Below are 284,585 nucleotides of genomic sequence, written 5' to 3' on the forward strand. Positions count from 1 at the left end.
TGCACCTAAACCAAGACTCTTCTTGAAGGTCCGCAATGTGGGTCAGGGCCTCCTGCTCAAAATCTGTTTCTCAAACTAGGCCTAATGTATGCAGAAGTGTACCAGTTTGGTATAGATCCCAGATAAGAAACACAATCATTCTGCAAGCCTAGATTGCTCTGAAGAAGAGGACAAATTTGTCTTTCTCAAAGGAAACAGCTGAAGCACTGTTGTGTTTATGTTTCACTTCAATGAGAAATTCCTAGCAGAGCTGGGTCTCCTGCAACTGATGAATAGGAAACCAGGGTGAGATAGGTTTCACCTAATTAAAGACATCTGTGATGAGGTTGCCTTTCTGAACACTTCAGATGGGACTCCCACTAGAGACAATGGGGGAAACGGGTTCCAGCAAAATGCATCTCACTTGCTCTGCTTCGGTGTCTATTTTAGATGAGAAGAGTCACACCTTGGGCCAGACCTCCACGTAAAGGTTGCTGAGGAGACCAACTCCAATGCAGACCCTAGATGATGACATGTTATACCCAGCCCTTTTCTCAGGTCCTACACAAGACTGTCACATCCACCCACCCAAAGAGGAAGACACATAAAAGCTCTTATAAGAAGGAAGGGAATATCTGGCTGTAATAATTCTGGAGTGCCTGCAAAAAACCAGATTACTTAACACGCTCCTAACCAGTTATTTGACTTCTGCTTTCCTTCCATGGCAGCTGAAGGTGCTGGATCCCATCACGTTTGACGGCATGCAGAGCAAGTCTGCACTGTCCAAGGAAATCTCTTTATTGTCAATACATTGCAGACCCCCTCGGAGATTCCTGGGGTGCTTAACTCAGTCAAAGAAGAGTGACGTATTTAAGAGTTCTGCATTTTCTAAATTGCATGGCAGCAGAAAAAAAAAAAAAAAAAGAAAGGCCGTAGCCACCAAGGCTCTTGGTTACTTTGAAATGGAAAGCTTTCCCCCTTTGTACAATATCTCAAGTATGGCATGTGGCCTAATAATATAATTACACAATAGATCCAAATTGCTTCAAAGGAGCTGTTGTGTTCCAGCAGGTACATAATAAGTTTATGATATCAACTAATTACACTGTTATATAAGGGCCCAGAATGACTTTTAAAACCAACAGACAGATCTTCTAGGCTATCAAACACATATTGTTTTGTTTGGGGATTTTTTTTTTAATACCTCATTAGGAAGGTAACCTGTCTTACTCCAGCCTTTCTAGAGGGGATATAAATGTTACTACTATGCAAAAAGTACGGGGCTTAATACTGAGATGGTGTATATCATTTCTGCTGACCTCAGCAGACCATTTTAGATGCCAGCAAAATCCAAACACACATAAGTCAATGGTTCACAGTCCATGTTAACTAAGACTGTGGGGACAAAATCAAATGGGAATTACCATGGTTTAAGAAGCTACTGCCAACTATTGTCCATCTTGTGTCATGCTGGTTTGAGCTCACAGGTTCAACCTCACAGGTGGGACAATGTAGGAGCACACAGCGATGTGCTCTGCTAAAGGGGACATCTGTTCTGTCACAGAAGCTCAGTTGTATCCAGTTATGCCTTTACCCCCTCTACCCATGAAAGACATGGAAATAAAGGTAGAGCTAGCACAAGGAGCCTCACCATGCACTGACCCTCGCCACTGGCCTCTCTCATGCGTGAGCTTCTTGAGGGCTCTGAGTTTTACAGTCAAGAAAAAATCAGTTTCTATTTACAAACTAGCATCAGAGCCAGGCTTCCTCAAAACATGGGCACCACTTTGGCATGTTGCCTCAAGGATGGATGGGCAGGGTGGAGCAGAGAGTCACACAGAAGGCCCCGTGAAGAGACATAGTATCAGAGGGGATGAGGGATAGCATCCCCAGAAAATTCCTGCCTGGCTGTCTGCATCTAGAAAGTGTCCTATCTAGAAGGTACCTAGGCATTGTGCTCAAAGGGGCTCACTATTCTTGAGTCCGTGCTCCTTTCCTCTCCTGTGATCTGACCCACTCAATGCACATCCATCATCTTACCCCAGACAACCTCTCATCACCCCATACCCCTCAACACCCCATGGGGGACTGACCTGCTGTGGCAGAGGAAAGTTGAGCTGTCTGTCTTGGCAGTAAAGGAAGGTAAAATTAGAAATTGTCCCACCAAGCTCCTCAAAGCTGCTGTCATGTGAAGCCAGCATGATGGGGAGGGCCCTTTAACCCAGAGCACGCAACACGCGTGTGTTTTGTTAGCATCTATTCACCCTTCAGAGAGCAGCTGGGATTCCCCAGCTACGACAGGACATCCGTGGAGCTATAACTTTGTAAACTCGGCTCAGCCTTTCAGGAAGAGATTTCTAATTTTATCCAGGCCATTCATCCACCCTTAATTTGCAACAAAAAAAAAAGAAGCTGTTGCAGGGTTATTATTAACTATTGGCCAAGAGAGAATGAACTCCAGGCTTGGCTGACTCCCTCTTTGGTAGACAGCAAGTGCACAGACAGCAGACACACTGCTGTTTTGCTTCACAAGCATTTCTGCTCCTGAGTGAGGATGTTTGGTAGCCAAAGTAGCAGGAGAGACTTTATTTCGCAGGTGTAGCTGCATTGTCCAGACTCTACCCCAGCCAACTTGGCTTGGAGACCTTTGGCCAGCCTGCAGACCTTAGCCTCGCTCCCCCCTCCGCACACTCGTAATGCAGCACCTCATGGTGTCAAGCCCTTGCTCTGCTAAAATGAGTGGAAAAAGTCCCCATCAAACTCACTCAGGCTCTGAGATCAGGTCTCAGGCGCAGGGACGGGTGTTTCACCATCAGCTGGTGAAGTTCACACGTCTCCACTCAGTCCATCAGAGTGGTCCTTCTGAACACTTGCTGAGCACGTGATTTCCTGCGGTACAGAAGACCATATTCAGACCACCCCATCAAGCACATGAGGTGATCCTGGGCCTTGGTACAAGGCCAAGGAAGCAATGTGTTAGTCTGCCCCAGCACTGATTCCCAGGGCAGAGATGTAAAATGCCCTAAGCTGGAGACCTAGAGCCAGCCAGGAGAAGAGGGCCTCCAGCTATGCCTTTGCACCCAGCTATGCCATGCCCATGAATCAGTCTGCCTATGGACGTGTTTGCAAGACGTGATTAATGACAAGTCTTCAGCTATGACAAGTGTTTTTAATACAACAGGTAAAGTAACAAACAATAGAAGAAAGGAACAGCAAGAAATCCACGTCCTTATTAGTTGGGCTGACAGCCCAAGGATTCAAACAACCACTCTTACCCAGAAATGTTCCAAAGGTTACCTTTACCTTTTCCCTAAACTCTCCTTAAAAAACAGTTACTCTTATGCCTGTCATTGCAGGGTTTGCCACTTGTTTCATACTACTTTCCCCAAATTCACCCCGGGAAAAGTGTTCTTACCAACCCGGCATGTATCCCATTGCTCCACCTGCTTTTGCTTGAGTCGAGAGAGGATCCACGCAGCCCCGAACAGTCCTTCGTTATAGCCATAAATCAGTTTGCACCCAACATCTAACAAAGAACCTCACCCCAGAATCTCCTACCAATCCCCTGCCAAGTGAGAGGGGAGAGGAGACAAACCAGGTCCCAGAAAAATCTACCCTGGACACGTGAGTGTGTAAAGCTGTGAGGCATGGGGACTTCCATGGTAACTCTGTGTATAAACACCACCAAACAGCTTGAAGTAGCTGCTTTCCTTGCAAGGCCGATGAACAAAGTACCTCTGTAGCTTGGCCAACACAGCAAGCTCCAGCCAAATGTAAATAGCCTGCAGGGCTTTTTGGCACTTTGCACTCTGTTTTGCATACAGCTGGTAATGTTTTAAAGGCCAGGCCCAGCCAAGGGTAATGCTTCCAAGAACAGAGCAGGAAACACTTTGTGTACAGAAAAGGGTCTCGGGAGAAATCAGTGAAAACTTAAGACCTTTTGTGTTTCTTTCTCCCTCCCCGAATCAGTGTGTTTCGTTTTTACACTAAGAATTTCCAGAACTCCAGGTAGGCTGCCTGGATGTGACTGCTGCGTTCTGTGTTCCGGGTGCTCGGTAAAAAAGATATTAGCTGGGATCCTGCAAACACATAACCACTTGCTGCCTGTAGGTAAGTCCTGCTGAGAGCACCCGTGACATCTTTCAGGGGAGAATTTGCTGAAGCCAACTGACATGGAGTGCAAAGTGTGAGAGATGGCACCAAGGGAAGATCACGATTGTACCAAAGCATCTAGTGACACCCTTCGCATCTTCCACAGTACTGACACGAGGGAAATGTCATAATATTTCCAATTGTCTGGATATCAGTCAGCCTTTTGGAAGACATCAACAGGACTTAGGGCTTAGAATGGGTTGTCGTGATGGAGGGAGGCAGTCTCTACCTTGAGGGCTACTAAAGCCCTGCTCTCCGGGGGCCTTGTCCTTGCTGATGGGATGGGGTTTCCCTCTTGATGGAAGGCTGAGGAACTGGGACTCCACTATTTTGTTCAGCTTACCATCTTAGCTCCACCATTTAGGGTATGAAAAGAAAAAATATGGCTCTTCTGCATCCTGTCCCACTCCTGTCTGCTGGAGTAGAGGGCTGGGAAGGGGAGACAGATCGATCGGGCAGAGCAGAGCCACACTGTGCATTCCAAGGCTGAAACAGGCAGTCACATAGGATTAGTATTGTGGTAGAAATTTTGTTAGCCTTTGATATGACATGTTTAAAATCACAGTGTACCAGAACAGGCATTTTGCACACCTGGCCTTCTCCTTTTCACCTCATTGTGTTTGAACATGTTTGCACATCAGGACCATCATGTCCTAGAGGGAGACTGTCCTTCTGTTGGCTGTCCTGGTCACTTGATTATTCAGGCTGAAAGATGGGCGCTGGCTGAGTTAGCAGCAGCCATCAAAGCTGGCAGCAAAAGGGAATATGTGTAAATAACCCAGAAAAGGGAAGCAGAGATGACTCAGAGAGGAGTTACTGCTACACACTCATGAAGTGAAAAAGAAAGCTCTGTTTATCATAATTTAGTGTCCTCTACTTTGGATCTTACAGATGTCTGCCCCTCCACAGGTAATTCATATGTGCAAAGCCAAATCACTGCCCTCCAGACAGGGCTGGAGCACAATGGAAGGATCGTGCTGCAGAGCGACCCCGGGGACAGATGGGGGACTGTGGCTGATGTCAGATGTTACAAAGGGCTACGCTTTCATCTCTTTGTATTGGGGCTGTACATCATGGGCCAGCCAGGGAACAGAAAAATGAGGAAAAAGCAGAGCTGCGATCTATAATGAAAACCATGCATTTGACCTCTGTGGCTGGGGACACAGTCTAAATCTCGTTGTTGCCTTCAAAGATGACAGAATCAGGTCATCTCCACTCAGGGCTTAATCCCCTTCCCTCTGACCAACTTTGACATGCGATAGACCTTCCATGGGATGCAGAAACTCTGCTCTTGTCTGATACCAAGGAACCAAACTGTCCTTGGTCATGGGGACATCATGATACGCAAACACGCAGTTGTCCAGTCCACAAGTTGCAACACAACTGGCTTTATACGCACTTCTTTCCAGTCTTGTCTCCAAAGTGAAAAGGTTTCTGGACCCCCTGGATGAGCACCTTTCCTCCTTATCCTAAACATTCTCCTTTCTTTTCCAGGCCAGAACAAATTCCCACTCCTCCTCTTGCTTTCTGCAGGGGTTAAGCAGCCTAAATTGAGATTAGCAGTCACAGGAAGAGCCCTATCTCTAAAATGCTCCTGCTCCTTTCCTTGATAGACAGGGAGTGAGAGAGAGAGACGGTAGCATAGATGTCAAGAGGACGAAGAAGGAAAAGAAAGCATCTTCTTATCCCAAATATCAAAATACCCTTCTCCAGTCCCAACAAGTGATTGACACACGTGCAAATATGTCTGCATATGTTCTTGTACCGAGTAACTTTTGAACCTGCTAGCCAGATGCAGGGGAGGATACCTCAAGACAGCTACAGTAAGTGAACAAAGGCAGAGGAGAAATTAATTTCCTGGAATCGATTTGTCCTTAATAAATTTGCAACCCAAAGGGGCTGATTTCTGCAGTCAAATATGGTTGCTGGCAAACCCAAAGAGTGTGAGAAGAGGTGATGGGTTTATTCAATGAAAATGGGAGCTCTTAATACAGGCAATTAAAAAAAAACCAATCAGGAGATACTAATCCACAGGGAAACTGGAGACAGTGGTGCTCATAAAACTGCCACCTGTCAATGTTTACCTTCTTATTATACATGAAAAGTCAAATTGTGGCATTGCAAACACGATGGGGGGAAAGTGGAAACTCTCAGACATGCAAGTCCCTTCCTTACCAGAGCAGGTACCTATGGGCTAAGCTGATGGTGGCTCAGGATCTCAGCAGTTTGTTGTCTGAGGAGGTCGTGTCCCAGACTGCTGAGAAAGGTCGGACTCAACCCTACCAAGGGCCTGCAGAGCCGCTTGGCTTGAACCTGGAGGAAGTCAACATATAGGTAGGGTTGGCCCTCTCTGATGCCAAAAAAGACCTTTGCCTGGATGTCTCCAGGAGTGGAGGCATTGCTGCCCAGCATGAGCTGCGATATGAGAATCCAGCCCTTTGCTAGTCTCGGGGAATGGAGGCGGGATGGCCTTGCATGACAAGCAAGCACAAATGGCTAACAAAGCAAGATAAATACGGGACATAAATATGTGACGGTGCAGGAGGCGGTACCATAAACTTATTTTATTGCCACTTGTCTGCGAAGGCCAACATAACTCACTCCCTTCGCCTCGCTCTGTCATTCATGAATAATAAGATTGCCCAAACACATGCCAATAAAAACCTCCTCACGCCCTGCACTGGGATGTGTGAATGCTATCCTGGGTGAAGAACTAAAGGAGCAGGGATTTTTAATAATGATCAATCCCCTGCTCTTCATATCCTGAATATCTGATGTACTGTTTACTGATTACCGATATAACCTGATCTTTCATGTCAGTTCCTACACAGCTGCTCTCTGACTTAGCCCTTATCTTAAAAGGTCTTGAGGAGCTCCTTCAGGAGTGATATGAGCACAGCTGAACCCAGTTCCTGCAGAGGTCCGTGGTGTTGCCTAAACAGCTCACAGCAAGTCCAGCCCGTGCTCTGGGCTGAGCAGGTCTGCGCAGATGCAGTCAGCCCAGTGCTGGACCCAAGCAAGCATGCCAAAGGCTGAATTAATCTATCCTGCCTCTCTGCAGGGTTTTGGGGCTTTTGATTTGTTTTGACTTGCAGGAAGCTGTGCAGGCATACTGGTGGAGCCAGGCTGTGTGCCCAGAGGCCCTGATGAGGGCTTGACCCATATCTCACGGTTTTAGAGATGCATATTGAATAGCTTGTGCCTGGTGCCCCGGGCGCTGGCAGATGAGAGGTTAATCCTTACTACCCTTTTGCTGAACATCAGCTGCTTCTCACCTGCCCCAGAGGAATCGTGGGTTGGGGTGCTCTTTCCTTCTCTCCCTGCCCTAGCCAGCCACATCCTCGCAGACTACTGCTGGAGCCAGCATCCACCGAGAAACGTGTCAGGGGAGGCATGTGTGGGACTGACTGTGCCAGCGCCGGAGGGGAGGGAGCTGGGTCGGGTTTGTGGATATGCAAAGCCACGGAGAGAGGTTTCTGCTGCCTGCGGCGGGGCTGCGTTCCCCGGCCCATCGCTCTCCGGCGCACGGATGTGCTGGCATGCCAGAGCCCACATCAACGCAGCCTCTGCCTCCCGAGGGGAAAGCCACTTCAGAGGCGGGATGTCTCTCCCCCTGCACTCGCCGCCGGAGCCCTGCCAAGCAGCCCTCGCAGGAGGCAGAGCCGGGGTCATGTACTCCCTGCCTCCTCCTCTCTGCCGAAGGGAAGAGAGAGAAAAAGACAGTGAAATAGAGAATGTGGGTCAGCAAAGAGAGCCAGAGACTTTTTCCAGAGCCCATGAGGGAAAATTGCTGTAGGCCCAGGTACAGGACATCGATGGGTAGTAGGGTGCGGGCTGGGTGATGCACAGGCAGAGAGCTGGTCCCCAGAGCTAATCCTTTCTTCTCCTGTTACAGACCGGCACTTCTGTGTCACTGTGGTCACAGGGGAAAAGGAAAGCAGACGGTTCTTGTTACCTTCCCATTACTGGGTGACACAGCAGCATTTCCCCAGCTTGCACAGGCTGCATCACCCATCTGGGCTGGGAGCTGGAAGCCGTAAATCAAGGTGTCCAGTGGAAGTCGTAAGGAGATAAAGCATCCACAGTAAAATTTCTCTGACAGGTAGTCACAGCTGAGATATCACTTGATGAATGGCAGCAAAATCCCCAGTGCAAGACGATGGATTCTCTGTGGCTGCGAGCAGACTGAACTCTGTTGTAGCTGTCAAGGCTTTAGGACATCTGCCACTTCATCAGGTACGTGTGAGGACGTACCCAATTCAAACCGTACACCACTCTCAGCAAGAGCAGCACAGGTAGATTTCTTTTCCAGTTGCCGCCAGCTAAGGTGAGCTGACTTTGTCATTAACCCATCAAGCACAGAGCCCTCAGTTTTGGTCCCACCTTGGGCACTTTGCTCTTCTTCACCTCCCAGTCCACACAGGTAAAAAAGAGATACGTAATTGCCTCATCTACCTAGGGTGATTTCTCCAGGACAGAACCTACAAGCAGTGCCAACCACAATGGGGCCTCAAAATTATTTAATCTCTCTAGATGGGTGTATAACAAGTTACACTAGAGTGTTAAAAAAGTGGAGATGCAGGGACCATGACAGTTACACCAGATGCCAGGACATGGGGCACTCACCTAATCAAATTATGTGCCCTAGAACCAGAGATAAGACCAACAATGAGCTCTGTCACTTCCCTATGCCTCAGGATGGGCTGGTTCTCAGGGGCAAGCTCAAGAGATATAGGAGAAAGCTCATGTTCTAATTAAAGCCAAGCACACCAAGGGTAATTTTCTGGATGGTGGGAATGTCCTCCATCTCCTGGGACAATATCCAGCCAAATCAGGATGTACAGCCACCCCCTAATAAATACTCATCCTCATTTATGACATGATCATAAATGTTGCAGCAGGAGTTGTAACAGAGAAAATAGTACCAGATATGGCTTGGAAAAAAATAAGCAGAGCAGGACTTTCCATTTCTCTTTCATTTCCTGGAGATACCAGGAATTTCAATAGATAAGGTACATCTCTGGCATATCTTGGTACTCTGCATGCTGGGCTGCTTGTCAGGGGTGGCTTCCCAGAACTGAAGTCTACATCTCATGTCCAAAAAGACTTACAATATCTCAAAAATAAAATACTGATGCCTAAATCCACTCAATTGGAGTGGATATAAGATTAGTTTTATTTTGTTTGTTTGTTTCTTACCTTGCAATTTTTCAAATAAAATAAAAATTGTGGTTTTCATCGAAGATTTCTAGGGGAATTGAGATTTTGGCAAAGGTTCTTGCTTTTGAGATTTTGTCAGCTCCGTACTGAGTAAGACTCACTGGTGGTTGTCACTGTTGAAAGCAAACAGTACATCATGGAGTCCATGCTCATGGCACATAGTCTGGTTGGGTATCTTAGCCCACAGAAAGGGAGAAGGAACAAAATACAACAATCCAGAAGCTACCACAGCTCCAGACCGCTCCAGACCTGTGGACTGAATGTGAGCCTTTGGGTAAGTGAATTTTGTGATATGCTTACAGGCAGACCTGTGTTTGCAATGCTGTTATGGTCCATTTTTGCCCCTCCAGCTTCATGTGCCACACAGAACTCAATGGTCTGACCCTTAGTCCACCACATGGGGAACATCCATACCTGGCACACAGAGGTCCCACTAGCAGCCTGTTCTCACCTGGGTACAGCACCATGACCTTGACCTAGTCATGTCACCCAACGTGTTATTGTCTCATACACAGGGGAGAAAGATTCCTGAGAGCTGAGTGAGACACGTTTTTCAGCTCAAGACTTCAGTGCTTAGCGGATGTGCTTGATGAAAGATGGGAATTTATACAAAAATCAGTCACTTTTCACTAAAAAAAGTAGTATGTTTAAACCTCATTTTTGCTTGGAAAAGGCTTAGTGTCATTTTGTAACTGGCCATGGATGATGTATAACTCAAGCATGCTGGAAAACCAGTCTGGTCTGCACCAAGGGAGAAAAATGTACATTACAATTGAGGGCTTTCCACCCATATCTCCCTTTCTGCAAGGCCCAGCCACAGAACAAGGAGAAGATCACTGTGTTATACAATACAGCCATACACCACTCAGAGTTTACATGCTATGGTGAGACAGACCGCACATAGCAAAAGACTGTCATAAACAGTACTTCAAGACAATCCCATCCGTTTTAGTGAGACTCTTTTCACAGAAAGTTAAAAAAAAATTTGGAGGTGAAAGAAGAAATACCCAGACAAAGACAACATTTGGATCAGGTCCTACATTAAGTTCTGTTTGCAGGAGCTCTTATCCACATCTAGATTTACCTATACGCACGTTACCCAACACGGCACACATTTTTCTGAATGTGCAGGCTCCTGGGTGGGGATGTGTTGAATAGTCTCAGCTGCCCACATGGAGGGTTTCATTGTCAGAGCAGCCAAAGCACACAGCGACGAAGGGAACAGTGCGTTTGCTGCACAGGGTGTCTGTGTCCCTGCGAGTGACCTGGCCATTTCACCCCAAGCGATTCCCTTTGATGACATTTGGGTGAGGTCTTATTTTAGGTTCTGTTTGCTGAAGCAGAGTTCTAGGCTGCATTTGCGATGCCCAGATGCCCAGATGAGGGAACTTTTGAAGAGTGTGGAAGTCACTATTTGAGTGCTGTAAGCTGCTAAGCAGTATCTAGGAGCTATAATAAGTTACCAAGCCTCCTCAACTCTCTTCTTTCCCTCCTTTCCCATACCAGGACAAACTTTGTGGAGGACTGAACTGACCTTCTACTTCCATCCCTTAGTCTTCCACTCTCAGTATACCCTTCCCTGCTTAAGGTACCAATCAACAGTGACAGCACATAAATTAAGCTAGGGGAAGGGTGACATCTCCTAAGCATTCGGACCCCCTGAGATTTGATACAGATGACAAACCTCATCAGATTTGAAGACCTGAGCTTTCTTGTGCATGAGCTTAAAACATTGCAGGTCGTTTTGAGAGCTACCCCACAAATGCTTCTTATTTTCTAAGCTCATCTGACGGCTGCCACTTTTACACATACCTCAGCAGATGGACTAACACCCTCTGGAGACAAAAATAGTTCCTGCTGTGGCCACAGTAAGAGCTATACAACTGAGAGCATAACAGACTTGCATCCTTGGCAGAGGGGACACAGAGGTGAAATCATCAGCAGGCACCAAGCAGGAGTTACAGCATCTCAAGTCCTCGAATAGTCCCCACTGGTGTGACAGCCACCTTCTTGGTGAACACCAGGGTCTGCTCACAGAGCTGAGATGCGTGAACATCTAAAACGGGGAGGAGCTCAGGAGGAGCTCAGCTGTGCTCCGTAGCAGGCGATACTGAAGAATTACATCCTTTTGACAGACATTGAGTTGGACCTGTAATCCAAAAGCTGTCAGTGCTACAGAAACTGCTACACAGGCAAAAAAGTCACACGGCTGCTACCCTTTAGCACTTTGGCTTTATCTTCATAGTAACTTGCCTTCCTGCTAATATAGATCAGATCAACACTGACAAGGGGCGTGATGGAGTCTAACAATGTCAGACAGTTGGAGAGATGCTCCGATACTGTTTAAACCACCCAGTTCAATTTTGGGGGGAGTTTGGTTTTGGTTTAATGCAGAGGACAGAACCAACCTAAAGCAAATGGGAATAAGAGAGACCTGGCAATTTCCAAGCATCTTTAGCTATATCTGTATTTTTTTCCCATGCATTTCTATGCATTTAAAGTCTGCAGCCAAAGTGGGAAATTCCTATAAATTCCTCTTACCCTTTAACAACTCACAAATGCAATCTCAATCTCTTTTGGAGATTGGTACTTTTGCCTGCCCAGGGTCACATCAGCAGCTGGAGAACATGGCCCTACACTTAGATATCCCTCTGCGGATGCAGCCCTTGCAATAGCCTGACACAGTAAAGTTATGCAGACTGGATAACAAAGAGGGAGGATGGTCTTTCCTTTTGGGCGTTCAAAGTGTCCTGGGCTCCTTGATGGGATCTGTCTCTCCTGCATTAGGTCAAACCTTCTAATGAAGTCAGATAGTTGCTGCCTTCAGGAGTGACTGCAGTAACCAGCCTTGAAGACACAGCTGCCCCTTCCCAGCTGGTGGAAGAGGTTATCAGAGATGGCAATCTCTAAAGTGGCCATTCAGCAGGGTTTATCTGAACTAGGTTTCTGAAAATGCTTCAGTGGTTTCCTTGGACTTTAGCCACTAAAGAGAAGATCCAGGTTGGCACTACTGTACTGCATTTAGTATTATTTTGAAGTCTGGCTACAGTCTGTTTCTAATAACTGTCCATGAAATATGAGGCCCTAATCATATCTTGAAGTTATTTTGGTGTTGGCCTGTGGAAAAAGGATTGGGACTGGCCTTGGAAGTGCTGCTTTTTTATCCCTCTTTACTGGTATTGTGCCAGGTAGCCTTGGTAAACTCACCCAATGCTTCTTCTGCCCCATCTCATTCACAAGATGAAGATTACACTACTCCATCTTTCCAAGATGTCTCCTCTTTCAGTGCTAGGCTTTATCATCATTGATATTTTTCCTGTATTGTCAGGTAAGATGCTAATAGGCTACATCATGGGGAAAGAAGGGGCAAAGTATGAGGACCCTGTTCTACTGGTGTTTATAACCTCTTGCATACTCAACAATTGGTATAATTTAAATACAAGAGGGAGTTGAAGGAGAATTCCAACCTAATTACATATTACAATGGTGCTGTGCTGCTTCTGGGAGACCAGCCAGGCATCTGGAAAGAGGTTCAACTCCCAGCAGGGGGGAACTGACAGGACAAAGGAGAGAAGGCTGGGGAGTAAGCAGGACAGAAAATACAACCAGAGGAGGGTGGCCCAGCTTCAAGCAGGAAATGGCAATATTACCAACACCAGGCAGCACGGACACGGCAATCTCAGATGTATATCTGGGCCATACTGGTTTGAGTTCAGGTACCTCAGGCTGCCTCTTAACCTTGCTGAGAGTCTTGCACCAGGAGCACGCATAATTCCCAGACAAGCTTCTCACTTGTCACGGGCCACCTTGGAGGACGCTTCAAAGAGTCATCCCAACACACTGCCTAAGATCTCTGCTCCTGTTGGGCCACCTCAGAGGCCACTTCAAAGAGTCATCCCAACACATTGCCTAAGAGCTCTGCTTCCTCTCCCATCAATGCAACAGCTCTGTGCATTCACTGGGAACAGGTCTTGTCCACACCTCACTTACTTCCAAGACACCGTTAAAAGCATCTCCCCGCTTCTCCCCCTTGGACAGATCACGACTCCTTCTTGCACAAATTCCCAGGACAGAGGTGGGACTACAAGACCACCTTCCCCACATTTTCCCTGCATCCACGAGGCTTCACAGGCAGCTGGGAATGGTTAGTAGACACCGAACTTGCAGACAAGGGGTGGTCTTCTCTTTCTTGGCATACAAAGCAGCAGAAGAGGGTGCCCTGGCAGCTGCTGTTTGAAAACACTGCTTAAGTAACTGTGAAGAGCCAGATGGACTTCAGCCCTGAAGACTCGAGTGCCCTATTTAGCCACAGAGCAGGGACACAGCGAGTGACTGCAGATTTTGCATGCAGACTGTCTCAGTACTTTCCAGCCCTGGTTTAGAGGACTCGGTCCAGGCTGGATCTGCAGACCCATTCAGACCTGCCAACAAACTGCCGGAACAAGCTTGGGGAGCTGAGCAGTGAGGAGCCAACTCATTTCACCAGCCTTCAGATGGTAACAATCCTTCCCAGCCCATGAGCCTGCGAGCAGGAGAGGGGAAAGGCTCCAGATTTCATTCTTAATCCTCCAAGTTATTCATACTACCCCCGTTCCCCAGCATTAGGAAGGGCAACGTTCCCTTATATGGTCAAGAAAAAGTGGAGAATATCTGCAATACATTCTCACATCTGTGCTCAGCCGAGCCTGGCCAGCATGTCCCTGTGAATGCAGAGGTTGCAACTGCCAAGAGCTGTGGAGCAAATGCCTCCACCCTGCTGTGAACAGGCAGGCAAGGGGGATAAACAGATACGGGTGGAAACATTGCAAAATGGATCGCATTAAGCAACGCTGCTCATGGGTTTATGGTATCTGATCTGGGATGTTTTCCCGTGCAAGCCTGGAGCCCAGTGGGAAAAGGCAACTTGCAAATGTGCAAACAACAGTCAGAAACTGCTGCAAGGCCAGGTCCTGGAGAAGTAACTAAAATGGGGCATGTAGATCCCCAAAGGACCCAGGAGAAAACTGGTCCTGCTTACTAAGACAGATAGGTGTTGGTTCCCCTAGTGAAATTCTCCAACATCTTCTTGCCTGATATGAAGGTAAAGGTTTTAAACTGTGGAGCCTTAGAAGAAAGAATGAGCGTTCAGACAGGCTTTTCAGGGAAAAAAGGACAAGAACATTAGGAAGATCCTTCCAACTGATAGCATTAGGGCTATGAAGAGGGAGATGTTGCCACATTTCTCTGCTGGTGGAGAAATAAATGCCATTTTTGAGTTACAGATGCTCTGGAAATCAGAGTCTTTCTGTGTCATGCTCCATATTTGAGAACCTAAACAGAGGCACTCTGATTTTCAAAGGTGCCAAACCCCTTTAGTTTCTTTTCCCCTGATGGCTTTTTTTGTTCCTTTAAAACTAGAACACTTTAAGAAATCCTTTAACTAGTGTTTGGGGAGCATCCTGTTTCAGAACACAGCTTTACACACCAGAAAATGGTCTGCTTTTCAGGAAAGACCTTTCATCTCATGTAGTAGTTTCTACAAGACAGGCATCTTAAAAGCATTTTGATTCAATAGACTTTTTTAAAAAAAAAAAACACCAGGTAGTAACCCATCCAATGTCACCCAGCACTCACAAAAAACCCACTATCTCTGCATCCTAGAGACTGTGTGGCCTGAGGAAAACCTAAAGCCCTAGTGTCATCATGAAAGATACCCCAGTGCTTTGATCTTCTCATGAAGGTTGTATGAAGAGACGTTGCTGGCAGCACACTCTGTGCCCTTCTCCAGGTCAGCCCTGCCCTTGCTATAAACATTTTGCCCTTTGCTGCCAGCTCTGTAGCAAAAGCCTCCCTGTCCAAATGTGTGGAGAAAAAACTGCTTTCCCCATGTTGAAACAGGTGATGGGACAAAGATGTACAGGAAAAGTTGGGCACTGGTTAATTGGGCTCTATTTATGAGTAGGTAATTAAGTGCAGCTGCAGTACTCCCTGCTCTCATAGCTGCAACGAGAGACAAAGCATGTTCCCGTTGCACGGACGTCCTTTAACTCCATGCTCCTCCTGGGTGCAGCCTGGCTGGACAGCCTGGCTTACAGCATCCCTTGAAGGGGGATGGAGGAAGGGAAGATTCCAACACCGGAGGTTGCATCCAGGTCCCAAGTGTGAGCCAACAGAGGAAGAGAATATCAAGGCTGTCTGCATACTATCACTGCTGTGCAGCTTGTACATCCAGACCGTTGTTCAGACACGAGGTATGGAGCACTCAGATGTAGCAGTGAATAAATAAATACCTTTCACTGCCAGTGTCATGATGTTTCTGTGCACTGCAGGGCAGCCTGGAGGTCAGGGGTCCTGTGATCTCCATCTCCAGAGCACAGCTGGGATACAGCCAACAGCATGTAACAACCTTCTGAAAAGAACACTAGGGAGGAAATTACTTTTAGCAAATGGACACGGACAAGGTGGTTTCCCAGCCTCTGGAAGCTTTCTTACCTGTTCTGCCTTGTCCTTGGCAGTGGGGAGACCAGATGTTTGGCAAGCTCACTGCACCCCCTCTGCCGCTGCACCTACTGGGGCAGTGAGGACAAAATCTGACCCCTCTCCCTTCACAGGCTCCCAACTACTATTTTTAAACCAAATTTCCCCTGGATCCATCAATTCTGTTACAGTCAGAGAGGATCCCAGCAATGCCATTTTGACTTCTCTGTGTTTGTCACAGTGAATGATCAAAACCAATGACGTGTCTCAGAGGCAAGGTTATCTGAGATATCCTCTGAAAATCTACCAGTTCCTGAAGTGGAGACACCCCCTATTTTGTACACATAAATATGATGTCTGTTGTCGGCTCTGGAAATCCTACAAGGATGAAGCTCCCTTCAGCTGAGTGCCTTGCAAAACATGAAGAGGTAAGTTGCATATGGGTGCATATGCATATGGAGATAAGTTCCCTGTTTTAAAGACCTTCACCCAACCTTCTGCAGCTGATGGGGTGAAGTGAGAAACGCCTGCAAATGAGGAAATGCTCCCCAAAAGTAAGGTGGAAGCGCCCTCTTGTGTCCTCGGAGTAGCCAAAGTGGGTTTCTTAACTGAAAATGGGCGCACACTCCTCTTCAGACCTTTTTTGCACAAATCAGGAAGACCATAGCTACCTAAAGGGCAGAAGATGGGGGAACAGAGAGTTCTCCCAGTGTGACAGCATAGTCCTAGGAGAAGCTTCACCTCTTGCTATAAATGCAGTGGGAAGGAACCTGCAGAGGCAGCATGATCTGCACCACACTGTCAGGAAACCCAGCCCAGAGCCCACCATACTTCACCAACGTGTCCTTGAGCAGAGAGGTGCAGAGAGGAAAGTGCCAGATGGAGGACAGCAGTGAGGGGACTTGGGAAAATAAACTGTACAGAAAGTCAAAATTAACTGGCTTTTTTTGGTTTTTTGTCTTCTAGATCCTTTCCAGAATGGGATGCGGCTGAGAGACTGGCTTAGGGCATTTTCCAAGGAGCTTTTACTACCTGAACAAGCCAAGGTACTTTGGTGCTTCCCACTCCCCAGATGTTTTCCCTCTGCTTGGCATGGTGCTCCCCCAAGGATGAGAATAGCAGGGAAGTGTATGGCATCAATAGCATCCACCCATGGAAAAGGGCTCCAACCAAGATGCCTTGTCCCTGGACACACACACACCTTTTCAAGCAGGACTCTTCAGCTTCAATAGAAGAAATCTCTCTCAGGCTCTGTCCCCTTTGCTCGCCCAACTGTGGGTGAGAAGCACCAGGGAGAGCAGGTGGTGGATGCAGAGCTGCATCCATGGGCAGGAGGTAGCTCTGGGCAGGTGGTTCAGGACAACCCTCACAGAAAAAGGATCTACTTGGGATACAACTGTTTGGAAACAATAATTCTACAGCCACCAAAACCTGTCAGCCTCGATGGACTGCCTTCTTTGGGCAGAAAAACTGTCCCGATGCACTTTGAGTGCATCCCTTGGCCATTTCACAATAGACCCTCTGAAGTCAGGGGAACAGTGAACGCTCAGTCCTTCAGGATAAAGGGATCACAGCAACTCATAGAGAAGAAAAATACTGATTATGGAAAACACATGCAAACTGCTTGACAAACAACACATTTAGAGTATTTACCTTTGAAGATGCGAAGAGGAGACAGAGAACAGGGTTGTAAACAAAGAAATGAAGCTCAGAAATGCAAAGAGGTCACAAACAAGGTGAGGGGAGAACACAGCAGGGGTCTGAGCCCCTGCAGCGGAGGGTTTGTTCGCACAGCATCTGCCCACAGGTAATCTTGCGTGTGCTGTACAGACAGCAAAAGTACCTGGTTGGGCAGAGAGCGGAATCGCCAAACCCACCTCCCCCACCACCACCGTGTGTGATGTGTGCTCGCTGGCTCCTCTCCACCGACAGCCTGCGGTTCCCAAGGGGTTTTGTCTTGTCAGAGGCGCGTTTTGCTCCTGAGGGCACACGCTGTACCGCGCCTGCCGACACACTCTTCCATATGTCCCCACGTTGCTGTAGACAGACGACCTCTCTCCTGGTGGGGACCTCCCCGGGGCTGTGTGCGTTTGACAGCTGTGGGATGCACGCAGGCAGCCTCTGAATCCTTTAACACACCGTTTCTCATGGCCAGAGACTGCTTTCTGTACTTTGAGTAAATGGTGGCACCGTGGGCTGGGAGCTTTCAGGCTCCACAAATATTTCTCTTTACAGGAAAAGAAGGGCTGGAAGACATCTCTTATTTTTACCTTTTCTGCCTTTCAGAGGCTAGCAGAAGCACACCACTGTTAATAATAAAGATAATAATACCGCTGAATAAATCTCACTCAGATCCCACTTTGGTATGCAAATGTTTCCTCCCTATTTGCATCTTTCCAAAGGATCATGCCGATACGAAGCCAGATCTATTTCTTAACAGTCGCATCAAGCTGGCAATGTGAAGACCTTCAGGAGAAATGCACGGGGCTCGGGAACACAGCTCCTCAGTGAGGACTTGCAGGCACTAAAGCATCATAAAGCTGATACCCAGCCAGTTCACCTATACCCTCTAAGCCCCTGCAGCCTGCTGCAAAAAACCAGCACATATCTGCACCTTTCAACCTACAGTTCATTCTGGTATCTAATCTTGAAGGTCAAACCGTACCTGGTGGAAAAAATCCAACTGATTTTAAGGCAGACAAGAGCCATTTGGAATCCTGACACAAGCAAGACTGATGCAATTCTGCCCCGTTCCCAATCCCCTGGCCCAAAACCCTTTCCCTGCTCCGAGCGGCGCTTCGGGAGGGAACTCAGCCCAGGGACCGAGGGGAGGCGATGACAGCTGCCAAGCGCCCCAGCCAGCTGGAGAGATGCTGAAGATGGAGCAGGGCTGTCTGGGCAGGGCCCTGGGGAGGGCCGCCCCCCAGCACCCCTGGATCCTCATGCAGCCATTATGCTCCAGGTACGCTCAGGGCCAGACCCCCAGCTGGGAACGATGGAGCGACACACATTTTCCTCCGCCGAGAATGGGACATACAGCCTGGGTTTCGGCAGCCGTGCGGTGATGCAGGACTTGAGCTGCTGCTTGGCCCCTTGCCCACTCTGCCGAGCCCAATGCAGGGAGCATCTCCTCCTGACCTAGATTTACGCTCTCTCGCATTCCCAGGACAGATCTTAACAGATTTCCCATGTATCTGCTGCAAGGCTCATGGTTGGGGCTGGCAGGCAGCAGCACCGTTTGGCCAGGTCGCCCCGAGCTGCTCTGCACCTTTCCTCTGAGCCAACGCTTTCAGGTACAAGAGTTTGCAGTGCCAAGAGCCCGTAGTGCAGGCTCAGAGAAAAAAAGACACCCTCATGGTCACCAAACCTTCGCACATCTTTCAAACAACCCAAAAATACACTGCAAACTGTGTGCAAGGGTGCATTTGCCAGTGCAGAGATGCTGAGGGGCTACTGTTGCCCTTCCCCTTCCCTTAGCATCAATCAGGGCAATGTGTATTCTCCAACTCGTTAAAAAAAAGGGGGGGAAAGCAGAAGGTTTTGCCCCGTATTATGGCTGCACCCAGCTCTAATGCATGCCCACAGAATAGAACAGCACAGAATACATACACTGTGTAGTTTGCAGACACACGCACACAGAGCTCCACGGCAGCTTAGAGGCAGCCAGGAAATAATTCCTTCTCACAAGAAATGTATTTTTGCTGGTTTTAATTTTCAGAGCTTCCCAGGGGGGAACAAAAAGACACTTTTCAATGAGAAACTGAAGCCTGAGCAATCTGCGGTTTCACATTTTGCTGGGGAGGGTGGAAGAAACATCCACCTCCAAACACTTTCATAAAACCATCTCAGGCAACCACCCCCTTTCACGGGGAAAAAACCTGTGAACGAAAAACATGATCAGCCCAAAGGGACACTGCAGTCCCTTATCGTCAGAATAAGAGGGTTTATACACTAAAGACTGAAAAGGCACAAAGTCCTTCCTTGAGAAAAAGCAGTGCATGGGACAAGCAGAGTGCTCAGGGTGAGTCGTCACCCAGCTTTTAGTTGCATGGGCTTATTTGTATTCAAAAATCAAAGGTAGCTCTACTTCCTTCCTTCCTTCCTTCCTTCCTTCCTTCCTTCCTTCCTTCCTTCCTTCCTTCCTTCCTTCCTTTCTATCTCATGTCAAGGTCTCTGTGAAAGCTGAGGCAGAGCAGGAGTTCGAGTTGGCCGTGGATGTCCTCACAACCTGAATCCTACAACTTTGGCCATTTCTGCAACCCAACCTCCACCTGAATCTGAGACTGTGAGTCTGAAAAACTTCAACCTTTGGATCTTTTTCTTTCCTTAAGGAAGCCAGTGGCCATCCTACTTTTTGAAGTGAAAATTACTAAATTTCCTGCCACAGTATTTCCAGCCGTCATAAAACCCAGCCACTACCCAGATCCAAGAAAATCCAGTCTCCCAAGCTTTGCACCCCGGTTCCTAAAATGAAAAAATCAGAAAAAAAAAGACTTGGGAATCTCCGGCAGGGAGCATTCAAAGGGAGTGTGCATCCACGGAGGTTCTTGCAGCGTTTTTCCCGTGCTTGCCCCCATGGACCACACGTTTGTGTTTCAGCAGCCACACTGGGGTGAAGCTGGAGCCCCTCAGTCCCTGGGGGGCACGAGCAGCCCAGGGCAAGCGCACACGTGAGCTCCCTCCCCAGCACGTGCTGATGCCGTGGCAGCTCATTAAAATGGAGTGAGCGATGTGCCAGCTGCAAATGCAAAGACAGGTCTTTTCAAATAAACCCCATTAGTTCCACATGTGCATTTGATAGATAATTTTTTGGTTACTTAACATGAAACCAATAATTATGGAAATGACTGCGAGGATCCAGATACTCTCCACAAGAAAAAGACGGAGAGAGGAGAGAAAGCAATACCAGAGACTTTGCAGGGATTTTTCCTCCCCTAATGCACCAATCCTTAGTAAACTGCTGGTGCAGAGCCCTACCCAGCAGACCGAAGAAAAGAAATCGGCTCTGCCAGCATCAGCTCCCTGGAGCTGCACAGTGCCTTCAGCTACGGGATTAAACACTCGCTATGCAGCCACATCCACAGCCCTGAGGCCACACAGGCAAACAGCTCTCCTTACCCCCCAAAAATGGGGAGAACACACTGGAGAGAGTGCAAAATCTGGCTCTTTCTTTCACTGCTTGTAGCTAGTTTGTAAATTCCCTGACAAGGGATCAAATATGGAGGAGACGTGCATCCCAACCAGTATTTCTCAGAAAACTATTTATGCATCAATCTGTTTATAACAAATAGCAGATCTCTATTTGCACCCAAATTGATTTATTCCCTCTCATGCTCGCTCGCACCCAGCACCATCCCACCATCCCCGCACACAGCCGTCTGACAAACAGGGCACCAAACGTGCGTGCAGCAAAGCAACACAGGCTGGGCACGTGGTGGGGAAAGAAAGAGGAAGACGCAGGTTTTTAGTGGGAATACAGCTATCAAAACAGCATTATACAACTGAAGAAAAAAAAAAAAAAAAAAGAAAAGATTAAAAAAAATAGAGATGGTTATGTAAACCGCTGTCCCTGTCCGGTCAGCATAAATCTCACGCGGGCTTAGGTCAGTCTATTTGACACGGCTAGACCACACGGTCTGTGTTAACCATTAGTAGCTCCCAGTTCAAAGTTCCCGACTGGCTGCCTCCATGCCCTGCCTGTACTCCCTCTGCCCGGCTCACACGGCTGCCTGCCTGCTGCCCAGGCAAGGTGCAGGCAGCGTTGCCCATCCCTGCCCATGCCCATGCTGGAGAGCCCATCGCCTCCACAGGGAGTGAGACACCAAACCACAGCATCCAGCCCTGCTCTGCCCCGGCTGCCCAAACCAAGTGCCACCGATGCCCCCACAGGGTGTCCGACCATCGCAAACAAGACCAAAAAGCAGACCTTGCTCTTCTTAGTGTGGAGGTCAGGAGATGTCCTGGGCAGGCAAAAAACCCTCATAGTGCCTCAAGCTCCAGCCCGTACCCTGGAGAAGTCCTGTGTTGCAATCACAGGACAAGGAAGAGTGGGTGGCTCTTACAGGTAGAGATGTGACCCTGCAGTGGAACACGCCAACGGCATCACTTTACTGCCCAGGCCCGTGGAAACATCTGGAGGACTTCCTATCTCCCTTCTCATTTTCTGCAGGGAAATTCCCATTGCTTGAGCGAAAAAGGATGTGATTTGGCTGTTTATCAAAATAAGGAGAGAAAGGGAAGCCTGGCTTCTTAAAACATCTCATCTATCTTCTCTTCTAGGGTGACACCCTATAGGAGTGTCAGGGTGAGACCCCATAGAGGTGTCCTTGGAATGGAGGTCTACATAAGTAACCTGATTTTTCCCACCTTTCTGCAGGAAACAGGAGGTATTCGTGGCTGTCTACTCTTTCTAGTTTGGCATACTGGACCACCACATTTTATTTAGAGTTAAGGACATCTGGAAAGGCCCTTCCAGGAGCACAGGCAGTGCTGAGTCTGTTTGCTCCCCTTGGAGAACAGAAGCAGAGTGGCCAAAGGAAAATCTGCATCCCAAAGAGGTCAAGGGTTGCTTGGGCTGGTGACTGGAAAGATCATTTGGGGGCCACAGAGGAACATGTGCAGAAGGGTCCTCACAGCATCTCCTTACCTCATCTTCTCACCTCATCTCCTCCACCTGGGGAAACTGCTGAAGCTTAAAAATCATGCCTCATCAAAGCTCCCAATTTCTACAAGAGGCATCTTCCAACTTCTCACAAGGCAAGACGCAAATGCCAAGAGTCTTCAAGAGTAATGATTTCCATTCCTTGGTGTGGGAGGAAAAGGTGTTTTGGGGACTGGTGCACTCAGTGCCTCCATCCTCTATCTGGGGCCCTACTGCCATGTTTTGGTACCTGGAAGCAAGTCAACCTGATTCAGGCACCTTTCCATGCAAACCAGTGGAGCTACTCGAGGCAGTATGAAAATAATGCAACGAGAGAAGAAGCAGGGAATAGGACTTGGAGGATTTTGTCCTGGACAGCAGGGATCAAGGGGGCCAGATGCAGCAGCTCAGCTCAGCAGTGTTCAGGTGTGCGGAGCTCTAACCCAGCAGACATTTCTCTCTCTCCAGACTGGGACTCACCTCTTCTTCTCAGCTCACAGAAACTGCTTGGCATGAGCGATTCATTCCCATCTTCCCACAGACGCTTGCCAATTGAGCAAACCCAGTGCACCGCCAACAGCGAAGACTAAAATCACTCCGAGCTGAGCGAGGCCCCCAGCAGAGACAGTAGCTGAAGAACCAGCCTAAGGCACTGTAATACTGGCAAAAACAGTTTCAAAACACACTTTATCTGCTGAGTGTGCCTTGGAGCTATGCAAAGAATTGTTTCATGCAGTCTTTTTATGGAGAGAGGAACTGGATAACAGTAGTCTCCAAAATAATTCACGGGTCTTTTAGCAGCCTCTATTACTCACTATTGGATGGACTGCAATGTTCATTGTTTCGTTCTGTCAGGCAAACCCTTCTCCTCTAAATTAAACAACTAACAAGGAAGCATCCCAGCTTCAGAGCCTTGTTTTGCCCATGTAACTAGATTCTTTCAAGCCTCCATCAGACTTGTCTCTTGGTAGCCCAGCAGCTGCTAAAGTCACTGGTATTTTCCCATTACGGGGCAGGGCATCCTGCACAACCCTCCAAGAACTGAATCTTGTTCAGTGGGAAACACCCATCAGGTCAAGGAGAATAAATGCTCGAATAAAAGCTCAATAAAGAGGTTTTGCTTCAGTAAGAATTTAACCAGAACACATGGAGAAGTGCAAGTTATTTTTTCATAAGGTGATGGCAGAGACAGTCAGTTTGTTTATCCAGATCTCTGCTTTGCCTGAACCCACTCACTCTTCATCTCAAAGGTTTCTTGCTTAGCTTAGGCATTTCTGGGTAAATCATTTCCCAGCTTTTGACATCAAATGCATGCCTTCTTGTTCATTATAAACCAATGCGCTATTATCTGATCTTATTCGTGTGCTGGCTTTGTTCCTTGTTCAACTTTCCAGCGCACACAGAGTCAATCCCCAGAAAGAACTTCATAGAAACCCAGTTATTGCTAGGTGCAAAAGCAGCTGTTTGTGGCCATGATGCTTTTGGAGAGGGCTAAGAGGTTGCCTTTGCCAAACTCCAACTTTAATCAGACTTAGACATTGCCTAAATCAGATGCACTCAGGCAGCTCTACACTTTCTTGCCCCTAGCAGTTAAGTATTTCAATTCAGTTTGTCCCCCATTTCAATTCAGTTTGTCCCCCATGGCAGGGGGTTTGGAACTTGATGATCTTTAAGGTCCCTTCCAACTCTAACCATTCTATGATTCTATGACTCCCTGCATCCCTTGTCTGGACTCTGCCTTTCATTTTTGCCCAGAGGAGCAGTGTATTCCCTAGAGCTGTTACCACCCCAGAGAGATGCTTTCTCCTGCGGCTCATGCAAAACCTCCCCAGTGAAGCCACAAGCACAGGAGACCACAAGTTGAGCTGAAAAAACTTGCTGTTTTGGGGGATGAATATATGACCTGTGCCAGAAGCATTCATTTAAAAATCCCCATGCAGAGGAGTTCATTTCTGCTCCACCTGGGACAAGGTGGGGAGATGGATTCCAGCAGATTTCCACCCAAATCAGAATCTAGATATGGGTCTAGATGGCTATTCGTGCCCCAGCTGGCATCTGAATTTACCCAGTGTTTTTATGGGGAAGAATGAGACCTCAATAATTGGCAACAGGCTGACGGGAGCAGGGAGGAGGCTTCGTCTCCTCTGCTCTTCAGTGCCAGCTCTCCAATTCACAACATCCCCATTTGCACATCAGCTTTTAATATTTAATTGCAGCTTTGCCAAGGGACTTTGCCTCCTGTCTTGTAAAGAAGGAGGAGAGGAAGGAGTCAGAAGCGTGGTACTGAAGAGCCCCAAGGAGACTATCAAATGGCAGATCTCGGGTGGAGGAAAGCGCTCTAGCATGTAAGTGATTTTACACAAAAAACCCTCCCAGATCACAGAAGATGGAATGAATTAATATCAGAAAAATCCAGTAAACCCTTAGCAACTGGGGGATGCCGTACTGATTGTGGGAACCGATCAGGGTGGGCTGAGAAGAGTATTTCCATCGACTCCTTGTACTGTATTTAAGGAAAAGGGGGGATATAAATGGAAAACAAGGGAACAGTTCCCTCCTAACAAGCTCATTCTGCCACAGAGTAAATCCCTCGAGGGCTCTTCACCTGGAATTGTTTAATGTTAGACACCACCGCATAAATGGGAAACAATCCCTGGACTGTGGGAGGTGGGAGCCTGTGATCTAACAAATCTGTCACTTCTCTAACATCATGGAAATGACCTGGAAAACAAAAAAAAAAAAGGGAAATTTCTAAAGCAACTAGTGAGAAATATGTCTCCCTTCCTCTGCTCTCGATTTCAGATGTCTTAAAGGCATGAGAGGGGAGGCAGAGATTCACAAACTGCTGAATGTCACCTCCTTCCCCATGAAAATCTGCCTCTCTTGAGTGCATATGGAAGTGGACACCCAAACACAGGTGGACGATGGCTCTGGGAGCAGCCTCATATTCAGACCGGTGCAACAGAAATTGCTTATGAAACATATTTTGCAAGCAACATGGCTTTTAAAACGAGTGCTTTCAAAATCTAAATGAAAGTATCTAATAATCCCATAGTTTGAATGTCTGTGTCAGTAATTAAAGAGCAATTACATATAACTTGTGGGTCCCTAGAGGTCTGTCTAAATTCGGAAAATGAACCCCAGATGACCTAGTGTACTTCCATTGTCATTGCAAATCCAATGCCTGAGACTTCTGCTGTGTGCTTCTGCAGTCTGGAAAAGAACATTTTTTAGCAGAAGAGACCAAGAGGTGCTTAATTCTCCAGTTACTGCCTGAATTCAGAGCTGGTTCAGGTCTATGCAACATTGGAAGCATAAGAAAATTTTAACCAATTATGCATACATAAAATTTCCATCAAATATTTTTTAAATTATTTAAAGCAAATTGTTCTTCAGGTTCTTTCCCTCTCCCTGTCACGGAGGTGAACTGGGTGATCTAAAAGAATGAGAAAAATTGTAGGCAGAGGTGGAAAAGACCCATTCCCCGCATTAGGAGTAATTTAATTTAAATTATGTCTTCTTTAACCCTATTTTATTTTTTCAAAGGTAAGTTTATGTGATGAGGTTTGCAGATGTGTCAGTGAAGACAGCATTTGTTCCACAGCCCTTTACAGATACACCAGTTGCATGAGTGGAGATGGATGCACTAATTTTTGGTCTCTTTTCCCTGGATATTCACATCCAGCACCGTAACCTTTGCTCTCTCAGTTCGATGCCAGCAGACAGACAACATGGAAAAAGCTGAGAAGCTGAGGCCAGCTCAGTCCTTTCCTTTTCTATGCCATTCTCCAAGGAGCAGTCCAGAGCGCAGAGCAGTTCCTCTGAGAAAATCTGTCTCCGTCTCTGAACTGGTTGCCAGGTGGGTGGTTAATCTATGGTTGCAGTTTGCCTTCAGTTTGGGGGGGGGTTGCAGGGTGGACTTTCCCTCTCCCACCTCCATGACAAGCAAATCTCACTCAGATAAGGTCTTTCCCAAGCAGAGCATCCCAGTACTGCCATAAATGCTCTGCCATAAGTGCTCTTAGCTATTATACAATAGCAAAGCATCTTTAAGTCTTGGAAGACAAGTCCTGATTTAAAAGCCAGACACACTCAAGAAACTTCCCCAAATACAATGACACAGAGGAATTTGCCCTCAACCCCAATGACTGGAGCATTCCCGGATGGTTAATTAAAGCTTTTAATCTCAATAGTCTGTAAGGTGCCACGAGGGAAACAAGCAAATGCTGGAGAGATGAGCTGATGAGGAGACAAGAGGGGTATGGCTATCTCATCCTCTCCTGGTTTCTCTCAACTGTCTCTAACCAAAATGCTCCAGGGAGAGTTACATTTCAACCTCAAGCCCTTTAAGGGATAATTTGTCTTCTGGTAACAACCCATAACTGAGATCAGACTACAACGCTGCCAAGAGTGAGACAAATAAGATTAGCAACAGAACCCGAAGTACATCTCCCTCAACATAAGAGTGACAGAGCATCTGTCAAGACTGTCTCTTGACCTTCCCCTTGGGAGAGTTTAGTTCTGAATACCCCAAACTTAGTCAGTTTTCACTGTAAATGGTCATCTACCTGACAAGGTCTTTGGAGAAAGCTGAACGTGTACTCCCCACAGCAAGGGAGGTGGTTTCTTCTGCAAAGGTCTCACTCATCACTGGTCTCAGATTAGGTCAAGTATGGACTTGATAAATCCCTTTACATTAGGTTAAAGCTGAATAAATAAACAATGTGTTGACCTTCTGGAAAGTCTGAGTTCAGCTGCAAGCCACATATCAGCAAAGAGCAATAATGCACCACTTTCAGCCAATATAACCCCCCAGAACATCCAAGCAGTGGGGAAAAGGGGTGCTCCAGAGGCATGTCTGTACTGAGCTCTGGAGGAGAGGGCTCATGCTGGATCTCGCAGCACTGCACTGAACTAATCCATTAGACCTAAAACTAGTCATCTTTGGGGGAATTTTCAACATCTCTCTCACTCTTCCAGGTTGCTTTCGAAGTCTATTGGGTTTGATATTTTCTAGAGGGTAGGGAAAGGCAGAAAGATCCTGTCTACTGTATGGAAAAATACATTCAGGCTTAAGAGGGATTAAGGTGCCATCTCCTGTCTTCCCTGCAGGTACCAGAGCATCCTGGACTGTGAAAGCACCATGTCTAAGCAAAAACATCACAAGGTGAGAGGCAAAGGCTCAGATAGGTGGCATGTTCTAACAACATAATGCTCCAGTTGTTGGCAATTAGAGACAAAGAAAAACCTAGCATTTTTTGCAGTATCTGGTGCTGTTCTGAGCACATCTCAGGGCAGGTCAGATTGAATTCCCTTTTAGTATGTACAGATGGACCGACACACATAAGATGCTCCAGGATGGGATGAAAGCTTCATATATAACATTCAGAATGCTCTGGAGTGAACAAATTGTAGGAGTAGAGACTAATGGAAGACCATCAAGAGATGTAGGACCTGGCAGAGGATTTAGCGCTGGTTAGAAAGCGAGGTAAGCATCTAGCCTGAGGCAAAGGCACAGGAAGTCATTAAGGCACCCAGACAGCTACACTGGGTTGACAGATATGACACTAAAGCATCTCTGCCCTCCTGCACCAGAAGCTGGAGGCTTTTGGGGTTACCCTGTGTGTCTCAAATCACACTAAGCATCTACCAAAGAAAACTGTCTATGCTATGGTGAAGAAATCACTTTCTTGGTGCTTTTGACTGTACAGGGAATTAGACATCAAGTTCATGAGTAGATTTTGCTCACAGCTACTTTTAGATGCCTACATCTCAGCATCTTCAACTGAATTCCACCCTAACTAGAAGCTGTGACTGCTGTTCTCACATCGTGGCAAAGGTGTACCCCCCACCTACCAGTTTCCCTCATATCATATTTTGATTGCAAACTCGTTGGCATGAGGTGGAGTTCTTGGCTCTGCATTTGCATGTTGGGTCCTGCTTTGTGATAAGGGCCTCCTACAACCTGGAATAACAATGATAAAAGCATACAGTGGAAGCCAGATACTCTGGACGTCATCCAATTTACCTGCTGAAGGCACGGTAGATTCCCACTGACTAGAGAAAGCTAAATTGCACCTCATTAAAAAAGGCAGAATCTGAAATTTTTTATTTCCAATCCAAGTTTTCAAGATTAAATTTGAGTTTTCCTATGAAATGATAGAGAGAAGGGTTTCCCGACTTTTTGAAACACAATTTTGTAGAGGAAGAGGGTGGAGATGGCCATAAGACAATGATCCAAGAGGGAAGGCAGCCAGTGGTCGTATTTTTTCTACTCCAAGGCTTCATTGCATGATCATGGACAAATTGGGAGGTTGTACTGGAAATAGGCAAGACAGAAACTTCCCTTACAGTTCAGAAAGGGCTAAAGTGTGCTTAGATCTTGTCCCTGACATTTACTCCAGATAACATAGAGCAGAAAGTGATGGGATGCTCTTTCATCCCAAAAAGTTAGAAGATCAACAAACATGATGCTTGGAGTAGAAGAGAAGGAAATAAAAACTTCACTTGATTTATTATTGAAGTTAGATATGAGCCTATTTTGATGTTTGCTCGGGTTTTTTTTAGCTCATGGAGAGAAGACATCTATCACAGAATAATGTCAGTCCAATGGGGAAAAAACATGCCCCATCTCAAAGCCATTGCACTGATATGTCCTGGAGCAAGTCCATGGAGGATATTCCCAACCCTAATATCAATGTCCCAGCAAGGAATCTCAAAGGACTCCTGACCAGCTTTGACACTCCTAAAGACACTGAACGGTGTAAGACTTTACCTTTTGCTCCACTCAAGACACCACCTCCCAATGACATTTTGAGGAAGAGGGAGGCTGATGCCAGAATCATGACAACAATCCAACCCCTGAGCATGGAGATCAAACCTCATAAAGACCCATCCTTCCCTTCCTCTCTTCAGAGCATTCAGAGGAAGGCACAGTGGAGTCCTGACACCATCAAATGGAGGGAGTCTCCTGTAAAGGTTAGTAGGTGCTCTTCTTTGAAAGGTCCTTGCAATTTATTTGCTTTAGTTGTCCAGAGTCATCCTTGTAAGTGGGTTGGCTTCATGGTGGTGCTTCATCATCCACTGATGCCAATTCCTGGGCATGGGGGCTGCCCTCTGAAGTCTAACCTTCCATGGTTAGGGAAGGAGGAGCAGTTCTACATGGGAGCCATGTTGTGACATCAGAGCTACCATCAGGTTAGAGCTTGCTCCGAGATGTGATGAGGGTGAGCAACAGAGCCTACCACAGAAATCCCCTTGGCATGTCACCTTCCTGCAACATGGAGGCCACCTCTTTTTCTGTGTTATTAAAAGCTGGCAGACACACCACCAGATCCTCAAACACATGCTGGGTCTCCCTTGGGCCAGGTTCTTCAATGCCACAGTGCCCACTGGAAAAGGGGTACCATGAGCTATGACAAGTGAAAGATGGATCTGACTCTACTATTAAATACTAAAGAACCAAAGGAGCTGGAAATGGATGCTAGTGCCACTTCACGCAAGCAGCTAAAAATGGCTGGAGCCAGGCAACATCTATGAGAAAGCACAGATTCATAAACACCTATGGCTTAAACTTCCTTCCAGCCCTGTTATTCTACCCAGACCCATCTTTCTTTCTGTGCTCTCATAATTTATCTCTAGTCCCTCTAGGGCTTTACCTCTAGGTATCAGGGGCACAGGTAGTATGTTAAACGAACTATTCCTTGCCATGATCTTTCTCCTGGAGGGAAGGAGCTGGTAGGAATGGGTAGCCTTCCTTGGGGAGAGACCTACAACAAGGAAACATGAAAGTCCCATGAAATTGTTATCATGTGGAATATTAATTACGGATGAAATCCTGTCTGAAATGATCATGTCCACCACTGTATGATATCACCCCAGTGATTACTGCTGCACAGGAGGGACTGGTCCTGCCACTGGGAGTACAGCAATGGGCAACACCAGTCATTACTGGGTTTGAGACACTAAAATAATTCTGGGACCAGGTGAAGGAAATGGATGGATAAACCTAACCCTGAAAGAGTAGCAATGATGGTCTCAAAAAAGAATGGCTAGAGAAAATACCACTCAGCTCCAGAAACGGGGCCGGGTGCGGGGGGAGGGACATCAAAAGCTGAGAAGCACTGTCCTTGGAGAGACCAGAGCAAAGCCCAGCCTGGATCAGGTCTACAGAAAAGCCCAAACCACACACAATACGTGGAGGCAATGTCAGATCCACCTTTGCCTCTGGAAAGCCTCTGGTGCAATTGCCTTCTTCACACTGGGGTTTGTGCAGTTCCTTCCCTCTGTTTATGGGAATTTACCTGTTTCCCTGCTCTCATTCCAACACAGGGAGGGAAGTTGTCCCACGACAGACAGGCAATCATCTCCTCGGTGCCGGATACAGCCGATGACTCAGCCACGGGCAGAAGCTGTGAGTTGGATTTATTTTGGTTACCGGTCATCATCGCTACTCTGCTGCCAGCTCTATAGCTGCAACTGGGAAGGGTCTCCTTGGTCCTTGCGCAAGGTTATATTTCCCCTGTAATCCCATAACAGACATGGACCAGGCGGTTCTGGCTGGGGATGGTGTGGGCAGTGCCAGGACTGGCCATGCAGGAGTGTGGCCAAGCACAGGGAGCACAGAGAGCAGACAACCCTGCGACTGCAGCCTTCCAGCCCTGATGGGTCCCGTTGCACAGAGCTGGCAAATCCCAACACAGCTGGGATCTGGGCCAGTGATGAGTCCACGGAGCCACGCTGATTCTCCCTGTGCTGTTATCCCAGCATTCAAAAATAGCTGGTATTAAATACCAAGGCAGAAATACGTCCATGTTTAGGTTGAGATGAGTAATATCTCCCCACACCTCAGCCTTGAGGACAGGAAAAGGCAGAGGTCCATTTGTATCTAACTAAGGAGTCCTGGCTGGGCTCCTTTTTGAATTTGGCAGCGGTGGTGTATCAGACACAGTCATCCTTGGCTTAAGACAGGGCATGTAAGTGATCCCTAATGCTATGATATCATCGGGCCTAAAGCAGGTCAGGGATATTTCAAGGCAAGAGGCATCTGTGAAGACTGACAGATCCGAACTGAAGCTTTGCATGGGAAAGGATTGAATTTTACCAAACTTTGCTGTTTGATTTGGGTCAGTAAGAAACTACTTGCAAAAAATGCCATAATGACTGGTTTTCAGACCAGTGGACCACCCTGCCTCCTTTGGGCCTAGATCAGGAATCCAGGGACCCAATAGTCCATCTATCTAGGATTTGTTCTCTATCCTTCCCATTTCTTCCTTTTCTTTGACACAAGAAGGGGAGAAAAAAAAAAAAATCACACGCTGCCTGGATTTGGGACACTGTATTTAATTACCCAACTGCATGGGAAAAGAAGTCTCTTACATGAGCACACAGACAAATGAAGGAGCTGAAGTTTCCACAGCACTGCTGGGATTATTTTTAATGTCAAAGTACATGAAGTCACCATGCTCTCTTGCTAAACACGATCACAGTATTAGCTGCAGTGCAAAAAACATCTTTTCCTCTGGCTGGCAAATGATGAATCACGGTCTATCTTAGAGTCTTACACCACTCTAGCCCCTGACTCAAAGGTCTTGGAATAGCAAAGACTTCATGTCGTCTCCAGCACTGCTTCTTTGGTAGGGCTAGGCTTTGCATGGTGTGAGGTCCTTCTGGGGAGGCAATTGCAACCAGGGAGCTGGGAATATGACAGCTACCTCTGATGTAGGTGCTTGCTCAGAGACAGGAGATGTAACGCTTCCTAAAAAAGCCCAGGAACCAGCTGTCCCATGTCTTTTCTGGGATAAGACATGTCTGGGACTGTACCTGTGCTGTGCTTGGTCATCCCAAAGGAGGAAGAGAGACATCAGTGCTCCACAAGCCCCAGCAGTGATCAGGGCAGGTCTTCTACAGCTGCCTTCGCACCATCACCTCCTCACTCATCCCCAGGGCTGAGGAGGGGACACCCCACCAGTGCAGTGACCTGGGATGGGGACGGCAATGTCGAGTGGTTTGAAGCCACAAAATGTTGTAAGGTTAAGCACAGAGCACAGTTCTCAGGTCTGGGACACCATGATATGGAGGTCAACAGCTTGGCAGCATGCAAGACAGCTCTGCTGACTGGCATGTGGCTTATCAGGAAACACAGTCCATGAAACAGTTCAGAGCTGAATAACTACACCTGAAGTCAAAGCACCTGTTGCTGTACCTCTTTCCAGACCCGGCTGAGTCCCCTCTGGGACACTGCTGGAGTCCTGAACATTGCTCAGAGGGGAAGGCTGCTTCACCCCTTAGAAAAGCCCGTTCCCAGGCAGCTAAACCAGCCGGGCTACATCCCCGGCCATGCTGACAGTATCGGGCAAACCATAGGAAGCTGTCACCAAAGACGTCTCCAAGTCACTAATTAAAGAGGTCCAAGCAGCTATAGTTTGCAGTAATGAGATTAAACTGAGCAGTGGAACACTTACACGATAGAACAAAATACTTCCTAGGAAGGAAGACGGCAAATCAAGGAACGATTTTCCCCAAAGTGGAATGGTTGAAAGCTTGAGTCCTTTAATATTAAAAAGGAGAAAGCGCCAACTAATTTGCTTCAGGTAGAGCCTCCTGAGTTCTCCGGGTTTAAAAATTAACAACTTCTAGATGAATTTTGGCAATCAGAGAGAGGAAAATCACAGCCAAAAAAGGGAAGAGAGGGGCATGCATGCAGGCATGCCGCTCCCCCAGCTCGCACACATACATATGCTCGTGCATGTATGTATTAATATAGCTCCATTATTCAGTGCTTTCAGCTGAAGGGCACACGAGGGTGTTACCTCGGTGCAGTGCAAAGATGAAACGGGAGCCTGACGTGACTGCAAATTACAGAGCACCCAGACAGCCTCCAAAATGCATTTAATTCCCTCCTCCCCCTCCCCCTTCCCGTTCTGTATTTGTTTCGACCTCTACCCACAAGGAATTTTCAAAGCAAGGAGAAGAGGCAAAGGAGAGGGCAGAAGACAGTGGGCTCCCCCATCCTGCATGAGGGAGACCCTGGCTTGGTTGCAACCCTTGATGGCAGGGGACGGTTTTTCCCCTTCTCTCTGTAGAACTCGCACTTTCACCTGCAAAGGGGTGGGTGCCATCTAGCGACGATGAAACCGTCCCGCTCCAGTCCCAAAATTGGTCTTCCGCAAGGATGCCGCTGCATAGCAGCCACTGAACACTGTGTCTCAGCCCCAGAGTTGGGGAGCGGCTGCCACTCACCATCTCACCACGACCTGGGGGCTTGCAGCCAGCATCCCCCCTTCTGCAGCACCCTGCTCAGCAGACGGGTTTGGGAGAACATCACTAGCGAGCTGGAAAGATCTGAAAGGCAGGGGGAAAAATGCTGATTTAAGATAAAAGGCTGTTCTTGTGCTATAGATGGCTCTGAGTTCAAGGCAGCACTGGCATTTGCACTGATAGAGGTTCCTGCAGTTAAAATAACCCTTAAAAGCACATTTCCCTTTCAGCAGTTGCTTTTCATGAGCATGACAAGTGGCAGTTGAATGGCAGGACTCCTGTAAGTGGCCAGTGTGCCCAGATCTAAGAGCTTTGTGCCTCTGCAGCTCAGCCAGGAGGGAAACTTGGGGTGTTTAAGCATGAGATCCATTTGTCCTCCTGACTAGAGCACCCCACATCGCAGAAAGAAGGGGCAGAAGCAGGTGCCATCCATCCCCTTTCACCTCTTCCACTTCCTGTGACAGCCCATTGGGGATGCTGGGATCACAGGCAGCTTTTTGGGGGGCCGCCACGGAAGTGTGTAGCGGTTCCCAGGCAGTTGTGGAGGGCAGAGGAGCCATCAGCCTCTGCTTAACGCCTGGCTGAGCTCTGCCAGCAGCTGGGCTGGCAACCATGATCAAAACAGACAGGCTGGTCCCATCTAGTTGGCTTTTCCAAGAGCCCTTGTCTCTGCTCTCACCCAATTTAACCTAACAAGCCTTTCCCCTGATAAGCCCCAGCTACCCTCTTCTCTCAGCTCCCAGCAAGAGCCACTCCATCTCAGTTGAGCGTTGCCTTCTGCTCCTGACACCCACATCCTTGGGCTCCTGATCTCCCCCATCACACTCTCAGTGCCTCCCAGAAAGGACCATTGATTTTTATTCTTTTTTTTTTTCATTTCCCGCTTTCTAATTAGCTGCTCTCTTCCAGACAGGAGGAGAAAAATCCTTCCCCAGGAGCTGCGCAGGGCTGTCAGGTAGCTCAGATCTCACAGGCTTGCGGGAGAGCACTCACAGAAGCAGTTTGTAGGGGTGGGGGCACGAACATGGAAGTCACAACCTGTGGCAGAGCAGGTCCTCCACCTAGCGATGGAGAGAAAGACAGTAGGAGCATGAGCATGAGCAGCCAGCCATGCATGCAGACAGACCACCACCCCTGTATACAGATGTTGTGCGTTGCAGTTAGACAGACAGACAGACAGACAGGCAAATATGTGTTGCAGATGAGAAGACAGCTCTGCAGAAATATATGCACGCACCCTGTGTGTTCCTGCTGGGCACATCCACACCACAAGGACACACACACACATGCATGCCCGTCATGAGATGCTGACTGACACAATATGCTCTGCCCTTCACCTCCTGCCTTTATGTCCTTCGACCCATATGGAATAAATAAGACGCCTCTGTCCCCAGCCCACCACTGTGTTTGCTGACACCCCTGACACCCTGTTGACACTATCTGAGCAGGTGTGTGTTTGCTCACCCTCCCTCCTCCCCCCAAAGTGTGGGGAGAAGAGGGAGAAAAGGAGAGGAAAGGGAAAAAAAAAAACCCTTGAACACTTCCAGAGATGGGCATCTACAACCTCTCTGGGCAACCAGTGCCAGTGTCTCACCACCCTCACAGTAAAGATTTTCTTCCTAATATCTAATCTAAATCTCTCCTCTTTTCATTTAAAACTCTTACTCCCAGTCCTATCACTACATTTCCTCATAAAGAGTCCTTCCCCATCTTTCCTGCAGCCCCTTTAGGTACTGAAAGGTCACTATAAGGAGCCTGGAGCCTTCTCTTCTCCAGGCTGAGCAACCCCAACTCTCTCAGCCTGTCCTCATAGGAGAGGTGCTCCAGCCCTCTGATCATCTTTGTGGCCCTCCTCTGGACTTACTCCAACAGGCCCATGTCCTTCTGATGTTGGGGGCTCCAGAGCTTGATGCAGAACTCTAGGTGGGGTCTCACCAGAGAAGAGTAGAAGGGCAGAATCATCTTCCTTGACCTGCTTGCTACACTGCTTTCAACGCAGCCCAGGATGGCATTTGTTTTCTGGGCTGTGAGCGCACGTTGCTGCTTTGTATTGAGCTTCTCATTCACCAACATCCCCAAGTCCTTCTCCTCAGGGCTGTTCTCCAGCCATTCTCCCCCCAACCTGTATTTGTGCTTGGGATTTCCCCAACACACCTGCAGGACCTTGCACTTGGCTTTGTTGAACTTCATGAGATTTGCATGGGTCCACCTCTCAAGCCTGTCCAGGTCCCTCTGGATGGCATCCCTTCCCTCCAGCGTGTCAACCACACCACGCAACCTTGGTGTTGTCTGCAAATTTGCTGAGAGTGTAAGTCAATCCCACTGTCCATGTCACCAACAAAGATGTTAAACAGCACTGGTGCCAGTACCAACCCCTGAGGAATGCCACTCATCCCTGGTCACCACTTGGACATTGAGTCGTTGACCCCAATTCTTTAAGTGCATCCATATAGCCAGTTCCTTATCCACCAAGTGGTTCATCTGTCAAATCCATGACTCTCCAATTTAGTGGGGCAGTGTCAAATGCTTTGCACGAGTCCAGGTAGATTATGTCAGTTGCTTTTGTTTTATTCACCAATACTGTAACGCTGTCGTAGAAGGCCACCAAATTTGTCAGACACTATTTTTCCCTTAGTGAAGCCATATTGGCTGTCACCAACCACTTCCTTATTTTCCATGTACCATAGCATAGTTTCCAGCAGGATCTGCTCCATGATCTTGCTGGGCACAGAGATGAGACTGACCAGCCTGTAGTTCCCCAGGTCACCCTTTTTTTGCTTTTTAAAAATGGCGGTTATGTTTCTCCTTTTCCAGTCAGCAGGAACTTCACCGGAATGCCACAACTTCTCAAATATGACTGATAGTGGCTTAGCAACTTCATCCGCCAGTTCCCTCAGGACCCACGGATGTATCTCGTCAGGTCCCATGGACTTGTGCACCTTCAGGTTCCTTAGATGATCTTGAACCTGATCTTCTCCTACAGTGGGTGGTACCTCATTCTCCCAGTCCCTGCCTTTGCCTTCTGCGACCCCTACCCTGTATTTCTGATGGTGCATTGGGGCACAGGAAGGCTAAGGCAATTTCTGTCCTGGTAGATAAAATGGGTAAGATTTTTGCTGTGAGACCAGGAGGTCCAGCACAGCTCAGAACCATGCATCTCTCTCCCATCACTGCAGTCCCACGTTGTCTGGCACTGGGTTCTGTGGGCCATGGGTACGGCCTGGGATGGTACAAGCAGGGTGGGACAGAGCGTGAGTCTCTTGTGGCCCTCACCCTGTGTTTTGTGATCCTAAGCACCTCTGAGAGAGTGTTTTATCTCAGGTGATGGTGACTTCTGGTACTGGCATAGCCAATCTGCATCTCCTTTCATTGCTATGTGGTGATTTACTCAAGCCTACTCACCCTAAAGGTGTCAGAAAGTAAAGTAAAAAAAGTAAAACAAAGAGAGAGCAGTTGGACCTGATTCAAACATTACTGGGTTCCTCAGCCGTGTCGCTATCCCAGCCTGGTAAAGGTGGAATGTTAAAAAAAGCCCCAGAGCCATTAGTTATGTTTGTATTTGTAAATCAACATGGCCAGGCCAGGGTCCCCAGCTCTGGCACACAGCTGTACCCACCATTAATATGGAAAAAATACCATCTGTTGCCCAACTGAGCTTGGAGGGCATTGACAGATCTCTGGGGCTTAGTGCTTTATTGTTATCCCTCTCCAAACACTACCCAGAGCATCTCCCTGTGTCACTAATGGATGGCAATGATTCTCAGCTGACCCTAAGGCAGATACTTCAATCGTCCTCCTTGGCATACATGCTACCCCTCACTTTCCTAAAATATTTTTTTTTCTTTATTGGTTCTAAAATATTGGAACCAATGAGGAAACGGGGAACCAAAAAATGTAGCTAATACTTGTCACCTTCCCAGCTTTTCCCTTAAAACTTTGGCTGTGGCCAGAGGCAAAGGGGGCCTGGCCGTGCAAATCACAGCCCCAGGACATGACAACGAGTCAGGGAAATGCCTCTTCCCCATTGCACCACTGCCTGGAAGCATCCCTTGTCCCATACCAGATTACACCAGGGGTATTTTGAATGAATAAATTCTGAAAATGAGCCAGGCCCCCAGACTTTCCCAGCCTCCATATAGGATTGCTAAAACTCATGATTGACTCAGCCTGGTGGAAGAGCAATTTCACTCTTCCCTAAAAATAGACTGAGTGGTTCATCGTCTCAACATAGCCCAGCGCTCGGCGATAAAACCAGCTGCCAGAGACCACTGGGAGGCAGTGAACAGGACCGAGGGTGTGGGGAGTGGAGCAGGGCTCCTCATAGGATACACTAAGGGCTGCCCGGCCGTGAGTTTCACCTAGATTTTCTACTGGGGCTGTCTACGGTGTGACACAGCTGTTGGGACTACCAAGACCTTCCTGTGAGTAACTTGGGGGTAGATTAGAGCAGGGTGAAGTGTTGCATGAATGTGAACCTCAGGCTGATACTAAAATGCAGGGTAAATGAGGATACTAAGCACCTCATGCTATGAAAGAGGTGTTGCAGCTCATGGAAAGCCATGGATTTTATTTTGTCAACCCAGAGCTTGGTCAATGCCACCCTCTGCTGCAGAAGGTGCTTTCTCTGTGTTCCATGGACAGTGGCTTTGGTCTGGTTCAGCACCACCATCTAGGGCACTTGGACATGTTCAAGGCAGAAACAGAGCATTGTACATGTGTGCTTTTCCCCTGTCCTGAAATATTGACGTTCCTAGTTTCGAGGCTTAAACTCATGGGGCCAGATCTCAGTGCCTACTCTCTCCTCAAAAAAATGCTGTTATTTACCATGACTTTGGTCACAGTGACCAGCAATAGGGGAAAGAATCTGTACAGGATTCGGGTGAGCCAGATGGATGCTGGGGGTGGAGGGGACATCTTTCAAATCAAAACAGTGTTCAGGTAGGCAGTAGGCAGAAAAACGTGGACTGTTTGGAGGGAAATGAGCTTTGCTTTGTCTTACATCCCTAGGGAACAGGAGGTTAAGGAGGGAATTTCTTTCCCTCCCTTTTCTCTCCTGGTCTCCAGGGAGGGCTGAGACGTGTTGTGACCCTGAGCCAAGTAAAGGGCTTCAGGAGCCTGTTTGGTTAACAGCATTAATACGGCCGTACCACTCCCTATTTGTGCCCACATATGAAAAGTAACTCCAAAAACTGCTCCACTCTGTAAGATGGAGCAGAAATCTACCCCTCTGTGTGTGTGTTTGTGTTTCTCATACCTGATTATCCATTTGCTGAAGCCTTTTAGCTTTAAGGTCCGTGTCGTGGCCAGCAGAAGAGAGCCAGGACTCCAGGTCCAGGTCTCCGTGCTGCCCCTCAGTCACCGTGTGAAGGGTCTGACCCCAACGGCCTGAGCTGAGAGCAGTAATTTTCTGCTCATGCATTTGGCGGTGGTTTACTTTTCCTGCTGAGATGCACGTCCTGCTGGTTGCTGTGAGAATAACAGAAATTCTTTAACTTTCCCCAAACCCCCCCAGGTATCCAGTTTTCACCCAAATCTTTGCTGGAAAATATGTGAAGTAGCTTCAGATTTTTATTAGAAAACAGGGATTTAGGGAAAGAAAGGTGGGGTTGTTGCCTCGGGTACAATATCACTTGATGAGAAAAGGCAAAATATGAAAAGCCATGTTCTTGTCCAGGCAAAGTGGTGGATAATCCACTAGTGGTAATCAAGAGATCCAGCATGGGTGGAAATTCGTAGAAACATCCTACAAAGGCTGTTTTCAGCCCTGGACTAGATGTAGTATTTTGCAGGATACAAAAGCTTCCTTTTGGGGGGAAACCAAAAGGATGAGGGTGCCCTAACCCTGTTGCTAGGAGGATGAAAATCCTTCTTCGGCACCAGCAAAAACCCCAGATCTGGGTCTGAACACAGTAGTAGGAATCTCTGCATTAAGTACTGTACAACCTGGTATTTTACTCCTTTAAAGCCAACTATTTCTTTCCTCCCCCGTATTCTCACTGGCAATTTGCCTCATTCAGAAACAAATGGAAATGCCGAGAAAACTCAATAGCTTCAAGTGGGTTGGGTTTTTCTTTTTAAAGGATGCTGCTAGATTTTTTTTTGGCTGTGGCTGTTTCTTCCAAAACAGTATTATGTTTTCTTGGCTGTCAGTGATAAAGAGCTGACAGCAGCATGGAAACACCACGATAAGAATAGAAAGCAAAGGCAGGGTCTCAACAGCTCCTCCGAGCCGCGTGGTATCCATGCGATGCCCTTGCGTAAACACCATGGCATGGCAAAAGAAATGCTTAAAGATGCACGCCGCACCCCCCATCCCGGCTGTGTTCTGCATCCCAGGCGGGATGTGGGGCCGGTGATGCTCACAGGGCTCGTGTCTGCGCAGACATTCCCAAGGTATCTCTTCGTGGTGGTTAGAGGGAGCTTCCCTTAAAAGGTCTGGTATTCGTGGCATGCCGAGAAGACCTCTCCCCAGGCAGAGGTTATTCCAGTGGGCAGCTGGGTGTTGCTTTCCCTTGGGAAGGGGTTTTTAGGGGGAGGGAAGATGCTATCAGGACTGGCCATCCTGCAGGGGCTGAGATGCTGCTCTATGGGAGAAGGTAGAGCACGCAGAGGACATGGAGCCTGGTAGAAGGGTTAGGGATAAAAACAGTCCTGCTGCCGGCCAGTGCTCAGGGATAGGTGAAACAGAGGAACAGGGAAATAAAATCAGCTCTTGTCGGATGTCAAGCAGGGATGTTTATGTCCATTTCAGTGAAACCCCCCCCGTATAAATAACAGATAAAGAGTTCCTGGAGGGTACGAGAGCGGTGCCGGCGTGAGCAGGGTGTGATACACGATCCCGGCATGTCAGAGGGCAGAGCTGGATACCAAGATCCCAGCGATACACACAGCCTCAGGGAGTGATTTATTAAACGTCCACTCGGCCTTTATTAACCCTTTGCAAACAGCAGAGGAACATGGAAAACGAGGCAAGGCTGAGCAGATAGTCTGGGCTGCATCCCCCTTGTCTGGGCATTTTGTGTCCCGAAAGCCAACCTGGGTGATGTTGAAGTCCCTCTCTAAGGAAAGACAACCCCACAGCAGTTGGCCCACTCGGGAAAGCCACGTTCCCAACCAGCAATGCCACTCGCAGCTGTCTCTCGGCAGAGCTTCTTGGCATTTTTTGGTGCCAGGAATAGAGTCCTCCACATTCCTGGATTTTTGCAAAGCCCAGAAATAGCCCCGAGCTGCCTTAGGGCAGATACTCGGCTCTGCCTGAGGCTAAATTTTCCCCACTCTTCTCGGGAGCTGTTTAAATTACCTGGGGGTTGTGATGTTGCTCCTGTAAAGGAAAGTCCAGCTGACACTGAGGAGCCAAAAACACTTGCAGAAGTGACTAAAGATCATGAACATTCAGTTTAGAGGCACTGGAAATTGTAAAGAGATCTGATTTTGAAACTCAAGTGCAGGAAACAAGACACTCCTCAGTAGCTGTTTTTTTCCTTCACCCCCTCCTACCCCCTCAGATTTGCAAATGCAACTTTATACACATGCAAAATGTTAATTATTTGACTATGATTTAGTAGACAACTCCTAAAGCATGAAATGATACTTTAAATCTTATTTCCTCTTCAACACATAGGGTCTTTAGTTACACTATTTCACATTGCTTGTTTAGCACCTTCTTCTGGTTCTGGCACTTTTCAGCCCATTTCTCACCCCAGAATTCATATATTAGCTCTATGCACCAGAGCTGCTCAAATGCAACATATGGCTTGCAGACAGCGTAAAATCTTTCTTAAACCCTTTCAAAAGATAATTATTTCTATTTTTTGATGTGCATCAGTTATTACATTTATGATCTATACCAGAGATGCCCTCCACCTCCAAATCAGGAATCTATTGTACACGATGCTGTACAAATTTATATGAAAGGACAAGGTCTACTCATGAAAGTTTGGAATCAGAAAAAAAAGTTGTTGTTAAGCTGCTTTATTTTTGTTAGTTATCTAACTGTAATCAGTGGTGTTCTTGCACCTGAGTTGGTTAGGTGAGCATGTGAAAATCTCACTTCTCATTTTTAATGGTCAATTCCTAGCCCATGTAGTTGTAAGATAAAGGTAACTTGGACCAAAACAGTCAAAAACAATTGACTTCTTTTAAAAAAACTAACACGTTTACAATTACCACTCTGTCACATAACTGGCCAATCCATGGCAAAAAGAAAAACCTTGATTTCAAATCTTCACTGTGCTTTGTAGAACAGAGAATGGGATAAAACACTGTAGTTTGCAAACAGAGCAAAGTGTGATCTGGGGTCAGGAGGGAGTACCCGTGAGGATAAACAGGATGCTTTAGAGCATCACTGGTTCTCACTCACTGCTAAAGGCTGTCTAAAATCCCATCAATGCTGCAGCCTTGTCCCATCTTTTTTTTCCCTTCGGGAAAAATAGCACATGACATTTTGACCTGTGCTAAAGCCTCAAAAGTGGGTCATGAGGCCACTGAGAAATACCTAGAGATGTTCTTCCCTCCCCAAATCCTCACCCTCCCAGGAGTGCCCTTCTCACAAACCCTTTCCTGCAGCATCCCAGGACCACTCACCCTTTCGGCAGCCTCCAAGCTGGGACAGCGAGGAAGCCTGCCCCGCTTCCCATGCCACCTTCTGCATGTGTCTCCTCCGGCAGAGCTTCCCAATGAACCGGAGCCACTGCCGCAGAGGTTGGGGCCAGAGATTTAAACCTTTCCCCACTGACTGAACACCACCAATGGGCTGCCAGGCTCCCGGATTAAGTGGCAGCACTGGTTTCCCAGCCAGCTTTTATGGGTGCTTAGCCATCCGCGCAAATTCCCCAGCCCAGCCGTGGAGCAGTGCCAGTATCTCCTTTTTTCAGGGAACTGATTCTCTGGGGGGCAAAAATGGGAGAAGGATGGGGTAGGTGTGATTCAGCACATACAGCTCCTACATCTAGGGGCAGAAGCACTTAGAAAAGGGGTCCCCATTTGCAGGGACAGGCTTCCAGCTTCAGGAGGGGGACAGTGAGTCACTGAGGTTTCACCGACATGCACACTGGGGACAAGCAGGTGGGAATGAGGACACATGTCCAGCAATACAGCCTGAATCATGGGACCTAACTGATAATGACCATCAAATTGGAAGTAACCCACACCCCATCCCAGGCAGGGAGGAGTAGCAGAAATGGCCCCAGTTTCCCTGGAAAGAGCCAGCCCAGAGCACCCAGGAGCATTACCACGTCAGTTCACCTCCATCACCTTGGAAAGCAGGGTCCCTTTCACAGTGTGAAGAAATGGTTGTTTTCCATCCCTGATCTCCCTGGTGCTAAGAAGCTCCAGGACATGTGTCCCTTTGGTCCCTCTGGCCTTCAAGGGCTGTGTTTTGAGTCCTTTGCTGTGGGATGCACCAAGTGTCTCATGGTTCCCGAGCCGTGGCAGAACCAGGGGGTGAAACCATAACACGTCTGTGCTCCATGTGTAGGACAGCCATCACAGCAAAGGCCATCACAGCAAACCCAAGGCTGGTCCACAGAGAAGGATGTTGGATTCAGCTGGCTGGGATGGGATGCTCTCTGGAGCGCCGCTCCCTTCCGCAAGTGATGGAGGGGGACAGGACCCTGGCACAACTTGCATAGCTGGGCTATCCCTTCCCCTCCAGCTCATGCAAGCCCTCGGCTGATCTCAGGCCCCATTACACAACCCACGGTCCACGGACTGCCGTGGGGCGACACAAAGGGCTTTGCTTAGCAGCTGTGTTTGCTCAGGGCGGCTGATTTTGGGAGCAAAGCCGATGACATGTGGTTGGCCGGGCGGGCCGAGAGACTGGTGCTGAGCTTGCAGCTTCCTTTTTTAATAGGTGACTCAGGCGCTCGGTAGCTCACTGGGGTTGTTGGTGGGAGCCGGGCTGCGAGGGAGTGCCAGCGGCAGAGGTGGTGGACACCAACAGGTGGGTAGCGTTGTTTTTCTATAGGATAAATCAGTTTAAATAGAAAGCAGAGCGGGATGGAGCTGCTGTGTTACTGGCAACATGGGGTTTTCTCAGACGAAGGAGGGGAAAAGCGTTTTTGTTAGTGATTTGTTTTCCATTTGTTGGGAGTTGGCTGTCAGGTGTAACACGATTGCAGTTCAAGAGACCTGTAATATTATCTTCAGCAGGAGACAGAGCAGTTGAGTGATTTATGGGCGATAACTGCAGAGGAAGCAAGTGAATTTTTAGATGAATATTTAAGAGACCTTTTTCCTCCTGTTGCCTTGCCTTTTCCTCCTGGGTCTAGAAGGATCAGTGAGTATAAATGAATATGAAGAATGATTTTGCCCCATTGCAAGTTTCCAGGTCCCACGGACCTCTCTGATTCCTGGGGGCGGGGGGGCAGAGAGGCTGTAAACTGAGCCCAAGCTGCACATACGTGGGGCAAGAGAAGAACTAAAGACACCCCGGCAGCTGCTCCCTGTGGACAGTCTTAACATCACAGCCCCCTCTCATGAAAGGTGCAGATTCATCCGGCGCCAGACGCTGGCACGAAGGACATTTTGCCGACAAACCCCAGCAGGGAGGAGCGTTCCCCATACCCTTCACCCAAACAGCAGCGCCGTCGGCTGCGGTGCCAGCCGCTGGGTGGGATGGGAGGAAAGGGTCCTCAGGAACTCTTTTTCTTCTATTTTAGCTCACAGGGGTGCTTTAATGCTTGAAGTATTAGGTTTAAAATCCCTGGGGCGACAGTCAGCGCTGGTCAATCAACGCCGCAAGGGATGAATCGCTCAGTGCTGGAACGGATGCCGAACGTGCCAGCAGAGCCCTTTTGCTCGGCAAGGCCGAAACGTGGAGCCTGGCACAGGTCTTGAAATGGGCTTCCATACCCTCCCTCTCATACACAACAAATAACACCCTAAGCCCGGTCTGCATAACATCCTTTGGCTTTGCTTTGGCATCCTCGGCTGGGAAGTTCCCCTCTCCCTCCCAGGGGATGCTGTGCAGCGGCACCGTGCTCACAACTCTTGAGGTGTCCTAGGTGCCTCTTGCACACCGTTAGCTGCACACACGTGACAGCTCGGCTTTCTCATTAGCAGAATGAACTGTTGTTCTTTTGTTCTTATCTATAATTAGCAATTTAGAGGGTGGCAGCAGCCTGCTTCGTCAGGCGGAGCTGCGTGGAGCCACCAGATTTTCCGCAAGCGCGGAGCCAGCTGCCCGCCCGGCGGGTTCCAGCAGCCCCTATCTAAGGCAGGCAGTTTTGTGAGAAGCGATAAGCAAACAGAGGGCTGTGCACAGCCCACTGCAAAAAAAAAAAAGTCAAAAAGGAAAAGAAAAGGAAAAAAAAAAAAAAAAGAAAAGAAAAAAAAAAGAAAAGAAAAAAAAAAGAAAAGAAAAAAAAAAAGAAAACAAAGGCAGCGATAAGGGGAAGGCTTCAACAGAAGCCTTGTATCTAATTATTTCCGTCATTAAAGCAGAAGCCCCGTGGCCTTTCATCTATCCAAGCTAACAGATGAAGGGCTAGGCAGCACTGAGGCTGTGCTATTTTCCACTGCACGGACTGGAAATCTTCATTCAGCTGCTTTATTCGCTCTTGGCTGGAGGGGCACATTGCTTTGCTTTGTGCAGCATCTCGTCCCACTGGTGCATGGGCCAATACAAGTTGTATCAGCTCAGCAGAAATGCCCATAGCCTGGGGTGGAAGGAGACCATTAAACACTACCAACCCAGCTCTAGGACATGGGGATGCTTTTGCTAAGCACTTAGGACCAAAACGGTTAAGCACAGTAATGCTGGTGTCAGCCTGAGCAGGGTCCCTGCCTTGCTGCAAAGTGCTCCCATCTCCTAGAGATAGTTTTTAAGAGAGATTTTTCAGCTTGGCCATGCCCTTGCTGAGAACTTGTGTTCATTTTCCCAACCAGAAAGGCTGCAAATCTCTGCTTGGTTTTCTTTCTCCTTTAAAGCTAGCAAGGCTGACTCTCCCAAGCTCTCCCCATCGCTCTTACTGGAGGTTTAGCCAAATCTCATTACCTTGCAAGGAAGAAACCTTCTGTTCTCCAGACTGATTGGACCCCCTTTGCCTTTCCAGTAAGCAGTTCAGCAATGTAGGAGAAAAGAGAGAGAATCCCAGGCAAGATTTTTTCAAAGCAGCTAATTCAGCACATGCTTCAGTATTCTTCTCGCAGGGTATGGCTGTAACAAGGAAAGATCATGAAATTCAAGGTACTTTCACTGACAATTACTTCGTTTTCCATTTTTGAGAGTGGACTCCTTCAAATGTATGCCTCAAGCCTCCAAATGAAGGGAGAAGCCCACTGCAGCAGATAGAGGGGCTTGTGTTAGCAGCTATGGTGTTTACTGGAGCACGAGCTCCTGTAAAATCAGTGTGTCAGTGATGCCTTGACCCTCCCCATTTCCAGGCTGCTGTTCATCTCAAAAAGCCAGGGAACTAGTCAAAGTCTGGGGTCTCTCGAGCAGAGTGGGGAAAAACTGATGCAATCAGAGGGTGGTTTATCTCGCAACCTTTCAGCCTATCTTAAGATGCACCAAATCTGCCTCAGAAATGCCAGTGTTTCCACTGGCTGTACACGGAGGATTCATTTTGACTCTGCATTTAAGCTGCAAACAGCAGAAATTAGGGAGAGAGGTCCCATATTTACATGATGACTTAGCAAAAAAAGCATAAAGGAAATATCTTGCTCTGCTTCCTCCCCTTGTGTCCTAGTGACCTCTGGCAGAGGTGGGCAGCTAAATCGGTATTGCATCCAGCTGCTTCCTCATGTATCCAGCCTTGGTTCTGCATCCAAACGCCTGCGCATCTGCAGGAGCAGCTGAAACCAAGGACAAAAAAAGCCTTGGGTTTGGAACCTTCCAGCAACACACCAGCCAGCATTTGATAAGTTCACAGAGGTCCCTCTGCTCTTTTCTCGATGGCTTTTTGGTGCGTGTTTGTCCCCTTCGGAACTGGCATTTCATTTGAAGCACCAGCTCCTGGAGTCCCGTTCCTGTATGACACCAACTGTTGCTGCTTTAAAATAAGAACAGAGTAAATCGCCTTCAGTATTTTAGAGAAAATCTTTAAAATTTGAACTCACAGCCCAGAAAACAAAGAAAAGAGTCATTAAGTTTGTTATTTACAAAATCTCGTGATTTGGGGACTGAGATTTGAGGGCAAAGAATGCTGGAATTGCTGCAGTGCTTCTACCGTGCACATATTAAAAAGTACATCAGCCCTTTCCTGGCTGTGCAATAGCTGGATTTGTGGAGAGAGAGCCCATTGTTCAAACAGAAAGCATTGCAAATACCGCACTAAATCCAAATGCAGCAGTGCAACTCTGCAGATAAAAGGAGAACCTTCTCGTGGTTTTACAGCAGTAACAGAGAAATTACAGCCCTGACAAACCTGGAGGACTGAGGTGCTTCATATAGATGTAAAGCTCTATATATGTCTGTGGTGGGAGGTGGAGATGGTCATCCTGTTGACATCTAATAGATTAATGCAAAAAGAAATTCCTTAGGTAGAATTTGGAGATACCCCTTTCTTTGAAAAGTGAACTCATCTACTTTAGAGCCATTAGTTTTGACATGAACCTCTCTCTGGGGATGGGGTCACAGCTCTCATCCTCAGAGGGAGGGGAAGCCCCCGCTGTTTAGGGGGATAAGGACCAAGGAGGAGGGAGTACTGCAGGTGGGAGTGAGGGAGCATGGCCTCGGCATCATCCGAAAGTGCGTAACCACTCCAACCATCCAGTCCCTCTCTGCACCCCTCAGGAGGTCTGGCTAATGGATCACCTCCTCCCAGAGTAATCATTTGTCCATGAACCAGATAGGCACATCCTCTACTATAGTCATCTCCATGGGAGGCATCTGAGCGAAGGTAGGAGGAATGCTGAATGTACTGAATATCTCAGCAATGCTATGCTGGGCCCCGGTGGGGGCGCCGTGGGAGCTGGTGGAGCTCAAAATATCAAGTCTCTAAACTAAGAGCCGGGTTCAGTCCTCTGGATCAGCCAAAGACTCCCTGCTAATCCCAGAGCAAGTCTCGTAGTCTCTTTGTCTTTTAGTTCCCTGAAACAAGTTCCCAGGGGAGAGGTAAAGATAAATGAGAGTAACTGTTTGTGAGGCATGTTGTTGGGAGAGCAATGTGGCCACAGAGCAAAAAAAAGTGGGAATTGGTTTGAGTTGAGCATGCGTAGCTCCTCCACATCCTCTGACTCGCTCCTGTTTGGTGATGGCCTTGTGTGCGGATGCAGGGCTGGATGTGGACTCTGTGCCCTGCCACCAGGACGGTGGCATCAGATCACTGCCTGATGTGTTACTCTCATCCAGGCTTAAAGTCTGTTTCAGCCTTAAAAGCGGTGGAAATATCCACATTTTCTGCCTGAACCAAAAGGTCATGATGTTAAGTTTTGGGGGTCCACGATGGAAGCTGCAGGGTGGGTCGGTGTGCAGACAGTGGGGCACCCAGCAGAGCCCTTGATGAACGATGCTCATGCTCCATGGCCATGCCCTCACATCTTTGGCACGTAGCTCACCGTGCACCTCTCTCCCTGTTTCAGATGAGAGGACGCGGTCTTTTTTAGACGTATCAGACAACACCAGCCGCATACTTCGCCAAGGACGAGGGAGGTCCTCTGCGCCCTCCGTGAAGGAGCTGTCAGCTCTCTATCTCTCCCAGACAGCTGCCGCTGCTGACGCCGGCAGCCCCCCACAGCCGGTAAGCACCGTGCATCGCCATCCCCCCCAGTGGCATCCAAACAATGTCCTGTCCCGACAAGTGCCTGTAAGAGGGTGAGAGAGAACATGTCTGGTTTGGTGAATCTGGAGGAGAAACGTGGCATTTTGTTTATCCAAAAATGACCAGCTTCCCCTTGCCATTTACAAATATTGCATAGATGTTATCGGAGGTGCTGATATGTATGTGTATCGTAGAATCATTTAGGTTGGAAAAGACTTTTAAGATCATTGAGTCCAACTATAAACCTGACACTGTCAGTTTCATCACTAAACCATGTCCCATAACCCAGTACAATGTATACACCACATATACATACACACACATATATACACATTATATTCACACAGGCACACACATACCCCCACACACGCACGTCTACGTGCACTAGCCCATACAAGCAGTTTATTCACACATAATTTTCCACTTTATTTGCATGTAAATATTTGCATGTTCACATCCATGGAGGAAATATTCAGTACAGAGCAACACATACATCTCCATGCACATATATATGTCCATATATGTTACAGTCAGGCATAACTTTAGAGTGTACCCTCCCTGTGTCCTTCCGTTTATAGCCCTTGGTCTGGGATCTAGGAATTCAATCCCCCACTCCAGGCTGATCACTGGGTCATAGAATAATTCAGGTTATAAGCTTTATGCAGCACTGAGTTACATTTTTCCCATTTCCCCAGCTCTACTGGTGATCCAAGAGTAACATGGGATGTCATTTTACATCTGGACTTTTCCTGCAGGCGCATTCATGCTCCTTCCCACGCTCAGTCTTTTGCCAGGTCCCTGCCCAGAGATATGGTCTCTCTCGAGTGTATCAGGGCTCTGTACTGGAAGAGCCCAGATTGAAGCCACCCAAGTTGATAATAAATAAGTTGAGACTTTAATTGGAAAATTATGACCAGTTACCTGCAATGAAGTGGGGTTTGATTCCTGTAAAGGCTGCCCTGCTGCCCCATGCTCCGTGCTCACATAGGTTTCACCTCCAACCAGGGATGCACAAGAACCATGTGTCCTGCTCAGCAGTGTATGATGGGCCATAATGTTGAGAAATGCTTCTTCACCAGAAATGTCTCTCCACCGGAATCTGTACTAATTGAAATCTTCTAATTAATTTGTATTGCAATAGGATGTTCTGGTTGGGAAAAAATAGAAATCTGAGATAAAAAAAAATAATAGCAATTTCAAAACGATGAATTTCACAATCCATAGTGCAATTACAAATGTAGAACCATTTTATTTTAAAAATATTAAAGTATAAACAAAAATATAGGCTAAATCAAGCTTTGGAGAAATCAGTGCCTGCTTTGTGTTTACCCCAACTCTAAACAAATGTGTATGGGGTTCCATGGCTGAGAGTTTTGGAAAAAAAAGTATTTCTGAGCAACCTGGAATAATTTTTTGTTTTTTCCCCAGCTGTACAGAACTGCCAGTGAACAAAAACCTCTCATCTGTGATGGTTTTCAGCTCTCTGTAATTGATACATATATAGAAAGATAAATAGATACACACAGATAATGTGTCTTCCTATGCAGTTTGATGTCATTTCTCCCTATGCCTTTTCCAGAGTACTGTGAAGGACAACTCCATTCGCCCTCCCCACAGCCAGAGAAAAAGCAAGGTAAGAACTGTTAAAGATAAGCACGGTTATCTAACCAAATATTTGTGGACTGTGGTGGAGTGTGATTTAAATAAATACCCACACAAGGCAGTGAGGAGTGCTTTCATACTGAATATAGCTTTCAGCTGCTCAGTCGCCCTTCCCCGCGTTCAGCAGTTCTTCACAGATTCAAAAAACAAATCCCTGATTTTTAAAAGCGCATTCAAAGTATGTTGGCTCATGTAAAAGATTTGCATTTTACATTTGCTGCAAACAATGCTGATTTTGGTATTCTGCTTTTTTTTTTTTTTTTTTTTTCTTCACTAATGTTCAATACTTATTTTTAGCCAGAACAATCTGTGTGTAACAGAGTGAAATAACACCGCGCGCCATTGCTTTGAGCAACAACTAATAATATTCCAGGCATAACTCTACAGACGTAACTCCACAGGCATGCCAAGGGTCAGCAGATCTGTTTACTGAAAGGAAAGCCACCAGGATTACAGTCTCTTTTAGATAATGATTATAGGCCTCGGCTACCCTCCCTTTGGATAAACGCCAAGCCAGTGCAGGTCACAGGTATTCAGTTCAGCTCTTGGTCCTCAGGCTTCCCAAGCTGTGGAGAAAAAATGCAGAAAGTGAGGTTCAAGGGTAGGCTAAACAGTCACAGTCCAACCCATCATGACTGCACCCTCTCTTCACTCCTGCACCAATGCTGCTCTGGATTTGAACTGAGCTCAGGCTGGCTGAGTCTAAACAGGTCTAGCTTTTGCCAGCTGTTACCCCAACCTCTGGTCCCTCGGCTTTGCTTTTTCCTCCTAACAGAGCACAGAATTTAGCCTGCTGATTCCAGCGGTTTGTAAACCTTTGTTAGCCTAGTGCCCGTACAAGTCTGCAAGTCAAAAGAGCTTTATTTAAGTCTCCATTTGTATAATGATGCATTACTCTTATGCAAATGATGGTATAGGGTACACATGTGAGTCCAACAGAAGAAATCATTAGTCAGACAAATACCCTTCCCCAGGCCCTCACTCCTGTACAGTGGGCAACCCATGGTGCTACCGAAAGTCCACCATGCCAGCTGCCTACCCAAAACCAGGCTGTCCTCATCAGTTCAGTTTGACACCTTAGTTTGGTTCTCTCTACCCATTTTCTTCTTGAGACCTTCCCAGAAATAGCTCCTTGGCTTTCTCCTACACCCATATCCTATGTTCCCAGACTCTCCGCAGGTCCTCACACTGCCCTGGACTCTTGGGAGCAAGAGGGAGAAGTTAAGTTTTAGTTATTCTTGTGGTGACTCTCTCTTGCTGACACAATCCAAATGGGGCATCTCTGTTACGCTGTAGCTGGACTGAATCCTGGGGACCGTAGACTAACCACCGCACGTGCCTGGATTTGAGACCTTGCTTTAGAGCGCGTTGCTGTGGAACCAGAGCTAACCCCAAGCCTGGAGCGTGTGCAGTGGTGTGATGTTTTGGAGTGCTGTGAGCTACTGAACCAAAGGTATGAAGCTCAGTAGGTGCATGGATTTCCCTTGTTTGGCTTTTTCCTTTGCCGTTCTCACTACTAATGGCCATGGGGTTGGGGGGTAAGAGGTGATGCTGACATTTAAAACTGTTTCCCTAAAGATGGCAGAGCCTCAAAAATCATCTAAAGTTGCCATCACGAAAATGGAAGACGACTTACCTCCCCCTCCCGCCCTTGGCTCAGTCCAGGTCATCGCTCCAGGCAACCATGATCCCAACCCACTCCCTGTGCCTCCTCCAAAGCAAGCCTTCTCCAAGTTCTACCAGCAGCGTCAAGTGAATGAGCTAAAGAGGCTCTACAGACATATGCATCCTGAGCTCAGGAAGAACTTGGAAGAAGCTGTGACTGAGGACCTGGCAGAAATGCTTAATACTGAAGATCCCAATGCACAGGCATCTGTGAACCTGGACAAAGTTCTTCCAGGAGAGGTTCAGTCCATGCGCTGGATCTTTGAGAACTGGGCACTTGACTCCATTGGAGATCATCAAGCCACAAAGAAGCTGACAGAAGAAGAGATCATTCCCAGTGGGGATGTGAAAAGTACTTCCCTGAGATTTGAAAGCCAGTCAATCAATGGGGACAGTCTGTCAACATCAGCCAAGGTATCAGACACAGACCTTGCCAGAGGGGATGTGCATACTGCTCGGTGGCTGTTTGAAACCCAACCACTAGACTCATTAAACAAACTGTATTCAGATGAAACTGAAATGCAGGAGGCGGTTCTCAAGGATCTTGTCCAGGGAGGTGATGTGAAAGGTGCCAGACAGCTCTTTGAAGCGCAGTCCTTGGATGCTATAGGGCGCTGCTGCTCTGTGGAGGAGAAGAGTATTCTGCAGCTCAAGTCAGAAATCCAGGAGCTAAAAGGAGATGTTAAGAAGACTATCAGGCTCTTCCAAACAGAGCCCCTCTGTGCCATCAGAGATAAAACTGGAAACATCCATGAAATCAAGTCCGTCTGCCGAGAAGAAATTCAGAGTAATGCAGTCAGAACAGCTCGCTGGCTGTTTGAGACTCAGCCCCTGGATACCATCAACAAGGACACTTCCAAAGTGCAAATAATCCGTGGGATTTCATTAGAAGAAATTGGAAGGCCAGATGTCAGTGGAGCAAGATGGATATTTGAAACTCAGCCTCTGGATGCCATCAGAGAAATCACTGTTGAAGAACAGGACTTCAAGGCTTCAACAGATTTTGTCACAGGGGCAGATGTCAGTAAACAGAGAATGCTCTTTGAGACCCAGACTCTTGATTCTCTGAAAGGAGAAGCTTCAGAAAGCACTGTAGCCAAAGAACAAGTCATTGGAGGTGACGTGAAATCCACACTCTGGCTATTCGAAACCCAGCCAATGGAAACCCTGAAAGACAATTTTGAGGTGGGTCGTTTAAAGAAAGTAGAGCTTTCAGCAGAGGAGAAGGGTGATGTGAAGCAAAGAAAATATGTCTTTGAGACCTGTCCCTTTGGCAACATCTCCAAGGCATTTGAGGAAGAAATTCCAGCCCCCAGCACAGAAGAAGTAGTGAAAGGGGATGTGAAGTCTTTCAAGACCCTGTTTGAGACTATCCCCTTAGACAGCATCAAGCAGGCTGATGCTGAACCCATCACCAAAGAAGAGGAGAAAATTCCAGCTGGCAATGTCAAAGCCAACCAAATCCTGTTTGAGACGACACCTTTGTATGCCATCAAGGATAGCTTTGGCAATTTCCATGAAGTCACGTCTGTAAGCAGAGAGCAAATCATCAGTGGTGATGTCAAGAACTACAAATGGATGTTTGAAACCAGGCCCCTGGACCAGTTTGATGAAAGCACCAAGAAAGTGGATATAATACGGGGGATCACAAAACAAGAGGTGGTGGCTGGTGATGTCAGAACTGCCAAGTGGCTCTTTGAAACTCAGCCCATGGATGTCATTCATCACCAAGCCATGCAAGGTGAGGAGCAGCCCTCAGTGAAGCGGGAGATCTCCCAGCGGGGGGATGTGAAGACCTGCAGGTGGCTTTTTGAGACCCAGCCCATCCACACCCTATACGAGAAGGCTGAAAAGAAGCAGGAGGAGGATGGTATTGTGCCCCAAGCTGATGTGAAGTCGTACACATGGATGTTTGAGACTCAGCCCCTGGCCTCCCTGAAAGGCCAGGAGGAGCAGTATTTACAAGTCAGTAAGGCATACACTCAGGAGGAATTACAGGGAGTTGATGTCAAAACTGTCCGGCACCTATTTGAGACTGAACCTTTGGGCAGCGGTGCTGTCAGTGAAGCTGACCGAAAGAAAACCATGCGGTACTCCAGTCGTGTGGAGATACAGTCTGGGGAAGTGTCAAGAGTGAAGGAGTTCTTTGAAGCTAAGCCCTTGGATACAGCCACCAAACCAACATCCCAGAAGAATGATGGGACAATTGAAGCTGGATCCGTGCACAAGTTCACTTGGCTCTTTGAGAACTACCCCATGGACACCCTGAAGGACAGCTCTGAGGGCATACAGGAAATCCCTCCAGAGAAGGATATCAAGGGGGGAGATGTTAGAGGCAAAAGATTTGTATTTGAGACCTATTCCCTTGACCAAATCCATGACAAAGTGGATGAGACAGAGCTCCAGAAGATCCAGAAAGACACCATAAACAAAGCTAATGTCAAGTCCTGCACAATGCTCTTTGAAAGCCAACCCTTATATGCTATTCAGGACAAAGAAGGGAGATACCACGAGGTCACCTCAGTGCAGAAAGAAGAAATCATGAAAGGTGATGTGAAAGGTGCCCGGTGGTTGTTTGAAACTAAGCCCCTGGATCAGATCAAGAAGGAAGAAGAGGTGTTTGTGATTAGGGCTGTCACCCAAGAGGACATCAAGAAAGGAGATGTCCAGGCTGCCCGGTGGAGGTTTGAGACAGAACCTCTTGATTCCTTCTCAGAGGGAAAGATGTCTGTGCCCAGAACAGTAGATGATGTGCAGAAGGGAGATGTTCAGTCCAACAAGCAGCTCTTTGAGTCCCAACAAGTGGGTCAGAAGAAGTACGTGAGGATGGTCAGTGTCAGTGATGTTCAGCGGGGCGATGTGAGGACGTCCACTTGGCTTTTTGAAAACCAGCCTGTGGACTCCCTGTACGGGGATGCGGAGAGAGGTTCACCTATCAGTACAGTGCAGAGAGAGGACAGACAAAAAGGGGATGTAAAACGCTGCACCTGGTTGTTTGAAACCCAGCCAATGGACACCCTTAAGGACCCAGAGGTGACGGCCAATGCTGGCACCCAAGAAGTGATCCCTCGTGCAGATGTAAAAAGTACAACATGGCTCTTTGAGAGCACTCCTTTGGATAAATTTAGTGCTTCTGAAGGTAGTATAGAAACAGAACTGAAAGAAAGGACCATGAAGGAGACTTTAGAGACACTCTGCACTTACCAGGCTATTCAGCATGATGGAATCCTCATTGAAGCCAATGATACGGAGAGTGTGAAGATGGTGAAGTACCACCTCAGCAGCCCCGGTGCTCCAGAGATCCTGAAAGAGGAGATTGTGGGAGGCCATTTGCAAAGGATCATGCTGCAGCTCCTGCACAGAACCAATGTGGAAGCACAGAGCGTGCTGGTGGAGGAGGACAGAGAGGGCAAGATCAAAGTAAGCCCATTGCAGCTATTGGACCAGAGTGAAGCTGTTAAAGGCAAAGAGGACCTGAGTGGAAATGTAGCTAAGGCTTTACAGGGTCTCCTCAGTCAAGACGCTTCCATCAAAAAAGGGATGGTCTTACAAGAGACAAAGTCAGGATCAGTGAAGATGACCCTCTACTCCCTCCTGTTCCATTCTGTCCAGCAGAAAGTTGTCAAGGGGGATGTGAAGTCAACAATAGGGAACCTGTTGGCTTCTTCTCAGGAGCAGAAAACAACAGCAACCATTAAGCGTGAGGACAATGAGAAGGGAAATGTCCAGCTTTTCGCGAGCTGCATTGAGAAGGGAGATCTAGACTATCTGAAGAATCTCCAGCAGGAGTCAGAGATACAGTCCCTCATCTCTTCCCAAGCAGAGCAGGGGGCAGACGAGAGTGCCCCACGGGTTGTGCAGGGGGCTAAGATACATATCTTACCAAATAAAGAACAAATAGAGAAAGTAATTGCAGAGGGTGAGCCAGGGGCTATGGCGGGAGCAAGGAAGGTGTTCACATGTGAAAGCGTGGGCAAAGAGGGTGCATTAGAGAGAGAGGCCATGCATGCAGCAGGTATGACAGGCACCACTGTGCAATGTCTTGGGAAACCCCTGCCCACAGTGATGGGAAAGGAAGAAGTGTTGTCGGGGGGGCTTAAAGTGACTACAAAGTCAATTCAAAGGGTTGCAGATGTCAGCAAGAAAGCAGAGAAAGAAGCAGCATCCTCTGCCTGTTTGAAGGAACCCAAAGCTATGATGCAAGGCATATCATCAACCCAAGTGACGGCTCAGAGGGAAGAAGTTGATGGGAAACAGCCAAGTTTGGTGATGGGGGAAGCCAGTCAGGGGCAGCCAGAAGAAAAGGCTCTCGGGAGTGATCTTCAGGCTGCGATGCAAAGCCTGAGGCTAGCAACAGCAGAGGCAAAAAACATTCAACATCATGTCCAGAGCAAGCTACAGAGGAACAGGGAGGAGGTCCACACGGCCTGCAGGCAGCAGGCAGTCAGCACACAGGGCACAGTGACTCTTCAATCAACTGTACGCCAACAAGAGACTGCGTCCACCAGGCAGGAGAGCACCAGCACTGCCGTCAGGACCACCACCTCTAGAGTCCAGGAGACATCCAAGAGTCACACAAGCGTGTCTCAGAAGAGCATAGCATCACACAAAAAGGTCAGTGCTTCAGAGGAAGTACAGGGAGGACAACTATTGAGCCAGGAAAGCCAAGTTGTGCCTAGTAGAGATGTTAGCATTAAAGATGGCCTTTATACTGCCACACCTGTGAAAACCTATATAAACCCTTTTGTTGAGTCTGATTACAAAGAGCAATCAGTGCAAGAAGAAAGAGATGTTATTGTCAGAGGGGATGTACAGACAGCTATCAGAGCACTGCAAAGTGCCGCCACAGAACAGCGCCTGGTAGAAAAGGAGGATGTTGTCCGAGGTAATTTAAAAGCCACACTTCAGTCGCTGGAAAAGTCTAACGTTAATGTCTCCAGAGGGGATTTTAAAGCCGCTATGATATACAGAAATGCAGGGCAGTCCTATTCTATGTGTAAAAAGAAAAATGAGACTCAAGTCGTTAGTAACCAGACAGCTGTAGTGGCTTCTGGGTCACAGGCTGATAATGACTTTCCTCCTCCTCCCTCAGTTGCTGTGACGAAAGCAGAGCATTGCCCACCCTCAACTAAAGCAACAAGAGAAGGTGCCCTTCCACTACCAACCAGCAAAGATGAAGCCACAGGATGTTCTGCACCACTCCACACCCCTCCTCCTGCCCTCCCTTCTCTGTCCTGTAAACCCACTGATCAGAGTCCTGCAGAGAAGCCCAGGACTCCTCCAAAACCAGAAATTACTGCTCCACCCAGGAAAAAACCTGTTCCTCCTCCAAAACCTGAGCACCTCTTACACGAGGCACATTCTGCCTCTGCAAGTAGCAGCACAAGCAGATCAACCAAACCGGTCCCTCCACCCGTGCCTCCAAAACCTCCAGGCCTGAGGGAGATCAGCAAGCCAAAGCCTCCCCCCACAGCGCTGGGGTTAAGCTGCATGGAAGGTTGTGAACAATCAGTCTATGGGGAGGTTCAAACAAAATGCTGCACTTTGGAGACGCCTGGGAACAAGCCTGTCACTCTTCAGGGTGTGACCACTGAGAGAAAGCTGCCAAAAAACATTGCCAAAACCCCTCTGCAAATGGCAGAGGAAAGGTACAAGGCAAGCAGAGGAGGGCAAGGAAAGGTGGAATCAGACAGTGCTAAGACTTCAAAGCCGATAGAAAACGGAGTGGTTAGTTTTCAAGTCGAGCGGGGAATGATGAGCGGGAAGGCAGAGGCTATAAGGAGACGCACTGGTGAGGTGGTTCAGAGGCATATAGAGCTGTGCCAAGATGAGAATGGGTGCTCTTCAGCATCACCTCCACCATGTCCTGGTAGAGGACAGACACCTAATATGCCAGGGCAGACTGAGCCAAGCACCTCCCCTGTGGGCCACATCACTCCTCCAAAGAAAGGAGATGACGTTGCACAAAATGCCACATCCAAGGTGGAAAGAGAAAGTGTGTCTAATTCTTATGGATTGTGGGATAGTCAGAGAGTCATACAGCAGGTGAATGAGATGAGTCAGATGTGTCATTCAACATCCTTCCATCAGCAGTCAATGAACTCCTTTGAGGAGCAAGTGCAGGGGAATAGTGGGGAACTGAAATGTCCTGATGGGGAGGCAGAGACATCTGGTCAGGAGAAGCCAGCAGTTGTTATGAGAGAAAAACCCAGGAGAGAAACAGAAGATGAACGTCGGAAGAGGCTGTCAGTACACAAAGAGGAGATCATGAAAGGCAATGTAAAGGAGGCTATGGAGATCTTTGAGAACCTAAGGAGACAGGAGGAGCTGCAAGAGATCCTGACTCGAGTGAAGGAGTTTGAAGAGGAGACAAGCAAAGTGGATGTGAAAGCTCTGAAGAGCTTCTTTGAGAAGGTTCCTGAATGGGTTGTTCGTCAGAAGGCCCACCAGGCCAAGCAACAGGATAGGGCTGAGACACTGGCAAAAGAGGACACTGACAGTGTCTCCTCAGTGGAGTTGGTTTTCGGGGACCTGGAGCGAGCAAGTGCTGAGATCATTCACCTGAAGGAGCAGACACTTGCCCGGCTCCTGGACATTGAGGAGGCCATCAAGAAAGTTCTTTATTCTGTCTCTAGTCTCAAGTCTGAGTCAGACATCGCTGGGCTCTCAGGACTATTCAAGGAGTCTCTGGGGAACACCCAAAGCTCAGTGAGCAGCAGCAACATCCGTAAAATCAGTATTGTCTCAAGCAAAGCCAAGCAGGAGGGAACCATGCTGGAGACAGGGGAGGCAGCATCTGGAGGGAGCGCAAAGGTGACAGAAAAAAATGAGGTAACCAAGGCAGAGCTTGGTGTTCCCCGCCTTGTTCAATCTCGTGGCAGCTCTCCCTCCTCACCTTCCTACATCTCCATCGAGTCTGCTGCCAGGAAACCGGCAGAATCACCCCGGACAGCACATTCCCCATGGGATGTCCCTTCACCAGACTCTCTTGACACTTCAGGAAAGAGGGATGCTTTTACTCAGGACAGCTTTAGCTCCTTTAAGCATCCACCAGCAGGTGAGAAAAGAGCAGAGCCCATGCAAAAAAAAGCTGGGCTAAGCTCAATGAAGCAGCACAGCCTTGGCAATGCCAACCATCAGATCAATGAGAAGGAGAAGTGCCCTCCAGACACCTCCAAAGGCAGCTGCCATTGTGGGATGAAAGGAGGCTTTCCAGACTACTGCTCCCTGAATGCACCCAGCCCACAAAATCCACGGAGGCAGAAAAGCATCTTGGAGCTGCAGACAGGGCCTGATGGGTCCAAGCTCTATGGAGCCACCCGGACCGTCATGGAGCAGTATGAGGAAATGGACCAGTTTGGAAACAAAATCATCACTTCATCCACCACAGTCACCAAGCAATCTGAGACGCAAACATCTTCCACGTGCGATGTGATCTCTCATCCCCAATATGAGGTATCTGCCTCACCCGTGTTTCAGAGGTACTTGAAGAGCCCAGGCAAAGACTTCCACACCAATGGCAGCTTTCAGGAGCCAGGAGTGGTCTTTGTCACCTTTGGAAACTCCAAGCCAAAGAAGTAGGTGATTCTGGAGATCGAGAGAGAACTGTGTAGGACAAAAAAAGAAAGTCCACAATAAAAAAAAAACCACCTGGTTTATCCACATTACACACAGGGATTCATCTACACCCAAAGGACTTCTCAGGGCCATCGTCTTGGTGTTTGCATACAGACAGGACAAATGCAGTCTGCCTTGATAATGGAGGAGAGCAGCCCTCACCTGGCCAACCCAACAGACTCGGTGCTGCATCACAACCCTGACACTGTCAGAAGCACAAGGGAAAAATCCATCCATGGGCACCTTAGGGTAGCTTCTTCCCCTGAGAGTGTTTTGGGGAGGGGGATGAGGGTGTTATATAGGGCTTCTCTGAACTAATGCAGAGGAAAGGATAGGCAGGATCAATTCAAGAACCAACCAATCTGGTCATTGGCAAACAAACACCTTTATGGTACCTTCTTTTTCTAATTTCAATACAGACTTTCCAGGAAGGGCATCCTAAACACACATATATACATGCTCATATTGATGGGTGGGTTGGATAGGTTTTCTCTTAGCCATTAACAAAAGAAAAGGAAAAAAAAAATCTCAAATTGCTGTAATTATTGGGGTTGGGAGAGGTATTTCTCAGTTTATTTTTCAGTTCCTGGAAAGTACTCGATGCCACTGAAAATTGTCAAGCCAAGACCTGAAGCTATTATCAGTGTCATTTCCCCAAAGAAAGATGCTATGAAAGATTCTCTACTTGAGTCAGAATGGTTACTGCTTTCCTTTCTTTATTTTTAGAATTGTAATTTATTACACAATATATACAAAAACCTTATTTTAGATTTTCCATGCTTTCATACATGTTTACTGTTTAAATTCATTTTGAGACTTTGTAAAGCAATTTTCTTTTTATTATGACTTCGTTTTGTACATTCTCAACTCAAGATTTTAGATATTTTGTGGGTTGTTGTTTTTTTTTTAACTTCTATTGCTGCGTTCTGAAGGTAAACGTTACCTCTAAAAATACTTTGGTCTGGTTGAGTGTCTTTTGTTGAGTGCTTGTTTCCTTTGAAAGTACCTAGAAATCATCTCTCAATGCACCAGTTGAACTACATATTGAGAGTACTCTAAACCACTGGAGGGATTTAGTCTCCATCTTCTTTACAATGTGGGTGGCTTAACAGCCCTGCAGCAAACAGCATTTATACTCTTGTCTGAAAACTGAGTCGAGTCTAGAGTAATATACACCACCCAGTCCAGGACCCTGTGTAGGTGTGTGGAGACTGGGCAGGATGTTTACACCAAGAAAGGTCTGAACACTTGCCTGTACCCATTTCCTCCATGTGAGATGGCAGTAGAGGTGGTGTGCCTCCATAAGCCTTACACAGAGAGGCAGTTGATGAACCAGCCATTGCTCGGTGCCTCAGCTCACATCACAGATTGGCCTCAGTTTGGGAGTGAGGTGAGAGAGCAAGGAGTTTGCTCCAGGTGTGGGAACAGGTGAGGACCCTTCAGAGTAACTGGATGGCTTCTCAGGGAGCTGTGTCCTACAGCCTGGCTCAGGCTTAGACTACAGACCCCTGGGTCTGGCCATAGACCTTCTAGTTGATCCATAACAAGCCACCTCATCTCTCCATTCATCAGTTTACTTTTCTGCAGAATGGGAAAGTAACCTCATTCAAAAAATCATGTTTCAGTAAGATGTTATGGTTAATATTTGCTTTCTTCCTCTGAGGAAAAAGAGCCCACACTGATAAATGAAGAGCAGGACACTGGGGAGGAAGGGACTTCAGAGTTTCAGAGTCTACCACTCCATATCCCTGAGTCCATAGTTAGGTTTATAAATAGCAGATATCACCTTGCAGCATGCAACACTTTGTTCAAGGTGTTGTAGACCAGGTAGGAGTTCTGCTTTCCCCCCCTTCCCCCCAGAACACAGGCACATACCCAGAGCTCAATGGTTTACCTCTAGGACTCCATAAACTTGAAAGTAAGATATGTCCAAAAAAAGTAAGAACATCATTTCCACCAAGGAACACACCAAAGGTTGAGGTAGAAGAGCTGATCATCATAAACTGAGCATATCTGGTTTCAGAGAATCAGAAAAAATAACCACTTAGACCTTCCCGATTGTTTTAGAAGGACCAACCGCAGAAACAAGGGAGAGTCAGTAATCTGGGGCTCCTTGTTTGTTTGTTCCTCAGCTTGTTTCAGGATGTCCACGACACGTTTGGTTCACTTCTTTTTAAGGACAGCTGCAGAACAGTTTGAGTAAGCTGCAAACATGTTGTTTGGGCAGTGAAAATGATTCCACAGAAACTCAAATAAACCCAAATATCCTGCACCGCCAGTGCTTAAAAATACTGATCTTATTGTTTGTATTTCTGGTTTTACAGGACTTCTAAATGTCTCAATGAGCCATTTATGAGGCTAAGATCATTTAAGATGTGTTTCTTTCATGGTATTTCCATCATCCAGGAACCGAAATATCATGAAGGGACAGATGCTGCATTATTTCAGGACCATACATGGCTCCTTGAAGCACTGAAAGAGCTGGAGAGAAAAACAAATGCAAAGGTTTGAAATTCAAATACAAGCTGAAGGATCAGCTCACATTCTCTGCGTTTCAGACCTTGCAATAATAAACCAGCAGAGCACATAAAAACTTTCAAATCCCAAATGAGTTGTCATAGTTTTTCTGTGATCTTTGGGTACAAGACACGACATTGTTCACCATTCTTTGCCCTACTGGGTCACTGTGTTCTCACACAGTGCTAGGTAGATTTTTTTCAAGAGCCAACTGGCAGTGGGCAGAGGATGGCCTTGTCTTAACCATACCTCCTTGAGTGGTCAAAGGACAAATTCAGCTGCAGATCCAGTTCTCTTGCAGCAGTAGAGATGAGACATGCACCATCTGAATTGCCTACATCAAGTAGCTCCATTTCAGCCACTGGTCTCCCTAAGGATGCTCAGTCTCAGGTCAGACAGCTTTGTGCTCACCGTCTTCTCCACCTATCAATAATACAGACATTTTCAGGCTGACCTCTCCTACAATAAAAATTTTAATTTACCTAGGGAAAAAAGAAGGCAACAACTGGTAAGCCATAAACCAGCTGCAACTTTCAGCATGGCAGTAATCAGCAATGCACTAAAGAGCCTTCCAGGAACACTCTGTAACAGCTTTTCACAGAATTCTTAAGATAATTTCCTTGCCCACAGTGCCATTCGATTGCTGCTAATCACCTCTCTGTCTTCCAAACCATTAGGAAGGCTTATTCCTGGAGCTGATAAAAATACCTCTGAAGAGCAAGAGTGTTTTCCAGGCATAAGACAGTGAGCACTTAAAATAAATCCCCTGGTGAAAGAGACCTGCATCCCATATAAAAGATTATGCCACTTTGGAAACACACTCCAGGAGTCCATACATTCATTCCCCGCTAAGAGTAGAGGGATCTTGTTTGTTTGCTAAACAACTCTGCTTCCTTCCTTGGTCAAGATTAAAGGAAAACATTTTTTTTTCTTATACAAGAAGAGGCACATCGACAGTTACTCTCTTCGGGCTGTATGAGAGCTGGTCGCTCTCAGGGGAAATGCCTGTGAGAGTACCTAGTTGTAACTGAGGTCTGCGCTGCCAAACACAGCAAAGTTGATCCATTGGCTGAGATTCATTATCGCCAGGACTGGCACTTTGCTCCATCGTCACAGTTGGTGCTGGGTTCATGAAGCTGCCCATCACCACCCACTGCTCTTTGCCAAATAGCCTGCTCATTTCCTCCTGGGAGATGACATCCATGCCAAAGGTGCAGAGCTTCAATTACTCTTGGAGAGACCTGCTAACAGGGTGTCACTTCCCATCTGGTTTCTGCTACCGTTTTCCACTTGGAGGATCTGTCTATTATCTTTTCACAAAAGCACATTTCTGCTTCACCTTCACCAGCGCTGTCCTCCCATTGGCACCAGCACGGTTCTGCAGTCACATTGGTGAAATTCCTCCTGCCTAACTGACAAATTCTGTCCAGCTACATGGGCCTGGTTTAGGATACATGTATCACCTTCTAGATTCCCTTAAATGGACCTGCAATGAGTATACTGGGAGTTTAGACACACATTACATATTTAGATACTTACAGGACTATGGTCTCCTCTCTGTCAAGGACTGAAATAGCAGAGTTAGGGTGAGATCATTGCAGACTGAAGGAAAGACAGGGGGTTGGTTTGTATACTTCCCTCTAGAGAGAGGGAAGAAAAATGAAGATGTTAAACTCTTCTTCTTGAAAGTGTTGTCATAGGAAAACAAAGATAACTTGATCTTACTGGTATGTTCAGCCAAAATGAAGGTAATTAATAAAAATTTGTCCCCTAGACGTTGGTTGCAAATAAAAGACAGGGTTCTTGTTCCCTTGTCAGCTCATCTCTTGAGACACACTGCATGTTTCTGACACAGAAACACCTTCCATGTTTCCTCTGGTTAAGGCTAAAATCTGGCCATCAGCCCACTCTACGTAAGAGCAGAAAGTAAACTTGCCTTTTTTCCGAGCTGACGTGCTGCAAACCAAGGTGAGCACAGCTTGAACACAAAGCCAGAGGGATCAGAAAGCGCCAGTAAAACTCTGTCAATTCAAACTGTGGCAAAATACCCCCAACAAAGAGGCAGAGATGCGCTCCTATGAGGGAGTATCGGCACTCAGAGCACTGATCTGGTCAGTCAGAGTTAAGTTAGGCTCAGCTGTGCTCCTTTTGGGGTTTTGGACAAACTTGACTGGGAGATGGCCTCACCAGGTAAGCCAAGCCTCTACTTCACACCACAGTGAAAGGGAACACACGGAGTTATCGGCATTGCCACCAGCATCCTCTGGATTACTTGACCACGCAGACAACCTGGAGCCATTTCTGCAGCTAGGCTGATGTCCAAGCTTCTTTATTCCCTTTCTCTCTCTGCTAATAAAATAGCTGGTGTTGGCAATGCTTTCCAGAGAGATTCCCTGGGCTCTTCACATAAAGTGGTGTTTGAAGAGTTAGGTCCTGGCATAAAACACAGTCCACAGAGTAAACCACAAGGTTTATGGAGCTGTGGGAGCTTTAATGCTGAGATGTGCTGCCTTTTTAGGGTTTGGACTGTGTAGTCTGTGTGAACAGCCATATGATATCAGTAATTCCAGGAGCTGCCCAGAGAGAGTTTTTGAGTCACAGCCTCTGAACAAAGTTTCTTACCTCACTCAAGGCTTTTAAACGATTCAACTGCGCAAATGAATCATTTCTCTCATCAGGGGTCCAAGGGTGTCCTGTCTTTCTGTCCGGACTGAAAATTAATGCTGACCTATCCAAGATGACAAATAAATTGAGTCAGACAGGAATCTGTACTCTCACAACAGATATGCAAAAGAACAACAACAAGAAAAATCCAACACAAGCGGAAGATGCAGCAAATTAGCTTGCAGATACGTTTCCAAGTAGTTATAATTCAGAGTTGTTTAACTTCAGTTTCTCTTTCTTCTTCAGCCCATGTTGAAAGAAGTGTGTGCCTCATGCCTGCAGCCTGTCTACTCCATGGAGCGTGTGGTCACTGACAAAGTCTGTCTGCACCGCTCATGTTTCTGCTGCCAGGTCTGCAGGAGGAAGCTGAGGTGAGTGGAGGACCCCAGTGCATTTATTTTTAAGGGACATCCAAGTAATTTCCATCACAATAGTCCAAGGGTAATTCCAACAGTGCAACCTTCAGGAAATGAGAAAAGGCAGACAGCTTCCCTGATCCACCTCTCCATTGCTAGAGTAGGAAGACTATTCACCTCAAGCTTGTAGACACCTGTGTATCAGGAGCCTGCATGGTGGTGCAACAGTGAGCTGAAAATACAAGAAGTATTTACAATTTGGGAATGCTGATATGGAATTTAATTGGAGGAATCTCTTGGGTGCCTCACATGTTCATGGAGTCAGGTAGGTTGGAAGGTACCTCTGGAAGTCACCACCCAGCCTCATGAGAGTCCAAGGAGGGCAGGTAGCTCAGGACCACATCCAGGAGAGGTATGAATGGCTCCAAGGATGGAGATTCAACAGCCTCTCAGTTGGGGTCCCTCTTTAAACATTTAACCACCAGTGAAAAGGTTTTTTCTTATATCTCATCACAATTCTCCATGTTACAACTTGTTCCCATTGCCTCTCATCCTGTCACTGTCCACATCCAAGAGCACTCCAGCCCTGTCTTCTCTATCCCATCCTGTAAAATAGACACACAGAGCAATGAGTTCCTCCCTCTTAACCTTCTCCTTGTAAGACCTAGCTAGCCCAGCTCTCAGCCTCGCTTCAAAATGACACACATTCCAGGCCCTCGACCACATTGGTGGCCCTTTGCTGGACTCCTTCCAGTGTGTCAATGGCTTTCTTGCACTGAGGAATCCAAAACTGGAAGAAGTACTCTACATGTGGTCCTACAAGTGCCAAATGCAGGGGAAGAGCCACTTCTCCTGACCAGCTGGCTGGGCTCTTGCTGATGCAGCCACAGACGTAGTTGGCTTCTCTGTCACAAGGGCACACTGCTGGCTTGTTTTCAGCTTGTCAGTCACCAAGACACCACAGTCCTTTTCTGTGAGGCTGCTTGTCATCCTCTTGGCCCCGCAGCTCTACAGACACAATCTCCCATTGTGCAGTTGTTGTATCATGGGAGCCCTGCGCAGTTTTACCCATATGGTCCATGTTGTGCATACAGGGGGAGTGATGGAGTGCTGGTGTGAAGCCTGGCCCATAAATGAGAAAGGGATTATACATAACCTGGACTACAGCTCCCAGAGGTATTGCAAGGAAATGTTTAATTTTTCATGTTTCAGGTTTTGAAAGAGAAATCAAACATAACCTCAGAAAACAGACGCTGCTTTTGAAAGGTTTCATTCTTCAAACACCTTCCCTTCCCCAACAGTTTCCACAGAAAAACAATTTTGCTGAAAACCTGTCCATCAGTGCTACTGTTAATCCTTCCCTCCCACACAGCCTCTAACAGCTATGCCAATGTGTGTTTTCCAGCTTGCAAAACTATGCTGCCCTCCACGGGGTGTTTTACTGCCAAGTCCACTACAAGCAGATGGCTGGAGCTAAAAGCAGAAGCGAGACAGAAAGGCTGGAGCACTGGCTGGAAGACCATCAGGTCCTGCCAGTGGCAATGGTAGGCAGAGGACCACAGCCCCAGGACTGGTATAACAGGACCAAAAAGGAGACAGAAACAAGAGAGAAACCCACATCATCCTTCAATGCACAGTGCAGGTTGGGGCCAGCTGAGCACAGGCAAGAGCTGAACGGCAGCTCTGTTCTTTTAGGGAACAGGCTAAGAACAGGCTGGCCACCTTCAGAAATAGCTTTGTTGGCTGTAGATGGAAAAGCTGGAAAGGGAGCATGGTCCAGGAAAAAGCCCACACTAAGCCTGCAAACCTTCCAGGCTGCAGGCAGCAGGGTGGGCAGGATGATGCTCAGGGGTCAGGAGGGAAAACCAGCAGTGGAGGCAGCAGTTGGGAAGGGAAGCTTCTTACCCGGTGTCACCTATACCAAGGACATAGAGCAAGCGTGTTCCTGGCCCAAGAACAGAGAACAGAGAGATGGTGAAAAGATTGGGGATGTGAACATACCCAAAGGGAAGCGAGGGGGCAAGGTGTCCCAGCAAGTGGCTGCAATCCAGCAGGGCAAAGCCCAGTTGAAGAGAGGACCTGCCTCTGCCTCCTCCCCTCTAATCCTGGAGCCCGTGAAATCCCTGCCTCGTGGCTCACTCGTCCACCACTCCACACGTCAAAGCACTAAACCCACCAACTGGATGTACCTGGGGGGCACAGGGGGCTGCATCCTCCCTGCTGCAGAGCTCCCAGTGAAGGAAAACAAGGTCCGTGGGTCTCTAAGCACACCCAACGAAGGAGGCACAACTCCTGCAATGACAGATGACAAGCCCGAATCGACCGTAGCCACCCCAGCTACTGCAGGAGACAAGCATCATCTTGGCGAGAGAATGAACAGCCCACAGCCTGTCTGTGTGTCAGGAGAGCCCGAAACCAGAAACACCACAAGTGTGGAGCTAAAATGTGGAGCTGAGGGTGTTGATCCCCCTGAATGTGAAGCTGAACACGAAGGCCCCTGTCTCTCTGGTGTGTCAGGGACTCCTTACGTAGCTTTTGGCTCCCTGGAGCCAGGAGGGCTGGGTGCATCACCTGAGACCCCTGAGATGGTGCATGAGAACTCAAAAGCAAACACCAAGGAGTTCCCTGGGAAACAAATACCAGTAACTTCAGGGGAAAATATGCAGCCATCCAGCATAAGTCATTTACCTGGGATTGAGAGCGAAGGGGAAGACTTTGAGAAGATGGAAGAAGTGAAACCAGTAAGTACTTCAGGGTTTCTGGAAGAACCCAGTCCTGAGCAAACATTTCAGGAAAACAAGGCAGAAAAGAGAAGAGTTTCTTCACCTGGTTTGCCAGAGATGACAGGTGACCATAGTGTGTCCTGCCTGCAAGAAGCAGAACATCAGGCCACATGTGGCCCACTGATAACTAACCCTCCTGCGGATATTTTGAGACATGATATAAAGTCACCTGGCAAGGACCTTCCAGTATCAGCAGACACATCTCCAAAAGAAACCTGTGCCACTTTGTCCTCACATGATGAAGTGAGCAACTCCAACTTGAAGGATCCCCCAGAAGTTCTTAGTGGAAATATCTCTAACATTTCTGAGCAATCACCCAAGACATTAGACCCTTCCAAACTGAGCATATCCTCGTGCAAATCTGGAGGTCATCCAGTGGGAGAAGAAAAAGTGGATCTGAAACTCCCAGGGGAAAGCACTGTGCATACATCAAGGCCTGATGCCCAGAGCAAAGAGACCAGAAGCAGTCAAGCCTGTAGAGAGATGCTGGGTAAAGGTTTCAGGAAAAAACCCTTCACTACACTTTTTGGTTCTGAAGACAAAGGTAGCACTCTCAAGAAGGAAACTACAACTCAAAGGAAAGCCACTAAGCCCCAGTCAGCCCTTGCCACTTTGTTTGGTTATTCCTCAGAGAAGAAGCAGAGTCAACAAGAAAATCCTGCAAGATCCTCAGAACAAACAAATGTTGAAGACAGGCAGGAAAAGCCCCAGGGCCTCCTCAGCTCCTCCAGCCAAGCAAAACAAAAGACCTCCAAGAACGATCAGCTGCCACAGCCAAGGAAGGCAGAGGTCACCCCTAGACATATCCAGGAGAGCTCTGGAAGCTGTTCAGATTCTACTGAGGGCACGGAGACTGATATCCTGTTGTTAAGTCCTCGTACAATCATTTCATGGGAGGATAAACATGAGAGAACTGAACTTGACAGTCATGACCAACTGGCTTTAAATAGTCAGGTTCAGCAGCAACAGGACAGCTTTCGGTCTTCTCTCATGCCAGTACAGAAAAATGAGAAAGAAGCTGCAGTAACCTTGGAAGGTGGAACAAACCTTCTACATCCTCCTCCAGAGCTTATGCCTGCAGCTGATAACAACAAAAAACTCATCAGGGAAGGAAACCATCATGATGCCCATCTACTAGAAATTCAGAACCTGTTAAGTTTAGATGTCCAGGACACAGTGATAGAGGATGGGATATTTTTTTCACCAGACAATTCAGAGAAGTTACCCAAGGAAGCTGAGCTTCAGTTAGACAACACGCATTTTCCAGAGGACGATAACTTGTTCTTTTCTGGAGAACAAGATTTTCCCATCAAGGCAAATAAAATCACAAATTCAGACTTGCAAAATTCAGAGGCAGAAACTGCACCTTGCTTTGATCCAAATCCTTCAAAATTGTGCCAGGAAATCCCAGCACTAGCGCTGTGGGACACCTCCGACCTCTCACTTCTTGCTGGACAGGACGAGATTATTACTAGAGATCTGGAAGGGATTCAGAGCTGTGCACCGCTGCAGCAGTTAGATCCACAGTACCGAGCTCCAAAGGCTGCAGAAGATATATTTGGGTTGGGTCTCAGTGCTGAAAGCTCACCAAACGAGCATCTCTCTACGCAGGAAGACAATTTTCATACAATGTACATGTTCACCAGCCATGCTCAGAACACTTTTGATCCTTTCAGTGTTGATTCAGCCAAAATGGACCAGGAGGTTCCTGAAAAAATGAGCAGGAGCAGAAAAACATCAGGATTTGAAGAAGCTTATGAAAGTCTCTCCTCTGCAGACCCGAATAGGTTAAATGATGACCTTTTAGAGCAAGAGTTCTTTATATAGTTGAAAAAAAAAATAAGTCAAAAGAGGCACCCGCTCCTACAGCACAAGTTAGCTGATATGGGATGAACATTGATTCATGAAATCACCCATTCCATTGGCACACAAAAAAAATTCGTTTTTGCACAGGCTGATTTATTAATGGCTTAAGGAGCTAAATTTAAGATCTCTATCCTAGTAATAGTGGATCAGTGCTCAGTTCCCAAAAAAAGAACATTGGAAGAACTGGCTTCACTGTGAGGCACCTCCAAGGAGAGACCGACCAGCACCCAGTTCTCTGCCCCCAGAGGGGATCTTCTGCATGATCTAATGCCAACGTCCCTCAGAAGATGTCTGCATGGCCACTGTCTGCAAGGCAGAAGGGAGAGAGACCTCTGAAGAGATCCAACCAGCAAGCAGCCATGAGCAACCAGTTAATCAAGAGCTAGAAATTCCAATGAGATGAGAATGCCATTATCAGGGAGGAGCCAAACCCTTGGCCACAAGTGCACAAGTAAAATGCAATGGGCAAAGCTGAGAGAGGGCTGGGTGAAGATTTGTCTCCAGATTGGGTTTCAGTGTCTGCAATATTAGCATTTCAATGTAAACCAGCTGCGTAAGTCCAGATCAGAGTCGATGGAGAATTAGGAAGTACAGTGAGTGCAGTCTGGGGAGTGATTCACCCCAAAAGAGACAACTGCACTCAAAAAGCTAACAGCTCTCTGGACTCTATTAACTGTGTCAATCCTTCTCCACTAACTACAGTCCAACCTTAGGTATCTATTTCACATATAGACAACTGCGTTTAGTCATCCAGAAATGAATCCAACCGAAAACTTCATACACCTTTTCACCATATGGCTTGCCTACACTTAATAATAATGATATCTCACTACCCTCATTCTATTTTTCCTTCAGGAGACTGCAAAATTGCTTCACATAGGAGGTCACCATCATTAGCCTCATTATACAATGATAAACAAAGATAGGTGAAATGACCTTACCAAGGTCACCTGGTCAGAAGGGCAGTGGAGGAAAGGAAACCCAGATCTCCTAACGTCTCGGGACATGGAGACATTGGTATATCTGCTCTCCCTGTGCGGTCGCACTCTGACCCTCCCTGACTGCCCTTTGCTGCCATAACATAAATGTTATAGGAGTTAACAATTATATTAATGATAAACAAGCTTACCAGAAACCTCAGAGGCCCAAACGCAGAACACGTGTATCATGGAACTTATCACTTCACCTGTTTTAATCAGCTGTTTGTAAAAAAAAAAAATAAAAGATGAAGCTGTTAAAATAATTAATTTTTTAAATAAAATTAAAAAAAAAAACCTCCCTGCCTCACCAATGCTGAAATAACCTTGGCTCTGTCAGATCTGCTGGAGGAATAAAGCTGCTTAATGACTGCATCTGCTGCAAAGCAGTGTATCAGTGCTCTGTGCAGGGAGACTGTTCAATCAACAGGAATAGGGGAAAAGAGATGTCCTTGAAAAGTTACACCACTCACTAGATGCTGAAGTCAGTCTCATCTTGGGGTGGTTCCAGAGACTTGGGACAGAGGTGCATCCATCTCACAGCCTTGTCTGAAACCTGGTCAAGCTGTGTTTAGAGATGGAGAAATGAGACCTAAAAGCTTGCAGGGATTAAGCACCTATCACTGAAGCCAGTGGGAAGGGGGTGACCAGGTACCTGTGCTAAAGATGCTCTGATTGACACCCCAGACCAAGTTGTCACTAGCACATGACACCCATAAACCTGGTCTCTCACTGCCAGCACTAAGAGGAAGAGGGAAAATGCAGAAGCACCACCGCTGGTGGGTATAAATCCCTTCTGGTCACAATTCACCCCAGCATATAGATGCCCAAATGGGTCTCCAACCACAGTCACTCATCAATACCTTACTGTCCACACCAGCCTTCTTCCCCAGGCAATGGTTTCTTTTTCTGAACTACTCCCTTGGATGCTTCCTCTGCTTTGCGCCAGTCCTTGACATTTGTACATAGATCTACAAGCTTTCCAGTTGTCCATCCCAGATCTTCCCTGAGATCTGTTGACTTCTCGTACCCTCTGATAGAGGCTTTTCAATTTTCAAGAGACTTTGCAAGTGTTAACAATCCACCTGGGCAAAGCTGTCGGCCAGAGAGAAATAAGCACAGAAACTGCAGCAGTGGAGCTCCAGGGAACAGAGGTTTGTAGGGCTGACCCTGGGAGTTCTCCACCATGCAGGACTCACCCATTTAGCCCCAGATGATGAAGACAGCCATAAGAACGAAGTCTTTCTATGAGAAATGTTATCTTAGGGTGACAGAGTTTACAACAGGGGACTGAAGCTTTCCCATGGCTTCAGGAGAACCTCTCTGGTGACATTACGAGGAACAGACTCAAGAAGTCACATCTGCATTGGCGCATGAGACCTCAGTCGTGTCTGAGTCACCCCCAAGGACTTTTTATAGTCGAAATCTGACCTCTTTGCCACAGAAGATGTTAGTGGCTGAGAAGCAGGAGGGAAGACCGTGAGTCACACACAACAGGGTAAGCTTGAAGACTTCAGCCTGTTACATGTTGACGGAAAAGGCACCTACTCCCTGTTCAGCAGGACAGGGTCAAAATGCCTCTGCCACAGCAGATCTCCTTGGCCAAGTCATCCCATGACAAGGCCAGAGATGCATTTAGGATAAAAAGGGACTTCTGGAGGTTTCTTAGCTCAACCTCCTGTTCAAGGCATGTGTCTGAATAATAGCAAGTCCTCTCATCCAAGGATGTGGATCCAGAGCCCAGTGAAGTGTTTGTCTGTGTGGCGTGTGCATGTGGTACTTGGTGCAAATTTGCACAACTCTTAAGTAACATGTTCTCCTCTCTTCCTTTACTCCTAATAGCATTAACTAGTATGACCTCTCTTTCCCACCTCACCTTAGAAGGTGATGTTTTAAGATCCTATCTTCTAGCCCTATTCTCACTTCCATGAGCATGCCAGTGCCATAGCCACGCATGAAACACCAACCCAGACATATGGGATCCTTCAGTAACTTTGCTGGAGGCTCAGATGTAACGTCTGGGTTGAGAGTGAAGGACAAGGAGTTTGAGAAGTGAACAGGTCAGTGTCTAGTGACCTGTCCTTGTCCCTCTGGTGAAAGAAAACAGGAGACCTTAGCCAAAGGTCACACCGAATTTCATACATGAGGGCAATCCAGCTTTCCAACTTCCAGGAATAAAGATACAAACCACTTGGGGTTGTGACATCAGAACCTCAGGCAAAGCCAAGCTGGTGTCGTTTCTCATCCCCAAAGCCTGTGTGCTCTGTATGTATGTGTGCATAACATGCTATGGTTTTCTTAAGGTTACTCTCTAAGCCAAATCTATTTTAGGATTCTCCCCAAGACAGTGTAGTTTAAATCTAGTTTTATGACTAACCAGGGTTTCTACATGGGGCAAGTGAAAACCGACAGCTTAGGACACAGCTGTCAAGACAAAGTCTACTTGACTACCAGCCGTATTTCATGGTCCAGAGGAGAAGTGTTTTTCTGCTTCTCTTTTATATAGCCTCTGGGATGGCCTATATATCCATTAAGCCATTAACGGGAGCAGCAGATTTGCTCTGTTTTCTTCACCACACTTAGGAAAATTAGCCCTCATTTGCAGAGTCACATCTTCATGTCTCGGATGAAAACCTTGTGCTGCAAAACGGTTGCCTTCAGGAGGCCTGGGGAAACACTCCAGGCTGGGACAAGAGAAGCTTGTCCCCAAGAGTGGCACCTTTGTTCTGGCCCCAAGAGCAGGGAGGGAATGGCTGGTGACAAAGGACACCCTGGAGGACTGCAGTATCTCAATGCACTGGACAAATGTGCCGATACAAGTGCTAATTTTATCACACATGATTAGGGGTTTAGTGCTCACATAGTTTAAACATTAATATTTGCTTATTTAAGCAATGTCCCCTAGTGCAGCCCAGCCACTGAAATAGACACCATGGCTGAGTTTGGAGATTTTATAAGTGCTGTGGGGAAGTTTGGACTATATCAGAAATTGCTGGTCCTGTTCGTCTCCCTCCCACTACTTCTTAGTCCTTTCCAAATGACTGGCCAAGTGTTCATGGTTGTGGATGTGCCGCACCACTGCAACACCAGCTGGATCCGTGCCGTCGGCCCCAACCTGACCGAGGAAGAGCAGCTGAACCTCACCCTGCCCCGGGATGCGGAGGGGTCCTACGAGCAGTGCTCCATGTACTCACCGGTGGACTGGGACCTCGACTCCATCGTGGCCTACGGCCTGAACGCCACAGAGAAATGCAGCAGTGGCTGGGTGTACCCCTCAGCGCAACCGCCGTCTCTGCTGACCGAGGTCTGTAACTGCCTTTTGATGCGCCGGGGATGTGGAAGGGAAGGGATGGGCATGCCCTGTACTGTATTTTGGTCAGACAATGCCAGCTGTGGCACAGTCAGGCTGGGATTTACACCAGGCAATGGGGGACCTTGGCTCCATCACACAGATCACCGCTGTAATCCTTGGGAGTATGTTGCAGGAAGACTATGATGTAGATGCCCATGGGGGCCACAGGCAGAAACAGTGGGGCTGTGAGTCCAGCACATTCTCTGTCCATCTCTCCCCTTTCCAGTATCCCCTTGAACCCATGATGTATCTTGCCTGGAGGGACCTTTTGGTTCTCACTGCCACAGTTTCCCTTTAGTCTTCAGCCTGGTTCTCCTCACATCACCTTCTAGGTGGAAGACATTTCCTTCGAAGGGCTTGTCATTGATATTTCTGTGGCCTCCAGGGACCTTCAGGGCTGCAACAAGACATCCCATGGGCCATGCAGTTGAGCAAAGGCTCTGTCTATCAGCATCCCCAACTTCTCCCTCCCTGGACTGCTGTTCCTCTCTCACCTTCCCTCATTTCTCTCTTCTTCCTCCCTCCTCCCCTCCCTCCTTTCCTCACTCCCAGCTCCAGCACTTTCTTAAGAGTACCTTCCTCTGAGCTGAAACCAGAGGAAAGAGTTGAGCCTCTGGCATTTGCGAAGGCTCCTTGGGGTCCCTAGAGCACTGTGTCCATTTCACAGCCAGCTTCTCTAAAGGGTCCTCAGCAGCTGCTGCATCCCTTCCCACTCCTATGCCAGTCCTCCTTTATCAGAGAAAACACTGCTCTCCCACCTTCCTTCTCCTTCTACCCTGTCCTGCCTTTGCAGCCGGAGAAGCAAGCTGCTAGGACTCTTATCCCGAGGTCCCACTTTAAGTAAAACTTGCCAACCAGGAGGGTCCCTTGGGGATGCCTGGGCAGGAGGGGTGTCCTGCAGGTCCCAGCACTTGGGAGATGTGTATCATGATGAAGAGACAGGCTGAGCACCTTGTACTCCTGGTCCACCTCTGACTTGTGTGCTATGTTACACTACAGAGGCTCATGTCCTTGGGGTTGAGTTCTCTGCTCCCAAGGGCTGGAGCAAGAGCTCAAGCTCCAAACTCCTGGGTCCACCATGTACCGGAAGGGCTGCTCACATTCATAAAGCAGCTGGGGCCTGTCGAGAACAAAAGCATCTGTGTTTCCTTCCTCCAGTTTGACCTGGTGTGCGACAGGAAGGACCTAAATGACATCTCCCAGTCCGTCTACATGATGGGACTTCTCCTAGGAGCCATGATCTTTGGGCCACTAAGTGACAGGTGAGGAAACACAGCCATCTTCCCGGAGTTATTGCCCGGGAAGCACCCAGGGACAGCCCAGCTGAGAGTTCAGGATGTCTATGCACTGAGTATGAAATACTCCCTCTGCAAGGCTCGATCCCCTTGCTTGAGCAACGGTATCTGGGGCCACCTGACACGTCTGTAGATGTCTGAGAAGAGAGGGAGGCAGACACAGCCTTATTAGGGGTAGAGGGGGTGCTTCAGGAATAACAGGTCCAACCCCAACTGGTGTCTCAGCTACCCAAGGGTGTCTCCAGGAATCCCAGAAACTTACATTTGGTTACAGAGTTGGACCCACCTTCACCTGTGTTAACCAGATGATGTGCACCTGCTTCCCGTGGCTGTGCTAAGCTCAAGGTGACATGAACCAAAGTCCTCAGCTCCCTAGAGGACATGGCCACATAGGGGACATGGAAGGGAGAAGGGCACAGCGTGTGTACATATCGTCTCACAGGGGAACCAACACTACAGTCTGTTTCAGTCTGATCCTCACTGCTCTGGAGAGAGGGGACATGGGGGCCCTTCAAGGGCTGGTTCCTTTAGCAGTATCTCCTTTTGCCTTTGCTAGCACTGCAACTGCTCAAAAGCAGAGATACTGTTTTTCCTGTTGGTTTCTTCCTGGGGCATATGGACGAGCTTTGTTCACATGGGTGTCAAATCTCCTCTGGTGTGAATGGTTCCCAAATCACTGTGTATTCCACCTGGGCTCTTCCCCATGTCCATGAGGTCTCTCCAGATACCAACTATGTCTTCCCTCTTCCTCCACAGGATAGGCCGTCGGCCAATATTTCTGATCTCCCTCCTCCTCCAAGGCTTGTTTGGTGTAGGAATTGCCTTTGTGCCCAATTTCTATGTGTACATGGCCTTCAGGTGTGTTGCGGGGGCTTCAGTGTCAGGAATTCTGATTACTGACTTGGCCCTGGGTGAGTAGGATGCCCTTACTCTGAGGTGGACAGATATGGCCTCACAATATGCAATAACAAAAGATAGTCCTGAATGTTCAGAAAAGGGTGACCCTGGACCTTTGTTCTTCTTCTCAGCTACGGAATGGGTTGGTGTCTCCTACCGGCCAAAGGCAGTGCTGATTTCTCACTGCTTTCTTGCCATCGGACAGATGATTTTGGCTGGCTTGAGTTACAGTATTCGCAACTGGAGGATGCTGGAAATTGCAGGATCTGCTCCTATATTTGCCTTTTTCTTCTACATCTGGTAAGCAGCAGGGTAGAGCTCCTTGCAGACATGTCAGCAGTGGATGTGAATGGTGGCAATGAGAAGGCAGCAGCTCAGGAGTAGGCTGGGTCTTTCCTGTAAGAGTGCAGATGCTGGAGGGACCTCTGCAGAGCTCAGCACATCTCCCTGGGGCTCTGGACACCTAAGAGAAGCAGCTGCTTTGCTTCAGGTCTTCAGATGCAGTGCTTGAACCTAAATGTAGGGTATTTTGACCCCCTCCATCACATGTGATGCCCATTGCTTGCTTGATGTGGTCACAGGGAGATGGGCTGTGGGGAAACTCCTCAGGTCACAGCAACATCTCCTGCTTTCATCTCCTTGGCAGGGTGATACCAGAATCAGCTCGGTGGCTGGTGACAAAAGGCAGAATAGAAGAAGCTAAGAAGGTCCTTCAGAAGGCAGCGTCCGTCAACAAGCGCACCATCCCACCAGAACTCCTTGAGCAGGTACCTGTAAAGGCATGCAGAACTGCTTGGTGTCTTCCAAGACTTTCCTCTGTGCTTGGGCTTGGAGCAACTACTGGAGTTGAGATCATCTGTTCAACCTCTTTCCATGCCCACTGGGGATGGTTTGGGGATGGACTGTGGGTGACTTCAGCTTCAGCTGCATTGTGCCAGAGACAAGGTCAGGGAAGAGGCAGAGCTTCTGCTGAGGCTCAACTTGGAGCTTTCTGGAGTTCACCTTGGGATATGGAAAAGACTCAAATGCTTCCCTGGCTTTTCCTCGGTGAGCATCTCAGCAGTGTTGAGGATGAGCGCAAGGTCTGTGTTTAGTTTGTGGGTTTCCGTGCATAAATGCCTGAAGGGGAGTTACCTCCTTGCCCACTTCAAAGTCCCTACACTGGGGAAATGTCCAGCCCAAGGAACCTCTTAATCACCAAACTAGTGTGTTGGGCAAACAGAGAAGATGTGGGAGCCCAGCCCCACTGGGCTGCCTTCCCTTCCAGAGCAGTTTGGGGTCACAAGCCTGTTCCGCTGAGGCTTTCCTTTGACTGCAGATGGAAAGGGAGATAGCCATGGGTTTCCTTTGCCTGGTTTGACTCTGGCTTTCTGCCTTTCGAAGCTGAAGCCTGAGACGCAGACCAAGTCTGGAGGCACTCTGGATCTCTTTCGGAAGAAGCACCTCCGGAAGGTGACATTAATCATGTCGTGTGCCTGGTAAGACACCCCCTGGTTCCCTCTTTCCAAAATTCTAGGTGAAGGGAAGAAGAGATTGAGGGTTGACAAGAACTATTAATTCACTTCATGTTATTTTTGGGATCATGTATATGTATATGTATATGTGTTCCTCTGCTATCTTTCTGTCTCCCCATACTGGACCAGATCTACCTTGTCCGGGCTTGGGCTAGAGCTGATTATGCAAGATGTTGAGAGGTTTGTGAGAAAGGCTGGGGTAATTCCAGATTTTGACCTTGGAATAGGTTTGTGCCCTCCTAGAAGTTCTGGGTGCAGTCTAATAGTTGCTGACCTTATGGGGATCCATACTGCTTTATCTCATATCCCACAGAACTGTCACAGGTGGTGACTAGAAGCAAAACAGAGATTGCTGGGGGTTTAAATAAGTTGTGTGTGGTCCAACCACCCTAATTTTTGAGGATAAACCAGTGGAAAATCCATCTGGTTATATGTTCTATTGCACTTTACTTGAATTTCAGGTTTGCAGACAGCCTTGTCTACTATGGGCTGAGCCTTAACGTGACAGGTTTTGGTCTGGATGTCTACCTGACTCAGCTTGCTTTTGGAGCGGTGGAGTTACCAGCTCGACTTTGCTGCATTTTCCTGCTGCAATGGTTTGGGAGGAAGAAAACCCAGGCCGTTCTCCTGCTACTGTCTGGCCTGATGTGTCTTGTCATCACTGGCATCCCTGAAGGTGAACAGCCTCTTCCCAACCCAAGAGCACAACCAGGTGGAGCCCCATCCAGCTCCACCCTGGTTCAGACCCCATCTTCCCGGCCCAGTGGCTGCAGACCCACATTTACTTTCAGGGGCTGAGATGCCTCGAGTGCTGCAGCCCAAGGCACTGCACTGGCAACGTGCTTGCTTCCTCTCTGTATGACTTTCTTCTCCTTCAGAGCTGTGCCTGGTCTTTGCACAGCTCCTAGACCTTGGTTGGTAGTGTCCATTACACACCAGCACCCACTAGACACCACCACCTCCTCTCAGAAAGACGTAGCAGAAGAGACCTTTTAGAAGCCACCTTGTCTCCCTTCTTTAGATGAACAGGAAAAGCAAATGCTCCCCTCCCCTCATCTGTTTCTACCTCCACATTGCTGCAGTCCATACCCTCACCCCTGCTGCTGTGCCAGTGCTGTGAGTAAGGCTGAAGGAAAGAGAGAGGCTGCACGATACCTTCAAGCTTGTGGGATGTGATATTTCCAACCAAGCACGCCCTAAAGACCTGCAGTGGCTCAGAGACTCACTTTAGTTGCAGATTTAGGAAATGCCCAAGGCCTCAAGAGAAATCTAGGTTCTCTTTGCCAATTATCCAGAAGGTATTTGCCAGGAAAGGGTGTGTTGGGAATAAATTCCAATGGAAATCCAATTGGAAAACCTGTTTGAAAGGGCTGTTCTCGGAACGCCACTGCAGAGACCTTTGGTCCCAACTGAACCTTCTCCATGAAGGTCACAGTGGTGATCTTTTCTCCTCCCCTCAGACCAGCCTGTGGTGATCACCGTCTTGGCCACCATCGGCAAATTTACGTCCACAGCCTCCTTCTCCACCTCCTACGTCTACGCCGCAGAGCTCTTCCCCACCGTTGTCAGGTGAGGTCTCCCCACACATCGGGGCTTCCCTCCACCATGGCTGGTGGCAGTGGTGGGGCAAGAGTCCAGTTGTCCCCATGGCTGCATTCAGTCCCATGGTGGCCCAGAGGATGCCGAGCCCTGCCCACACCTCCCATTGTCCCTCACTCCCACAGGCAGACCGGCGTGGGGCTGTGCTCGACGTTGGCCCGGATGGCAGGGATCATGGCCCCACTGATCCACCTCCTGAGCCAGTACCACCGGGCCATCCCCATGGCCATCTTTGGGAGTGCCCCCGTGGTGGGAGGGCTGCTCTGCTTCCTGCTGCCCGAGACCCGTGGTGCAGACCTGGCGGACAACACGAGGACAGCCGCTCCCGAGCTGAGGTGGGTACCTGCAGCTCTGAATTTAAGGCAAAAAAAAATCCAAAGGTACAAATTTAAGGCAGTGAAAAATATGACAGAAACCAGGATGGAAACAGTATTATCTCTCCCTCTTTCCTTCATGTATTCAGCAGCAGGACACTGGAAATTTTGTCCAAGGGAAACACCACAGAGGATGGAGTAGACTCAGAGAAGGACATGCACAGATGCTTGGAGAGCAAGTGATGAACGGACAGGTACACACAAAAGGCCTAGTCTGAACCAGTTTTTCTTGAAGCAGAGCAATGAGGCATTGCTGTCTGGAAAACTGGTCTTTCAAATGATCGACAAAATACTCGTGCTCAGAGGGAGAGACCTGTGTCACTCTGCGTCTGGAAAAGACGCACGTCAAACTGTTCCCAAAACCTGGTCCGTTCTGCCTGGCTGCGCGAGTCCCCCCGCCCCAACGTGTTTCCCAGTCCTTTGCAAACTGGTACCCGTGGAACCACCCCTGTCGTGTTTTACAGCAATAACCAATTGCCAGTAGAGTGGTAGTACTGGGCAAGCGAGCGCCGGGCTGTGTCCCTCCTGCACTAACCGCTTGGGTCGTCGGCCTTCTCCTCGGTCCGAGCCTCGACGTTTGATCAGGATGTCACTGAAACCCCGTCACACACGTATTTAGCTTTTCTTTCTATGTGGTGTTGGATTTGAGTTTCTACATGAATAATATAAATTATACTCTTGAGTTTGATAAGAGACACTTGTAATGCAATATGTGAATAATAAATGGTGTTGATTTTTTTTTTTTTTTCTGTTGTTTCCTACTGTTTCACAGTTGGCCTTTGTAACTGCTATTGGCTCTGGAGTGTTTTCTACACAGAAATTGTAAGCCTGTAATTTAACACACAGATGGAAACGTGTTTGGTTTCCATCAGCCACAAACAATGCAGAAACAGAGTGTTAAAGCAGAGTGACTGAGTTCAATCAGAACTTTTTTTATTTCTCCTGGTGTCTCTCGATGAACAATCTATATTTACTTTTTCTATGAGCAGCTGTGGAAGTTTCCTGAATTGTGCCATGTATGCTGCAGTTCAACACCAGTTAAACTGAGCTGGGCACCTGGAGAGCTTTCCCCAGTCATGGACAGTGACCTTTAACAGCCTTGGTTGGCTGCTTCCAGCTCATCCACAACGTTATAGTGACATCTCGTCACACAAAAGAAAGAGAAGGGTGGCATTCTCTACTGCTTTACTCATTTGCAAATAGAGAATGTATTTGGCACCCTTTCATGATGCTACCTCCTCAAGCCACAGCACTAGTCTTGGTCCAAGAAGAAGTCTGGTCACTCAGGTTTGTAGTATCCTTTTGTTTCCAATCACTTCTGGTGTTTTGAAGGCTGGGATGTCCCAAGTCTGAGCCAGACGTGCCTGGAGATGATATTAATTTTGTACTTTGGCTTTGGTGCACAAGATCGCCCCAGACTGCAAAGTTTCATGTGGGACCTGGCTGTGGCTGGAGATGGGGTAGAGCATTTGCAGGATCTGGGCTTTGGCAGTGGCTCATTGGACAGAGCCATGAGAGCAGAATTAAAGCTGCCTCTCCTCACCTTCTCAGACATTCCCTGCTGGGTCCCTTTCTGCAGGCTTTGCTCTGGTCATGGACCTGGGGCCTTCCCAACACAGGGTCAGGAGGAAAAAGAGGACAATGTCCTCTAGTCAAAGGGCAAGGTCTGGGATCCTGACAACTCTGTCACATAGCCAGGAGTCAGGGTTGCAGAAATGTTTGTTGGTGTCACTGACACTGAGGATGCACTGATTGTCTGCATGGTACTTGTGGGGCTCCTCTGCAACAGGAGCTGCTTTGCCCCACATCTCCTCACCTCACCTCAATGATCAGGGCCAGGTCACGCTCTGCTGCCCCTCCAAACCTCATTACCTCTGGCCCTGCCTGGCCAGCTTCCTTGGCAGTGGGGAGATGATGGTACATGAACCTGAGTGTCCTCCAAGGGGGAAACAGAGGTCGAGGAGTTCTGACCTGAATGCAGACAAGTGTAAGTGAGGGTGTAAGCACAGGAGCAGGACCTCACTCCCATGTCTGATATTGGAGAGCCTGAAGAGGGCTTGGGGATTGTTCGATATGCTCTAGCAAACCCTGTACAGTGTCCTTGGCATTTGCTTACCACTACCACCTTCAGCACCTTCCCACAACTGGACCTCCCATCATTCACTATGAGGGTGGTGAGACACTGGAACAGGTTGCCCAGAGAAGCTGTGGAGGCCTCATCCCTGGAGGTGTTCAAGGCCAGACTGGATGGGGCTTTGAGCAACCTGGTCTAATGGAAAGTGCCCCTGCCCATGGCAGTGGGGTTGGAACTAGATGATCTTTAAAGACCCTTCGAACCCGAAACATTCTATGATTCTATGTTTATATGTCTTGGTAAGCCACTAAGGTCTTGCACCCGGTCTTCCCAGCTAAAGCTTGCTACTCCATTTTGTCCTCACCTTTTCAGCCATTTGGCTCCCTCCCCTTGGTTATAGAGTCATCCTCTTTCCCTTAATTATCCCTTCAAGTCACTTGAGGCACTGTTTTACCCTTTGCCCATAGCCTTATCATGATGAGAGCCCGTAACATCCCATTATATTCATGCAGAAGTGCATTTGCATTCTCACATGTTGTTCCACCACACCTAGCTCGACTCTGTACTGTGAGTTCTATTTATCACAGCACAGGACTATGTGTAGAGAAGGTAGCAGTGACTTTAAGGCACAGCGATGCCACTCCTGCTGGGCTGGGCAAAACATCATGACTCAAACTTGCCGAGAGGAGCTGCTCCGGAGCTGGTCCAACCTGCAGCAGAGCAGCAGATCTCGATGCACAGGGTGTTTTCCTGAGAAACGGAAATGTCAGAGCAGTGGAGAGACCCACTAGGAGTTGGCAGCCCTCACAGGAGATGCTGATGAAGTGTAGGCCTTGCCAGAGCAACCACGGCCGCCTCCCGCCTATAAAAAGAAGCCAAGGGAGTGCAGGTGACGAGGAGCGCTGCAAACATGGCTGGACTAGATGATCTTAAAGGTCTCTTCCAACCCAAACTATTCTGTGATTCTATGATTAGACTATTCAGATGCTCTTCAACCTTCAGGTGCACCATCCAGTGATCTTCAAACTAACTAGGTGCGGTGGAATAGAGAAGAGCAGATGAAATGGATCTTCAGCCTACTGGAGACATGAATGAGATAGAAGCAGAAGTATATCGGATGTGCCTGGACACCTTTATTTTTGAAGTGAGCTGAAACAGAGACTCTCAGAGGAGGTTTCCTGAAAGGAGCCATGGTTCACTCAGTAACTGCATTTTGCTTGATGCTTTTCCATCAGCCTTTACCCTTCGATGCCTTATTTTCCGTAAAAGCCTGAAGGAGGCAGCCTCCAGCCTGTGCCAAGGAAAGAGTGCCCTCGAGCAAAGGACAGAGCTTCTCTATACTCAGGGCCACTGAAGAGGAACACCACAGCAAATCCCCTGAAAAGCAGTGCCAGAGAGAAGATGGCACCACAGGCAGCCCCTCCTGGTGGGGCATTGTCACGTCACTGATTTCATCCAAAGCTCTGTCTTCACTAAACTGCATATCCAAGAGATACATTGGAAAACACGCAGGCAGGGCAACAGGGAGAGGAAATAAAGTCTCCTTTAAAAACTTCTCGGCACCAGAAAATAGTTTTTGAGCTGTACACAGTCAAAGCTGGCACACCACCACTGTGTAACTTCTGTGAGAAGAAAGTCATCTTGGGGGACAGGAGATAAGAGAAGGGGAAGCACAGGAAACAAATATGCTGTTGGGGTTTTTTCATAGCATGAGACAAAAGTAGTCATAAACCATTTAAAGACAGAGATGGATATAGCAATAGAATAGAACAGAGTAGAATAGACCCAATAGCTCCCAGAAAGATTTGCGCTTTCTTCTAAGAGACCAACTGCCACAGCATCTCTCAGTTTCCTGGAACAGACAAATTATTGTGGTCCTTCACCACAGCCTGACAGCACAATTTTTCTGTGCACAAAGCACCATGACATGCTTTCATTCAAAGCCACCAGCACTAAGGCGAACATGCTGCTGCCTGTTAAGACATCTTTGCTCACTGCTTGCTGTTTCTTCCATCGTATCTTTTTTTTTTCTCACTCAGCTGAGTGTCTCAAATTTAGAAAAAAAAAAACAACACAATTTAAAGGAGTGTTTTTAAGAGAGGGTGAGAAGACCATGCCAGACAGTCAAGGGAAAAGACTCCTTCTTGCAAGTGTGAGATTGTTTTCAGGGCTGCATCCGCTCTGGCTTTCTCGTTAGTGAGCACAGTACTCCTTTGCAAGTCTATTTAATGCTCTAGCAGGTGCCTCACTCAGACAAAGTTTACAGTCCTACATTCCTGGATACGGGACAGAAAAGAGGAAGAGAAAATGTTGCATCTATTCTGGTTTCTGATTTCTTCCTTTGTTTCCTTAAATGTAAAGCATCAGGTTTTCTCCATTGGGGGCACTGATGAACACCAGAGACAGCATTGCAGTGTCTGAGGACAAGCTACAGAGGGAGGTACAGGAAGGCAAAAAAGAAGAGGAAAGGCAGTGACAAACTGGCAGTGACAGCTTGAGAGGTGGTGGTGTCCTGCAAATGGAGACCCTGCCTGTCCTCAGTGCTGGCACAGCACTAGGTTGCCTTTAATTCAAGACCAGCTAGAAGTAAGTGGTCTTTGTGTCGTCGTTGTCTTGGCCACCATCTTTTCCTTTCCTGTGTCCATTTTCAGAGCTGCTGTTGGCATTTTCACAGACCTAATGAAAGGGAAAAAGAGATAAAAAGCAAAAAAAAGACCTATTATGAGTTGACAGCAGCCTTTGCCAAGCCATGCAGGCTCCAGCAACCCGGCTCCCCATTCACCACTCACTCTCTGGGCCCCCACGGACACGCTTCTCCCAGCAGGGCAACAAAAGTATCAGGGTGCAATTCCTCCCACTCCCACGGGCAATGGGGTGATGGGAGCTACATGAGCCCAAAAGCCAGAGGACATGGCTACCAGGCACCAGCCCTTCCCAGGGGAGGGCAGGGTGAGGCAAGTAAAGCAAAAGCCATTCCTGGAGTTCTTCCATCCCACGGACAGGAATGAAGGGATGATCACCATGGGCAGGGTTATGGTGCCTCCTCCCTTCCCTCTGCGGTGGGGCAGCCTTGCTCCCTGCCGTCCCACCACTGTAAGCCCTTGAAGACAAGGGTGATGATCAGAGCGCTGGAGCACCTCTGCTATGAGGACAGGATGAGAGAGTTGGGGTTGTTCAGCCTGGAGAAGAGAAGGCTCTGGGGAGACATTATAGCAGCCTTCCAGTACCTAAAGGGGGCCTACAGGAGAGATGGGGAGGGACTCTTGATCAGGGAATGGAGCAATAGGACGAGGGGTAACGGTTGTAAACTGAAAGATAAGAAATTTAGGTTGCATATCAGGAAGAAATTCTTTCCTGTGAGGGTGGTGAGACACTGGCCCAGGCTGCCCAGAGAAGTTGTGGATGTCCCATCCCTGGAGTTGTTCAAGGCCAGGCTGGATGGGGCTTTGAGCAACCTGGTCTAGTGGGAGGTGTCCCTGCCCATGGCAGCGGGGTTGGAACTCAATGATCTTTAAGGTCCCTTCCAACCCGAAACATTGGAGCACAAGTCTTACGAAGAGAGGCTGAGGGAGCTGGGGTTGTTCAGTCTGGGGAAGAGGAGACTGAGGGGAGACCTTATTGCTCTCTACAAGTACCTGAAAGGAGGCTGTAGAGAGGCGGGGGTCGGTCTCTTCTCCCAAGTTACAGATGATAGGACAAGAGGCAATGGCCTCAAGTTGCGCCAGGGGAAGTTCAGGTTAGATATTAGGAAATATTTCTTTACTGAAAGGGTTGTCAGGCATTGGAATGGGCTGCCCAGGGAGGTGGTTGAGGCACCATCCCTGGAGGTATTCAAGAGAGGAGTTGACATAGTGCTTGGGAATATGGATTAGTGTTGGGTGGTGTGGTGGTGTGTGTGTGGGTTGCGTGTGTGGTGGTTTTTGTTTTTGTTTTTTTGTGTTGTGTTTGTTTTTGTTTTTTTTTTTTTTTTTTTTTTTTTTTTTTTTCATTGGTTGGACTAGATGATCTTAAAAGGTCCCTTCCAACCTCTGTGATTCTGTGATTCTGTGATTCTATGATTCCAAGACACCCCCAGCCCAGGCAATGCGGATGGCCTCTGCAGTGCTGGCACCCCACGTCCCTGCCCAAGAGGCAGCACAGGCACCAGCCGGTACCCACCTCAGCTGGAGAGCAGCCGTCCCCCGTGTCGTCTGCCAGGTCAGTGCCACGGGTCTCAGGCAGCAGGATGCAGAGCAGCCCTCCCACCACGGGGGCACTCCCAAAGATGGCCATGGGGATGGCCCGGTGGTACTGGCTCAGGAGGCGGATCAGTGGGGCCACGATCCCTGCCACCCGGGCCAACATCGAGCACAGCCCCACACCGGTCTGCCTGTGGGAGTGAGGGACAATGGGAGGTGTGGGCAGGGCTCGGCATCCTCTGGGCCACCATGGGACTGAGTGCAGCCATGGGGACAACTGGACTCTTGGCCTACCACTGCCACCAGCCATGGTGGAGGGAAGCCCCGATGTGTGGGGAGACCTCACCTGATGACAGTGGGGAAGAGCTCTGCGGCGTAGACGTAGGAGGTGGAGAAGGAGGCTGAGGCCGTAAATTTGCCAATGGTGGCCAGGATGGTGGTCACTACAGGCTGGTCTGAGGGAAGGAGGAGAGACCACTGCTGTGGGTTGAGGGGGGCCCAGCAACACTCGGGGGTGGAGGCTGGAGATGCATGGAGACAACTGTGTCACCTGCATTGAGCCATCGCCTCTGAACACGTGCCTGAACAAGGACCGAGGAGCAGCTCTGGCCTGGGGGCCACCAGCAGCACACTTTGCATCTCATTTCCCCATGTATTAATTTTCCCAGAGGACAACTCTGCTAATAGGTGGCCTGCCAGGCTCAGCTCTACCCTCTCCTATCACAATCAGCAAGAAAAACTTTGCTGATCAAAATAGGCATTGGGGAGTCAATCATGTGGCCATGGCACCAGGGTCAGCTCAAACCCTGAGAGACATGAGCCAGTCTGGTTGGGAGGACAGGACCTGCACCAGCAAGGGAGGGGTTGGGGCCCTGTGCCTCCCTGTCCCAGAGTTCGGCCTCTCAGGATGGGAAGAGGTTGTTCACCTTCAGGGATGCCAGTGATGATCAAACACACCAGGCCACTCAGCACCAGGAGAACAGCCTGAGTTTTCTTCCTCCCAAACCACTGCAACAAGAAGATACAACCAACACGGGCTGGGATTTCCACTGCTCCAAACGCAAGCTGTGTCAGGTAGAAGTCCAGACCAAAATTTGTCACATTCAGACTCAACCCGTAGTAGACAAGGCTGTTCACAAACCTGAAAGCCAGGCAGGACAGCAATGAGCATATCTATTGGCCATGAGCAAATACAATATTGATCTCCAGTTTGACCAAGCCACGTCATTTCCAAGGGGATGTAAAAGCAGACGAATACCACAGGACAGCCAAAGATGGGATGGCTCTAACATTTCCCAAAAAGCACATGTCATCTTGAATAGCCAGAAATGGAAACACCCATCAATAACTCCCAAAAACCAAAAGGTGAATTTGCAGTTATGACTAACCATCAATCTCTTCTTCCCTTCACCTAGAATTTTGGAAAGAGGGAACCAGGGGGTGTCTTACCAGGCACACGACATGATTAATGTCACCTTCCGGAGGTGCTTCTTCCGAAAGAGATCCAGAGTGCCTCCAGACTTGGTCTGCGTCTCAGGCTTCAGCTTCGAAAGGCAGAAAGCCAGAGTCAAACCAGGCAAAGGAAACACATGGCTATCTCCCTTTCCATCTGCAGTCAAAGGAAAGCCTCAGCGGAACAGGCTTGTGACCCCAAACTGCTCTGGAAGGGAAGGCAGCCCAGTGGGGCTGGGCTCCCACATCTTCTCTGTTTGCCCAACACACTAGTTTGGTGACTAAGAGGTTCCTTGGGCTGGACATTTCCCCAGTGTAGGGACTTTGAAGTGGGCAAGGAGGTAACTCCCCTTCAGGCATTTATGCACGGAAACCCACAAACTAAACACAGACCTTGCGCTCATCCTCAACACTCCTGAGATGCTCACAGAGGAAAAGCCAGGGAAGCATTTGAGTCCTTTCCATATCCCAAGGTGAACTCCAGAAAGCTCCAAGTTGAGCCTCAGCAGAAGCTCTGCCTCTTCCCTGACCTTGTCTCTGGCACAATGCAGCTGAAGCTGAAGTCACCCACAGTCCATCCCCAAACCATCCCCAGTGGGCATGGAAAGAGGTTGATCAGATGATCTCAACTCCAGTAGCTGCTCCAAGCCCAAGCACAGAAGAAAGTCTTGGAAGACACCAAGCAGTTCTGCATGCCTTTACAGGTACCTGCTCAAGGAGTCCTGGTGGGATGGCGCGCTTGTTGACGGACGCTGCCTTCTGAAGGGCCTTCTTAGCTTCTTCTATTCTGCCTTTTGTCACCAGCCACCGAGCTGATTCTGGTAGCAACCTGCCAAGGAGATGAAAGCAGGAGATGTTGCTGTGACCTGAGGAGTTTCCCCACAGCCCATCTCCCTGTGACCACATCAAGCAAGCAATGGGCATCACATGTGATGGAGGGGGTCAAAATACCCTACATTTAGGTTCAAGCACTGCATCTGAAGACCTGAAGCAAAGCAGCTGCTTCTCTTAGGTGTCCAGAGCCCCAGGGAGATGTGCTGAGCTCTGCAGAGGTCCCTCCAGCATCTGCACTCTTACAGGAAAGACCCAGCCTACTCCTGAGCTGCTGCCTTCTCATTGCCACCATTCACATCCACTGCTGACATGTCTGCAAGGAGCTCTGCCCATGTCCCACTTACTGGATGGAGAAGAAAAAGGCAAATATAGGAGCAGATCCTGCAATTTCCAGCAGCCTCCAGTTGCGAATACTGTAACTCAAGCCAGCCAAAATCATCTGTCCGATGGCAAAACAGCAGTGAGAAGAAAGCACCGCCTTTGGCCGGGAGGAGACACCAATCCATTCGGTAGCTGAAAAGAAGAATTATGGTTCAGAGTCATCCCTGCAAATGATTTCCCCTGATACAAACAGGGTGTTTCCCCTGGAGAAAAGCTCTCCAGGAGGTTAGGAGAGGCCAGCAGTCAGAGCTCTGGTATCAGCCACATATGAAGTCACCAGTGTTCCATGAGATGCATCACCTCTCCTTATTGTCAGGCTGTCCCAGTCCTCTGCAAGAGGACATGAGGCTGAGGTACCTTAGCGCTCTCCTGTCAGCATCCACAGAGCCCCTCAATGGGGCAGAGCTGGGGCCCAAATCAATCATGTCCCAGAGCCATGGGGCTCTGTCCCCACACTGACCTCCTGAGCTGGGAGGCTGTCCCCTTGCCTTCCATTGGGCACTGGCATGGGACAGATTCTCCCCATGGCTCTCGCTCAGCGTTGGAGAGATGCCAAAGTGCCAAAGGGCAGTGCAGAGTGAGACCTGTCCTCACCTCAGTATTTTTCTAGTCATACATGATCACGGAATCACGGAATTGTTGGAGTTGGAAGGGACCTTCTAGAGATCATCTAGTCCAACTCCCCTGCCAAAGCAGGGTTGCCCAGAGCACGTTACTCAGGACTGCATCCAGGCGGGTCTTGAAAATCTCCAGAGAAGGGGACTCCACCACCTCCCTGGGCAGCCTCTTCCAGGGCTCTGGCACCCTCACTGGAAAGAAGTTCTTCCTCATATTTGAGTGGAACCTCCTATGTTCCAACTTGTGTCTGTTGCCCCCCGTTGTCCTGTCACTGGGAACCACTGAAAGGAGTCTGGCTTTGCAGACCTTTCCTATTGCATTTTGAGAGGCCACATCTGTCTGCCTCAGGGCAGGGGTGTCCTACTCACCCAAGGCCAGTATCGTCATGGTGATCCCTGACACCGAAGCCCCCACGACACACCTGAAGGCCATGTACACATAGAAATGGGGCACCAAGGCAATCCCTACACCAAACAAGCCCTGGAGGAAGACAGAGATCAGAATGACGGGCCGGCGGCCGATCCTGGGGAGGAAGAGGGAAGACACAGTCAGTATCTGGAGAGACCCCGTGGAGATGGGGAAGAGCCCAGTGGGTTACACAGTGATTGTGTGACCCTGTCTTGAGGGTGCTAATGCTCAAACTAGACTCTGGATTGACAAGCGAAGCACCCTGTGCACACTCTGTGTCCTTCTCCCTTCCACCCACTGTGGGCCTTGTCCTCACGGTACCTGAGGACTTTGGCCAGGGTCCCTGTTAGTGAGGAGCAGTGACATAATTCACAGGGTGCAGAGCCCAGCCAGGCTGGGAACCGCGTGTCACTCTGGGCACCACCGGCTTTGCATGGGCCCTGGACGGGTGGTTGTCTCTCCTCACCTGTCACTTAGTGGCCCAAAGATCATGGATCCAAGGAACAGACCCATCATGTAGACCGACTGGGCGATGTCGTGCAGCTCCTTCCTGTCACATACCAGGTCGAACTGGAGGGAGGAAATACAGATGCTTTTGTTCTCGTTGGGCTCCAGATGCTTTCTCATCCCACTTCCAAGGATGTGAGTCTCCACGGTACGCACATAGCACCCAAGACAGAGGTGGGACAAGCCCGTGGGGCACGCAGTGGTGCTCCTCTCCCGAGCACTGGGACCTGCAGGACTCCCCCCCGCAACCCAGGCACCCCCAGGAGAGCCTCCTGCCCAGGATGTTTTGCTTAAAGTGGGACTTGGGACAGAAGTCCCAGCACCTCGCTTCTCCTAGACTGCCTTCCCTCCCAGAGGAAAAAGGATGAGTGCAATGCGGGTTCCCAGGCCAAACATTTTCTTAAAGAGATGTTCTGCAGCTGCAAGCATCCAGAGGGCACCTGTACAAAGAGTCACACAGGGAAGATCACGTACAGGCTCCACAGAGAGGTCAGAGAGCACCGAGAGAAGTCTAGCTCTGCTCACTGCAGCATTCCTGGTGCTGCTGAAGCCCCTGGTGACAATCAGATCTGCGGCTTTGCAGGCTCTCCTCTCCTCGTCAGACCCTGTACCTCCAGACAGAGGGAGGAGCGGTGAGGAACTCGCTCTGTTTGCGACAACCCTGAGCTGGAGTCTCCATGCTGAGACCCCGAGACAGACACCCCACAGCTGCTCGCGCCGATGGTTCCCCAGCACGCGTGGGAACAGAAACTAAGCACCAGGGTGTCCAAACCACAAAGTTGTGCACAGGGACAAGCTGGGAGGTTACCCTCAGTCTGCAGAGGGGCAGCTGAGGCAGGTAGACCCAAAAGGTCCCACCAGGAGTGATTGATCTCTCCACTGGCTCTGTTTGTGGCCCCACGGACATCCATATTGCAGCCTGCCTGCATGGAACCTCTCCAAAACCACCTCTTGGGACTGAGTGGTGGAGCCAAGGTCCTCAAAATACACCTGCAGTAAATCTCAGCCCAGCCCACTTGCACAATGGCTGGCACTGGCTCCAACAGAACTGCAGGAGAGGGCAGCCGTTTGGGTGTCCCTTCCCTTCCCCATCCCCGGCACATCAAAAGGCAGTTACAGACCTCGGTCAGCAGGGACGGCGGTTGCGCTGAGGGGTACACCCAGCCACTGCTGCATTCCTCCGTGGCGTTCAGGCCGTAGGCCACGATGGAGTCGAGGTCCCAGTCCACCGGTGAGTACATGGAGCACTGCTCGTAGGACCCCTCCGCATCCCGGGGCAGGGTGAGGTTCAGCTGCTCTTCCTCGGTCAGGTTGGGGCCGACGGCACGGATCCAGCTGGTGTTGCAGTGGTGCGGCACATCCACAACCATAAAAAGTTGGCAAAACTGGTGGAAAGCCACACTGAGGCAGGGAATCAAGGTGAGCAGCACCAGCCGTCTCTGGAACGGCCCAAAATCACCAACCGTTTTCAAAATTTCCCCGACGCCTGACATTGGCAGCTGCGTATGGAACAGGACAGTGCCGGGACAGACTTTCCAGAGGGCTAGAATTAATGTTTAAACCTAAGATAAGCTCCGCAGTCGTAGGCAGCGACCACAAGTTTGTAAAGACAGGGTAGACTTAATGCCTGATGTTTTATGTGTGCTAAGTGCACCGTGTAACACATTAATCATCTATCTCTGTGCCACCCACGAACTTACTGTGCCTGCTGCTGGCTGGAGCAGAAGGACCCCTGTTTCAGGCAACCTCTGCCAGGGCCAAGGTGGCACTGATAGGGGAAAAGGCTCTTCTCCAAAGCAACTGCAAGCGCCGCGTTCGGTGAACCGCTGAGGTGGTCCCCAGCAGTTCCACTCGGGCAAGCCAGGGTCAGAGGGGCCAAGACAGCCCGGCACGATGCAGACCTGGGAAAAGTCCAGGGGAACAAAGGGAGGGATGCTGATGGGTAGGCAGAGCCAAAGACAAGGAAGGCATGTGGTCCCAGGTGACAGGAGACTCCATTTCCTTCATAGAATCATAGAATCATCCCGGTTGGAAGAGACCCTTGGGATCATCAAGTCCAACCATCTACCCTACACTACAAAGTTCTCCCCTATATCATATCCCCCAACACCACATCTAAACGTCTCTTAAACACATCCAGGGATGGTGACTCAACCCCCTCCCTGGGCAGCCTGTTCCAGTGTCTGACCACTCTTTCTGTGAAAAATTCTTTCCTAATGTTCAGTTTAAACCTACTCTGCTGGAGTTTGAAGCCATTCCCTCTCGTTCTGTCATTAATTACCTGTGCGAAGAGACCAGCACCAACCTCTCTACAGTGTCCTTTCAAGTAGTTGTAGAGAGTGATGAGGTCTCCCCTCAGCCTCCTCTTCCTCATACTAAACAGTCCCAGCTCCTTCAACTGCTCTTCATATGATTTGTTTTCCAGGCCCTTCACCAGCTTCGTTGCCCTCCTCTGCACTCGCTCCAGCACCTCGATATCTCTCTTGTATTGAGGTGCCCAAAACTGGACACAATACTCCAGGTGTGGCCTCACCAGTGCTGAGTACAGGGGGACAATCACCTCCCTACTTCTGCTGGTCACGCTGTTTCTAATACAAGCCAGGATGCCGTTGGCTTTCTTGGCCACCTGGGCACACTGCCGGCTCATATTCAGCCGCTTGTCAATTAGAACCCCCAGGTCTCTTTCTTCCAGGCAGCTTTCCAACCACACTTCCCCAAGCCTGTAGCAATGCACGGGGTTGTTGTGGCCCAAGTGCAGAACCTGGCACTTGCCCTTGTTGAAACTCATGCCATTGATTTTGGCCCAATGATCCAATCTATCTAGGTCTCTCTGTAGAGCTTCCCTATCCTCCTGGGAATCAACACTCCTGCTTAGCTTGGTGTCATCTGCGAACTTGCTGATGATACAACCTATGTCCTTGTCAAGATCATCAATAAAGACATTAAAGAGAAATGGTCCTAACACTGAGCCCTGAGGCACACCACTTGTGACCGGCCGCCAGCTGGATTTAAATCCATCGAGCACCACTCTTTGGGACCTTCCGGTCAGCCAGTGCTTGACCCAGCGGATCGTATGCTCATCCAGGCCATGAGAAGCCAGTTTTTCCACAAGAATTGTATGGGGGACCGTATCGAATGCTTTTCAAAAGTCCAGGTATACAATATCAACAGCCTTTCCCTCGTCCAATAATCTGGTTATCTTGTCATAGAAGGAGATCAGGTTCGTCTGGCAGGACCTGCCTTCTATAAACCCATGCTGACTAGGCCTGATCCCCTGGTTGCCCATTATGTGGGTTTTGATGGCACTCAAGATGACCTGCTCCATGACCTTCCCTGGTATCGAGGTTAGACTGACAGGTCTATAGTTTCCTGGATCCTCCTTTTTGCCTTTCTTGTAGATGGGTGTTACATTTGCCACCCTCCAGTCCATTGGGACCTCCCCAGTTAGCCATGATTTCCTGTAAATGATGGAAAGCGGTTCGGCGAGCACGTCTGCCAACTCTTTCAGCATTTTTTTGCAGTTCTTTTGCATTCTTTTGCAACTCTTTTGCAGCTTCCTGGTGCAACCACAAGCAAACCACACGTGGGATGTCCACCCTTCCCACCAGTTCCGGGCCAGCCTGCAGGCTGGTGGGGGCTTTGTGCAGGGAAGACTCGGGGAAGGCGTTTCAGGGATGGGAGGAATCTGACACAGGGCAATGCTGCTTGAGGCAGGTTTGGCAAAACTCGGCTCAAACGCCTTCCTGACTTAAAATGACCATTGAGAACATGAAAACAGCTCTGTTCAGCCCATCCCTGGTGTAGGGATGCCTGGGTCCCCTTTGGGATGTCCACGAAGCAAAGCCTCCAGAAGTGCCCAAAAGCGACTTGGATGCTCCTTGTCCCGCCCATAGCTCCGTGGGAAGAGCATTGTATAAGCATGATGGAAACCAGGCCATGGCTGCCCTGTTTGGGTTGACCAGGGCACCCACATGAGTCACACTTGGAGGTAGCCCAGCTCCCCGGGCAGCCAGAGGAGAGATGCTGCCCTTGGGATAAGCCCAGCTCGGCAACTACAAGCAGGGAGCACCAAAGACAGAGAAAAGCAGACAGACACTGAACCAGGCAGAGGTGCTGGACGACGCAATTCGGGTCCGTTCAAGCCAACAGGCATCTAACTCCAGCATCCACCGTGACAAACCTACTGCCGCGGCCATGGTGGTGGCCCAGTGCCAGGTCACAGGAGCGTTCAGTGACAGTCTGGCAACAGTCTTGTCACCTGCACACTTGGAACAAGACCTTTCACTTCAGGCACCTCCTTGCTCTCGCAGCCCAAACCACAACCGCTGGCACACGAGCAGGCTGCAGCGGGGGATACTGGTGCTTACGGAGAGGAACAGCACAGGTAGAGCCAAGAGGCGTCAGGATGACGAGAGATGGGGACATGCCTGGGCTCTGCCTCTCACCATCGGTGCACTTCCTTGAAGTCCTGGCTCCACTACAAAGACAAGGGAGAGACACCTCAGAGGCACCTCGGGATCAGGTCTCCCCTGAAGCTTCACATTTGGGAAGAACTACTGTGGGGGGTGGAAAGCAAGGAGTGCAGTTCATGCTCCAAATGCTTCTCGGGGTATAAATCATCCCACTTTAGTACCAGCCTCCGTCAGCCTGAGGTGCCCCTGGAGAGGGGAAGCTCATCCCCAGCTCCACAGGGCATGCAGAGCCTGGGGCAAACCCTTCCACTGGAAACCGGCCCCCAGGGTACACTCCTGCTCCATTTCCAAACACAACTCCTGCAGAGCATCCCCACCCCTTCCTCACCGAGTCTTCCCAGGGGGTGTCAAACCTCCCATCACCCCAAACAGAAACGTCCCAGGGGTTGCAGACACCGCTCGGACAAACCCCCTCACCAAGATGCACCGTCCAACCCAATGACACGTAAAGCACACACCAAAAATGTGGCAATGGACAATTTGTTCTTTATTGATTAAAAATTAGAGACATGCAGTAAAATACAAAGTCCAAAAAAGGAAAAAAAGCCTGAATATTTTACATCTTTCATTATAATCTACAATACACCAAAGTTGTGAAGAGGATCCGTTTTCATTAACAGAGCATTGTCCTTAAAAGTAGGAACAAACTTAAAATTACCACCTGCTTCCAGGTTCAGATCAGAAATTTGCACAAAAACCAAATTCTTAATGACACTGGAAAACAATTATGAACAGCATTGGCACTTACTGGAACAACATCAGAGAAGACAGTTGTCTAGAACTGTAATAGCCCAAGGAAGTATTTTGGATCCCTACCCAAAACATCTGGGGATCTACAGAACAAAAAAAATTATCAGTTTCTTCTTTACTTATTTTCTCCATTTAAGAACTGAGGAGCCTTGGGTTAGTGTGAGCTCACAAGCTCTTTAAGTCCCGGCTTTGGGAAGGTGGGAAATAATAAATAGAGATGTTGCATTGTTCCATTTGAGCAGTTTCGAGCCCTACCTCTCTCAGCACCAGTACAGAAATGAACAAGGGGGTCCCCACGGCATGTGGGCAGGAGGGAAAATAATACTGTACCACGACTACCTTGTCTCCCTATCCTAAGGGTTTCCGATATATCCCTATCCCACCACAGGGTGACAGGAAAATCCAGATGCCAGCCTGCTCTTCCCGAGCCAAGAAGCTCAATGGGGGAAGCCACAGGGAGTGCTTCGTGTCAGACAACAGGAGAAAGAGCCAGAGGTGCCACAAGTATGTGGCCAAACCTACGTGGCCAAACCCAGCCACCACCAACTCCCTGGTCGCAGGCACCCGCTTCCTGGGCTTTTGAGAGCATGTGCTCAGCACCCTGGGGTGCTCTCGCTCCCAAACCCTTCCTTCTCTCCCTCCACTTCATCCTCACTGGCCATGGGGCTGCAAAAAGCCCATGGGGACATTCCCAATATCCACCTAGAGGCTAAAAAGCAACAAGGGCAGTATAAAAAGAACATGCACAATTCAGGAAGCTTCCACAGCTGCTCATAGAGAACAATATATAAATACAGATTGTTCATCTGAAGACTTGGAAATTAAAAAAAAAAAAAAAAAAAAAGAAAAAAGTCATAATTGAACCCAGTCATTCCGCTTTAACACTCTGTTTCTGCATTGTTTGTGGCTGATGGAAACCAAACACGTTTCCATCTGTGTGTTAAATTACAGGCTTACAATTTCTGTGTAGAAAACACTCCAGAGCCAATAGCAGTTACAAAGGCCAACTGTGAAACAGTAGGAAACAACAGAAAAAAAAAAAATCAACACCATTTATTATTCACATATTGCATTACAAGTGTCTCTTATCAAACTCAAGAGTATAATTTATATTATTCATGTAGAAACTCAAATCCAACACCACATAGAAAGAAAAGCTAAATACGTGTGTGACGGGGTTTCAGTGACATCCTGATCAAACGTCGAGGCTCGGACCGAGGAGAAGGCCGACGACCCAAGCGGTTAGTGCAGGAGGGACACAGCCCGGTGCTCGCTTGCCCAGTACTACCACTCTACCGGCAATTGGTTATTGCTGTAAAACACGACAGGGGTGGTTCCACGGGTACCAGTTTGCAAAGGACTGGGAAACACGTCGGGGCGGGGGGACTCGCGCAGCCAGGCAGAACGGACCAGGTTTTGGGAACAGTTTGACGTGCGTCTTTTCCAGACGCAGAGTGACACAGGTCTCTCCCTCTGAGCACAAGTATTTTGTCGATCATTTGAAAGACCAGTTTTCCAGACAGCAATGCCTCATTGCTCTGCTTCAAGAACAGACTACGTCTAAGATGCAGAACGAAAAGACTTTTTGAAGAAGGACTGCTTAACGTAAATTAAAAGGTTCAGCCCTCATGCCAGGCCTGGCACTCATGTGGAGAGAACCAAAATGGTTAAAAAAAAAAAATAAAATAAAATTAAGGCAGTTTACAAAGGGAAGCTGACTTCTAACACCTCAAAGTCAAGGAACTTCTCAAAAACACAAACACAAGGGAAGGCAGCTCTCCCTCCCGCGGGTTAAGACTTGGCTTGCTTTCTCGGGTGCAAGCATTCAAACCAGCAATTTTTAAAAAACACACAGCTGAAGAGAAGCAGATTTCTCAGCACTCCAGGTGACCCAAACAACATGTACATTGGTGTTTCAGATAGGAGGAGAAGCAGGTAAAGAACAAAAAAAAAAAAAAAAAAAAGAGATCTGTTCAGTATTAAAACTTGTGCAAAAATAGCAAGTGAAAAAAAAAAATGAAACCACATGTAAGCAAACATTTAGGCAAGATCATCAGAGCAGTGGAACCCCTGCTTCGTACTCAGTAGTATTTTTCTTTAAAGTAAGGCAATAATAAAATGAACATGCAGACAATGATGTGTTGGATCTGCATGTTTGAGATGACAGATACAAAAACATGAGAGTTGTTTACAAAAGGTGTAAACGCCATCGGTAATTTCAGGAAGGTTTGTGATCCTATTAAGGAAAAATGTTAAAGCTTCTAGGAAGGGGCTGTAGTTCAATTCTTTGGCAGTAGTGGTTTTTTTATTTAGGCTAACAGAAGCGTTACGAATATGCACATGTGGGTTCTCGGTTGGGAAACGTCTCCTGGGACCATTGTTTAGCTGATACTGAGCTGTGCAAATCCTATAAGTTTGCCATCATCTGGAATATCTGAGCCTTCGACACCAGATGCCTGAAACACAAGGAAGAGAGATCCCAATAGCAACACACACGCTCTCCGATAGAGACTGTGCTACGTCTCACAACAAGGTGTATCAGATACGGCTGGGGAGGGAGCAGCCACAGGACACCTTTGGACTGTATTCAGCAGCTCACACTACCCGCAGTTAAAATTGAGGGGGGGTTTATCATTATTTTTGCCTTTTTTTTTTTTTTTTTTTTTTTGAAGCTAGGAAGGGCTGGGACTGAAGTTTTGCCAATGCCTGCTCTGACTGGGGCCACGTGCACTAACTGGGGCAAACCAAGTGAAAACTCCCTACAGAAAGAATCAAAAATAATGGCACTTACTACTTGGCTATCAATAAACTGATTACGCCTTTGCTTTGCCACTATAACTACCTCCGAAGGATTCATCTGCTGTCAGTTCTCCTCTCCAAGACTTAGTTTTGGTTCTCTTTTTTTGCCCCCCACTCTTTTTTTTTTTTTTTCCTTCATTTCCTCCTCAGTGACAACATATTTGGACCCTCCCCACTCTCCTCCTCCAAGAAAGGAGGCCGTGGCATTTCTTAGCCCGCTTACCTGCCCTGAAGTATTTCTGCCCTTTCTGGGCAAGCGTACATTCCAAGCCCAGAAAATACCCTTTTGTAACGTTTTGATATTAGCTTATTAGCCAGGATGAGGGAATGTTTGTATTAGTGCATCATCTCACACTTATCTAACCCAGGTGCTGCTCAGAGGACGCAAGCAGGGAGCCTGCGTTGCCTACTGTTAGACAATCATTAGGAATCTTTGGGGGGAAAAGGGAGGATTTAGAGTGCATACTTTAGATGCCTAGAGCAGACACCCCAGGCTTCTATATGCACGGCAAGTGACAACTTGTTCAATTAGGGAACAGGAATAAATACCAGTTTGAAAGTGACGGATCTGTTTGCTTGGGGCTCTTCCACAATTTTCTGCAAATTAGCTGCAACTGAAATCACACACACACACAAAGAAAATGGGCAAATATTAGGACCGGCTAGAGAAAAACATTCCAATCTCATTAGGCCTATTTCTATTACTCAGCAAACTCAGAACTGTTTTTAAATGATAAAAAAGTTTAGGTCTCAATTAGACTCAATGTACTTAAATCAAATAAACTGCAAAAATGCTGCCATTTGTTACTATGCTTCTTTTTCAGAGGTAGTTATTTTTTCCCGGATGTGGTGGGATTCGTAGTAATAAACTGCCCAACTGCACCTGGAAATCCAGTTAATTTTGCACTAGCAGCCTTTCCAGGTGTTCCTGTGTATAAGGAACAGTTTTGCTTGCTGTGGTCAAAATATATAGGCAGCGCTGGCGTTTTAGATGTCTCACCTGCTGCACAGAAAGCATTTATTTAGCAAACTGTTGCTAGAGGAAGCTGTTCGTACCCGTACAACACGTGCTGCTGCCCCAGTGCGTGTGCAATTCACACTTCCCTCCCTTAAAACAAAAAAAGCCCGGCTGATTCAAGTCCCAGACCTCTCTTGCACAGGACCTGTGAGCAGTACAGGCTTGAGCAGCAATTCAGCAATGCGTATACGTCAGAGGATAATGATTTAGCTGATGCATCGATTAGCCTTCGTTTTGCATTACAAGGAACATTTGCTTCATAATGTTTCCAACTAGATGATATTCCGGCATACTGGGGGTTGCCTAAATGTACTGGCACAGAACTGTCACCAGAATCAACAGCAGTTTTGTAGGGCTACTGGGGTAAAGAACCCAGGCCACAGCAAACTCTCCTAGTCTCCACTCATCAGGTCATTTTAAACAAGCAAAAAATTACTGAAATGGTTAAAACAGAGTAAATAATTCATAATTACCTATTACCAGATCTCTGCCATCGACAAGACCTGCTGAAATGAGCTCTTGAGACACACCGTCAGCAGTATCTGTTGGGGAGAAACCCAAGAGCCAGTCATCCCATAATAGAAATTGTCCAAATGATGAAGGCATCACATCGAAACCTAAAGGAGCTTGTGCAAACCAAGCAGCAAGAGTGTTGTTTACAGGAGATGGATATTAGGGTGCACACCAGGTGCAGTCAGACGGCTCTGAGCAAAGCTGTCAAACTCCGAGTTGGAATTCATCAAAGGCCTGCCCTTTGGTCATATCTACGAAGAGTTTTACAAGAAGGGTCTTCTCAACAGCAGTGCTCCAAGCCCAACCACAAGGCAAGCCCTTGAGGAAGGCTTTGTGGACACACACACACATACTCGGTTTCCACACACAAACAACTGCAAATGAACACAGAACTTCCCTTTCACCAAAACCACCTCCACCCCCACCAGCTCACCTCTCCCTGGGGTAAATTCAAATCGAATGTCGTTGAGCTCTTTTTTTGAATTCCTGTGGAAAAAAGGGAATTTTATATAGAAGAGATCATTTCATCGCACTGATCAGTCCCCAAAAGAAAGCACTGTCATTGAACAATCAGTCTGTGAAGTTCTGACACTACACCCTTCCCCCTCAAAGGGCAAAAACTAATCACTTGGTTGTGCATCTGGAAGGAGGGCTCTCGGCACAGTCTGTCCCTCAACCTGACAGAGCCCGAGTGGGCCAAAGTCCAGGATAACTGAGTGTCACCCCTCTGGTATAAGGCCATGTTGTTCCACTGTCTCAGCAACCCGTATCTGTCAGCACATACATCCTTGGAGCACATCTTTCGGAGGATGAAAGCACTCGCTGACTGCAGAGGCACACACGCTATGCAACTGTCCCGGAATGGCTGGGAGGTGACACTCAGAAGTCCCAGTCCAATCCCTATCAACAACCAAGATGCCTACAGAGATAAGGGGCAGGTTCCTTAAATGAGAAACATCAATATGTGTGATGGCTGTAGAACATGCTTACCATCCTCCTTCTGCCTACTTCTAGGGACACAGACCAGAATCCATGCCTTGAATTGGGGAAAAGCTCTTCCCTTTCAGAACTGGCTGAAGTTGTGCCCAGATAGAAAGGTGGTCCAGCACAAGGCCAGAACCCCTGGATCCCTGATCCCCTTTAGGGAACCCAGCTATTTCTTCCTTCCCACCTCATTAAGAGTTTAGGAATATTTATGCAAATATCAAAACCTCTATCAATCTCCAGTTCTTGCCAAGATGAAGAAGTGGATGATATAAACTGTTTTTCTGGGTCCCAGTTTTGGAAGAGTGGATGAAAACCAAGATGACAAACAACATATTATCACCACCCTTTTAATTAAAAGGGCAAGATGCACTACAGAAGCCTTCCAGTCCCCCTCTCTACAAAGACTCGTTGTGACAGAACAGGTCAGTTTTGTGTCCTTACCTTAACCTTAGTACAAGGCTGATGGGGACTTTCGTATCTTCCTGTACCGGAGCTGCAGCAGGGACAGGTGGGGCCTGCAATAAGATTACATCATTTTAAAGCAGATTAACAGTTCCTTTCTCTGGTTTTAAACCTAGAGATAACCTTGATCAACTATGAACACAAATAAAAGTTTAACTCACCATTGGAGTCATGACACTACAGTGAAACAGAAGACAGACTAATAAAACAGGAGAACTTCACGCTTAAATAGTAACCCAGGTGTTCTCTCTGCAATTGTCTTGAAAAGAGTAAAAGCTACTCAACTTTGAGAAATGCCTAAATGGCAGGAGACTTCAGAAGAAGTGCTAAATGTAAAAAGGACTGCTTGCTTTGCATCAAAACTTTAGGTTTTATGGCATTCATGACAGCTTCGAGACCTGCTGTGTTTTAACCTCCTGCCCCAAACATCTCATTCAAAAACCTGATATACCTAGGAAATAATTTAATTGGGAGATTAGCATACACTCTCAGTTACTTTTTTGTGAAATCAAAGGCTTTAAGAATATCTAGCAGCAATTTTATAGTTGCCTATTTGCACTTCTAAATTACTTCTGAGTAATTATTGGAATGTGTAATCAAAGCATTTTATATTGGTCAGCAGCAGATTTCCAAGTAGGAAAAATCCAGGAGGTATCACAAGTGCAGTAAAAATGGACACTTCCAGTAATGGGCTAATTGTTATTAAATCTCCACCAAACAAACCCCAAACAAAACAGAGAAAGGTCAATCACTCTTCCATTGCCCAAGTCATTTGTACTGCACGTGTTGAGGCAGGGATTTTAAATCTGCAGTAACAAGACAGACCTAACACTAGGCTGATAATTTAAGCCTAGAAGTCTTGATCAAATTTTTTCATCTAAATCACTTGCTTTTTCACAAGAGGGAAAAAAAATAATCTTTTGTTTAAGACTAGTATTTTATTCTATCAGTTGGTGCTCTTGCACCAGCAACGCAGCTCAGGGCTTCCCATCACAATCTCGTTTCTGTTGAAGCTGAAAGCTTCACCAGGTCAGTGCAAACAAACCCGGGCTCACAGAGAAGCCTACAGGTCTGCAAAACAGTAACCGAGGAGCTCCAAGAACCAGAGGAGAGCTATAAAGAATAACTCAGTGATACAGAGAGCTATAAAGAAGAACATATTGATAAAAAAGCTATAAAGAATTCACTGACACAAAGGTATGAAGTTCACCTTAGGACAAGCCACCAACAAAGAAGCTATCGGGCGCTAGTGGCAGGAAGCAAGATATTCTGCTGGTGCAAATCAAACCACTTTCCCCGAGACCAACACTGCTATTTCATTTTACCGAACTGAGAGTCTCGGCCCTCGCTGCTGCTGCTGTTTCAACTGCTGCATAAAATTCAGGATTAAACACTGGCCCTTTTTCAAGAGATTTGAAGGGGTGTGATTTAAGTATTGAAGCTACTTTTAGTGTAGCCAAGAATATGTCAGACCCCAACTCACTATTTTTGGTTAATGATTAATGCACTGTCTTTAACAGTTCTGTAAAGAGGAACATGAGCTGACTGCAGGGAAGTGAGATATATATAGATATATATATCTTTCTACGTTATTTAAAATAAAAATAATTAAACATTTCTAGGAAGGATTAAGTCTAAGGGTCATTTTTCTGACCAACGCTGCCAAGTCTCTTCCCTTTGGGTCTGCTGAAGGGCGATGGCAGCTTGGCCCCCTCCAATAGCAACAGCTTCTCCCCACAAGAGGTGCCATCATTCAGGAGTCCGGCAAACTCTGCAGTGCTTTACTCCAGCAAATCAAAAAACATGTTCCAAGTGGCTCAGGAACGATTTGGGTTGGCCATTCTTCTCTTTTTAACCGAAGTCAGAGCTCTTTCCCGACTTTTCTAGGCCTGTCTATCTGACCTGTATCCTACACTTTGAGGTGATGTAGCTAGGAATTAAACAGAAACTTGTCAAGCTTTCATGTTCCCTGTACTTCCCCTCAAAGGTCCGTTCTCCCTTCTCTGCTTGAAAATTGAAGTGTTTGAAAGCACCCCAAGGTTCAGAGCTTCCTGAAGATGGAGCTTCTCCACAATTTTTGACTGCTACAAGGACAGTTTTAACCTAGGCCTCCCTCTTCTGAAGTCTGGAGAACTTGCACGTTCTACTTTCTTCCTCAGACTTTTCTCTCCGCTTTCAGCCCATAGATGCCAGTGATACTGAGACACATAATGAGAGCCTGTTTGTGCTACACCTTAAATACCAGGAAAAAGCAGCTTCCACTTGAACGAGACTCTCCTTTTTTCTTACCTTTAACTTTGCCTCAAGCCAGAGTCCGCTCCCTAAGTGGCATAAAAAGTCACTGCTCGCCCACAGAATAAGAATGAAAAACTGCCGCACCCACATTGACGGTCTCCCTTTTGCAAGTCACCTGGAATTCTGCATAAGCCACAGCACTAAATCAACTCCAGACAAGCAACTTCCATGGTTTCAGATTATTTTAGTACATCTGCAAAGCTGAAAGCTGGTAGGAAGGGTTTCTGATCTTACCTGGGCTGCTGCTGGGGCTGCTGGAGGAGCCTGACTAGGTGGAGGTACAGCAGTTTGAGGTTGTGCAGGTACTTGTCCTGCAGCCTGAGGTAGTTGAGTAGGTGCCTGTGCTGGAGCATTGAGTGAAGGACCTGGAGGCTCAGCTGATGGGAAGAGCTGCAAGAAAAAAAGGCGGTTTAATGAGTAAAGGAACTCAAGAGTTCTGATTCAAACCCCAGCTTTCCAAAAAGGGCTTGTTTGCTGCATAAATCACTTAGGGAAGCTCAATGCCAAGGGCACTCCCAGGCCTTCAGGACAGTAACATTGATCCCAAGTTGGCGTTCAAGGGGTTCAATGTTTCCTTATGTCCAGGGTCCCCTTCTGCCCTGAGATTTGCAAGTTTTACTCACCCATAAAGATGGGTAAGAAACAAAGGTAGCAGAATGACTGTGGATCTTGGACAAAAATTGCACTCTGCAGCTAGCGAGGCTGGATGCACACAGATCATATCCCAGTTTGGACGACAGCACCCTATCCTTTAGTTTCCCCCCTTCTCAGAATTTGAGTCCTACTTATATTTTCAAGCAGCCAGGCATTTATAGCAGAGCAACTCTGCTTTGACTTCAGTTCCTTTCAGAGAACCCAGCCTAGCGAAGCACTAAGAAAACTATCGACAACTTATCCCATCGTAAAACAAAGGTCAGGGTCAGAGCAATGGGGATATTCAACAGGAAAGTGAATTCAGAGTTTAAGTTCTTCAAAATATACAAGACAAGTCTGTTTAGGATAAGACTTACTAAAGTTAGCCCCTTGCAAAAAAAAAAAATTAAAAAATAACCATATGCAATTAATCGGAGACTGGGGGAAAAGAGCTAAATGAAAGTTTAACCTTTTTTACCTCTTGGGTTATTCAGAACAGAGAAACTGATTTTGGCACCGTGGCCAAGGAACTACAAGCTTGATGGCACTTCTTCAGTGTGCCCTCCAACTTTTTCTGCTAAGTTGTAGGAAAAAATAAATCACCTGGGCAGCAGACCTCCAAATATATTAAGGGATGTATCACAATGAGGAAATTCATCCCAAAGGGATTCTGGTTTTCAGCTTTTTCTTTGAATTTGGAGTTTATGTCAAATTACAGTGCCAGAAATGTAGTCTGTCTTAAGATCTCCCTTTATAATCAATCCTTCGAAACAGATAAAGGAAGAGCAGGATGGCCTAACCCAAGAATAATTTCTAGAAAACGGTTCTGTTTATCTTTCGACACAGGGAGGGAAAAGAGTGACACAGCGCAGTCGCTGGAAGATAAGCAGTTCCTATCACTGAAAGATAAGAAGGATATACTAACATTCCTAGTGTAAGAAACACAGGACAGAACTGAAGGCAGATTAGAAATATCAACTGAAGTTTTGTTTGCTATCAAATACTACTACAGATTTATTTCACAGTTCCGAGCACAGGTTCCAAACCAGTGAATTAGACAATGCAAAGCAGACATTTTAAAGTTGTCTTTTGTTATTTTTTTTTCTTTTAAAGAGGAAATCGGAACACCATTGTCTGTTTAGATTATTCTTGTGACCAATTCATTATCTTTTGCCGTAGCAAGTAGAGTTGAAACCAAACTTACCCCAGGAAGACCTCTTGGCATTTTACACCCAATGATTTCTTTTATAGGGATGTTCTCAAGTAGAGCCCAGCTAGGTACTACCTTCTACTTTACACAATACTGTTTTCAAAGGTTAATAAGAACATGGTGCTTGAAACAACTGGCAGAAACTCATCATTTCAGGGAGCCATTTGCAATTATAACTTACCTCGGAATTCTGTACAGGTTCTTTCACTCTGGGAGACTGAAAAACAGAGACAAAGCTGTTATTGCCTAAACAAAAGTGGAACTTTTTGACTAGAAGGATTTGTCAGAACTATACCAAACATATGAAATATATAATTGCTTTCAAGTTACATATGTGTATTAAGATGCATAATAAAAGGGACATCACACAATTTGTTGGCAACTAAATCGACCACCCAGAAACATACAGTGATGTTTCAGAACCTGCTGCTGCTATTTACACAGTGGCATACAATACCCTAAGCTGCCAACATTGTTAACCGTTACCAAAATCCAGTACTCTCAAAGATCGCTCAGACTGGGTCAAATTACTTGTGCACCAAGATGGCAAAATCCATTTTAAGCTACCCAAGTCTTGCAGAAAAAAGATAAGCCACACAAACCTGCCTCGAGTGATTCCGCTAGGAAACAAATCCCCTTCATATACTCAGGGAACTAGTTTGCAAACCAACTTGTTTAAACCATACAAAACCTTGAGAGGGGAGAGGGGGCTAAAAACCAGCCTTACTTGTGCTGCTTTATAGAAAGAAACCTCTCACCTGCTCTCCTGGCCCTTGGACTCTGCATTACGCTAAGCAGAACACTGACAGCTGTACACAAGTTCAGCAGCGAAACAAAAGGCTCGGTGGAATGGAGGGGAAAGTGCAATCAAAGAAATTAGACCAGTCTTTGCTTATCAGTAAACCAAAGATAACGTGCATTAGCTGTTTCACGTGAGCAGGAAGGAATTGCCAAGTATTCCTGGAAATCCCTGCGATTTGACTTCGAACGGGTTCCATCACCACGTGGAGACAGACAGGTGGGATGGCTTGGTCCATGCTGGGATTAATTAAATAGATGGTCCTTCTCCACACAATGGTCTAAAAGACAGGTTGTAATTAGGACAGTACAAGTTTGACAGAAGAACTAAGTCTAATCGTGCCACTATGTTGAGACAGTTTATGCACTAACCAACGCCACTACCTTAACAAACGCAGATCAGAGCAATTTGTAACATACGACCTTCTCATGAGAAGGTTAAAAAGTCTTATTCCCAGAACAGCAAGTGGCAAAAAGCCCTCTAGACAGGAGGAGAAGTAACAATTCCTTCACGATGACTATGTGCAGACAGCGTCAGGAAAAAAAATCAGGCAGCTGGAAAGGTAAAGCCCGAAATCCATCTCAATATGTTAAGTCTTCACTTGACAGTTACCAGGCAAGATAAAAAACGTGGCACCACTCCCAGAGATAAACAGCCCCGCTCCACATCTGCAGCACTGTTCTTTCAGGCACAAAGCTCATATCCAAGAGTACCCGGATGCCTCAAGGAATAACTCTAAAGGAGCTTGTCTGAAAGATCCCAGTGTGCTCGACACTGTACAGGCAAGTATGGAAACGCTGGCCCTGCCCCACAGCTAACAACTAACCCAGATAAATGGCAAACAGCAGTAAACTAAGGAAAAACGTGAAGAGACAGAAAGGAAATAGGGCAAACATTGAAAGATGTTTACCTAATTAAGGCAGAAATAGGATGACTTTGAGGATGTGCTGAAATGTATTAGTTTTAACTGACTTTTGCTTGTGTAATCAGAGATGATGTGAGTACCCAGTGAAGTGTGACCACACAGGGTGCCACTGCGCAGATTGAGTGAATGATTTAAGAGCCCACACAGAACAATCGCTGTCATTCCAATTCAAGGTTTTAAATAACCAAGAGCAAAGAAGTTTAGTAAGTCTTTATATCCAAAAGGTAACGTTGAGCCAGCAAGTCGGCTTATTCAACAAATTGGGCAGATGTTTCTGGTTGTTCGTAATAAATATTTGTCTGCTTTCACGTGCAGTCCAAGCAAGAGACTTATGAAATACATATTTGTGCATTTTTTACATTAGGGCTGACAGCAATAAAACGCGGGTACCGCCAGAATCACAGCATGGTTTCCTTCGGAAAAGACCTTTAAAGCTCCACCTAGTGAAACCTCTCTGCCATGGGCAGGAATAAAAGGTGACACCTAGTTAGTCTAAATTATTCTATTTTACAACTTACTTAGAATTGCAGAGGGATTACAAGCAGGTGAAATTTACACCCCGTGTTTGAAATATGGCCAAAACAGGATTAACACTCGTCCTCAACAATACTGTGGCAAACGCTGGCAGTTTAAATACAAGCAAAAAGGGATCAAATTTAAGAGGTGCACAGGCATTCCCATCCTTTCATCTTCAGGCTGAAGGAAATTACTCAAAAACTGTGCAGGGGAAAGACACCCAGGGCAGGATTCAAGCACCCAGACAGAAGTGTGGCAAGTTCTAAGATGCCACAGTGCCTTTCCTGACCTCCAGAAAGGTACAGGTTTCCCAAAGTTCTGCATTATATCTTCAAGGGGTGCCTCCAAAATGACCATATACATCTAAATTTAAGGAACTGAATTGAGATCTACTGCTCCAACACCCATCCTAAAGGTTTCTTGAATGGGAGACCTAAAAATAAAAGCCGAGCACGGCCCAAATTAGAAAGATCAGAACAGACACAGCAGTCTAAGGAAATACACCACAGTTCCGAGAAAAAAAATAAACTGGCTTGAAAAAGAGTTTGTAAACATGTGTGTCAATCTGCTCTTTTCTGCCTAAGAGGAATATAACAAGTAGACACTGTTCAGAACACAGTAAATAGTGCTAAGTCATACTATGCTGAGCTTAGAGACATGACAGAACAAGTTCAAAGTAATCTCTGAGATAGAGTTAGGGTCTTTCATAGTATTCCCTCCTAAAATTTGATTATATTTTAACCTAAAAGAGGAATTTAGAAGATTTCAGCTTATAAAGGATCAGGAATTGCAGCAGTATGCACCTAGTATCAAGAGATCCTCCTCCTTGACTGTGTAATACAAAGCTAGATACAGTAAGCTCTTTTTAAAGACAAAATAGTTGTTGCCACAAAGTATGGAATTACTGTATCAATAGCAGCCTTTGAAAAACCCAAGTATTTCAAAGGATGCGAAAAAGATGCAAAATCTTGCATTTATTACTTAAGCGTCTATAGAGAACACCAGTATAAGAAAAAGCAATGAAAGAGAAATGAGAAAAGTTGAAGTTATAAAGGGATAAATGCTTCAAACCAATACTGCCTTTTTTTCCTTTCCTATTGAAAAGCTTCCTCTAGAAATCCTTCACTGTCTCATTAATTCAACTACAGAATGATTAAAATGCATAGTCCACTTCAAGCTACCTGCTGTAGTGAAAAGGGAACGGGCAAGCCATTACAGTCGAAATCCATACTGCTCACTACTGGGAGGAAGACAATCTGGAAATTTATTGCTATCTTTTAGTCAATCATTATTCATTACCTCTCTGTGTTTCTCTGGGTTAGTCTGGGTTAGTTAGCTTTGTGGGGTTTTTTTGCATATGTGTTGGGAGAGGAGGAGGAATTGTTTTTTGCAGGGTTTTTAAGTGCTATCTCTCCTTGTGACTTCAGGGACATCATAACATCTTTTACTAACAGTAATGAATTTCAGTGTAGCTGAGGAGACAGAACCAGGTCCTGTGTGTTTCAGACATCAGCCATAAACATGGGCCCTATTGATTTCAGCTCCATCCTGGAGAGGGCAGTAGGACAAAAGCTCTCCTGACACTTCCAGAAGGAAGCATCTCAAACAGTTGGCACCCTTAAAAACGAGAATATCCTAACTCAAGTGAGTTACTATGCTGAGCTGGGAGCAGACTGTTTGAATTCTTGTTCCAAATTATGCTCACTATCCCTGAATGAGACCAGCTGTGCCCCAGAAGAATGACAGAAAAGAGATCAATACAATTTCTTCAGCCTTCAATCTGCTTTCTCTGGTTCAGCTACAAACTGGAGGGGAAAGATTGTAGTTTAATGTGTATCATACTTAAAACAAGGCAACATGGTTCCCAGGGATACTTAGACCTATCATAGTTAGAAAACAAATCAGAGGCAATAGAGCTATTGGAGTTTGAGGACCCACCCTGAGCTGTGAAATTGCTGCTCTGCCTTCCTCACTTTCTTCATCTAGTTCATCATCACTCCACTCCCAGCCACCATCTTCAGTTTTATGAAGACGTCCACTGGAACCTGGGACTCTCCGGACCTGCTCGGCACAAAGACAGAACCGATATGTCAAGCAGACAGTTTCTACAGTCAATCTTCTTTAGGAGAAATAGCACAAGAGCATCTTCAGGTTGCACCATCTGCCAGGGCGCTTGAGTATTTTATTGAAATGTCTCATTCTGTATCTAGAAAATGCCACACTGCAACAATTCTCATTAAAAACGTGAACACAAACATAAAAAAAAAAAAAAACCACCTCGTATGACTAACAGCAAGAGCCCAGGAGGTTTTCAGTACCTTTTTGGATCGTTCAGTGATTGTTGGTGCTCTCTGCAACATCTTCTCTTGCAAAAATTCTTTATTCTGCAAAAGACAAAACACCAAACATCTGCATTGCTGAAAACATCTTTTGATTCCTTTAGCATCTCGATAAAGAAACTGTTAAATTATTTCTAGCAGAAAGTGTTCTACATGTTTTACCCCCATTCCTCCAAAGATTTAAATGACTTTCTTCCTTTGGACTACAGTATATGATGTTTCATCCTAAATACCTTTTAACTTAGCGGTGGCACTTTCCCTACGCAAAGCGATGGGTAATTAACAATCGAGGAGTTGTATACTATTTCGTCTAATTTACTGGAGAACATGCTTATAGTTATTATATCCCAGCATCTGACACCCTGCTGAGACATTTGGCACTCTTCCATTTGCAGATACTACACCACCTGGATCCAGTTATTTTGCTTTATCTTGCTCCTAAATTTATGCCTGTCCAACTGTCAAAGGCAAACCCCAGATGTCAGGCCAGGATGCAGGAACTCCTCTCTGCTGGAGTAACAATGCTGAGGAACTGGGGGAGCAGGATTTAGTGGCTGAAAAGAAATGTACAGCTCTGGTGAGACCCCACCTGGAGTACTGCGTCCAGCTTTGGAGTCCTCGGCATAGGAAGGACATGGACCTGCTGAAGCGGGTCCAGAGGAGGCCATGAAGACACTCAGAGGGCTGGAGCACCTCTGCTGTGAGAACAGGCTGAGAGAGTTGGGGTTGTACAGCCTGGAGGAGAGAAGGCTCCGGGGAGACCTTAGAGCCCCTTCCAGTCCCTAAAGGGGCTCCAGGAAAGATGGGGAGGGAATCTTTATCAGAGAATGTAGTGATACGACAAGGGGTGATGGTTTTGAACTGAAATGGGGGAAATTTAGATTAGCTATTAGGAAGAAATTCTTTCCTGTGAGGGTGGTGAGACACTGGAACAGATTGGTCAGAGAAGTTGTGGATGTCCCATCCCTGGAGGTGTTCAAGGCCGGGTTCCATGGGGCTTTGAGCAACCTGGTCTAGTGGGAGGTGTTCCTACCCATGGCAGGGGGTTCGGAACTAGGTGATCTTTAAGGTCCCTTCCAACCCAAACCATTCTATGATTCTATGAAAATGAGGCCAGGCTGTCCTTAGAAAATCCAAATACACTTCGAAGGAACCATTCTATGATTCTGTTTAGAGAGGAAGTAAATGCAGTGATCACAACAGATTACATATTGGGGAACTGCTGCGATGCTTTGCTGTATTAAATTTCGTCTTCAGCAAGCTACTCTGGACTTGCTGAAGCTCATGTGGGCTCCTGAACGTACAATTTTCCAACCACTTGACTGGGGAGCCAAATTGCTGGCTGCAGGGGCAGCGGGCCAGGCAAGCAGGTATTTCACACCACACATGTGAGGTCAGACACCCCTGACACCTCTGCCCAAAAAGTGCTCCCACAACTCCCCTGTGATGGTTTCTTGCACGCAGGATGGAGAGCCTCAAGACACACGCTGTCACTGTCTGATAAGTGGCTCTCAGCATTATCAAAACATATTTTTACATAACGTAGACTGTATTTAAATAGATGGTTCAGTATAGACCTATAGACATTGGACCCTTCTGTCCTCAAGTTACAGCTGCCAGTTTGGCAGTGGCTGATACGTGAGTGTTAACGGGCACACATTTTCACTTCAAGGTGCCGGTTTAAGTATTGCCTCATTTACAATAACGTTAATTTTCTACCACCACATATGCTAATATGTTACTCTGCAGCAGCTTAATGAAAGCATGAAGGAAATTTTACACACAATGAAGTATAACAGGAACCCGAACTCGCGTAACCAAGCGGAGAAAGGTCAGCAATGTGTAAACCATCTTGTCACTTTGGACACCAAGGGTGTATCCAGTATAGAGACGCATACTATTCGGTTGCCTAAAATCCCATCTTGGACAACGAAAACCTAGTTAATGCTGCCAAGAGCCCAGACATCAGTCGAACTTGACCTAAAGCAAACTCCTACATTTCATAAATTGAATCACTCTCCTTGGTTGCACTCATTAGATTTCCATCAGCTTTAATAGGACATCTAGCTCCTGTACAGAGACCTCCATGTGGCCACTTCCTTTTAAGCATCTGAATTTGGGAGCCGAAAACTCCTTTGATTAATTGGTGATGCTGCTGTGCTATCCCAGGTATCAGGTATCTTTTTGACAGTTTAATCTGTGTTCTGCCATGCACTTTGATCACAAACAAGCCACAGAAAAAAAATAAGCACACAGAAAACATTTCCCCATTCCCATGGAATACAAATTCTCCCTTGTATTATTTCTGTCTGTCTCCCTCAATAAGACCTTGCACATTGCATATGCACTAATCTCCAGGCAGTAATTATATAAATGCACACTGCCACTTCACTTCAAGGCTAGAAATGGGAATTTCCTACTATTTTGTATCGCAGGATCTTCATTTTCCATAAGGCAACACAGGGTGAAATAGTTTCAGGTAGCCCTCTGCACAGTGGGCCCCATTCACTGCTTTGCATTCAGACTGATTATAGACTTTACTAAAATATAAGTTACATTTACTGCCACAGAGACCTTTATGGTTGGACACGCAGCCAGAACGGCACCGTTACAAGAGAAGAAAAAAACAACCCAAAAGCCACTGAAAGGCATTTAAATGCTCCAGAATTTCTAGGCAATTTCTCTTAATAGCAGCATCCGCAAGGAGGTACAGAAGAGGGGGTTCATTCTGTTTGAATGTCTGGCCCTAAGCAAAACAGCCCACACTTATGGCAACAAAGCTGTCACCGCTCCTCTCAGACTTGTGACAAATCCTCTCCACAGCCTCTGCACACATCAGCTTAGGAAGTGTTTGCTTACCTTTGCTTTCGTGAAAAATTTGTGCCTTAAGAGTTCTGCTGCTGTCGGTCTGTCAATAAAAACAGATGTAGAAAAGACAATTATAAGTGCTCCCTTTCAACACAACGGTCTTCCAGGTTGTCGCAGCTTGTTGTAACGTGGCATCTCATAATGGCATCGGCTTCTCCTGCACAATTCCCCTAAAAATCAGTCAATGTATTCCAAATAAATGTTATGGCAGCAGTCTCTTAAACACTCAGTACATTCTGCTCAAAGCCTATTCTGTTCCAAAAGCTGAGAATAACTTCAGGCAGAGGGGGGAGAAGTTGCTCCCGTTTTGATGCTGAACTTGAGTCTCTCAGAACCAGTTTGATGGGGTCACAGAAACAATTTGATCTAAATTGAAAGGAAGGATCAGCACCTACAGCAGGAGTGCAGTACTCGCCACGTGCAAGTAACAGTTATTTCAGAGATACTTGATTATATGTGTGTAATTAGTTCTACTACACACAGGCAAGACAATCAACCCTTGTCTAATAGAAAAGGAACAAGTACAAACTATTTTCCCTTTTATGTTAGAGTTCAGGATAACTACTGGTAAATAAAAGACATCCCTTGGTCAGTTCAGAAGGAGCTTTCTAAAGAGTCAGGCCTACATGAGAAAGTACCAGCTCCTACAGCACTTCCCACACTGCAAACTCTGCTTAAATAGTGACAGAGTTCAATTAGCGACTCGCAAAGGCCATTCAGCACAGGGTTTATTTCACCTCAGACTACTCTAACAAAAATCATCCACCTTATAGGAAGGGAGCCCCCAAAATAATTAAAAAGCAATTGCACTAAATTCGCCTCTTTGAGAACCCACACAATACGCATAAGCGTATCTGATTCTGGGAGCTGCTCGTTATGGGATGGCCTCCTGCTCCCATCGTCAGGACGATGGCAGTGGCTCTTAGCGGTGCTCGAGAAGAGAGAAGGGGCAGGCCATGATTCAGAGTGATTATGTTTAATTCTGATCAGCACACGTTCGAACCTGCAGGGATAGGATATGCTTTAGAAAGGAGAAAAAAACCCATCATGCTGGGGAAAAAAACCCCACCCTACTATCAGCATTTATCAAGCACTCCACTGGATTCATTAGGCATTTCAAGTGTAAGGCTCGTTAGAAGAGAGAGATCCCATCTCACAATGCGTGAGAAGCCTTTGTTCCTGCAGGGAACTGAAAAATGTCATCTTCATTATTATTTTATGAAGGGACTTTTCCTTTTCCAGAATTAGTTTTCTTACTGAGGAAAAAAAGAAAACTAAGAGGTATAAAACTGGTGTGTGGGAATGCTTGTTTCTTTGCATTTGAAGGAAAACTATTTTCAGTGTAGGATGAACACTCCTTTAAACAGCTTCATTGCAAGTGGGAAATGCTATGACTGTCCTCCACAGAAATACCTCTGAGCTCTCCTACGGGACCGGCTGAGGGTTTTTAAACAGCACCATAGAGAGCTGGACCCTCGTGCAGCTGGGAACGATGCCATAACATAACGATAAAACACCATCCTGGGAACCACAACATACATACCACCCCCTTGGTGGTATTTCCAACATCACCAAGTAGTCAAACTACTGTTAAGAAGGAAGACAAAGTGCCATCAGGTCACTTAAGCAATCCGTATTGATGAAAACACGTTGGTAAAATTTGCCGGTGTTTTTCCTGATCTTCCTCCCCCAAAACAAATATTACTTCTAATTAAGTAAGTCAGAACTACACTGAAAGCCTTCTTTGCACTGGCAAATTTTGAAAAGTTTATTTGTGAAGCTTCGCAAGCAAACACATATTGCCCAATGTGTAATTCCTGATTTATAAACACAGAGCAGTTTTGACTGGGACCAAAACACGAACTGCAGTCACCTGCTGGAGGTGGGAAGGGGGAGAATGGCACGACACACGCAGTGGACTGGGATGAACTCTCATTAACCCAAATGGGAGATGTGTGCCCTGGGCCAGGCACAACGCCAGACATTTATCCTTAAAAATAAGGACAGCCAAGAGACTTTGGTGCCACACAGCAGGATTGCTGTGTTCATTGTGACTGAAAGGCTGGGAGGGCAGAGAGTGAACCTGCTTTTAAAAAAAAAAAAAAAAAAAAAAAAAAAAAAGGAATATAATGAGTTTTGTGGTTTTGTTTTAGGTTGGGTTGTTTGTTTGTTTTTCTCATTTATTTTGGTGTTACTTGTTCTTACCTTTTTTCGGGGTCTTTTTGTAGGCACGACGAAATCATCTTCCTAAATGACTTCCCATACTTCTTCAGCATCTCCTTATCTTGCACACCAGTTTCCAAAGACGGAGGATCATTTTGTAGCGTCAGCATTAAAACCTGAAAGAATTATGACTATTGGCAATGAGATTTTTCTTCGTCTTTGTTAGAGACAGATCTCAGGAACACCGTATTTTAGACAAGTATTTTCATCAAGCATCTGAGTCAAGGACTGTTTCATTCCAACGGCTCTCTGAAGGTAGCCTGAGCTCAGAATGAAGTTTCTGAGCTTTAGACTGTCTCCTCGCGTTCAACAGACAGCAAACACTCACCTACCTTTTCCTCAAGGCAATTACAGGGTCTCTCCTCTTCCCTCTGCTTCCCACATTCATTAACTTTGTAGATACAGTTATTTGCAAAAACCTTTACACCTCTGTAAATTCTGACTGTCAGCTAAGAGGTTCGAAACTCATACAACAGGATCTAGAGCCACCTCCTTGGAAAGCCAGACTAATTTATACCCAACAATTACCCTTCTCCATCACATCTCCCAGCCCATGGTGCAGTCCGTGGGCCAAACACAAGGCTGGGATGTGCTTTCAGGCCTGTTTGGTGTGATTAAAGGTGCAAGCCTAGCAGAAATTCTACCAGCCTTCCTCATTTGAGATGAGCAGTTGTGCAAGGCATTTGATTCAATCTGATTTCAGTTCTCCCTGCAGGTATTTCTTAGCTAGAAATCAAATTAATGTAAAAGCAGAAGGGCAACGTAAAAAAATACAAGGGTTCATTTCCATGTACCAATGCAACAGCAGGTGAAGACATTTCTCTCACAAGCACCCATAAAGCCAAACTGATTATTCTCTTTACATCACTTAGATATTCTGAAGGAAAGGAAGAAAATTACTCATTTCCATTTTCACTTGTCACCTACATACAGATGAATATCTATTTTTAGAAAAGGAAGCAGCACATAGCACGTTTAAATAGCTTTCAACAGCTATATTGCTTAGGGCAGCAAGAGCCCATCAATCTCGTTGAAATTATAGAGTCCATGACAGAATTCCCTGCTTTTTCCCCCCCTCTCCTTGGACGGTCACTTAATGTACGGGTCATTTTGCTGCGTAACAAAATTAATCTGCAGTGAAATACAATTACATTCAACAAATAAAACACAGAATTGCTCTTGCAGGTTGCACGACTGGAACCCACAGCTAATAGAATTGGAGACTCAGAATTCTATCTACCATATGAGAACACACAACACTAAATGGGCAATCTTTACATCCAGAGCTGCAACCCCTGCACTCAAAACTCAATAAACAGAAGTACAGCTTGCAGAAGGTACTGCAAAACGCTACCAATAATCACAGCACAGAAGGAAGGATCGATGAAAACAGCAGCAGCTGCATCAGCAACACGTTCCCCTGAACTCCTTGCTGCTCTGCCACTCATACGGCAGAATCACTCACATGGCATGCGCTTTAATGGCACTTCTAAACCACTCAGCTACTCAACAGTCTCTGCACAGAGACATCACAAATCTTAAAATGAATTCTGTTCTACAAGAGTTAAACCAGTGCAAAGTCTTGGCATGTAAAGTGATACGCGGATGTAGCCGCTCTAATGAGGTAGGAGGTACTGGATTCCTGAATTCTATTGTAATTGCAAGGTGGGAGGGGATGCACCCAGGTCCTAAAGAGGTGACACCCAACTTGTATAGCAGTCCAGCAGTTAAAAGACTCAGGAAAGGAAAGCTTGCCCCGTGGTATGCCTAAAATTGAGAGACTTGGGGCCCATAGGCCTCATATCCCAGGTAACTGGTCTAATCACAAGCTATGAGGTTCCTGAAAGGGCTCTGCACCCCCTCCTGTGTGATCCAAGGGAACACGCATCCCAGGAGTAGAAGCAAAGTGGCCTTCAAGAGGGTTGGACAAAGTGGCTTAAAGTTTCATGACCGAGACAGGGCCCCAGCAGATCTCACAACGGGGCTACTCAAAGCTCAGTAGAAGGACAGGATGTTTCAGACCTCAACTGATGGGGTCAACTCTGTTAACATTAAGATGTAGACGCCCTGAAAGAGCACCATGTTGGAAGTAGCTCCTGGTTCAAGAGTCAGGAAATAGGGAAAATTAGCCAAACTATAAGGCTATCTAAAGTTCAAGATATTTTAAAAAGATTTTTGAAGTGTCCGTGCTTAAACATGAACATTTCCTCCACCTCAGCTTCAATAAAATACTAACGTTGCTGATACCACACCATTTCAAACTGATGCGGTACTTTCCACTGGTTCAGTGATTGACAGGACTGTGTTGGCATTAAACAAAAGAAGACATTCTTTGGATAACTGCTAATAGGATTTCTGAGTGGTATCAAGAAGGATTATCAGTGCAGGAAAAGGAATGGCTCACCATCCTAGTGTCACTGGATGCCAGATAACACGTTCTAAATCATTATTTATAGCTCTAAAAACATCTGCTGCCTCCAGAGGCTCCAGGATTAAAACACACGGCACTTTGCTCAAGAACGGTGACCCTAGTGAGACTCAGGATCTAAATAAGAACTGCACAGTTTCAGACAATGCTGATTAAGTGGCGTATTTTTAAAAGGTGACTTCAGATAAATCCAAGAACATCGTGATCCACAAGTGCCAAGTTGAGCGGACAAACTCTTCTACAAAGCGTGCTGGCCAAACTCTTGGAAACACCCACAGAACACACTGATCTTTTATCTTGCACAAGTATCTGGAGACCTGCTCACCTTCATCGGCGGGTATTTATGGTAAGGAGCTGCCCCCGTAGCCAGTTCGATAGCAGTGATCCCAAAGCTCCAGATGTCTGCCTTGAAATCGTATCCTCTGACCTGAAAGATATTAGAGGATGTTAGCATGTGCCTCTTGCTATCCTGCACTACAATGCCTTTCTTTAGCCTATTACATATCTCTTTGCCCTTCCCCTCCTTTCCTCTTGCAAAGACCAGCACTATAGCGTTAAAGAAATTGAAAGAAAACTTTCTCCCTCTTCTTGCCCCAACTTCTTATACCTTTGCGGAGGTGTTTTAGAAGTCACAGTCTGATGAAAATTAAGGTTGTGGACTGTGCAACTAGGACTGCTCTGCCATAAACCTCTCCATGTGTAGAGCATAAAGGGGCACTGGGTTAACCCAGGCTCCAACGTCTACACAAAGACACAGAGAGTCATTAAGCAGTATAACGAATCTCTCATAGTTAATAGATGGACTGTTACCCCCCCGGGACATATGCCTCACTACACTTTTAGTCAACCGCTTAATCAATCTGATTGCAAACATGCTCGATCCTGGAACTTCAGTACACACCAGCTCAGTAAAAAGCCGCTCGTTCCTGTTTGCAGACTAGTATTTCCCTCCAGTAATTAACAGTAGCTTCTGCACTTGACATTAAACACAGACTTGTTCAGGAAAATTTATAGCATTTACTTCCCCTCATGCACAGGAAAAAATATTTCACGTGCCAAAGCGGTTACTTCCTCATTATCATTAGGTAATATTTTGGCACTTGCTTTCTCCGCTGCAGGGAAGAGACACTATGTACTAACTTCAAGAGCAGCTACAAAAATCAAAGCCTTTTGGCTGCGGAGAATGGTTTGTATTTCTTCTTGCTAGACTATGGAAAAACGAATATTGAATCAGAGCAAAGCGAACAGAGATACTGTGCTCAGCAAACCTAACAAGCTTCAGAAAGACACTCTTTGTGATGAAGCGAAAGAACGTTCCTCAAACTACCTTTAAGACAATCTTGAATTTTGGCAAACAAAAAACCCTCTTGCACTATTTTTCATGTAAAACTACATACAGTTGAACGGAAGTTTATTGTAGCAACAGGAGTTTAAATTTTGCACAAATTTTTTTCAATTATGCAGACATCATTTTAATAAGCCTTAAAGGCCTGAAAGGTTTCTTGGATTGCCTCAGTTGATGGATGCCATGATTACGAACAGATTTCAAGTCATTTAAATAAACAAGCAGAGATATCTAGTATAATTTAAAAGAACACAGCACAGGAAGAAATATGCTGTAAGGGTTGGGTGTTTTTTTTTCCCCCCTCACACTATTTTTAGCTTTTGAGAATAACTTTGGGACATTTTTTAGCTTTATCTTTCAGTTAGTCTTGCAGCACATCTAACCACTGTACAACTCCCCATTCCCCATTGGGATTTTAACTGTTTAGTATTTTGGTTTTTTTAATTATATCATATAATTCTGCTTGCAAATGAAAGCTATGAAGTCCAAAATCATCTACAGCAGTTCAGCTTGACATCTGTCCAATACATATTAGTCATCACTCTGCAGTTATAGTTTATATCAACAAATATTATTTATTTTGCTCATGAACTTTTTATATATTTCTTTGCCATAAATCTGTCAAGACAACATACATTAAAAGACAATGCCAGGCTATCATGTATTAACGTGCTAAAGGAACTTAATGATGCTGAAGTAAAGCAGACGGAACTGGGTCGATAATATCTGCGTATCGAAGGCTAACCTACAGCAACCCGTTCATCCTTTTTCCCTGGGTTGGATACAGCGGCTCAGAGTGACACCTGCTGGACGGCAGCAAGATGATAGAAATGGGTGTTGAAGGATTTCACAGCAGCCTCCTTGCCATCTACTATTTGCAACAAGTCAGATGTGCACAGCCTTTGTGAAAGTATAGGACTCCCTAGAAAATCTGCCTCCTTCAGAAACGCACGTGTTGCATCAAGAACCCCCCTCCCTTTGTTACTAAAACCTTAATTTCCCCTTTTTAGCACCCTCAAGATCTTCCCCCCTCCCCTGTTGTCCTGTGGATTGCAGCCACCCTAACCTCAATGAGACTGGAGCAGCACCACTAGGTCCTGGCCAGCCTGCTGTGCCCCAGGTTTGGACAAGAAGGACAGAAAAACAAGGGACAACTCTGACCTGGTACTGGAAACACTGAATACTCTATTTTTATTTATTTTTAAATCAACATAACAATAAAAAAAATCCAGATGTATATGACAGTGAAGCAGTTCAGAAGCAAGTTCTTGAACTCCGAGGAGGCTGCAGGAGTGCGGTAACACACCGGCCCCTAAGTGCCACCGCGGGGAGACACTGAAAGGCCAAACATCGAAAAAGCTTTTCATCTATAGAATATTTAAGCTACTCCAAAATTATGTCAATCCCTCAAGAAGTTTTAGATACTGGAAAAAATGCATTCAAGTTCTACCACTGTTTTAGCTGCATTTCATTTGGATTATATATATATGGGGGGGTCTTACTCAAGTTCCTCCTAAGCTTCAAAATAATTTATTGTGAACAGCAAGGAGAAAAGTAACAAGGTGGGTTTACTTTATTAAAACGATTTTTTCCCAAAATATTTTTGTTAAAAGGATTTTTGCAAGGAAAAAAACGGAAAAACATTTATAGGCAGTTGTATTTCTGCTTGGCACACCTGTCAAAAACCAAGCCCCGAGTCCAGTCCTCTGTCAAACTGGTTTTAAGGGGATGAGGGATAATTTTCAGAATGCTTCCGCCACTGAGCATCAATGCAGGAGACAGCTACTGCAAATGCCCTGTCAGGATCGTGGCATAATTTTGTTCATGGATCCTGCTCAGAAACAGGCAACGATATTTTGCTTTAAACAAAGTTTCTGGGTGGCCTTCATCAGAAGTCACGCAGACAAAGCTTCTGTAGTTTAGTCTAGAAGTAGAGGAGGACAAAAAGTCACATATCTCCACCCAAGGGGAAGAAGTATGACATCTTTTAGCCAGCCAAAAGGGCAGAGGAGGAAGGCGGATAGGCAAGCATTCCTCTGCATTTACAGTCTGGGTACTCCCAAGCCAAGAGAAACTAAAAACCTGAATTAAGTCAACTGCATGTTATTTTACTGTAATAAGTCCCCACTCTGACATGTTGCACTTAGCTACCCCAAATTCTCATAGTTGCAAGTGTACAAGAGCACACTATTGAGGTGTTTATGTGGATATTTACCATGTGTGAAACTATTTATATTCTACCTCACTTTTATGCAAGGGGGGGGGGGGGGGGGCAGGTTAATCTTCTTTACGCAACAGCTGAGCTCTCTCACCCTCACCTTAGGTAGGAGCCTGAAGAGAAGCAACAGGGCAAAAATCTACTGAACACTTAATATTCCCCAGTACAGGCCTGGCTAAAACAGGCAAATGGAAGAAAATCCTGTGGTTTTAAGAAAGCTTTACAGGATGCCAAATTATCATCGTAGTTTGAAGTAAATACAGCCCTTGCCATCAACAGGGAATTCCAGGTGCAGATCAGCTAAGAGGACACAAGGAAAAACAATTCACCTGCTCCATAACTTCTGGTGCCATCCAGCAAGGTGTGCCCACAAAAGTTTTCCTGACTTTATTTCTCGTAATGTCACCACCAGTGGCCAGAAAGGCGCTGACGCCAAAGTCTGAAAAGAGAAAAACACAAAAGAAACCAGATTTTATTAAGAACACATCCCAAGCAAACTGAAGGGTTGGCCCCTCTTTCCCCTCGTATTCCCGGCCATCTATTAAGTACTAGACCATACAGTTACGCATGAGGAGTTTCCTAATAAAGGAAGAATGATCAACAGTTAGGTAAGAGTGCCGGGACACGAACGGTCTGTCGTCCACCACTCAATTACTGGGGACAGCAGAGCTTTCAGTGCTGGCCGGCAGAGAGGAAAATTCCACTTTCCATTACGGCCCACTGGTCACATTACAGCATGCCCACGCTCCCCCAGCAGACACGCCACTGTACAAACCTGCCTCTGACAGCCAGTGCTTTATTTACATTTGTATACATACATCACAAGCGATAACTTAACAGTTGCAGCAATGAAGTCGGGTACATAAAAAGTTACTAGACTTTAAAGCATTTAACTGCCCTAACTGCATCCTGCAGACTGGAGGTATCAGCCCCTTAATTTTGGATGTTTTATTATCAGGCTATGCTTTGCTTGGTAATCTTCCACCGCGGAGATGCTCGCTGCTTTAACAGGAACTTGGAGCGGTTCCCGATGACACAGCAGCGGCACGGAATGCAGCGGCACGTGCTGCTCCCCAGCCCAACCATCCCTGGGGAAGCCTCGCAGACAGGTACTCACACAGCCTGCCCAGCGCTACCCCCACCTGAAACATCTTCCACAAGCTGAAGGATGCTCAAGGATGCCTCATGCGCTCCCTGGGAATTGTATTACTTAAAAGTAAATTGTTCTTTTACAAGAAAACTATGCTTTCAAAGACAGCACTGACATTTTATGCAGTTAAGAATGACACGGAAAACAGGGTCTGGGAACCGCAGCAGTACAGACAGCAATGGGATATGGTATGTTTGTTCAGAGAAGAGTGTTACAAAAGATTTGGCAACCAAGTCATTCCAGAGAGGATGGCAGGCTTTTCTTGGAGAAAAAAATAAAATAAATCAGATGACAGGGAAACTATAAACACAAAACTGTGCAAGTATTTCTCCCCATTTTGCACCAAACTACGCTGCTTATGTTGTGTAGAATTATAGACCTGCAACGGGCCATTCTCCATAACTCAGTTTTATCCATACGCCCCCTTTTTAAACATAGTACAAGCAATCAAAAGGTTGAATGCCATATTTGAGATTGATGTCAGGCTCGAAGGGTAAGTCTCTGAAATTCAAGGGCCATTTCACATAAAACCAGAACGTTATTGACCACAACTGGTTTAAAAATACTTGAAATTCAGCCAACATAGTTAACCGTAAATGCGAAAGTCTTATTCAGAGGAGCCACAGAGTTACTCCATGGCTTAGAGATGTTATCCTAACTGAGGAATCAAGCCCAACAAACAGTCAATTTACAAGTGGCTAGTGATGGCATCCATGTGAGAACGGTCCCAAGCTTCCCCTCTGCATCACGTCAGCACTGCAATGAGCCCCTTCTCACCAGCCTTTCAATATTTGAGAAACACCACTGAAATCATCACTCAGCAGAGTAAGACGCTGAAAGCTTCCAGCCCACTTAGGTTAGAAGCTTCCAAGGACAGGAACTCGGTGCTCACTGAAGTACTAGACACGGATAACTGAAAGTTGACATTAAAGAAAGTTGCATAGAAATCACAGAGCTAAAAGAAGCACCAGCAAATGCCTGTCACTAGGGTTCAGCTTCTTCCAGATACACTGTCCTGTTCTCTTCCCTGATGCCAGAGGCATCTTGTCTCCCTGCTAACCTTCAAGTTTTAGCACATCTAGATGGATCACTCTCCCTGTCAGCACTGCAATCTGTATTTTTCCTGGAAAACCACTTTTTGCAACAGTGCTTTTGTTTTGGGATCTTCCATGTATGTATTCACCACCCTTGCTTTTCTCAGAAAACTAAATGAGCTTCCTGAAAAGTTCAGAGTAAAATTATTTGCACTTCGCTGCTCATTACGGGAAGACTCACAAGACTTACTGTTCTAAACACAAGAGCAATTAGAAGTTCTTTTAAATAAGATAATACTAATAGGAACTTGTCCAAGTGCCATCAGCATATTATTGTGATGTGCTGTATTTGAACTTGTGTATATCATCTTACCTCAAGTTTCCATGCAGTCATTTTGAGGGTAAAGGAAATGCCATTCAAAGCAAAAGCATTCCAGCAGGAAAAACACAAGTCCTTTATGCAGCGCACACAGTATTCACCACATTTCACATCAAACGTGGGTTTATAAATTCCAGTTGGAAATTGTGCCCCTACAGCTGCCATCTGAGGTCAGCAGAAAGCTTAAACGGAATTAAATCGTATTGTGTTACATGGTTGATTTATTCAATGTTTTCCCAGTCAATTCTCCTCATTTCCAGTGGGCTAAAACAGGCACAAACACCCCGCACTACTCTTCTGAAACTGTCTTCTCAAACGTCACCTTACTAACTTTACCCAAGTCCCAGCTATTAAGATAAGAATGCACCTGCTCTCGAGAAATATCTCTAAAGCGATAAAAAAAAAAAAATCCTGCCCGTAAGTTTGGGTTCAATTCACTGAATTTCACTGAATTTTTAGAGTTGGAAGGGACCATAAAGATCATCTAGTCCAACTCCCCTGCCGAAGCAGGATTGCCCAGAGCATGTTACTCAGGACAATTCTTACTTCTGGCAGGATCCACGTCTCATTCTCTCTGTCGCTGTTAACCACTCTCAGGAAGGCTAAACCAGAACTAGGTTATTGCAAATTAATTTCACTCTAGAAAGTGGGGAAAAGTCACAAAACTTAAGAGGTAGAATCATAGAATCATCCAGGTTGGAAGAGACCCTTGGGATCATCGAGTCCAACCATCTACCCTACACTACAAAGTTCTTCCCTATATCATATCCCCCAACACCACATCTAAACGTCTAAAGGTAGGATAGCTCAGAAGCGTTTACATTTGTACTCTTCTTCGGCAGCTTGTGCTTTATTTTGGCTCACTACAGCGATAACCGGAAAGGGCTGCATCACCAGAGACAGACAGGAATTGGGAATGTTTGGATCTGGCTTGCAATACCAGTAACCACCACTGCTGGGAATCCAACGACTGTCAGATATTCTAAATGAGCCCAAAAATTGCACACTTCCAGCAGTCTGCTAGCAAATAATAGTCTCCAGGATGTCTGGATGCAAGTGGTAGGATTTTTTTTATTCTTTTTTTTAATCTTTTTTCTGAAGCAATGTAGAAAAGATTCATCTGCTGGACTTGTTTCAGTGATATAAACCAAAGACATCTTAAAAAAAAAAAAATATCTCCAGACTCTCATATCACAGCAAAACCAATCCAGAATGGAAATTATAATTTTGCTGATGCAGCCTCTGTAAAAAATATGGCCAATTTAGACTTTTTCAGTAGAAACATCATGTGTTGCAAACCACATACCCTAAAAAACGCTTTACAAAAGCATGGTGTAAGGCAACAATTCTTGCTATTAAGGTATCCAAGTCGTCAAACTTGAAAACTAGTCTGGCCACTCAGGAAATACGAAAGCTGAAAGGAAAATCTCCTTTTACTATTCTGCATTGCAGAAACAAACACCCAGTCTAAACAACTCGCCAACGCAAGAACGCTGTGGCAGGATCTCATCACAATGGACACCATGGCTGCTGCATACGTCAGGAAGATACATTTCTACAGTATCAGAAATTAGATTGTTTTATCCAAATCTAGAAGTCAGATGTTAAAAATCATCTCTCCTTGGCCATCTCATATTCTAGCATTACCTTAATCCTAAAAAGCCTGAGTACCTGCTACTGTAGGCAGCTACCACAAGGGAAAGATGACTGTGTCCTCATCAGGAGCCAGGACCAAAGCCCACTGACAGCAGAAAAGGTCCTGACGAGTTCAGTGGGTTTGTATCAGATCCTAAAGCAGTTCTCAACTTCAGTGAGGGCAGAACAACAGAATAAACTAATCTTGACTTCAAACCGATCTTAAACTTGGGTAGCCAAGATATTATCCCTCCTCAAGGAAAAATAAAAATATTTTAGAAGACAGTGCTAAGTGTTTTTTTTTTTCACTGGCCACCCTCCTTCTTGTTCAGTTGTTCACCATCAGAAAATATCTGCAGTGTTTTTCTGCAAACCTTATAGCTTTTAAAGCCATGAGGACTAATAAAGCCCGGCAGGAAGAAGAGGAAGGCAGCAGTAAATAGCAATTTTGTGCTGAAGCTCAGCAGGGTGGCAAGACACCAGAGAAAATGAAGATTAGTGAAGAACAAGAATCAAAAACTTCCTTCCCTGTAAAGCCTATGTGGTTATATAGCGCTGTTGGATCTCTTAATGCACACTTGCTCTCCCAAATTCTCATTTGGAAATGTAGATCTCTACAGTCACACATATTTCTAATCAATTCACGTGCACAACAGCAGATGTGTACGCGCCACAAGTTTAGCCTTTTTGCAGTAACGTCAAGGCACATAAAAGATGTATGAAATCCCTTTGCTGAGTAAACGTAAAGATTGTAACTGATCCCCAATGGCATGTTAATAAAGATACACTAATGCCGCACCAAGTAACTCGAGGATGACAAAGCCCAGGCCGGGCGAAGCCACCATCCTTGGAGAAGTTCACAAGTGGTTTCAACAAGCAAATAGCGCAACATCTCTTCAGGAAATGCAGGTATTACACGCGACACAAAGAATAAGATACTTCAAATCCTGCTGCTGCAGGAGAGGCACCAAAACTCTCCATCAACCACAAAGAAAAAACACTTTTGCCTGTTTTTCTAACGAGAGAAGAGGCTCAGAGGTGTCCGTGATACACCACCGGCTGCTCAAGCCACCCATGCAATTGGCACTCCTCTCCCTGAGTGAGATTCAAGCCTTGCCCCTGGTTAAAGCAATTTAATCTCCCAAAATTAGAGCTTCCTAAGGGAAAGTGGGGGAATGACACTGCCCGCATCATAGCCCGATGTTTATGTAGAGCGCTATTTTAGTATAGTGAATTAAGAGCAGTCAGGAACACAGCGAACCGGCGACAAGCTGGCATGGATTTGTGGAAAGTTACACAAATTCAGTTGCACAAGTTTTGCCCGGCCTTAACTATCCCCATTTTATAAATAGATAAAGCGAGGTGGTGGGGGGTGTTAGGCAGTTTGCCCAGTACCAATTAGCAAGTCCTGAACGACTTCGTGAAATCTCAAATCTACTTTAACTGCCTGGCAACGCAGCCTGGGCAGGACAGGGCAGCAGCTCCAGGAGCCTCTCGGAATGTACATTTATAATCCCAAATGGTTTTAAAACCCGAAGAAAAACTGTCATTGTCCCTACAACAGAAAAATCCCGCATGTGGAGGGACACCTGCCTTTCAGCAGACCCTTGCTTCTTCACATTCAATCAAGGAGGGGCAGGTGACAGCATTATTTAATATCCCAGTGGATAAAAACAGGGAAGAAAAAATATTTAGCCTGCACCCAGTAGGATGCTAAGATCGTGCCACGGTTGGAGCGTGGCTCGTATCAAGCAAATCTCATGCACCCTGGGAGAGCTTCCCTGAACGTCTCCCATCCTTTCCCAGCCTATCAAGGCTCTCGCTTCATTCCAGGGTAATTTATAGGGCCTGCACAGTTAAACACACTGAAGAATATTAAGCCTTGCTTACTGTGAGAAGAAATCTCCTGGTTTATGCAGCAATATCGGTTCTGATGCAGTTTGTGTTGACAAAGAGTGTTTTTACCCGTGCAGCTTTTAGACTCCAGGGAGCCAATAAATGCCAGGGCAAAGAGGCTTTATGTTCTGATTTGAAAAATAAGTAAATAAAAATACAGTAATTGCCATGGAGAGGCTGGAACACAAAAGAGCGCAGCTATCTCAATTTACATTGTAACCGCCATCGGTGCAGCCCAGAACAATGGTATCAGGGAAAGAGTCCTGCTCTCTCCAAAAGACAGATTAATTCAACGTGCAGGAAAACACTTCAAACTGAGAAAGCAATACTCTCGGAATTGTAACAGGCTCCAGAAACTCGGTGCCAAGCCACAAGCCCAACCAGTGCCCTTGGGGAAAAAAAAAAGAAAAGAAAGAAAGAAATGTTAAGATATAAGCAAACATTTCCAGTTTAAGTCTCACTGGTCAGCTGGATCTGGTAAAGGCAATTTTATGCCTTGGTTCAGTGGATGCACATTTTGAAAGCAAAAGAGCTACACAATTAAAAATAGATAAAATAGATAAGGGTCATGGGTAAAAATACCAAGTCTTTGTACTTGGGGAGGAGCCTGTGCAGGCCACCAAAGGAATTTTTAGAATTCCCACTTGCAGCAAATGGCCCCGAGCTCCCAGATTTCACCTGCGGCCAGCGCAGCTCGCAGGGCTCCCACCAGCAGCTGTCTCCTCCGGGGCACAGCCACCAACTCTGAGTCACAAACACAACCCGAGACACGTCGGACACACCTTCAACAAGTGGTTTTCTTTCTTGTTAACTCCTGAAAATTGCACAGCCCAAATTAACAGAAGAGTTTTAGTTTTCACTGGTTAGAACTGTATAATCCTGCAGCAAAATTACTGCCATGAATTTCATACAGTGAAAGTTTTCCAAGTGTGGAATACAAAATACATAAACTAAATTCACTGACATGGTGCGGAGGGTACAGTCCAGCAGTGGGGCTACCTCTACTACAGGGAGAAGCATTTTTATAAGCCTTCCTAAAAGAAGCTGTGGGCTTTTTCCCCAAAGGATTTCCAGTTTGAGATTTACACTCCTTACATTTACATTTAAGATTTACATTTCTTCTGACACAAGAAACACGGATTGTATCAAGCCATAGGAAAAAGGAATATGAGGCTGTGAAGGCCAAACACTATATAAGACCTTAACAACTCACAGGCAGTTTGGATAGAAGGATGGCAAAAGAGAAAGGAGTCATTATGAAAGAATTAAAGTCATTCTTTCCTGCTACACTATTTGCATTTTTTATGTACACCAAACCAGCTCCTTCAAGGGAGGTGCCTCATTCACTATAACCCTCAGGCTTCATTCCACAGCTGATCAATTTTATTATTTTTTTTTTCTCCTTGTGGTGTAACTTTCCAGCGAAACTTAAACATGTTTGTTCCATGGGAACACAGTGATGTCACCCAGCTGATAATTGAAGCACTCAACAATCAACAGAATTATTCATAGTATGCATTAATATGATTGTCAAAGGCAAGCGCTTTGATCTTGTTGAAACAAAACTCACTTTATTGGGATTGGTTTGCTTCCAGCATTTTTTTTTTTCCTCCTCAAAAAATCCACGAGGAATTTCGCTATTTCATCCTGGGTCAGGAGGAAAGGAAGCTTAAGTGTCAGAAATTCCCACAGAAACAAAAATCTCATGTTATGGCCAGGTCAGGCTCTTCTCTAGTATCCATTCATTTGTTTATTTTTATTTCTTTCAAGTCATCGGCCGCCTTCGGAGAAACGAAAGTGCTTCCTGCTGCTGAGCTGAACTTGCTGACCTTGGTTGAGTTCAGTCGCTCCACCATCTCTCGTGGAAGGTTACAGCCTTGGTCCTTTCGCATGTTCAAAGAAAGAATTTGTAAAGAGGGAACTTTGCACATCTCGCAACGCTGCTTTCGCAGGATATGCGGAGAGAGGGATTTCATCATTGAAACGTTGCACGTATAAACCACCAGTAGACAGTTCAGTCCAGGGGAACGCGTACAAATCACAAAATAAATCCTCTGAAATCCGTACAAATAAGACCTTAAAACTACTTATCAACTAAAAATTATTCAGCAGAAAAAAAAAAAAAAAAAACACAAACAGGTACCTATTACCAATGAGTCTCGATGAAAAAAAAAAAAAAAGCCAAATCCTGGCACCCTTGTGGAAGAGAAACACAAGCAGCTTTCTGCTAGGCTAGCAGAAACACTTGGAATAAAAGTGCATTGCTCTAATGTAACAGCTATTTGCAGCCTCTCCCAGAACATAATCTAAATCTCCATGCAATTACAAATCCAGAGTGCTACACCTTGGCCCCATTATGGAAAAAAACTGTAGGATTTCACTGTATAAAGTTTGCTCCTTTGAGCATTTTAGAAGCCACTCCCTACCTTCCATCAGCTGCCACGGGATGAATTATTTACACCTCGTTAGAAATATAACAGCAGGCATGAAGAGCACTGGGAGACTTAGAAGGGAAAACAAAAAGCGACTTCAGGTTTTTAACACAAGTCCTGTATTTTAGGTGTAAAAGGGCTTATTGCCTTCTGAAGGGGGAGAAGAGCTACCTATAAAAAAAAAACCTGTGCATTGCGATGAGTTCTGCCTCCTGGTGGAAAACCTACACCTTTCATTCCAAGACGCAAATCCAGGCGTAGATACACCAAAGGAGTCTGCAACCCTCAGCACTACATGACGCAACGTGCACATCTGCCTCACACAGCTGGAAACCCCTGTCCCTTAAACCCCTGGCTTAACCCTCTGCTGTGTCTCCACCAGCAGGACAGGGCACTGAAAAAAAAAGACCTTATCACACACAGATTACGGTTCTTTCCAATTAAATACGGGACTGAAAAAGTTCAACACGTACAAGGATGTTTGCTAAGGTGGCACGACTAGATGCCAGCTCTGCCCTCCAGCTAGAGGTGGCACAAGGACTGGAAAGGCACCACAGGAAGAGCACACTTCTGAGGGAAAGGGGAGCTGGAGGGGAATCGGACTCAGGATAGGAAAATGGCACACAGGGAAGAAAAGGATAAACAAGTCTCACAGATTCTAAACATACTCTCCAAAACTCTTGTCTTACTTAATAGTCTACAATAATAATATTAATTCTTCTTAATTTCTGGAAAGAAAAATGAAGTCTGTAGGAACATGTATGAAATAAAAGACCAGAAGAGTACTAGTGAGGAAAAAAAAAAACCCCGAAAAAAAACAAAAAAAAAATCCACACAACACCCTTTTCCACAGACGTGTGATCCATCCACGCCAAGGACTGTTTCCAACATACCTGTGTTGATGCAGCTTGTGACAGCAGCGACTACAACAGACATCTCTGGGCACACCTGTATCAGCTAAAGCAACTGTCTTTCCTCTGTGTCCCCAGACTTCCCTACACTGACCCTGAGCTTGAACAACTGCTTCCAGGACTTCCAGTTCAGCCCAGTTTGGGCTAGATTGGGGCAACCAGTTAAACATATGCTCTGCCACCCGGTTCAACCAAAGCAGACTAGGCAGCATCCACATGAGCAGTGTGACCAGCAGATCTTTGGTTAAGGCAATGTTGGCAAGTGACTTTTATCATCAAACACGCCAATTTCCTTCTGATTAATCTACCCACTGTTCACCACAGTCCGTTTGAAAACCGCCTTGCACATTGATGATAAATCAGTGAGGTCTGTGCAGTCCACCGCCAAGCCTATGAACTTGCTGTTTTAAAAACCTCTCTAGTTCGTGCCAAGAATTTTATCTAATCTATTCATTCTGAGGACTTAACAGTCAAAGGACTTATTCACGCTGATTGTCATTATTCCAAAGAACGATATTTTAAGATAACAAGATGTAATAAACTCTGGGTTTTGTTGGCTTTTTTTTTTTTGGTTTTGGTTTGTGGTTTGTTTAGTGTTGGGTTTTTTGGTGGTGTTGATTTTGTTTTGTTTGTTTTAAGAACTGTGGGGCTTCTTGAAGCTAACTTTTTTATGTAGGTTTCTTCTTGGTCATTAAATCATCTCTTTGGATACACAGTTACACCTAAAGTTTATTCAAAGCTATCAGGAAAGTTACCTGCAATTTGCACTGAGCCATCTTCTCCAAGAAGAATATTTCCTGCTTTCACATCCCTGCAGAAAGATAAAGCAACAATAAGTGGAAGTCATTAAACCTTTCCTTCAACCAACAAAAATACATTAAAAGGTTATTATTTCTTATATTTTATTTCTTCCATTAGCACCTCCTGCTTCCAATCATGCAGGAACAGTAGAGACTTAAGCCCAACTGTAACCTCAGTAGACACACACTAAGTGGTATACGTACAGTTTATAGCTAGTAGCATTTTTAAGTACTATGTCGAGAAAAAAAAGATTTGAAAAATGTATCAGAAGGTACCCTCAAAAACACAAGGAGAGTGATTTGTCCCAGGTTCTTAACTTAGCTAAAAAAGTGAACAGAACCTAGCAGAGGTCTGATACTCATGTACCCTTTTAGGGGGGGGAAGACTCCAAGAGACGGCGAGTTGATCTAGTCTTGCTACCGCTGGATGCGTCCTATTCTTCCCCAGCTCCAAGTCTCACTGCTCTCCAGCCCTGGAGGAGTTCACCCGCTTCCTCAGGAATTTAGTTCACCCAATACACTCAGAGGAGAAAAACTTTGTTTGCTCACAGCTTAATGAATGAACCACATTCCAAGGATCAGGTGTGCAGAGCCAGTACAACAGAGATGGTGAGAACGGGAAAGTGGGGCCACTCAATTGTCCTGTGAAGTCTCAGCTTCAGTGAAAAAAGTCTCCCTGATTTTTTTTCAACCAAAGTCAAACAACACACAAGAACATCCAGCACGTGCTATGGAAGTTATTGTACTATCCTCTTCCTACTCAAAAAAAGCTCTGGTTTGTTAACAGCAGCACTTCTCCATCTTTGAGTGGAATGCTACTTTCACTCCAAATATGCTTTGAAGTAAGGGACCTTAAAGACCATCTAGTTCCAACCCCCTGCCATGGGCAGGGATACCTCCCACTAGACCAGGTTGCTCAAAGCCCCATCCAGCCTGGCCTTGAACACCTTCAGGGATGGACGAGAAGCTGGACATGAGCAGGCAATGTGCTCTCGCAGCCCAGAAGGCCCATCACATCCTGGGCTGCATCAAAAGAAGTGTTGCCAGCAGATCCAGAGAGGTGATTCTGCCACTTTCCTCTGCTCTGGTGAGACCTCACCTGGAGTACTGTGTGCAGGTCTGGAGCCCTCAATATAGAAAGGACATGGACCTGATGGAGCGGGTCCAGAGGAGGGCCACCAAAATGATCAGGGGGCTGGAGCACCTCTCCTATGAGGACAGACTGAGGGAGCTGGGGTTGTTCAGCTTGGAGAAAAGGAGGCTCCGGGGAGACCTCATAGCGGCCTTCCAGTACCTGAGGGGGGCCTACAGGAAGGCTGGGGAGGGTCTGTTTACAAAGGCCTGCAGTGACAGGACGAGGGGCAATGGTTTTAAGTTGGAGAAGGGGAGATTTAGATTGGATATTAGGAAAAAGTTCTTTACCATGAGGGTGGTGGAACACTGGAACAGGTTGCCCAGGGAGGTGGTTGAGGCCCCTTCCCTTGAGATATTCAAGGTGAGGCTCGACGAGGCCCTGGGCAACCTGGTCTAGTTGGGGGTGTCCCTGCTGACCGCGGGGAGGTCGGACTAGATGACCTTTGGAGGTCCCTTCCGGCCTGGACCAATCTATGAATCTGTGAATCTATGGGGCGTCCACAGCTTCTCTGGGCAACCTGTTCCAGCATCTCACCACCCTCACAGCAAAGAATTTCTTCCTGATATCTAATCTAAATCTCCCCTCATGTTCACTCATGTCCACCAGCATGGCTGCTAAGCTTGGCTAGGAGACCACGCAGACACTGTCTCAAGAAAGGCTGCAAGCAAAGCAACTGCCTGGGGAACGGATGCCAGTGAAGAGACAGCAATTCACAACACACCTCACCTTAATGGCAGCCACCTGCACGGAAGAGAAAAGAGAAAAAGGAAAAACCAGAAACCAAACTGAGCACATTCTCCCTCCACTGCCTTCTGCAAATATTCCAAATCCTTTCACACATTAAGAAAAAAAGCCAAAACCTATTTTTTCTATCCTCCCTCATGCATCATGAGAACAGAACTGGCACTATGGCCTGGCCAAAGAGCCCCAGTTGGGCCCTGGAAATCTCCTCCTTCCTGGCTTTGCTCTTCTGAAGAAAAGCCTGGGCTGCTGCCAGTTCCAAGCCAGGATAATTTTAAACACATCCTCTCCAGCATTAGCATTTGTCAGATTCTTCCCAATACCCACCAGTCTGGGACATTGGCATGGCAAAGCTTTCCCCCAGCATACAGCACAATAAAAGTGAACAAAGACTGTCCGTAAGACAGTCCCACTAAAGATTACCTTAACAGCAAACTGCAGCTGACAGAAGCCTTGAGCCTTCAAACTAGTATTTCAAGTCATGCCAAACGTATACCTCTTGCTACCAGCGACCATCTTGGAGCCTAATGCTTCTTTGAAGCACAAGTGTAAGAGCAAGTACAGGAAAACACGAATTTGCTTTAATCCCAGAATGATATGGGGTTGGAAGGGACCTCTGGAGATCATCTAGTCCAACCCCCCTGCCAGAGCAGGTCCACCCAGAGCAGGTTGCACAGGAACATGTCCAGGTGGGTTTTGAATGTCTCCAGAGATGGAGAATCCACCACCTCTCTGGGCAGCCTGTTCCAGGGCTCTGCCACCCTCAAGGTAAAGAAGTTCCTCCTCATGTTTAGGTGGAACTTCTTACGTTCAAGTTTGTGCCCGTTACCTCTTGTCCTGTCACCGAGTCCCCAAAGCAGATCACATTGAGCAATGAAGGAAGTGCTGGGGAAGTTTTTAAGCAGATCTAAGGATGAAGCCTCAGCCGTCGTGTGCTTCAGAGTCAAACCCAAACCTCAGGAAGGTTTCATTGGTGTAAAAACAGCGTCCAGAAAGCAGCACCCGTTCAATACCACCAGACCATCCCACCATAACAGAGCAAGCTGGACAAGCTTGGAGCACAAAAAGAAGTGAAACAAGCACTCAGATTGAATCCCATGGGAAAAAAGAGCCAAAGGACTCCAGTCCCTTAACCCCCTCCAATGCAGAGGCTTGCTTTCTTTTTAACTTCAGCTTGGATTGATTAAAATTTACATATTTTCTCATTAGAAACAGAAGTCAATAAATATGGTGCTTCAAGCTGGTTCAAGAAATTAAACCAAGTCGTTGCTACAATAAGAAATCCAGGAGGCCAACAAGGGCCACTGCCAAATACCCAAGTCGAGCTGCAGAATTAAATCACAACTTGATGTGGCGTTTCCTCCCGGTGACCAACCCTCTGAGAAGGCCATTACTCACCCCAGCGTGGTACACTCCACCCCACAGCAGCAGAACCGATCGGCAGCAAGCTCTTTGGGGACACCCACTCCGTTTTGGAGCCGCTGTACCATAGAGGCAACTTCCAGCTTTGCCATTCCTCACCCAGTATATTGCCATCTCGTCACCCACTGCAACAGCACCGGGTGGACATCAAACAGCAATAACACCGGGTGAACACAGATCCCTTTCTTTAGCCTATACCGGTGTCACCAGCAACATTTTCAAATTAGGTCCTCCTTTAAAACCATCTTTAAGATTAATTAATTGCATTAAAGCAATGGGGCAGGGGAGAGAGGAACGGTGCCTTCCTGTTTATTCTCGCCAGGAGATGCTTATAAACTCACAAGCTGAATGGCGAGAAGTTTGTTACTCCAGGATATAGTTATTGCCAAGTATAACAATTTGAAGGTACTTCCTATTAATGTGGTAATGACCATATCCTGGCCTGATACGCTTGGAATAAATGGTGTGCCTCTGGCATAATTACTACACTGGAAACAGGAAGCAGCTTTAGGCTGTAGCATAAACAGTAATTATATCACATTTTAAATGAAGTTACAGAAGGCTGGAGTAAACTTTCTTGCCAGCACCTTAACAAATGCTACTGTAGTTCTGGACTTGCCCGCTCCATAGCTGTCACCTTCCTCTCTTCTAAAGCCTCCAAGAGCCCTTCCGCAAAACAACAATTATGTTTTTATTTACCTCGTACTTCACAACCAGAGTAGGAAGAGGGGTTTGGAGCGGCTCCAGTGCAAAGCTGGATTCTCCACATCAGCCCTGAAAGGTTTCGTACCAAGACAGAAATTGCTCCTCATCTGCATTCCAAACTGGTTTAGATTCCCAGTGCCACCAAAGGCTAATGTACCAGTTACATCACCTTAATGCCTCCAGGTTAGGGCTGGGTCATAGGCATTAGATGCCATATAACCAAAACTGATCCCAAATCCAACTAGCATCCAGCTACAGGAGACTTGGGAGCACAAGAAGGCAATGGGATGATGCTCCCCAGTTTCAAGAGCAGTGTTCCCACATCCCCCACAATAAGTTTTTCAACTGGGAATGGGGGGGGGGGAACTGTATCTTAATAACTTGTTCCCACTATAAAAAGCCTTAAAATCCTGCTAAATGATCAGATCTGCCCTCACCCATAGCCACCAATCCTTGGCACCGCCATACAGTCGTTGTCGTTGCAGTGACAACACTAAAGGAAAAAGGAGGACTTGCTGGTCCATAATGGGGAACAGCGTTATCAAAAAACCAGCTGCAACTCCGCAATCCTGGCATAAGCCATAAAACTTACGGTGTTTGTAAGAATAGCAATGAAGCATGTCAAGTTATCGCTTTTTAAACGAGCCTCTTAATATTGTTTGGAAATTGAAAAGGGTTCACTTGGCTTGTGTTCAGAAACCTACATTGGCAGCAATAGCCAGGACAATATAAAGCCACTGTGACTGTGAGACAAGTGACCTGAGCAGAGTGGCATCCCAGGACTTCTACAGCCTAGGACTGAAGAAAACTGTCATAATAAGGGGGAAATGGAGATAAGCCTCATTTATTATGCCTTTGCTTCCAACCTGCTCGTATGTGCCTTTAGGATGCAACGCTGGCTGTCAGCAGAGCCGTGAGTCATCTGCCCATTAGATGCAATTTACATCAACTGTAACAACAAATTTCCATGGACTGAACTCTATAGTGTATGATTTGGCATGAGTGGTTGGTCCTGCCAAGTTTCATTAAAAACAAAAAAAAAAAAAAAAAGAGAAGGTGCAAGAGTCAAGAATTACTATTTGCTGTTAATGGTAATGAATAACTCAAAATATTTGTACTGAATGCAACCAATTGCTGGAGTTGACATTGTTCTGAGTAATTTGTAAAATTACTTCCAGGACAGTATCTTGACTTACAGTTAAATATGAAGCGATTTGTGACACACACTAAATGAGCTCTATTCTCTCTCTGCAATCGAACGTTACTCTCCCTTCAATGGCACGCTGTTACCTATGTCACCTCTCCCCTTTGCCTTATAAGCCAAGATATAAAAAGCGGGCGACATGCAAGAGCTTTAACATTTGAGACAGAGCTGCAAAATGGAAACTAGGCTTGGAGCATATAAGCGGAGTAGTATTTTTACGCCCTCAAATGTCAGCATGTTCAAGTACAACGTAGGAGAAGGCATCAAGACAGCTATCAGAAGTGCTGTACATTAGCATTCTCCCTGTTTCCGCTCAGAAAAGCCCTTTATACTAACATTTTCATGCCAGAGGGCTGAGCTTTAACTCCCAAACTCTTGGGCGAGATGCAATTACTCGGTACAGTGCTGTACTTAACTCCGCAGAGCTGGACTTAGGAACATCTCCCAAAGCTTGAAGGTCTTCCAACGGCAGAGAGCTGGCACAGCAGCTTCCATGCTCCTCTCTCCAGCCTCCCTGCTGAGCCAGGCATAAGCAGGGGGAAGAGATGGCCAACTCCACAGCTTGCTCCATCCCTGTTCATCCACAGCCCTCTCAGCAGGCCCTTGTGGCCACTGGCAGCCGGCACCAGCGGCAGCAGCCAGGCTGCTATAAATTACAGCAGGGGACAGGCCCAGCGACACGCTTTATTGCTCAGGATCAGGGAAGCACAGCGACTGCTTCCACCCTCTTCTCTGGGTCGCTCTGCCGGCTGCTGGGCCGTGGTGAAAGATCAGGGCCCCAGGGTAAGAGCTAAATGCCAGCAGCACAAGGCAACTCATGATTTACTCCGAGTCTCATAAACCGTAGAGGCATTTTTAAAGCCCCAGCTTCACGGGGGCTAGGGTAGGTAGGAATATTTAAGGGCTTTTTAACTGTCATTTTAAAAATCTGGAGAATGTTAGATGAATAATCCAGTGTTATCAGGAATTAAAAGACATTCTTTTTGGTTCTTTTAAGCAGCGTGAAGCAAGGCTTTGGAAGGCAGAAGTGACCGACTGCGGCTTTGCAAACAGAGGGGTGTGTAGACAAAGCCTACTGGAAAGGACTGTCAGCTTCCAACAAGACGAGCAACAAGAGTACATTGAGTACTTGTTTTCTCCGTGCCCTACCCTTAATATCCAGGCAGATCACACTCAGAGCAGCGAAGAGACCTCTTGGGAGAGGTAACTGCATCCAGTCTCCTGGCACAGGCAAACAGAAACCCCAGTAAGGGCTACACGAGAAATGAATCTCTCCCATTGTACTTTATTTTAGCTAAAACATAAAACTCCTTTCAGACGACCCATGATGCTCTTATTATGTACAATTCCTCCTGAGTTTTTGCCCTCCAACGCTGCAGAAGTGGACTGTTGCTTTAAGTAGAGGGTTTGGAGCCCAAGAAACCGTAACTCAGGAATTTGATTCATTTTAGGTTAAGCCACTATGTCAGCTCAGACATGAGAGGGCTCACCAAAGAAAGCTTCAGGAGATCCTCCCGAAATTCACTCTGTCATCTTAGTTATCTGAATAGCTCCGGGAGCTGGTAAGATGCTGAGGCAGTAAAAAAAAGAGTTGCAGGCCTTGGGCTAAGTCGGTGCGAGTCCCTGACACGAAGCGAGACAGCAAGCGGCGTGTCACATCCCTTACTGCTCTCCTGTCTGTCACACGGCCACTGTTATCACCGCGCCTGCAACTTCCCTTTATCTCAGCAAATTACGTCCAGCTTACACTTTTTGTTCCTCTGCCAATTTCTCCTTTGATGTTTTTGCGCTCTCATTAATGCCTTCTCTTCCCACGTGTTTACAAGCCTAACAATGGTTAAAGGGAGGTGCGGTTTAGTGACAGATCCTGCCTGCCTTGGACTTTACCTCCCCAACCATCACCATGCCTCCAGCCCAGCATCAGTCTGCAGGTAACCTCAACTGCACTCAATCGGTGTGGGGGGGGAAGTTGCTCCAGCTAAAAACAAAACCTTAAAAATTAGTTTTCAGACAGATCAGCTCCTTCAGACAGATAATAAAGTGCTACGAACACTAGACCTAGCCCTGTCTCCCAACATGATCTAATTATACCAACCCTCTCAGCCCCACTTCTTCCTCCTACAAAAGAGGCTGTTGCTTCACATATTCACCCCAATGCACATCACTGTTGTAATATCAGCTTATTTGCCAAGCAGCGAAGGCTTCTGACAAGCTTTAGCCCTTTGGCAGTCAATGCATCTCTAACCTCATACACCTCTTTTTCAAGTTTCCCCTATTCACTCAGAACTTCAGTTTTCCTTCTTGTATCCCCCGAAAGGAAAGGACCCTGCCCAGCTGGCTTTAAAATCGAGTTTTCATACAGCACATTTAGCACAGCAGCTAAAAACATACCACGATTTCTTCCACAAATTCATCTATTCAGCCCTTCCATTTCCTGATCCTGCTTCCTAAGGACTGCAACGGGGACAAGGCACAAAGCTCCTTTAACAGCTGCTGCATGAAAAGCAACACACACAGAGCAAGCTGTGGAGTCACAAGGTCTGTCTCCTGCCCCTGGAGGCCCAGATATTTTTGGGAGGCCCTGACTTACTATTGGTAACAGAGGAAAACCAGTCAAGTTATAACCTGGCCTTATTTCAATGTTTCGTGTCAAATTATTTAAATTATTTAAGATGTAAGGAGGTGGACATGGTTCATGTGGTAATACTAGTGATGCATGTCACCATGAGGCAGTATCTCCTGCATGCTAAAACATGTTCCCAGTGTGCTCAGAAATAGGAATTTCCCCAGAACTACCTCACACAGATCGTCCCAGTTTGAGTACAAGGTAGATCAGGTAGCAGAAGAACCAAGAAAGCCAGTGATGCACACATCTCCCTGCCTTGACAGAGAGACATAAGTTCGTTTCAGTTCATTCACTCAACCTGGATCAAATGAGGCCCAAAAATGTTGATACAGGGCAGCTCAAAAAGGTCTTAATCTCCAAATAAGCAATAAGCACCCCTGCTCCAGGGAAGCGGTATTCATATCTACACACACACGAGGTCCAAGGCATTCCCCTACGCAGCCAAGAGCCACCCATATCTCTGAAGCCACTCACAGCTCTTGCTCAGCAACATTTGCAACGTGACGCAGAAGGAGAAATTCAAGGCAACCAGGGCTTGCGAGAGACTTGCCAGCTCGACTTCCTTCTCCAAAATCTAGAAGATGAAAGTTTTAAGCATGGCCAGCACAGGAAGAAGAAAGGGAAAGGAGATCTCCTTATTTCATTCACCTATTCCTATAAAATGGAGAAAGCAGTTATCAAATTGGGTACCCATACGATGGAAACGGTCTTCTTGGCACTCCCACTCTAACGTGGTGATGCTTTCCAGGCTGCCACGGAACGATAGGTTTCTCTGTGGCAGCTCCCTATTTCTTGTTCTACACGTGTGCAGGTTTTTTCTCACTTTTGTTTTTGAAAGTATTAAGTTTTACCTTTTAATGCTACAATGTTATGAGAACTCTGCAAGACAGGACGTAATTGGATTTAGTATCAAAATGAAGTCTTGCAAAACTTTCAAGTGTGCTTAACGTGTTACTACACAAATTTAGCAAGTGACCTTTTTCTCGTGCTTTAGCGTAAGACGTGAATGAAAAGACTGCAGTGGTTTGAATGAATGCTTAAGGCATCTCCACACAGGCAGCTTTTAGGATCTGTGAAGGCCAGAAAATCTGCTGCTTTACAACAGGGGACAATATTCAAAGCCATCTTTTTGGAGTCAGCTGTTCACTTTACGCGCCACAGTAGAAAGGACAAACAGGATGAACACCAGTGATTTAAACAATTACTCTACTGCTGGAGAGATGCTGCAAGAGCCTATACTGGGTGATCTAGTCCCAGTAATTTATCATAGAATCATAGAATCATCTGGGCCGGAAGGGACCTTCAAAGGTCATCTAGTCTGACCCCCCCTGCAGTCAACGGAGACACCCCCAACTAGACCAGGCTGCCCAGGGCCTCGTCGAGCCTCACCTTGAATGTCTCAAGGGAAGGGGCCTCAACCACCTCCCTTGGCAACCTACTTCAGTGCTCCACCACCCTCATGGTAAAGAGCTTATTCCTAATGTCTAATCTAAATCTGCTTTTTTCCAGTTTAAAGCCATTACCCCTTGTTCTGTCATTGCCGGCCTTTGTAAACAGACCCTCCCCAGCCTTCCTGTAGGCCCCCCTCAGGTACTGGAAGGCCGCTATGAGGTCTCCCCGGAGCCTCCTCTTCTCCAGGCTGAACAACCCCAGCTCCCTCAGTCTGTCCTCGTAGCAGAGGTGCTCCAGCCCCCTGATCATTTTGGTGGCCCTCCTCTGGACCCACTCCATCAGGTCCATGTCCTTCTTATATTGAGGGCTTCAGACCTGCACACAGTACTCCAGGTGAGGTCTCACCAGAGCAGAGCAAAGTGGCAGAATCACCTCTCTGGATCTGCTGGCAACACTTCTTTTGATGCAGCCCAGGATGCGATTGGCCTTCTGGGCTGCAAGTGCACATTGCCTGTTTATGTCCAGCTTTTCATCCCTCAGCACCCCCAAGTCCCTTTCCTCAGGGCTGCTTTATTATTTACATCAAATAAAAACAGTGACAGGAGAAGGATGTCACGAACAGAGTGGTTGCACATACGCATGAAGGTACTTTGTTTCTTCAAAGTCAGAAGCTAACAGAGTCTGTTACGTTTTCACCTGATACAACTGATGCAGCAGACAGTGAATGAAGATTATTCCCCCTGGAAATATGTCAAACCCAAATACTCCTGGCAATCAGAAATTGCTAGAAAACGCCTTAGTTGAGTGTGCAACTGTCATGGATCACTGACCCAAACCCATCACTGCTGTTGAGCCTTTCAGAGATCACCCCAACCTCTATCTCCCGCTCTTTGTGATATTTTTCCTGCTTCTCATCCCCACGTAACAAAGGTGGGAAGAAAAAGCTAGAAACTCACCTCCCTTTTAGTGCAGTGCATTGTAGTTGTACCAAAAAGTTGTTTTTCCCCTTGGACTAAATCAAAGTTACTTTGAGGAACTGCAGGACACCCAGTGACAAAGCCCATAGTGTCTGAAGAGAGTGACGTAGGGACAGACCCCTGAACGCAAGAGTCGTAGAGCAAGTGCTCACCTTCAGACATCACCCCACGAGCTGCTGGGTGGACCCTCATAACGCAGGGAGCCCCTGAGGGCTGAGGCACTGACGTTAGGCTGAAGCCACTGCATGGACCCCAGCGTTCCTGTGCTTTCATCAGCAGTGAGAGTTACCATCAGTTTTAATTGCCAGGTTTTTAGAGCAGAGATTGTCTTTATCCATTTCAAGGAAAACTGTCTCCACAGGAGCTATTGTTTCTGGCTATCTGCAGATTCAGGATTTACATCTGGTTCATATTTTCTCTTTGCAACCACAGAGAATTTTTTTTATTTGTTTGTTTGTTTTTTTTTTTGTTTTGTTTTTTTTTTTTTTTTTAAACAATGAATTTCAGGATGATGCAGTGGAAGAAAGAGCCACCAGGAGAACACGCTGGTCCACCAAACCACCACAATAGGCCCCAGTCTGACTGCTGTGCACACAGAGTGGGGACTCGGTGGTCCTTGTGCCCCCAATGCTGCACAGCAAGGTGTTCATTTGGGGGAACAAATTGCCCAGTACAACCTAGAGCAGCATCTCTTTTCCCCTGTCCCACCAAGACACTCAAGAGCAACAGTTCTATCGTTCGTTATATTAACAACTAGTTCTAAAGGCTAATTCTGCCCATTCCGTACCATAAGGAAGAAGACACCAAAGTACACTTCTCTGAAGATAAAATTCCACTTCCCAGGGCTGAGCAGTAGCTAGATTTCAAATTACTAGTGTCCTGACTTAAAAATCAAACTGGCAATTAGAGGTGAAGGGCTCCACATGCCTTTATCCATCCCTCAGTCCCCCTCTACCAAACTTAAGTTCCAAAATACACTCCCCAAAACAAGATTATAGCACTGTGGAGAGGAGGGCTGTGAAATTCTCCTACAGTATTGCTGCAGAAACAAAAAAGCACAGTATTTCAGTCATCAACATAATCAGAGGCATACTGGAATCCAGTTTAACCACAATATCTGCCAGCACGGCTATCAATGCATTAATCAGCTACATGAAAATTAAGCTTGAATCCTGCAGGACAGCTGAGTTCTGCCAAAATATATCCATCAGCTCCTTCATCTTAAATCCGAAACTCACTACTGGAGGATCGTTCTGTATATGTGCTCACATACAGACACCCTTTCTTCAGAAATTATTTTCTCTTAATTTAGTTAGAAGAGGCAGGCAGTTAAACTTCGATCCTGTGTCAAAACCATCCCAAGGTCCAAAAAATAAGCTAATGTATTTGGCATAAAAACACAGCAAGAATATTGTTTCCAGGGGCGCTTCAAAGCAACGTTCAAAGAGCTGCCACAGCACCCTGCTGCCCCACACTCATTTTGAAAAGACACCCAAAAAAAAAGCCAAAACATTCCGTATGGGGGCACAAGCTCCTCTAACTGAGCGTATCAAATGGGCTGCTGCACCTCTCGCCCCTTAAGAAGTAGAGCAGCAAACAAATTAATAGCTGGATCACTGCCACGCCAATATTTCAAGCGCATGCAACTCTAAACCACTTCCTAAGCTTTTTTGTTTTTAGCAAAAAAAAAAAAAAGTATGCAAGTATCACATTTATTATGCCAAAATACGAGAATCTGATTATATTCGAGCAGCGTATCATTTCACCTGGACTAACTGAAATATTCAGTTACACAACAGCTAATCATGAACAGAAGATAAGCTCAGAGATAAAAATAGGGAGAAAGACAGAGAGACCTTGTAACAGTTAATCAGCATGATTCATTTGTCAGACTGCCATAAAGAGCACCACCTGAAAAAGCCTTGAACTTCCCTCCAACAAATCCCTTTAAGCAATAAAACCTCTTGGGTTGCTTTTGCTTTAGTTTTCTTTCCAAGTCATTCATCAAACTCCCGCTAATCCCCAAATACACAGAGGAATCAGAGTCCAAATGGGGAAGAGGTACAACATACCCCGTGTGTCACCCAGACAAGATTAGCACAGGAGCAGCCCCTCGCAGGACATGGGTCTTGCTCTACTTCCATAAAAAAAAAAAAAAACCCCACACACGTGTCCGAACGGATTCCTCCAGGATAGCTTCATCCGAAGGTTTCCAAGTCTAGCCCTCTGTCCCCCGTGCGCTGGCTGGTGCCCAGGTATTCAACTCGCTTATCACAATCACTAGGATTTCCAATGGCCATTGGGATCACTCCACCACACAGAAAAACCTCAACGGGGATGGCAGCAACTGGCACGGGAGAAACGCCAGGGACAGGTCCAACAGCAACGAAAGCAGAGAGCTGCCAACCCCGAGATACGGGAGGCAGCGGCGATTTTGGAGGCAGACGGGGATCATTTGTAATCGTTACCTTGGTATAGAGCGTTTGATGAAAATAAAACTGATTCTGCCTTCTCCTTTGTCTTTGCCATAAGGCTCCAGACTCTGCTCCCAACAGCCCTTGCAAGACAAATGCAAAAAAAATATCACTTTGGACAATGTGGGAGACTTAAGTATTTGCTGCTGAACAATGGCATCTATTGAAGCCTCAGCCTCGCCCTGGCTGTTAATTAGGAAAGTAAACACACACACACAAAAAATTATTATAATTTAAGCCTTCACTAGATATTTGGCTTCCTAATCTCCTCTAGAGAATACTGTCAAGCTACCCTCCTGTCCAAAGCAGGGGATTTACACTTCCATGCGAAGCCAGCTCCCCAAACCTTAATTAGAAGTGGCATTAAGTTCAAGGCAGGCTTATGCAGAGTAAGATCCAGCAGCAGCAGAATTTCATTAAGGCAGTCTTCCACGTGTTAACTTGATTTAGTCATTTAAGACGATGCACAATTTAAAAGTATCGAGCAGCTCCGCTGTCAGACATATATTCTCTGATCTCACCGATGATTTACAGCAGTAACAAGCTGTCCCCACTTCAGGTCAACACCACCCACAAAACTACATTTGGGTGCAGATATTCATCCTTTGGGCTTTGCCACCAGCCTGGGTGTCCAACTCCAGATATGCTAATGACACCTATTCCATCCATACTGTGTCTCTAACTTCACCAAGCCGTTTTCCCCTAAGTGTAACGCAGAGTTGCGATATTCAGCGTAACCAGCCAACACTTTGCTCTGCTGAATATCTGCTTGCTTTGGGTTGGATTTTCCAGGTCTATCCTAAACCCTTCAATTTTGACTCTTCCCAGCTGACCTTGTTTTGGCCTGAAGCTCACCCCAACCGCAGCTGCCCCACATGGCAGACACCATATTCAGCCCCTCAGCCATCAACTGATGCAGCCGCTTTCCTCCAGAGCCACATACTTTAAGCTGACCCAGGGGACCAGAGTTTAGTTATTTTAAACACTTCCTCCCAGAGCATCCCTGGCACGACTGCACGATTTCCACCTGCCTTTCCCATCAGCCATGACCAATATTATGACCCCTAGCATTAAGGAAGATGGGAAAACCATACAGATATTCCTATGTATGAGGAAAGGTCCCATCTGTACTACAACTTTAAACTGTGTTTTTCTCAGCAGCTTACACATATCTGGATGAAATGCAAGAAACACGATTAACTCCATTCAGGAAACATGTTTCACCCCTCAAAGGCATCTAAGCTTGCTTTCTGCCAACAGATGGGTTAAAAACCCATCCTTTGCTTCACAGGTAGGAAACTGCACACTTTTCCTTCTGTATCTTGACTATTACCACTTCTCCAAATTTCCCAGGCCACACAATGAGGTAACCCAAACACTTTTTTTCTGATAAAACATTATGCAATTGTTGGAGCAGCCCCAAAATAGAGGGATGCAACACATGCAAAGTAGCTGACACACACAACCGCAACCTTCAGTGGCAGCAATGACACAGCTTTGATTTCTTTGCTGAAGTCCCCTAAATAAGGGCAAAATGTTTGAAACAAGCACGATGAGAATGGCTGGAGCAGGCTTGGTTCAGTCTCCCTCCAAATGATTCAATATGAATCACATTTTCCTCAGAACAAGCAGTTTGAACTTTGCGTGACCATCATATTTTAGCTGAGTGCAGTAAAAAAAGCCAACACATAATATATCCCCTCTAAGCTTTACCGCCATGACTAGTGTTGCTGTTTCACTACAGCAAGTCAAGAACCACCTCTGCTTCAATACAGAAATAGTTATGTGACATCTTCAGAAAAACTGAAATTTAACAGGTTACTGCTGCTTTAACGTATATATTTTGATTTGATTAGACCAGAAGATGAACTAAATCAGTCAAGCAAGTCAACTGCAAGTCACAGATGAGCATGTTTTTTAAATTACTTATGCCAAGGGTGAAAAACTACCATCTACTCCGCAAGGAAGTTGGTCTGCTACTTTATTCTAACTTCCCAGAGCTACGTGAAGTCTTATCTCTACAAAAACAAAGTTAAACACCCAGCTGCGAAATCAAAACTGTCTTCAATGAAGACAGCTCTTGTTAAATCAGAATTTTAAAAGAGACTGGAATCCGAAATTTGAGACTTCCTTCAGGGAAAAGAATTCCACCATAATTATTTCCAACCACTTCTTTCTTTTTAACCCAAAGCAACCTATAAAAACCAGTCTGTTTGACCAAAAATATGAAATAAATACTTCTTGGGTTTTCTAATTAAAATAACATTTTGGCAAAAAGAGTTACCTCTTCTTATGCAGCTATCGTAAGAGGACAGAAACTTACTCCAGCACAGCAGCAATGCTTATAATGGCATTGTACCAGAAGAGAGCCAAGCTCACAAAATTCCCAAGAAAGAGGCGGCTGTTGTTCCCAGCAGCAGTCTGTGGCTGGGATGATGTATATTAACCACAAGCGGTATATTCTATTTTCAGCACATATTTAGGATTGCAAATCTTATTCTTTTTAATGGCAGAACATACTGATTTAGTATCCTCTCTTGCTGAACTACACCACACCTTGACACCAGCAGAGAGGAAAACATGATTTAAAAATACCTCCCAAACGACACAGCAGCACAGAAACCCACACGTTTCAGTGATCCATCAAATCACAGGCCATTAGTTAACTGGATTTTGCCTACAGAAGTTGTTTTTCCACTAATTTTGTTTCCATCTTTTTTTTTTTTTAAAATGAAATTACCCAAATTTAAATTTCATTATGTTGATCTTGCAGCTAGCCTTAAAAAAAGAAAGAACAGGGCTTGAAGGACTCCTTATTAAATTGCTCAACACTTCTTATGCAGTGCTCTTGGTGATTTGTAGCTCTGCAAGAAAGAAAACCAGCTGAAGTTTTCCAGCTCCAACAACCAGACTTTGCAGCTGGATGTTGACATTTGGAAAAAGGGTTCTCTATATCAGAACTTCTGATACCGCAAAGTTTACCCAAACTTGGCCTAGTCATAGTATTTCCTAAAGCAGCATTTGAATTCTGAGTTTTGATTAAGGTCCCACCTTTATTTTCCTCTTTCCATGCCCTCACAGTTGGTTGTAGGATGAGACTGCATGTGTTCAGCTGCTGTTTCAGCGAAACACATTTTGGGCAAAGATGAGGAAAATGAAAAAATACCTGTGGATTTGTCCATTTTTATGCAGATAGTCCAGCCCCTCCAGCACCTCCTTAAGGATTGTGGCTATACAGGGTTCATCCAGGACACCAGTCTTGTGTTCTCCTTTGGCCACAATGTGCTTTATAATATCCAGGACGGAGCCTAGAGAAAACAGAGTTCAACACATTAGTTCAAACTAGAAAAACAGATTCACAGCTAAGTGTATTTTATAATCACTTAATGTACAAGCCCAAGGAATTTATTGGGAGGGGAAGCAACGATGGTCAGGATCAGAGTCAGTAGCTGAAGCCTTTGCTGCAGGAGAGCAGAAGCAACGATGCACAGGGGTGCAGATCCTCAAGGCGGGCTGTAAAATCCCCACGATGGCAAGTAACTGAGAAGTTATTTGAACAAGCCAAAACGTAAAGTGCACATAGACAGGACTCTTGGAAGGTTTTCAGGTAGATACCGATGCTACAGCTGTTTTAGTACCGAGCACTGGAGAGGCAGGAGGGGGAAATGGAAAAAGCAGGGGGCTGCCAGGATTCACAAGCTGAAGGCAACAAGCTTGATAAAATTAGACTCTCTTTTTCAGCTCTTATAAACTCAACGCAGAAGAAGAGCAAGAAAAATCTAATACATTAAGGGATGACACCGCCCTAAAAGAAAAAAGTGGAAATTATTAAATAGAGAACAAATGAGGCTGAATTCTGACAATAAGTCACTTCACCACGTACAGAACTGGAATAGCTTAGATCCTTCCCTAGAAACATCAGGCTCTCTCCCAACCATGGTGTGAATGACATCATCTTGCATGACAAACCACGCTTTATAGAGCAAACCACCTCTTTGAATTGCACCCAGGAATAAATGGAATCAATGACTAGTAACACGCCTCTTGTGCAAGGTCCTTTTTTCATGATACATTGGGTACTGTATTTTTTGTATTTGCATCTGGACTGAAGACAGTCTTCTCAGAACTGTATTTTTATTGCTCCAGTACGGAATGTCTAAGCCTGTTTTCCAGGCCTCTGCTATTTAGCCCCTTCAAACTTGGGTTTCTATGGTTTAACGACTGGATAGTCAGCTAGCAGGATTTTTACAGCTACGGACACAAAGCAATGTCAGCACTACTGGGAAGTTCTTAAACAAGGAGAAAAGCAGGCACGACTGCAAAGCACAAATTCCAGCCTTAATTGTCTTTGAACAGTTAAGAACAACTCAATGCTAACTCAGCTCGTTTAGAAAAGCTGAAAGTTTATTCTTCCCAACTTGCAACCAAAAAAATAAGTAAGAGAATCTAAACATTTTTGTATCTGAAGAACAGTAAAAGCTGAGAAACTTACTCGCGTGAATTTGCTCAATGAGGAAATTACAGGTTCCACCTTGTAAATTCTTGAAGCAAGCAGAAAAATACAATGGAGGTTTTTGGTTTTTCTTTTCATCCTTAAGGTTCAGGTTGACAAAAAACTTCTCCCCCTTTAAAACTTATTTTATTAACTACCCTATTTGAATTTCTTGGGCCAAAAAAAAAAAAAAAAAAAAAAAATCACACAGATCGGTTTGTGCTTAGCAAAGTAGTTTACTTTTGGATTCTGACATGAAAGCAAAAAGGCTGCAAGGTTCGAATTCAAACACCACATGGAAAGGCTTGTTTTGCACAATTCAAACTGTGCAGGAAATAATTCCATGGGTGCCTTTGTTTGCGGGAAATGGTATGTGCTCCTTGCTGCAGTCAGGACAGTCACTATTCCCCACTCTGCCCAGTCACAACGCTTTCCATCTTCTCCAGCCCACCAGCATTAGTGCTCACAGGGAACATCAAGTCACCCACTAAATCCACCAAAAAAATAAGCTGAGGGGGGAAAAGAAGTGCTATGTTTTGTTGGTAGTGAGCATAACCTCTGAACAGATGAGTTTCGGAGACAATGAAGAGGAAGAGGAGGAGAAGAAGGAAGGAGAACACATTTGTGAATGCAGCAAGCCATTAGACCAGCTCCCTGGCTGCCCTGAACGGCACCTCCAGCTTCCTCTTCCCAAAAAACCTTTGTATTTTCTGCAAATACCTTGAACCAAGCAATCTTAAACACAGCAGACACTAACCAAATAGAATATAAATAAGGAAAATGGAAAAAAAAAAATACAGAAATGAAGTTGCATAACATCCCCCCAGCATTTTATGCAAGAGTACTCTTAGTGTTCAGCCTTCCTTTACCCTGTCTTGAGCACGGAAACACACTCATCTTTAGTGAGTTTTGACACGGGGCTTAATTAGTTAGCCAAGGGCTTCACCCAGCCGTAACTGAGGTTGTTTCAACATACGTTGGACTTCCTGCATGGGAGCAAGGTTATCTCTACCAAAGGAAATTGTAAAACCCAGATGTAAGAGTACAGTCCCCTCCACTGAAATCTCTCGTTTAGGTTCTAGTGTCTAAGAAAAAGTGCCTCCGCTGTGTGTCACGAGGATTCACCTGGGATTCAGCCTGTCACATAATCATATTTTAAGAGTACGTGCTTACAAGCTTCGATGCTTCTTATTTTGGACATGAATTTTTGTGACACCAAAAAAAAAAAAAACCCACCGAAACCCCCTCCACTTTCACTGTTCAGGTTTTTTCCTCTCAAATATGCCTTTATCTGGAGAACAAACTGTCACTTGTTTTAGAAGTCCAGTGAAAATATGTGGTTCTTCACGTACTCGTTTTGTCCTCTTTCCACCCACAACTCTGTTAGCAGACTTTGTTCAAAAACATTTCCCTTCTCCTGCAAAGGGCTCAGGGAACATGAGGAGGCAGATCATATGGTGCTCAAAATTCATTTGGTCAAAAAAACCTCCTGTATTTAGCCAAATTAGAGGTTGTAATTAACCCAGAAAAGGGGGCGGGGGTTAGACAGACAAGAGGGCATGCACAGAGCCAGCCTTCATTGTGAAAGGGCTGATTCACACCCATACTATATCTGATCCCAGCCCAGCCTATCACTTTTTAAGCACATTTTTTAAAAACCCACTTTACTTTCACACTGAGATGTTCAAAGAAGTGGAGGAATTTGCCAGTCTTCGACAGAAAGAAGGGCAGCAAAAAGGCTACCAGCAAAATGCTTAGTTCAGGAAACAACAGGAAAAGCAACCCAAGAGACACCTTCCTGTTGCAGAAAGTGTTATTTTGATCATCTTCACTTTGTGCAAGGAAAAAAAGTTTTGCTACTGGCACCACAACACCATAAAGTTGCGATTTTTCCACCTCACAGATCAGTAAATTTGGAAAGTAGGTAGTCCTTCCTGATTCAATTGCAACTTCATCAAGCACCATGGGATACAAAAGAGGAAGCCAAGCTGCACTTTCACACGCTGCTTCGTGCTGTGTTCAGAATCTCCTGCCATGGAGGACGTGGAGCAACTGAACAACCAGATCCCCAAACGGAAACCCACAGCTAAGCACGAAGTGACTTTGAAAGGAGAAGTCATGGGAATTCCACTACTGAGGGAAACGCTTTCCGCTAGAAGGCAGATACTGCATTGAATTTACCAGGCTGATGCCAAAATGCAGTCGTTCCCGAGGATCTCAGTTAAGCGTGTGACACACTTACCAGGGTAAGACCTCCACCGCCTTAGGATGTGGACAGATTTTCTCACTTACACCAACTTCCTCACACAATAGATTAGTAAATGGGAGCCCCATCCTTAGCCTAAGGGGAAAAAATGACAAAGTGGCCTGTTCCCAATCCAGCAATGCATTAACTGCTGGAAATTCACTGGAAATTAATTCAGCTGAACTGGAACCAAGATCCAACCTACAGAAGAGCACGTGCTTTACAAACCCAGCATCCCTATTCCGAAACACCAGCCTGATTCCTGACATGTCCAGTTTCTGAGCCAGCTTCCAAACCAGTTTAAGAGTAACTGGGGAAGTTAAGAGTACACCTGAACATAGTTGGATCTCTGCTTAAATGAAGCTTCAGTATAGATTTGTGCTCTACGTACACAAAGAGATTGAATAATTTGAAAGACAAACATCTCCCATAATCTAGCGGCCAGAAGATTAGATTCACATTGGAAATAAGGCACTCATCCTATATTAGAGAACAGTTACAATATTATCAAGGAAAAAAAAAAAAACACCACTACAATGTCTTTTTTTTGTTTTAAAGAAATCTTTGACTCCTCCCTAGAATACAGCTTCAATTTCAGGTAATACCATCAAGTACTCCATATTATACATGGCATTATGTTAGATTACAACAGTTCTCTCCTGATTTTTCTGATTAGAAATGCACAAGAAGAAGCTGGAGATTTACAGAATAGGAGGGTCAGGCTTAAGTGAGAAAGAAATTCAGTTTGGCTGAGGGTGACTGGAAAGCTCTTCCAAGCCCAGAAGGGGAAGCGCATCAGGAAAAGACAAAACAAGACAGAGGGAAGAGCCAGAACTAGAGCCTAAAATGTAAATATAAATAATGCTGTCATTAATAAGGATGTTTAAAGAAGTCTGGTGATGAGTAACTGATCTCAAAGCCCAACAGAAGACAAAAGGAAGGAGAGGATATTTAGAGATTGATGTGGAAAAAATGCAGTGATAAACAAATTCCTGCCCATCAAATATACACTGAGCAGCACACGAACAGGAAGCCTACAAGATATTGTGCAATTTGATAAAGCATTTAGCATTATTTATCATACATCATGAATTAAAGTGCCTCGGTATATTCTGACGCCAATTGAAAACTATATTACGTCTATTTAGTAAAGCACAATCTCTCAGCAATTGAAAGTTAAGTGGTTTTCTGCTCAAACCCACGAGCTTCCTCCCCTGCTCTGAAAGCTGCTAATGCAATAGCTCCTAACGACAGCAGAACTCACCAGGAACTGGCTGTTAAACACCTGAAAAAAACCCAGCCTCTAACTACTGCAGGTCAAAGACAAACCTGCAGTGAGCAACTTTTTCTGGAGTCCTTATTGCTCACAGGAGTTCTGCAGACAATTATCTGTCCAGCTGCACAACGGAACAGGTATCTATCCCATTGCTCCCTCCACTGCCCCCCAGGAGTGAAGAGCAGTTCACCTTTCCCATTTTGTCATGGTTAGTTGACTCGGATCCACAGAAGCCAACTCCAACTTTCCAGAAGCAAGTCATTGATTTCCACCCATTACAGCAGTATCTGGGCAATGAAGACACAAGAAATCCGTGAGCAGAGCCATATCCTGAATTTTTAAGAGAGGGATATTCAGTTTTCATACATTTACATCAGGCAGACCATTTGCAATGGACTTTCTTGACCCCGAGTAAATGCAGTCCTGTCTTGCACCCCACACGTGTACCCAGGAAAAGTCTCCTTCAGCTCCCTGTACTTTGTGCTACTCCAGCGTCTTCTTCGGCAACAAAATGAGATTAAAGAGTTCCATGGCGCACTACCTCCCTGCTGTGCCAATGCATCTGCTTACGAAGCCATACTGTAAATGAGATCACCGCAGTAATTGGTAATCCAGTTTTCCAAGCAGGGTGGAGACCCAGAAGCCAGGAACTTCTTAAACCAGCTTTGCTGCTGGAGAAAACTTTTGTGTAATCGCACCCTGGGGGCAAGAAGTCCTAATTGTTCCACTGATTCGCTTTCAACAGCAAGCCACCGCAAAACATCTACGCTTCCTGTTCCAAATCCAAAAGGCATTTCTTTGACCTCACCTACATCAGCAAGCAATAATGGCATTTAGGAAGCCTGATTCCAATGTTTCTCCTCAGGAGAGGAAGAAAGTGTCCACGTGACAGTCCGTCAGCCAGGCTGCTCAATGCCTCAGCACATGGAGCTGAAGCGGAGAAGGGTACGAAAACCTGAGCAGAAATGAAAGCTTGTTTAGAACAAGATTACAGCTAAATGCAGGAACACTACAGCTGAAATTTTACATGCCCCCAGAGGCAAAAGAAACGCACAGCAGAGCTAGTTGCTGTGGGAATCACATCTTGAACGTTATACTATAACCTAAGTGACAGGATAAAGATAAAGGATAAGTTAAATGCAAAGAAAACTCCTCCTTTAAATTTGTCCAGCAAGCAGAACAAGAAAATTTAATACTCTCACTTAATTTCCAACAAAAAGGAAAAAGAAAAGCAGGTAACAGTATCTGCATTGATTTGCCATTTAGAGGCCTGGCATAAACAGGCTGGAAAACAGATCACTACACTATTTTGTGAGAATCAAGATCTGCCCCAAACCTGATGGACACTGATGCTGAACATGCTGCATCTTGGAGAACCAGGAGTCGGCAGGATTCCTATCTGCTTCTTTTAAGACATCTCAGCAGAAGCCAGCGGTTTCAGCGAGCCTGAATGTCACCAGAGCCAAGAATTAAATCTGCATCTTGTCTGCCTCTGACAAAGGGAGGAAGAAAACGCGAAAGAAGGAGGAACAGCTGCTTGGATTCGGTACCTCTGGGGCTGAGGGATACAGCAAAAGAGCAGCGAAGGAAAGGAAAGATCAAGTTATACAAAACAAAGGAAAAGACATCTAGGGAGATTGCTGAGGTTTCTGATTTTGAAGTTGCTTCTTAACTCTGGTTAGACCACATCAGCACAGAAGGAGAGTTAAGGAAACTTCTACTTCTTGCCCCCTTCCCTCTAGAGCACTTGCATGGATGTTTAAGAAATACAAGATTAAGGCAGGAAGCAAGATAATACAACAAAGGGGGCAAAACAGCCTATTGAAGTTGAGGCTGAGACATTTCTAAGAGAAAATCTGAAGATGAACTACTGTTTTTCATGCTTTCCCTATTATAGCCAGGAGTGACAATGTATCTACACACTCTGCGTTCTGCAATCATCTACAGTCCCTACCACCTCCTGCTTCTGACTTATCCCATTCTTAATTGTTTGAAATTAAGTTGCGTCTCTACAAATAAAACGAAAAACCTTCCAGATGGACTCAAACTAACAAAATAACTCAACGTAAACACGAGGATTTCTAAGAACCGATGGCTTACGCTTTGATCATAAGTCACTGTGGAATTAGGAGTTGCCAGATCAGAGATTAGCAAGGCAGAAGTAGAACAAGATGTCTCCATCAGGGAGGTAGGACCTAAGACTTGCCATACCTCCCTTTTGGTCTGGCCTGCTGAACCGCTGGCCAAACACTTCATCAGATAATCAAGATGAAAAGTTGAAGTAAGAGGTTGATTAGATAATCTTAAAAACTTTTGGAAAATAAAAGGTTTAGCTATTTCAATACAGTAATCTCCTTAGCAGATTTAATTAGAAGCCCTCAAGAAGATAGAAGATCCAAAAGCCCTATCTGGAAGTGTTTCAATATTTAAAGGATTGACACAGTTTAAAAATATTTTGGAAGTCTCATCTGCTGTAGGCTAGGACAGTAAAAATTGTTGTGTGATGTAGCAAGCCACCACAGACGGCTGTTTCATATGAGCAACTGTTTTGTAGAGAGTTAGCCACGGCCTTGGGTCACCTGTGAAATCAGAGCTCTTGTCAAAACCAGTGAGAATTTAGAGGAGCAAACAGGTCACAGACAGAAAAAGGACAAGAACAAAAGGACAGCTGCTCCTCTTCCTACTAAAAAGCCGCAGGAGTTCGAGAGCAGGCCTGGGCTTCAGACAGCTTTAAAAAGGCATGAGTAAAATTCACAACAGGGGAATGCCAGCGAGGCAAAGAGCAGGTCAGCAGCTGTCTCGAAATAGCCATTGGAGTTGCAGTTCAAAGTAACATTGGACCAAAAGGCCTGGGTGCCAAGTTGACATTGCTAAGCTTAGATCCCTACAAAACAGTTTCATCATTGTAAGAAAGGGTCTGAAATTCCTTCTGAAGGGAACAGAAATAACAGACTCTTCACAAACCTGACCCAGGCACATCACCAGATCTGAAAGAGGGTGTTAGAGTAACTGGACACACCAGCACCTCCTGTCACTACCAGCTGGATATCGTCACAGACACATTTCTGCCATCAGTAACAACTACGCTCTACATCTGCTTCGTTGTCAAATCTGCCAGTTATAACTGCTTTCAGCAGGAACTTCAACCAGCCTGACTTGGCTCCGATGCACATTAGCAGTTTTAGGTGCTACTCCCCAACAGCTCACCGGGACATTACCTCCTCGCTGCCGGCAACTTTCAAAGATGGAAAACGGTGTCTTCCACCAACCCAGCACTTGCAAAGCTCAGACAAATAGTTCCCTTTCAGCAGCAATGCCAGTCAGGCAATTAAGCTACCTTTGAGCGCACCGGCTGGCTGCTCAGAGGAGCAAGGCGCTCTTATCAGACAACAACGCCTCATGGATTTAGAGTATTTTCCCTCAGAGACATTTCTCAAATACTTGTATGTACGACTAGGTTAAGATTTCAACAAAATGACTGCAACTAGAAAATAAATTAAATTGCACTTCCAACAACAAAGACGTGCATTACAGACTGGCCTGTCTTGTGGGCTGTTTATCAAACTAATAAGGTCAGTGTAAGCAGGCAGAAATTAAAACTAGTTTCAGCCTGAAAACACATACCAGCATACGCTGACACTGATGGAAGAGAAACAATAAACTTTTGAACTTTTACTCAGGAGAAATTCTCAAGTACAAAAGCCACAATCAAGACACAGAACCAAAACAGATTTGATAAGTACTTACTGGGATGTGCAAGTCTCAGTCCCTGCTCTCTGAACAGTTAGATGGAATGAAAGAGTTAGCCTGCACCCTGGTTTGGGGTTTTGTTTTTTTTTCCCCCCTTCCTTTCTGGTCTATAAAAACAGCTCAAAGGTTTTTTTCTGTTGAGAAAGTCAGAGCATTATTTTTCTCGCTGGACAACAGATGCCTACAAAACTAGCCAGTTTATTAGTGATAAGAAGTAAGCTGAAAGGAATGAGAAGCAGTTTTTAAAGTGTCTCTTGTTACATAAATCAGCCTAAAAACAACTGGAAATACTCTCATTAAAAGTGAATGAAAAAGCTCTTCAGCCAGAAGGCTCCAATACACAAGCTTCTTCACCCATCCTCAAGATTGTCCTGTAGAATTTGCCTGTGAGATCTAAGATGAGATTTCTGAAGTACAGCTGTGAAAAAAGTATACAGTGAAAAGAGCAATACTTCTCAAGGTACCTTCCTGCATAAAAAGGAGTGACAGGTCATTCTCAAAGTCTTTCTATCTATTTTAGCAATTCTCCCAGCCCCCAAATGTTTCATTTTAAGTGAAAAAATTTAACACTGGCTCACAGAAGTGTTGAGGGGGAGGGATGACACTGCTACTAGTCCATCTTTTATTGTATGACCCTAGTCTTGAACACGGACAACAGAATAAGATAAGCAGTGAGATTTAGAATTGTAGATTCATAGCATAGCTTAAGTTGGAAGATCATCTAGTTCCAAGCCCCCTGCCATGGGCAATGACACCCCCACCAGACCAGATTGTTCAAAGCCCCATCCAACCTGGCCTTGAACAACTCCAGCGAACACGCATCCACAATTTTTCTGGGCAACCTGTTCCAGTGCCTCACCACCCTCACAGGAAAGAATTTCTTCCCAATATCTAATCTAAATCTTCCCTCTTTCAGTTTGAAGCCATTACCCCTCATCCTATCACTACATGCCCTTGTTAAAAGTTCCTCTTCAGCTTTCTTGTAGGCCCCCTTCAGATACTGGAAGGCTGCTGTAAGGTCTCCTTAGAGCCTTCTCTTCTCCAGGCTGAACAACCCCACCTCTCTCAGCTTGTCCTCATAGCAGAGGTTCTCCAGGCCTAGGATCATCTTCGTGATTTCATAGCACTACTTTACTGAAAGGACCCCATTCAATGCCAGAGCTGCACAAGGGTCACTTCTCAGTCTGTATAACGTGGAAGCCCATTCAAAGTGAATATTAAATGACAAACAGGTCATAATTCACACCACCAAGAGGCTTGTTCTGAAGCAATGATTACTTCTCCAGAAATTTTCCCGTCCAGTCTTTACGTTTATAGTACCTTGATAATGAAAAGATAGTCCATAAAGAGTCTGATTCTTTTTCCAAACTTTACACAAAAAAAAAAAAAAGAGGACAAACAAAAGCAACATTTGGAGTGTCAAGGATGAGCCTAATCCTGACTTGGTTCTGACAGAAAACTGCTATGAAAATACTAGCTAAGGCAGCTGTACATTTTCTTCAAAGAGGTTGTGTACTCTCCTAAAGAAGGCCAAAAACATTGCTGCTGTCTCTCCCGCACTCCTGAAATGCCATTTCCTCACGCTGTGGAAACCTTCCCCCCTAGATACACTTTTTTAGACACACAGCAAAACTACTTGCATTAAGCTGGCAGGGGATTCTTTTCTACACACAAACAGCAATCACATCTTTAATGACCTGTTATGTGTCCCTTCAGGAAAAGAGATGGTATTACTTAATGACACATAAGCACATGAGACATTAAAAACCGTTGAAGACAGACTTAAGTTGGCATAAAATTTGATTGTCCCCACGAGAACTGCTAAAATTCTCTACAGAAGATCTTCAAAGACACATGTTTTATGGTCATTGTTGAGCTCGTGTGGAAAAAGCCAACAGGTTTAGCCAGATTTTTCCACATCATCTTCTGGCATTTTACAGTCCTCGGTATTGAGCCAAAAACAGAGAAGCCCAAAAGTTTTTATAAAAAGCAAGAAAACAGTTGGGGTTTTTTTTTTCAGCTTCCAATTCCTTCTCACTAGGGGTGCCAGGAAAATCAAGTCTTCCTAAAGACAGGTCTAAGATTTATCAACAGTCCTATGTGTTATCATCCAGAACTTGATTCCCTTTCTTTTCATGACTGTAACTTAAACAGGGTTCCTGGAAAATATTATGACATCAAATTAAGCATTACTGATAAGAATATTTTTTTTCTTTTGAGAGACAGTGTTTGAAAAGCTGTTTCTCCAGTGTCTGAGAACAAATCCAGAAAGGGGAAAGTTTCCCTGGCTCTGCGTTAACAAGGTGGTAATCTGAAATTGTCCCAAGTATTCCCAGTTATTTTGTCCACTAGAACAAGTGGGCAAAGCAATCCAGCTCTGAGCAACAACACTACACAAATCAAGCTGCACCCACACTGATGTTCTCCTCCCTTTTTAAGGCCATACACTGACATTATAGGAGTAGCTCTGCCTGAAATAGAAGCTATTTAGAAGTTCCTCAGAAGGGCAGCCAGCATCAAAAGAATGGCTGGTTACCAACAAGCCATCAGCATCATGCAGGCCTCCAAGATGCAAGTGACAAAAAGGTCAAGGAACCAGCCTTGCAAGAGGAGCTGAAGGTCTCACGATAAAGCTAGTGGAAATGGTTGGGCTCGGTGGAGTTGGTTGCACACTTCCCCAGTTCAAAAGCTCATCCAAGGCTTACAGAGCCTTTTTTTTTTTTTGCTAACACAACCCAAGAAGCACCATTTCAGATCCATCACTTGAGAAGATGACAGTGAAATTTATTTTCTAGAACTTCAGGATGGTTTCAACTACTACATCTGCACTTACGTTTCTCTTGTCAATGTCTGAAGTCATAAGCTGCAGTTTTCAAATACTCAAGTGAGTCATCAAACACATGCAAAATAACCACGAAATACTGTCAAACACAAAATAGGAGGGGATCAAAAGCTAGCACAGTCATGTAGTTCAGTTTTACTACTGATGTATACAACATGAGAAGCTATTTCTGAGCTGAATGGGTTGAAGTTAGATATCATTATTCAAATGACTTAATTCACAAGTGGGAAGCTTAGGAGGGAAACAAGGGAAAAGGTATTACAGGAAGACAGCTTTTTATGTTGCCTTTTAGTGTACGGAAATTGCACCACTCACCTCCACTAAGTAACTTCATCACCAGCCAAAGCTCATCTTTCACCACGAACGATGTGTAGTAAGATACAATGTTGGGGTGATGGCACTGACTCATGGCTTGAATTTCTTTCTGTAGAGAAAAATAAGGCATTAGCATTTGGACCCAGTGATTATTATTCCTCGGGCACAGGAGTTCTCTTCCTCAAGACACAAAGAGGGTGCAAAGAAAAAGGATATCTAGAAACTAGAGGTAGAAAATCCAAAAATACTCTTAACATTCAGCCTGCATCATACTAGGGCCCAAAGGTATTTTAGGGTGCTCTTCTTGTCTGTCTAGAAGAAAGAAAAAAGTTGACCAAAAATCTCTTAGCAAAGGCAACGTGCAGCTACAACAGAATGTTCCTGAAAATTCACACCAGTTTGTTACCTAAGAAGTTCATGCTGATTCCTCCTGCCAGTGAGACATTACACAACAGATGCTTAATCTGTTGAAGACTATCATTTGGATGAGAAAGGGAAATATTTGCTGCCGGCGTAAAAAAAAGGCCTCTTATTCCTAATGTTTCTTCCCAGCAGGAAAGCAGATGGCTTAGCTCAATCAGGTTGAAGGCACAAAGGCGAGCTATATCTTTTGTCATACCGGACGATGGGGGAAATCAGTTCGAGATTAGGAAGTCGTTAGCTACTACAGATGGAGTACAATATGAACTACACTCAGATATTAAATTGTTTTGAGTTTTGACTGTACATGTTCCTAGATTTGGTTATGGGTGAAGGGTTGAGGTTTTCCAGGTTATGGAGGGAACAATGGCACAGAAAGCATTGACTGATTTTTCATTATGCAGGCACAAATCACCAGTGTGGACACAAAGCCTCGCAGCTTTTTGACTGTCTATAGACAAAAGTCATCCATTAAGCCAAGCCTGGCACTCTGCGCTATACCCAGCTGGGCCTTTGTGCTTCAGCCAAGCTGGTAGCTTCAGCCGAGCCCCCCAACCTGTCAAGTTGTACCCTCCAGCATCATCCATGCCAGACGCTCATCCCATGATGTCCTGAACTTATGCTCTTAGCTAAGACATTCCTTCACTGAACACATGGGTGCCACTTACTCTTCAAAGGTTTAATCACTGCTTACTCTCCCCATGACACCGACTCAGCCAAGTCCCGTAATCCCAAACACACAAGGAAGGAGGAGAGCAGGTGCCCCTGGCACCCTGATCCTTTCCTCCCTCTAAGCACAAGGCCTCCCTGGTACCAAACTACAAGAGAAAGCTCTGAGAAGGATTCACCCACGTCTAGGACATCCCACAGACACAGCATTTTCTCTTCCTGCTCATATACAAAGCTCTGCTTGTGCCCGAGTATAGCGTAAAGCCACACTGCTTTCCCCTTGGCAAGGGTTTAGCTGGCAATCACAGCTACAAAGAAACACGCTCATGTTGATTTATCCACTTTAATGCTGCTTTTCAGGGAGTAGGTGCATTTCAGGAACGAAACGCAATTGGTTCCTCTTTCTGCTTCCCCAGAAAAGGCACCAACTTTCCAGGAAACTCCAATAAGCAGATTAAAGAAGAATCCTTCTAAACAGGAAAGGATATTTGAAGAGCTGGGGAGCAGGCTATTCATCTCAGAGCAACCTACTCGTTGACTAAAAGCCACTCCGTGAAAATAAATACAGCCTGAAACAATATCCTCTGCTTACTCTGACAGCTCCAGCTTCCCTTCCTTGCAAACACTTGCTTGGGTCAAGATATTTTTCAAAAAGGAAATCAATCAGCACCTTCAGAGTTTTCTAGTGCCTTCCAGTTAGGTTTCTTCACAATGCAGAAAAATCCCTCAACAGACAAAGCCGACAACAAAAATGTTCTTTTTACTTCCCTACTTCAAATTTTACCAGGGGATGGACAGGAACTGGGGCCCTGGATAACACAGCTCAGGCTCCATCACCGGTTTGTGCCTTCTGTCAAACTCCTTGCATAAAACCCAGCTGGTTGGGAAGCTCTGGGCTGCTGTTTGTAAGTGTAAGTGCAAGACTTTTGATGCACACAACCTTTGTGAACTCATCAAGCTCAGAGTTTTGAACTCATTTGCTTACCCCAGGATTATTTTGGATTTGCTCAGAGCACCGGACTGAGCCCCTAGTTAAGGGACCCATAAACCTTTTGACACAATTTTGGTCCCTGAGCCTGAAATTAGCATTCAGCCTAAAGCTCTACATTCATTTTAAACTTTTTTTTTTTTTTATAAAAACACACAAGCGAATCCAGGTGCCTAGCTTCTCTCTCTGACAATTAAAAAATCCACACATGCACAAGTGGCACCAGAGGAAACACGGGTGGAAAGAAGCAACAGGACACTGACTGGTTAATCATCCCATCAGCCATATCTGCCCCAAATCCGCCATTCCCAGAAATTACCTAGAGGAGCTGTTTTTATCTTTCCTTAGCTAGACTGCTCAAAATATTTTGAGCCAGCTCCCTGGGAGATCGAGAGAGTAGCAAAAGAAATATACACAAACATTGCATATTTTTTACATATTAGTGTACCCCACTGGAATTCAGGAGATGGTGAGACAAAGTCTGGACCAAGTTTACTTAAGAGCCTAGACCTGGATCAGATCTTTGCTATTCGAGCAGCTCTGTACTACAACATATTGCAGGCATTCCGTGATGCTGAGTTACTATTTTATTATTTCCCAAAAACTTTCTCTCTCTTTCATTACCACAGTCTGCTCCCCAGGCTGGGAAGCACAGTTTGAAAAAAAAAAAACAAAACAAAAAAAAAAACCACCCAAAAAACCACAAAGCAAAAAAAAAAAAAGCTGAAGTCTGTCATATGTTTTGGTGCACAAAGAAGGAAAATAAATAATCACAAACCTGATCTAGGCAATTAAACACCTCCGTCAGCTAGTGGATGTGTAACAGGCAGATTAAACCATTTCTCACACAGTGCAGCACAGCTCTGAATAATTAATTGCATCACAACCCATAATTTCCAGTGTTTTTACATTATTGCCAATAAGAAAGAGCAGCAGCCAGGCAGACTTTCCCTCTTACCCACAGACACACACACACACACCCCCCATTTTCAGTAGTTTTCCAGGCTAATCTCATACCGGCTACATCAGAGCTTTAATCCTCTTCACCCTCACAGAGGGTACCACCATCCTGGAGGCTCAACGCATACAACTGTTTTAACTGATATTGGCAAATCACAGTGGGCTTTGCAGTTAAAACACTTCCTTGCATAATTGAAACCAAGCCAATAGAGAGAGGAGGTGGAGAGGTGTAGTTAAGGCAGGAATCCCAGTCAAGGATCACTGGGAGAGCTCTGCTCACAAGCAGAGTTACAGAAAGAGGGAGCAGAAGGGGATAAAATGCAGCAATAACCCTTCTGTGTGTAGTAAGCGCAGATTTAATATGATTTCCAAAGTTTTCCAGAGAATTCACTGCTCTTCAAACACAACAAAGTTGTAGCAGGCAATGATTTCCCCTCCCTCTCTTCTCCCTAACAAGACTGCAATCCCCAAATTACACAAAGAAAAAATAACCGAGTAACAACTGTCCACCCCTAGCTTTGACTAGCATCAAAACTATCGGAAGGCAACTAATAAAAATCTCAGCCATTTCTACACCTCTGTAATAATGTCAGTGCTAAACATCAGAATTTGTTTGGGCTGCTATATACAACTTTTAAGCTGGAAACGTTGCTTTATTCCTGGCTCTGCCAACAGTCAAGGATGACTTGATACAGATCCCTCAAACCATCCACAGATGCAGTGGATTGCAGACAGCTCTTCCATCCATCCATCCATCCATCCATCCAGTTGCATACTCACAGCCACCCCTCACACTTGATGGCTTCAGTTACGAGACACAGCCTTACTGCCAATTCCCCATTTCAGGATCCATAAATTATACCGCCTTCTGCTCAGCTAGAGAGAATGAATTACCGATAAAAACATGTCTAGACACAGGCAATGGTTTGGAGATGGTTACATGCTCACCCTGGGCTAGATATTAAAAATATCTGCACTGTCAAATAACAAAAGCAAATAGACTGGGATCAGCTATAAAGGCCTCCATGCCTTCCATTAAGGGTTCTGATGAATGTTTTCAGTACTTCTGCGGGCAATAAAAGCAGCATTTCAAGGCTTCTGAAACACTAATAAAACTGCTGTGAAGTATAATTTAGAATCGTAAGAAACCTATTAGTCTCCTGTAAGTCAGACATACTTCTGGAGATCTGCTATTTTGGAAGTGCATTTATTTGCCCGCTGACGTACAACCGAAGTTGAGTTTATAGGAACAGAGATACAAAGCGAGTAAGGCTGTATTTAAGCTACAAGCTGAACTTTCTTACTGCTATTTTCTGGTCACATCATCACCTTCTACTCTTTGTGTTTATCTGCCCCTGGGGCACGTTTCAAAGACACTTGCTCTCAAATACAAGGATGAAAATCGGGTTTTATTTAGTTTTACTTCCTACATGTTGACGTGAACTCAAGAGATACAATACAGTCTGCTTTTATGTGACTACCTGCAACTTCAGAGAAATCCAGAAAGCTGTCAACTTGGCTACCTGCTTGAAGGCAATCACGACCAGAAGAGAACTGGGGAGGGAAAGCACGCCCAGGGGGGGAAATCAAAGCAGGTCAGATGTGATCTCCCCCCTGAATACATCAATGTTCCAACTATGGCTGGCAAAGAACTTATCTCTAAGCCGAAATCTCAAGGTCTAAAGGCATTCAAGCTCTTCTTCATCCTTTTAAAGCGGGATTTAGAGCTCTGGTCCTACAGGCAGCCGTAACTGCTCAAATTTTGCTCCAAGTGAAACTCTAATGGTTTAACTAAAAGGCTGTAAAACTGAAAATATTAATTCATTCTTCTTTTTAAACATCAGCATAAAAAAAACCCATGTTCCCCTGCCACGATCAACTTGAGAGGTACTTTTTGAAGGAGATGGGGAAGAGCACAGAGCTCAAAATCAGACATTCTGATCCAACTTTCACATCCAGATTATCCAGTTCAACTCCTTACCTCAAGATGTGGCTACAGGAGACAGACTGGCAGAATTAGAAAGGGGTTAGATTAGCCCATCCAGAGCAACAGTGGGAACAAAACAATTCTGAAAGGGATAGAAAGTTTTCATCCATAAATAAATCTGAGGTGATGGGAACAAACCACCCCTGTGGCAAGTCACTCAGCAATTGCCCATTCCAATGGCTATTCTTCAGCATCATTCAGTGGTCATTCCTTCTTTCCAAGTCTGCAGTATTAGTGACAACATGCTGAAGGAAGCAGATGTTTAAAACCGTTATGGTGTAGGGATTCATTTGTGCCCATTTTTTTTATTGGTTTCAGCCACAAAGCGAATGGGCAAGTGACTGACTCCTCTCACAGATACAAGCACAAGCAGCTTTACCCACTTTGCCAACTAACGTATCACTGACCCTTACAGTTGTTCAGATCAACATCCAGTGTTTAAAGTTCGACAATGCCTTAAATTAGTGATCAATACACACAGTCAGTTGCAAACTCTGTAAAATGATTATTTATATACACCACCTCATGCTCATCCAGGCCAAGTGAAGGAAGACATTCTACATTCAGGATTTCACCTACCATTAATCTTCATGCTCACACTGAACTTTACCCACCCCACCCCCCAAAAAAAAACCCAAACACCTTCAAGCAGCACCATAATTAAGATTTCTGTTGTTGCTGCCTTGAGAAACAACACAACCAAGCTGTATACAGCTTAGGTTTAAGACTTCTGTAAAACTGCAATCCCATCATGCAAGAAGGCACATAACACGGGATATCAAATAACCATGCAGAAGCCACATATTATACACTGGACTCTCTGGCATCGACACTTGGGGACTTTTTACCCTGGAGCAAGCGTAAAGGTCCTCAGGACTGGAAATGGAATTATTATGGCAACTCCCATGAGATGACAGGCATGGATGAAATGGCTGTACTGCTTCTACAGCAGACTGCTGCTTTGTTCCCAACAACCTTATAGTCTGGTTAATCCACCTGTAGGAACTCCTCTGTCAGATCAAAGCCACTTCAATATCCTGTCCAAGTCTTCAAAAGAAGGTGTAAAACCCTATAACAAGCAGTTACACAATTATTTGCCCAGAGGGAAGACTTCTGACTAGGCCTGGGCAGTTAACAGTTGGCTTATGCTTTAAACCAGGGGAGTTCATAATCCTTTTTTTTAAATCCTATCTAATTTAGCCTTCTCAACTATAGGTTGATTTATTTAACCTCACGCAATGTTTGATCTCCATATTATTGGCAGCAAGCTCCCCAGGTTAATTCCATGAAATTCAGAAGGACATTTCTTTTTATTGCAGTTACACTTGTTCCCTCAGCTTCCTTAACCGCCCTCTGACCATAGCAGTGGAAGAGCAGTACCTTCACTTCACTCGTCTTGCGTGTAAGACCTGTCAGGCCCAGTCCAATCAGTCTCTGGACTAGGAAGAGTTTGGAGTCTCCTTCTAGAAGCAGCAACACCACATCTCCCATGCTTCTTCCTGAACCATCTCCTGTAAAATCACCTCAGGAACTAAAGAAGCAGCAGTTCCCCCCAGCTGGGAAAGCCCATTGTGAAATATCCCACAGCTTATGTTCCCCTCTCTGTCATCCAGCATTCCTACTAACTGCTAAGCGGAGAGCCCATATCATCTGCTACTCAAAGGATGAAGGAAAAAAAAACCATCTGGATGAAAGACAGCTAACTCAGCTTTAATTGCATGAAAATGAAGCAGAGTTTTCTGGACAGAGGGCAGATTTAAGGCCTTTTAGACCAATGACTATTCAAAACAAGAAAACACACAAGAAAAGAGCTTGAAGCATGGTTATTTCAAGGTAGATGTTACACCACCGTGTTTCAAGGATCAGCAACAGCAGCAGCGTAACCAGCATCCCAGAAAGGAAAGGAGAGGCAAGAGTGAAACACAGCAGTGAACAGTGTCCAGCTGTGAAACACACCACGAGCAGACTGTTTTCAAGCACACACCAAATCCTGCAGAAGTTTAACTATCCCGGGTTGCAACACAAGAAGTGGAACTTTAGTAACAAATTAAAAAGTCCAAGATCAATTGTTGACAACACTGTATTTGACCACTTCTCTCCTTACACTCTGCTCCCAGTCTCACCAGTGAGCAAGAATCACAGGCTACACTGTACTTCCAGCCGAATCCCACATGCAGGCTAGGAAAGATCTGGGAGCATTCAAAAGCGTTCAGGGAAAGAAATAAAAATCAAACACTGAAATAAGTTCCTGACTAATATCACCTAATTCAGTGGCTGGGCTAGAAAGTCACATCTCCACACTGCGCTACTCCTGCCTGTCTACATTCTTCACAGCAATTAGCACTTCTGCTGAAGAGCTGAACGCCCTTCACTTGTTTTGTTCATGATGCAACAAAATTGGTCCTTCCTACACTTCCGTACCCTGTAGCAGCAATAAATTAATCCATTGCATTAACCTAGAATGTCATGCAGTGTTTGCAAAGTGCACAGGTTACCCCTCACCACACAGCTCAAGAATCAAGATCAGTATCTTTAATGAGCCAAGTCATACCATTTAATCATCCTAACCACGGCATCTCCACAAGCTAGGAGGTGGTCCCAGATTCCCTGACCTCTGGGCACCTGCTGCTATAGAAGCTTAACAGAAGCTCAAGCCCACTCGTCCATTCAGCTAATGACAGAGCCACTTACTGTGCATTTCCTAACCCCGCTCCAAACTAACCTTCCCCTTCTTCATCCCAAGAAACAGAAGCGCCAGCCACCAAGTGCCATGGACACTGAAAGAATTGTAGAAGAAACAAGTCATCCTTATCGATGGCAGAACTGTTTGCTGCTCTCCCTACCCTCTCCCAACCAACATGACGCTGTTTTACCCGCTTTGCTAGGCAGGTTCTGGGAATAAACAAGTTTACTTCGATAGAATACAGGTCTGAAGCACCGTCAGAAAAAAATTAAAAAGAATTTAAGCACAATTTTCGCTTTTCTATCCCATTGCCTGATGACTAGAGAGTGCTGCAGCACAAGACCATTGTCCTGACCCCAGGCGATACATCCAGGTTTACCATAAGCTGACTGTTGTGCTCAGACACCTTCAGCACCATGGAAGGATAATGGATCTAATAAAAGCCCAAGTTCATGTTTTTAACTGCATTGGGGGAGAGGAGAAAGCAAGGCGGCAGCATAACAGAATCACAGAATGATATGGGGTCGGAAGGGACCTCTGGAGATCATCATAGTAACATACCCCAGTATGAACTCATCATATTTCTCTTTGCACTTGCTTCTTTTAAAACCCCTGTAATCTGCATAGACTTATATTTACATTTTTTAGAAGAAAAAAAAAAAAACACAATCCTGCAATAGCGAGTAGTTGCTCAAAAAAGGGAATTAAACTGATTGGGGAAACTGCCATGAACGGGGACTATGAAATCAAAGTGCTTGAGAATATTTACTCTGGGGAAGAAGCAAATACAGAGACAAGATAAAAAGTAAGGAAGGTAAGAGCACAGAGCAGGGAAATAAGGAACCTCCATCCTTTTGGCTCTCACCCTGGAAAACAACATGCAATAAACTGACAAATCCAGAGCAAACCCAGGGAAAACATTTTCTCACACAATACATTTATCTTGGCAACCACTACCCCAGGAAGCTGCCACAGCTCAGAACCACCCTCTCCCCTTCTCCACCTCTTCATGCCTTTAAGTTCAAGAACATCTATAGCTGCATACACAAGCCTACACGAGGACACGCTAGATCTGGTCACAAAACTGGAAAATTAGGAGAGCTGACAACAGCAACTCATTGCAGTCCCCCCCATAACCAGAAAAATTATTGTGAGGAATGGGTCAGCAGATATTTAAAGTCCGCAATTAAAAGTATTCATCTAAAATTATGTATCAAGTCTCTGCAGCATGTCTTTCTGAACCTAACCTTTTTAGCTGGAATTGGAAATTACTCAAAGACTAATAATCTCAATTACTACATCATGACAATACAGTTCGGAATACAACTGAGGCAGAGCAGTGGGGACAAGACACATGAAAGACTTGAGAAGAGCACCAAGGAATGGTATCAGGACAAAAAGACTGACTGTGAAAAGGGGGGAGATCTCCAACTCCTACAGTAGCATGAGCCATAAGAGGATTTGAATGCAGGTCATCTTAAGAGTCCTACACGCAACCCTTCACAGGCACACTGGAATGTGACAGTTTGGATGGAACCTTTCCTCCTTACAAGAGCAGATTTGCAGATATACCTATAATGATAAAAATAGCATTAGTCACTAGATGGAAACTGGAATTGTGGCTCAAGTGACTTGCTGAAGATCATACAAGAGTAGAGCCAGCCAGGACTCCTGAATTCTGTCCCTGTTCTACTTTCTAATTGCAGTCACCAAAACAAGTGTGTCACAGAGATGCCTGTTTCTGCCCGGCCTTCCACACGTGAGGTGGATGTGGCAGCTGCTGCCCTACAGAAGCACCAGCTCACACACACAGGAAAAGAGAAGACAAAGCCCATCAACACACAAGCCAGATGAGAAAAAGGAAATTTTAGTCACCACAGCTACCTGCCAGAAGCCATTGAGAAAATCTTGAGAAAAGAGGGACACAGCGGAAGAAAATTACAGAGCTACAGCTCCAAAGGACTCCACCTCCTGTCCTGAACTCAAATTAGTGAGGGTTTCCATATGGCAGCCTGCAATACATCAGAGTAATCCCTTAGCTGGCTTCAGTACCAGAAAGAGATTCAAGAAGAGCTAATTCATTTTTTCTCTTTACAGGTGAAGGGAGGGAAAAAAAAAAAAAATGTAGAGAACTGCAGGAAAGGAAAAGAAAGGAAAGCCATCCTCTCAAACGCTAAAGATTCTGGAAGCATGTAGCTTGGATCCCTCTCAAACTGCAGAGCTCTTGTGGGCACAGCTGAGCTTCACACTTGCACATTAACTCTGTTCAAAACAAAGGGATTATACAAAGTGCTTAGCTCTAAACAAATAGCCTGAAGTTCTCCAATAGTTGATCTTTATAACATTTTAAGTAGCATCCCACAACCAGGACAACTGAACCGCTTCTAGTGAAATCAGTCAAACCCCCTCACCCTCACACCACCTCAAGCAAAGCTGTTTAAGGCACTCAGCAAACAGAGATGATGCTAAATGAAATACAACTCCCCAGACAATTTTGGTTGCGTACCAGGAGTTCATCCATGCTCGTCTGACACTTCTCAAGATTGATCCGTTTAATTGCCACCTTCTCCTTCTTTGGAGCGCAGAAGGCAGCCTGCACCACCGCTGTCGCTCCACTCCCTGCGGGTGAAAAAAGACAGAGAGTTAGCAATATATTCTGGGACTTCAGCAGAAAGGGAGGTCACACAACAAAATTACAGGTGCCAGTGAGCGAAGGCAGCTGAGCCAGGTGAAAACCCGGTGAAGGCAACCCCCCAGGCACACCAGGGCTGTGCGACTCAGCGGGTCAGCTCAGCTGCAACATCGAAGTACCGGGCAAACCAAAGGAAAACAAGCGGATCTTTATGAGGGATCATTATAACTCTGCAGACAAAAAAAACCCACCCCGGTCTCCAGCTTACTTATAACAGAGGAGGGATTCTTCTTGTGTGCTTTTAAGTGAAAGGCCACTGAGGCCACACAGACTTTTAACCTGATGTGTTCATCCAAGGTGTTGCAACAAGCCACACACTTCGCTACCAACACTAATGAGATTTTTCAAATATTTTTATGTACTAATTGCTGTTCTAGTCTCCCCTCATTTTATGCAAAGACACGAGGTAGGCTTCATTCAAGCCTGTTCAGCTCCAGTTCTCACGTAGTAGCACACCCACCTCAGCGTCTGGGCTGAAAACCACAGCCAGAGAACATTTAAATTTAAATAGGGAAAAAACCAGCATCTTTTAATGTGCAGTTGTTCCAACTGCTAGAAGTAGCAATAAGAGTCCTGGATTTAAACTGCACAGCAATATCACATCCTTTGATATCAAAAGGAGTTTGCAACAGTGAGACTTAAAATCTAGTTGATGTTAAACCCGTATTTGTTGGCCTCCAGAAACAGTTGCAACATTCAAGTCTCATCAATAGGACACCTTGTTGCTTTATTTTCTACCCTGATCTTGGTTCCCCACATTTACACACTTCACTGAAAAGGAATAAATTCAAATTAATAAAAAAGGGGTAGGATAGGTGAAAAACAGCTCAAGAGCTCCCTATTGCCAATATTAAAAATTATTATTTTTAATAATTTTTATTAAAAATAAAGCCACAGCTATTTTGTTCATTAACCCAGGCATAACTCTTGAACCCACTTGGCCTGATGAGGGAGACGAGAACAGCTATTCTGCATTTTGAAACAAAACAGCTATTTTAACAGATTCTCCTATTCTTAACACTGTAAAACCTCCTCCCAGATTCATCAATATAGGTCAAGCACACATTTTTGCAAACTTTTATTTTTTTCTAGTTTGTTCAGATAAACTGAGGGCAAAACCTTACAATCTCATCTTCAAACAAAGGCTACTGAAGCTCCCTACAGCCACCATCAACAGACTCCTCGGGGCGAGCTGCACAAAGTCACAGCCAAACTCTAATACAGCATCAGGTGGGAAAAAAAGCTCGTAATCCAGCCCTGAAAGACACGGGAAAAATTGTTCCGTCCAAAGTCACACTGAAATAAGTGACAAAGCCCCGAACTGTGGGACTCTGCTCCTCTGATCTTCAACCATTACTGGCTGTAGTGGAGCTACAGGAGTTTCACTTCACTTTATATGGCATTGCAAGTGTGCCCTGCACAACAGCTCCGGCTTGCCAGGGATTCCCTGCACTTAAGAGTTTACATTTTCATGGCAGAAGGCAGCAATGTGCAGAACACAAACCGCCAAGATTGCTAAAGCTGTGCTATTTCATGAAGCAAATGGGTTTTTGAAAAGTTCAAGACTGAGGCCATTTACTACTTTCACGCGTCTTATTTTTCAGTGACTTATTCCTTGCAGAGTGCAAAACAAAGCTACCAGGAGAAGCTTAGGTGGAAGAAAAGGATAGCAATAAGGGCAAGAATATTTACAAGGGTCTTTGAAAGCGAAGTTTGAGTGCCATAAGCAGGGTCTTGAGTAAAGGATGGAGACAATGGAAGAGTCTGGGCAGCCATTAACAATAAGCACTCAGAAAAAGCAAGGGGAGGAGGTTTTGACAGCTGGCTTTGGCTAGACTGCCAGGAGCAGGGCTGAAATACACAGTATTAAGCACAGGACAAACATTCAAAATGGAAAACTCCACATACACTCCCTGTGGTCGCTTTGTCTGTCAGGAACAAGATGTGGGACTCAAACATGAAAGCAGCAGCCCCAGCACAGACATATTCTCCCCCGCTGGGAATCCTGGGTTGCTGGGTTGCCCTGACCTGCTTCTCTCCACCCAGTACCTGCTCCTCTAAACTTTCCTGCTGCTTCTTTTGGGGGGGGGGGGGGGGGGGGGAAAAAGTGAAAACACACAACAAAGTGACTCAAAGACAGCAGAGCATACACAAGTGGTGACAAAAGGCAGGAGAAGTGAGTTTGCATTTCCTAGCACCGCTGGTCTCCCTACAGCAATAGCCTTTTGGAAGCCAGGACAAAAAAAAAACTAAAAAAAAAAACCAAACACTTGTGCCTGTATCATTTCTTTAGAAAGAGTTAGATCCCAGAAGAAACGTTGCTGCTGACACATTCAAAGCACCAGTATTATCATTGCTTTCTTTGGATGTCTTGGTACATAGTAATAGAGAGGCTGAAAACACAAACCAGATGCTGTAAGAATACATGACTGAACCTCAGAGGACTGTCCTGTCACACTGCCCTTTTCACTCTCCAGTTAGTTTTGCGGTGCATATTTTTGTCTCTAAAGCTACCTGCACTGTCCTCATCACCACAGGAGTATCTGCGCCCAAGGACTCCTCCTGGATATCTCAGACACTCAATGAGCTTCAGCAAAAGTCTGCTTCCCCCCACAAAATGATGTGCCAGGATTTCTGTGCCAGTTAAACCCAGCTGGTTGTAAGCATGGCTGGCAGGGATGCTTCTTACAATCCAGACGTGAAAGATTTGGTCTACGGTAGTGGTACCACAAGATGACAGTGAAGTCCAGGGTTTTATGGAAGTGACTACACAAAGAATGGCTTTGTGTTTTATTTTATTACTTTTTTTTTTTTTTTTTTAAGATGTTACTACCAGAAACAATAGATGCAGACTAATTAAAAGCAGGACCATGCATCCTACAGCTCCTCCCCAGTCCTCGAGCCTCCTTGATCAATGCTCGCTAGGACTTCAAGGCAAAAACTGCTTTTCACTAAGTGTTTGGAGAATGCCCCAGCCTACAGGGACCCGATCTGTTAAGGGTGTACGGCATTATTGGAACAGTAATGAAATCCCAAACTAAATCGTTCTGGGCACATGGCAGGGAATCATCCCAACTCCAGACTCCTCCCATTTAATTCCCTGCTGCTCCTACTTCTCTGGCAGCTCTCTCCAGTTCGATCACCACCTGCTCTCCCTGCTCCCCCCTCACCCACTAATTCGTCATTTCTTTCAGCTCCTCTGTAGCACTTAATTATAGAGAAACAATGAAATCTCAAAAGCGTATCAAGCAAGGATTAAGCCAAGCTGCAGCACGATGTGCCACAAGCAAGCTGCTCTTTGGTAGCAGCGGCGGCGGCGTGCGGCGCTTCTGGGACCGAACAAAGACGGGTTTCCATGCTTCTTTGAGGAGTACAGAAAACATAGCAACACGGGCACCTGGGGCTTCGCAGCCATACAATTTGTTTGTCAAATTCCAGGGTGGCAAGAGAAGGGAAGGAGAGAAGCCGCAGCAAGGATGCTAAACACATCACTAAGTGAAAACAAGCATAGAGACGATGACACCAACGGAGAAAAAAAGAACAGGCCTGGCAAGGAATTTTTTTAAATTTTAGGAGATGACGACAAATATATGGGGAAAGGTGGGGAATGAAGTGACTTCCCTGGCTGCTACGAATCATAGATGCATAGAATGGTTTGGGTCGGAAGGGACCTTGGAGATCATCTAGTTCCAACCCCCCTGCCATGGGCAGGGACACCTCCCACTAGACCAGGTTGCTGAAAGCCCCATCCAGCCTGGTCTTGAACACCTCCAGGGATGGGGCATCCACAGCTTCTCTGAACCACCCTCAATGAGGAAAAAAAACCCACAAGGGCAGTTTGTGTTACGGTGAGACAATTTAGACAACCCAACTCTCCAAGCAGATGAGGATCTGCTGTGATCAGAGCCCACCACAGTCCCCAGCGCTGTTCAGCTGCGAGGCTGTGGGGCAGCACTGGGTTAATGTTCTTGGCCTCAGCTGATGGTTGCTCCCCACCTCGAGACACTCCGATCAAGGTCAGTGCTGAGGCTCTTCCCTCAGCCTCCCTCAAGATCAGCTTTCGGAGAAAATTCGCTCCCCAGTTAATCTCTTCCCAGCATAACAGCTTAGCAAAACAATGAAAACTGGGCACAGCCAAATGCTGGCTGCTTTATTCCTGAAAAGCAGGAGATCATTGTGTTGAGGGCTGAGGGAGGAGGGGGAGGAAACAGACCCCGAGCAGGTATTAGGATCTGTTTAATACCCCCTGCTTTTGCCTGTGTAGGCTCTCAGATTCAGTTCCAACCCTTAGGATACCAGCTGCAAAATTCCTGCATAAAAGGGTCATGACCTGCTTTAGGAAACACTGCCTAAGGAGGAAAACATACCCTTTCTAACCCTTCCTTCTTTCATGTTTCTATGATTAAATGGCTCTTTCTGAAATAAAACCAACCTCTGAAAGGATGAAAACAACCCAAACCAAAAACTCTCCAAGCACCCAGTTACTGAAGCCTGATTTCCCAGGGTATCTCCTCTGGTCCTCGGGATCCACACTGCCTGTACCTTCAGCATCCAGAGCTCCAGCCTGAATTTCTCCTTAAATTAAGACAAACTCCCTGCAGAAGTCCACCACCAGCCTTCAAGGGAGGCCAGGCACCATCTCTTCTGCAGTCACTTGCTGTCACATAATTTATACAAAGATTGTTTTTTAATAAAAACAAACAAACAAAACCCCTCTGAGGTCTCTGTTAAAGTTAGTGGAAAGCACTGATTTCAAGGCTATTTGGAGGAGCGGAAAGACAGAGGACTGACCTGAGGACACAGCACGTTCATACACACTTTGTTTCCAAAGATAACTGAATCTTTGCAGCCACATAAGGACATCGCAGCTCTCCCAGTAAGACTGGGATGAACTGCACTGATGCCTCCTCCCAGGCGAATGCAATTGAAGCCAGAGGTCCTTTTGGCAGAGATATCTGCTTAAGCAATGGGAACAGTCATGCCAAACGGTCACAGGACACGCATCAAATCCTGGCTCTGAATAGTATTCCCCCACCACCCGCAATGGCAACTTAAAGCAGCTACACTGAAAGAGCGCTCACCAAAAAAAAAACCCAACAGTGTTACCCAAGATTTAAATCCATCCCACTACTGGAAACTGAGTTTCAGGTACCCTGGGAGATGTGAAAACTTCCCTTCAAGGTAACTCAGTTGCTCACAGCTGTTTTAATCAACAGGGGACATCTTCTGTAACAGTCTTGGAGCATCAACCTTTATCTTCATGTGGTATCAAATCCCCTTTGCAGAGGAAATACGCTCTTCCAGGGTCAAATGAATGTTGCAAGCAACTTCAGTTGGAAGGAACCTCTGGAGGCCTCTAGTCCACTAGAGCAGGAGTTGAAAACAGCAGGAGCCAAAAGCAGGGCCAAATCCTAAGTTAGAGCAGGCTTCTCAGCATCAAATTCAGTCTAATTTTGAATACCTTCAACAATAAATATTTCTACAACCTTTTTGGCTGTTCCTGTGTTTGACCACCCACATAGTAAAGCTTTTTTCACCTCAGTAACTAATCAGATTCCTCAACATTGCTCACAGTTATGGCTTTTCACCCTGCACCTCTGTAGAGTTCAGCTTCATCTCTTCTACAGCTCCCCACTAGATAACTGAGGACAGCAATGACATCCCCTCTTAGCTCTTCTAAGGCTGAAGAAATCCCAATCTCCCAGCCTGTTCCCATAAGACATGTTCCCAAGTCTCCTTCAGCATAACAGCACGAGCAGTCGAAAATCTCTGCACAACCCTGCCCTCTCCTCTCCCCATTCCCCAGCACACACACAAGCTCTCTATTTTTAAGCAAGATCTGGAATCCATCCTCCACTATCTGGAGAGCAGTGCCAGAAAGCCGCTCGTGACGCAGGCTCTGTTTACAATTGTGCCCCTGGGTTTTCCTCTTATGAACAATGCACACAAAACACTTCCCTGCAAGGCTGCTCTGCACCAAGCAATGCCTTTCAGGCTCCAGGTATCCAGTTTTAGGTAAAAAGATAAAAATTCAGAACCATGTCCTGTGGGCTCTGACACGGGGGCTTTGGAACAAGATGATCTTTTAGGTCCCTTCCAACCCAAAGCATTCTATGATCTCTCAAAGGGTTTATCTTACACCCTGCTGCTTACACCAACCAAGGAAATCACCTGTTGTGATCAGCTGCAGAAGCAGCGAGAGAAGTACAGAGTTTGCTTCACTCCACATCTTTTTATGGGATTACACATCTATCACAACGAGACAAGAGCCAGGCATGGAATCATACAGAAACCCCCCTCCAAGGTCTCTCAGTCAAGGACGTGACATTAATGGTCCTCACTCCAGATGACACAGGCAGGACACTCAAATCCCAGGAGACCTTTAACGTTTTATAACACAGGCTCTGTATTCACGCCTGCCACGGCGGGCACAGGGACAGCAACCTCCATGCCGGATGCTTCAGCTCTTTGACAGCCTCCTGCCAAAGAGCTGTGGGAGCCCTGCTCTGTGGTTACTCGCTCCAAGGACAATACAGTAATAAAACACAAAGCTACAAAACTGGGAATAGAATTTCTTAAGCGTTCTTACAGAGCACAAAGCAGCTACAGATCTAATTAAACCAGAAATTAAACACCAGATTGCAAACTCAGACTGATCTTGCATAGCTTGGTCCATTTGCCATAAAGGCAGAGTTATGCCTCTATTTTCTCCACCTCATTTGAGTTTTCTGGTAAGAAGAGAGTCCTCTCCCAAAGAATGAGCCTCTTCTGAAAACAAGCTAGCAAAAAAGCCTACTCTTAAATTTGTAGCCAGCTCAGTACAGGGTGGGAATACTCCTTTCCCCAAGCAGGACTCAGTAAGAAGAGTCCACTGGATGTCAAAAGCCTTCTTGGCACAAGCCTCACAATTCAGGAAGAGTTAAGTAATGCAATGTTAATGGTCCTTCAATAGGGTCATAGTTCTTCAAGCCATCTCCCCGCTTCCTACTACAAAATGGAAGATGCAATCCACACTGATGCCACTACAGATGGCATTAATAAAACCAATGGGAATTTGGAATGGGACTCAGACATATCCCTAGTATCTGACACAGGATGAGAAAAACCTGCTCATCCACAGTGAGGAGAAAGCTTTCACAGGAAAAGTGTCATCTACTCAGCCCAGTACTGCAGGAAGAGTGTTGCAAATGTTAACAATGCTAGAAGTGAAGTTACAGTCCTGAATCAGCAGGAAGATCCCTTGAGTGCTTCTAGCACTGCTCAGAGTGAACCCAAACAGCAAGCCGACTCTGAACACTGCTGCTAGAAACAGTGAGCAGCAGTGAAACCAGTAAGGGAGAATTGAGACGTCTTTGTTCTGTGACTGGCTGAAAAATTTGTGGGAACGTAAAGCAGCAGAGGAGAAATCCACGGCCAAGATGACAGAAAAGCTACAAAACCACAAGAGTGAGGAGAGCTCCCCTCCCACAGTGACATGGGGAGCGCAGACATCCACGACCCCTGGGAAGCTCCCAGAGCTGCACCAGCAGAGCCACACTCGCTCCCAGACATTTCCACCAGTAACTCTATTAGACATTTACTACGAGTAGTATTTCCCATAGAAAGGAACCAGGGCTTTACATTCATTTCTCCACAAGCCAAAGGACGACCCATCCACAGTGCAAGATGGCAATACCCAATTTAAAAACCTGGTAGAGGCAGTAAAATGCCAGGTTTATCTTGGTGCATCCTCTCTCAACTCCAGTCGTGCACTGCTTGATCTACAGTGGAGGCAAAAAGATATCGAGTGGAGAAAAGGGAAAGAAATACTTGCTAATATGGTGCAGGAAAGAAATAAATCATCTATTGTAACAAAGAAGCATAAGCAAAGCCAGAAAGCGAAAGCAGATTTAACAGAACAGTTGTAAGGAAGCCAATTTTAAAGCCTATATTTGGGGTGGAGGAAAATCAGCAATCCCCACTGACTATACATCACAGCGTAAGTACACCCTCTATATGAAGACATCCGCACTAAGTGTGTGCACTAGTCCTACAGGCAGGCATAATATTTACAAGACAGCAGCTATTCTCATATTTCTGAGCAAAAGGCTTTAAAAAGAATAGCTCAAGCCAAGTTTTAAATAAATTATTCTAAAACTTCGCATTTCCACGTGGCCAATGTCAAAATGTCACCCTGCCCTTCAATAGAGCATAACTCGCATCATTGAATGCGGCACGTTCATTCCTCTTTGGGGCTCACCTTGAGCACAGCCAAGCGCTGCGAACGTTTAGCTGGGTTCAAGCCAAAGGCGACCGCACGAACATTAAGACACGGGGCATGTGCTGGACAACACATTGAGAAAGGGTGATAATTGGGAGGTATTATGTCCAGGCACAGAATTAAGGCTTAAATACAAATGACTTCTATTTCGCACCAGCACGTCTGATGACTACAGTCTAGACTTTTTAATGAAAGAATTGGAAGGAGGAATGGGACAAAGCACAGTTATTACTCGTGAAATCCTACAGTTTTTCATTTAAATTGCAGGTGCGTCTCTTTGTAATGACCTCTGGTCATTTATTCCAGAGCTCAAGTAGTTTGCCAATTCCGTGCAAGTTGCAAGGCCGCTTATTTCAAACAGTACTCACACACAAGGGATTTGTGTTGTTAAGACTCAATTACGTGTTTTGCCCCAAGCCTGAGAATCTTTGCTCAATCATTTCACGTTGGTACCTGCGGTGTCCAACAGACAATATTCCAGCACTAATCCAGCACGTTCAAAGAATTTCACAAAATAAGGAGAAGCGGATTTCTGAAACTCAGCTATCAAATCTGAAATCCAGCCAAAATATTTGAACTGCATGTAAACTTGCTGACAGTGAATTATTCACCATCTTGACGAGAGCTCTCGCTGTTGACAACAGCGCTGAAACCCACGCATTGTGTTCAGAGCTCAGAGGTTTCTGCCCATGTAAGACAATGTCTTGCTCAGGACTCGTGATACTCCATGTAGAGCAAAGAACAGCGATAAACCAGTAAGGATCATACAGTTTAGAGGTGCTTCCCCTCCAGTGGTCCACCAGTACAGAAACACTCGACATTGTAAACTTAATTGCCCAGGTCTTTAATTCAGTTCTCAGCCTCGAAAGGAGGAATATAAACCTATATTCAATCACTTGTGAGAAGTCCAATATCATTTTCAGAACCATCAGCAACTGACGGCAAATAGCCACGGCTGGGTACATCTCCCCATGGCCCCGTCGAACTCCACATTATAAAAAAAATGACTCTCTGATTTCTAAGCTATAGAGAGATCTGGCTATTGTAAACTGCACGACTCAATGCCAAGGTTTCTGCAGAAAGGAAGGGGAGTCTTATGGAAATTTTCACCCCACCCCATGCCGCATTGTTCTCTCAAAACTCTTTCGGTATCTCTTAGGCCCTGAACACAGAAAAACGTCATCTGTTTTCCCACCTTCAGCAAACATTCAGGTTGGGAATCCTTACAGACAGCTTTGGAGAGGAAACAGTCAGCCTGTCAATATAACACAGGCCAGGACTGGAATGGAGGGTGAGGAATAGGGTTGGCCAGGCAAAGCATGTCAGTAAGAGATCTGACAAAATTGTCACCGGGGTCACTCTGCTGTTTGATTTCACCAATGAACTGCTTCACCCACAGTCACCGGCTCTCGGTGCACGCAGCAGAGCCAGGCTTTCAGCCGTCTCCCGACGGCCGAGTGGTGCTGAGCACAGCAAAGGACTGCATCGGACTCTACAAGAGATGGAAGAAAATAAAGACAAGAGAAAAAGCCACTGGTCACAGATGGTATCAGTGGGGAGAAGAACAGGGGCAAGTATCAGCCCATTTAACATTCTCCCCAACCTTTTCACTGCAAGCACCAAAGAATGGAGAGATATGGCCAGAGGGTGCTGCTGTGACTGTATGCCCAACCTCCTGCAGCCCCTAGGATACCCCAAATTAGTTGAAAGTAGCACACATCCCCATCGTACCTTTAAGCGGGCATGATTTAACCTGAAGCTCACCTCAAGGAAAGGACAGAACTAGTACTGACGCCCTGACGGTCTGCAAGGAAGAGACTAGAACCTCCCCAGCAAATACAAATACACAAGGTACCTGGGTGATTTGGGGAACACCTTTGAGCCGTTTTCCCCATGACAGCAACTACACTGAGCTCCGAGGGCCAGTTACACAAGTCCTGTGTGACCTGCCACATTTACTTAAGATGCTATTAGCATGCCTAAATTAGATTTTCAGTTTGAAACCAATTATATTTATTTGATTTCTTGCCAGCATCTCTGGCTAATTTAAAGGGCACTGCAGCTATGCAGTGTTAATTCTACACAACAGAAAGCAGGCTCAGACATCTCATTTCCAAACACAGCAATATTACTGGAGAAGGTTTATCCTTCCCTTTTAATCACTGTCAGTTGCCTTTATGGTATATGCAGCAATGTAAATATCATGCTGGCTGTCATCAGGTATTACCAAGGCTCGAAACACAGCCCTGGTACAGTAGCCAAGCCCAGCGTTCTCCTTTTTTCCCTCCCAACCTTTATCTCTGAACTCTGCCTCAACTCTAATTGTCAACTGTAGAGGATATTTTATTTGGCCAGGATTCCACTAAACAGAACAATCTGTCTGCATGCAGTGCAGATGTTTGATAGTACAGTGGTTATTTTAGGTAAATAATCTTTTAAGTATCAGATGTGTCCTCTCATGAAGGCTATTATCCTCTCTTTTTAGGGAATAGCTTGATCTAATAAGCCTTTTCTGTGTCTATTAGTGTGTTCAGCACACAAGATTAGCCCACTGGTTAAAAATTACATTCTTTAACCAACAGTAATGAGAATCATCACGAGCCTTAGGATCTGGACAAATAACTATGCTCAGGCTGCTGGTCCATCAGCTGTTCAAATAAAGATTTGCATTGGTGTGTCACTCAACAGGAAAAGAGTTCATGCTCAAGACACTTTTTCCAGTAAAGTACAGTTTGCTGGAAGTCAATACCCAGATATTTCTTAGCTGTTAATACCAAGTTATTTACTAGACAGCATTTGGCATCCTTGATTATAATTTTTACTTTAGTGAAGGGATGGAACTTACAGCCTCAGATTTCAACTTGCTCAGCACGCAACCCCACAAGGTGAGAGACAGAAAGAGGTTAACCTGGAGTACTGCGTCCAGCTCTGGAGTCCTCAGCGCAGGAAGGACACGGACGTGTGTCCTTCAGAGGAGGGCCAAAAAGATGATCAGAGGGCTAGAGCACCTCTCCTATGAAGACAGGCTGAGAGAGTTAGGGTTGTTCAGCCTGAAAAAGAGAAGGCTCCGGGGAGACATTATAGCAGCCTTCCAGTACCTAAAGGGGGCTACAGGAAAGATGGGGAGGGACTCTTTGTCAGGGAGTGTAGCGACAGGACAAGGGGTAATGGTTTTAAACTGAAAGAGGGGAGATTTAGAATAGATATTAGGAAGAAATTCTTTCCTGTGAGGGTGGTGAGACACTGGAACAGGTTGCCCAGAGAAGCTGTGGATGCCCCATCCCTGGAGGTGTTCAAGGCCAAGCTGGATGTGTCTTTGACCAACCTGTTCTAGTGGGAGGTGTCCCTGCCCATGGCCGGGGGGTTGGAACTAGCCAATCTTTAAGGTCCCATCCAACCTGAACCATTCTATGATTCTGTGAAATGGCACAGGAGGTGACATTCTTACAGGTGAGGCCATACAACACATCAAGTTTCCAAAGGACTCATTTTCCACTGGCAGTTCTTAAGGAATCGTAAATCAGATGTTTGTAGCCCAACGCATTTAAGGTTTGGAGATAGCACAAACACCACGCTGCAGCTCTCCCATGCCTTCGCTGGGAAGTGTCCTTGCAGATACAGCCTGAATGTAAAGCAAGTAGCATAAAAAAAACCCACTGAGCTATAGACACATGCTATGAAAGAGAAGGCATTGTTACTTCCCACTGTCGCAGGGAATCCATTAAGCAGCTGTTTCATACAGCGATGACAGGGTCACACGGAGGTTTGAGTGTTTAATAGAACGTGTGCCTCTAATTCCCCCATGCACCATTTCAAACACAAGCACTCATTAATTTGGTATAGGGATTATACAATCTGGCATCAGCTATAGCAGGGAACTGGACCCCATGACCCTGCGAGTCCTTTCCAGCTCTGCATCTCAGCAAAATAAGTGACAGTAGCTTTCCAGTTTTGTTCAAAAAATTGACATAATGAAATCCATCTCTGGGGATTTTGCAGGCAAGGTGTTTACTCCGTGACAAGACGCATCTTCTTTATGAGTTTTTAAGCCATCAAGATAATCTAATATTGTTTTGCCTGCCTGAAGCTGGAGATGGCCTGAAATGCCCAACTGCTGTTTTAGCTACCCCACTTACCCCAACAGGTACCAGCTCCGAGCACGGCCAGCTCGTTTTCTTACGAAAAACATATTCTCTAAGTGCTCTCATCCCATAGCCATTAACTTGCTCTCTCACTTTTTCAAATGCCATCATTTTCCACTACTCTCTGCGCCGTTTTCAAAGCTTCCTTTTCAGAGAGCTGGAACAAAGCCTGCAGCCCAAGAAAATGGACTTAATCCCCTGAAGACCAAAAATGAGCAAAAGCCTAACTTAGACCGAATCAAAAATGAAAATGCACAACCTATCCAACAGTAGCTATGGAGCTTTCATCCAGTGTCTAGGAAAGCTTCAGTTTTACAAAACATATGTTGAATTGCCACAAGATGCAATAATCTCATGCCTTGACCACAAGAATGTAAATACAATTCCACATTCACAACTATTTATTTTTTTTTAGAATATTTTCCTATTTGACAACACTCTCCCCTCTAACAAACTGTAAAATTCATCAATTAACTCTGATCTACGACAAACAGCAACTTAACTTCTTCCATACAGTAAGTGAGTAGAGGGTACCACAGGACACACCATGTGCTCAGAAGACTCAGTGGGGTACTCAAGGTCGAAGATCTCACTCTGCAGTTTTAACAATTAACAATTCTGTGGATGGATGAAAAGGAAACAGTGCATCCTCCCACACAGCTTTATTAATAGCAAGGTGCTAGCAGTAAAAAAAAAAAAAAAAAAGAGTAAAGTTTGTGCTTAAATTACCATTCATGACTATAAAGCAGTAAAATTTTGGCAAAACCCAAGGAGAATTTACTACAGTAAGAGATGATCACTGAAGTATTTCAGCTCTCACTGTTCTTTAACAGCTGCTCATACCTTTTTTCTCCAGGATGAATTTACATAGGCTCATTTCCTGCCTGAAGGAAATATCCATTTGGGAGAATGCTATAAAGTCAGTTTAGCATGAAACAGTGAAATGAAACAAAACAAGAAATTTCTCTCCTCCACCCCCAACTCAGTAGCTCCCAAGACAAAATGGATGGGGCAGAAAATTGAAATTTGGCCAGAAACTAAAACCTTATTCAGAAGAGCTTTTCTGTATTCCCTAAAAACGCATTTTAATTTGCCTGAGTTGTAAGAGTTTGAGTGTCGTTTCACAAGCATGCAGTACAAGCTGTATAAAACTTTAATGGATGTGTGGAGGGAAGATTTGGCTAATTTGACGATTCAGTGTGAAAGTGAATCAGTGCCGTGGATTTACTCTGTACTTCGTTTAGGGGTGGGATTTGTGAAGCCTTTAAGACAGCTATCCCCTGGGGACTTCCCAGGGTGCAGAACCAAGGAGGCCTAAGAAATCCTTGCAAGGTGTGTTAGACTCTGGTTTGGTGGGGGTTGATACACAATCAATTTTTTTTGGGGGTGCAGTTTCTTTTAATTGCAAGAAAACCTGTGTTAAGAAAAAATTCCGCGTGCAGTGGCACATACCAGGAAACAGTGATCTTCAAGAACCTTGGGGAGCGGTAAAAGGACGGACTTGGGGAAAAAAAAAAAAAAAAAAACGTTGCTGGATGTTGTAGCTATTGAGTAGGGGTGAAAAGAGATACTGGATTTTTTAATTTTTGCATTTGGATCACCACAAATCCCCACCTGCTTGTACTATGTGATGGGACCACACAATCTGTTTAAAAACAAGCAATATGCAGGCTGTGACGATTAACATGAGAACCGTACAAATTAGTGGTATTTCAAGGCGAACAAAGCACCCAGACAACCAAAGGGACCGAACTTAGAGTTGACAGAATCCCACACTAAGGTCAGTCTCTCCATTTGTATTCACACACTAGAGGAACACGAGAAATACTGACGTGGCATCATGGATTTAGCCAGGTATCTGTAACCCCGTTGTCACTGAGCTGTATTTACACTATTTGCTACAATGATCTTATCTTACTGAGACAAGTTTGATTCTGTTCTTAGTATGGCTCCATCAGCATATGCCTTATTTTGCACATCCGAGGTACCATATCTCCTCTCATGCACCAAGAGAGATGACCTTCTGGTAAAGAGCCTGGACCGTCCATCAGCCAGTGACCTAACCCTGCCTCCGAGACCTTCCCAGAGGCTGCCGGAAAGACAGAAGGAGCTTGATGTTTTTTTAGAAATGTCAAGGCTGAACTCCCATAGGTGAAGTCACAGGAAACTGCAGCAACTTTGGGAGCCAAGTTCTTCATATCTGCATCTCACTTGTTTGATTTTTAAAGGGAGTGCAGGGCAATAGGCTAAATGCATCTGGAAAGCCCCAAGATCCTGATATTTCAAAGATTTTGCAATGCCAAATTCCACTGCTCCAACAGCTATTCTTCTATACCCACAAAGCTCTCAAGTCTGTCTCGCCCTATTAAGAAAGTTTAATAACACCGAGTTTACAAGCACTCCATTAGCATGTCCACAGCTAAATTTACTGCTGCAGAGATTTACAATGGATAGCATGTATTGTAGGGGGAAATCTTCCAAGAAAATTTGACCAAAACGCAGTTTTTCGCAATTCACTAACACAATTAGCAATAAGAACCAATTTTATTGCCCATCAGTTTAAACAGCTCCAACTTTTATTAAAAGATTACATCTCTACACACTGACTTGGTGAGCAAGCTGCTAACATTCAGAAATAAAATAGATGCTGCCAAGTTTAAATAGATGAACGTTCTGGGGAAGAGTTGATCCTCTCCAAGATTTCATCAGTTGCAGGAGGAAGAAGGCTCCCAGGCGTGGATTTGTCAGTCAGCACATACACCCCTCAGGTGTGCTCAGGAGCACAGCACCTCCAAATTTCCCAGCACTACCCAAGATATTTGCATTAAATTGAAGCTATTTAAATGGCATTCTTGAGAAATTAAGATCTTAAACATTATTCAGTCTGGGAATCTACCACATAGAAATCAACTACAGGAAAGCGTGAACTATTTCTACATGAAACACCCCATTATTTTTTTTCTTTATACCCCAGAATAGCTGAAAGCAGCGGGAACCATCTACTGCCCTCCCCTCAAATCACCAGGCAAGGCTTCGATAAAAAACAATGTATTCTTCCCAGCCAGCCCCTTTCACCACCACTTGGCTTTGTATGTCCTCAGTCTGCTTCCTTGTGCATTTTATCCTCCTTCCTATTTGAGGGCAAACAACAGAAACACTAAACAGACACACACACACAACTGAACACCTTTTGCTTCTGCTTCCCAAGAGGTGAAGATCGACTCAATTTAGCCCTATTTTAGTAGAGTGATAGTATCAAGGGTCTTAAAGAAATGAGATGTTTCTCTATGTCCAAACGGCTGAGAAACCGTGGTACCAAACATCACTCAACTTCAGCACCCAAGCAGATCAAGTGCAATGAATGACTGCTAACATTTTTTTAAAAACAGACCTACATTCCCCCAAAGTTAGTTTTATACAAGCTTTAACATAATATAAAACAACAAAAAGGCTTTTCTACCAACTTTAAGTGGAAAGAGTTTACGCATGAGCACACAAAGCAAGTCTTCAAATGAATTAACCAGCCTGAATACTGGGAATACGCTGGAGGAATCAATTTTGTTTAGCTAGGCTGGGGGGGAAGAGTGGGAACCCGTGAGGAAATGCTAAACCAAAACATATGGCATGAAGACCGAAGTCTAAACACTCAATTTAGTTCTTAAGCAGTTATATTTTATAGTGTGTAACGTTTTTCTTGAATGGATTTTAAATAGCTAGGCATATGAAACTGGCTGCAGCCAGTACGTAAGGCTCACAGGTAATAATAAACACCATGCTCAAAAAAAAAAAAAAAACACACCTAAAAAGTTATCATTGGACAGGAGCCTCCCATTCCAGCCTGGTTTTTATGTCCCAAGATTTCGATCGTACCGGTAAGTACTTACAGGCTGCCCTTTTTCAATGGCAGTGCTTCTTCAATACATAAGATAACTACACAAGCACAAGATGGGCGAACACAGACATATTCATAGAATTAAGAAAGTTTTCCCCAAATTTTCAGACTTTCCTCTATACCCACAAAAGAAAATTTCTCCCCCGCGTGCATACCTATGCTCACATACAGAGCTTGGAAAGAACATGGCTAAAAATCTAAATATTCGACTCCAAAAGATCAACATGTTCACAAGCAAAGCCCAACTCAAAAGCTACACAAACCGCGGTCATTAAAAAAACCTAATCGTTCAGTAAATGGTGACTTCAATTTTCAATTTAAGCTTGATTTCTGAGGGGAGAAGAAACTCCCACCACATCTGTTCGAGCAGCCTGCATTGTCCCCATCGCTACGAAGGAATCTGCCAGGGGAGAAAGGGCACAGGAACAGAGCAAGGGAGCACTCCCACTGCTAATTTATCTTCTGTTTCTGGCACAGGCTGTTCACAGCAAAGAGGATGCTCCTAAATCAAACAGCCACAGCCAGCACGGCTCTCATGTCTCCAAAAAAGTAGCAAAATGAGAACGACCCAGTTCCAACCAACTTCGCTACCGCTACCAGCATTTCCAACAGGAATTGTGAGATCCAAGGGAAGCTGCGTGTGCAGGTATCTGATCAGCACAAGCAGCAGGAGGTCAAATTATTTTTTTCAGGCTTCAAAAAGAAGATGGCTGTGATTTATCTGCAATCCACGCTTGGAAAACCACCTTCACAACCACCAGCACCGATTACATTTTTCTTTTTAAGTGAAAATTCAGATTTCTTCAGAGGCAGTATTCACCTGCAAAGACTATCGTTACGCTGGGTGTACATTTCATAGAAATGCTTTACAAATTGCTTCTCCTACCCCACCTCCATTTTATCTTTTTTTGAAATGAAAGTCAGGTTATGATCCTGAACAAGGTTCCTTGATTCAGTGGAACAGAAGTTATTTATCCTAAGGAGGCTACTCAGCAGTTACTAACACTAACCAAGCATACTAGACACAGGCATTAGTCTATACCTTTATAGTGGCATGACTCATCCCCAATGCTGAGTAATCCTTTTTTTAGTATTAACAAGAATCAGGAGGGCAGTTTTACAGGAGAAGTTCTCTTTACAGGTAGAAAACTTGCTCTTTCAACTCCTGCCCCAAAACGGTATGGAGCCATCCACATCAAATCAAAATCATGTACAGCTGTTTTCAGGCCAAACCAGTAGAAATTAAGGAATTGGACTACACATTGATTTCCTTTGTTCTGATGGGGAAAAATAGCTGAGCTGGTAATCTACTGAATGTCAGACTCTAAATGTAAAGAGCAACATTCTTCATCAGGAAGCAAGTTAAATCCTTTAAAAGCACCGGTGCAAGGTTCAACTCCTTCCAGACCAGGACGCCTCTTTGTTCCCTGCTGAAAAACTTTTACAGCTCTACAGGAGTAAAGAAGCTCAAAAAAACCCCTCGAGGTTTCCAGGAGACACGAAGCAGGACACAAGACAGTCCAGCTCAGTTAACACAGTGACATTTTGTCCCACAAATCATATACGTGCTAGGAAACTTGCGTCACATCTCCATCCAGGACGCTGGCAGCCACACCAATGTTTGAAAAGAGTAAGGGGGGGATGGGAAAGTTAAAAAGAGAAACCATATGTTTGCAATATACACATTTCAGTGTACATTCCATCACACACCAGAATGCCAACATCCAGAAACTCAGTTTACAGAAAGACAGGGAAAAGATACAGATGAAATCAAATACTTCTTTCCTGATTTCTCTCCATGTTCTGTCAGTTAACGTGAGAGGAGGACACATCCCTGCGCTCCTCCTAATTCTTGGAGGCTGTAGGATGCAAGTCTCCAGCAGCAAGTTCTCCTAAGAGCACGAGTGCATTTACACATTCCCTTTTGTTCCCATCCCACTCTGCTCCTCAGCTACAAAGAGGCAGATTGCCCATTTGCTCCTATCCTTGGATACTCAAGCTCAAATCCTTGCTTTGTGCTACCAGAGCACCCCTTCGCAGGCTCCCAAAGGGAGAGGGAAAAAAAAAAAAAAAAAAAAAAAGCATTTCCTACACACACAAGGATCCAGTTCCCTTTCCCGGGGAAATGGGTGGCATTCTCCCCCTTCCTCCCTGCACCTTTAGCTCCTGCTCCTCAAAGAGGCTGAACATCATCTTCCCCAGGGGCATTTTCCAAAGGAGGTTTAAGGGATTGATCTGTAAGATTACACCTTCTCCGTCTTTACAAGGAGTTTGTCTCCTTCCTAAAGCACTGCTGCTCCCACTGAGCAACGGGAGAGGACAAAGCCCAATCCCACAGAGCAACAGGGATTTCCAGAAGGATTTCCCCCCCTCCACAGCTTTAGTTCCTTCCTACTTTTAAACAATGCCAAGAATTTAATCTCTTAAAACAGCATTTTCACAAACTCTCCCACCCTCCTTAACAGAAAACAAGTCTCCCCACGAGGCAGAGATGGAACGCCTGGGCATGACAGCGCTACGTCATTTATAAACTTCAAATAAAAGCAATCCACAAAGATTACTCTAAAAATTAACCTCCTTCCTAAAAGCCTTTGGCCAGGAGCCTGCCCTGCCGCCTCCTGCTTTATTCTGTGCCTCCAGAGAGCGAGGCTGGAGGCACTGACCTTAGAGTCACCTGTGGCACCACCTCAGATGTGTCACATACTCGCCCTAGAGCAATATATCCCTCAAACACACACCCCAACAAAATGGTTGAGACAGCCAATAAATCAGTACAGCGGGAGGCCTTTGGTAACCGTGCAGTTTAAAGTCAAGAGAGAGAGAGAGAGAGTGAGGGGCGGGGGGAAATAATCATTTAATGGAAAGAAGGGCTGGGGCCTCGAGCTGCGAGGACAATGAATGAAAATTCACAGCAGCAGCAAAAACCCAGGATACATGGCTCTTTCGGCAGCGCTACAAAACCCTCTGTCCCCTGCACGGATCAAAGCAACGCGGGGCTCCGAAACTGCCGAGAGAGGAGCCGTCCCCCTAAAATGCAAGGGGGTGCCCTGGAAGGAGAGAGCCCGCGTAAACTGTGGAGTTTGCTCCTACACGCCCAGAACGTCCGACTTCGCGGGGTGACGGGCAAAGAGAAGAGCCCCCACAGACCCCGTCCCGCTCTGTCCCCTCAGCCGGGCATGAGCTGAGGAGAGAGGAAAAGGAGATGAGCCCCCTGACAGGGGGGTGCTCCCCATGACCGCCCCAAGCCTCTTCTGGGGGGTGGCGGGGAGCAGACCCACGGCCCCTCTGCAGGTCCCACACACGCGTGAGGATGGGGAGCAGCCCCCCTGCACCCACCCAGCTCCTCCCTGAGCCCGCACACCCCATGGCGGGGAGGGGGGGGAGATAGGGGAAGGGAAACCCACAGACACCCCCCCCTTGGAGTGGGGAGGGGGAACAGCCCCACACATCTCCCTCAGTAAAGGGGTCTCCCAGACCCCCACACCCCTCGGGGCGGGGGGGGAAGAAGGGAGGGGGCAGACCTCCTCTCACACCCTCCCCACACGCACATCGCTGGTGTGTCACACACTCCGTGTGTGTGACAGGACCCTCCTCCACTGAGAGGGGGGACAGACACTACCCCCCCCTTCCCTCAGCGCAGACACACACACCCCCCCTCAGCGAGGGGGTGCCTCACACACACCCCTCGGCAGCGCCCAAGACACCAGGCGGCAGCCGAACCCCCCCCGTCCCGTCCCGTCGCCGCTCACCGATGACCTCCTGCAGCTCGTAGTCATCCTTGTTGATGGACCAGGGCAGCGCGCTGGGGTCCTCGGCCATGGCCGCGCCGCGCCCGCCGCCCTCCCTCCCGCCCTCCGCGCCGCGAGGGGGAGCGCCACGAAGGAGCGAGGGAACGGAGAGACGAGGCGAGGGGCTGCTGCTCCGCACGGCCCGGCCGCCCCGACCCCCAGCCGAGCCTCCCCCCGCCGGCCAGCGGCACCCGCGACCCGGCCGCCGCCTCCGCCGCTACCGCCGGCCAAACTTTGCCTGCTCCCTCCACCTGCCCATGCCCAGAGCGCGCTGACGTCACCCGCGCACGCCGCCGCGCGCACGCCCCGCCCGCCACACCGGGGGAAAGGGGAGGGGGGGGGGAAGGGCCGCCCGCCGCCATCTTGAGTGTGGCACCCCGCCACCGCCGCCACACCACCCCGCCACGCTTCACTCAGATGCCACCACCCTCGGAGGACGGGCCGGTGCGGCGGGCTGAGCGGATAACGGAGTGGGGGGACTCCGTAAGGAGGAGAAAGGGAAGGGTGGGGGTGACACACACAAGATGGCGGGCAACCGCCTGCATCTTCCCCTCCCTCAGGCAAGAGGCGGGAGGGACTGCTGGTTTAAGAGCCTCTGCGGTCTGTGATTGGCTACCGATCTCCGAACCCGCCGCTCCCATTGGTGGAGAGGCTGTCAATCGCGTCTTGTCCTTCTCCAGGGTCCCTTCGCCCTGCGGGGCCCCTGGTCGGGCCTGGGAGCGAAGGCCGGGGAGCGGCGGGAAGGGGCGGCCGGCCGGCCCCGGGCCCCGCCATGAGGGGGATTCTGAGCCTGGCGGGCGGGAGCAGGCCCTGGGCGCAGCCTGCCAGCAGCCTTCATGCCAAACGTGGTAGCTAGCAGCTGGCCGCTGCGGCAGCCCTGGTGTGACTGCCTGGTGTGGCAGTCACATTGGAACCCACGGCGTGGAAGGATGGAAAGTGATGAGGGGGCCTTGCCCAGATTTGGTCCAGGAGGGATGTTTAAATCCTGAGGCAAAGGGGACCAAACTGTCCCGTCTCCGTTTCCCCGCTGGCTGTGGCCCTGCAGTGAGCAGGTGTGGAGTCCGGCCCAGGCGCTTCAGGGATCCACATTCCGCATTTAAAAATAGGTCCTGGGGTTACGATGGGTATGGAGGGATCAGAAGGTCTGCTTTTCTCCTCGCCGCCTCCAAGGATGAGCAATTCTCCGGTTTCCCAGCTGCCGGATGCTTCTGCTTGCTCCACACTGCAATTTCAGCATGCGTGGATGTGTCCCCACACCTTTATCCTATGGTTCATGGCCCCCAAGTCCGTACCTGGAGCGTAGTTGATCTGGATGCATTCGAAATTACATCTGGTGGTCAGTGGGGAAAAAAAAAAGTCAGATTAAAAGAGTGAGAAATAAGAGGCTAATTGGTACTGTGAACCCATGAAGTCTGCTGTGTATCTATTTAGGTTTAAAATGTTTGCAGTTTGGGGATCTATTTTTTTTCTCACACAAAATAGATAAAACGGTGCATCGCTCGCTATCATCAGGCATGATAGTAACCATCAGGAGAATAGATTAGGAATTTCTGTATCAGGTTTAATTCTTCTTTGCCGGTCACTGTTCTTCTTGTAGCTTGATGTCAGGCACTACTGTGAGTCAAAGAACATCAGTTATACATATTTTTAGCTTATTAGGACAAATTCCTGAGATGCCTCTGATCAACCAGGCTTTGTAGAGGGCCACTGTACCCTGCCAAATGCATGGTGTGACTCCAGTATTTTCCCGTGTGCTACCTATCGCAGGGCACTAACTCCTTCCTTCTACTCTTTTTTTTGTCCTACAGAAGCAAGAGGCCCCCAGTCCCATCGCGTTTGCTGCTCTGCAGGCACTTAACAATGATGGTCAGAGCTTTCAGCTGAAAAGCTGTTTGTTTTTCCTACTTGTCTGCATTAAACATTCCTCTGCTGAGCAATTTTTAATATTTGCTAAATATGCTTTAATTACTTCCCAGAACTGTCTCTGTGATTTTTTAACCATGTTATAAAAGGAGATTATATAGCAACTAAAAACAGGTTTTACCCTAGAGCGTGCACTCGGGTAGCCAGTGTCGTAGTTCTGATAGCTAATGTCACGTTAAAAATGGATCTGAGCCAGGCATCAACAACAAAAAGGGACTTATATATGCTTAATTTTACCAGTGTTTTTTTAAAGTCAGAACCATATTTTGAATTCTCTTATTTTAGGCTGAAAATCCTCCCCCTGATGGCAATGCTAAAACTCCTATTGATTTAGATCAATGGGGCAGGATTAGGCCCACAATGATCCCTGTTCTTTAAGAGCTACCACAGACTTGGATCGAAATTAAAATTTAAAATATGCGCTGACAAGAGCAGGAGTGGCCACATGAGCATACGCAGATGAACGCTGTGTTTTAGTTTTCCGGCTCTGCAGTGAAAACTGCATTTCTACTTTTTTAAACCAAAATCCGTCATTCACATAGAATCCGGGTCCCACAAAATTAGTGTTATTTTTTACATTTTTATTTGGCATTTTGGGTCCCTCACAAGTCAGGCATTGCTGTTGCAGTCATTCATTCAGCGGGTTGTTTCAACCTGAGACCCATGAGGGATGAAAAAACGGAGCCGGTTCCCACAAAGATCTTAATCCTTAGCCCACTTCGGATCTCCAAGCAGCACCTTCTGCTGTTTCATCGTTAACGTTCTGCTCATCCTACTTTTTCCTGATTTGCTTTATTTTGTCTGTCTCGTGTAGGTTGTAAGCTCTTCAAGGCAGAGGCAAAGTCGCTATTTATAAAAGAGCCTGTGAAGTGGTGCTGCTGAATCAAGTGGTTTGTTGTAATAACAAGAAATTTGAGTAGAAGCGTGAAGTGGAAAAGCAGTTTCCTGGTGTATCCACCTCCGCTCTGGACCAGGCTTCAGGGGAGACCGAGAAGTGGGAAAAACTCCTGGTGTCTTTCAGGTAGGAAGGCTGCCACCTGAAAAAAAGCCCCAGAGCCGGGCTTCCCGTATTTTTTGACTTCCAGTAAAACACCACGGCGATTCGAGCAGGCAGTGCCCTCTTCCCATTGATCCTGCTGGGGAGTAAAGACTTTCTTCTGACACCTGCCTTTCACTGATGTCCCCGGGGCTCACGTTCCCAGTCGCCTTTGCACAACAGCCGCACGGCGCGTGCATTCACGCAAAACGCCCTCATTCTCCTAAGGCACATGGTTTCCTGCCTTTGCGGGCCAATTACTCATTGTTTTGATGAAACTTACCGGCACTATCCAGCTCTTTGCCTTTTTTTTCTTTTTTTCCACCATTCATGTAATACTTGTTATCGTAAAACTGATGTTTAGTGCACAGATTGGTGATTTTAATACTCAGCGCACAAACGTTAGTAGCTTTAGTACCTGTAAAGGATCCTTGATGGTTGATGGTGATCATAGAATGGGTTGGGTTGGAAGGGACCTTAAAGATCATCTAGTTCCAACCCCCCCTGCCATGGGCAGGGACACCTCCCACTAGAGCAGATTCATCATGATTGTGAACATAAATCAACTTCATTTATAGTTGGGTTGTAGAAAACTACTCTAAACTCTAGTTTGTTTGTCGAGGCACTGCAGATTTCATCTTACGGTTTGGTGGTAGATCAGATATATCAGGGCTCTCAGATGTATCATTTTCTTCTTGTTCCAGCTGAAGTTGCTCTTTCGCACCAGCCACGCAGGGGCATTCGCTGTCACAGTTCAGTAGTGTTTGGGGCCACGGCGTTTCTAGTTAAAGGCTTTTTAAGGCCTCATAAACCGCTGTTTGTAAGTGACTGTGCATTAGCTACCACGATTCTTGCACACAATAGCAGTTCATGTGCTGATGGAACTGCTTGGTACGGGCAGGGTGGGCTGAAGCGAGGGGGAGCCCCACAACGCCTGGCTTAGTGCGTTCAGAACCGGGCAAGTGCGCGTCCGCAGGCAGAGTGCCCGACCTTGTATCACTACAGAATTTGTCCCCTATTCTTTCTTCATGGAAACACTTCCAGGTTTATTGAAGGGCCCTCACTCTATCAAACAGCAGCTGATTATTTAACAAAGTACAAGGCAGTTTCCTCTCCAGCCAACAAAGGCAGGCGCTGAGCTTTATCTGCAGGGATTTCCCCTGGCAGCTTTGCTCTGGGTTTTGAGAAACCAGGCAAGGACCATGCCGTGGAGGAGGGAGCAGTGATTTAAAACCCTCTAGCTGGAGCAAGTTTTTAATAATAGTTGTTTTCAAAACACAAGCTAAATGCCAGTCTAAACCACACCGGCGGGTCTTCCTAAGTGATCCCGTGTACTACCGTGTATCTCCGCCCCGTCATTGAGTGCCGGTGTGCTAAGTCATTTTAAATTCACCTTTGAGGTCACTTTGAAGTCAAGTAGCTGAAAGCCCAGTTCTAACAGGTGAATTCTGGTTCTCACAGTATGTTTACTGAAACCAGCTTTCGGTCTGCAAACACACTTCTTATCATATCACCGCTGCCTCTCAACAGACTCTGTGCTGTTCTCTTACTTCCTCCCCTGGATTTTAAGCTCCAAGAAACAAGCAAAGAACTTATGACCAAGACATTATTTTTCTTCTTATTCTTTTCTTCTAAGTTTATGATTTTTTAGTATACAAATTGAAAGGCAGTTAACCCTCTCTGTAACAAATTACAGCTTTGCTGCCTCCTTCAAATCGAATACAAAATTGATGCTTGGTTTAAGACATAATTTTAACAAGACCTTGATTACCACATACCTACCCGAACCACAGTTTAATAACCGGCTCCTGCTGTGCTCTGGTTTACAATAAGGCTTTCTTCATACTGCTTTGTCTTTACAGAGGCTCATGAAAGACACATCACATGCCCATGCCTCTTTACGCCCTGGGGATGTCACAGCTTCTAAGGGCAGAAGGGTTTTCCCACTGGCCTTTTCTGTGGAGGGTAAATCTCCGTCATAAAACTTTTTCTAAGCAGCTGAGCAGGATGGGCGGGGGTGGGGGGGATTGAGAATGTGTTTCAGATCTTTCCCCCTTGTTGTTGAAAGTGCAAAGTAAGGGTGGTGCAAGCTCCAGACCCTGCGGAGAAGCGGGTACACCTGGCCTGACTCCTCTTTTGCTGTTGATGAAAGGTGGCCAAGGACCGTTGGTTCTATTATATAAAGCTTGGTGTGTCTATTTAAGACCAGTTTGGACATTTTATTATTCATCAAAACATGTTGGAACATAGGAACATTCATTGGAACATAGGAGGTTCCACTCGAATATGAGAAAGAATTTCTTCACGGTGAGGGTGACAGAGCCCTGGAACAGGCTGCCCAGGGAGGTTGTGGAGTCCCCTTCTTTGGAGATTTTCAAGACCCGCCTGGATGCAGTCCTGAGTAGCATTCTCTAAGCAACCCTGCTTCAGCAGGGGAGTTGGACTAGATGATCTATACGGTCCCTTCCAACTCTAAAAAAATTCAGTGAAATTCAGTGAAAATTCAGTGAAAACTCTTCTAGAAAAATACTCAGTCTGGACACGACTCCTGACAGAAATCAGCTTGGCAATGCCAGAGAAGATCCCCTCCTGGCCACTTGCTGTTGCAGCAGAGGTGTCCCGAGCATCCCTGGGTATTTAAATCTCCTTCCGAGGGCTGGCTGTGGCAGGACTGAACACAGAAAGCAGCTTTCGGAGGAGACACTGCTGCTCTCAGGTGATACAGCAGGGATACTCTGTCAGCTGGGAGTATTGGGACCCAATTTACAGCTGGCAAACTTTGCAGAGATAAAATAAAACATCTTTTGTGACATTACAATGAAGCAAGAGGAATTCTCTTAAAAGGCAGCAAGAAGAGAAACTCTAGGAATAGAAAGATAGGGTCGAATAAGATTTCATTCACTTCTCGCCATCTGGGAATAAGATTTGTGAGGGAATATTGTTCTTATCCTTCTAAACGGCCAATATCTTCTGCCACCCAGCTAAGCTGAGGCCAGGCAAGGTTTGTGGTTCACATTAGCAGATTCTAATGAGATGAGTTTACAATAATAGTCTAATAGTTCAGTGTAACAGTGACTCATGGCTTATTACTGTGGTGATAGGAATGTAAAGAGATCTCGTTTAAAAAAAAAAAAAAAAAAAAAGATCTATTTGGATAGTTCACATCCTTTCCTCCCTGCTCACAAATTCCTGTGTCGTTGGTCGCTGGCTGCTAAAAATAGGATCCTTTTTTGTGTATCTGAAGTAAAGGAAAACCTAGAATCAGAGAGACAGTGGGAGGGGACCAAGGTCCTTAACATACAGTGCCTTCGGGAAATATTTGTCATGAAAGCCCTCTGAGAGCGCAGGAATGTTTTGAAAGGATGGAAACAATCTAAGAAGATATTTTGCTGGAAGAAGGAGAAGAGTTAATGAATCGCAGCAGCTCCCAGCTTCGATATTTTGCACCATGGGGATGGGAAGGTTCATCTCTCTATCGGATGTAGGACCAAGCTACACTTTCATCTTGGAGAAGCTCTCCCACTCCAGCAGCAGGAGAGGAGGAAGCTTCAGGGAACGTCCTGGGAGCAGCCCTGTGGGCTGATGAGGAGCCTGAGAGGAGCCACAAGAGAAGAAGACTCACTAGGCGTCACCTGAAGTCATGCACATCTCATAAGGACAGCAGCAGGACAGGGGAACTGGGGAGACATGAGCAAGGTATCTGTGACTTAACTGGATTCCCACCACCACCCCTTTGAAACAAAAAAAAAAAACCCGCATGGCATCTCAGGAGCAAGCAGCTGAAGTGTGAAATGATGCGGCAGGGAAAGCTGTCACAGAGAATCAGAAATTGATTTAATGGAGAAAAATTGGCTGCTGGATAATTTGTGGAGAATTGTAGCCGAGAGAGAGAGAGAGATCCCCAGCTCCTAAGGGCTCCGCTGCGGGCACCGTCTGGCGTAAGGTGCGGAAAGCAAAATTTCACCGCTGGTAATTCTACGTGTGCTGAATGCTTCCTCTTCAATACCCAACAATTAAAATCGATGACAGGATGCTAGGTAACAAAAGAAAATGACTGATCAATATGCATGTGCTGGAGCTGGAGAAAAAACCCGCCTGCCGAGAGCAGCATGCTGATGAGGCGAGATTTCGGAGAGCTCAGAGAGAAAATCTTAAAAGCTTCCCGTTCCCGATGCTCGATAAAACAATGCGGCTGAGCAGACTCCAGACGCGGTGCCAGGAGAGGTTAACTCACCAAGGAGGCTAAAGAATAACTGTTAGGAAAAAGAGGGAATGTCCCTCTTTAGACTAAATAGCTTTAGAGTAAAAAAAAAAAAAAAAACACCAAAAAAACAAAAAAAAAATGTGGTGCTGCTCTTCTTTGCCTTTCTTTCTAAAGATCTCAAAAGCCATTTACTGATATTGAAAAATTATGTTCTTTGAATACCCGTGTGAGGTTTTAGAGATGCTGAGACGCTGACATTTTAAGGGCAATGTCCATTTTAGTCCTCAGCTCGAAGCACTTTAAATCTCATTTCCATGTATATTTCAGCTGAGGGTGTCTGCCGAGCGCTGCCAAAAATCAAAACGCTAAACCTTCCACGATTCAGTAGTTCTAGATCAGTCACCCGAATTTCGGAATGCTTTTGAAAACGTTGCTGTAAAGCAGCGCACAGGCTCTGCCGCGGCTCCGGCAGGACGGGGAATAATGGCACCTTGGGGTTCACGTACCCGCTTTTTCCCCTCGTGAATGGTATTTTTTGTTTCTGAGGCCACAGATCGTAAACTGGCACACGAGCAGTTAAGCCCCTTAGGACTTGCGGCTCTTATTATTTCTGCTGACACAAAGAGAAAGCGATCGGAGCTGGAGATTAGAGCCAGAAAAATGCCGCGAAAACCTTGTGAAAGTTCACTTCATCGTCACCCCCACGTGTGCCTGACTATTTCCCTTGAGTCCATCTTCTTCCTCGCTTTGCAGAATCACAGAATGATATGGGGTTGGAAGGGACCTCTGGAGATCATCTAGTCCAACCCCCCTGCCAGAGCAGGTCCACCCAGAGCAGGTTGCACAGGAACGTGTCCAGGCGGGTTTTGAACGTCTCCAGAGATGGAGACTCCACCACCTCTCTGGGCAGCCTGTTCCAGGGCTCTGCCACCCTCAAAGTAAAGAAGTTCCTCCTCATAGAATCATAGAATCGTCTATGTTGGAAGAGACCCTTGGGATCATCGAGTCCAACCATGTTTAGATGGAACTTCTTATGTTCAAGTTTGTGCCCATTTTTTCTTGAAATGGGCACAAACCATTTCCTTACCGTCCTAAACAGTGGATAAAGACCCGTTTCATCCCCCTGTGACTTTGATTTCATTAACAAACCAGACAAAATTCTTAGCGTCGAGCCAGCAGGTTCTCACTGGGCTTAAAACAAGAGTTCTCTTCCTGGTCCTCAGGCTCAGCCCCGGCCACTGCGCACCCGGTCCCTGCTCTGCAGGGCAGCGGGAAGGAAAAGGAGGAGGAAAAAAGTTCCAAGCAACTTTTTGTAAAGAAATGAAGTGTTTTGTGGCCAATGCAGACCGACTTTGTTCCCTCCCTTCTAGTCCAGCCCAACCAACGCCCAACCTAAGCAAGCCTGGGAACTGGGGAAACTGGAATCATAGAATCATAGAATTGCCGAGGTTGGAAGGGACCTTTCAGATCATCGAGTCCAACCATCAACCTAACACTGACAAAACCACCACTAAACCATATCTAAGCACCACGTCTACCCGTCTTTTAAATCCCTCCAGGGATGGTGCCTCAACCACTTCCCTGGGCAGCCCATTCCAAGGCTTAATAACCCTTTGTTATGGTTTGAGAGAACCCATAACAATCTACTGTCGTTAGACAATTATTCTATCGCCCGATGACCCCTCCCCACCCGGAAAGGGGAATCGGGGAACACAAAGAAAACACAAGGGCTGAAGTATAAATAGATTTAATAGACTTAAGACTAAATAATTAACAATAATGCTAAAGAACCAATATTAATCCCGATACTGATATAAGATATACAGGAATTATACTCAGCCAATTCTATCAGGAGGAAGCTGTGAGCTCCCAGCAGTGGATAACAAGTATCGGACACTGGGAGCGCAATGGCTTCAGGAGGAAGGGAAGGCTTCAGGGCTCCGGCACCGGGGCAAGGAGTTCTCTGGACCCGCCGCCATCAGGGAGAGAGAGCTACACAGCAAACTTTTCTAATTTATATTGAATGTGACGTTCATGCTATAAAATAATCCTGTTGGCCAGCCTGGGTCAAATGCCCAGGCCTTGCTCCTCCTCGTCCCTGCACCTGGCAAGGCTCAAAAACACTAAAACCTTGAATCCCACAGAGCCTGGCTGGCTAGAAAGTAAATATTTTCACAAATTCAGACACTAGAGTCTTCTAAAAGTGTAATTTTCCCCAGCATTAGAAGAAAAGTTAGTCCTGTGTCTCTCAACCCAGGACACCCTTTCAGTGTAAAAATTGCTCCTAATATCCAATCTAAACCTCTCCTGGCGCAACTTGAGGCCGTTTCCTCTTGTCCTATCGTCTGTTAATTGGGGGAAGAGACCGACCCCCAGCTCCTCCGGCCGCTGCCAGCCAGGAGAAACTCCAGGTGAAGTGTTCTGAACTGGAGAGGTGCATCCCACGCAGATCACAGCCGCTGGCGCTCCGCGAGGTGCCTTGGTGGACACCATCCTACCCGGCCGAGACGGAATAAACCGCTCTCCGGTGGGCACGGGCAGCCCCAGCTTCTGCCACCGGCAGCTTTGTCAGCGAACTGGGAGGAGGGAAAGGCGCGTCGCGCAGCCGGGCTCTGCTGCAGGAACAGAAAAATGCATCGTTTGTTAAATCAGACTTTGGAACGGCTTAAGGCTTAAATACACCTTCGATTAATTAGAGCTTTGCAGAGCAGCACAGCTCCAGAGTGGATACAACCGCACGGATTCTCCCCGCTGCAGGTTTTGCTGCAAAATAAACAAGTTTTTATGGGGCCCGGGCTTGATAGCGCTTATCGAGATGTTGGCTCGGGTTCAAAGTCATCTCAAAATCCTGGTGGGGATCAGCTGAACCAAAAATAGTTACAGCACAGCGCCTGGAGAAAATCACCTTTAGAGAAATATTTATGCCCAGCCCACGTCTGATTGTCTGGGGAAACCCCAGTCGCTCCGACAGAGGCGCTTTTTAATAAGCGCTTTCCAGTAAAGTGAACTTTGTTTTTTTAATTTCTTTTTATTGCCTTATTAAACTATGTTTTCAGGACGCTCAAACAACATTTTCCCAGACATTTTTTATGCATAATTATATTTTATTCCCTATGCTAATTTTCTTCCAGTAACTATCCCCTCTGGACCAAGCAGTTCCTCGATCGTGATAAAGCAACTCGTTTCACGTCAGCGTAACGAAGAACAGAATTTGGCCCGTCAAGGGGCAGTATTTCATCTCTCTCCCTCCATCTCTGAGGCTTGGAAGATCCTGCGGCGGTTCCCGAGTTTCACCGGGTAAATGCTGTCCGATGTTCCCGCATCGAAGTGAAACAGAGGATTGGGAATATTTCCTCTGGCACAAGAGGAATAACAGACAGAAAGAGCTACCGCCGCCGGACCCCCTGATCCCACCGGAGTCTGAGCTACTGCCAAATACAGGCAAAAATCCCTAACTCCTCCAAAACATCCAAACAGGCCGCTGGTGTGAAGCCGTGCGGAATATCCAGGGATGGTTTCCGTATCGCTGTCCATATGTTCACTCATAGTAGCCGTAGCGAGGGCATCGCTTCATCTGCTGTATAAGGAATATCGTCCTGCAGGCAGCTCGGCGTCGCGCCCCTCCTGCTGCGAAGCACAGCTCGTCCTTGACCTCCAGAAATTCCTTCCAACCAACGCTTCCCCGATTCAGTGATCCTTCCTCTTTTCCTGTGGCAGGGCCTTGGCCCCACAGCTGCTGGGTTTGTAAGTTATTTCCCTGCCTTGGATTGACTCCCAGTCAAAGGAAATAAAGCTGGCAAAATCCTCCAGGTCGCTGCCCCGGGGATTTATCCCCTGCCTGGGCCTCTGGGAAGGATGTGCAGCGGGAGCTCAGAGCCCAGCATCCCTGGGGACGGGCAGCAGGGGTCCTGCCTCCCTGCTGGGTGCCAGGGCTGAAGCAAGGCGTGGACCAAAAAGCCAAAATTGAGACCTGGAGAGGAACCACGCGTGTCTGAAGTACAATTCCTTCATAATTTTCCTCCCGACGTGACACAACTCTACCTCTCCCTCTACCAGGCACCGCCAAAAACCTCCTCTGAGGAAGCTTTTAGGCAAAACAAAAAAACAAAAAAAGAACTAGCCCGTATCACTTCTCACTAACACTTCATTTTCAGACCTAGTGTTTATTCCCTGATGCCCAAAGGAGGAGGTTCAGCCCATTTGGGTTTAAAATCTTTATTTTAAAATGTTTTCGCAAGTAGCAAAAGTTTGTTTTTTTTAAGGAGGAAAAATCCACAGAATCGTTGACTATTTTCAGAATGGCTATAAAAACACACAGGCTTCTCCAAAGGTTTGTATCAAGATAGAAAGTAATATAAATATATACGTATCTATATAAAAATAAATGATTTGGTACCAACAGATTCAACTAGGACAATCTCAGCGAGGGAAAGAAACAAAATGGAAACAAGAACCGTAACATCACAATTTTGTAAATCCCTTTTTTAAAGGTGTTCAAAATGTTGACCTTCCACCGAGCGTGAAAGAGAGAAGAACCACAACCGCCACCGAGGCGCGTTTCCCACCACTAGATTTTGGATCATTCATAGACGTCACGCTTCATAAAGTCACCGTGACAAGACAGGAAAATGCCAGAAGTGCATAAACTCTGGTTTTTTTTTTTTTTACATAGAAAAGGATACATATTTAAAGCACAGAGTCTAGATTTTAGGGCTGTTATCTCACTTTACCCCAAAATAATGATTGTAGCCCACAGGACAATTGGAACTGTTTGCAGTAAAGCAACAGTCCGACAACAGTAATACTTGACGGCATCTGAGCCAGGGGACAGAAGGGCCAGGGCACGGAGAGCTGGGTGACAACGAGATCCCCACAAAGCACCGACATCTTTCACAATTATTTGGAACGTTGGATTTATCTACCGGCAGTCAGGAGGTTTAGAAATTCAGCTCTTGGTTTGGCTTTCTCTTGCAGAAGCAGCAATCACCAGGTCATCTGCTACCAACATTAATTTTGCTGCTATTGTTTTTATATCCTTTGCAACACCCGTCAGGACTCGCGCAGAAGACACCTCGTGAGGTTCAATCATAGAATCATCTAGGTTGGAAGGGACCTTTTAGATCATCTAGTCCAACCATCAGCCTAACTCTGCCAAAATTCTCGCTATTTTTGGTACGGCCTCCTTAGAAGAAGGTGCGAGGGGCAGCAGAAGAGAACCCACCCCTTTTCTCCATCCCTGACCCCGTCCCTGCCACTTCTCCTGCATCCCACCCAGCGCAGGATCCCTCGCAGGGTGCCAGCGCGGGCCGTTGCCTCCCTCTAGCGTCTGCAGCCTCCGCCGCCTCCGCTCCCCTCGTTAAGTTACCGGAGCCCTTCCAGCTCCCCGAACAGGAGGAATCTGGTTTGGTCCTGCGAGTAATGACCCATAATTAATGTTTACAGACACTCCAGAGTAGGAGAATTCACCGAGCCCCAGGAGCGCCTGGGGATCGAGCAGCCTCCAGAAACTCTTCTATAATTAACATTTAACGATTATGCAGAAAACCCCGAGGCAAGCAGCTGTCTCCACTTCTGCAGGAGAGGCCCGAGGGCAACAGGACACGTAACCCAGACATTTAGAAACCCCTTATCAGCTTAACTTTTCTCCTCCCGTGCCCACTGACTTCTCACTTCTTCTGGCAAGAAGGAGAGGTGCCATTGTCACCCTGGCACGATGGCAGCAGTTATATTTGTAGGAGGGACTGGAAAACACCCAGCTCACGGGGCCTATCCGAAAACGGCCCCGGACACTAACGAGAGGTGCATGAACGAGCTTCGGCGTGAGCAGGTCAAGGGCTTGGCCACGCTCAGCCAGAAGGAACCAGCGCACGGAGAGGACTTTGCAACACCCCCTGGTAAGTTCATTGACACGGCGGGTGAGGGAAAGGCATGAGCACACACTTCTGTCTGCCCCTCAGCCCTGGGAATGCACGAAAACAAATCCCATTGAAAAAAAAAAAAATCAAAATTACATCCAGATGCAAACTCGTAAAACATTAAGCTGTAAAATCAACAGGAGTCAGTGGCTGAAGTAATGAACAAAGTGGCAGAGTTCAAGCAACTGCAGATACTAAGCAGGATTCCTCTCTTCCCAATTTTAAAAAAAATAAGTATTTACTGTAAATCCGTTCAATACACCAACAGGTCGCTTTAAAATGCTACTTTGAGCAGAACCCACCTCCCAACCCGAGCAGCGAGAGCTGAGGAGACCCACTACTCACTCTGCAGAATTCAAGGCTAAGCAGAGAAATAGCAATGTTACAGGAATATATTAATGATTGTGGTGGTTAATTAAAATATGCCCTTTCCTATTAAAGTAACATTAGCCTTTATATTTTTAATACCCCAATTGACAGTTTAATACACTCTTTATTCAATATTTATCCCTGTACCTTTGGGAAACATCCCAAAAGCTGATGTGTTTTGGAAAGCTCTTAAAAGTGAAACGATTTAAGATCTGGACCCACTTAAGTGCTCAGCTCTGTTCCCGGTCAACTCAACGAGCAACAGCATCTGCACTTTGGGAAGTAAGGACTTTCACTGAAAATACATATTTTAAGACCGAACTTCTACTAAAGAAAGGCTCTGCTGTAAACATTTAATAAGACAGACATGACCCGACACGGTACCAGAGTGTGTCCTTCCTTACACTTCTTGCTTTCAACGAGCAAAAAATAACTCTCCGAAAATCCGAGGGACTGCCTCAGAAAATACTAGTGACAAGGGACTTACCCTGTAAATGGACACGGGACAGGAATATTGTAGTATAACTTAAGGAGGAAAACAGCCATCAAATAAACCAAGGTCAGTAACTCCGCATTAATTATAACTGTAAGGATAATTACTCTAATTTTGCAGATATCGCTAAGAACAATGGGAGAACCATTCATTTCTTTACGGTGCTTTAACAATTAAAATATGGCTTCTGCTTTTCTCAAAACCAAGACCAAAGGAGAACAAGCACTGGCCGAGGAGAGCCCACAGGCGTTCCCCCGGGCTGCCCAACAGCGGGGCTACAGCGCAGGGCAGGGGACACTGTCCCCAACAGGGACAGGGCTGCCAAAAATCAGTCGTTCTCATGGCACCGACCGTTCACAAAGCAGCAAAGAGGGTCTGAAACCTCAGTTCCTGCAGATCACCAGGCAGCCAGGGCATTCCACTGGGATTTAAAAAGAACACCAACAACCTTAGACGTTACTATAAGCCATTAAACAGCTTTTAAAATAATAGGAAATATTTGTTTAAGAAAGCCTGCAGTTTCGGGTTTGAGGTCTTATTAAATGCTTAAAACAGACCCTTCTTTTATTAAGACACTCAGTCTTTAAATGCGTATTTTCTATATTTTCAGTAAAAGTGCTTACTACACAAAATGCTGGATGCTGTTGCTCACTGACATAAACAGGAACACACAGTTGTTTTATTTCCCCTTCCGAGTTATAAAAAAAAAAAAGTGCTATTTGCTTCTGGTTGCAGGCTCCAAACACGGATTGCAAGGATCCGGGTTCTGAAGCGGTAAAAGAACCCTGCGTGAACGACACCACGGTCCGAAGGCACGGCCAGGACATCACAAAAAAAAGCCCTGAGCTCTCACGACTCCGCATCACGGCAGCATGAGGGATTTTGCAAGTCTCGTCCAGAACCATTTTTTGGTGCAAGGATTGGTGTAATCGCAAATCGTGATGAACCGTAAGATACTTGGAAACTCGTTCTTCATGGTTTTGCACTTGACTGGAATCAGCCGTTTGAGACGAGCACCTGGAAGACAGGTCACACAGGCAGAGGATTACACAGAGCCACAGTCACATCCCGGACTTGTCTTCTCCCCACAGCAGCACACGCATCCCAAGATCTAAGTTTGCTCCTGATTTTGTGTCGCCCTCATCACGACGCAACTCGTGCTCACCCTGGAGAGCAAGTTTCGGAATCCCAAACCAAGAACATTTCTGTTCTGCCAAGAAATTTCACTCAAATAGGTAGCAGGGCCCCATCCAGCACACGCAGAGCGGCTTGTGCCCATGGGAGTGATAAAGGCCTAACGAACTGCAGGCATAAAAGAACAGTTTCTTGTGGAAGGCAAACAGGAACTGCTTTTCTGAGGCGTGCGCAAGATGAGACAGCTCTCCCTGGGATTGCTACTGCTTGAAGGAACAGCTCATCTAAAGAGGAATCTCTCCCCTTATAATTCTCCATAAGGACACCCGCTACCACCTAAACTGTGCTGCCCGGCGCAAGTGATGACGCCGAGAGGTTAGGAGTGGACCTGCTGGAGCCAAGCTCCGAAGAGAAAGATCTGGGAGTCCTGGTAGACAGCAAAATGACAATGAGCAAGCAATGTGCTCTCGTGGCCAGGAAGGCCAACGGAATCCTGGGCTGCATAGGGAAGAGTGTGGCCAGTAGGTCGAGGGAAGTCATTCTCCCCCTCTGCTCTGCACTGGTGAGGCCACAACTGGAGTATTGCATCCAGTTCTGGGCTCCCCAATTCAAGAGGGATAGGGAACTACTGGAAAGAGTCCAGCGAAGGGCAACAAAGATGATTAAGGGATTGGAGCATCTCCCTTATGAAGAAAGGCTGAGAGAGCTGGGACTCTTTAGTCTGGAGAAGAGAAGGCTGAGGGGAGACCTTATCAATGCTTATAAGTATCTCAAGGGTGGGTTGAAGGAGGAGGGAGCCAGACTCTTTTCAGTGGTTCCCAGTGACAGGACGAGGGGCAACGGGCACAAGTTGGAACATAGGAGGTTCCACTCGAATATGAGAGAGAATTTCTTCACGGTGAGGGTGACAGAGCCCTGGAACAGGCTGCCCAGGGAGGTTGTGGAGTCCCCTTCTTTGGAGATTTTCAAGACCTGCCTGGATGCAGTCCTGGGTAGCATTCTCTAAGCAATCCTGCTTCAGCAGGGGAGTTGGACTAGATGATCTATACGGTCCCTTCCAACTCTAAAAAAAAATTCAGTGAAATTCAGTAAATTCAGTGAGAGCTGGATGAGACAAGAAACCAGGATTTCATAACCGCAGCAGATGCTTAAGTAATCCCTGGAGCTCCCAGGACTTGCCACCAAACGCTTCTGTGTGTTAGTTACCCCACACAAGCACGTAACTGTGTGATTTCTGTAAGCCTGTGCTTACACCTGGGTTTCTACTGGTAGAGCTCAGGTCATCACAGATGGGTGTTCCTTTTCCTCTTGTGCTAATGAAAGGTAACGATGCCAACAAAAAATATGGGGAAAAACTAAACAGACGTTGCTACAAATCTGGATGATTGGGGGCTGAGCGTCATCCTAGAGGTGTTCAGTGGATTAATGGCCATCGTTTGAAATGATTGTCTCAAGGAAGATGGAGCCAACTCCTCGCTCTGCCACTGGCTTCCAGTTTAACCTCTGGCATGTCACTTATAAAGCCACGTCAGATACCTCATTTAGAAAAGAGACTTTTCTGCAAGCGCAGACGCTCCTACTGATATTACATATCCTCCATACTATTAGGCTGTGCTGCACTAACTCCCCAGCAACATACACAAGCGTAGGATAACTCCTGGTTAGAGAAAAACAATCTGAACAGACTTGACGGAAGCAAACTGATGGCTTTTTAATTCAGAACAAAACATGTAGCTGGTGAAAGCTAACAAAAAACTTAGCTACAAAACATGCAGCTGGCCCAAAGCTGGTGAAGGGCCTGGAGCATAAGTCGTATGAAGAACGATTGAGGGAGCTGGGACTGTTTAGTTTGAGGAAGAGGAGGCTGAGGGGAGACCTCATCACTCCCTATAACTACTTGAAAGGACATTGTAGAGAGGTTGGTGCTGGTCTCTTCTCACAAGCAAATAGCGATAGAACAAGAGGGAATGGCTTCAAGTTGCAACAGGGTAGGTTTAGACTAGACATTAGGAAGAAGTTCTTCACAGTAGGAGTGATCAGACACTGGAACAGGCTGCCCAGGGAGGTGGTTGAGTCACCATCCCTGAATGTGTTTAAGAGCCATTTAGATGTGGTGTTGGGGGATATGGTGTAGGGAAGAACTTTGTAGAGTAGGGAAGATGGTTGGACTCGATGATCCCAAGGGTCTTTTCCAACCTGAATGATTCTATGATTCTACGTAACAGACTGTTTCCAATCCAAGTGAAACATTCATTCCATATTTTGTTTACCTATCTACAATACTCAAGGATTTCTGCAAAAAGCTGCATGTCCATTACCTGCTCCCCTATTCCCAGCATCTACTCACACCCTGAATTTATTCTAAACCTTTTCTCTTTAGTAGCCTATTTCCCGTATGGATCTTGAAGCGCCTGCCAAGCCTGGCACGGAGCTGCACCGTCTGAAGCAGCGTCAGCCCCCTTGACATCTGGAGCATGGAAAGCTCAGCTCCTCGCTCGTGGCCGTGCAGAAGGTCAATGGCAGGGCGAGGAACCGAGTCCAGGCCCCCGCCTGCACAACGGAATTCTAAAGCCACCCTTAGTTGTAATGGCTGCTTCTAATAAAATAAATCTCTGTTTGCTCAGTGAAGGGCATTACACCCTGGACCTGGGTGGACTTTTACACATGGGAAACACACGTCAGTGGTGAGAACTCAGGTCTGCAACCGAGTTACCGGTTCAGTTATTTATTTTCTCCTTTCTCATCCATATTTATCTAATGTTTAAACACATCTGAGACTACCCTTCGTTTTGCATTTGTGCAGCACTGATCTCAGCTGGAGACGTTACCGTAATAAAAAAATATAATGTCGATATGCAATTTTAAATGGGATATTTGTGAGGTTCTTACCTGGGGAAAGACTAAGAGCAAATTTGGTCTGAAAATCACATTCATCACTTTCCAGGTAATCATCTGAAATGACGACCACCATCCTCCGACACCTGGAGAAGAAGCAGTCAGGGGAGAAAAAAAAAAAAAAAAAAATCAAATGTCAACAGAGATGCTTCTCATTCCCAGTGGCAGAAGTCTCTATTCCTCTGAATCGCTCCGGTGCGGGAATGAACCTGCCAGCTGTGTTCTAGAAGGAATTAACTACAGAGGAAGGACTACCGACAGACAGAGAGCTGCGTTACACACAAAAACCTGCTCACTGATACACACTCATATACCAAAAAATGAGGAAATAGAGAAGGCCAAGTTATCCGTGCAATCTTTGATCCCCTGTCTATATATTTCAAACAATGCCACCTTAATTAATCTGCTTACACGCTGCCTTTATTGACTGAGCGTAACTGGAACTTTTTAATATTAGAATGAACTGGGCAAAGCTTTATTGCTGTGAATTCACCTGGTTTCATAAATTTGAGTTTACTCTCCAATGTGCTGCTTACATTCATTCGAGGTGCCTGGTTGTAAGCTGTATTTTGGACTCTTTATGGAAGGCGCCGCTGTACAAGAGCCGGGACGGTGAGGCCTTACGAGGGTCTCTGTTAACGCCAAGCTCCCTCCCTTGGAAAGGCTGATGTTTAAAACCCAAACACGTGCCCTAGGATTTTTCACCGAGCCTCATGTGGCAGGACTGTGAGAGCAAATCGCTCCATGGGCCGCTACTTCCTCTCTTTGCGCCAGAAACGCTTTCTCTAGGTCAGTCTCTGTCTGGGGAGTCATTTTTATGTCACCCAGCTCCCAAAGGTTTGAAAGATCCTTGAAATCAGCACTAGAGCCAACACCAACGCTGTTCCCTCCACCTCCAAACCCTGTGGTGGAGCTAACTCGGCCTGGAGCTGTGCTCATTTCCAGATCACCTCCAAGGGTGCCACTGCAGGATATTCCCGCCAAGGAAAAGGGATGAAACGTAAGCAGCATCGCTATAGTGGCATCTTCCTCGTGAACACAATGAGGCAACGTGTTTGGGAATGCTCGAGTCTTCCTTCTTGAGCCAAGAGCATAAAACGAACCCCATAAAGACATCCTCGTGGATTCTACTGCTACGCTGGCACCACACTGCAGCCATCACGGTAAAATGAACGTAATGTTCCGTTACGCTCAGCTGTCCCAAACAGCCACGGTTCACTTACCTCCTCTCTATAAGTTCTCCACTGATGGACCACACACACGTCCCTGGCAAGACATCGCGATCAAACACACAGAGCTTCAGTTTGAACTCTGTCTGTTCCAGCTCCCTGATCATCTCCTGGACAAACTGAAGGTCTTTCTGACAGTAGCAGATGAAGGCATCAAACATCTCTGTTCCGTTCCCTGAAACCATTAAAAATTCAGCTGTCATCTTCTGCTATAAATGAAGTTAGCTTCCGTAGTGAACTTTCACCAGCTCCCATGGACTTTCACTCAGAATCAGGAGCTTTGACAGACAAGCTCTGGCCAAACTTGCGAAGGTAATTTAACATTTTACCAGCCCATCTACGCTTCAGTGCAGATTCCTGTCCCTAACAGGGCTGGCAGGAGGGGACACATGTCTGTGTCTTGGACCGCTCTGTTTCACGGTCCAGGCTGTTCGCATAAACCCACCCTGGTGGGCAGAGGGGAGGGACAGGTCGCTGAGATACAGACGTGCAAAATCTGCAGAGGCAATAACATCCAGCCACGGGGAGTCAAGGGGAGACAGAGTCTGGGAAGAGCCCAGGAGGAAGGAGAGTATCCCAGAGGATTCAACTCAGAGGCCTGATGCTCTGGGAATTACACATCTAAGATGTCCTGTGGCTCCGGGTCCCAGTTCTCTAGTTCAAATCACAGAGATTCAAACTTCCCAACCAAAACCTTCCTGCAGGTTCTTCATCCAGCAACATCCTGACATCGGCCGTCTACTGAGCTACGAGGCAGACCTTGATATTTGGAACCTGCAATTTTTATGGCTGTTAAATTTGCATACCTGAAGTCATATCCTAAGTAAATGGCTCTTTTCCAATGATATTAATGGCTGGCAGCTCTTGTTTATTTAGCAGTTGTCCAAATATTAAAGTGCTATACTTCAATGGCAATGTCTCTTGTAATTAAGTGCCTTAATACTGCTAGATAGTTTTCTACAGTGTTATTTTTTCTTTCATATCAATGTCAATACGTATATTTTCAAGTTTTTATGCCAGTTAAAGCCTATCACAGTGAAAAAATAGGTCAGGCTCTAAAAGCTGCTGAGAAAAGCATCAACCCGGCGGGCACGTCCAGCCCAAGAAGCATCCAGTCAAGCAGAAGGGTAACTGCCTGCCAGGCCGATCCAACCGAGGGCACCGCTTTGGGGGCACAGCGCTAACTTGGGGGTCACATCAGGCAAAGCTGTCATGTACAAACACCAGCATATCCGTCGAGGGACATTTGGGGAGGGTTAATGATGTCCCCACGTACAGCAAAGGTGGTCACCCGGCATCGGACTAGCCAGGGGAGCAGCTGAAGAGGTGAGCAGCCACATCTCTTAATTCTTTCCTGTGAGGGTGGTGAGACACTGGAACAGGTTGCCCAGAGAAGCTGTGGATGCCCCATCCCTGGAGGTGTTCAGGGCCAGGCTGGATGGGGCTTTGAGCAACCTGGTCTAATGGGAGGTGTCCCTGCCCACGGCAGGGCGTTGGAACTAGATGATCTTTAAGGTCCCTTCCAATCCGAACCATTCTATGATTCTATGATCTCCAGCCTTGGCTGCTGCACGCAGAGCCCAGCAAGCACACGCAGAGAGAAATGTGTTTCCTTTCTCCCCCCGTTCACACCCAGCTGTACTTCAAACCCTGCTTCCTTTTCACTCAAAGGTGGTTAACTCTGCTGAAGAGCGAGCGGGCAGCGCAGCCGAGGCACTCGGCTCCAACATCCTTCCCCCTTGACTCCAACCCGCTGCGCTTTCAGCAGCTGCTGCCCCGTGGCAGGCTGCGCTAAGGAACACGTTTTTGGGAAGTCTCCTCCCACACGTGTCCAGCGGGCTCTGTGCCAGCCTGTTTCTGGGTACGGCGTTCCCTGGGGTTGCATTTCCTCTCTGCCCTAGGGAACAGGAAAAATGAAAGTGCCTGCAGACTACCAGCATTCTGGCCCAGGCTATGAAAAGTCACAGGGAGCTATGAAAGCAAACAGGTTTTCTGCCCTTCTTACGGGGATCTGCTACAGCTGAAGGCAATTCCAACGTGAGGTATCCGGCAACAACGTAACTGTGGGTGCTTACCGTAGGGATCGTCCCGGGTGGTGATGCCCATCAGTTCTGACGTCCTGGGCACGCTGCTGTCTACAGCCGGCACTTGAAGCGGCTGGTCGGCCTGTTGCTGCTTCCTCTGCAAGTACTTCTTACAGTCCTCCTCTGCAAAAACACAACCAGCACGACAGGCTCCTGTGACGACGGTTTTACACTGCGGAGTTCTTTAGCAGTTTAGGAATAAGAGGAATAGCTGTTTCATGGTTCAGGGATATCAGAGGGAAAACCTCTGTTTGCTTTTTGGTACCCGTAACGTGTATCTGATGTCCTGGAATTTCTCTTACCCCTTTTTGAACCTCTTGACGCTGCCTCCACCACCTCCTCTAGCAATTAATTCCTGAAGCTCACTCTTGCTGTGTAAAGAAGTACTTTCTTTTATTTGTTTTAAACCAATCTTTTCCTATTCTCCTTGATTCTAGTATATCCCAGTACACCTTAAACAGCACACATCATGTGCGCAACAGGTCTCAACTCTACTGTCTGCTCTCATTGTTAAGCATTTTGGAGTATTTAAAATCACCAAATAATTAGAAGTCTTTGTGTTGTCTTTTACTAATAAATGTAGACACACACGAGCTGATTCACACCACCGGCCTTCGTCAGGCAGACCTGTGGGTGACACTGAGTACAGCCACTCACCACATACAGGAGGAGCAAGTAAAATTCTATCTATAAAGCCCCTGAAAACAGGCTTTATGTTGTCAAAAATATAGTAGAGATCCTCCTTAGCTCAGGCAGTCCTCCCCGCTGGGATGACCGAAGGGCAGGCAGGCCTGTCACGTTTGCTGCTGTCAACTTCCCGAACAGGACAGTGATGGACACAGATCTATTCTAAAGAGATTTTGTTTAAAAATAAGTGATAAATCTAAATGTAAAATTTTTGGAGAAGTGACAAGAAAGCCTGCAGCCTCTGCCACTCCGCGATATGCAGTCACAGAAGAACTTGAAAGTAAAAGGAGATCTGAAACCAGGAATCAACAAAAAGATGAAACTCCCTAGAGCCTTTTCCTTTATTTAAGATTAAAAAATGAAAAAAACCAAGTAGCAATCAGAAAAGCACTGATCCCTCAGAGGGTTAGGCTGGCACAGAGATCACTGGTACAACACCAGCAGAGTAAAAGGTCTCCTGGAAGTGCAGGATGCGGGTGGGAGCCCAGTGAGCACTGCTGTAACGCAGCCCTAACCAGTAACCAGTGGGTCTGCAGGAAGCCCTGCTCCTGAAGCCCCGCTCCTGAAGCCCCATCCTCTGCTTCCACCTCAGCTTCGCGTCTCCTGACTGGATTATGCCCAATCTAATAAAGCATCAGATCTTATCAAAACTTTTCCTGAGGCTGAGGCATTCCCAATCCATCTCTCTTCTCCCCCTTCCTCCCCAGTCCTGCAACGGAGAGAAGAATCAGATGAGTTCTCTATCAGCCAGAAGGTTCAGATCTTCCCTCACTAAAGCACAACCTCAGGTCCCCGCTCACTGCCAGCTGCCACGAGCCATCCACGTTTTGTGTCAGGTGAGTCAGCACCTTTGAAATCATGAATTCAAGACCAGGCTGGATGGGGCTTTGAGCAACCGGGTCTAGTGGGAGGTGTCCCTGCCCAGGCCCGGGAGGTTGGAACTTGATGATCTTTAAGGTCCCTTCCAACTCTAACCATTCTATGATTCTATTCTATGATTCTATGATTAAAACTGCTCTGAATGGACCAAGGGGTTCAGAAGTTCCACAGAAGGACTGGCACTCAGATGCCACCTTGTAAGTGTCATGGTCCCCTGGGTAGCCAAGTTCACAAAATATTGCTGAATAGGCAGCAACAGGCATTCATTTAAAAGGGATGCTAATACGTGTGCTCAGTAAAGAAATGTTGATTTTAAGTGTATTTGCTCCGTGTCCTCTCTCCTTGCTTCTCCCAGCTCCAAAAGCAGCATCTCTGCTGGCCTGATCTGCGTTTGTCCAGAGCTCATCACCACACCACTCACGGCTGACGCACACGCTCGTTAACGCCAGCGTTCTCCTGATTCATCTCGTCAAGCCCACGCGCACAGTTCTGGTGGCATCACGCTGTAATCCCAGACCCCATTTATCCCTACAGGATAAACCTGAGACCTCGGTAGAGCTTCCAAAACAAAACACTGAAGCTTCACGGTTTTACTACAAGCGCAAACTGGGAGCCCCGTTACCCTGGAAGTGCCAATAGGTCCAAGCGAACCTGAAAGGACAAGGGACATTCACTAATTTGGCAGGGATTAGTCCCCAGTAGGAAACAGTCCCTGACTGTACAAGAAAAAGGATGCAAACCAACACAAAGAAGCAGCAAGAAACTGCTCCAAGCTGTCCCGTTCCACCCAGCACCAAACTAACGCGGCGCAGGCTTTGCACTCCTCCAACGGTCAAACAAAAGCCTGAGGGATTAGAAAGAAAGAATAAAACCATCAAACCTAAAGTGCAAAACGATCAGCACGATGAGGAGAGAGAGAAAACGGACCCAGTGACTGTCAAGCAAGAAAGCAGCACTTTTATAACAAGTCAGGAAGAAACAAAAATCATTGAGTTTCAGGAGGAAAGAGCAAAGAGCTTCCCACCCCTGAAGATGATTGTACAATGAAATAAGCCGCTGAGAAAGATCCCGCTTAGGGCGGATCTGCTGGGATGGAAAAGCTGCATCCCGGAGGTGTCTGTACTCCGGAGAGTGTAACAGGGGAGCTGCTGAACGCAGCCCCATGGTACAGAGAAAGCAGAACTATCCAAGGCTGCAGGAGAGACCGGTTTTTAGCATCCTAAGCACAGCCAGGAACGGAGCACGTGACAAGAACAGAGGGAACTGGTTCTGCTGTAGGAACCACAAACCAAACGTGTCCTCTGGAGCCGCACAGCACCGACGAGTTGTGTTTAACGGGGATGCTGTGTCCCGAAGGAGCACGGCTCATTTGCCCCCACAAAGACATCAGGTGTCACATGAGAGATCCCTGAGCGTCCCAAGACACCTGGTTTGGGCCAGCAGGTATGGCACTGGCCCTACGAATGACCTGTGTCCACCAGGAAGCGGAGACCGTGTGGGATATCCTGACACCTCTCAAATGACCTGAGATGCCTTCACGTGGGCAGCCGAATCGTGCCCCAGATCTCCACCTCCTGTGATGAAAGCACAGACCGCAGAAACCTCAGTACTGATATTTTCTGACTCTGAGCTGAATCCCACCGCACGGGTCCTAACAGCGTACGCAGAGATGCTCTTAGCATCAGGAAATACCATCCTTAAGAGTGCCTGCGACCGTCCATTTCCCTTCCTCCTATAAGGGTAAATATCTCAGCCTCGTGCAAGAGCTGGGAGCTCTACCAGCCGGTCCCAGGCTCTAGCCGCAATCCTCAGCCAAAAATAATAAGAGATAGGAATGGCCCTGCTGGGTCAGGCTGAGGGTCCGTCTAGCCGAGCATCCTGTCTCCAGCAGCGGCCAAAAACAGATGCCTAAGGGAGAACATACGAATAAAGTAAGGGTACAATGCTATTTTCCTGAAATAATCTATCTTTTAGGTATAATCTACGATGTATTTTTATAATCTATCTTTTGGCCAATTTACAGTTGAGGAATTTCCTGAGCCAGAGACAAGATTTTTGTGTTGAATAGCCTTCAGTGGGTCTTTTTTCCACGAATTTATCCATCTCCTCTTATCAGAGTGACCCACCACCGGCATAAACTTGTGGCTTTCCTGAAGGCCGGGCTCCTCCCACTCCTTCTGCTCTTGTCTGTTGAGGCTCTGACAAAGACCATCCAGCGGGCCAGCTCCCGAGTTCAAGGGCCAGAAGAACCCGAGGTGATGCCCAACGTTTACGTGAAGCCCCAGCACAGCTGGAAGCTTCTGCTATTTGTTATGAACCTCAGATCGGTGGATGACAGAACACCAAGGTTTTTTTTGTCTTTCCCAAACCGGAGCGTTCCAAGTGCGTTCCTGAGTAGGAAGAAGCACAGGAGTGTGGGAAAGTCCTCCGTTGCTTCTTGGTCAGGCTCTCTACATGGATGAATTTCTACATCTTCACTGATCTCCGTGAGTAACAGGATGTGAGATTTATTATTTCTTCACCACTAACCCAGTAAACTGTGTTATACAACGCAGGACTTCAGCAGAGTCTCTGGCTTCGGAAATCCTTCAGCAATGAATTTCCCCTTCTGATGACAGCTGGCTTCCCGCTGAATTTCTGTGACCGTGAAGAATACGAGGATTCTATAAAGAACAAGTTATCAAAACAGCACTAGGACCCTCATACTTCCCACTGACCTATCTCACTTTTTTTTGCAGTTTGCAAAGAAATTTTCTTCCCTTCCATTACCCTATTCCACACATTCCTCCTCTCTCCCTGCAAATATCTTCCTGTCACACTCAACCCACACATAATTTTCACACTGTCTCGTGTCGGTACAAGCTGTCCCCTGCCCGACCTGTCCCAAAGCATCCTGTGACACAGAGGAACTTTATTATTCTAAGTTCAGGATCAGATGAGGCCCCGGATTACTTTGCAAGGCTTATGGTTAGCAGAAGTATGGCGTGCTTCTCCCTTCTCTCCTGGAGAGAGGTGAGAAAGCTACACAGGAGACCAAGGAGGGAAGGGCTTTCCTACTTGCGTGGGTTTTTCTCTTAACATCACCTCCCCGGAGACAGCAGCAAAGACCAACACAAACAGCGTTCCCTCCACATCCCGGGCGTGAGGGGGGTCCCTGCTGTCGCAGAGGGCGGCAGCGTCCCCGAGAGAAACCCGAGGCGAGAGACAAGGCCGCTCCACGGCTGCTCCACCGCGGGCCGAGCCGGGCCGGGGCAGGCCAGCTCGGCCCCGCTCCTCCCCGCGGGTGGCCTGAGGGCCGCGGGGCACCGCTCCGCCCTCGCCGGGCGCGGAGGGCTCTCCCCTTCCAGGGCCTGGGCATGAGGAAGGGGCCGCCCGGAGCCCGAGGGAGCCGAGCGGGCTGAGGGGAGATGCCGAGGAAAGGGCCCGAGGGAAGGGGGCCGCCCGGGCCCCGAGGGAGCCGGGCCCTGAGGGAAGGGGGCCGGGCAGGCTGAGGGAAGGGGCCGCCCGGGGCCCGAGGGAGCCGAGCGGGCTGAGGGGAGATGCCGAGGAAAGGGCCCGAGGGAAGGGGGCCGGGGAGGCTGAGGGAAGGGGCCGCCCGGGGCCCGAGGGAGCCCGGCCCTGAGGGGAGATGCCGAGGGAAGGGCCCGAGGGAGCCGGGCCCCGAGGGAAGGGAGCCGGGCAGGCTGAGGGAAGGGGCCGCCCGGGGCCCGAGGGAGCCGGGCCCTGAGGGGAGATGCCGAGGGAAGGGCCCGAGGGAGCCGGGCCCCGAGGGAAGGGAGCCGGACAGGCTGAGGGAAGGGGCCGCCCGGGGCCCGAGGGAGCCGGGCGGGCTGAGGGGAGATGCCGAGGGAAGGGGCCGCCCGGGGCCCGAGGGAGCCCGGCCCTGAGGGGAGATGCCGAGGGAAGGGGCCGCCCGGGGCCCGAGGGAGCCCGGCCCTGAGGGAAGGGGCCGCCCGGGGCCCGAGGGAGCCCGGCCCTGAGGGGAGATGCCGAGGGAAGGGGCCGCCCGGGGCCCGAGGGAGCCCGGCCCTGAGGGAAGGGGCCGCCCGGGGCCCGAGGGAGCCCGGCCCTGAGGGGAGATGCCGAGGGAAGGGGCCGCCCGGGGCCCGAGGGAGCCCGGCCCTGAGGGGAGATGCCGAGGGAAGGGGCCGCCCGGGGCCCGAGGGAGCCCGGCCCTGAGGGAAGGGGGCCGCCCGGGCCGGGGTTCCGCCGCGCCTCACCCACGCTGTCGGCCAGGTCGAGGAGAACGTCGTGGCGGCCCAGGCGTCGCAGGAGGTCGAGGAGGCGGCCGACGGTGGCTCCGCCGGGGCAGCGGCACTGCCAGTCCTCCAGCAGGGCGGCGGTGGGGTCGGGCTGCGCCTCCAGCCGCCGGATCTCCAGGTACTCGCAGCCCAGCTCCTCCGCCAGCGCCGTCCAGTCGGCGGCCGCCGCCGCCCGCGGGTTGAGGTAGAGGCCGAGGCGGCGCCGCACGCCGTAGTTGAGCGCTACCATGGGCACGGCGTGGAGGTCGGAGGGCGAAGGGCCGGGGCCGGGCTCGGGTCCCACCGGCGCCGTGTCCATGGCCGCGCCGCTCTGGCAACTTCCCGCTCCGCCGCCCTTTCGCTTCCCGCCTCGCCCCGCCCCCGGGCTCTGCCCGCCCTCCCCGCCCCCGGGGACGGTTCTGGGGGGCCCGGGGGGACCCAGGCTGCTCCCGCCGCTGAGGGCCCCGCGGGAGGCAAACGGCGCCGGTTCGCCGCCCTGTCCTTCGGCCCCGCTCCCTCCCGAACGGGGCCGTGGGGCAGCCCCGGGCTGGGGTCACTCCTGCCACAGAGGGGACAGTGCTGTCCCTAAAGCTGCTTTCCTCTGTCCCCCCCCCAAATCACCCCAGCCCCCTAACTCCCCAAACGGTGGGATTATTACTATGGCCCTGACAGGGCGTGTGTTCAAAATCACTGGATTTGTCTCTTTTTGGTACAAGAACTTGCTTTTGTGCTCCACATCAGTTCTTCTCCCAGAACTGAACCTACCGACCCAAGTCTCTCAAGGCCGTCTCGTCCAACCCCCTGCCATGAGCAGGGACATCTTCAACAAAGAGCCCCGTCCAACCTGACCTTGAATGTTTCCAGGGACGGAGCATCCACCACCTCTCTGGGCAACCTGGGCCAGGGTTTCACCACCCTCAGTGTAAAATACTTTTTCCTTCTATCTAGTCTAAATCTCCCCTCTTTTAGTTTAAAACCAATAGCCCTTGTCCTATCGCAACAGGCCCTGCTAAAAAGTCTGTCCCCATCTTCCCTGTAGACCCCTTTAAGTACTTAAGTATTTAAGTAATAAGGTGGTATTATTTACGAAAGAAGCCTAACCTAAATGGGTCCCTCATGGTAATAACTCCAGAGCCATGTCCTGTCTACTCCTTTTTGGATTGAGGAGTTCAAACCTGGGCTCTCCAGGTTTGACAGTCTCCATCGGGTGACAGTGCTCCACGACAGCACAAATATCTCCAAATTCCCAAACTCTTCCAGCGAGTACAACATTCCGCATAAAACCAAAATGTTTTAAATGGCCGAGGAACCGTTTTTGACTGAGCACAAAGCACGGTTCTCAGCAGGTTCTCCACCAGCTTCCAGGCTGGTACCAAAAGCCACCTGGGCACTGCCAGGACTCCAGGGCAGTTTTCAAGAGGAACTCAGGGTTTCTTCCAAAGTACTACAGGAGACACGGTAAAAAGAACACCCTCTGAAGTCTCACTGTCTGTGGGTCTCTGTGGAAATTAGGAAGAGAAAATATTCCAGTAGTAAAACTTTTAATTGCACGATGATCGGTAGTTTTAAAGCTTTAAAATATGAAAAAAAAATTAGCATAAGAAAGTTCACTAGAAAGAGTTGTGACTGAACACCTGCCACACCAACCATCTGTAAAGAGAGGTAGAAATTCAGCTCTAACAGCTGTAAGCACCAGCACAAAGCAAGAGGCACTGGGAAAGCAGCCACACCTCCTCCAAACAGAAAGGCCAGGCTATTTTGGTTAATTAATTAGTTAGACAGTCCTTTTCAACCAAAGGACTTTGGAAAGTTGAGAGTGACAGCCCGGGAGTCAGACGCTCGGCACTGAAAGGCAGCCACTCCTGGAGAGCGACAGGCAAAGTTCTTGCAAGCCCACAGCACCTGAGCACCGCAGTGAAAACGCAAGATCCCATCACCGCAATCGGTGCTCCTTCACAGCCTCCCAGTATCCACATCCTGTCCCTGGGAACACTGGAGAAGCAGATCCTAGTTGTCTGGTAGTGGCCAGACTCGTACCGTTGGCTTGACGCAAGGAGATTAACCATTATCCTGGCATCTTCAGCGGCGCAAGCCCCTGCACGCATCCGGACAGCTGTCATTGTACATCTTTCTTACGAGAGAAGTAAAAATCTATCCCTCTGTCTTTGTGCTGCGTTGGCGTGTGTGCGGGTCCCCTCTTGCCCCTGGGGTGGGGACTTCGTCCCTGCTGCAAATGAAAGATGAACAGTGAGATATTTACTGATGCATGGGTTTGGGTTTGTTCTTCAGCCCTAAAGCCAACTGGCCGGGCACAAGTTTATGTCCATACAGTGTAGGGTGGCTTTGTCAAGACTATTTTTTGACAGTCCTTAGCACGTGGTACCCTCACACTGCGCTTGGATGACGTTCTGGAATGTGCTGGTTGGCCCTGGCAAAAATATTGCTGGGGAAAACACTGAGAATGTAACTGTCAGGGTGACAGGAGGTTGGTACTTGGGCTTGTGCCTCACACCGATTTAGTTTTAGTAGCACAGAGACAGGTAAATAACGCTGGCTGCGGAGCTGCACCACCCTCTGCTGTGAGGCAACGGCACTTTGCATTAAAGCAATTTTTTCCCCTTATACCCGAGAAAGAAGAGCAGAATTCACAGCCGCTCCTACAGGCAGAACAAATACCTGGAGCCCTCCCACCCCCATCCCAACCTTCCCCGTACTCACGGGCCTCTGGTTGATGTGTCGGCTCCACTCTGGGGCTGTCACAACTGGCTGTGGGTAGGTCTCACCTAGAGTCACTCCCGCCTGGGAGAGAGCAGTGCCGTCCAGTGCCCAAGGGGTGTGGATATCTGCTCCCTTTATCCCCTGTAGCTCTGGGACCCACAGCCGGACGTAATCCCCCTGCAAACAGAACCAACAGGACAGCATCCATTCAGTAAGAGTCTGAAAGTGCTGCCCAGCAAGGGTCTGTCTTAACAAGAGAGGAAAAAAGCCCGATGTCCAGGTAAAGCAGCTGGTGTACTGCAGCACCCGTTACCTCTGGCAAGTCTCAGCCCCTCCTGCTAAACCCTCTGCTGAGAATTAGTGCCTGAACAGAGAGAGCTGGATGCTGGAGCTCCCCTCCCAGGCTCTCTACGCAGGCAGCGAGGGGAGACAGAGGTGCTTTTTGCTACAGTTCACCTGCCCTATTTAAGGCGTAGCGAGATGAAGTCACTCCTAATAAATCCTTTTATTTTTTTCCTTCCAGTGACTGAAGGCAACTAGGGTGACTGGGTCAGCTCACACCCACCTCTGTGCTTGGGAAGCCCCCTGCCCCCAAATCTCCCACTAACTCTACTGCTGTATCCCCTGCTAGGACTAATTTCTGATTCCTCGCCAAGTCCCGGCAGCTACAGAGCTGAAAGGCAACAGCGCAGCTCACCATGAGGCTAAGGAATAGGGTGGAAACAGGTAATCTGGAATGTGAACGCTGGCTAAGCACACGGAAAGGGCGATTTAGCTACTCCCACCGCTTGCAGAGGACAGTCAGAGGAGTCTCAGGTTTAACCTACTCTCCAGGACCTCCCGAGGTGCCACGTGAGCAGCTCAGTCTCTCCTGTCGCTGCCGAGTTCTCCGAGAAGCTGTTCTACGCTCAAGGAAATGGCTGCGTGAGATAGGGATGGGATGTGGCTGTTACCCGGAAGAAACGGTGATGAAACACCAAACACACGGCCCAAGGGCAGGGCAGGGAGGGGGTACAGAGCACCAGCCTCTTTGGGGACAGCAGCAGATTGTCAACGTCAGATCTTCCCGTGCAACAATGAGGAACCTGCCTGACTGCAGGCAAGGAGGTGACAGAACTGCTTTTGCAGCAGCACCCACACAGCAGATCGATCTCCTCTGTTCTCCGAAACTCACACATACGCTTTGCTGCACTCTTCATTCTAAGACAACCAAACGAGACTTACGTTGCCATCATAATCCAGGCCTTGTTTAATCATGTTAAACTTCCTGTTGTCCCGTGGGTCGTTGCCAACACCAGCGCTGTATAACCAGTTGCCGTAATTGCTACAAACGTCGTAATCCACCTTGAGAACAGAGGAAGGAAACAGTAAGAAGAGGTGGGACGGCCCTTGGTGAATCTCTCCCCATCCAGCCCTTATTTCACAGGGAGAATTCCTTGCATGGGACTCAATCTGGCCACACTGGGGTAGTCAGAGCTCTCCCATCTGGCTCAGGAGAGGACCACGCTGCATGGCTGTGCTGTACAGCTGGGATCAGCTTCCCAGGCTACTTCACTTCGTGGTCCTTAGGTCAATGAGATAGGTAAAAGTCCAAGCAAAGTCCCTCTCTTCCTCAGTCCCTCTTCTTTTAAAAAAACATCCCTCTTTCTGCCATCATCTGGCAGACTTCACGACAACCAGCCCTAGCTTTTGAGCGCTTACATTCCAAGAACCAGTAGTCCAGTACATTTCCAATATGAAGAGAAAATTCTTCCTGACCAGTTAACCCAGAGACCAGAGACTAACAAAATCATCTCTGCAGATCCTATCGGGCAGACTGGAGAAAAAGTCTAACTCAGCCTGTACAGCAGACCACACAGAGCCTATGAAGATGCAATTGATATAAACACTGCAGTTTTTTTCCCTGCTGTACTCGACAGGCGATAGGCCTCAACTCACAGCGCCTCGGCAGGGAGGTGCTTTACTACGGGAAACACTTCAGTAGGCTGCGCATCATCAAGTTATTGCACATCTAAACAAATAAAAAGTTCTTCTTATGGTTTGAGAGAACCCATAACAATCTATTGTCATTAGACAATTATTCTATCACCCGATGACCCCTCCCCACCCGGAAAGGGGAATCGGGGAACACAAAGAAACACGAGGGTTGAAATATAAATAGATTTAATAGACTAAGACTAAATAATTAACAATAATACTAAAGAACCAATATTAATCCCGATACTGATATAAGATATACAGGAATTATACTCAGCCAATTCTATCAGGAGGAAGCTGTGAGCTCCCAGCAGTGGACAGCAAATGTCAGACACTGCGAGCACAACAGCTTCAGGAGGAAGGGAAGGCCTCAGGGCTCCGGCACCGGGGCAAGGAGTTCTCTGGACCGCCGCCATCAAGGGAGAGAGAGCTACACAGCAAACTTTTCTAATTTATATTGAATGTGACGTTCATGCTATAAAATAATCCTGTTGGCCAGCCTGGGTCAAATGCCCAGGCCTTGCTCCTCCTCGTCCCTGCACCTGGCAAGGCTCAAAAACACTAAAACCTTGAATCCCACAGAGCCTGGCTGGCTAGAAAGTAAATATTTTCACAAATTCAGACACTAGAGTCTTCTAAAAGTGCAATTTTCCCCAGCATTAGAAGAAAAGTTAGTCCTGTGTCTCTCAACCCAGGACAGCTCTCAAGGATGCTTATGTAAAATGCAGCAAGGCTCCTGGAACAGCCACAAATGAGAGCAGAACATGGTCCAGTCCGGGTGCTCTTCAGCTGGGCAGGGCGGCTTAAATCCAACACTGGAAGCTTTCCAGTTGCAGGTCAATTCAAACCCAGCTCAGGAGGGGAGTGGCAGCGATAGCAAACGGCGTGTGGGATCTCAGCACGTTCCTAGGGGAGGTGCTCACCTTGCGAAAGCGCTGGCAGCTGAGGCACAAAGAGTTTGCAGAGACACGTCACTAAGCAGGTTCAGTGCTCATCTCCCCTCACTGCAGCTGCAGCATCAACCCTTCCACACGGTGATGTTTTCAAAATCTCCTTAAAGCGGGGAGCTCAACTCACCCAGATGGCAGAAGGCACAGGGGAATGGGCTCTGCCAAGTCCCTTCCCCTTTCTCTGCAAAGCTGGGGACAGGGTGATTGACAGAAGGATCAGCCTGTGCCATGCCAACCTACAGCGGTTGCCTACAACCTACAGCCTCTGGGGCTTCCGGAGCTGAAAGGGCTAGTGCAGAGTGCCAAATCCTCCCTGCAGCAAGGCCGGTAACAGTCATGGCCATATGAATAAAGGTAAGTAACCCAGGGAGCAGCTTTCCAGTGTGAGACCTTCCAGGTCTTCCTCACTTGGGAGAATAAGACCTGGAACCTTCTGTCACTCACTGGGTCTGGCTGCCAAGTGAACCTGAACCAAGCTCCTACCCGAGGAAGGCAACGCTGCCCGCCTGTCAGAGCAACGCCTCAGTTCCTGACTCCCAACTCAATCAGCTGGTGACTCTGAGCACGAGGCTTGCCTGGACGTGAAGCAAAACGCCCTCTCTGTGAAATGATGTCACCTTTGTAACTGCTCTGAAAGCCGTAGCTGACAGATGCCATCGAAAGCCAGGTACTACAAAACATTCAAAACGGTCCGAGTGGCTCACTCTGCAGGACAGGCACGCACAGCCGTGTCTGCACGTTTGCAAACGCTGTACCATTCTTCTAGAGGGCCACCGTGTGTCACACACAATGCGCTCAGCCTGCAGGAGTCAGAAAGGCAGCCCCTGCTTGGCAATTCACTGCTACAAAGCTTAGGGCACGCAGGGTATCAGCTATCTTATACCACCCACCGAAACTTGCAAAATAAGTGCACTCAAGGTAAGATTTTCCATCCCAAATTCCAGCCAGGGTATGAAGGATAAGGCCACCGTTTTCCGATACAAGTTCTCTGCTGCCACATGCAGGGGGCTCTCACTCTTATCTGGAAAAGCATCAGTTTATGGAGCTACCAACACCGCTCTCTGGAGGGTCCTGCAGAAGTCCTGCACCGTGTCACTGTGGCAGCCCACCACTGCTCACAGCAGTGGTGTGAGTCCCAGCAATGGGAAGAGCACGCAGATCTTCCTATAGATCTCCACAACCAAAGCCATGTCAGAGCCCAGTACCAAGGAAGATCAAAAAAAAATGATTCATAAAAAAGGCTCTTTTAGTTGCAGATAATGGTGGGGCAACTGGGCTTTCTCTGTATCTCCATCCATCATAGCGAGTTTCCTCATTACCGATAGCCTCTTGTATCCTCCAGATAAGATCTTTAACGTGAGGCTGATGTTAGTCCTTTCCGTCTGGACCGTTCAGTCTGGTGAAGAACAAATGCAGATTTACCTCCTCAGCCTCAGTTTTCAGCGCTCAGCATGGTGCTGCTGACCGTCTCGCCATTGGTATCACCAGAGATAATGGCAACCAAGAGAAGACACCCAGAGCTGTACAGAGCCCGTGCCTCTGCACTGCTCAGACCTTCCTAGGAAGAAACTGCAGGGACTGAGGATGGAGGAGCAACCCAGCTATTGAACTGCGCTTGCGTGGCTGCCGATTGGCATACGAGAAACAAATTGGTGCTGCAGTTGGCAGGGAGGCCTGTGACTCACCGGAGCGAAGGGAGGCCTCCAGTTGGGGTGGAGCTCTCTGGAAGCTGATCCAGCTATTGTCCATACTCGCCTGTTCTTGGCTAGATGAGCTCCCCGTCCACAGCGATCAATGCAAAGATGCTGTGCCAACGTTGGCCTCAGTGGCCATTTCTTTTTATGTTTTTATGTTCTTTTTATGTTCTATTTCTGGGCTGTCCTCCTCCCCAGCCTCTGGGGTGAGCAGATCAGAGCACTGTTAGCATAATTTATGTTTGAAAATTTTCTCAAGTGTGACAGATCTCTGGCTAAAACCCTACAAGGAGGATCAAAGCTATAATTGCAGACCGCCTAGCTACATCTTGGTTGATGGATTCCCTTCTCTTACGTGAGCTTTGGGAAGTACATACCATGCAAGCAGTATAGCCATGCATTTATATCAGCCTCAAAATTACTGATCACCTTCTGCATCCTTCCTTATTAGGCAGAGCTGTCCCCCTGATGCAGGGAGCACAAACAACTTCAGATGCACAAAGGGTTCAGTCTTACCAGAAGGTATTCGAACCATTCTGCCCCCATCCTCCAGTCCAGACCCAGGTCCTTGGTGAGAAAGCTGGCGACGTTCTGCCTCCCTCTGTTAGACATGAAGCCGGTGGCAGCCAGCTCTCGCATGTTGGCATCCACAAAAGGAACCCCTGTTTTGCCCTCTGCAGGGACAAAAGACAGCGCTGGGATGCAACGACATTTTTGGGGCACTCATAAACCAACCCGTGTTCATGCATTCCCAGCCACCCAAGCAGGTAAGAGAGTGCCAGTGTACAGCAGCAGGGAGAGATTTCAGTGAGGTTTTAGCTGCCGTAAGATCCACTGGAAATTAAATGGGCAACAATACTGAAATGAGGAGAATATTTGGCAAGAAAAAAAACCCCAAGGTACAGAAAAATCTCAGACGGGAAAAACAGTCAGGTGGACTGCGGGGAAGTTCACAGAGCAAAATAAATACACACACATTAGTGAGATGGGCCAAGAAGAGGAAGATTCTTGACAGGGGACTAATAGCAGAGGGGGTTGTCCTGAAAAGCAGAGAGCCTTTTCATTTAATAAATAATAAATAGATTTATTTGCACCTCTGTGCAAGTGGACACACATGTCATTAATGTGAAGAAGATACAGAGGTGTGTGTTTCACTGATTCCGATACCAAAAGCACACTTAGCCAAACCTGTGGTTTCTACCGACCTTTCCAACAGTCAAAGAGCTGAAGGTCCTTTTTCCAGGGGATTTCTTTACTTTGAAGCCCTATTGAGGAAACAAAATGAACTGCTAATGAAGACAAATGCAGATGCAGGCAGTTATTCATAAAACAACGACAGCCAGAGGCACCATGGTTGACACAAGAGGTTAGGGTGAAGCTAGCCCTCTCAGTGGTATTACAAACAAGCCACGTTCCTTCTGCAAAGCTTTAGAGATGATCCATTCCTCCTTTCAAGCATTGCAAAGGGGTGTCTCGTGCACAAGGAGAGTGCTCAAGCTCTAACAGATCTTGATAATTTGTTTTGTTGGTGTTTGCTCTTTTATTTTTGACTGAAAAATGACTCGGACCTCACAGGTGGCCAGAGATGTGCTCTGGCACAACCTAATATTTTCTTGTTTAAATTTACACCAGGACAATGTTTATGTGGTCTGTTTCTGTAGCAGATATGGAACCCAGAATTACCTGGCAGCCCCCGGTAACTTTGCTCTTTGCAGTGGGGTAGGAACAGATGAGGGGGGTGTCTTTATGTTTGCAGGAGTCCAGTGGCAATGACATTCCTCTGGACAGTGGAATGGAGACAGCAGGGACGAGTCAGCTCTGCCTCCAGACACCTAAGTTTAGGCCCACCACTGGCATCCAGCGCCACCTCAGATGCCACAGGGCATCCACAAGAGCCACACAGGCAGAAAGAGTATCTGGTGTCCTGGGATTCACACTGCTGGGTCGGTTCCTGCTCTGTCCCAGATTCTCTGCTGAACCTGGGCAAGCCTGAAGCCTGGATTCTTTCCAAAGGTGGAGTGTCTCCGGAAACAGCATCTTTACTCTTATTGTGCTGCTGTTTCCCACTGATGTCTTAATAATACTCCCTGTATCTAATCAGATTTGGAGCAAAAGTCTCGGTGTCGACACTGTATTCAGCACCGTGGTGTCAAAGCACTTCTGCACTAATAGTAAGACCCCAGCAGCATCGCAGGGTGGTGACACAGAGCTAAGAGCAGAACATTTGTACAACACAATGCCAACAGCCTCTTCTCTTACTTTCCCGGTTGTAAGGCTGTACCTTTCTTCTCCAAATACAGTGATCCATACACACCTCTTAATGAGAAAATCCTTTTGCCATACTTCAGGGCCACAAATCGGAAGTAATCCCGCCACAGCAGTTCAAACAGGACCCTAAAACACAAAGTCATATCTGCATTTCACTGTGGGTCAGATAAAGTTACTGAATTAGCATTTGGCTTCCACAGCACCCATCATTAACACCGTGAGGTTTATTCACAATGAGCAATTTCACGTACCTGCCTGTGATATCAGTTCTTGCCCCAAGCCCACGTATCTAGCTTGCACCTGGATGACTACGGTGAAAGCAAACTTTGCATGAATCACTTGGGAAGCTTTCCTTAATTCCCAAAGCAGAGTTTCAGGAAACCTGTTTCTCATCTGTCCCTACTGGGATGTAACTCTCCAAAGAGCAGGGCGAGGACCTGATTCAGCTTCATGCTTCCGCATAAGCGAGCAAGTCAGCACATTCCTAAAAGCTGTGCGTTGTTAGGGACTTAAAGGTACCCTTCAAAACTGGCTTTACAGTGGTCTAGCTCATGAGATCAGGTGCTAGGCCTGCAGAAAACAGACAGTTTTATAGAAAAACTTTTACAGAAAAAGAGTCTCTTATAAAATGACTGCACCTCAGCCTCTGAGATCTCCTTCAGCTCTCTGGAATATTGGAAATATTCTGCTTAGCTGATGTTTTTTATAATTATATATCATTTTAAACTGCTCAGATCACCATGGCACTCCAGCTGCAGGCAGGCTGGCTGACTATTAGACAGAAAAACATAACTATGTTCATTTCTTGAAATCCTTCCTCTCTTAATTATCTTTAGAAAAAAAAAAAAAAGCATATACTTCAACAGGCAAAAGGTCACTTGAATTTTAATGCAATTGAGTATTTTGGCCAGAACAGTTGGCAATGTTCTGCCTGTTCTTCACCAATCATTGCGCTGTTTGACACATTGCAATGTAACAAAACAAAGTTCTACAGTTTGCACAGACTTCCTTGTTTGGGTTTTTTCCCATCCAGGTCTAGTGTTAGGCCAGGCTCTCCCATGAACCTGCTTCTCCACAAGAGCTCCCTCCCAGGCTCCAATGGACAGCGTTTGGGCAGATCAGGGAGCACGAGCAAGTTCAAGGTCAGCTCAGGGATGAATACACTGACCTCAATCACCATGTGATTTGTCCAAGTCACACGGTCGCTGAGCCTTTTGGGTGAAACCCTGCTCATATCCTTGGTGTGAGAAACCCTCTCTGGCTTTTATTTGTAATCATTCTTCTTCCTTCTCATCCAGCCCATAATAAGGACACAGAGAGGGATGGTGCTGGTTTACTGAAATCAGTTTTAAAAATCACAATCCACTATTTCCTAGCAATAATAATGACAACTAGCACTAATAATCCTTACTTACAAAGTGCCTAAAGCCTCTGGATGTCAAAGGCAGACTAATAAATCCATATAGAAACCAAACTGCAACACAACCCAGAGCAACCAGACAGCAGGCACAGGAAAAACAAACATTAATTAAGAAGAAAGTTAACAAACCACTCTCTCCTGTGCGTGAGATGCCCGTTTCCTTTTGAGAGAAAACAAGCCACGGTCATCATGCAGGGACATACCAGTATGTGCTCTGATTTGCTGCTCTCTCTTTTTCATACTTTTGGATCTGCTCATAGATGTATCGAGGTGAAATGCAGCCCAGAGCCAGCCTGAAAGGAGAGGAATGATGTCCTGAACACAATGTGGGACTGAGAGCTTGATGTCTGCACAGAGAGAGCAGAGGGGACAGCTTTGTGTCTAGAGCTGTTGTCTGAAAACTTTTGCTCCGTTTGCAGTTCTGTCACAAACGGCTTTAGTCAAGTCGTATGACTTCGTTGCAACTCTTCAATCTGAGAATCAAAATCCTCCCCCTTCCCAGCGTATGACTGTTACAGGAGTCTCCAACCTACTGAGATGGATCCTTTTACCCCAGTTTTACAAGTTTTGCCTAAAAGACTTACTCTGCTGGTGACCTAACACACCAATGACAAACCCAGAAATGGATCTCAACTGTCAAACTCTACATGAAGGTCCCACCTGCTTAATAGCCCCCCCTTTTACTACAGACCCATTTATCCTATGCCCAGGGCTCCTTCTCCTGCAGCACCTCAGTGTCTCATTTGAGCAACCGCAGAAGGCAAATGACTTGCTGAAAAGCTCAGGCAGGGCAGGAAAACCAGGGAGTCAAACCCAGCTCTGGCATTTCAACCCACTGGGCTCCTTCCCTTTGTTCCAAATCAGTGCTGAGCAAGACAGGAAAGAGCTCATTGACTCCAACCCCATCGCAAAGAGTGATAAGGAACAACTTTTACCTTGATTTTCCTAGAAATGTATTTTACTGCAATTTCCCATTAGGGTTCATGGAAACTTTTGATGTTCTGATGAATTTTGGAAAACAGGAAGAAAAGGCCTGAAGAGTTTTTCCTTAATTGTTGACAAGCTCTAACACCTAGAAATGGCCAGTATGAGATGTGAAACTGGCTGCGATCTGAACCGGTCTGATTTTGATTATCTGACAGAGGAACCCTTTGGGGCAGGCAGATCAGGACTGTGTGCTCTGGGCAAATGGCCAGCTTGGAAAAACTCGAGTGGAGGCCACAAATAAAGAACTTGTGCAGTGCCAGTGGTCCTGGGATCCTGAAATGCCACCAGGTGGAGCCATCCACTGCAACCATTAAAGCACAAAGCCAGTTGAAAATAAATCCTGTCCTGTAACAGCCTCAGAAAATTGTTTCACCTTGCAATTCTGTCAGGAAAACACTGCAGTTGTCCGCAGCATTAGGCTGAACTGGGTTCTGCTGCTGCAGTTTCAGTCTGGAATTAACTCTGCCTCTTCCAGCACCAGAGACTAAAGCCCGTAATTAGAAGTCATCATCTTTACCTAAACAAGAGATCCTTTTGCAATAGGAATAATCAGAAGTGTTTCTTCACCCCACATTAAAAGGGAATGGCTGTGACGTGAGGTGACCTGCCCCACAGTATTCAGCAAACCAGGACTGAATTGAGTTCCTCAACAGCCCTGTCAACACGCAGAAGCTCCGCTGCTTCCCTGGCTGCTCTCAACCACCCCTGATACACAAAACAGCACAAAGCCAAAGGCAAGCGGGGTGTCTCTCCAGCGCCCTGTCTACATTGCCTCCCAGAACGCTGGGCTCTTGGCGCAGCACTGCTACACTTCAGCAATTCCTAATTCCCAGGGAACCGCTATCTGAAAGCACAATAAAGAGGTGCTCTGAGGCTGCTGAACCCCAACAAAAAGGGCAAAAGGAATTAGGCCTAGACCCCTACCCATGCCCCGTGAGCGCTCAGCAGATGGGTAACGTCAGTTTGGGATGGGAGCAGAGAAAGGAGCTTCCAGTCTCACAACAAAAATCTTTACCATGGTGCAAATTTGGTTGAGTAATCCATTCCCACCAGTCCATTCCGAGTCTCCTTGTAAGATGCAACCAGGTTCTGTGCCAGCAAAAGAACAAAACGTTTTAATACTTTATACGCAACCTGCTAAATGTTTTCTTTCATACTGGAGCTAGAGCAATCTGGCAGGGCTGGGCTCCCTCTCATGGCTGCACGCAAGGATTACAGAACTGCCAAGTCGCTGCCTCCAGTGCACAGGAATTAATCAGGCCAGCAATTTTCATTGTAGCTCTGGGACGCATGTCACTAGCTAGGCTCCCCGCTTCAGCCTGCAGCACGTTTCTTTCTAGACGCACTACGAACCTGGCTGTGCTGCTCCCTGCCCATACCCCCCTGATTCTGGATCAATAATCCACTGATAAGCACCAGTTGGGACTGGGGGCCCGTTCCCTTGTCCATGCGGGTGCTTGTTTGGTTTTGAGAACCACAGTGTCTGACAGCACCCAACATTTGGCTGCAGGAATCCTGATCATTGCTGCTTCTGGGCCACCCACATTTACAGTAGGGTGCAAATCTTCCATTCTTTGGGAACTCCATTGACAACGCAGAGGACATGGGGAAGCCTGATCTCTCCTTGATCCCCTTGCCCACACGGGTTACAACTGCTAAAGGGCTGCCTGGCTCACTGGGGAATCATAGAATGGTTAGAGTTGGAAGGGACCTTAAAGATCATCTAGTTCCAACCCCTCTGCCATGGACAGGGACACCTCCCACTAGACCAGGTTGCTCAAAGCCCCATCCAGTCTGGCCTTGAACACCTCCAGGGATGGGGCATCCACAGCTTCTCTGGGCAACCTGTTCCAGTGTCTCACCACCCTCACAGGAAAGAATTTCTTTCTAGTATCTAATCTAAATCTCCCCTCTTTCAGTTTAAAACCATTACCCCTTGTCCTGTCGCTACACTCCCTGACAAAGAGTCCCTCCCCATCTCTCCTGTAGCCCCCTTTAGGTACTGGAAGGCCATTATAATGTCTCCCCAGAGCCTTCTCTTCTCCAGGGTGAACAACCCTAACTCTCTCAGCCTGTCTTCACAAGAAAGGTGCTCCAGCCCTCTGATCATTTTCGTGGCCCTCCTCTGGACCCGTTCCAACAGGTCCATGTCCTTCCTGTGTTGAGGACTCCAGAGCCAGGAGTCCTGGACTTCCAGACCAGGAAGACAGAGTTCATTTTCTTTATAGTAGCTTGTAGCTATGTTTCGGATTTGTGATGAAAATAGTGTTGATAACACAGGGATGTTTTAGTTATTGCCCAGCTGGGCTTACACAGCATCAAGGCCTTTTCTGCTGCCCCACCAGCGAGTGGGTTGGGGATGAGCAAGAAGCTGTGAGGGGACACAGCCGGGACAACTGATCCTCAACTGACCAAAGGGATATCCCACACCATATGATGTCACGCTCAGGGATAAAAGCTGGGGAAGAAGGGGGAAAAGGGGGAATGTTGGGAGTTATGGTGTTCGTCTTCCCAAGTAACCATTATGTGTGATGGAGACCTGCTTTCCTGGCGATGGCTGAGCATCTGCCTGCTGATGGGAAGCAGTGAAAGAATTCCTTATTTTGCTTTGCCTATTAAACTGTCTTTATCTCAGCCCGTGAGTTTTTTCTCTCTTACCCTTCCAATTCTCTCCCCCATCGCACTGGTGGGGAGTGAGGGAGCGGCTGCATGGGGCTGAGCTGCCCACTGGGGTTAAACCACATCAACGGTCCCCAACAGCAAGGGAACGTGGGAGCTTCTGTAGCACGCGGAAATAATTCCCTGGGGGCTGTCTCAGCGCGTGCACTGGACACAGCACATTTCTTAACCCATCTCAGCTGGAGAGATGCTACCCCCTTTATCCACAAAGCTGTGTAGGGTCTGATGCTCTTGGAAATTTGCATAAATGTCTTCATCTCAATTCACACAAGGCAAATTTAAGGCAGTTCCTCAAAAGTTCAAATACAGTCAGATGCACAGATGCAGTCAGCAGCAGCTTACTCCACCAAAGCAAGGGAGCAAGAAGTAGCTCTAATTATTGGCTGCAAGTTTTTAAACCAGGCTACTGGGAACCTCTTGCTATTTTTAACTGCAGGCAGCAGCTTGGGTCAGCTGTTCCTCACCCCCATTGCAATTGCAGTCCTTCAGGCCACTATTCATACCTCCAAAATGGAGGGACTACATTGCTGATGATGTGGTTCAGGAAAGTAGAAATGGAAAAATCAAGGTAAAGGAGCTAAAAAATTGTCCCAATTCCCAAAAGTCGATGGAAAAAAAGACTTAAGAGGGATGGCCACTAAACTAGGTTCCTAAGTATTTGGCTTACATTCCCAATTCCTGGATGACTTCTTTTTGATTTACTTTGTCTCTCTGAAAAACTGAAATAACGCTAATTCCCTCCTTTGTAAAGTGTTATACAGGCACTAAGGAAATATTATTAGGAAGTGAAATTGCAGCCTCACCCACTTGCACAGCCGTGTGTACAAGGGGGAGGATGTAGACAAGGAAATGTATGAGTTACCGTGTCCCAAAAATAATACTGCAGTCTCATTAAAGCCTGGGTCTCTCCTCCACTGCAGGGGAAGGCTGTTCGTGGATCAGTCGCAGGATCTGCCACAGAAAAAAACATCACCTTGTTACCCTCTCTTGGGAAGCATCTCAAAAGGTAGGGAGCTTAAAATCTAAGGATATTTAGCAGTAGAGATAACTGCTTTGGGGACATAAAAGATTGTGCCCTGGTCTCCCTTTAAAACAAGGGCCACATCAAACATATTAAAAATGACTAAGAGGATGTTTTCTACCGAGCTGCAGGGCAGCTCCTCCATGCAGGGCATTTACCTTCATTCACTGTATGAGTGAACAGAGGGTTAGTTACAGTTTGAAGGGCAACTGCTGCCTTTGGAAGGCCTCCATGTTTTAATTCTCAGTAAGAGACATCTCTAAGTAGGATTTCATGGGAGCAACTGCCAAATTAAGTTTTCTTACCCTTCTGTCCCAAATCCTCCATTGTAGGGATACACCCTTCTTCTACCCCTGGAGCCAGAGGCTTCAGCTGATCTGCCATGCGCAGGGTCGGCCGGACCTTCGCCTCAGATTCCACCGCTTTTCGGAAATGGGTGTAGACATCAGGCAACCTGCACAGATTACACACAGTGCAGTCAGACGACAGAATCACAGAATGATATGGGGTTGGAAGGGACCTCTGGAGATCACCTAGTCCAACCCCCCTGCCAAAGCAGGTCCACTCAGAGCAGGTTGCACAGGAACGTGTCCAGGCGAGTTCTGAATGTCTCCAGAGATGGAGAATCTACCACCTCTCTGGGCAGCCTGTTCCAGGGCTCTGCCACCCTCAAAGTAAAGAAGTTCTTCCTCATGTTTAGACGGAACTTCTTATGTTCAAGTTTGTGCCCATTACCTCTTGTCCTGTCACTGGGCACCACTGAAAAAAGACGGGCACCACTGAAAAAGACTGGCCCCATCCTCTTGACAACCACCCTTTAAGTATTTACAGGCATTGATCAGATCCCCCCTCAGCCTTCTCCAGACTAAAACCACCCAAGTCCCTCAGCCTCTCCTCGTAAGGGAGATGCTCCAGGCCCCTAATCATCTTTGCAGCCCTCTGCTGTACCCTCTCCAGCAGTTCCCTGTCCTTCCTGAACTGGGGAGCCCAGAACTGGACACAGTACTCCAGATGTCCACAGGATGTCTACCCTGGGCCCTCCACAGCACCACGGAGCTTCCATTAGCTTTCCAGGCTGTGCTCTCCTTAGCGCAGAACACCTATTTGTGATGCATGTTTGTACATTGCCTGGCACAACAGAGGTAGATGCCCCCGGGGCTAGCAGCAATCAGAAGTTCAGTCCTTCAGCCAATTTCTTTCTGCTTCTGATGCAAACGATGCCTTTTCAATTTAAGGTGTGTCCTGATGAGGGTCAGATTTATCTCACCTAACTTCTGATTACCCACAGGGCTGACCTCAGCATAAAAATGCACAACTTCCTGCTGCCTTTTCAATCAATGGAGAGAAACAGGCATTTTTATGGCCCAAGTCTTCTGCCCTATTTTATACATTTTCTATAGAATACCATGAATCACTCAACTCCATCAACTACAGCTCAGGTGACTATTGAGGGAGCTGTGAAGAGTCTACACACAAAGAGCTACTGTCACAGGCAGCTGCATTTACCCAGAAAGGGTAATGGAGCGATTCAGCCCAAGATCACAAGGACTCTGGGCACCGTAGACTGATTATCCAAATTGTGCTGGTGGAAGGGCAGAGAGAAATCAGTCCCTCAATAAATGGTCAAACAAACCCCTTGACTTTATGTATATTGAAACCAAAATCTTTACTAGTACAGAAGGATGAATATGCCCCCTCCCCTTGATGTGTACGAGCATGACAGCACTGTTCCATAAATGCAGACGGGCTAACGGGTCCCTTCCCTGTGGGACTGGATGACCAAGATCCCTCTTGCGCAGTTCAATGGAGTGAGAAACAAACGGGACAGTGGGGGAGTGAGTGATACCGTGGAGCAGCCCACCTGGAAATGGGCCTGAAGGGAAGGTCGTCCCGATGATATAGCGTGGATGCCCAGAAGGTCTGGATCTTCACCCCGTGCTGACTACACACCTGGCACAGCCCCTTCTCCACATCCAGCTCCTCCTGCGTGGCCTGGGGAGAACAAAATGCAGTGAGGCCATGGCTGGGCAGCCTCAGCTCCTGCACGCACACAGATCCTGCTCCCTGGTCTTGCCCTTCTCCCTCATCTCCCCATTTAGCTTCATCCCTGTCTGTGAGCACCTCTCTCTAAAATCTCAGAGTATTTCCCTCTCTGCCAAACCCAACATCTGTTTTCACTCTCCATTAGTAGTGCCAACACCAGAATAAGGAACTCCTTGACGTAGGACGTTGCAGATCTTTTAAGTTCGGAAGGACTGAAAAGGTGACTGGACAAGTGTATGTAAAAGAAATCCACTGAGGGTTACTGAGTATCAGGATAGCATAACTGTTTCAAGAAGTCCCTGAGCCACAGATTCTTGGAGGCTAGGGAAAGTATTCAGGAGAAATATCTTTACGTGTATTTCCTGTTCCTGTGGCCTTCCCTGGGCATCTGTTATTGGTCACTGTCAGGAAAAAGGCTATGCAGTTAGATGAGGCCCTTTGTCTGATTCTCTGTGGTTACTCTTAGTGCTGCATGGATCAAGGCACTGTGGGATGTGTCTGTTGTCAACTCCACTAATACCGAGTGCACCTATGTATATACATACGTATGTGTGTGTACACAAAGCCTCCAGGCCCAGTGGTTTGGATCCAGAACCCTCCACTGAATTCAGCAGGCTCTGTATCAAACCACTCGGTCAGCTCAGTGAAGACAGCTCAGTGACATGCCAGTCCCATCGGCAGTTCAGGACCGGACTTGTGTTCCATTCTTCAACACACTGGTGGGCAAAGGCCTAAATACGGATGCTGTCGACTCATCATGGGCTTTTTCTACACTCGATACAATATTCCCCCTGGCAGCAATCTCCCTGTGCAAGGAAAAGACAGCTTGATGCAAACAGGAGGAGAAACAGACTCAGCTGACCTAAAACGCCAGTTGTCAGAACCTCCTCTTCCTCAAGACACAGCACTTGCAAGTGATCAATCACAAATAGCTGCTGTAACCCAGCAGGGGCTCTCACCCGGACACCTACACCATCCCCATCCCAGGAGCTGGCCAGTTTCCCCAGTGTTAACAATCCCACAGACAAGAAATGCTCTGAACACGCAGGGTCTGCATCACCATTTGATTGCAGGAGACACCTCCACAACCCAATTTTTATCTTTTTACAGTGTCACTCAAATATTTCCCTTACCTCCTCATGGAAAGCCACAGTGCTGACAGAGCCCAACTGACTAATCAGATCACGGACCACATCTTCTGGCTTCCCCTTCCTCACAACCAGGGTACTGCAAACACAAAATACTGGCCTGAATTAAGTTTGATATTATTATTTACGTGTACAGAAGGTCCTAGTTCTGGCCCAGGCACCCATGTACTAGTTCTCTACGGAGCACGGACAGCATGTGGAGGCAGACAGACAGGATTTGACTAGCCTGCATTTTTTAGGACCCACTGAACACAATCTGGAAGCCTCTGGGGCTGAGTTTGTGTCAAACACATTCCTACCACTCCGGATGCCTTCAAAAGGATGACCGGGCAGAAAGCCAGGCTGTTACCTAAAAGTAAATCTGTCAGATCCGTTCATCCTCACCCACTGAGGCTGAGATTCAAGAACTGATTCCTCTTTCAATCCCCTTCACAGGTAGTGGTGGCCTGTGGGCAGACCTCCCTCCATTTTCACGTGGGAGAATTCAGAGGAGTTCTTTCCTCTCAACGCTCTGTGTTCGTAACAGTCAACAAAACTTCTCTCCCATGTTGCAACCTCACCAAGTGCCCAGCTGTGTACCCAGGGCACCAGACCAAGAGAGAAGCTGTGCTGAAACATTTGGTCAGAGGTGTGTGCAGAGTTCTGTGAGGAGCCTCATACGCGACTTTGTCCCTTTACCTCTCTCACTGTCATACACACATACACCTGCATCATCTAACAGAGACTTGTGCTGCAGAAGAAGTAAGTCCTTGAAGGGCTAATACAATGTTTTTGCCAGAATAATTTAAAGCATAACTGAAAAGTTTCTTCAAAAATGGGCCGGGTCTGAGGAAGACAGGAGCAAGGGGTGCTGCCGAGAGAGCTGTTCCCCTTACTTCCCACAGAAAAGCAGAGACCAAGCTGCCCACTGGGAACACCACAGACTGGACATGGAGAAGGTTTCTGACTACTGCTGCTTTAAGAAGATACTTCATGTTTGTGGAAATGGAGCCTAGGCCATAGCATGGCTCTTCACAAACACACGTCTCACTGTAGAAGACCAATCTCTTATCAGCCCCTGAAAACAGCACAGCAGCACTCAAGCAGCTCTGAATCTGTTCACCGCAGGGTGTGGGTGCAGATACCCACCGATGAGGTCTTTCAGTCTCCTGCAACATTCACCGCCTGCACGGTTCACACAGCACTGCAAACCCAGAGCCATTCCTCTTGCTTCTACAACCAGTTATGCTGCTCCGGCAGAAGACAGGCTGGCTGATGCATATTCTGCTGAGCAAAGCCAGATGTTATCTGGTAACGGGATTCTTCAGCATGTAGACCCTGGTCTACCCCAGTTATGATTTCTAAAGGCGTAAGGCAGGAGGAATCCCTGAAGACTCCCTTCCCACAGTATAGCCTATCAAAGAGATTGGGTTTAGCAGGACAGGGTATGAGTAAACTTAACTCTCCAGTCTCACGAGCCAGGACCCACATTGGTCTGTCTAGGGAAACTAGACAGAGAGGGAAAACTTGCTAGGGACAAGGAAGGACAGATGCCCCAGTGGCTAGTGTCATTGCCTACATCTCAGAAGTCCGTCGTTCATGTCTCCAACTGTCAGGACTCTGGGCAAAGAGCTCAAGGCTGATGCCTATGTGTGGTACCCGACTTCAAGAAAGCAACACCCTACACGGCACGCAGCCTGGAGGGCTCTTTCCTCCCTTGCGGATGCCACAACAGGGCACGTGAATAGGGGTTACGTATGGGACCTTATGGTATATAACAAAAGGGCTGTGGCTGTCTAATGAGCCGTCATCACAGCCCAGAGTATCTGACACGATTTGACTCACTGCACAAACATGCGTTGAAAAAGAGAAAGAAAATAAAAGCAGACGTGTTATTTGCACCATGCTTTCTCAACTACCTTCCTTTTTTCTTGAGCGTTTCCCTTAGATCCTTCACGCTTTCCAGCAAAAACCTGAGCCGATGGGGCCCCGTCTTCGGGAAGCCGTAGCAGTGGGTGCCCAGGTAGTGCCGCGGGTCGAAGCAGTAGAGGGGAACAACGAAATCCGCGTCGCCCTGAGCCCAGTGGAGCACCTGGGAACACAGAGAGGGCCATGGCAGCTCTCGGGGGCGCACCCCTCCCCGGCCTACCCAAAACCGGGGTTCCCTCTACAGAAATACCCGGGGGGGGAGGGGGGGGGAGGCCCTACCTGGTTATCGTGGGCGCGCAGGTCGCAGCGCAGCAGGCAGATGGCCGTCCTCGCCGCCCCCGACATGCTGCCTCGACGGGGCCGGTCTCGCCTCACCCGGCCCGGCTCTGTCCTCCCTCAGTCCGGCTCGTTTCTCTCCTCCCTCAGCCCGGTACCTCAGCCCGGCTCTTTTCTGTCCTCCCACAGCCCGACCCGGCTCCGTCTTCCCTCAGCCCGGTACCTCAGCGCGGCGCGGTTCGGCTCCCTCCTCCCTCAGGCCGGTACCTCAGCCCGGCACCTCAGCCCGGCGCGGTTCCGTCCTCTCTCAGCCCGTCCCCCTCAGCTCGGCCCGGCTCCGTTCTCCCTCAGCCCAGCCTGGCCCCCTCAGTCCGGCCCCCTCAGCTCGGCCCGGCTCCCTCCCTCTTCAGTCCGGCCCGGCCCCCTCAGCCCGCCCCGCTCCCGCCTCACCGCCCCGCTTCCCCTCAGTCTGCTCCGCCGGGGAGGAGCCGTCCCGCCTCCGCCCTCACCGCCTCCCTACGGGCCCGGGGGACGGGCGGGTCCCCTCCCGCTTCACGGGAGGGCGGCGGGACCGGGCTGAACCCTCAGCGGCCTCGGCGGGGGCTGCGTGGGCGCGGAGGAGGCGGCGGGGTAGAAGGCCCCTTTCCCTCGGTCCGGGGTCCCCTCACCTTTTCGTGGCAGCCCCTCACCTTGCCCAGGCCAGTCACGCTGATTGCTGAATATGGGGTTTGTTTGGTGTTTTTTTAACCTCGATAATCACTTTATCTTCCACACAGCTGGGAGCCACCTCACACAGAACCACTGCCCTGTTTGTGCCGCCATGGTGAAACCCCTGCAAGGAGCACCGCTCACAGGGCTCTCTATTAATTAGTATTTAACCTCTAAGTGCCAAGGCTGTGGCATGGATGCACCCCTGCCTGCCAGCCAGCTTTGCGGATAGCTCTCTCACCTGTTGACTGACAAAAGGTGAGGTATAGATTAGCAATAATGAATGTCTTTTGACTCCCAGCACTGACAGCAGCAGCCGAAGTGAAAAGCCTTCCCTCATCCTGTAGTTTCTGTAAGTCGACGTTGGACACCAGTGATCACACATCCCTTACTCACTGAATCGTCTCTCAGGATCCTTTTATTTTTCATTTGATGGCTCTCATAATAAGAGGAAATGCAAAACAAAACCCCTCCAAATTCCTGCTTGGCTCCCTGGCAGAGGTCTCCAGCCACATGCTCCACTTCGAACTCCACTGGCTTTCCTGGGGTGGGAGACGATGGGGAAAGGATGAACATGTTGCAGCAAGGAGCTGGCGATGATTTGGGATTCAGGTTTACAGAAATTAATTGCTGCAGCCCATTTAAGTACCTGAATTGCTGAAGTGGAGCTTTTGGTAGAGCCACGCGGACTCTTAGATGCTCACCAGAGATTATTTGGGTACCCAAACCCCAGTGGGTTGGGAGTCCTGGCTTTATTTCCATCTCCTCCAGGCCTGCAGGTCCCCTGCATGCAATCTGCGTTGGCCTGCTGTGGGAAGCGATGCCAATTTCTCCTGTGACCCACATGACACATCATCTCCTCATTCCTTTTCTGTGCAAGAGCTCCTTTTCCTGGCTCAGCAGACTGTAGCCCGCTGTAAGAACCAGTGACTCATCTCAGAGGGCTCATGTTTGGTGAAAGAAAAGTGGAGCCAAAACTTTGGCTCGCACCCAAGGAAAACACTGTTGTAGGCTTGCAATGCGTATACCATAGAAGCCAGCACCTCTCTTTATCATACTAGAAATGAAGGGATTTTACAATTCCAGTTTGCCTTTGCCTTCATTTGGACAAGGACACACAGTGCAGTTGGCTTTGCTTTTGTTTGCAGTCAGGTTTCCCCCACAATGTCTTGGTTGACATTAAGTCTGGCAATAACGGCATCCTCTTGTAGCTTACTCATAGCTGCTTGACAGCCACCCGCTTGCATCGCAACTTAAAGAGATCTTATTTAATGGGCGTGCAAGAGAGAGGTGCCCTACTGCCTGAGAAGCGCTTATTTCCCATTGGCAGGGAGGGCTGGCTTCCACTGAATAGAAACCTCCCCAATGCAAAGAAAGAGAAAAGATTTGAATCTTGATATGCCAATGGGGAAACAAAAATGGGCTTAAAAGCAAGTGAGTCCCTGACAGATTTCTATTTGCACAGATATAAAGGATGCGAGGTGTCCAACATTGCGGCAGTGGCAAGAGCAACAGGACAGACTGTTAAATGTGACAATCTATATGCTCAGGCCCAAAACCCAGTCCTCCTTACACCCAACACACAGCGGGAGGTCAGTTTTATTTCCCTTGCACTCTTTTAGGACACTCCTGTTGCACACTCAAGCCAGTGCTTTCTGAAATACTGCTGATTGCATCCATTCTATAGTCTACCCTGATAATAAAGGATGATAGTTTTTTCCTTACACAGTAGTTTCTCCTTCTTAGACTCTGCATGTACGTCTGCTCAGTCCCTGCTCCTGTGAGACTTTGTGAAATCATCCTCTGAAAATATGCATAACGGGGGTGTTTAGGAAAAGAGGTTGTGAAGAGCACTTTGTTCCAAAATTAGAAACCAGGAGACCTGGCACTGTGAGCTGTGGGCTCTCCAGTCTCCTTGCCTGCATTTTCCATTCACATGAACACAGTCAAGAAGAACAAAAGCGTTGTGTTTTTTTCCACTGACACCTGTGTCTTTACTCCAAGATGGTGTTCCAGCTTTCCATTCTCCCTTTGGGAGAAGCTTTGCCAACAGGCGCTGCAATACCAGCAATCTCCATGCCAGTATGGAGGCAAATAAGCCTTCCACCATCATTTTTGTTCTTTTAAGTATCCTCCAATAAATGGCTTCCTTCTTGGAGCCCTGAAGTTGTTAGTTAATTCTTGGGACGTGGAGCGAGGTCTGTGAACTTTGATGAAGTTGCACAGGAGACCTGGGATGAAAGAATTGGATAGCCATGGACTATCCAGACCTAGGGGAAACCTAGGGACCAGGCTAGACAGCATGTAGCTTGCAATGTGAACAGCAGCATCTCTGTTTCTCAGAGATAGATAACCCCATGGGACCCCAGCTCTTGGACGGACCCCAACTCCCAAGTCAATAATCATTTAGCGGTACTCTTCCCCTTGCTGCTCTGGCTGTTCTTTTTCGCTCATTAAAGCCATTTATCGTCTCTTGTTTGTTCCTGGAGTTGAGTATTACAGTCAGAAATATCTGTTGTACCCATCTTGGATAACAGAGTTAGAGAATTGCACCTCATCGCTCCTGCAGTAAGTTCTCATTTTATGGCTTATGCAGAACAAATCTGTCAGAAAGACTAGCCAGTTTTGTGATGGAGCAACTGGAGGTGGTCCAAGCTTCTTCTCCTTCTCTCCTCTCCTCTCCTCTCCTCTCCTCTCCTCTCCTCTCCTCTCCTCTCCTCTCCTCTCCTCTCCTCTCCTCTCCTCTCCTCTCCTCGGTGGAAGTTCAACAACAAACACACACCAACATTTTTCTTTTCCTCGACAGAAACAGGCTGCGATGAAGCACTGAGGCAAGAGAAGGCAGAAGTCTCCCTCAAGAGTGATAGCCTCCTGTGGAACAGCAGGTACCGCAGCAGCAGGTCCCGCCGTGCACTGAGCAGCACTGCAAACAATCAGGTAGAAGGGGGCTATCGCACATTGGCTGTGTATTCTTTTGAGAAGTTTTGATTATGTTAAAGGCTCATACTTGGTGACCTTTCCCCAGGACAATAAAGCTCTCGTCTGCTGGAGAGTTCGCCTCCAGCATTGCTGTGTCATTGCATCACTGATTTCGGCCTTTTGACATGTCATCTGTTGACGTCCATGTTCACAAGCATCTGTGCCCAAATTCATTAATGATGCATGCCACCATCTTCATTCAGATGCTGTTTCACATGTTTAAAGTAACAAATTGGCCTGAATAATTTCCTCTTTCGTTTTGCAAGTAACTTCCAACGGGTGCTTCTTTTAAGTCTCTGTGAGAATGACGCCTTTGCATTTAGCTTGTCATGCATGAAAAGTCTGACATCATTATTTGATGTTTTACTGAGTCTCCCTCTGAGCCCTTTACAGAATCTTGAAGCATGTCATCATTAGCTGTTTTCATAGAAGCATAAAACCTCCATGATCAACATATAGTGCAGCACTACTCAGAGACAGACTGCAGTGATTCTTTTACCAGACCTGCTGTATCCAAATTCATGCTCTAATGTCTCTTTGACTATGACAAGTACAATCACATTTACCTGGATTTGAGTAGCATGCTAAATCCTGTCCACCAGCGTGAAACACCTCTTTCTTTTCATTTATTTCTGCTACTCTACCTAGATCTATCTTTCAGCTTTTTGAATCATTGGTAACAGTGGCAACCTGTCTTTAACGCTGAGACCTCCCATTCCAGAGACAATGCTTTGATGTTTCCACTGCAAATGACCTGGCACTCTCTTCTGTGGTGGAAGCAGAAGGACACAGCCCTGTTCAGAGCTCAGTTCACTGCCTGCATAAATGCAGCCACTCCTCTTACTGGTCAGAGACTTTTCCCTGGTGTAATTTTTCATGTCTTCTGGTTTGGAGGGTCTTGCCATCAGGGACCATCTGGCCTTGGTTCTGCTATGATCCTTCTTGTAGGAAAACATACAGACCGGCTGCTCATTTAGTTCAGCTTGCGACCACTATTCATTAAATCTGTCATTTCCTCTTCTGCCTTTCAGCAGTGTTTCCTCCATCAGGAACCTAATGACCCTCTGCAAGCTCTCATCCACCTACAATTACTGGACCTATATGAGGTTTGCCAAGTGGCTTAAATACTGTTTAGCATCCAGCGTCAGCTACTGCTTACGGCTGTCATGTGGGTTTGCAACACACTCTCACCCAACTTTTATTATGCCCTCAAAACACCAGAAAAATATCTACCCAGGTAAAGGATCAGACATGCAGAACTGCAACTGAAGTAGCTTAATATCCGTGAAGTATACTCATATCCTTGGCTGATGTAATTCAACATGGCTTCAATGGAGCTACCCGAGGATTTGTTTCAACCCTCAGTTGACTGAAAATGTCAGTTCAAAAGGCTTCTAAATCAAAAAAAGACGTTGTGGTTTTGTGGTCACAACTAGACCTGGGAACATTGTGTCTTTGTTGTGTTTTGATCCATGCTTCTCCCTGTGTTCTTGGAACAGATCATTTCAAGCCTCTATGTACAGCAGAATTTCTTCTGCTGTAAAATGGATGTAGCATCACTTCCCTATCGCACGGGGCATTTTGAGCGGTGTCTGCCTTCATATCAGAGACCCATCTCTAACGATGCTAATAAAAGCACAGAATATTCTAGACAGTACATTTATAGAAGGGTACAGTCAAGTCATCTTAGACATTTAAAACCAGAGATTCAAACGTTACTGTCCCCTGGGTTAAATCAAAAGTCAGTAGCCCTTTTCTGACATGCAGGCTGTGATACAAGGACAAGAACTGCACGTTAAGTGAGGCTGAGTGTCTTCCCAGCTCAACAGCACATCTACAGCAGATACGAGCACTGTCTGGGACAGAGGAAGATGTTAGAGTCTTGGCATGGATGCTGAGGAAGAGCTGTCCTGGACAGCATTTTCTTCTTGCATCCCCACTGGAGAGAGGTTGGTTCATGTTGAGTTTTGTTTTCAGGAAGCAGTAGTTTAGTACACACTTTTTCTGGGAATCATAAACACATTTGCTGGGTAACCATTATCAGAAGGAAATGCCTTTATAAGGGCCTCTGTATAGGTTTCACATCTATTAGAATTTTCTCTTGGAGACAAATCCTAAGGTCATCATAGTCCTGCAGCCACCTCCTCCTTCCCCTGCAGAAAATAAGGTTCTTCGCTGGAGACAGGAGGAACCAACCTTGTCCAAGGATGTGAAGCCCTGGCCCACAGGCTCATATAGAGATCTTGGTCTTGATCCTGCAGGTGACGCTGGCATCATGGTTTGGCCACATGTTGCCATGGAGAATGGCAAACGAATGGAAACCAAAAAACAGTTGAGAAAAAAGCCTTCACTTTCTCCGCTCCTCACCAAATCTTATTTACAGTGGTCCCCACCAAATTATACCTAAAATAGCTTTTGTCTGTTGCTATTTAGCCATTTAGGTCAGATCTACCAGCTGCATTAACTTGCCCCTATTGTACTATTGCAGTTGGATTGTTGCCATCTTCCCCCCATGGGTTTTCTACAGATCTATATTTCAAAGTTATGGCTCTCGCAAAGCTCTGCTGTGTGAGTTCAGACAAGCTAAAAAAAAAATTAGTCATGTTTCCTCTAGTCCCGCTGCTTTACTAGGCTTCCTATTTGCAATCAAATTATTTTTAATTTTGACCGTGTTCCTATTGTTTGCCAGGAAGATAATCATCTTATCTCGCTGCCGGGATATTTCTCTCCTTTCTCATGTAGTTTCAGATGGATTAAATAAATACCCCTTACACAAAGCACACCAAGCTGGGCAAAAGGGCATTTCACCATTGCTGGCTGATCTGAAATTTAGGAAATGTCTCCTTTTTAGAAAAAATAAAAGTTTGGAAGGATTCAGACATGCCATAATAGCAGCTGTCCTGATTGTATGCACTCAGTTAGTTTTTATCCATCTCAGAGTAGCTTTATGGAGACACGTGGGTGAAGTTAAAAGTTAGTGAGTGACACTGGCTTGGCTTGCCAGTGCTGAACAAGGGTCACAGATGACAGTTGTCCAAGTTTTTGGTAAGGGAGAAGCCAAAAAATGTCTGAGTGGTCTTGGGGGACCCTTCTGCTCCTTCTTCCCAGGTGAAACGGCGTTAACTCCATGCAGGGAACTGGGGATCCCCCACTGTGCCATCTGTCCGATGAGAAGGCTTTTTGCAGGACCATCCATGGATGCTCCTCTCCAACTCTACGTGTCTGGAGATCGTATCAAAGGGACTTAAACAGGAGCAGGTCAGTGCACTGCATTTTGAGATGAGATTTTGAGTCCTTTTCAAGGGAAGTGTAAATGCCCAGCAAGGCTGAGCAACATGAACGGGGAGGATCAGGCACCTCTTAGACCTTTCCAGTTTCTCCAGTATCCCCCTCCATGGAGGAACTGGCTTGCTAACACACAAACGACAGTCACACAATGGAAAGTTATATGGACGAGTGACACCACTCAAAACCAAACTTCTCTGTATTGTTTTTTGTAACCTTCACCCATATACACTTACTGCTGGATGCTGACTGGTTTACCTCCAGCTTCCTAATTATCGAAGCGCCACTGCTTGTATTTTACTGCAGATGAGGAAATGAGGACATATGGCATTTGTGATAAGAGATTTATGTGAGCTGTCTGTGCAACGGCACTGCAACTTTCTATACAAGTCCATTTATAAAACAAAACATGTGTAAACAGTCAGGTTTTGATTGTTTCGGTGATTTCTTCCCCCTCGTGATAGATGTAAAGGAAAAACTGTAGCTTTCCACTTGATGCATCCAGATAAGTTTATGGCAAACGGGACGGATCCCAGTGGCGGTAAATCAGTGCCTGCTTCCTTTGATTTCTGTGAGCTAAAATCCAGCTCCACGTGGGTGGATGTGAAGAAATGCAAAGACACTCAGGCTCAATTGCTGCTCGTACATGATTCACTTTCAGCCTGAAGGGTTCTGGTAGGGGCTTCTTCGTTAAGAATACAGTAAAGAGTGCAACATACCCATTGAAATGGCAGCTGTAATCCAGTGATTATAATGGGTGGCTTTGACTACACCCCTGTAGACTGGTTACCTTTCAAATTGGGAGCGAGATGAGAGAAATAGGGTCATACTCTTAAGGAGAAAATACTATTGAAGTCAGTGGCGTCAAAGAACAGGGCAGGCTGGATACACATACCTAAATCCATGTCTGGTCCATGCTCTTTCAGTCCTTCTCTTATCCCTTAGACTTTACTTGAGAGGGGTCAGTTGGAGGGTGGAGAATCTTGGTTCTTTTCAGGGAATTATCAAGATTTTTCTGCACTTCCTGGGAAGGTGGGATGGAAAAGCAGCATGTCCCCTGTGATTTTTGGCTTTCTAGCAGTTTCAGCTGCGAACGCCACAAGGACAGTAATTCTTCTGCTATTTTTCACAATATCCAGGCACCAGATGAGCCCATAAATATTCTGGGATAGTTCTGACCTTGCCTGAGAAAGTCTGAACTGAGTCTGTTTGTAGACAGGTATTATAACTCTCCAGGGCTTTCAGCTCCACACCTTTGACCAGCACAATATACAGAGTCACCTTTCAAATACTGTTTGGATGACACAAGTTCCAAGCTCCCTGCATACGTGAAAAAGCATCACAGAGAAATTCTCTCGAATGGTGTTTGTTTAACAACCCACCCGGAAATCAGATCCTCTTCACTTTCACTTTGTCCTTTTTGGAGATGTTGTTCCCTTTGTTTGGGCAGAGAAGGCGAGTCACAGGAAAAGACAGCGTGGAAAGTTATGTTCAGCCATCAAAGAGCATGCGACGACTACCAGGAACAAAAAATCATCCACACCACTCAATCTCATTGGAGTCACACCCAGCTCATTTGAAATAGGAGTTAAAATCTGTGGCTTTTTGGTGAATGACACCACTGGCCGCTGTGTGCTGGCACCTCCCTCTGCGTGTCACACTTAGTCTCCAGCCTTTGTTTCCTAAGATCTGAAAAATCTCTCCTGTCGGCTGCATAGGGCTGGGTGGATGGACACAAATGCTGACATCGAGAGGGCTGGGGGCACCCCTTTTCTCTGACCCCTTCAGGGGGTACAACTTTGTACCCCCTGCTCCCCAAGATGGGGTGTTGCAGTGTTCCTGAGTGGTCGATGGGTGAGAGTGAATGAAGAGTGCGCCTCTGCTCTTGGTCCTTAGAAGCATAGAAGAAGCATAGAATCATAGAATCATCTAGGATCTTTCAGATCATCGAGCCCAACCATCAACCTAACACTGACAAAAACCATCACTAAACCATGTCCCTCAGCACCACATCTACCTGTCTTTTAAATACCTCCAGGGATGGTGATTCCACCACTTCCCTGGACAGACTGTTCCAATGTTTGATAACCCTTTTGGTGAAGAAATTTTCCCAAGTATCTATCCTAAACCTCTCCTGGCGCAGCTTGAGGCCAATTCCTCTTGTCCTATCGCCTGTTACTTGGGAGAAGAGACTGACCACCCCCTCGCTACAACCTCCTTTCAGGTAGTTGTAGAGAGCAATAAGGTCTCCCCTCAGCCTCCTTTTCTCCAGGCTGAACAACCCCAGCTCCCTCAGTCTCTCCTCATCAGACTTGTGCTCCAGACCCCTCACCAGCTTCAATGTCCTTCTCTGGACCCGCTCCAGCACCTCAATGTCCCTCCTGTAGTGAGGAGCCCAAAACCAAACACGGTATTTGAGGTGGAGCCTCACCAGTGCCAGTTCTTCATATTCTGGACCCTTTCCTCTAGAATGAGGGCCACACATTTTATCTTCCAGTGCCGGACTCACCCTTTCTTTTAAAATACGGTTGCTGCTGCTGCCACCTACCTTTTACGCTGGGGTGGATGCTAGAAATATCCTTTGCACTGAGCCTGGGAAGGAGCCCAGGATTTCCTCTCCAGCCTGAGGGGGTATAAACCCAAGCTCTAACCCACGGGGTTAATCTGTTGTGTGGGCAGGAGGTGTTTTCTGCTGTTTGTGAGAAACTGTTTTCTGCCACGAAGGAGGAAAGGTTTCAAAACCCATCAAGCCGGAGAGATCACTTGTTGCTCTTGCCTGGTTGTGAGGTCTTTCATACAGATCTTGATGTCTGCCCTGCAAAGCTTATGGTGATATAAGCCAGGGAACATTTCATGTAACTGGAGAGGAAGAGAAAGGTAGGGGGAAGCATGCGGCCCCTCAGCAACAGGGACCTGAACCTCACTCTCACCCTTCTCAACCACTCCACACAGTGGTTCTTGTAAAACAGAAGCAGAGGTAGAGATGAAGTGCCACCCCCAAACGTCTGTCCCCAGCAAACCCCTGCATATGTTCAGGCATGTTCTGGGAACAGCACAAACCCCTCAGGAATGCTGACACGTGTGGTCTGTGGGTCCTGACCAGGTTTATCTATCAGGTAGTCCCCAAAGCGCCCAGCATTGCAGCAGTCAGAACACGTGGGAAATGGGGGAGTATTTAAGCAAAATAAATGTGACTTCTCTGCAGGCAATATCATTAGGAGGGACACAGGACAGCTCTAGCCCCCTTTTTCCACTTGCTTTTCCACAGCAAACAGCAGACCTGCCGTTAACCTTGGGTGAGGAGGAGCTGCAGCCGATGCAGGTTTGCCAAGCCCAGGCGCTGTCACGCAGAGGTTTTGGCATCACAGGCTTGTGTCTACATGCTGAAATCCCACCCAAGCCCATTGCCAGCTCCAGCCTTCAGCTGTGAGGCAGCACACCTTTTCTGAGTGAGTAATTGGCTTCTTTTCTTTACACTGAGACGGCATCATTCCTTTACAGTTTGCAAAACTAAGTATAGGAATGATTTCACCTCCCATCGATACACATCTCCCATCGAGATGGGAGAGAACGCCTGACAGGCGTCTCACAGCACACAACGGCTTTATGCTGCCGTTTAGGACAGGAAGCAAGAAAGGATATTATATCAAACAGAAGGCATGGGAGAATTTCAGGTTAGACGGAGCATATTTAGTCACAGAAGAATTGGGTCAGTGCTCTGGGACCTGCGTTCACTTCCTGCAGGAACCCTGACATAGCCCAAAATAGTAGCAGTTAGGTAAAAGCCAAATATCTTCCCCCTTTTCTCCCCACAGCAAATACTAATGCTTACGTCATTAAAGGAGAAGCATAAATAGAATGGCCTGGGGCTGTGATCTGCAAAGTTCTTGATCTGCGGATGAAACATCAGCTTTTCTTACAGCTCACCGTTACCTACTTGTGCCATCACACTTTTCACTGAAGATGTTATCAGGATGAGCTGTTTAATTCTGTAGTTAGTGGAGAGAGACCAGGTATGCCCAAAGGTCCACTCATGTCACTAAGGCTGGATGAAATGGAGCTTTTCACACGCCTCTTAGGCTACGAAGGGAGTCTGGGGTGGGTAGTTCAGCCTTCAAACACCCAGAAAGGCCAGATGGGTTTCGTCCTTTTGCAATCAACTGGGGGTTTATGGTTGCCTTCATTAGGCTCAGGAGTGAATTTCTTCAGGAAGGGACACGAACTTTCAATTTGGGTTTGGGGAAGAACAAAAAAAAACTGGGTCAGATAAGGTTTGTGTAAAGTCCTTCACATCCACCCCAACATGCACACCAGTTGTTATGGTTTGAGTAAACCCCTAACAATTTATTGTTTAGACAATTATTCTGTCACCCGATGACCCCTCCCCACCCGGAAAGGGGAATCGAGGAACACAAAGAAACACGAGGGCTGAAATGCAAATAGATTTAATAGAATAAGGCTAAATAGTTAACAATAATACTGAAGAACCAATATTAATCCCAATACTGATATAAGATATAAAGGAATTATACTCAGCCAACTATATCAGTAGGAAGCTGTGAGCTCCCAGCAGTGGACAGCAAATGTCAGACACTGCGAGCACAACAGCTTCAGGAGGAAGGGAAGGCCTCAGGGCTCCGGCACTGGGGCAAGGAGTTCTCTGGACTGCCGCCATCAAGGGAGAGAGAGCTACACAGCAAACTTTTCTAATTTATATTGAATGTGACGTTCATGCTATAAAATAATCCTGTTGGCCAGCCTGGGTCAAATGCCCAGGCCTTGCTCCTCCTCATCCCTGCACCTGGCAAGGCTCAAAACCACTAAGACCTTGAATCCCACAGAGCCTGGCTGGCTAGAAAGTAAATATTTTCACGAATTCAGACACTAGAGTCTTCTAAAAGAGCCGTTTTCCCCAGCACTAGAAGAAAAGTTAGTCCTGTGTCTCTCAACCCAGGACACCAGTCAACTAAGAGAAACTAGAGCACGCATCTATAAGTTTTATGCGTGGCATGGTTTTCATCTCGCCAACTGGCACATACATGAGCGTTCCACATACAGCTGTTCCACACCATGCACCAAAGGATGTTTCCTAATGGCAGTCTGGACACAGTTTTGGAAAAGAAGGGAGAGTTGGGCTGTACGGGCAGAAGGTAAGCCATGCTTCTTGGCTTCGGGGACACAGAACAGCCGGAATTTGTAGGAGAACACATGAAACGATGCACGGAGCCACACACCTCCAGCGGTTCTTCTGCCAGGCTCGGTAAATGTTTTCAAGAGCAGTTTGAGGAGGCAGAATACGGGGGGCAGATCCTTCGCACGCCCTGCAGCAGAGAGAGCTGTTGACATCGACGAAAACAGGCTTTGCGCACGTGACGATCCTTACATTGTTCAGGAACACCCTGAACCGAAATCCCCGTAGCAGGATTCCCGGGGCATCAAACACATTCCGAAAAGAGAAGGCGCTCAGAAGGGAGTTTTCGGCAGCGATTGGTGCCTGCCTAACCGATTCCCAGTAAAACCAAGGAGGTTTTAAAGGAGCTGCTTGTCGCTTCGTGCCCTTGTAACACTTGAACCCAAAGTCCTGGGGTCCTGCGCCTTGTTCCCAAGGTAAACACATGTGATTTATTTCAGAAAGGCATCTGCAGCACAAGAATTCATGACACACATCCCCGATGGGCAGGAGCCAAAACGTTTCAAATGTGCCAAGTTACCAGAATGTTATTAAAAGCTGTCAGAGTTAGAGGGAAGGTGCAGAGAAAAGCAACCTCCTTCCCTGAAGCCAGGTGGCTTAGGATGGGCTTACGCCGCTTCCCAAATGGATGAGGCAAGCTGGAGTCAGACGTTCCTTCCAGCAACAGCTCGGTCCCCCTGGATCTCTCTCCATTAAGCTGCACAAATATTGTGGGGAAGGGGAGGGAGAGAGAGAAAAAGAGTGAAACCTATTCAATTACATCAAGATCACGACTGGCCCTAGTAAAATCATTTATGGAGTGAGGGAACCCGGAGCGGTTTGGGCTGGAGCCATCTGCTGTTATTTGGTATATACACAATCGGTTTCTATGGATTTTATTAATAGGTCACGCGATTGTATACGGGGATGTGAGATCCGAATCTCTCAGGAGGGGTCCCTGGTTGGGGTTTCGATTGCCTTTATAGGCAACGGCTCCACCAGCAAGTCCTTAAAAACTCCAGGGGAACGGGTCTGGGTTTAGGATTCTGCCCAGTTTTTTCTCTCCCCGCCAAAATCTCAAACTGACTTTGTTTCCCTTCCTCTCCGCGATGCGTTTACTGAATGGGGAAAACAGGGAAATCATCAGAAATTCTTACTGATTCTATTCTTACTTATTTTTTCCTGTTGTCTGCATGAATTTTCTCTCTTTCCCACCAGTCCGAGCGACGACTGGTACACAACTCGGGTCCCGCTTCTTTTAGGCACCGGACCCGCCCTGGCCCTTCACTCCCGGGGGGGTGTGCGGGGGTGTGGGTGGTAATTTTGCCTTCCCGCCCTCCGTGGGGACGGCCAAGCCCAAAGGGACCGGGACACGCCACGGGAGGCTCGGGACAGCCGGGTTGTACATCAGAGCGGCCCCGGGGGCTGCTCTCCCTCCCCCCCGGGGAGCTGCCCGTTCTGCAGGGCAACGGGGCAGAGCCCAGCGCCTCCCCCTACCCCCTCTTTTGGCTCGTTTTTCCTTCAATTCCCCCCAAAAAAGAGGCAAAACCGCGTCACCAGAGAGAGACCCCTGCACCCCACCTTCACCTGGGGGTGAAGCGGGGCTGCAGGGCCCCCCCCCCCCCGGTCTCCGCCCCCCCCCCCCCCGCCGCCGCAGGGCGCCCCCTAGCGGCATGGCGGTCGGACCGCTCGGTCGGTCGGTCGGTCTGTCGGTGGCGGCGGGACCGCACCGGTCCGCCCCCCCCCCCCCCCCCGCCCTCCCTCCACCCGTCCCCGCCGTCCCATTGGCCGCGGCGGCGCCGCGCGTCACCGCTTCCTCCCGCTTTTGTGCGCCGCCCCGCGCCACCCCGCGCCCCGCCGCCTTCGCCGAGCTCAGCGGAGCCGAGCGGAGCCGAACGGTGCCGAGCGGAGCCGAACAGAACCGAGCCGAGCCGAGTCAGGCGCTGGGACCGCGGTGCTCCGAGTCGCCGGTCATGGCCCTCCGCTGGTAGCCGCGCCGCCGGACCGGCAAGTCTCTCCGCACCCCCGCACGGGTTTGTTTCGCTCTTTTAATTATTTTTTTTCCAATTATCTTTTTCACGACCGAGAGTTTTGCAGCCGGGTCTGGTGTCCGGTGGCTTTCCTTTCCTCCCCCTTTCCAGCCTTTGCGAGCGGGAGCTCGTCCCGCCGGGCGAGTGGGGAGCCGCCGGGGGGCGAGCAGGGGGTGGGAGCCGGTCCCCAGGAGGGAGGCGGTGGGTGCGGGACACGGAGGGGGGACCTGCCGCTCCTTTGGGGATTTACCTTCACCGGCACAGCCCTCGCCTGGTGCCAGCGTGCCCGGGTAAACTCTTTTTCCCGGGTTTTTGTCTGGTGGAGTCAGCCGGGAAGCCTGTCCCTGCCGCAGCTGTGGGACAGCGAGCGCCGGGATTAGACCCTGACATAGAGGGTCCCATTATGGGGATGCTTTAAACTCTTGAGCTGGTGGGTACGTTGCTGGTTTCGGTGGCTTGTGTCCCGCTTCGGTGGGAAGCGTCATGTCCGTGCCAAGGAGCTGTGGGAATGCCTGGCCGGCCATCACCCATGAGCAAAGTCCTCCCTCTGCAGAGTCTGTCCCGAGCGGTGAGGATGGGGTGAGTGGTGAGGAGGAAGGCTCTGCGACGGGCACGGACCCCCGTGGGTGAGGGATGTTGGGACCCGTACGGCGTGAGTGACCGTGCCGGCCGGCGGAGCTGGGAAGCTGGATTTCCACCTGGATGGAGCGAGCGGCTGTCATGGGGAGCTGTGCCAGGAGTCGGGCTGATGCTCCGGGAGGATTTGCTCCCTGGCCCTCTGCGGCCAGGCGGGGAGCGGAGCGGAGGTGGGAGCCCTGTGCCAGCAGGAGTGGGTGTGCGATGGCTGGCTCGCCAGGTCCTGTACGGCGGCCAAACGCGTCTCTCGCTGGCCCCAACACAGCTTGGAGAGCGGTTCCCCCCCCACCCTCGGCTGCTGCTTTTATCCTCCTCTTCAATTCCTGTCTTGTAATCCAGTGGTTTTTGGAAACAGACCCACTCCTGGTCCGGTGCAGGGTCTGCATGTGTGGTCAGTGGTATGGACTGAAAATCTGGGTCTCACTTGGGATTTGGAGGCTTGAGATTTGTGCAGAATTTGAGTGATGCCAGGGATTTCCAGGGTCAAGCTCTTTCGCTTTTTTGGTGAGTGCGAGCGGTTTGGGGGAATTGCCTTCTGTGATGCCTTGTAAATTTATTTCCAGTCCAGCACGTGCAGTTTGATACAGCTCCGCGCAGGATTTGTGCCTGGAGCGTGGCTCTTGGAAGCTGTTCTTCAGGCATGTGGGAGATGGGCTGCATCTGGGGGCTTGCCCGTGGCTACCTGTGTCAGACTGTCCAGTTTCCAGAACCCCTAATTTAACATTAGTTATAACTGAGGGTTCCAGGTTTCCCTGGGCTCCTGCAGATTGGGGCATAACTCTGCAGCTGGGCACAGCCTTTGCCCTAGGAAGGCTTTGCAGCTTGTAAAAGCTCCTCTGTTGGAGGCAGGGGTGAGGCTGGATGGGCTGCCAGCCTGGTGGGATGTGGATTTAAAGACTCTATTATACCTTCCTTCTCTAAATGGGTTTTGATGCTGCAATTTTTTCCGTGGGTCTTAAATCTCCATCAGAAACCCACAGCTGTGCCCTGTCAATGTGTGCTGATAAGTGATGCATTTCTTTTTTTGGAGGCTGTTAGAGAGATGTAGGCTGGATTTTCATCCAGGATGGGCAGACTGTGTCACGAAGAGCCGGCGATTACAGCAGCCAGAGGAGTACAGTCTTCTCTCCATCCTTTCTGAAACATTGCTATTGCTTGATGATGCTTCGTGGTGTTAGCGTGTGGTTTGGACTTGATGTGTTTGCTGAATTTTCCTATTGGGAAGATGGTGGTGAGGATCGCACTGCGTGTCTGGCTCCCTGGCAGAGCGGTGGGATGGAGAGTGCTGCCGTGGCACGGAAGGTGATGTGCTTCCAGCCCTGCTCTCCCCAGCCGGACGTGGGAACCAGCGCGAAAGCTGGCAGGATCTTCTGTTCTGGTTGATCTGGCCCTGCTGTTGGAGACCTGCTGGTGGAGGCTAGAGGGAAGTGAGTCAGGGTTTGCTGTTAGAAGGGATATCTTTTATTAGACTGCTGGGTGAATGCAGACTGGCTTTGGAGCGTACAAGGCTGTCTACATGCAGAAGCAGCAAACCTCAGTGCTGAGATTTAGGAGGGAGCGCTTGCTCTGAGCTTACCTTGGCTCTCCTGATGGAGGAGATCATCTGCAAGAAAACGGAATTAAAAAAAAACCAAAAAGAGATATTCAACTGCACTTCAGCCTGTACAGTTCATCTGGTCTAAGGAAACATGTTTTCTCTCTCTACAAATCTCTGGACTCTTTTAGATCCTGAGATGCAGCACGGGAGAGGGACACGCATCCCACGTGCCAGGCTTTCTTGGGAGGTGGCTGAGCCCTTTGCGGCCCGGCTCCCGCAGAGGGCAGCTGCGGGGACGGGGCTGGTGCTCGCTGATGCCTGACAGCAGCAGGAGGCTGCCGGGCTCGGTCGCTTCCACTCCCATCTCTGCACGTCGCACAGGCCAAGCGCAGTGCGCACAGAAATGTGGAGAATGTCAGCTGTGCACCAGGGAGACGGAAAATGCATTACGGAGCCATAAGGAGGAGAATATGGAATTCCAACTTTTTTCTTTTTATTTGCTCAGATGCTTTTCAGAACAGCTATAAATGGCCCACTGATCCTCAGCCTGGCGGGTTCTCCCGCAATTCCCAGACTTCATTTATTTTCCTATTTAAGCTCCACGAGGGCAAATGGGTGACCAGGCATTTTCGGTGAGTCCCTCAGGGGAGCAGTTCACCATCCCCGCACGTGGCTGTGCACGCCGGGTCAGGACCGTGTTTCTTCCTGGCGCCTTTTCTGCCTTTGCCGAGTGTGATGTGAGACGCAGAGATAGCGAGCGTCGTCTCCGTTGTGCCTGAAACACGCTGTCTCCGTGGGCTTGCCCAGTACCCTGCGCAGTGTGAGCCTTCCTCTGATGTGGTGAATGCTGTGGTGAGCATCAGACGGACAAGACAAGTGCTTTTCTGTCTGTGAAGGCGCGAGTGAGCACACGTGAGCGTGGATATGTGGGCATTTCTGTTTGTTTTCTGTCTGTCTCTGCAATTCTGATCTGGTCTGGCCAAGTAATCTTCCCGTTAGTAACTAAAATGCCACCAGTGTCCAAACGAATCAGCCTGTCCCAGCTCATCTGTAATGATGCAAGCAAGAAACAGCAAACATCTCCCTTAAAACAGATACTTTTCAAAGCCACTGGGAAGCTCTTCTCCGCAGAAGACTGATTACACGGGAAAGGAGAGCAACAGAGGAACTCTGTAGAGGGGCTAGTGGAGAGTTTCGGGGCTGCAGGATGGGGGTGCACGGCCCCCCGCTTTGTTTCAGCCCTGGGGCTGCTGCTTGAGGAGCTCTCCCTGGAGCCATAGGGTTTTGGGCCAAGCCGAGCCAGGGATGGTGGAAGATGCACCATCAGTGTGGCCCGCGGTGGGTACCCATGGAGGAGTCTGGCCCAAAGCTGGCTCACCCGGTGCTGCAGTGGTTGTGGTGGAAGGGTTCAGCGAGCTGGGGGTTTGTGGGTTCATGGTCGAGCCCTGTGGCTACTCATAGCTCTTCCCCCTGTTTATGACCTGAGGTGGGGACATGCCATTGCATGTCATCGATGTATCTGGTCTCAGGTGCCAGCTTCTGTTCCCAGGGTGTTTTGGACATCTGTGAAGGCTACCCAGAGGGTTTGACCTGGTCCTTCTGAGGCTTTTAGAAGTCAAGGGTGAAAGTTATACCTGTACTCCACTAAAAGAGGAAGGATTCAGCTCCCAAATGCATTCCTCAAATGCTTTTTCCTACCCTGGAAGATCTTAATATAAATGTTAAGTGGAGACCAAGGGACTCTAAATTTAATGACACAACAGGCTGGAGCCTGTCCCACTCTCCTGAGTTAAAATCCAGGTTGGCCACCGTTTTCTGCAAATCTAGTCGTCAGTTCCGTGGAAGCTCCCCTAGTTTTATACTCTCCACTGTGCAAGATGATCGGGGGCACCTCAGGAAGGACAAGCCACAACAGCAATGAAACCCAGGGTGGAGCTGAGCCAGGGTTTGGCTCGGCACTGGAGAAGCTGCGTGGGACAAAGTCCGGTTGGCAATGCGTGCTGCGTGCCGTGCCTGGCAGCACGGGCCGGATCCTGGAAGGAGCCGGCCAATCTACTGCGTGGGCTGCTGTGTAAGCAGCATGTGTGCAGGCCAGGTCCTTGGAAGGGGTGGGAGGACGGGTTGAGTGTTCAGGTAGTGATTAAACACCAAATTGCTTGAGAAAATAGCCCTAGGTGGGTGGAATAGAGGCGCTCTGCAAATCTACTATGGCCAGGAACTTGCGTGCTAAATAACAAAAAGTCATCTGATTGACAGCTAGATGATTCAGAGGAAAAACGACTCCATACAATTGCTTTGGGAAAATAATTTGTGGGATAAGTCTTTGCGAAAGAGGTAGGAAAGTCTTAAATCCAACCCTGCTGAAGGGTGTTTGTGGTCTCTGCAATGCTTTGAGTGCTCCTGCACTAGTAGGACTGTCCTGAGGCGATTGTGGTTGCCTTGTCCATGTGAAGGTGTTCCTTGCACAGTGGCTTCCAAGTGCCCACAAATCCCCAAGGGACTGGTGAAAATTTTGCGCGTAACAGTTGTTAGCCCGAACATCATGTGCAAGAATGAACCTTGTATTATGCTACGAGTTCTGTTGATGCTGGTCTTGATGCAGAGGTTTGGAAGAAGACTTTGGGGTATCTTTAGAGATCTGTCCTTGTATGCGGAAGTCCATCGTGATGAGGACAGTGGATTATTTGGATTGCTTGGTGCTTTTGCGATACAACTTCTTTGGGTTTTTGTGGTTGAGCAGAGAGAGGATCACTGTAGTCTAGTTGTAAACTGGAAATAGTGCAGCGCCCTCCATAAGAGCCTAAAAAAAAAAATCTAGCAGATGTTTAATCTCTTCCATCAGTGATGCCCTGTCCCAAGGCATGAGAACCCTGCAGAAGGGTGGTGGACTCAGTGTGGTGAGCACGTGTCTCGAGTAACGGGGAAATCTCGCGTGTGATCTGTCACTACCTGGGGAGTGCCCTGAGGCGGGGGGGACTGTCCCTTTTTTGCATGCTGGGTCAGTGTGGTGTCATCGCAAAGGGCGGCTGATAGTGCTATCTAGAGCTGGGTGATGCTGATGGGTTGATAATTCAGCTTGGTATCTGCAGCAGAAATATCGCGGTTGCTGTGGCTGGAAGGAGGTGTGTGGGGTGGGATGGTGGGGCAGAGCGGTCTGGGAGTGTGTAAGTGATGAATAACCAGTACTTGGAAATCAGAGAACGCAGATTTGGGCTTGCTTCTGTTGAGGTTGGTCAAGGAGTTGATGTAGCGTGGAGCTGTGGAGCCGGGCTTGTTTTGCTGAACTGATGAAGCATCCTTTGGTAAAGACACCAGGCTGGGCCAAGCTCCTGGAAAGCTTTCCTTGCTGATGCAAGGCGCTCACTCTGCAGCCTCAATGCCTTGTCTTTGACTTTCAGCACAAAAATATACCACTAATCCCTCTGCTGCAGTTCTTCTGCTGGCTTCCCACTTGGAGAGCGGCTTTTGGGAAACCTGAGCACCTGGTTAATAAACCGGTGGAATGTCTTTGCTGCTCCTTGGTCTTAGTCCCCCAGTGCCAGCGCTAACAGAGTAGCAAGAGTCATTAGAGAAATATGCAAGATATTTCAGTTATTTCTCTTTGGATGGTGCTGGTGGCAAGTAAAAGAGATAAACAGAGACTGTATTGAGCTGTGCGTAGCTTATTGCATCATTGGTTTTATTGAAAGGTTCAAGGTCCGGCTCTGAATGTTGTTGCTGCCTGGGATAAACCCAGCAGCAGGGTGCATTCGAGCTGCTCCGGAGCTCTGCTGTGTTTTGCCAGAGGGAAAAGGGTAGGGAAAGGTGCTCTCGCTGCGTATTCCTTCGGAACGGTGGCTGCAGGGACGCGATTGCAGTGCCTTGGAAGAAACATGATGGGGCAAGTCCTGTCATGCTTCTTTCTTGAGTTTTTACTGGGAAACTCTGCACTTGGCTCCTGTTAACTCCCAGGAGCTGCTCCTCTGATGGTGGCAGCCAGGGGAAGCCCTGCTGACGTCTCCTGGTGCAGCCTTTTGGGTGTTGAGGCTGGGAGGGGACCATCAGGGCTGCCTGGATGTGGGACCACACAGCCCGGGTGCTCTGTCCTGCTCCCCATCCTCCCACTGGCTTTGCTGGCTGAGAGGATCTGCTTCACTGGTGGCTTGGGTTGATGCCTGCTTGCTTCCCGTCTTGTGATATGGTCACTTTTGGCTGTGCTACCTGGGGAATATGAAGTGCTTCTGGATGCTGACTTGAGTCATGAGTGGCTCTGATGAAAGGGCAGCTATGTTGTTATCTACATACCCTGGTGATGACCTCTGTCTGAAGACTGGCTTGGCTTCACCTCGCTCCGCCGAAATGATCTCTTGAGCATGAGATTTGAGGAACCATGGCCGCTTTTGCCTATTTTTGTTTGGGGCGGGGGATGCTTGGTGAGGCTCTCCATGATGCTCTCCCCAAGGTGCTGCGATGTTAAAGATGTGCACGATGTGTGTCACTGGGTTACCTGGCTGATGACTCAAGAAAAAAGAGAGAAAATGTTTAATCATCACAATATTTCAGCAACTTCACCTACAGCATTACCGGTCTGACTAACATCCGCTGTGTACCCGGTCAGCTTTGGGATGGGTCCATAAGGCCTGAGGATGTGTGTTCTGTTTCCAGTTTGTGTTATGGGACGTGAGACCAAACAATCACCTTCTGAACCCAGCACAAAAAGTGCTGGAGATTGAAGGGAGAGCTGGGGACAAGCTAGTTCCAGTCTTGGTCTATGTCCAGGAAATCCTGTGCAGGAGAGCTTGCCTTCCAGGAAACCGACTGGGCTGTCCCAGGGAGGTGGTGTGGCACACTGAGCTTTCATCCTGGACCACCACAGAGTCCCAAAGCTGTTGGGGACTTGGATGAGATGGAGCAAAACTTCCAGTACCTAGTATCATTACTATCCAGTATCATTACAGGGGAAGCCGGTTTGCCTTTTGTAGCGTGCATTGCCGGAGAGGCGCAGTTTGATGTCTCACCTCTGCAGGAACTTCGTGGGCAGTGTTGTGTGTGTGTTTTGACTGTAGGAGTCGCCACAAGGTGATGAAGGTGGGAGGTGTTTGTGAAATGTGTAGGACGTGTTGGAAAGGGTCTCCCCTGGCTGCAGGGGGAACCCCCCACCTCCCTGACCTGTCTTACGTTGGATTTCCTAAACCTCAGCCCATGGTTGTGATGAATGTGTGCCTTGGACACGTATGGTTGAAGGGCTCTAGGTTGCACCATCTTCATGGCCATGTTCAGGAGTGTCACTGAGGGCTTTGAGTGGTGCCCCTGCAGTAGCCTCCCTCACCCAGAGAGGGTGGCAGGGAAATTATATAGATATAATACATATTTTAAAAGCCTGCTTTTCCCATTGCAGTCTTTGGCTAAATTGCATGGACATTTATTGCATGAGTCTTGAGGTGGCAGTAGACACAGCGGTGTTCTGTTTAACCCCAGAACCTTCTGGTTATTAACTTGCAGCCCTGCAGAAATCGTAGAATCATAGAATGGTTAGAGTTGGAAGGGACCTTAATGATCATCTAGTTCCAACCCCCCTGCCATGGGCAGGGACACCTCCACTAGAGCAGGTTGCTCAAAGCCCCATCCAGCCTGGCCTTAAACACTCCCAGGGATGGGGCAGCCACAGCTTCCCTGGGCAACCTGTTCCAGTGTCTCACCAGCCTCACAGTAAAGAATTTCCTCCTAATATCTAGTCTAAATCTCCCCTCTTCCAATTTAAAACCATTACCCCTTGTCTCCTGACAAAGAGTCCCTCTCCGGCTCTCCTGTAGGCTCCCTTCAGATATTGGAAGGCTGCTATGAGGTCTCCCTGGAGCCTTCTCTTCTCCAGGCTAAACAACCCCAGCTCTCTCAGCCTGTCTTCATAGGAGGGGTTCTCCAGCCCTCTGATCATCTTCGTGGCCCCCTGCTGGACCTGTTCCAACAGGTCCATGTCCTTTCTGTGTTGAGGACTCCAAACTGGACACAGTACTCCAGGTGGGGTCTCACGAGCGCAGAGAAGAATCACCTCTCGTGACCTGCTGGCCACACTTCTCTTGATGCAGCCCAGGATGCGGTTGGCTTTCTGAGCTGCCAGTGCACATTGCCGGCTCATGTTGAGCTTCTCATCCACCAACACCCCCAAGTCCTTCTCCTCAAGGAGAAGGGCTCCTCAGGGCTGCTCTCTAGCCATTCTCCGCCCAACCTGTATTTGTGCCTGAGATTGCCATGAGAAGAGCAAGCAATTTGGTCAGGGTCTGATGAAAGCTTAAGGACGTTTTTCACACACCTGTGTCCATCGAGTCCGGTGGGTACGTGCTGTGCAGTCACCCAGACCCTTGGTTGGAAGGGGTCTGGTGGATGAAGCATCCTGCAGTTCTTCCTACAAGCCTGCTTGCCCCAGCGTTGCCTTTTGGGCTGGCAGGCAGCAGGTTTCCCCTCTGCCCCAGCTCGTGAGAAGAGCATGGGTAAGGGACTTGCTGCCTTCTCGCTAATCCCTGCCTCTGTCTGTCACGTCCCTCTCCATTTACTGCCCGTAGGAGGCAACTCTGCCAGCTTTTAGAGCACGGGCCGGGAGGTGGGGTGCTGAGAAACACCCCCTGCCACGCAGGAATCTGGTTTATGGGGGATCCCGGCTGCTGCATGCTTTGCTAAATGCTTTTATAGGACACGCTTTGTGGTGTGTTTTATAAAACCTCCTGAGAGGTAAGTTTGCTGCGAGGCTCTATTTTTGGGGCCGTCTCTGACGTAATCTGTCAAGAAACGGTCTGCTCTTTGACTTATTGCTGAAAGTCTGGTTGTGGATGGGTGACCAGTTGCTTACCTAGCATTACCAAAGCAACGAGTTGTTGCTTTCCATGACTCATGAAAATGCACTGTAGCCTCTCTTAAGAATGGCTGAGATCATTTTTTGGCTGGGTTTGGGCATCTGGTTTCCTTAGCAAATAGCAGTGGGGGTGGAGGGAGGGGGATTTCCAAACTCCTTTCTTTGTGTGTGTGATCTGGGTTTTTGAGTTTGCATAATAAAATACTTCATTTGAGAAAAAAAAAAAGGGGGGGGGGGGGGGGAGAAAGACCTGTAACTTCCACATCTGTTTAGTTTTTGTAGCCTGTCTCATTTAGTCATGTTTTGCCATAAAAAGAGGAAAGGTACTAATAACATTACAAGAGCTGCATGCTGTGTTTTTCCTTTTAAATAAGCAAGCGTAGAAACATTATGGGTGGTATTTCTCTATTAAAGCAAAACCTTCTGGGGAAGGAGAAGGAGCTGCAGAGAAAATTCTGCAAGCAAAATCATAATTGCATCGGTTTTATTTATTTATTTTTTTTTTATTGATAATGTTTGCTCAAATAGAGAACTGATTCTATAGCGATGCAGCGCGGCAGTTATTAGCAAGAGGTGTTTAAATGTTTGGTCAGTCTGATTTTTTTTTTTTTATACATTTTTTTTTTTTTTAAAGAGATTTATTTGTAGACCCTTGATTCGCTTTCTGGTTCTGTCTGCACAGTTTAAAAGGAGCAGCGCTGGCATCCCTGAGAACCAAGCGCAGCGAGATTAGCGTTAACCGGAGGAGAATCAGAGCGGCGATAGCTGTGTGATAGCTTCGGGTAGCAGGAGGTCCCCAGGTGCTTCACCACCTCTGCGACCAGATCGCAGCAGCCTTGGCAGCATCTTTCCCAAGTCTGGCCGTCCTTCGCAGGCACCGGAGAAGCAGGCAGAGAAAAGGGATGGGAAATCCTCAGTAGGCAGAAGGTATAAAAGGTTTGAGTAGGGAGATAACACGGAGTGGTGGGTTTAATGTGCCTGTGCCTTGCGGGTGGTGGAAGGAGCGAGGGTTAGGCTTGTTAGACGCTGTGTGCAGCGATGTTAGCTCAGTTCAGGAATTTAATAGAGGTGGACCGACCCCTCGTGCTGTGTGCGTTCTCTGGTGGTGCTTGGCTGTGGTTAAATCCCCAGCTGGGGCAGGCAGAAGCGTGTCCGGTGGTGCTGCAGCAATGGGTTAGAGCTGCAGAGGGGCAGCAGGTCTGTCCTGGGAACAGCAGGAACCCAGGAACGTAATGGCCCGGCCGTCGGCCAGGGGTGAGCGGGAACAATGTGACTGAACAGGTTTGCGCTCACTTCCTTGTAATCTCGAAGCTGAGATAATGCAGAAACCCAGGAACGTTTGCCAAACGAGAGCAGCGAAGCTTCCTTTTTCTGCCCCGGTGCATGTTCTGCGAGGCAGGAACAGCCGACTTGCTGTCGTCTCTGGCTGCATGGCTGGTGAAAAGCAAATCCTCGCTCGAGGAACGGCACCGTTGAGCTCAAGTCAGGGCGCTGGACGTAGGCTACCCCTTGGGGTTGGCTCTGGGCTTGCTGCCTGGGCGAGCACCCTGCACCAGAGGCTGCTGTGGCCACCGTGATTTCTCGGATCCTTCCTGTTCTCCTCCTCCTCCTCTGAATTCCTCTGCATCTTAGTTAGCTTTGGGCAGAGTGGATAAAGACCACTGGTTGAATCAGAAGGGTAGTGTTTACCCCCTTTTTCCATGGCTATAATGTATTCAATGCACAGCATAGCACACCCCCAGAGTCTTCTAGATCTTAATAATTTTCTTCCATGCAAAAAAAGGAAATAAATGTGACCTGCAGTCTTCTTTTCGTGGTGCTTGTGGATATTTGAATGCGGAGCCAAAGTTTATTACTCTTAAGTGACGGCTAAGCGCAGCCCAAGTGCCTGTAGCGCCCTGGAGAGCTGAAGCACTGCCCCAGCACTCAGCAGCAGCACGGGATGAGCTCTGCAAGAGCCAACAAAGGCTTTTTCAGAAGCTCAAGTCCTGATCTACAGACTAATTACTACCACAAGGTATTTCTGCTGGGCAAGACCCACCAGTGGCTGTAAACCCATTAGTTTTGGTGAGCAGAGGATGCCAAGAGATGAGCTGGCGTAGCTGACTTCCAGGGCTTTACCCAGCTTGATGATGGATAAAAGAAGTGGAAGCAAAATTTGGCAAGCTGTTCTGCTGTATTAATTAATAATTTATTTATTTTTAGCTGCTGTGCCTTCATCATGCATTGGGGGACAATATGCTCTTTTGACTAGGGAGGCCAACATCAGGGTACCTCAAAGGGGCTACCTAGTTTCTAGGCAGGTGTTGCTATGAAAGCTGTATTTTCTCATCTGTAACTTAGAGGGGGATGTTGGAACCCCAACACACCCCAAGTTAAGTCATTCCTTGCCCAGTCTAAGGTTTCCAGTGTACAGCGTTGGAGGAAAAGAATCCTGGATCACATTCTTGCCTCCAAAATATGAATAATTAAGTTTAAAATAGTGATTTTTTAAAAATATATATATATCTTTTCTCGTTTTGTTTGAGATTTCAAACTTCATGACTTACACTTCTTTCTTCAACTTTTGACATCTACAAGAACTTCTTTTTAACTTAAAAAAAAAAAGGAAGCGTGGATTCTGATGTAATCATGTGACTCCAGGAATTGAGTACTTACGAAAAACACTGAATCTTATGAGAATTGGCAGTGCTCAGGGTCATCTTGTGGTCCAGCAGCCGAACTAGAAGCAAACCCTTCTACTCCTGACTCCCTTCCCGGCGTTGCTTCCTCATCCCGTGGTGTCTGTCTTGTTGCAAGAGGCCCAGATCGTGTGGCTTTTGGGTTTTTTATGGTGCATGGTTTTTTTTTGTAAATTTATACGGTAAGAGTTTTTTTTTTCTTGCAGATCTGTGATCCAGAGGCTCTCAGTTGCCCTTTGGATTATGTGTGAGGATGGTCTCTTGTAGAAACCTTGCAAACTGGTGCATGCTTTGCTTGAACACGCTTTGGAGATGCTGGAGCAACGCAGCTGCTGGACCCTTCTCTGTGTGACTGCAGCTCTTTCGCATTTTAAAACGAAGAGAAGGCCTTGCTGCTGCTGGTGGCTTCAATCAACGCCAATGCAGATTGCACTGTAAGCTTTCAGTACTTAAGGGGGCTTGTAAGAAAGATGGGGACAGACTTTTTAGCGGGGCCTGTTGCGATAGGACAAGGGGTGTTGGTTTTAAACTAAAAGAGGGAGGATTCAGACTAGATTTAAGGAAGAAATTTTTTACACTGAGGGTGGTGAGACACTGGCCCAGGTTGCCCAGAGAGGTGGTAGATGCCCCATCCCTGGAAACATTCAAGATCAGGTTGGTCAGGGCTGTGAGTAACCTGATCTAGTTTGAAGACTTCCCTGCTCATGGCAGGGTGTTGGACTAGATGACTTTAAAGGTCCCTTCCAACCCAAACTATCCTATTGTATTTTATTCTGTACTATCTAAGCTGCACAGGATTCTCTTCTCCCCAAACCGTTTGCTTCCTTGCATTTCCCTTTCTGCAGCGGTTGGGGTTTTTTTGAGCTGTTTTCCGGTAGTCTCTCGTTGGAGGCTTGACCTGCCTGGTTGATGGAGGGGATGGTTGCTGTCTGTTCTCTTGCCAACCCACTCTCTGCAGGAGTAGATGGAGTGCCTCTCCACCTTGGACAGGATCAGGCTTGAGTGCCCAGAGAAGCACAAGGATTCCGATAACAGAGAAACGAGGTTCCTGCCCTGCTTGTGGCTGCTGGGACAGGAATTAGGGCACTCGGTCGGGTGCCTCGGAGCTTACCGAAGGAGGAAACCAGGCAAATGCAACTCCTCCTTTGCTTAACTCTCCGTGGGGTAAGTCCTGTTAGCATGAGGGAAATAACAGCCGGAAAACGCAATGTCTTCAGAGGGCAACGCTCTCCCAACATAAGCAGGGAAGCAAAGCCAGCGTGTTTCTTTACAACGTGGGAGGTATTTATCCCGTGACTAAGCATAAAAGTTAAGAGATGGAAGAGGTCCTATTAGATCATCTCGTCCACCTCCCTGCTGGCGTGCAGTTTTTCTCCCTGGTGTATATTTATTAATAGGCTGTTGGGCAGACAGGAGGAGTTTACTCGGGGTACTCTGGAAGCAGCAGCAGCCAGCCTCTGCAGGTGAGGGACTCCGCACACGCGCGCGTGACTCCACTTGCACGTGCACCAGTTGCTTTGCAGCAATAGGATTATGCAGTAAAAGGGCCAAAAAGCTCTAGACTTGACATTCTTTGCATGCTTGGAGCCTTCCCGTTGACTTGCTGGGCCTCAGTTTGTGCAGGCGTCAGCTCATCTTTTTTTAACGCTCTCGGAATAAGCTAATTTTACTTTATATTTATGATGGAGTAGGTGGTTTGAAAGCTAATAATAATAGGGGAAAAAGAAATTAGAAGCCTTTTGGTGAGGAAAGGTCAGCCAGCTAGACATCTGCACAGCTGGCCTGGGCTCTGTTGGCCATGATCTATGACAGTGGTGTGCGAAGACTCCCGGAGGAGGTGTCAGAAAGGTGCAGGTGGAAATGCTATTGCGATGACAAACACACCAGTGCTGGAGTTTCAGGCCTGAGCTTGGGGACCATCAACACTGTTTCGTTTATTACTCCTCGGTAACCATAGCAAGGCCTCACGGATGCGTACTTCTTTTTATTTTATTTCACACTCCCTGATTTCATTAGCAGCTCAGAGCACTCAGCATCTCCCAGACTGAAATCGCTGAGTGTTGAGTATAAAGGGACAGGTTCTGTCCTTAACTAATTCAGGGAAGAACTAGAGCATGTGCTGAGCACAGGTAGGGGACAGGAGCAGAAACTTCCTATCTAGGCATGTGCTGAACTGCCTTCTGATGTGGAGACTGTGTTGGCTTTTGCATTTGGGATCGCTCCGCTGGTTTCAAGGGTGTCTTCTGGTCAACACCAGTGTGAGATCAATATTTAGGATAAGAGACCAGGACCATTCTGTGGTATAGGTGAACAACCAAGCCTGCGTTGCCACCAGTGAGATGTTTTTGCTGGTGGTGGCACTGTGTTGAGCTCCCGGGGCTGTGCTGTGGCCTGATAATCTGTTTCCTGACACTATGGTGCATTTTGTGCTGTTTTCTGGAGGTGCTGTGGGACACGGCTAAGTGATTCCTCTGTTGAATTGGGAGAAGCTGTCCCCTAGATCCGTGGAGGGTAGGAGCTGGGTGTTTCACGGTACGGACCGTGTCCCTGGCACCGATGGTCTTTCTCTTGGCATGTTGTGTGGAAGTGACAGTATCGCAGATGACGTTTTCCAGGAAAACTTCCAACACTTGTAAACGAGCTCTGAGATGGGCTTCGCCTCCCTCCCCTCAACCAGACATCCTCTAGGGAGGAGGGAGTTGGAGCAGGGCACAGTGCATGCAGGGAGCAAACCTGCCTTATTATTATTTAATTTAGAGAAAACTTGGTCTAAAGATGTAAAAAGCAATTACAAATGATGTCTGGACACGGCCTCTCCTCATCAATTAGCAGCATTAAAGGCTCAGCAGGGAGGATTAATTAGAAAACTGAAATCTTTCCATTGTGACAGCCTTCTGGTTTCCATTGAAATGCAGCTGAAGAACTGGGAAGGCTTCTGTATTTTGTTTTGATATGCAGGCATATGTTCTTTCCATCCTGGAAATTAATTCTGTCTGTCTGTAACGGGGCCGTGGGAATCAATATTGAGCTGAACTGTATTTCTCCAGAGCTTTCTTCTAAAAGTAGTTGACTGTTTCCCCACTGTGCCTTAATAAGTGACTTGATTTTGGAGCAGCTGAGCAACTGGTCTTCCACTGGTTTGGAGGTGTTGTGTGGCTGCCTTGACAGATCAGGGTTGGCCCACAGTCTCTCGAGGGTGATGGGCTTCTCTCTTCCAAAAGTCTTTGGGTCAGACTTCCTCTGAGATGGCCGAAAAGGCCCACAGCCTTCTGCTGCCTGTGACTTTCCATTGCACCGCACCAGGCTGGATGCTGTAGGAGAGGAAATTACTCATCGCTCTGCCTCCCTTGCAGACTTGGCCTTGGTGAGCTGTCGTGCTCTCAGCCTTACACTTGGCAATGCTCTAAGCTGGATTTTGAGGCAAGAGCTGTCTTTTCCTCAGTCTTATCTTTTCTTCCCCACCGCTGGGCTTGGAGAGCGAAAGGGAGCCAGTGCAGCAGCCACGACCTGCTGCCTTGCTCTGGGGGAGCAGGTCACCATTGCACGATGGCTGTGGGTGGCACAGTTTGGGCAACTCGAGGTTGCTTCTGCTCTGGAAGAAGCTGCCTCTTGTGGCGCAGCAAGAGACAGCCTATGTGTGGGCTCTGCAGAGCCACAACCATGCGAAAATTGATGGCGAAGGGCTGGCCGGAGAGGCAGCGCAGACCCTTTGAGCCGTGGGCAATACATGCAGCCATGTATTGGCTCATGCAGCGCTACAGGCTTGGGGAAGAGTGGCTGGAGAGCTGCCTGGCAGAAAAACACCTGGGAGTGTTGATCGACTGTCGGCTGAACGTGAGCCAGCAGTGTGCCCAGGTGGCCAAGAAGGCCACCAGCATCCTGGCCTGTGTCAGGAACAGCGTGGCGAGTAGGACTCGAGAGGCAATCGTCCCCCTGTAACCGGCACTGGTGAGGCCCCACCTCAAGTGCTGTGTCCAGTTTTGGGCCCCTTACCACAAAAAAGACATTGAGGTGCTGGAGCGGGTCCAGAGGAGGGCAATGAAGCTGGTGAGGGGTCTCTGGAGAGTAAGTCTTGTGAGGAGCGGCTGAGGGAGCTGGGGGTGTTCAGCCTGGAGAAAAGGAAGCTGAGGGGAGACCTTCTCGCTCTCTACAACTCCCTGAAAGGAGGGTGTAGAGAGATGGGGGTCAGTCTCTTCTCCCAAGTCACAGGTGATGGGACAAGAGGAAATGGCCTCCAGTTGCGCCAGGGGAGGTTCAGATTGGATATTAGGAAAAATTTTTACACTGAAAGGGTTATTAAGCATTGGAATGGGCTGCCCAGGGAAGTGGTTGAGGCACCATCCCTGGAGGTATTTAAAAGATGGGTTGACATAGTTCTTAGAGACATGATTTAGTGATGTTTTTTTATCAGAGTTAGGTTGATGGTTGGACTAGATGATCTTAAAGGTCCCTTCCAACCTGGACAATTCTATGATTCTATGTGCTGTGCAGACCTGTAAGGCTGTGTGTGTGTACGGCCGTGTGTTGCCCAGTCTGGTTCCTGCATTGTTGATGGCTCATTTTCTATTGTGTTTAGTCACACACGAAGCCAAGTGTACTTGAGTTCACGTGATACAACAAATCAAGAGGACAAGGAGAACAAAACCTCTGAGAAAGTTTACCCACGTGTTTCTGTTTCATAACCCCATCACCACTCCACTGGCAGCACGCACAAGCCAGCAGCTTGTGGAGACAGCAGTGTCCTGGGGCTATGCAGAAACCTGGATATTCTGCCCCAAAACACAGCACGTCTTTTAATTTTTGCTTGCCACCAAGCACTCACTGAGCTTGGCTTCTTTCCCCTGGTCTAGTCTTGATCTAGAACTGCATGGCAGAAGTGGTGTGAGCAAGAAAAGGACCTTGCAAATTCTGCAGTGGCTCCAGTAGGATGAGGGGTAAGGGTTTAAACTGAAGGAGGGCAGATTTCGATTAGATATCAGGAAAATAATTTTCACTGTGAGGGTGGTGAGACACTGGAACAGGTTGCCCAGAGAAATTGTGGATGCCCCATCCCTGGAGGTGTTCAAGACCAGGTTGGATGGGGCTTTGAGCAACCTGGTCTAGTGGAAGGTGTCCCTGCTCATGGCAGGGGAGTTGGAACTCGATGGTCTTCAAGGTCCCTTCCAACCTAAACCATTCTGTGATTCTTCGGGTCTGATCCTCAGGTCCTGGTCTCCCCATGTGCTGTGGAGCTCACGTTCCTTGCATGCAAGGAAGGAGCAAAATAACCAGGTAGCTGCTGAGAGAGCAGAAAGAGGTCAATTAGTCCTTATCCCTTGGCTTCGCAGTCGATTGGAAAGTCATGTTGTGATCAATCAAATCTACATGGGCTGCAGGGGTGAGGCTGCGGCTCATTAAAGAGGAAGCTGTGCAGTGGGATGGCTGCGAGAGGGACTATCGACCGCAGCCAGTTGAGGGTAAATGGTGGTATACACAGGCTGGTAGGAGAAGTCGTAGGAGATACAGGTGTTATCCTGTATGCTGTCAGCGGGATGTTGCAAGTGAGAGAAAGTGGGTCAGCAAGAAGGTGGGATGGGCATGAGAGATGATGGCACAGTGGCTTAAAAGCCCTGATTCAGCCACGAGCTCTTGCTGCTCAACCAGGGAATGGGATGGACCTCCCTCCTTTCTGGTCCAAAGCTTGGTCACTTAGTGTTAACCTCCCCATTAGAGAATGCTGGACTAGTCGTAAAGTTTGTGTTGCTTTTGATGCTCTTGAAGGTCAAAGCTACAGAGGCGGGGTTGGTTCCTGCCTGCCATTATCCTTGGGGATAACTGGGTGTCCCAGTCCCCGGTGCAGATTCCAGCTCTCAAGCCAGGTACTTCGTTGCACGGTGTTGGCTTTGAAGCTCTTTGGAGTAAAGATGCGTTGATGGAGACTCTTCGTTCCTGATGCTGGATAGCAGATTGGTGCTGCGCAGACGCTTTCCCCCCAATCGCTTTTGCCAGGAAAGATTTTGCTCTTGAGACAAATGTGTTTCTGAGGGCATGTTTCATCTGAAGGTTTTAGTATCTCTTCCTCCTTTTTGGTTTCAGCTCCTTCTTCTGAAAATCAAAAATAAGGCCATGAAAACCTGCAGGAAGAAGGAATTACAGTACTCATGCATTGGCTTTTACCTTTTATATATATATGTGTGTGTGTGTGTGTGTGTGTGTATATATATATATGTATGTATATGGATGCACCTTCCTCATTGCTGTAGTCACTTAGGAGGGTATGTTCACTGAAATCAGAGGGTTTCTGTTGGTGTAACTTGCATCAGGGTTTCTCTCTGCTTAGTTAAGTGCACAGATAACTGTCCGAGGACAGGATTTTGCCCTGTAAGAGGGGAAGTGATGCAGAATAGTGCTCTCCTCTAGCTCTCCACCTTCATCCTTGGCAAGCAGGGCTGTGCATTTAAATAATCCTGGCTCCACAGGCTTCTGGGGTGATGAACATACTGGGTTGCAGATGAGGATCCTTTAGACTTTTGTCACTTCAGTGCCTGATTTAAAAATTTGCGTTTAGATGCAGTGTCTGGTGGTTCTGTGGTGGGGTTTGGGGTGTAATCAGGGTGTCTGCAAACTGGTTCAGCTCCACCAGTTGCTGGAGGTGGCAGTTCCTCTGTAACAAGCAGAGACGCAGTTCTGGGCTGTGCAAACCTTGATGAGAGTAAAAAACCAAACAGGTGGGGACCACATGTGTTCTCTGGAAATTTGCTTTGCTTGACTTTGTTATAAATACATATAAAAAAGTATATTAACTCTGACCTGATAGGGCTGCGTTGTCTGATTTTTTTTTTTTTTTTTTTTTTTTTTTTTCTGATAAGCGTCCTTTCTAATAGTTTTTTGATTTGCTTCCTTTTATGGGTTTCCAGCAGTTTGAGATCTGTATGTAAAATCAAAGCTATTTTATATGCCAGTATAAATGATTATTTCACTGATATTTGGTAAAAGGATTATTAATGTAAAGCAAGAAAAGAAACTAACTAAAAAAATAACTTATTGGAGCATGCTGTCTGCAACGTTTCATTTACAAAGTCATTTGTGAGAAGAGGAACTGTTGAAAGGGGAGAAATTTTAAGATCTCAATGGCTGTTTTAAAGGGCTGTCATGGAAGTTAAGAGCAGGAGTCACGCAGGTTTTTAAAGCTCTTATTCTACCTACACGTTGTGCTAGATTCAATGGGATGGCTCAGGAGATTTTCCGTTAGAAACATTGGCTGGGTGGCTGACTAAGGGTATCCTCCATCATACGCAATGGTTCTTAAGCATAGACTATACCCCATAAATAACCTCAGCGGAAAATGCCATGAAAGTGAGGCCCTTTCTACATATTTATAAATATTTATACATATTTATAAATATTTATAAATATGTAGAACAGGAGGGACATGGACCTGTTGGAATGGGTCCAGCGGAGGGCCATGAAGCTCATCAGAGGGCTGGAGCACCTTTCCTATGAAGACAGACTGAGAGAGTTAGGGTTGTTCACCCTGGAGAAGAGAAGGCTCCAGGGAGACATTATAGCAGCTTCCAGTACCTAAAGGGGGCTACAGGAGAGCCGGAGAGGGACTCTTTGTCAGGAGATGTAGTGACAGGACAAGGGGTAATGGTTTTAAATTGGAAGAGGGGAGATTTAGATTAGATATTAGGAAGAAATTCTTTCCTGTGAGGCTGGTAAAGCACTGGAACAGGTTGCCCAGAGAAGTTGTGGATGCCCCATCCCTGGAGATGTTCAAGGCCAGGCTGGATGGGGCTTTGAGCAACCTGTTCTAGTTGGGAGGTGTCCCTGCCCATGGCAGGGGGGTTGGAACTCGATGATCTTTAAGGTCCCTTCCAACCCAAACCATTCTATGATTCTATCTCCTCTCCCCGTGAAATACCATAGTGCAAAAGATTCTTAATCAGTTTTGGGGTGCCATGCCCAGAAAGGGGGGAAGAAAACCCCTCAACTGATGCATATTCATCAAATTGCTTGTTGGCTTTCACGTGCTATAGTTCCCAGAGCACTGGCTTGCTCCTTCCGTGAGCTGTGCTAATGCACAAATGTCAATTCTTGCTTAGCAGCAGGATCAGTGCAAGCTCAGGAAAGGTTTTTTCTCCTCATCTTGGCTCATGAAGTTTGTCCCTTGAGCCCACTGGGGAGATACGCCTCCAAACCTGGCCTGGTTACAAATCTCTTTGCAAAATGTCCATCCCAGTTGCATGCTCCTAAACATGGAATCATTTAGGTTGGAAAAGACCTTTAAAATTGAATCCAACCGTAAACCTAACACTGCCAAGTCCACCACTAAACCATGTCCCTAAATGCCACATCTACATAGATGCATAGTCATAAATGGTTACTTTTGGACTACCCCCGGGTGGCACATCCTTTGGATAACCTGAGTGGAAAATGCCATGAAAGTAAGGTCTTACTTGTCTGAAGTGTCACCAAAATTTAGCTTTTCTTTTGTGTAGCCTGAAATAGGGGTCCCATTTCCAAGGCAGTTCTATGAGAACAGGGTTGAACGTTCTATAGTGTGCTTACAAAACTGGAGGGATGAGGTTGAGATGATCTGAGGAAACCTGTAATATTTCAACCGTTCTCTCCTTGCGTTTGGTTCCATCTTTGCCAAGCCTGCAGGCTGTTTGAGCTATCAGCATGCAGACGTTTGTATTCTCACCATTAAAACAAATCTCATTTGCTTTGCTGTTTTTTTTAATGCTACCCCAGCCCTGGCCTCTGAAGCTTTTTGAAAATAACATTTACAATAATATTTTTAACAGTTCCGTAGTATACAAAACTCCAGCGCCCTGGCAGGACTCCCGGAAACTTGCTGAAAGTTAATGTGGTCAACTCTTAAAAAGGAGAGATTTTTTCCGCTTGACTCTTGCTTGTTAAACTCTCTGAGCCCAACATGTTGTTCCCTGCTGCTTGAAAAAACAAGGAAAGTCCCAATTTTAGCAATGCTAGTTTGAGCAGCTTTCCAGCTGAGCCACATTCCAGGGGCAACTGTGGCTTATTTTTCTTTTTTTATGGTGGTGTGTCCCTACACCTTCAAACCAAAGTGTTAAAGAGCTGCTCAGTCCCGAATAAGTAGGTGCTGCTTTCCCTGGAAGGCTGGCGGTGATAAACCAAGGAGGGAGATGCCACCGTTTGTGCTGCAGTGGGAGGAGGACATCCCAACTTGGGGGCTGTGTTTTATGATGGATGCTGAGCCTCTGTGGGGTTAGAACAGCCCTTTTTGGGGTAGACAATACTGTAAATCCCATTTCAAGTCAATGGTAGGCTGCTGGTGGCTCTAGCTCAATGCTGGACTGTACTCCTCCCAGTTTCCTAACCCCATCCTACATCCTTCTTCCCAGTAAGTCTCTTCCAGTCACTTTGTCTTCTCTCACATCCAGGGAAACATTGCTCTTCTCCATCCTCTCCTCCCCTGCTTTGCCTTCCCCAGCTTAGATGCACAGAGGTTGGAGTCACGTCTAGTTGGGTACTACATTGCTGTTGTCTCCCTTGAACTCAGTCTTGCTTAATCCCTTCCCAGCCAGAAGTATGGGGTGAAAAGGGAATATCTGGGATTATTTTTTTAAAGTGGATTAATAAACTTGGATATAGTTCTTGTACAGATACTCATACTCTGCACTCACGTAGCCGCAATGGTGTCGAACCACTTTGGCTGCAGAACTGAGTTCAGCTCAGTCAAATCTAATCTGACTTTCATTGCTTTTGGAGATGGCGTTTGTGCACGGTGAGGTTACAAGGGCAGTGGTTTGTAGGTTGACTGTGGAGATTGAGAGCAGATTTAGAGCAGATTTAGAGCTGGTTCCGCCAGCTGTGGGAGCAGTGGAGTGTGAATGGGAGCCCTGTTTCAGGTGCTCACTGGTTTGTGTTGTGAACTGCCACCACCTGAAGGCTCTGATGAGGGAGCTTAGTGGGAGGAGAAGGGGGATGCTGCTTTGAAGTGCATCAGAGTAGAAAAAGGATTTTTCCCTTTTCCCTCCCTGTTTTTTAAGGGAGATAATAAAAGGACAGAATTTGTACTAGAAACAGGAATTTGTCCTTCTGTAAAAGGAAGCTGCTGGTATGTATTTTTGGGAAACCACGGAAATCGCCAGTGTTTGCAGCCTAATTTGGAGGCTGGCTGTCCTCAGGGTTGAAGAGATCTGGTAAAATAGGAAACCTTTTTTCTCTTTTTTTTTTTCTCTTGTGTATCTGTGGAGGTTTCCCGCACTTTGTACGGGGGCTGGTTTGCTCACGAGAGCTGGAGAGTTGGAGTCTCAGGGGCTTGCTATGGCAGAGATGATGGAGAAGAGCACAGGGCAAGGCTCTACTGATGGAAAGATCACCTATTTTTCCAGGGTTTGCTTGCACGGTTCCTGTTGTGCGTGCTTTTGTAGATAGATAGGGATTGCAAAGGTCTGGAAGGTGTCCAAAAAGCCATTAGAAAAATCTATTACACTGATGGAAGAGTTAACTGGGGCTAGCCCAGGAATTTAGGGTTAATCAAGGCTATCTGCAGGTGGCCCTTGGTGCCAACTCTGCATGCAGCTTAATTACTGGAAGTGTCGCAACAATTTTTGAAAGCAAAAGCAGTGAAGATTTGGGCTGTTTCCTGCTCTTGTTATAATCAAATGGAATTTTTACATTTACTTTTTGGTGTTTCTCTGCTCTCTCTTGTTCCACTTTTGCATAGACTGACTGGTTCCTCCTTGAGATAGGATCGTAAGCCTTTCCAAGCCTGTTGGTTACTTCCTTGCCTCCTCCTTTGTCTTGAAAACGGACAGAGCAGAGTCCCAGCGGCCGTGGACTCTTTGGTTAAATGGTCCTGTCCTGAGGGGAAGCTGCAGCAGCAAAAGGAACAACGCACTTTGGGGCACATGTACGTCTCCGCCTCTGCTGCTTTCTTATCGCTTTCCCTTCCTGCTTGTCTCTCTCAAAATAGGTTGGATAAATATCATCCTGCTTGCCAGCACCAAGGCGCCGGAGCTGCAGCAAACCGTTATAATCCAAGCTTGCGATCATTCCCTTTTCACTTCAGATTTGTTATTGTGTTTAAATTGATTTGACTGAGCTGGGAAATTCTACGGCTTCTATCCAGTGCGTGGTACATAACACTCCAGAATTCGTGTCTATGTCCTGGCGTGCACAGCTCTCGGTGACTTTGGGACAATGTTGCCTGCAGTGACTGCAGGACAGGAGTGCCTTACTCTCTCCGTGCAAGTCTGATGAAGTACCTGAGATGTCTTTCCATTTACTGGTGCTTTTACACGGCTTTATGACCAAGAAATCTGTGTACTTATCGGTCAGCTGAAGTGAACTGGTCTTTGCTGATCACTTCTATCGCATTGCTCTTTATAAGGTGCCCGTCTTGAGGTGGGTTATGGCATCGTTGAGTCTAAAATGAGGTTTTCCACTAGTGAGCGGGGCTGACTCCAGCAGCCCCAGGGTTACAGTCTGAGTTTCTCAGTGCAGAAAACCCCATCCCTTTGATGGGCACAAAGCATTGGCTCAATGCAGTGTGTCAGGTAACTGAACGCCCTTTTGCATCGGTTTTGGGAAAATTAGCAGATAGCCAAGAGTAGCCCTTGGCAACAGGAAGAGACCCTGGAAGGGCTGTAGGGCCATGGCCTGCCAAGAGGGATGTGTGGGGTGTACATTGCTGTCGAGAACTGTCCAGACTCAGGGTTTTTTTTCTTTTTCCCATGTGGTCAGAGGAAGGGTAATCCAGCCTTGAGGAACCTTGGCTGGAATCTGGAAGGCCTAAGTTTAGGTTTCTGCTTTGATACAGGCTGCCTTGGGACTGACTTTCCACGTCCTGCCGTTGGTCTGTTCCCCGAGTGAGTGTTATATCATAGGGATGCTGCAAAATATAATGCGTTAAAGGTACTATTAAGGGCCTTGAGCAACCTGGTCTAGTGGGAGGTGTCCCTGCCCATGGCAGGGGGCTGGAACTAGATGACCTTTAAGGTCCCTTCCAACTCAAACCATTCTATGATTCTGTAAGTCTACATTAAATAATGTAAAAATCCATTAAAGTTGTAATGTATTAAAGATAGTCTCTCCTTAATAAAAGGAGACCTGTGGCACAAGTATAAGATGGTTACTCCAAGATTTTAAAACCATAAAGGTATCAGGTTTGTTACCTTCGGGGTGTGTACAGGAGGGCAGACTCCTGGTCTCGATTACTAACTAATGGTTCTCTTCTTTCCTCCAGCCCAGGTGATGGTGGGGAAATGCTTTGTGAAGGGTGGTCCTGTTCAGTCGCTGTCTCTGTTGAAATGTCAAAATTAATGTGTAAACTCTGTGTATGTTTGTTATTACAGGGTGGATGCTTGAGAGTGGAGGATAAGGTACAAGTGTCTGGGACTGCTGGAATGGAGGCCTGATGTAGATGGAAAGATGGGTAAGAACTGGATTATGCTGAAGCAGTTAATGTTCTGCAGCCTGCTAATTTTAGTTGGGACTACCAAGCATGACAACTGAGTGGGAGACATTGCCAAGGTGGTCTGGCTGGATATTACATTGCTTTCTAATTTTTTTTTTACCTTCCAGTGGTGCCAAAATTGGACACACTTCGTTCTTAACTGTCAGTGCAATCTGGTGGGTCATGTTCTAGATGGAGCCTCTTCCCAGGTCTGCCTTGTATTTCTGGGCACGGCATCTTCATTCTGTGTATTTCTTCTTCCAAAGAAGCTTCAGTCTCAAACAGAGCCTCAGTGTATTGCTCTTCTAGTCGGTGACCTGGATTACTTGCACCTTCTCCATCTTCTGCTGGAATAACAGAGTAGTTGTGTATCAGATGCCCAGTGGTGCTGAGGGAGACTTTTTTTTAAAGTGGAGATTATATATAGCTCTGGAGGTACTTAATGATCTTGATCTTGTCTCTACTGCTAAAGAAAATTCATTGTGTCAGAAAGTGAAGTGGAAGTGCTGGACTGTCTCAGTTTTAGCATGTGAATAATCGGGCTGGTGGTGGTGTCTCACGTGAGTAGGTGATAAGTGCAAGAGCCCCAGCTCCCCCCCTTCAGCTTCTCATGCCATTGCCCATGAAACTTATCACATTACTCTTGCAAAATCGTACTTTACTTGCAGAAAAATATCCATGCTCTGCTGCTGTGCTTGTAACCTGTCACAGGAGTGGTCAGAGCTGGAGGGATTGTCCGATGTCTTTCCATAGCCACTAAAGGGCTTTCACGGGAGACGTGTGCCTTACTGACAGCATCTCTGCTAGGTTTGGGATTCAGCCAGCTTTTCATGCGTTTATGAGCATGGCAAAGTATGAGAAGGCTCTTTGCAGAACGAACATTGACCACAAACAGTGCCAAAGTGGTCTACAACCCCTTTTGCCAGCTAGTAGCAGCTCCAGCAACTGTAGGGGTTTCTGCTCCTTTTCTTCAATTTTGCTGAAAAGGAGCAGCTCAGCAGAAGAGGTGAAGAACAAGGCCAGTTTCTACCTCACATGGTAGAACTATACCTCACAGTGCTCAGTTAACACATGGAGCTCATTGAACTTCGACTGTCCTGTTTCCTTCACCAGAAGAAGCAGGTTACACAGGAGCCTAAATTTATCTCTTGAAATGACTTCCTGACCTGGTGACCCAAGAAAGCAGACGAGATCTTGGAGGAGTCCTGGTTGAAGCTGAGCACTTCACTTTTACATTTGCAGGATTTATACAAGTTCCCCCCAAATTTTTCAGGGCTGGCTGAAATGGTGCTTTAAAAAAAAAAAAAAAGAGGTGAGGGGGAATACCAGTAAATTTAGGGATTCTCCTTGCAAACCTGGTAGAAAAGTGATTCAGAGTTTGATAGTAGTTTGAATTTAAAAAGTGAAAAATGTGAAGCCGCTGCCACACCTTAGCTGTTTGTCCTCTGCCATGGAGAAAGGAGAAGAGCGGCGTTTACCCCATTCTGGCTTTACCCCTCTGTTTTTTTGCTCTTTCTCTGTTACCTAGAAGAGAGATCTTGTGGGGAGAGGATTCATTTAAAGCTGAGGGTGGGGAAGGAAGGGAAGAGAAAGTCCAGACCTGCTGCTTCAGTACAAAGAATGACAAATTTCAGTTTAAAATCCCTGGTGAAAAACCTCTGATTTTTTTAAGAGATGTTTTCACTTTGAAGGCTAAAGCCACTCCTTTGTCAAGGCAATATTTTTTTTTTTTTTTTATTTTTTTTTTTTAAGAAGGAAAGTTCAGATTTGCTCTGAGTACCAGTAGGGAATGAGTTGGTGTCTCCAGTCCAGTACTTGACAGATAGTCGCTTTGATGACTTCTTCTACAGAGAGTACGGCTGATACAAACTGCTCAAGGGGCCTTCAGACTGTCAGCTGTAAACATAATCCGGATGCACTGGGGAGGCAGTAATTGCAGGAATACTGTAGTGAAGAGACCCTTTGCCAAGGCACTGTGACAGGTTTTTTTGGGAAGGTGAGCAGTAGTCTTGTGCAGATTTGCAGTTCTGCTTACTCTTTGTGGGTGGAAGGTGCTGGGCATGTCCTCTTCCCCAAATGTCATTGCTTGGGTGTTGCTATAGCTCCTCACTAAGGTAGCATCAATGCCTGCATAAGGACCTGCCAGGTGGCATTCCGAAAGGGTCATGGTGTGGTCCTGAGTCTGGTCTCTGGGTTGACTGTTTGGAGCAAGACGGATGAAGTGATGTGTTTCTTGATCAGTGTTACCGAGTGGTGTTGGTTCGTTAAAGGATCATTGCAACAGCTTTGCTGACACACCAAAAATTAGGCTAAATTTTGAGGCTTTATTAGTTTCACTTCCCCCCCCTCTTTTTATATGTGTGTTTTCTACACTCCTTGGGGTGAGGGAGCGTTTTCAAGGGAAAAGCAGGGAATTTGCAGTCATGTCATTGATTTCCTTCTTGTAGACCACAGATGAGGTGTGTTGGATTAAGTGATCCCTGAAGGTCCCTTTCAGGTCTACCTTTCTTCGTAGGATCCTATTTATAGCCAGTGTCTCAGAGTTCAGTATAGGACTGTTCACTCCTGGACGTGTTCTAGGGAAGCTGCGTGACCTCGTATGGAGACAATAAGATGTGAAGTGGGAACTTCTGGTGTCTTCGTGGACTGCACATCTGACATAGCACTTTGGTTGTGTCATGTGGTGCAGTGGTGCTTGGACTAGCCCTCTGCAGCCATGGCATCCCAGTGCTGCAGGTAGGTTGCTCTCACATTGAAGGTCCAAGACATATGAGTTTGGGGCCAACGTAAGCAGAGGCCCTCGACACTGGGTTTTCTTATGATGTGTAGACATGGCCGTGAGCATGTCAATTAACGCTTATTTATTCTCTCAGTGCTGTTTCTGAAGGACCTGGACATATCTCTGGAGGATAGATCAGAGCGGGCTTAATTTGGAAGGGAAGAGCAACTGGACACAGCATAGGATCTCATGACAGAATTGTTCTGGTTTTACTTAATGCTTTGGTCTTCAGTAAATCGCTGGGGCTCCAATTCAGTGTTGTCCTGGGACGCTTCATTCCAGATGTGTAACGGTTGTATTTGTACTGAAGCATTTGACCCTTTCTTTGTATGGAAAAGGAAGGTGGTGAGAACAGTGGGATGGTTTGCAGGTGGAAATGGCGTCGGAAGGACTTCGTGATTTATAGAGAGAAATATGTGGCCGTGCTGTAGGTGTTCAGTCACTGCTTCAGAAGCTGACCACATGTTTCCTGAGTGGGTCATGTCTTGGGTATGAAGCTGAAGTGGGGTAAGATGACTGAGCATGGGTCTGAGAGAGACATCTTCAGGAAGGCTGGTTCCCAACACATTGCACTGGACACTGATCATCCAGAGTGGTGCTGGAGCTGAAGTGGTTATCTACTGTCAGTTTGGTACTGGAATTCCTGATGGTTGGAAGAATAATGAACTCATTTTTAACGTGGTTGTTGGGTTGCCATTCTTCACTGACCTCAAAGAGTCCAAGTGACATATGCCTCTTACATTGGTTTTCTCAGTCTTGATAATGAGAGAAAAATTGGAGTGGAGAACATGTGTCCTAAAGCCGGATGTCCCACCTTTCGCTCCTGGCACAGAGCAATTCCTCCAGCTCACAGTCCGTTTCCAGCTGCCACCTCTCCACAAGGGTCCAAGACCTCTTTATAAATTGATCGAAATGTAGCTGTGGACGAGTGAGTGCATATGACACTTCTAAAGATGTCACCATCTCCAGCACAACACAGTGGAAGGACCGTGGTCAACAGTGGTTAAAAATTGCTGTGTTTAAACGCGACATCACAGTAAAAGTAATGTTTAAAATCTGCAGAAGTTGGTATTAAAAGTACCAGACTGTTATTGCCTAACTTTTTTCTTTTTGTTTAAAAATGATTCTATGATTCTTAATTCTGGTTATGAAATGCTGTGTATGTGCATGGCTGTGTTTCTGATGATAAAAACTCCAGGAACACTGATCTATTCTTTCTGTTCAGCGTATGTATGTATAACTCAAAAGTTTAGGTCTTTAGGACTTTTCTGGAGTGAGTGTGACTCTTGTTTCAGGAGAGAGGTGATCTGAGGTGTGGGAGGTGGGGAAATGATGCTGATTTATGCTATAGCCATGAGAGAGGGGGTGTGTTTGGAGAAGACGACTGCAGACTGGGCTGGCAGAAGGCACAGCAGCTTTCTAAAGGAGGAGGGGACCTGTTTGCACAGCCATGGTCTGGCTTTTAATCCAATTCAGTGGTTTTCTGGGGGGCTGTTGAGAGAGAGAGACCTGCCCCAGTTCGTGAGGGGAGAACAGACTGACTCCCTGTCCCCATGCACGCAGGTGTTGATGTTTCAGTTCTCCCATGCGTTGTTTTCCTCATTCCTCAATCTAAGGCAGTGGTTTTGCTCTTCACTTGCTCTTTGTACGGTGAGAGCTGTTAAAAAAAAGAAATAAATCAGGTTGAATTGCAGCAGTTTATCTTATTATAAGGCACATCAGGCTTTCTAGCTCAGGTTTTGTTATTTTTGGGAGGTGTCCAAGTTAAGAGGTGTCCCTGTCTCCTTCTCCCTTTCCTGTTTAGGGTCACGCCAGGCGCTTTGGGCACCTGGGGAATGCGGGACCCGACCTGCATCTCTGTATTTGGGATGTTGCAGCCGTTGCTGCAGCAACAGATTAGGAGTTCACGGGCTCTGGGTTGTGGCTGTGAGCACTGGAAGTAACTGGGCTGGGAAGGAGAAAGAGGTCTTTATGAACCTGCAAATAACCTTCAAAGGTATCGGAGGCAGTCAGGGGAAATAACTTGCCAGCTGTGTTTCTCGCTGGGTAAACATTTTTCTCCTTTCAAGTGTGCTCAAGAGAGGTAAGGGTTGCGAAGAGAGGTAATATCTTTTATTAGACCAAACTGATAGAGGTGGAAAAAAACAGGCTGCCTTTTAGGTACATAAACCCTTCTTCAGAAGGAGCAAAGCTTCAAGCTTAGCGGGAAAACAGGCTGGAAAAATTGCACTGAGTTTAATTTAATTACGTTAATCCATTAAAGGAAAAGGTAGCTAGTGTCTGTGGAGCAAAAAGCAGGGTTAGTTAAAAAGCTGTGAAAGTTTGGTGTGGGATGAGAGGGAGAAACCTGTCCCTGGTACCTTTGAAGTGGCAAGGAGTTTTGCAGGCAGATGCTGTGGGACAAAATACACTGTGGCATAAAACCGAACAGCCCCTGTATTTCTTTTTCTTTCTTTTTTTATTTTTTTTTTATTTAAATGCTCAGCAGAGCTACAGGCATACAACATTTTCTTAAACGCGGTTAATTTTTGCTTTCAGCTCTCCTAGACTAACTTTAATCTGCAAAAGCAAATGAGAAACAACTGGTTTGTCCGAGAGGCAGAGATTTAGCAGGGCTTACCTCGCAGCACTCTGGGCTTTTATAAGAAAGCCCTCGCTGCTATATTCCTGTCTCTACCTCCTGTCTTCCCCAGGGCTGCAACTGGGAGCCACCCAGTACAGGAGCCTGTCCAGGGCTGGAAAGCCTTCAGCATCTGGAATGGTCAAGGCTGGGTTAAACTTCTCTTTGGTGCTCCGTAGGGTAAATGCTTACTCTTTGGCTAACTGAGACTTGCTTGTTTAATATTTGTTGCACTTCAGGTCTCTTTATGAGCTTCCATGGCAGGGGACAGGGCTGCACTCTTGTTCCCCGCACACCTCAAATGGCTTTGCAGACACGCTCTGTTACGGTCCCTGCTTCACAGCCAGGGAAGGCGCTTGGAGGCAAAGTGGCTTACCCAGTTACACCTGTGGTAGCCAACAAAACCTTCCACGGCCAGTGCTTTGGCACTCCGTGTGTGGGTATAGCCAAATTGCTCCCCCAAAATGGGGGGGGGCCTCCTCTGCTCCCTTTACAGGGTAGGGGAGCTGGCTGGGGACAGGGATGAATCGGGGGTCAAGCTGGCAATTAGCTATGGAAGTTCACAGGGCAGGGTTTGGGTGTGGGTCTGGCTAAAGTATAAAAAATAGTCTAAGGAGCCTAGAGCTCATCAGAACTCTCCTTGTGGGTCCCAGCCCTGCCTGGTGTGCTGAGTGCTGGGGGCTGATCTGGGGCTAGGCGCCATGCTTGTCACCCTTTTGGCTGCAAAATGGCACCCGCTAGGGGCTGGAGGAGCATTTGAGGGGTGGTTTCTTAGAAAGATGGTGGCTATGAGTGGCACACCAGGGTCCTGTTCTGTCCCCCATGGCCTGGGGACATGGCTGGGCCTGTGCGCCCTGCTGCAGCCTGGGCTGCCATGGTGGCTGGTCCTGAGGTGACAGGGAGCAGGGTCGGTCAGCAAGTGCTGGAGAAGCCTTTATATCACTGAAAACTGGTGTGATTTTTATTATTCAACCATCACGTCTCCTGCTCCAGGATCCGAGTCGCTGGCTGGATATCAGGGGCAGCACCCATTTTCCCCAACCGCCCTCTTCAGCAAATTTTCTCCCAAGTGACGAGTGATAGGACAAGAGGAAATGGCCTCAGGTTACGCCAGGGGAGGTTTAGGATGGATATTAGGAAAAATTTCTTCACCGAAAGGGTTATCAAGCATTGGAACAGGCTGCCCAGGGAAGCGGTGGAATCACCATCACTGGAGGTATTTAAAAGATATACATGTGCTGAGGGACATACTGGTGGTTTTGGCAGTGTTAGGTTGATGGTTGGACTCGATGATCTCAAAGGTCCCTTCCAACCTAGACAATTCTATGATTCTGTGACGTTGCACGGGCTGTATTTGGGGGGAAAATGGCTTTGCTGCCCTCTCTGCGTGTGCGGGGATGTCTGTGGGACGTTTGGTGAGGAGCGTGCGGAGGGATGGGGCCGTGGAGGAGGGCGGCACGCTGCAGAGCGTGGGAGAGCTCTGCCGCCAGCTCTGATCCCCTGGAATTTTACTGTGCGTGGCCCTGTCAGAGGGATGGCTATTTTGGGAGCAGAGGGTTGTCATGAAGCGCAGACGTAACCTGGCTTTCCCTCCCTGCTGAGCTAAACTAAGTACCTTTTGGATCCTGAGTCCTTTTCCATTGCAGAAGTCACTGGTAAATCTCTGGAATGAGGGTACGTTGGCATCATGCCACAGCTCTTCGCGTTCATCAAGAGAAATTTCTTACACGATTTGTGGCTTAGCCACTGAAACTTTTACATAAGTGATAAAACTTGCCACTCAATGCGCTTGAAAGGTGCTGGTTTTGGTGTTTGGAAGGTACTGACCACTCAGCGTTTTAAGAGCATCGCTCTCGCCTTACCGAAACCGGGGTGAATTCCCAGTAGTGTTACCGTAGCTTTTGGTTTTCCCTGAGGAAATTCAGAGCAGTCAAAGTTCTTTGTTATCTTACACCCTGGTTGTATAATATATTATGACATAACATATTCGTTTATTTGCCAGTTAATTATCTCGTGCTGTTTTCTCAATGCTCTCATAGGCATGTTAAGAGCCCGGTTGCTTAATATTACATTGGAGGTGTTTGCTTATTTGTGTACGGGAGTATTTTGAAGACTGGTCAGGTTATGTCATTGGGTGATCAGAATTAGTTAGAGATGTGATACACAGTTCTACTAATTATAATTTTAAAAACAACTGGTTTAGCTTTTCTTAAAACAGATTCTTGCCTTTCCCCCCAAGCCCATTCCTGAGCGCTAATTTCTGTCCCCTTTTGCAAGGGGATGTAAAGAGAAGGCTTGGTTTTGATCTAAACAAGTTCTCTGATCTGTTCACTGTGCAATTTTACCAATAGTTGTATGGGTTACCTGATGAATAGCATGGGGTAGAGGGCGAACAGGAACTCTGAAAACAGGCTTTACCCCTGAAAAAGGGTCCCTTAGATAGTATAACTGTACCCTACACCCACAGATGTTTTATTGGGCATTTGACACGATGGACTTCTGTAGCTGTCAAAAGCCTCTGATGGGTTTGGTTTTGTTTCTCTTCAAAGAAGCAGTTACTGGTTGTGCAGTAAAAGGAAAATTCAAAATCCAAACTGATGTCATCTGTGGAGAGCAAATGTTGACCATCGGTTTGTCAGGTAAAGTATTAATAGTCTTCTATACCTATTAGACAGTGCACCCTTTAGCATCATAACTTTTCGATAAGGAGAAACGTGCTTTTAAGAAACCTCAGCACCTCACAGCTGTAGTTATCTGTGTGAATTTGTGTGTTCCAAGCTTCAGATGTCAGTGAGAAAACTCCTGCCAAGAAATCCTGCGTATCAGAAGGGTCTTTCCTCATTTCCTCCTTTATAATTGCTCCATTGGACTGGCTGAGCTGTGCCCTGTCCTGGAGCCCTACACAGGGGTGACCTTGCCATCCCTTGGGTGGAGTTGCAGGAGGGTGAACCACAGCAGGATCCAGCTGCCGACAAGCCTTTGCTGACTTGCAAAGGAAACGTGCTCCGCTGGTGTGTCTGCTGCCATGCACAGTAACCGGGACTGGGGGAGGGTAATTAGATAATTTTTTTTCCTCTTTATCAGATCCTGAACACTGCAGCAGGCAGTGGCAAAATGATTTTTGTATGTGGGATTAATTTACGTGGAGGTTTATCAGCATCTTTGTCACTAGATGGATGCATGGAGCAATCTGTTTTGCCGCGAGTCATTCACAGCCCTTCTAAGGGGGGGGCGAGTTACAAAACAATATTTGTAGCTGCCTGTGAGAGTGTCTGGGTCTCTTCTTTACTTGCTGTGGGGCTTTTGTCATGGTCCAAGTCAGGCGCTTGAGCTTCTAGCTCACTGCTCTCCATCCTAGTATTGACTGGGACAGTCACCGTGACAGTGTTTACTTAGTAATTGATCCCTTCTGCTGTTTCGAACCATTTAGGCTGGAAAAGACCCTCAAGATCGAGTCTATGCTGTCTTGGTATCTCTGCCCCTGCTATTTTGTGCATGGCCTGAATCCTGGTGGCAGCACCTGGCTGTAGACGATGTTTGTAGGTACTGCAGAAACCCACAGGTCTCTGATTTCTCTTCATCTCCAAGCTTTTTTGTCCCTGCTGGCTTTTGGAGGG

The 284,585-nt window shown here is 47.0% G+C and overlaps 6 protein-coding genes across 11 annotated transcripts; 2 read left to right on the top strand and 4 right to left on the bottom strand.

Annotated features, from left to right (window-relative positions):
- Positions 1-25,351: 25,351 nt before the first annotated feature.
- Positions 25,352-60,293, top strand: XIRP1 (xin actin binding repeat containing 1). Of its 3 annotated transcripts, XM_074156801.1 has the most exons (8): positions 25,352-25,403; positions 26,174-26,306; positions 27,560-27,614; positions 29,015-29,425; positions 30,779-30,860; positions 48,230-48,387; positions 49,988-50,041; positions 51,649-60,293. In XM_074156801.1, the coding sequence occupies exons 2-8, from the start codon at positions 26,179-26,181 to the stop codon at positions 59,314-59,316; spliced, it is 8,556 nt and encodes a 2,851-aa protein (XP_074012902.1). In that variant the 5' UTR covers positions 25,352-25,403; positions 26,174-26,178; the 3' UTR covers positions 59,317-60,293. The 3 variants fall into 3 exon arrangements, with proteins under 3 accessions (XP_074012902.1, XP_074012903.1, XP_074012904.1); XM_074156802.1 differs by lacking the exons at positions 25,352-25,403; positions 26,174-26,306; positions 27,560-27,614; positions 29,015-29,425; positions 30,779-30,860 and adding an exon at positions 37,979-38,127; XM_074156803.1 differs by lacking the exons at positions 25,352-25,403; positions 26,174-26,306; positions 27,560-27,614; positions 29,015-29,425; positions 30,779-30,860 and adding an exon at positions 43,586-43,646.
- Positions 60,294-73,441: 13,148 nt separating this feature from the next.
- LOC141471220 (solute carrier family 22 member 13-like) lies at positions 73,442-79,729 on the top strand. Its single transcript, XM_074157640.1, has 10 exons — positions 73,442-73,819; positions 75,026-75,129; positions 75,919-76,073; positions 76,191-76,359; positions 76,706-76,826; positions 77,443-77,537; positions 78,035-78,249; positions 79,034-79,142; positions 79,298-79,507; positions 79,639-79,729. The coding sequence occupies exons 1-10, from the start codon at positions 73,448-73,450 to the stop codon at positions 79,727-79,729; spliced, it is 1,641 nt and encodes a 546-aa protein (XP_074013741.1). The 5' UTR covers positions 73,442-73,447.
- A 4,471-nt stretch (positions 79,730-84,200) lies between these two features.
- LOC141470992 (solute carrier family 22 member 13-like) lies at positions 84,201-91,491 on the bottom strand. The gene is made up of 10 exons (XM_074157343.1): positions 91,120-91,491; positions 89,958-90,061; positions 89,452-89,606; positions 88,429-88,597; positions 87,959-88,079; positions 87,248-87,342; positions 86,725-86,939; positions 86,145-86,253; positions 85,779-85,989; positions 84,201-84,296 (listed from the first exon to the last, which is right to left on the bottom strand). Exons 1-10 carry the CDS (start codon positions 91,489-91,491, stop codon positions 84,201-84,203), a joined length of 1,647 nt encoding a protein of 548 aa, XP_074013444.1.
- Positions 91,492-94,935: 3,444 nt separating this feature from the next.
- Positions 94,936-189,143, bottom strand: OXSR1 (oxidative stress responsive kinase 1). Of its 3 annotated transcripts, XM_074157007.1 has the most exons (19): positions 189,074-189,143; positions 168,845-168,957; positions 158,632-158,740; positions 146,878-147,019; positions 130,991-131,046; positions 121,128-121,237; positions 117,561-117,662; positions 114,790-114,923; positions 112,576-112,624; positions 109,696-109,761; positions 109,316-109,438; positions 105,319-105,354; positions 103,538-103,684; positions 102,086-102,112; positions 100,979-101,019; positions 99,984-100,036; positions 99,511-99,579; positions 98,569-98,633; positions 97,602-97,676 (listed from the first exon to the last, which is right to left on the bottom strand). In XM_074157007.1, exons 1-19 carry the CDS (start codon positions 189,141-189,143, stop codon positions 97,602-97,604), a joined length of 1,587 nt encoding a protein of 528 aa, XP_074013108.1. The 3 variants fall into 3 exon arrangements, with proteins under 3 accessions (XP_074013106.1, XP_074013108.1, XP_074013107.1); XM_074157005.1 differs by lacking the exon at positions 102,086-102,112 and having other exon boundaries at positions 94,936-97,676; positions 100,979-101,052; positions 103,529-103,684; XM_074157006.1 differs by lacking the exon at positions 102,086-102,112 and having other exon boundaries at positions 100,979-101,052; positions 103,541-103,684.
- An 11,334-nt stretch (positions 189,144-200,477) lies between these two features.
- On the bottom strand, positions 200,478-216,528 carry MYD88 (MYD88 innate immune signal transduction adaptor). The gene is made up of 5 exons (XM_074157210.1): positions 216,181-216,528; positions 210,386-210,517; positions 208,305-208,485; positions 207,076-207,167; positions 200,478-204,069 (listed from the first exon to the last, which is right to left on the bottom strand). The coding sequence occupies exons 1-5, from the start codon at positions 216,518-216,520 to the stop codon at positions 203,915-203,917; spliced, it is 900 nt and encodes a 299-aa protein (XP_074013311.1). The 5' UTR covers positions 216,521-216,528; the 3' UTR covers positions 200,478-203,914.
- Positions 216,529-217,727: 1,199 nt separating this feature from the next.
- On the bottom strand, positions 217,728-237,693 carry LOC141471104 (cryptochrome DASH-like). 2 transcript variants are annotated; one of them, XM_074157514.1, is made up of 14 exons: positions 237,294-237,693; positions 237,005-237,177; positions 235,092-235,185; positions 233,777-233,907; positions 232,221-232,369; positions 231,757-231,845; positions 229,231-229,304; positions 227,432-227,521; positions 225,855-225,934; positions 224,746-224,805; positions 224,057-224,214; positions 220,144-220,263; positions 218,920-219,096; positions 217,728-218,425 (listed from the first exon to the last, which is right to left on the bottom strand). In XM_074157514.1, exons 1-14 carry the CDS (start codon positions 237,357-237,359, stop codon positions 218,318-218,320), a joined length of 1,569 nt encoding a protein of 522 aa, XP_074013615.1. In that variant the 5' UTR covers positions 237,360-237,693; the 3' UTR covers positions 217,728-218,317. The 2 variants fall into 2 exon arrangements, with proteins under 2 accessions (XP_074013615.1, XP_074013614.1); XM_074157513.1 differs by having other exon boundaries at positions 217,730-218,428; positions 237,294-237,359.
- Positions 237,694-284,585: the final 46,892 nt, after the last annotated feature.

This window comes from Numenius arquata, chromosome 12, assembly GCF_964106895.1.
Source record: "Numenius arquata chromosome 12, bNumArq3.hap1.1, whole genome shotgun sequence".
NCBI lineage: Eukaryota > Metazoa > Chordata > Aves > Charadriiformes > Scolopacidae > Numenius > Numenius arquata.

What these genes read in the sequence shown, in the direction of transcription:
- LOC141471104 (XM_074157513.1), bottom strand. Translation starts at nt 237,359, where the DNA reads ATGTCGGGGGCGGCGAGGACGGCCATCTGCCTGCTGCGCTGCGACCTG. An exon ending in CCCTTCAGGCCCATTTCCAG is followed by an intron (nt 232,370 to 233,776) that starts GTGGGCTGCTCC and finishes TAATCTGTGCAG; the next exon opens with GTTGCCTGATGTCTACACCC. An exon ending in GCCTGGATTATGATGGCAAC is followed by an intron (nt 219,097 to 220,143) that starts GTAAGTCTCGTT and finishes TTCTGTTTGCAG; the next exon opens with GGGGATTACGTCCGGCTGTG.
- LOC141471220 (XM_074157640.1), top strand. Translation starts at nt 73,448, where the DNA reads ATGGCTGAGTTTGGAGATTTTATAAGTGCTGTGGGGAAGTTTGGACTA. An exon ending in CGCCGTCTCTGCTGACCGAG is followed by an intron (nt 73,820 to 75,025) that starts GTCTGTAACTGC and finishes TCCTTCCTCCAG; the next exon opens with TTTGACCTGGTGTGCGACAG. An exon ending in GATTACTGACTTGGCCCTGG is followed by an intron (nt 76,074 to 76,190) that starts GTGAGTAGGATG and finishes TCTTCTTCTCAG; the next exon opens with CTACGGAATGGGTTGGTGTC.
- LOC141470992 (XM_074157343.1), bottom strand. Translation starts at nt 91,491, where the DNA reads ATGTCAGGCGTCGGGGAAATTTTGAAAACGGTTGGTGATTTTGGGCCG. An exon ending in TTTGGGCCACTAAGTGACAG is followed by an intron (nt 89,607 to 89,957) that starts GTGAGGAGAGAC and finishes CTTCCTCCCCAG; the next exon opens with GATCGGCCGCCGGCCCGTCA. An exon ending in ACGGCTGCTCTCCAGCTGAG is followed by an intron (nt 84,297 to 85,778) that starts GTGGGTACCGGC and finishes CCCTTTCATTAG; the next exon opens with GTCTGTGAAAATGCCAACAG.
- OXSR1 (XM_074157005.1), bottom strand. Translation starts at nt 189,143, where the DNA reads ATGGCCGAGGACCCCAGCGCGCTGCCCTGGTCCATCAACAAGGATGAC. An exon ending in ATAAATACCCGCCGATGAAG is followed by an intron (nt 114,924 to 117,560) that starts GTGAGCAGGTCT and finishes TAATTCTTTCAG; the next exon opens with GTTTTAATGCTGACGCTACA. An exon ending in CAAAAAGACCCCGAAAAAAG is followed by an intron (nt 112,625 to 114,789) that starts GTAAGAACAAGT and finishes TTTTATTGACAG; the next exon opens with ACCGACAGCAGCAGAACTCT.
- XIRP1 (XM_074156801.1), top strand. Translation starts at nt 26,179, where the DNA reads ATGGAAAAAGCTGAGAAGCTGAGGCCAGCTCAGTCCTTTCCTTTTCTA. An exon ending in CTCAGCCACGGGCAGAAGCT is followed by an intron (nt 30,861 to 48,229) that starts GTGAGTTGGATT and finishes TCCCTGTTTCAG; the next exon opens with ATGAGAGGACGCGGTCTTTT. An exon ending in CCGGCAGCCCCCCACAGCCG is followed by an intron (nt 48,388 to 49,987) that starts GTAAGCACCGTG and finishes TGCCTTTTCCAG; the next exon opens with AGTACTGTGAAGGACAACTC.
- MYD88 (XM_074157210.1), bottom strand. Translation starts at nt 216,520, where the DNA reads ATGGACACGGCGCCGGTGGGACCCGAGCCCGGCCCCGGCCCTTCGCCC. An exon ending in CGACCTGGCCGACAGCGTGG is followed by an intron (nt 210,518 to 216,180) that starts GTGAGGCGCGGC and finishes GTGTTTTTGCAG; the next exon opens with AGGAGGACTGTAAGAAGTAC. An exon ending in CACCCGGGACGATCCCTACG is followed by an intron (nt 208,486 to 210,385) that starts GTAAGCACCCAC and finishes TAATGGTTTCAG; the next exon opens with GGAACGGAACAGAGATGTTT.